The sequence below is a fragment of the Arachis stenosperma genome, chromosome 5 (assembly GCF_014773155.1).
Source record: "Arachis stenosperma cultivar V10309 chromosome 5, arast.V10309.gnm1.PFL2, whole genome shotgun sequence".
Lineage (NCBI taxonomy): Eukaryota > Viridiplantae > Streptophyta > Magnoliopsida > Fabales > Fabaceae > Arachis > Arachis stenosperma.
In genome coordinates this window covers 140,615,429-140,859,842 of record NC_080381.1, presented here as the reverse complement: position 1 = coordinate 140,859,842, position 244,414 = coordinate 140,615,429, and the positions used below count along the sequence as shown (strand labels likewise).

General features: G+C 31.5%; 36 protein-coding genes, 1 non-coding gene and 4 pseudogenes across 55 annotated transcripts; 23 read left to right on the top strand and 18 right to left on the bottom strand.

The window, feature by feature from the left end:
* Positions 1–4,779: 4,779 nt before the first annotated feature.
* LOC130979710 (protein NUCLEAR FUSION DEFECTIVE 4-like) lies at positions 4,780–6,999 on the top strand. Its single transcript, XM_057903236.1, is given in 3 exon segments — positions 4,780–5,745; positions 5,748–5,774; positions 5,777–6,999. Coding segments are annotated over 3 exon segments (1,770 nt in total). The 5' UTR covers positions 4,780–5,051; the 3' UTR covers positions 6,826–6,999.
* A 664-nt stretch (positions 7,000–7,663) lies between these two features.
* LOC130981583 (microtubule-destabilizing protein 60-like) lies at positions 7,664–10,797 on the top strand (annotated as a pseudogene).
* An 8,035-nt stretch (positions 10,798–18,832) lies between these two features.
* Positions 18,833–21,853, top strand: LOC130979737 (uncharacterized oxidoreductase At4g09670-like; annotated as a pseudogene).
* A 5,263-nt stretch (positions 21,854–27,116) lies between these two features.
* Positions 27,117–30,309, top strand: LOC130982093 (uncharacterized oxidoreductase At4g09670-like). Its single transcript, XM_057905950.1, has 3 exons — positions 27,117–27,362; positions 27,654–27,944; positions 29,447–30,309. Exons 1-3 carry the CDS (start codon positions 27,186–27,188, stop codon positions 30,065–30,067), a joined length of 1,089 nt encoding a protein of 362 aa, XP_057761933.1. The 5' UTR covers positions 27,117–27,185; the 3' UTR covers positions 30,068–30,309.
* Positions 30,310–33,940: 3,631 nt separating this feature from the next.
* On the top strand, positions 33,941–35,448 carry LOC130979125 (protein MITOFERRINLIKE 1, chloroplastic-like). Its single transcript, XM_057902488.1, has one exon. It carries the CDS (start codon positions 34,000–34,002, stop codon positions 35,137–35,139), a length of 1,140 nt encoding a protein of 379 aa, XP_057758471.1. The 5' UTR covers positions 33,941–33,999; the 3' UTR covers positions 35,140–35,448.
* A 452-nt stretch (positions 35,449–35,900) lies between these two features.
* LOC130979127 (receptor-like protein EIX2) lies at positions 35,901–37,439 on the bottom strand. The gene is made up of 2 exons (XM_057902489.1): positions 36,591–37,439; positions 35,901–36,180 (listed from the first exon to the last, which is right to left on the bottom strand). The coding sequence occupies exons 1-2, from the start codon at positions 37,240–37,242 to the stop codon at positions 36,164–36,166; spliced, it is 669 nt and encodes a 222-aa protein (XP_057758472.1). The 5' UTR covers positions 37,243–37,439; the 3' UTR covers positions 35,901–36,163.
* Positions 37,440–37,603: 164 nt separating this feature from the next.
* On the bottom strand, positions 37,604–45,532 carry LOC130981582 (PH, RCC1 and FYVE domains-containing protein 1-like; annotated as a pseudogene).
* Positions 45,533–56,856: 11,324 nt separating this feature from the next.
* On the bottom strand, positions 56,857–57,937 carry LOC130981581 (protein FAR-RED ELONGATED HYPOCOTYL 3-like). The gene is made up of 2 exons (XM_057905164.1): positions 57,065–57,937; positions 56,857–56,970 (listed from the first exon to the last, which is right to left on the bottom strand). The coding sequence occupies exons 1-2, from the start codon at positions 57,935–57,937 to the stop codon at positions 56,857–56,859; spliced, it is 987 nt and encodes a 328-aa protein (XP_057761147.1).
* Positions 57,938–57,970: 33 nt separating this feature from the next.
* LOC130981580 (protein FAR1-RELATED SEQUENCE 5-like) lies at positions 57,971–59,088 on the bottom strand. Its single transcript, XM_057905162.1, has 3 exons — positions 58,736–59,088; positions 58,239–58,639; positions 57,971–58,026 (listed from the first exon to the last, which is right to left on the bottom strand). The coding sequence occupies exons 1-3, from the start codon at positions 59,086–59,088 to the stop codon at positions 57,971–57,973; spliced, it is 810 nt and encodes a 269-aa protein (XP_057761145.1).
* Positions 59,089–59,172: 84 nt separating this feature from the next.
* Positions 59,173–60,918, bottom strand: LOC130981579 (uncharacterized). Its single transcript, XM_057905161.1, has 3 exons — positions 60,724–60,918; positions 59,588–59,647; positions 59,173–59,472 (listed from the first exon to the last, which is right to left on the bottom strand). The coding sequence occupies exons 1-3, from the start codon at positions 60,916–60,918 to the stop codon at positions 59,173–59,175; spliced, it is 555 nt and encodes a 184-aa protein (XP_057761144.1).
* A 3,217-nt stretch (positions 60,919–64,135) lies between these two features.
* On the top strand, positions 64,136–66,597 carry LOC130981800 (uncharacterized oxidoreductase At4g09670-like; annotated as a pseudogene).
* Positions 66,598–67,042: 445 nt separating this feature from the next.
* LOC130981801 (uncharacterized) lies at positions 67,043–69,501 on the top strand. Of its 2 annotated transcripts, none has more exons than XM_057905509.1 (4): positions 67,043–67,503; positions 68,589–68,776; positions 69,027–69,151; positions 69,304–69,501. In XM_057905509.1, the coding sequence occupies exons 1-4, from the start codon at positions 67,307–67,309 to the stop codon at positions 69,373–69,375; spliced, it is 582 nt and encodes a 193-aa protein (XP_057761492.1). In that variant the 5' UTR covers positions 67,043–67,306; the 3' UTR covers positions 69,376–69,501. The 2 variants fall into 2 exon arrangements, with proteins under 2 accessions (XP_057761492.1, XP_057761491.1); XM_057905508.1 differs by having other exon boundaries at positions 68,551–68,776.
* A 2,322-nt stretch (positions 69,502–71,823) lies between these two features.
* Positions 71,824–74,485, top strand: LOC130979557 (laccase-15-like). Its single transcript, XM_057903018.1, has 6 exons — positions 71,824–71,931; positions 72,103–72,254; positions 72,380–72,618; positions 72,698–72,826; positions 72,923–73,879; positions 74,355–74,485. The coding sequence occupies exons 1-6, from the start codon at positions 71,824–71,826 to the stop codon at positions 74,483–74,485; spliced, it is 1,716 nt and encodes a 571-aa protein (XP_057759001.1).
* Positions 74,486–75,290: 805 nt separating this feature from the next.
* On the bottom strand, positions 75,291–77,278 carry LOC130982363 (uncharacterized oxidoreductase At4g09670). 2 transcript variants are annotated; one of them, XM_057906338.1, is made up of 2 exons: positions 76,747–77,278; positions 75,291–76,080 (listed from the first exon to the last, which is right to left on the bottom strand). In XM_057906338.1, exons 1-2 carry the CDS (start codon positions 77,209–77,211, stop codon positions 75,460–75,462), a joined length of 1,086 nt encoding a protein of 361 aa, XP_057762321.1. In that variant the 5' UTR covers positions 77,212–77,278; the 3' UTR covers positions 75,291–75,459. The 2 variants fall into 2 exon arrangements, with proteins under 2 accessions (XP_057762321.1, XP_057762322.1); XM_057906339.1 differs by having other exon boundaries at positions 75,291–76,074.
* A 6,727-nt stretch (positions 77,279–84,005) lies between these two features.
* On the top strand, positions 84,006–85,576 carry LOC130981578 (uncharacterized). Its single transcript, XM_057905160.1, is given in 4 exon segments — positions 84,006–84,048; positions 84,123–84,247; positions 84,731–84,772; positions 84,775–85,576. Coding segments are annotated over 4 exon segments (693 nt in total). The 3' UTR covers positions 85,258–85,576.
* Positions 85,577–85,979: 403 nt separating this feature from the next.
* LOC130983117 (16.9 kDa class I heat shock protein 1-like) lies at positions 85,980–87,083 on the top strand. Its single transcript, XM_057907299.1, has 2 exons — positions 85,980–86,343; positions 86,772–87,083. Exons 1-2 carry the CDS (start codon positions 86,136–86,138, stop codon positions 87,047–87,049), a joined length of 486 nt encoding a protein of 161 aa, XP_057763282.1. The 5' UTR covers positions 85,980–86,135; the 3' UTR covers positions 87,050–87,083.
* A 631-nt stretch (positions 87,084–87,714) lies between these two features.
* LOC130982846 (uncharacterized aarF domain-containing protein kinase At1g71810, chloroplastic) lies at positions 87,715–94,513 on the top strand. Of its 2 annotated transcripts, none has more exons than XM_057906965.1 (21): positions 87,715–88,325; positions 88,665–88,709; positions 89,048–89,086; positions 89,214–89,384; positions 89,525–89,677; positions 89,902–89,937; positions 90,067–90,114; positions 90,592–90,678; positions 91,020–91,061; positions 91,148–91,256; positions 91,405–91,519; positions 91,810–91,859; positions 91,969–92,047; positions 92,181–92,231; positions 92,303–92,444; positions 92,550–92,594; positions 92,711–92,815; positions 92,907–92,948; positions 93,044–93,211; positions 93,918–94,025; positions 94,107–94,513. In XM_057906965.1, the coding sequence occupies exons 1-21, from the start codon at positions 87,996–87,998 to the stop codon at positions 94,209–94,211; spliced, it is 2,070 nt and encodes a 689-aa protein (XP_057762948.1). In that variant the 5' UTR covers positions 87,715–87,995; the 3' UTR covers positions 94,212–94,513. The 2 variants fall into 2 exon arrangements, with proteins under 2 accessions (XP_057762948.1, XP_057762947.1); XM_057906964.1 differs by having other exon boundaries at positions 93,906–94,025.
* A 2,220-nt stretch (positions 94,514–96,733) lies between these two features.
* Positions 96,734–97,438, bottom strand: LOC130982209 (mitochondrial import receptor subunit TOM9-2-like). Its single transcript, XM_057906105.1, has one exon. The coding sequence runs from the start codon at positions 97,329–97,331 to the stop codon at positions 97,029–97,031; it is 303 nt and encodes a 100-aa protein (XP_057762088.1). The 5' UTR covers positions 97,332–97,438; the 3' UTR covers positions 96,734–97,028.
* Positions 97,439–98,849: 1,411 nt separating this feature from the next.
* Positions 98,850–101,664, top strand: LOC130981576 (MA3 DOMAIN-CONTAINING TRANSLATION REGULATORY FACTOR 2). The gene is made up of 4 exons (XM_057905159.1): positions 98,850–99,038; positions 99,447–99,486; positions 99,653–99,747; positions 99,817–101,664. Exons 1-4 carry the CDS (start codon positions 98,850–98,852, stop codon positions 101,653–101,655), a joined length of 2,163 nt encoding a protein of 720 aa, XP_057761142.1. The 3' UTR covers positions 101,656–101,664.
* Positions 101,665–103,432: 1,768 nt separating this feature from the next.
* Positions 103,433–105,530, top strand: LOC130982275 (ras-related protein Rab7-like). 6 transcript variants are annotated; one of them, XM_057906216.1, is made up of 7 exons: positions 103,433–103,514; positions 103,601–103,627; positions 103,873–103,972; positions 104,065–104,211; positions 104,664–104,707; positions 104,779–104,924; positions 105,074–105,530. In XM_057906216.1, exons 1-7 carry the CDS (start codon positions 103,462–103,464, stop codon positions 105,214–105,216), a joined length of 660 nt encoding a protein of 219 aa, XP_057762199.1. In that variant the 5' UTR covers positions 103,433–103,461; the 3' UTR covers positions 105,217–105,530. The 6 variants fall into 6 exon arrangements, with proteins under 6 accessions (XP_057762199.1, XP_057762202.1, XP_057762197.1 ...); XM_057906219.1 differs by having other exon boundaries at positions 104,627–104,707; XM_057906214.1 differs by having other exon boundaries at positions 104,577–104,707.
* An 8,250-nt stretch (positions 105,531–113,780) lies between these two features.
* LOC130978972 (uncharacterized) lies at positions 113,781–115,297 on the bottom strand. The gene is made up of 4 exons (XM_057902306.1): positions 115,227–115,297; positions 114,824–115,145; positions 114,526–114,654; positions 113,781–114,199 (listed from the first exon to the last, which is right to left on the bottom strand). Exons 1-4 carry the CDS (start codon positions 115,281–115,283, stop codon positions 113,922–113,924), a joined length of 786 nt encoding a protein of 261 aa, XP_057758289.1. The 5' UTR covers positions 115,284–115,297; the 3' UTR covers positions 113,781–113,921.
* A 195-nt stretch (positions 115,298–115,492) lies between these two features.
* Positions 115,493–117,763, top strand: LOC130982651 (DEAD-box ATP-dependent RNA helicase 39-like). Its single transcript, XM_057906697.1, has 5 exons — positions 115,493–116,029; positions 116,655–116,738; positions 116,864–117,040; positions 117,149–117,289; positions 117,407–117,763. Exons 1-5 carry the CDS (start codon positions 115,523–115,525, stop codon positions 117,569–117,571), a joined length of 1,074 nt encoding a protein of 357 aa, XP_057762680.1. The 5' UTR covers positions 115,493–115,522; the 3' UTR covers positions 117,572–117,763.
* Positions 117,764–118,381: 618 nt separating this feature from the next.
* On the top strand, positions 118,382–122,260 carry LOC130982336 (DEAD-box ATP-dependent RNA helicase 39-like). The gene is made up of 9 exons (XM_057906307.1): positions 118,382–119,002; positions 119,401–119,496; positions 119,594–119,782; positions 119,871–120,011; positions 120,434–120,574; positions 120,860–121,002; positions 121,305–121,434; positions 121,549–121,597; positions 121,717–122,260. Exons 1-9 carry the CDS (start codon positions 118,460–118,462, stop codon positions 122,157–122,159), a joined length of 1,875 nt encoding a protein of 624 aa, XP_057762290.1. The 5' UTR covers positions 118,382–118,459; the 3' UTR covers positions 122,160–122,260.
* A 304-nt stretch (positions 122,261–122,564) lies between these two features.
* On the bottom strand, positions 122,565–123,076 carry LOC130982337 (uncharacterized). The gene has a single exon (XM_057906308.1). The coding sequence runs from the start codon at positions 123,027–123,029 to the stop codon at positions 122,565–122,567; it is 465 nt and encodes a 154-aa protein (XP_057762291.1). The 5' UTR covers positions 123,030–123,076.
* An 818-nt stretch (positions 123,077–123,894) lies between these two features.
* Positions 123,895–127,798, bottom strand: LOC130979536 (probable choline kinase 2). Of its 6 annotated transcripts, XM_057902996.1 has the most exons (10): positions 127,689–127,766; positions 127,498–127,551; positions 127,263–127,423; positions 126,726–127,111; positions 125,911–126,032; positions 125,645–125,840; positions 125,409–125,526; positions 125,256–125,303; positions 124,395–124,495; positions 123,895–124,291 (listed from the first exon to the last, which is right to left on the bottom strand). In XM_057902996.1, the coding sequence occupies exons 3-10, from the start codon at positions 127,309–127,311 to the stop codon at positions 124,139–124,141; spliced, it is 1,173 nt and encodes a 390-aa protein (XP_057758979.1). In that variant the 5' UTR covers positions 127,312–127,423; positions 127,498–127,551; positions 127,689–127,766; the 3' UTR covers positions 123,895–124,138. The 6 variants fall into 6 exon arrangements, with proteins under 6 accessions (XP_057758979.1, XP_057758982.1, XP_057758980.1 ...); XM_057902999.1 differs by lacking the exon at positions 127,263–127,423 and having other exon boundaries at positions 126,726–127,078; positions 127,689–127,798; XM_057902997.1 differs by lacking the exon at positions 127,263–127,423 and having other exon boundaries at positions 127,689–127,781.
* An 896-nt stretch (positions 127,799–128,694) lies between these two features.
* On the bottom strand, positions 128,695–131,363 carry LOC130982168 (uncharacterized). The gene is made up of 10 exons (XM_057906051.1): positions 131,174–131,363; positions 131,030–131,091; positions 130,655–130,774; positions 130,467–130,566; positions 130,278–130,358; positions 130,115–130,164; positions 129,852–130,002; positions 129,711–129,767; positions 129,480–129,601; positions 128,695–129,198 (listed from the first exon to the last, which is right to left on the bottom strand). The coding sequence occupies exons 1-10, from the start codon at positions 131,288–131,290 to the stop codon at positions 128,988–128,990; spliced, it is 1,071 nt and encodes a 356-aa protein (XP_057762034.1). The 5' UTR covers positions 131,291–131,363; the 3' UTR covers positions 128,695–128,987.
* Positions 131,364–131,795: 432 nt separating this feature from the next.
* Positions 131,796–135,816, bottom strand: LOC130979281 (type IV inositol polyphosphate 5-phosphatase 3-like). Of its 3 annotated transcripts, none has more exons than XM_057902691.1 (11): positions 135,544–135,811; positions 135,222–135,417; positions 134,956–135,018; positions 134,753–134,825; positions 134,515–134,619; positions 133,530–134,391; positions 133,210–133,394; positions 132,941–133,049; positions 132,702–132,844; positions 132,333–132,562; positions 131,796–132,218 (listed from the first exon to the last, which is right to left on the bottom strand). In XM_057902691.1, the coding sequence occupies exons 1-10, from the start codon at positions 135,571–135,573 to the stop codon at positions 132,343–132,345; spliced, it is 1,986 nt and encodes a 661-aa protein (XP_057758674.1). In that variant the 5' UTR covers positions 135,574–135,811; the 3' UTR covers positions 131,796–132,218; positions 132,333–132,342. The 3 variants fall into 3 exon arrangements, 2 of the variants coding, with proteins under 2 accessions (XP_057758674.1, XP_057758675.1); XM_057902692.1 differs by having other exon boundaries at positions 135,222–135,366; positions 135,544–135,810; XR_009086616.1 differs by lacking the exon at positions 131,796–132,218 and having other exon boundaries at positions 132,702–132,839; positions 135,544–135,816.
* Positions 135,817–153,094: 17,278 nt separating this feature from the next.
* LOC130979134 (protein HEAT INTOLERANT 4-like) lies at positions 153,095–156,748 on the bottom strand. Its single transcript, XM_057902495.1, has 11 exons — positions 156,699–156,748; positions 155,836–156,009; positions 155,264–155,394; positions 155,132–155,185; positions 154,938–154,996; positions 154,732–154,811; positions 154,259–154,297; positions 154,068–154,130; positions 153,938–153,985; positions 153,253–153,378; positions 153,095–153,171 (listed from the first exon to the last, which is right to left on the bottom strand). Exons 1-11 carry the CDS (start codon positions 156,738–156,740, stop codon positions 153,124–153,126), a joined length of 864 nt encoding a protein of 287 aa, XP_057758478.1. The 5' UTR covers positions 156,741–156,748; the 3' UTR covers positions 153,095–153,123.
* A 311-nt stretch (positions 156,749–157,059) lies between these two features.
* LOC130982021 (protein PIGMENT DEFECTIVE 338, chloroplastic-like) lies at positions 157,060–160,612 on the top strand. Of its 2 annotated transcripts, XM_057905837.1 has the most exons (8): positions 157,060–157,991; positions 158,685–158,759; positions 158,840–158,911; positions 159,106–159,186; positions 159,294–159,391; positions 159,539–159,664; positions 160,013–160,061; positions 160,160–160,612. In XM_057905837.1, exons 1-8 carry the CDS (start codon positions 157,149–157,151, stop codon positions 160,319–160,321), a joined length of 1,506 nt encoding a protein of 501 aa, XP_057761820.1. In that variant the 5' UTR covers positions 157,060–157,148; the 3' UTR covers positions 160,322–160,612. The 2 variants fall into 2 exon arrangements, with proteins under 2 accessions (XP_057761820.1, XP_057761821.1); XM_057905838.1 differs by lacking the exon at positions 160,160–160,612 and having other exon boundaries at positions 159,897–160,059.
* Positions 160,613–160,721: 109 nt separating this feature from the next.
* LOC130982022 (ran-binding protein 1 homolog b-like) lies at positions 160,722–162,660 on the bottom strand. The gene is made up of 4 exons (XM_057905839.1): positions 162,430–162,660; positions 162,188–162,339; positions 161,959–162,084; positions 160,722–161,338 (listed from the first exon to the last, which is right to left on the bottom strand). The coding sequence occupies exons 1-4, from the start codon at positions 162,576–162,578 to the stop codon at positions 161,094–161,096; spliced, it is 672 nt and encodes a 223-aa protein (XP_057761822.1). The 5' UTR covers positions 162,579–162,660; the 3' UTR covers positions 160,722–161,093.
* A 12,906-nt stretch (positions 162,661–175,566) lies between these two features.
* LOC130981575 (uncharacterized) lies at positions 175,567–177,430 on the top strand. Its single transcript, XM_057905158.1, has 4 exons — positions 175,567–175,818; positions 176,019–176,300; positions 176,436–176,667; positions 177,276–177,430. The coding sequence occupies exons 1-4, from the start codon at positions 175,567–175,569 to the stop codon at positions 177,428–177,430; spliced, it is 921 nt and encodes a 306-aa protein (XP_057761141.1).
* A 619-nt stretch (positions 177,431–178,049) lies between these two features.
* Positions 178,050–182,794, bottom strand: LOC130981574 (protein unc-13 homolog). Its single transcript, XM_057905157.1, has 6 exons — positions 182,790–182,794; positions 181,673–182,717; positions 180,193–181,050; positions 179,566–180,024; positions 179,280–179,466; positions 178,050–179,126 (listed from the first exon to the last, which is right to left on the bottom strand). Exons 1-6 carry the CDS (start codon positions 182,792–182,794, stop codon positions 178,147–178,149), a joined length of 3,534 nt encoding a protein of 1,177 aa, XP_057761140.1. The 3' UTR covers positions 178,050–178,146.
* A 4,645-nt stretch (positions 182,795–187,439) lies between these two features.
* Positions 187,440–192,143, top strand: LOC130982799 (tryptophan aminotransferase-related protein 4-like). The gene is made up of 5 exons (XM_057906894.1): positions 187,440–187,711; positions 188,670–188,970; positions 189,677–189,969; positions 190,463–190,746; positions 191,858–192,143. Exons 1-5 carry the CDS (start codon positions 187,476–187,478, stop codon positions 192,049–192,051), a joined length of 1,308 nt encoding a protein of 435 aa, XP_057762877.1. The 5' UTR covers positions 187,440–187,475; the 3' UTR covers positions 192,052–192,143.
* Positions 192,144–194,494: 2,351 nt separating this feature from the next.
* Positions 194,495–199,715, top strand: LOC130983016 (tryptophan aminotransferase-related protein 4-like). The gene is made up of 5 exons (XM_057907182.1): positions 194,495–194,766; positions 195,607–195,910; positions 196,884–197,179; positions 198,095–198,378; positions 199,363–199,715. Exons 1-5 carry the CDS (start codon positions 194,501–194,503, stop codon positions 199,554–199,556), a joined length of 1,344 nt encoding a protein of 447 aa, XP_057763165.1. The 5' UTR covers positions 194,495–194,500; the 3' UTR covers positions 199,557–199,715.
* A 3,957-nt stretch (positions 199,716–203,672) lies between these two features.
* On the top strand, positions 203,673–205,882 carry LOC130981573 (tryptophan aminotransferase-related protein 4-like). The gene is made up of 3 exons (XM_057905156.1): positions 203,673–203,753; positions 204,764–205,044; positions 205,671–205,882. Exons 1-3 carry the CDS (start codon positions 203,704–203,706, stop codon positions 205,880–205,882), a joined length of 543 nt encoding a protein of 180 aa, XP_057761139.1. The 5' UTR covers positions 203,673–203,703.
* A 7,247-nt stretch (positions 205,883–213,129) lies between these two features.
* Positions 213,130–219,610, top strand: LOC130981802 (protein GIGANTEA-like). 3 transcript variants are annotated; one of them, XM_057905510.1, is made up of 15 exons: positions 213,130–213,367; positions 213,859–214,067; positions 214,399–214,470; positions 214,556–214,610; positions 214,737–214,879; positions 215,074–215,330; positions 215,567–215,625; positions 215,833–216,073; positions 216,159–216,309; positions 216,410–216,619; positions 216,729–218,264; positions 218,358–218,426; positions 218,566–218,784; positions 218,865–218,957; positions 219,187–219,610. In XM_057905510.1, exons 2-15 carry the CDS (start codon positions 213,981–213,983, stop codon positions 219,475–219,477), a joined length of 3,483 nt encoding a protein of 1,160 aa, XP_057761493.1. In that variant the 5' UTR covers positions 213,130–213,367; positions 213,859–213,980; the 3' UTR covers positions 219,478–219,610. The 3 variants fall into 3 exon arrangements, with proteins under 3 accessions (XP_057761493.1, XP_057761494.1, XP_057761495.1); XM_057905511.1 differs by having other exon boundaries at positions 213,151–213,367; positions 213,924–214,067; XM_057905512.1 differs by lacking the exons at positions 213,130–213,367; positions 213,859–214,067 and having other exon boundaries at positions 214,737–214,808.
* A 1,019-nt stretch (positions 219,611–220,629) lies between these two features.
* On the bottom strand, positions 220,630–224,570 carry LOC130981804 (UDP-rhamnose/UDP-galactose transporter 6). Its single transcript, XM_057905513.1, has 6 exons — positions 224,402–224,570; positions 222,703–222,948; positions 222,414–222,598; positions 222,138–222,338; positions 221,721–221,882; positions 220,630–221,303 (listed from the first exon to the last, which is right to left on the bottom strand). The coding sequence occupies exons 2-6, from the start codon at positions 222,830–222,832 to the stop codon at positions 221,013–221,015; spliced, it is 969 nt and encodes a 322-aa protein (XP_057761496.1). The 5' UTR covers positions 222,833–222,948; positions 224,402–224,570; the 3' UTR covers positions 220,630–221,012.
* A 1,932-nt stretch (positions 224,571–226,502) lies between these two features.
* LOC130982958 (uncharacterized) lies at positions 226,503–228,989 on the top strand. The gene is made up of 3 exons (XM_057907111.1): positions 226,503–226,696; positions 227,654–228,279; positions 228,613–228,989. Exons 2-3 carry the CDS (start codon positions 227,735–227,737, stop codon positions 228,680–228,682), a joined length of 615 nt encoding a protein of 204 aa, XP_057763094.1. The 5' UTR covers positions 226,503–226,696; positions 227,654–227,734; the 3' UTR covers positions 228,683–228,989.
* Positions 228,990–228,999: 10 nt separating this feature from the next.
* LOC130982959 (light-harvesting complex-like protein OHP2, chloroplastic) lies at positions 229,000–230,623 on the top strand. Its single transcript, XM_057907112.1, has 2 exons — positions 229,000–229,867; positions 230,387–230,623. The coding sequence occupies exons 1-2, from the start codon at positions 229,455–229,457 to the stop codon at positions 230,499–230,501; spliced, it is 528 nt and encodes a 175-aa protein (XP_057763095.1). The 5' UTR covers positions 229,000–229,454; the 3' UTR covers positions 230,502–230,623.
* A 799-nt stretch (positions 230,624–231,422) lies between these two features.
* On the bottom strand, positions 231,423–231,906 carry LOC130983087 (uncharacterized). The gene has a single exon (XM_057907269.1). It carries the CDS (start codon positions 231,797–231,799, stop codon positions 231,563–231,565), a length of 237 nt encoding a protein of 78 aa, XP_057763252.1. The 5' UTR covers positions 231,800–231,906; the 3' UTR covers positions 231,423–231,562.
* Positions 231,907–236,419: 4,513 nt separating this feature from the next.
* Positions 236,420–236,492, bottom strand: TRNAR-UCU (transfer RNA arginine (anticodon UCU)). Its single transcript has one exon. It is a non-coding gene; the product is annotated as a tRNA-Arg (tRNA).
* Positions 236,493–244,414: the final 7,922 nt, after the last annotated feature.

The window sequence follows — 244,414 nt, the reverse complement described above, 5'->3', positions numbered from 1 at the left end:
TCATTTTAATTTATCTAAAACATACTTTATATTTTATGAATTTAGCCAACACATGCTCTTAGGACACATGATAAACTTACTACCACTAGTGAGAAGTGTTAAATATTTTTATTTAATGAATACAAAACAAATGCATTGAAAACTTTATTTTTTTATATTTTTAATCAAAACTTTCTTGTCGTATCCCCATGTGTTATAACTTATAAGAATTTTAAATTCGCATGTTCGCCTATTTTGTATCGTGTCGTATTTTAATGGATTTTGCTGCATACACAAAGCGGAATTTAAATTTCCAATAATTAATTAAGCGGACGAGTGAGTTGACTATTCGATAAATCCAAATTAATTATCGATTTTGTATTTAATAATAGAACTGACATAGCATACTCATTAAAGTGTTTTTTGATTAGGTTTTGTTAGATAAACAATGACTTTTGTAAACAATGTGAATAATGGGCTCTAGAATTGACCCAATAAAAAAAAACATTCCACTCCCAAATTACCTCTTAAACCTTAACATTAGGATAATCATCTACATACCTAATGAATTGAATGTCCAACCATTGTTAATTGTGCATGAGTAAATCGAATAAAAAGAAATAATCATCCAATTAAAAATAATAAACATAATCATCTACATACCTATTGAATTAAACATCCATTATATCATTATTCATATTGTTTAGTATTCTCATACTTTTTTTATTTATTCTTTACTTCTTTCTCATCATTAAATCAAATTGATTATATATTAAATAAATTATTCAATTATTAATTTGATTAATTCATACATCACATTAAATTCTAAATTGGATTGAATTTTAAGCATTTAATGATAAAGTTGACTTAGTTACTTCTTGAGAATATTTTTTATTTTATTTTATTTTTTGATTATTAAACCAAACTAATTACAATTAATTATAACTAATTTATTATTATATCAATTATTTGATTTGAACTATGATGATATTAGATGTGATTTAATCATCGAAAATTTTATATATAATTAGATATGATTTGATATGATGTAGTTTTATATTGATGATATTTTTAATTTATTTGATTTAATTGATTAATAAATTAATTATAATCAATTATACTTGACAATTATTATTTTATCAATTATTTGATTGGAGGTGCAATTAATGACATCTTATATAATATTTTTGGATTTTTTATTTTAATATGGAAGAGTAGAGAGAGTTTTACGTTAATGTTACAAAAAATAGAGATTTACAGTGTTATGGGGACGCTGTTCTGCGCAAGCACAATACGCAGAACACGTATAATACTGACAATATGCAGACTGTGTATTGTAATTTAATATTAACATAATACAATACGCAGTATGCGTATTGTAATTTAATATTAAAATAATATAATACGCAGTCTGTGTATTATCTTTATAAATTAAAAAAAATTAATCTGACAATTCGCATTCTGCGAATTCTATAGCCCCCAGAATTTTGTAAAACACCATAACTTCCAATATTAAAGGATTACACCAATTTTTATCCAATATTCAAAAAAATTAACCTCCATCGGGTGCCTTTTTTTATTTTCTCTTTGGAAAAAATTTGAATTCAAATTATGATGAGAAATATCTAAAATCAAATGAAAAGAGACATCCATATATATATATATATATATATATAATTATAATCAAATAAAAATAAGCATCTACAATTATTCTAAAAAGAATCCTCAAAATCTAACAAAAAAAAATATGAAAACACAACAACAAAAAACATCCAAAACCTAAAAAAAAAAAGATATCTAAAATTATTTAAAAAAGAACATCTGAAAACTAAGAAAAAAATATCTAAAACTATTTAAAAAGTTATCCAAAACCTATCCGAAACATAAGGAAAAAAATAAAAAAAAAACAGATAACAAAGACATATCCAAAACTTAAAAGAATGAAACATCCAAAACTAGTAAAAAGAATAATCCAAAATCTAAAAAGAAGAGACGGATAAAGACGTTAAAAGATTGTGCGACGTCACAGAGAGAGGATTTGGAGGGGGAAGCGGTGATGTTGCGACAAGCGGAGTTAGAGGAGGAAAGTCCAACGTCTGGCAATTGAAGTTGCAGGAAGAGACGTGGCCAACTCAGCAACGAGAGGATTTGGAGGGAAAGGGCCACAGGGTCGCAACGAGCATGGCAAAGTTAAGGCGGTTAGGACAACACAAATGGAAGAAGTAGAGGTGAGTAAACACTAACAATGCTGGGATAAAGTAGACGAACCAATAAGAAAAATGATCAGTGACAACCGACAATAAATACTAAAATTATTGAAATGTTAAATAAAATAAGTTCGGTCTATTTTTTTTTATTTATTTATTTTACCAAATATTTTCGATATTTATATATATAAAAATTTCTTATTATTTAATTAAACATGCATACCGCGGGGAACATGCTATGATTAATTTATTAGGCTCTTGAATGGTAGTAGAGCAAAGAGCATGTAAGATGGAATAAAAGAGTAAATGCGTAGGATTTGATTATGCCATTTGTTAGGCTCTAGTTAAAGATATTAAAAATGGAAAAAATTTAACTAAAAAAATTATTTTAAATTTTTATTTATTAAATATATTTATAATGAATTAAAAAAGTCAAAATTTATATTTTAATTATCTTAATTATTCAATATTTTAAGGCTCTTTTTAATTAGATTTATTTATTAAGAATTTTGTGTGTCTTTTTTTTTTTTTTTGGTCATGAGAATTTTGTGTGTCTAAACATTAAAAAAAAAAAAAATAAAATAAAGAAACAGAGAAAAAAAAGATAATCTGAAGAAATCCAACAAATATTCTTCCAAAACCGCCAAACAATAATTGGGCCACCATCCTGATGATAATGGGCCTGGCCTGGCAATGTATCCGCCCCTGATCAGGGAAAAAAAAAAAATCGCCCACTAATGAACTGGAAAATCAGAAACGGTACACCAAAATAGTAATAATAATAATATAAATTACCAAAAAAAAATATAAATTGTTACATGAATAACAATAAAACAAAACATTAGTCACCAAAAAAAAAAAAAAAACATTGCTAGCTGCCTAGCTAAAAAAGGGAAAAAAATCAACTTGAGTTGGTCGAGTGGTTAGCTCACTCGTCCGCTTAAGCAAGTGTCGGAGGTTCGAATCCCGCCTTGTGCATGCAGCAACCCATTGGCCAGCGGCAGACCCTTAAATGGAGCTCTGATCCGCGACGGATTAGTTCTTGACCTATCGGGATGGGGATACCATAGCCAATCACAAAAAAAAAAAGGAAAAAAAACATTGCTAGCTGAAGATTGGAAACTATGATGATGAGCAGTGCGCATCACTGAGACAGAACATAAACATTCCTATGAGTGTGTGCATGACACAAAGAAACAAGAAGTCAAGAACATAAGAATAAATCTCCACGTGAACATACGTGGAATATTCCATCTTTTATCATGTCTATATATTTAGGTTGAAACGTAAATCTAAACATAAAAATATTTTAAAAGCCACCGAATATATATGGATACATATATATAACTAGAGTCGCTATGTTGACTACTTGACTATGCTAGCTGAGAAAAAAAAAAAAAAACCCTTACTTTTTTCTATTTTTTGTCAAATAACGTGTTGTTGAATGTTGATGACACTGATCGTTCGTGGACTAAAGCTTGGTTCTGGTCGTTCTCTTGAATATGCATTTACTGCACTCAATATTTTTTTTTTTGGTAGTATATGTTTGACTCTGAAAAGAAATTGGCACTGATCATGAACTATTTAATAAATTGAAAATTATAATAAGATAAATATGATGATGTATTGTTTTTTAAGGTATGAGTTTATTTATTTGCTCATCGTGGCTGCAAGAGAACCATATACCGTGGTGGATATATATGAGTATAATTCTATATTTAAATATATGATATCTCAAATCTCATATTTTTTTCAATGGCGCACTTAAGACTTGAGGTCCCCTCAACAGGGCCACCCAACCATATATAGTTTGTTATCAACTACACCACTGTTTCTTAGAACAATTTTATCCAGACAAAGTGCATGAAAATTAAAAAATGGCATTTCCCTAATACAGTTGGTCTTAATTAATTGATGAGTTATCTTATTTCAAAATTTAGTTAAGGATTCAAATTTTAACATTTTGTATAGAAGTTTTTTTTAGATATATGTCTATTCGAAAAGTTTTCATTGCAAAAAATGTTTTAGTAGAGGTAGATAGAATAGAGAATAAAATATATAAAATAGACTATAAGATATGGTTGGTTTATGTTTTTTTATGTTATTATTTGATGGCATTAAATTTGTTTTTAATTATACCACTATGTTTCATGGAGAAATAACTATTATCAGTTCTTTTTTATTTTGAGAATTTTTGGTAGATAGTATATATTATATGTCATAAAGTATCTTCCTAGGAATAAGCTAAGCTTTGTTTTTATTCATTAAAAAAAACCTTGTAATAGAGAACACCTTTTAGCTCGCTTAAAGGGATTGGAACGGAAAAAAAAAATAAGAAAATAAAACGAAGACAGACTGGTAAAATATTATATTATAAAGCATGTATATAATATGATAATATCAAAATTAAGAAGTACTTAAGATATTAAGAATATACAGATATACTAAGAGAAATAGAAAAAAAAAAAAAAAAGATAAGTTAGCACATACATTGTGACTTTTTCTTTGATATGGAGGGGACAAGATTTAACTTAAAGTCTTACTACACAATATTGGTAAAAGGTTTCTACATCAGCAACATGATCAATCACTCATTAATTAAGATGATAATTGAAGTAATAAGGGAAAGAAAATTCTGGGGTAGCAGCATACTTTAGATGTTGCACCTTTTCTTCAAACAAATTAAAATTACACATAAATACAGATGCAAACTATCACTCACTCTCTTTGTTCCCACCACAAAAACTAAAAGCCTAAAAGCACACACTATATAGTACTATACCCTTCACAGCTTTAGTTATTAGTACTATACCCTTCACAATTACAAAGAAAAAAGCACCTAAGATCAGAGAAGAGAAAAGAAAGATGATGTTGTCAGGTGAAAATGGTGGTGCAAGAAGCAAAGATTTTGCAGTCCAAGTGTTCACAGGAAGATGGTTCATGGTTTTCTCATCATTCATGATCATGTCGGTTTCAGGAGCAAGCTACATGTTCAGCCTCTACTCCAGAGAAATCAAATCATCATTGGGATATGACCAATCTACTCTCAATCTCTTAAGCTTTTTCAAGGACTTAGGCTCCAACATAGGCATTCTCTCTGGCCTAATCAATGAAATCACACCTCCTTATGTTGTCTTAACAATTGGTGGTGTCCTCAATTTCTTTGGCTACTTCATTGTATGGCTTGCTGTCAGCAAAAAGATTGCAAAGCCACAAGTTTGGACCATGTGTTTGTACATTTTCATTGGAGCGAATTCACATTGTTCAACAAACACTGGTGCACTTGTCACAAGTGTTAAGAATTTCCCTGGTGTTAGAGGTATTGTTATAGGCCTTCTAAGTGGCTACCTTGGTTTGAGTGCTGCAATTATCACTCAATTGTACTATGCTTTCTATGGAAGTGACACAAAATCTCTTCTTTTACTCATGGCATGGCTACCAACTGCTACAGCTTTTCTTTTTCTACCATTCATTAGGCACCATAAGGGTATTCAACAGAAGAATGATTCCAAGGCTTTCTATAACTTCCTTTACATGTCACTAGTCCTTGCAGTGTTCCTCTGATTGTAATCATAGTTGAAAATGTTTCTCTTTCACTCAGAGTGAATATTATGCTACCACCACTGTGATGCTTCTCTTGCTTGTTTTTCTTCCACTTGGTGTTGTTGTTCAGGAAGAACACAGAATTTGGAAGGCCAAAAAACACCAACAACAATTGAATTGTGAAGATCTTCCAAATCCAAAGCCTTTGAATATCATAACTACAGAGAAGCCTAAAGAAGTGACCAAGCCTGCACAACCATCATCATCAGGGTCTTGTTGGAAAGACATGTTCAAGGCACCAAACAGAGGTGAAGATCATACAATACTTCAAGCAATTTTCAATCTTGACATGCTGATTTTGTTCTTTGCTACTATATGTGGTCTAGGTGGCAACCTCACAGTTGTGAATAACTTGAGTCAAATTGGAACATCATTAGGATATTCCCCACATAGCATAACAACATTTGTTTCCCTTATGGCAATTTGGATCTACCTAGGTAAAATTGTGCAAGGTGTGGTCTCAGAATTTGTCATAACAAAATTCAAGATCCCTAGGCCTTTCATGTTAACATCAATACTTTTGTTGTCTTGTGTTGGTCACCTCTTAATTGCATTTAATGTCCCAAATGGTCTCTATGTAGCATCTATTGTTATTGGGTTCTGCTTTGGTGCAAATTGGCCAATACTTTTCTCAATAATTTCTGAACTTTTTGGACTTAAATATTACTCAACATTGTATAATGTTGGGTCAATAGCAAGTCCAATTGGGTCATATTTGCTTAGTGTGAGGGTTGCTGGGCACTTTTATGACAAAGAAGGTCTAAGGCAAATGGCAGCAATGGGACTAAAGAGAAATCCAAATGAAGAGTTGAATTGCAATGGTGCTGAATGTTACAAGTTAGCATTCATTATAATCACTGCTGTGTGTTTATTTGGAGCACTTGTGTCACTGATTTTGGTGTATAGGACTAGGGAGTTATACAAAGGTGACTTATACAAGAAGTTTAGAGAAGAAGATTCATCTACTATCAATACTGCTGAAACTGAAATGCCCATGTCTCAAAACAAGATTGTTGTAGAACCTGCTGCAAATTGAGGATGGATCTGTGATCTTTGGTAAGAATATTGAATAAAATGAATTTCAGATTGATAGCTATAAGCTATTCTAGGATATATATGTTCATGTTTCTATAATGTTACAAGTCTTTGATTTCATCTAAGCAAATTATTTTATATGATTGGAATGATTGGAAGTTCTTGTAAGCTGTAATGTTACAAGTCTATGATTTCATCTAAGTAAATTTTACATACTAGTTTGTAACATATATAATTTCTATATGATTTTTGTATTTAGTGTATGTTTGTTAAAAGAAAAATGTTAGGACTAATATTTTTTATTAATGTTAGCTAATATTTTAAGTTAATACTTTATTTTTACACTATTAATATTTAAGATTTAGTATAAAAATATTTTTGTTGGTAAAAAATAATAAATTTTGTTAATCATATAGTATTTGCTCGACCAAATTTTTCTTTTACATTTTCTTTTTGTAAAGTTACGTCAATCAACAACTCAATAAATTTCAGCGTGTCCATTAAACGCATTTTTTTATGTTATAAATTGTAATGATGCTACGTGTACAAAAAATATTAACTACTTATATTTTTTTTGGTGTTTAAACAAGGAAAAGAAACAAAGCAAAAACTATCATAAATCCGAGCGGATGATTTGTTGGAGATCAACACAAGGCTCAGATCAAATAACATGATTAGAGTTACTCTTGGCACCATATTTAGCCATCCAATCCGCAGCTCTATTTGCTTCTCGGGATACCCATTCAACGTGAACAAGCCAAGGACGAGATAAAAGCTCCTGAATCTTGTGAACCAAATCTGTTACTTCAGATGAATACCCACTTGTAAGCTCATGCATAATGGACAGAATGTCAAGGCAATCCATTTCACATATAATATCCCTCAAACCGCAATCCCAAGCTAAAACCAGCCCCCTCCAAGCATCAAATAATTCACATCTGATTATAGACCAAAGAGAAATGCTTCCAGAGCAGCCCGAGATCCAATCTCCATTAGAATCTCTAATAATACATCCAAATCCTGCTAAATTTAAATCCATATATAAGCTTGTATCACAATTAACTTTAAAATTATTGCCTACCGATGGTTCCGAACACAGGCAATTTCGGAGAGACCTAAAACTATCAACTACTTATATAAAATATATATTAAAATTAGCTAAATTATATATATTTATATACAATATGATAATTAATTTTTAGTATATTGATAATATTTTAGTATTAATTATTTCCACAAAAATTTTTCAAAAGTTTGACTTTTTTTTTATATTGAAACGGGATGATCATATGACTTATTCAATGAAAGTATGAAACTTTAACAGTTCGATTCATTCTTCTGGCCCACCTCTTTCTCTTTTTTTCAAGAAAACATTTCTTTCTCGTCATAAATACCAATAATCAAGTGTTTTGTATGTTTGGACATCTTAAACTAAGTTACTATTGTCTATTGGTATCATTGAGAAGAGAAAAACAGGATGGGCCTCGTAAGCCCAACATCAAGTAGAGATTAATCGATGAAAAATCTTATACCAAACCAGGTTATATCCATGATTATGGAATATTGGAATGCTTATATTTTATACACAGGTTTAGACTTTAGAGTAGTAGAGTGTAAAATCCTCTATTATCACAAATATAAAATTACTATATTAGGCATATGAGACAATTACCAATGATATTTTATTCTTAAACTGTCGAGTCACATGAAAGTACACAATTCAAGATTTCAATGTCAATAGCGGTGACATGATAAGGAAAAATTTGGGAACAGAGAAAACAAAAATATAGAATATATCTATAAACCATAAAAACCTCGTGGAGTCTATGCTGATATGGCATTTTCTCATTTTTTTGATTTTTTTAAAATAAATATTTAGAAAGCAGCTGATTAGTCAAAGAGAGTTGGTAAAATCTTAATTTGCACTCTACTTTCACATCACTCTCAGTTCCAATCTTGTGTTTCTCTTCACTTCACAAACCACTCCAGCCAAGGGTTTCCGATCAAAGAATCAAGAACCCTCCAAATATTCCGAGAATGTCAACCCTAACAGTAATACCACTCCATTTTCCAAACCCTTATCCAATCTTTGTGGTTCTTCTTCTTCTCCTTCTCCTTCACCTGTTGTGAAGAAATCGTGTTCCAAGTCACAGAAGAAGCCACAATCCTCGGCAGCAAAGGAGGGTGTTGTGAATTCCGTGAATTCCGTTCAGAAGAACAAGATCAGGCAGAGGAAGTTCGTTGTTGCAAAGAAGAATAAGAACAAGAAGTTCGAAGGGAGTGGTGGTGATGGTGATCAGGGTTCAAACTCAACGCTGTCGTTTTGTAAGTGCAAAGAGAGCAACAAGAACAACAAGTGTCTGTGTGTGGCTTACCAGAATCTCAGGAAGTCACAGGAAGAGTTCTTCAAGAACAAGCAAGCACAAGAACAAGAGCAAGATCAAGAAGATGGAGCTGCTGAGATTGAGAGAGTGATCATTGAAGAAGAACAACGACAACAACAAGAAGCCATAGGAGAGTGTTCCTGAAGCTGGGCCTGGCAAGGTGATGCATTTGGTCAAGGCATTTGAGAAGCTTCTGACTGTTTCCACCACTGGAAAGAAAGATCAGGATCAGGATCAGGATCAGGATCAAGTAGCCGAGGCGGTGCCGGCAGAAGAACAGGAGCAGCAAGAGAAAGAGGAGAATAAGGTGAAAAGAAAGGTTATGAGATGGGCACTGCCAGGGTTGCCACTTCCTGATGATGCAACTGAAATAACTCAGGAAGTGTCTGGTTGTTCTTCATTTTGCCCGCCACAGGCGATTCTCACATCTGAGAGCCTTGGCTTGGATCCGAAGGCTTCAGTTTCGTGTTCATGGGATAGCAGCCGTGGAAGGTTTGACAATAACTGATAACTACAATTCCAAAATTCTTGTTTGATATATAAATGATATACAGATGTGTGTGCAAAATGATATATATGTATCTATGTTATACTACTTATTTAATAGTAGCATTTATCTGTTTGTGTTGATGTTTGTTATACTTTTTATTCAAACTGCAGTGTATCTAACAGGACTTCTAATGGAGGTAGAAGAAGCAGAAGAAATGTAAGTCTTCTGGATGCTTACCTTTTTTGAGAAAAAAAAATGAAGATTTGATTAAAATGAGGGTTTTCTAAATTTGAATTGAATGGATTTGCTTTTTTCAGAGTTTGGAATCAACTAGCACCTTTGGGGGAAGCAGGTGGAAGAAGAAGCAGCAGCTGAGAGTCACCAGCCAAAAACCATTCAAGCTAAGAACTGAGGTAATGCCTATTCTGATGCAACAAATTGATTGATTGAATCAATTTTCCATTGATTTTTGAATTGGATAATAACATGGATATTGTAATTCAATGCAGGAAAGGGGGAAGGTGAAAGAGGAAGAATTTGTGAAGAAGATAGATGAAATGATGACAGAGGAAGAGAAGCAAAGGATACCAATACCCCAAGGGCTTCCATGGACAACAGATGAACCTGAGGTGCCCATTTTGCTCTCAAAATCTTGTGTTCAGTTCACAACTCATACTTTTTCCATTTCAGTGACATGCTTGCATTTGCTGTATAGACTGTATTGAGTTACTCAACTATCTTCTATGCTAATATTTCAGTGTTTGGTAAAGCCTCCTGTCAAAGAAATCACACAGCCGATTGACCTGCAGCTTCACAGTGATGTGCGGGCAATGGATCGTGCTGAGTTTGATCATCAGGTACCAACTCTTATTTTCATTTTGTTTAATTTTGCTTCATTAAGTGTAATATTGTGTCATGAGCAGCATCATTGTAAATTCTGGATCCATATTTCATAGATTTGTCGCTACTGCAAGCATCTTTCATTTTTAGAAAAATACAAATCGGTAGACAATAGAACACTGTTTGATAAATGTTGAACCATTCATGAATCATGTAGGTTGCAGAAAAATTGAGTCTGTTCTATCTGGATCTCTGGTCGACTACTTCTTGCGGTCTCTCTACTCACCCAGTAGGACTGTAGGTTTCCACCCAATCGGCACCGGCGAAGGGTTCGGGCCGATGGATGGTGACGGTTACGGAGAATACGGGTTCAACACTAACCAGGCTCCTCCTCCGTAGCTATGTGGTCACAAGCGAGGGTTTCGAGGAGTTTCGCCAGATGAGGTACCATACTTTTCATTGTGATCTGGATCTTGGTTGCTCCTCTCCTATTTTGATTCCCTTGCAATCCTATCTTAATTTATCTTCAAATTTTTATTTTTCTCCCTTTTTATTATTTTTTCGGTTCTTTTGAATATAAGAGGTGGTGCTGAAGATGATACCAGAGAACAGTGATTTTCTATTTCATTATGTGAAAAAACTATAAATGCTCATGTGTAATAAGAAGTTTCAATCATGGACAGTAGGTTAATTAAATTAGTCAAGGAGAGTGGGTAATGTACTCCTCTAAGTTGTGTCTCTCTCTTATTTCTCTTTCTTTCACAGCCAAGAATATCTGCCTTCAATGATGACTTCTTATCTCACTGCTTCATCTATCACAGAGAGGAACTTGAGGTCATTTCAGTGCTTCTATTTTTTCTGCTTCTGCTCACTTCTTTTTGTTTTTTTGAATTTTTTTAATTCACTTTTTTTTAGTTTAAAATTGTTTTTATACGGTATTTAAAATTTGGGGACAGAATTGTAGTCTCTATTTGTGGCTTGATTTTTTTTTTTTTGCTTTTGTGACATTGAGAAATGAGAAACTGACATAAATAACAAAGCATTTTTTTTGTTTTAGAATTTTTTTGTAGTCACTGATGAGGTAGTATTTTGGATGTTTTGAGGTATGTATGTATAACTAACAGTATGCAGATGATTTTGATATGAATGGTAGTTTTTTATGTTAGAGTGTCATAGAATGTGGTGATGTGTGATTTGATTAATGTGTAAGTGATTCGTTGACCTACTCTATTTGATTGGTCTATTCTTTATTGAAAATACTGTTGTTTCGTGTAGATGATGAAGTTTTTCTTAGTATCTTAGGTCAGATGTAGGGGTTTCTATAGTATGAACAAGTTTAGTCTATATATATATATATATACATTAGTGTGATACTGGGTTTTGTGTCATGAGATACAACGATGTGATATAAGTGGGTAGTGAAGTTTTATATGGATTGAGGATGTGAGTTGGGTGATCTAATTAGATATAGCCATATAGGAATAATTTGTTATACTGTTGCGGATTGTGTATGATGTTGGTTTTGATTGGATAGTTTTTTCTGTGTCGTGTGTTTCCATGCTCGGTTATGTATTTTAGTGTAAGTGTAGTTTTTTCTCTCCATTCTTGATCGGATTTGAATTCAAAAAGTTCACCCCTTGGTTTTCTCTATAAAAGGATGCTTTATGTTGCACTTCTAATGCATTGAGCTAGTGATCTTTTACATTAATCTGATTTCTTTGCTATAGTGACTTGTTGTATTTGTTTTGTTTTCTTGTTTTTGGGTTTCAATGTCTCTTCCTTATCCATAAATGTTGAAAGCCAAATTACTATAGAATTCCTGAAATGGTCTTTCATTGGATTTCTGCTTTTGGTATTCTTTAGTTAACATTTCAACTATGAAATTCATACTCAAATAATATATTATGTTAAAATTTTTAACATGCTGAAAGTAAATATATTTGTTTCTGTTTTAAGAGCCGAAAAAGGGTTTGGATAGACTTGAGTTGGTTCAAAACTTAAAGGATGCTTCATTTAGTTTATCTTTAAATGTGGTATAAAAGGGAAAGGGTATGGTTTTGAAAAAATGTTTAGGTTGCTGATTTCAAGAACTTAATGCTGATTATAGTTTATTTTTTGCTGCTCCCATTCAAGTAAATTTTTTTAAGCATTTTTCTATGCTCGAGGTTATTGCCGAAGTCATTGTCTTGGATCTTAACTGTTTGGAATTAGTTTGCTTTTATTAGTTTTGCTATTCATGGTGGATAATTCTTAATTGCTTAAATTGAGGAAGTTGGTTTGTTTTTCATAATGGTTATGCTGCACTATCTCATTATTGTTTGTCTTGCAGTTTTGTGATTTTGCTTTATGAATGGTAATATGTTTTAGAGGCATGTACTTATGTTTAGGTGTGGTAGATATCCATGGATCTACTAAGAATGGACATACCAATTTAAATATATATCTACCTGAAAGATCATCTTCATCTACTAAGAATGGACATACCAATTCGAATCTTTAGTATTGATGATAAAAAAATACTACATACTTAACAATACTAGATGATTTTGTTTGTACGTAGTTAGTAGTAGTTGGTTACTTGGTTTTGTTTTTCAATTCTTGATATATAGGAAAAGGATATAGTACAAAAATGAAGTTAGTTTTGTGAATTTTAATTCGAACAAGTGTGTAAAAAAAATAAGTTGTTTCTTGAATTGATAGTGAAGGTTTATTTAAATTGTTTTGCATTGATTCAATTTTATGCAAACTCCCTTTTGTAAACTGTAATCCAAACACACACTAAGCAGATTCTATTTTGGCAGGTAAGCTTCCTTTACCACTTCAAAAAAGTGTGACTTGCTATATGTTAATACCTTTAGTTCTCCTAATGCAGCTTGGTTAGTTTCTTCTTATTCATATGTTTATCTCATATAGATATGTTGACTTTTGGTTAGTTCAAAACAATGCAAATGATGTATGTTTTATGTGATCTTTTGTTCCTTCTTTAAATTAGGCACCTTTCAACTATAATCTTCTGTTTTTTTAACGGTTATTTCTGAAATTTTTTATTATTAAACAATTAGTTGATAATATTATTGTAAATTTAATTAAAGGATTATGTATACTGATATTTTAATGATTTACCTTTGTGAATTTTAATTGTTTTCTTTAAATTAAGAAATTTTCTTTGAAATGTGTGCTAGACTTTTTGATAAGAAATACACGTGTTTTTTAATAGTTCTACGTTCACAAATCTCCAAAGGAGGTGAGATTAGGTTTACAGCAAAAAATACAAGTGTATTTTAAGTAATATTATTTAGATAATAATATACATGCAAGTATTATTTATAGTAATACTATTTTTTTCTTTTATTGATTCCTTTTTATGACACCTAAATGGATGTAATCATTGCATGAAGATGCAGGTTTTTCTGGTTACTTGAGTTGCTTTTAAGGCCATGGCTTCTTCTTGGAGTCCAAAGCATGAGAAGATGCAGAAGAACTTGAGTACAAAGTTAGCTGTGGCAATAAGAAGTGTTCAATGGAGTTATGACATTTTATGTTCACCTTCAACAACCCAAGATGGGTAATCAATTTAAAAACAAAAACTTTTTAGAATACAAAAAACAATGCCACTTTTCTCTCATGATATGAAGTTTCTGTTTTAGTAATTTTGATTCTTTTGAGTCTTGTGTATATGATGATCATTGTGTTCCGTTAGTTTCATGAAGAGGTTGTCTTGTCAGAACTTTGAAACATACAAAAGGCTTTCGTTACGCAGAAAAAGAAACATGTTATTCATACTTCATTTAGTTTACGACTTCATCAGCCTTTAAGAATTAGCATGTAAGTACTTCTGTCTTGGATCCAACTTTCTGCCTGTTTTATGTAATTAAACTTTCAGTGGGTTACACCATTGATGATAGCAAGGCCCCTATATTTGATTTGTTATTATAATCTATTTAATCTTTCTTTATGATGCTATGGTTTTCGAATTTTTCCCTCCCATTTGATCCTATGTCTCCATGTTCCATTATCTTTTCTTTATAATTTGAAGTCGAGGTCATTGTCTCTTGACAATACTGATAAAACATCCATGGGGTCACTGATATTTGGTGCAGTCATATAATATCATTTTTTTTTAATTTGATGAGTATAACTACACAAATGTTGTATAGTTAAATGGATGAAACTTTGGTGGTCTTGTATAAAAATTATATCAATTATTCTCTTTTATTCTTACATTTACTAGTGCATTTATTTTTGTATTACTTTGATATTTATACTCTTTTGGATTCGTCTTTGTGCTTTTTACTCTATTGACAAAAATGATTTCAAGTCTTTAGGAATGGTGATTTTTTGGCAATTTGTTTGGTATAAAGAATGGTTGCGTATGCCTATTTTCAATGTTTGTTAATAGCTCTTATTATATTTTAAACTCAGCTAAACTTCATAATTTCTGGCAAATATTTTGGGGTCAATATAAATTAAGCTGTCAAAAATTTATTAGCAAAATATAAGAAATGGGCTATAGTAACGGAGGAATGTGATTGATCTCTTAGCAAACAATATATCATTGAGTTATTTAAATTCTTTCTAGAACTTGTATGTTATTTTATGGTTGGTACTTTTTAACTTGAGGTTTAGGATACTGTCTCCTATATAAATGAGTATTCTACTAAAGTGCTAATTGGTTTCAAAAAATACTAGGAACATGTTAAAGATTTTGTTACCTGCATCTCAAAGTATCTAAGCCAGATTGTTATTTTAGATAACAATTCCTTGTCTTTTTATTGCAACTAGTGAATGGTAGGTATTCCATGTATTGCCTTTTTTGTAGGACAACCACATGACACACAGGTGCAAAGATCTTTGCTATTTAACATTGAAATTTAAAGTCTTCAAAGCCAAAATATAAAAAACTTCAAATCTCCCATATTAAATTGTGGGTAGTTTTGAAGCACAAATTTTGGCAAGAAGCAAACAAAAATGGTGCAGTATCTGTTGCATTTGGATAAGTCATATAATATTTAGTTGTTATAGTTTTTTTTTATTTATTTATTGTTTCTGGTAGTTGTACTAGTAGTAGATTAATAATATGGAAAATTTAGATGTCCATAAAAGTGACATGGGATTGGTTTTATATCGGTATAAAAAAAGGGTAAAAGTTTTCATTTTTCAAGATAAAATTGATATTGATTTTAACATAGTCTAAATAACAAATTAATTAATAAGTATTTTTTAGAATATTTGTTAAGAGCCCATTTGGGAAACGGCAAAAGTTATTTTTTTTTACTTTTGAATTATGAAAAGTCACAATACAGGTGTTTGGCACTATTTGAAAAAAAGCTTTTAACTTTTCGAAAAGTTAATCCATAACTTTTTGAAGAAGTAGAAATATACTTCTTCTTCTTTTCGATAAGTCATTCATTCTCATCAAAAAATTGCTTTATTGCTTTAAAAAATATACTTTCATTCTTGGCTCTGTAAAAATATTTCCTGTTTCTGATGAAAATACTGTCTCAATGTTGGAAGTATTCGCCCTCCACCACCTTTTTTATGTAATGATTCATCTGTTGAAACTATTGACCTTCCAATACTATTTTAAAATAATGTTCCATCTGAATCACCTACTTCATATATTTCTTTCAATTATTTTTTTTTATCATTTTACCACTCTATTTTATTATTAAATTTGTATTTAATATTGTGTGTGATATGAAATCGTAGTTTTAATTTTATTTTTATATAGCTTGCTATTATTTTTATAATTAGTTATAACAAGTTCTTGAGTTATTTATTCAAACGCTACAACTTTAAAATAAGTACTTTTATAATTAAAAATTCAAATACAAAATAACTTATTTATAAGTTGTTATTAATAAAAGTCCTTATACGTTATAACTTATTTATAAGTTGTTATTAATAAAAGTCCTTATACGTTAAGCTCTTTTTTCAAAAGAACTTATTTAAGTTGTTTACTCAAACTTAGCCTAAGTAGATAATAATAGTAACTTTTGAGTCACCAATAAACAAGTGCTTCTTTAACAAATTTAACAAGCGCATTTGTTAATCAAATTCTTGAAAACATATTTATCCTTTGCTCAAATAGAGTCCACACATCCATGCTTACAAAGAACATATTAGTGTTAATAACAGTTCCTTAAGACTTAGATTTATTATCTTTGAGTGAGCTAGATATTCACATTTTGATTCCCCGTCAAAAATTTAATTTTTTTCTTCCCTTTTTTGAGTTGTGCCATCAAAGATTCGATTAAACTGAATTAAACTGGAGAATGATGCTAGCTGTAACACTTATTATTGTTTTTTTTTTTGGTAATTAAAATAAAGTCTAAAAGTCCAGCTGAAGATTAAATATCAAAGATAAATCGGACTCTGGAGGCCTCTCTACAATCATCATCTAACATATATTTGATTTCTTTAAGATAATTATCTATGAAATAGAAACCTAACTCTCTAGTGACACTTCTTTTGGCTAACCAGCACACACATTTTTCTCTCTGTAAGTGTGCTTAAAAATTAAAATCCAGTCTCTTTTCATCATTAGACTAACACTTCTAAGTGTACACTTATGTACAAGTATGTATAGACTTTTAAGATGAGAATTTGGACCATTTAAAAAAAAGTTTAATGGACAAAACAAGCTAACGAATTTAGTTTTTATTTTTTTTGTCTAAATAGATAATTTTTTATTTAAAAAAAATTATATTATGGACTAAAAATCTAAAATATTAATTTTCGAACAAATTTTTTGTCTTTAATAGATAATGTTAGAATTTGAGTTATTTTTTTTATTAGAAGTAAAGATATTTGAATTAGATTGGTAAGAAAAAAATTGTTAAAAAATTAATAAAAATAGGAAAAAAAAATAAAAAAACAACTAAATGGGTTTGTCCATTTATTTCGCAGCCAAGTACCTTAAAGAACTCTAAAAGTGCCAATCCCAATGGACCCAACCCATTTTAACAGTTCTAATTAGAATTTCGTAATGTCATGGTCAAGTAATGTAAACGAATTCAGTATTAGTGTTTTAAAAAAGAAAAAATGAATAGAAATATAATTTTAATTAACAAAAGAAAATGTAATTTTAAATCTTAAGTGTAATTTAGTTTACTTTTATGAACAAAAAATATTATTCTATAATACATCTATTTTTTTATTTTGTGCTTAATATATATTTAGATTAACATTAAAAATCTTTGTATAATAGAATATTTTATTAATATGAAAAGAACTCAAATTTTAAAATTATACCTATCTACGATATTTTGATATAATAAAAAGTTAAAAATATTATTCAAAATAAATAATTTTTTGTGGTAAAAATAAATTCGGTAGCCCGTGCATTTGCACGGGTCAAATGCTAGTATATAGAAAGGTCTTGTGAGGACAAGTGGCCAACCATAATTAGAAAGAAAACACGTATGGTCCTATATGATCGGTTAAGAGCTTAAGGCATCAATTTACAACAATGGCCTTGAGTTAAGAATTAGCTTCTCAAATTCAGGATCAAATCATGCCTCAATAGTCAATAGTAATTGTCATATTGAGGGGGTATGAGTCATAATGAGTATCTATCTATCTTATTGTCTTTTCCTTTATTTGTATATTCCGGAAAGGCACCTTGTCTTATTTCAATTTGAGGAGAAATTAAAGTATCTTATACGTTATTATTATGCCTACTCACCAGCAAATATAATTTGCATCTTTAAACTTTTGTACGTTAGAACTAAAAAGCAGTTCATTTGGTATACCAATTAACAACAGTCCTTTTCTACGGCTCTCAATAATCCAAACTCACTTTTAGTTCATTTCTCACAATTATTGGATTACAACATACACTTGTTTTTCACATTATTAAAAACAAAAATATTATTTATACATAAAAATCAGTTTTAAAATCAGTCATCAATATATTTATGATAAAAATTCAAGTGCAGTTAACTTTATGTAAAGTTAATAACTGAGATTCGTTAGATAAAAATTTAATCAAATTATTTAAATTATTTAACAGCTCTCAGTTATCAACTTCACGTAAAATTAATTGTACCTGAATTTTCACCTATATTTATATATAAATACATGTGTGATTTAATATATTTTTAACATATATTTATATTTTATTATATATTTTATACTGATAATTAATTTTAGTCACTAATTTTAATATATATATAATATAACTTTATTAAAAATATTAATAATAATTAATTAATAATTACAAATCATAAAATATGCAAATTCTTTAACATTGCTGTAATATTTATTCCATTAACTTGTTCACAAAGAGGGCCATCAACCACGTTATCAAGCAAAGCAACCCCACTAGTACAAAAAGAAGCCTAAAAGGCTAGAAACCTAAAACTAACACTACTACTCCTCCAAATCCAACCATGGCAGAAGAAGCACCACCAATACGATTTGGGATACTTGGGTGTGCTGAGGTTGCAAGGAAGGTGTCAAGGGCCATAACCCTCTCCCCCAACGCCACCCTCTACGCCGTCGGAAGCCGCTCTCTCGACAAGGCCACCAAGTTCGCTGCCTCCAACGGCTTCCCATCCCATGCTAAGGTCTTAACTCTTAATATGTCTACATATATATTCACATCAAAACAACTTATATAAGTTTAAATTTCATTAATTTTGTAATAATAATTAATAAATATTAAATAAGATAAATTTTGATTATTTTTTATTAAATTTTTTTTGTTATTAAATATTTTCGTTAACTCTATGTTATAAACTATATATAGTAACAAAATCATTAAATGTACCAAAATTTCAATATAACACATATATTAATTTAGAATTTGTTTGAGATGATTATAATTAATTTTTGAAACATATTGTGGCATAAAGGTTTATGGTTCATACGAAGGTGTTATAGAAGACCCTGAAGTTGATGCTGTGTACGTGCCACTTCCAACAAGCTTGCACGTGCAGTGGGCTGTGCTTGCTGCTCAGAAGAAGAAGCACTTGCTGCTTGAGAAGCCTGTGGCTCTCAACGTTCACGATCTTCACAAGATTTTGGAGGCGTGTGAATCCAACGGTTTGCAATACATGGATGCTACCATGTGGATGCACCACCCTAGGACCACTCAAATGTTTCACTTCCTCTCGGATCCTCAACAGTTCGGTCGCCTTCAATCGGTATATATTCATTATTAATTTCATGCGGATATATATATATTAGGGGTGTAATTGGCTCGGTTCGGTTCGGTTTTGGACCGAAAACCAACCGAACCGACCTGATCGGTTCTTCAAAGAGATCAACCGTTCGGTTAGCTGTAGTTTGAGCAATCGAATCGAACCGAATCGAACCAACAGCGGTTTGGTTCGATCGGTTTTTTCGATTTTTTATACCTACTTATCTGAATTTAAAATGCCATAAAATAAAATTTAAAACCTTCAATAAACTAGAAAAACAAGAATTTATCACATCCAAATCCAATACAAATTCAACTTAATTAAACATAAAACAAAGACAATTAAAAATGTCTAGCAAAACAACAAGGTTAAAGGGTAAATGTGTAAAAACAAGGTTTCTTAACTAATATTTCGGTTCGGTTCGGTTCGGTTCGGTTTTTACTGAGCCAACCGAAAACCGAACCGAACTGATCGGTTTAATTCAAAAAAAAACCAAAAAAACCGATTTTTTCAGTTTTTCTTTCGGTTGTTGTAAATTTCGGTTCGGTTTTGCGGTAAAATTCGGTCCGGTTCGATAACTTACACCCCTAATATATATACACAAAATATATTATTTTTTAATTTTTTTAACTTCTAACTTTTTAAGTTTACAATTCTACTAAGCTACCAACAAAAATTCTACCAACTTTTGTCAACTCTTGTTTATGGGTTGTATTTAATAGAAGTGTCTGTGAATGTGTCTAATAAAAAAATTTTTTTATTATTGTGTTTAATAGAAGTATTTTTATGGATATATCTCCTCGGTGTGTTTCTTTATACATGTGTTTAAAATATAATAATTAATTATTATTAATAATAAATTGGGAGATAATATATTAGTGTCCTATATTTTTCCTTAAATTTATATAAGAGAAGTGCTAGAAAGCCATAAAATACTGGTCAGTACTTAACCATCAAAAGAAAATTGAATAATTCTATTTTATTAGATGTAATTTCACACTATTAAAAATATTATTGATGGCTAAAAATTACAAAATCTGCTGGTTTCTTAGACTTTTTCTTTATATAAAAATAGAAATTCAAGTACAGTTAATTTTATATAAAATTAATAATTAAGAATCGATAATTTAATTAAATCTATCAAATTATTTAACATTCTCAATTATAAATTTCATATAAAATTGACTCCACCAAAAGATTAGGCATATTTCCTCGTTTTTTAAACTTTACCAATTATACAATTTTTGTCATCATTTGTTTGTAACACGTCAACTAAACAGGTACATGCAACTTCTACCTATACAGTTAGTCCTTATTTTCTAGAGAACGATATTCGTGTGAAGCCAGACCTTGATGCTCTTGGAGCACTTGGTGACACTGGTTGGTATTGTGTGAGAGCAATTTTATGGGCTTCAAATTATGAGTTACCTAAATCAGCAACAGCATTGCACAAACCCACATACAATGATGCTGGTGTCATTCTAGCTTGTGCTGCTTCTTTATCTTGGGAAGATGACAAAGTAGCAACATTCTATTGTTCCTTTTTTACGAATGTGTCTATGGATATTATTGTAATGGGGACAAAAGGGTCATTGCGCGTTCATGATTATATTATCCCTAATCAAGAGAAAGAGGCCAGGTTTTGAACAAGCTCAAACTCTAATTGGCTGGAACTTTCTTTAGGTTGGGCTCCAAATCCAAGTGATCATGTAGTTTACAATGATCTCCCTCAAGAGGTACATATGGTGAAGGAATTTGCACGCTTGGTAGGGGCAATTAAGTACAATAACTCAAAACCGGAGGACACGTGGCCAATAATTAGTAGGAAAACACAATTGGTCATAGATGCTGTGAAGACTTCAATTGACAATGGCCTTGAGCCTGTGGAAATTAAGGGTTAACTTTAGTTAATTTATTTGATTGAAGGGGAGGTGTCGTATATTAGATAAGTTAATTAATGTCTAAATAATTATGTTGTTAACTTTTCAATTTTATCAGGGGTTTTGTTCTTAGCCGTCTGGCACTATATTCAGCTACGTGGCAATATCATCACAGTTATGTTGTTGACCTTTCTATGTCAAAATAATGATGTTGAGGAGTTGTTTTGGTTTTTTGTTCTTCCTGTAAAAAGAATTTCTAGCTATTATGGAATAATGATCATAGATAATATATATGAAAAATCTTGCATGAGTGAATTTTTTCAGTTAATTTTAAATTTGAGATTGAATCGAAATAGTCGGTGAATATATTTTATATTTATGAGAGAAAATATTTGTTTTGAGACGTACTTGAAACAAATTATAAGATATTTTGAGCTTAAGAATAAGATGTCAAAACTCAAAAGTGATTGTGAATTCGTGGGGATGGTAAAATGGGTTAAATCTGTTGGATTGATTCACCAAATTTGTTAAAAAGGGTAGGTCGGGTTAGAATTTGGAGTCCGTCAAATTAAAAAAAATCGTCAAATACGTACTGCTAAGTTGGCGAGTTTTAACGGAGTGGGGCGGGTCGGGCCGAATATTTTTTTGTATTAAATAAAAGAGTGATTATTATTATAAAATTAATAATTATATGATTTTTAAACATTTTTTATTTTATTTTTTTTAGTTATTAATTTTATTTATTTTATTTTACAATTTCATATATAGACTTAAATTATGAGACTTATTTTTTAAAATAAAGATGATTCTATTAATAAATATTATTTTGAATAATTTTATTAAATTTTAAAATAAAAAATAATAAAAAAATTATATTATAATTTGATTATTTTTTATTTATATTTAATTTTTTAATTATTATTTTTTTTAGTTAATTTTAATATATTTTAGTTTTTTTTTTTAAAAACTCAAGTGAGTTCGCCTGCCGACCTACTAATCTGCCTTAAAGTAGAGTAGACTGGCCTATCCCATTTATGATGCAGTCCTAAATGGAATGGGATGAATTGGGACGGACCCGCCGCTTTGCCACTCGTAACTGTGAAGGTATTGAACGTGCTTTCATGTTAGTTCTGAATGATGGTGGAAATATTTACGAAAGACTTTTTGATATTTAAAAAATTTATAAAAATAAAAAAATAAAAAATTTTTAATTTGACAGGATATTTATAGAAAAATTATGATTTTTATAATTGGATATTTTGGACTAGAGGTGGTAAAATGGGTCGAATCCGTCGAGCCGATCCGCTTAGACCCACCTCGTCGGACCGAAAATTTTTATTTTTCTTTTTTCTTATAAAATAAAAGAGTGATACTATTATAAAATTAATAATTATAGAATTTTCAAACACTTTTTTTATTTTTATTTTTATTCTTCTTTTAATTATTAATTTTATTTTTTTTTTACAATTTCGTATATTTATTCAAATTATGTGACTTATTTTTTAAAATAAAGATGGTTCTATTGACAAATATTATTTTGAATAATTTTATTAAAGTTAAAAATTAAAAAAAATAATAAAAAATTATATTATAATTTGACCATTTTTTATTTGTATTTGATTTTTTAATTATTATTTGTTAGTTAATTTTAATAAATTTTATTTACAAAAAAAGTTAAACGGGCTAGCCCGCCTACCTGCTAATTCACCATAAAATAGAATAGACTAACATTTTAAATCCTTTTTAGTTGATAGGGCTCATCTTATTTATGAAATAGGCCTAAACAGGATGAGACGGGTTGCGGAGGGAATTAGCCCGCTTTGCCATCCCAATTTTGGGACATAGTTATTGGTTTGGGACAAATCCATATTTGATGGATTAATTTTTTTTGGATTATTATTATTATTATTATTATTATTATTATTATTATTATTATTATTATTATTATTAAATAGGTTAAAGGTAATTATTAGCGAAATTGGGTAAAATGTTCTTTAGTTATTATTATTATTTTTACTAATATAAAATGGGTTGGAGGTAAATAGGATATCTTTTCGAACAATGTTTACCTATTATTAGTATTATTATTGTTATTATTAAAAAGTATTTAGTTAACTAGTATTATTACTGTTATTAAGGCATTGTTATTGTTATTTTAGTTAATTATTATTATTGGTGTTCTTTGTTATTATTATTAGGAAAACAAAATCTTTAAGGCATATCATTTTTCTTCAAAGGACTATTAGATTGTTAGTCTAGTTCTAGTTAGGATAGCTGAAGAAGTTAGGTCACAAGTTCCACCCCATAAGTATTAGAAGTGTTCACACACGAGAATAAATATTAAAAAAAAATCTTTTGAGTTGTTAAATCAAAAGGCTTTCTATTTTTTGTAGATCTGTTTTTTATTTTTCATGATGTTTTTTAGTCAGATAGGTTAAAGATTAATTTATTGCAGATTAAAATTTTATTTAAAAATTTACATTAAACAATAAATTACTGTATAAATAAGACAATAAAATGAAAACACTACCTTTTATCTCAGCCTATTACAATTACAACAAAACACAAAATTCAGAAATATGCAACAAAATCATTATTATCAATGGTCTTTTATTCTTAAGAGTGTAGAGTCACATGAAAGCACACAATTCAAGATTTCAATGTCAATAGCGGTGACAAGATAAAAGAAAATTTGGGAACACAAAATATAGAAAGGTCTTGCGAGGATAAGTGGCTAACCATAATTAGAAGGAAAACACATGTGGTCAGATAGCTTAAAGCTTCAATTTACAACAATGGCCTTAAGATTTACCTGCCCAAATTCAGGATCAAATCATGCCTCAATAGCCAATAGTAATTGTCATATTCAGCGGGTATCAGTATCACTCATAATGAGTCAGTATCTTCTTGTCTTTTCCCTTTATTATTATTCCAGAAAGGCACCTTATCTTATTTCAATTTGAGGAAAAATTAAAGTATATCATATACATTATTATTATGCCTACCCACCAGCAAATATGATTTGCATCTTTAGACTTTTGTACGTTAGAATCAAAAAGAAATTTATTTAAGTTGGTCTAGTAATCCAAACTCGCTTTTAATTCATGGTTCACATACAAGTCACAACTAATTTGTAATCTCATTTTCTTCATGTTAGGTCTGTTGTGAATTGTGATGAAGGAGGAAGAGATAGATTGTATTGAAATTCTTTTTCTATTTTTGGGGGATGACATTATTACATAGTTTAGCTTATCAAAAACATCTGGTTATTGAACACATCATATATGCATGAGCATGACAAACCCAAATATAAATAATTTATCAAGACAAATTGATCTTAATTATAAGACATTTTAGAGATAATACTCAATTTGGTCCCTGAACTTACACGCGAGACTCAATTTAGTCCCTGAGGTTTCAATTGTCTTTATTTAGTCCCCAGAGTTTATAAACGTGTCTCATATTAGTCCCTGGCAACATTTTTAGTATAAAAACATTAATAGAGCGCTGTTGTAGACTATCACATGTCCCGTTAAAACTTGTAAAATGATGCAATTTTGGTTTTGACATTTAAGTAGCTCAAAAACAGCATCGTATTACTTATTTTGTTAGGTAAAATTTTAATAAACACTATTTAGGATGTTGTTTTTGGGTTATTTGAGTGCCAAAACGAAATCGACATTATTTTACAAAGTTTAGCGTGGCATCCGGCTGTCACAACAGTGTTCTGTTAACATTTGTACGTTGAAAATTGTTTCAAGGACTAACATGAGTTATGTTCACAAAGTTTAGGGACTAAATAGAGACAATTAAAACTTCAGGGACTAAATTGAATCTCGCGTGTAAGTTCAGGGACCAAATTGAGTATTATCTCGACATTTTATATGAAAGGTTTTTATCACTCACAAGTCACAACAAGAGAAACGGAAGTTAAAATAAAAGTGGTGATGGCAAATCCGCCGGCTACTTTGTCCGTTTTTTCAGTAGTGAGTACTGAGTAGTAACTTATCGACATACACAATCACTACTGCTTAATATAGGTAATTAATATTAGGTATACAAAAACTCAAAGTTACTTTATATTTAACTTAGTATTTATAATTTTATATTTTTAATATTTATAGTTATATACTTATTACATTTGATATTATTAAATTATTTTAGTAATAGTTAAAAATATGAAATAAGATAACTAATAATTAAAAAATATATAATAGGTAATATTTTTAAGTTACTTTGAATTAATATTCTATTATTTTAAACATTTTTTAATATGTATAAAATGATATTAATTAATTATGGTAACAAATATTTGATAATTATATAGTTAAATCCACAAACAGTTAGGGGTGTCCATGGATCGGATCTGATCCGTATATCCGCGGTGTTTATTTGAATCCGATCCGAAAATTGCAGATATGGATCCGATCCGAAAATTGCGGATATGGATCCGATCCGCAAGGCTTTCGGATCGGATCGGATCCGCATACTAATCGGATCGGATTGTGGATTTTGTGTTGGTATCCGCATATCCGCGTATCCGCAAAATTAAAGAAATAAATAAATAAATATTCTTTTTATGTTTTATTTCAATTAATAATTATCATATATATTATATTATTTTAATTTATTATTTAAGAAAAGTATGTTTAATATTATTTTAAGAGTAAACATATTTAAAAGAATAGAAAAAATGAATTTTATTGATATTTTTTTAATAAAAATAAGCCTTTAAAAATATTTTTGTGTTTTCGGATATATCCGATATCCGATATCCGATATCCGATATCCGATCCGCAAATGTGCGAATCGAATCGGATCGGATCCAACCTTAAAAGCTGCGGATATTGGATCCGATCCGATCCGATGATTTTAATACAGATCGGATCTAATTTTTGACCATATCCGATCCGATCCGATCCGCGGACACCCTTAGAAACAGTACATTATTTGAAACTAATTAAGTTTGGATACAACATACACTTGTTTTTCACATAAGCATATTGATATATATATTTCTTCTCTCCAATATATAATTGCATGATGCATCTTATTATATATAGATAGTGAAAGTCTTTTTTTTTCATTTTTAAATAATTATACTTTTTAAGACATCTTTTTTATATAATATATATATAAAAAAGCTCAAATACTAATAGAATTCATTATTTTTATCCTCTATTTTTAGTTATTAATTTAATTTTTTTATCTAATAATTTAACCATTTTTTATTTCATATTTTAAATATTATTAATTATTTAAAAAAACAATAAATTTTGATATTTTTTAGATATTTTTGTATATATTATTGTATTGACTAAAGAGAAAGTCTAGGGGGCAGCAATTTTGTTAAAATTTGGCTATCACTTAACCATCAAAAATAAAATAAGTAATTCTGTATCATTGAATGTAATCTCCCACCGTTAAATACACTCGTAATAGTTAATTGATGGCTATATATCACAATTTCTGCTGGCCCTAGCACTCCTCTTGACTAAAACTTGTTCACAAAGGGGGGCATCAACCACGTTATAAAGCAACCCTAATAATACCGAAAGAACCATATATATCTAAGGCCTAAAACTAAAACTAAAACTAACACTACTCCTCCAAATCCAATCATGGCAGAAGAAGCAGCACCAATACGCTTTGGGATACTTGGGTGTGCTGAGATAGCAAGGAAGGTGTCAAGGGCCATAACCCTCTCCCCTAACGCCACCCTCTACGCCGTCGGAAGCCGCTCTCTCGACAAGGCCACCAAGTTTGCTGCCTCCAACGGCTTCCCACCCCATGCTAAGGTCTTAACTCTTAATATGTCTACATATATATCCACATCAAAACAACTTATATAAGTTTAAATCATTTCATTAATTTTGTAATAATAATTAATAAATATTAAATAAGATAAATTTTGATTATTTTTTATTAAATTTTTTTTGTTATTAAATATTTTCGTTAACTCTATGTTATAAACTATATATAGTAACAAAATCATTAAATGTACCAAAATTTCAATATAACACATATATTAATTTAGAATTTGTTTGAGATGATTATAATTAATTTTTGAAACATATTGTGGCATAAAGGTTTATGGTTCATACGAAGGTGTTATAGAAGACCCTGAAGTTGATGCTGTGTACGTGCCACTTCCAACAAGCTTGCACGTGCAGTGGGCTGTGCTTGCTGCTCAGAAGAAGAAGCACTTGCTGCTTGAGAAGCCTGTGGCTCTCAACGTTCACGATCTTCACAAGATTTTGGAGGCGTGTGAATCCAACGGTTTGCAATACATGGATGCTACCATGTGGATGCACCACCCTAGGACCACTCAAATGTTTCACTTCCTCTCGGATCCTCAACAGTTCGGTCGCCTTCAATCGGTATATATTCATTCTTCACAAATATATATATCTTTAATTTCATGTGTATATATATATACTGATTATATTGATGATAATATTGCACAATTAAATTTTGGAAAAATTCCACTCCCCTCTCTTGCGAGATGTTAAAATGACACTTCCTTCCCCTCTATTTTATAAATGTACATTCTCCTCCCTTCTAACTTTTAAAAAATTTTATCTTTAATTCATTTTAAACTTTTTGTGTTAGCTAATGTTAACTTTATCCATTTTTTAAGAAAAATAAATTATTTTTAAAAAAAATACCCATTAACAAAAATTTTATTTTTTATTATTACATTTTTTTACTAAAATATTTTTTAATAAATTATTTTTTTGATTAAATTGTATTTTTTTAAAAATTTAATAATTATATTATTTTTTTCTAAAATATCATTCAATAATTTTTTAATTATTAAATTATAATTTTACCAAAATTTTCGATAATAATTTTTCATATTTTACTATTAATTTTTTGATATCTATATATATTATTTTAACATTAAATAAAAAATTTTAGTAAGATTATTTTTCAATATCAATATATATTAATTGTTATATATATTAACAGTGGTAAAATTTTTTTATTTAATGTTAAAATAATATATATTGATATAAAAAAATTAATAGTAAATATAAAAATAATTGTTCATAAAAATTTTGGTAAAATCACAATTTAATAATTAAAAAATTATTGAAAGATAGATATTTTAGAAAAAAATAATTTAATTATTAATTTTTTAAAAGTATTTTAATAAAAATACAATTCAATCAATAAAAAATAATTTATTAAAGGGTATTTTGGTAAGTAAAATTTAATGATAAAAAATAAAATTTTTGTTAATGGATATTTTTTCAAAAAATAATTTATTTTTTCTTAAAAAATGGATAAAGTTAACACAAAAAGTTAAAAATGGATTAAAGAGGAGGTTTTTTAAAAGTTAAAAAGGAAGAAAATGTACATTTATAAAATAGAAGGGAAGAGATTGTCATTTTAACATATCGCAGGGAGGGAAGTAGAATTTTCCCTTAATTTTTTTTATCAGTTTACCCCTTCTATAAAGAGAAAGGTTGAAAGAAACTTACTATTGCAATAGTACTATAACGAGAAATGCTCAAGCATGAGCAAGAGAATTTATTATTTTTAATTAATATATTTTTTATTTTTAATTTAATTTTTTAATTAGTTAATAATTTGACAACTTATTTTTAATTTATTTTTTTAAATTGATGACTAACTATTAGTCAAAAATAATAAATTTGATTAGCCTTTTAATATTTCTCTAATACAATATTAAGAAATAACATATATTTTGTATTTAGATAAAAGAATTTGATTGCATATATTGTTTTTTTTTTCTTATAGATGCATATATTGTTGAATGGATGCAAATATTAGATTATGTAGTGTCAGTAAAAATTATTATTATTATACAATTTTGTCATCATTTGTTTGTAACTCATCAACTAATTAATAACAGGTACATGCAACTTTTTCCTATGGAGTTAGTCCTTATTTTCTAGAGAATGATATTCGTGTGAAGCCAGACCTTGATGCTCTTGGAGCACTTGGTGACACTGGTTGGTATTGTGTGAGAGCAATTTTATGGGCTTCAAATTATGAGTTACCTAAATCGGCAAGAGCATTGCACAAACCCACATACAATGATGCCGGTGTCATTCTAGCTTGTGCTGCTTCTCTATCTTGGGAAGATGACAAAGTAGCAACATTCTATTGTTCCTTTCTTACGGATATGTCTATGGATATTATTGTGATGGGGACAAAAGGGTCATTGCGCGTTCATGATTATGTTATCCCTAATCAAGAGAAAGAGACCAAGTTTTCAACAAGCTCAAACTCTAATTGGATGGAACTTTCTTTAGGTTGGGCTCCAAATCCAAGTGAACATGTTGTTTACAATGATCTCCCTCAAGAGGCACAAATGGTGAAGGAATTTGCACGCTTGGTAGGGGCAATTAAGTACAATAACTCAAAACCGGAGGACACGTGGCCAGTAATTAGTAGGAAAACACAATTGGTCATAGATGCTGTGAAGACTTCAATTGACAATGGCCTTGAGCCTGTGGAAATTAAGGGTTAACTTTAGTTAATTTATTTGAAGTGGTGGTGTCGTATATTAGATAAGTTAATTAATGTCTAAATAATTATATATGTTGTTAACTTTTCAATTTCATCAGGGGGTTTTGTTTTTAGCCGTCTGGCACTATATTCAGCTACGTGGCAATATCATCACAGTTATGTTGATGACTTTTCTATGTGAAAATAATGATGTATGTTGAGTTGTTTTGACTGTGTGTTCTTTCTAGCTATTATGGAATAATGATCATATAAAATATAGGGGCCTGCTACACATACAAGTAAAAAGGCCGTACAAGTTTTACAAGTTATCAGCCCAAACTTCATTAACACGTGCATTAACTCATTTTGAATGGAGCGTAACTACACGCGCCCCACTCAAACGGTTCTCTTCGTTTTCTTCTTCTTCTTCTCTTCTTCGTCTTCTTCTTCCTCTTCCTCTTCCTCTTCCTCTTCCTCTTCCTCTTCTTCTTCGTTTTTTTTTTTCGATTTTCATGGTTTCTGAAATTTTTCTTATTCTTCTTGCTGCACGTTCTTCTTCCTCTTACTCTTCTTCTTCTCCTTTTCTTTCGTTTCTGCACGTTCTTCTTCCTCGTTTTCCTCTTTTTCTTCTTCTTCTTCATTTACGTCTTTTCTCTCTGTTTTCTCGTTTTTTCGATTTTTCATGGTAAAATCGTTTTGAAGAAGAAGAAGCAGAAGATGAGGAGGAGAAAGAGAAAGAGTTCTGAATTATGCATGATTTACAGGTACTATAATATGAAGTGGTGATCCAGATAGATTGGAACCCATATATGACGGTCTGCATAGAGATCTGCATAATACACCCAAACACAGACTATAAATACACCCGATAACAAATTAAATTTACACCCCTGCTGCAGATTTTAACCCAACACTACCTGAAAGCCACTTGTTGTCCACAAGACCAAAATTAATTAAACTCTCTCTGGTGTATTCAAAATGTCTGATCTACAGGTACTATAATATGAAGTGGTGATCCAGATAGATTGGAACCCATATATGACGGTCTGCATAGAGATCTGCATAATACACCCAAACACAGACTATAAATACACCCGATAACAAATTAAATTTACACCCCTGCTGCAGATTTTAACCCAACACTACCTGAAAGCCACTTGTTGTCCACAAGACCAAAATTAATTAAACTCTCTCTGGTGTATTCAAAATGTCTGATCTACAGGTACTATAATATGAAGTTGTGATCCAGATAGATTGGAACCCATATATGACGGTCTGCATAGAGATCTGCATAATACACCCAAACACAGACTATAAATACACCCGATAAAAAATTAAATTTACACCCCTGCTGCAGATTTTAACCCAACACTACCTGAAAGCCACTTGTTGTCCACAAGACCAAAATTAATTAAACTCTCTTTGGTGTATTCAAAATGTCTGATCTACAAGTACTATAATATGAAGTGGTGATCCAGATAGATTGGAACCCATATATGACGGTCTGCATAGACATCTGCATAATACACCCAAACACAGACTATAAATACACCCGATAAAAAATTAAATTACACCCCTGCTGCAGATTTTAACCCAACACTACCTGAAAGCCACTTGTTGTCCACAAGACCAAAATTAATTAAACTCTCTCTGGTGTATTCAAAATGTCTGATTTACAGGTACTATAATATGAAGTGGTGATCTAGATAGATTGGAACCCATATATGACGGTCTGCATAGACATCTGCATAATACACCCAAACACAGACTATAAATACACCCGATAACAAATTAAATTTACACCCCTGCTGCAGATTTTAACCCAACACTACCTGAAAGCCACTTGTTGTCCACAAGACCAAAATTAATTAAACTCTCTCTGGTGTATTCAAAATGTTTGATTTACAGGTACTATAATATGAAGTGGTGATCTAGATAGATTGGAACCCATATATGACGGTCTGCATAGACATCTGCATAATACACCCAAACACAGACTATAAATACACCCGATAACAAATTAAATTTACACCCCTGCTGCAGATTTTAACCCAACACTACCTGAAAGTCACTTGTTGTCCACAAGACCAAAATTAATTAAACTCTCTCTGGTGTATTCAAAATGTCTGATTTACAGGCACTATAATATGAAGTGGTGATCCAGATAGATTGGAACCCAAATATGACGGTCTGCATAGAGATCTGCATAATACACCCAAACACAGACTATAAATACACCCGATAACAAATTAAATTTACACCCCTGCTGCAGATTTTAACCCAACACTACATGAAAGCCACTTGTTGTCCACAAGACCAAAGTTTAGCAGAAAATCATTCCAATTCCTATCAAATGAGTCTTTGCTATGAGAGTTTCATTTTCCCTCTCTGCTACATGTAATCAATTGATTCTTAATCTCATTTTCCTTTCTATTTGTGCTCCGAACTCTTGTAGAAAAACCTGCAACCTTGGTATAGTTTATGTAAAACTTTCGAGCATCTTCAAGGGTGGTAAAGGTCATTCCAACCTTCGGAACAAACTGGTCATCAACAACAGAGAGGTTACAGAATACACTATGTCAAAAACTATAAATACACCATGTCAAAACGAAGCTGGAGTTACAGAGAGAAAAACTAACGTCAATGACGAAGAACAAACCAATGAGAAAGGAAAGGAAAAGAACGATCGAAAAACCAGTGGAAGACGCGCGAGAAGAAGAACGATGAAATTTGAAAAGAAAGAAAACAAAGAAGGAAACAAATCTTTTAAATTTGGTAGTTATACAAATGCGGGATCTTTGTATGGCGCGTGTAAGTGACGTAGGAGTTGCAGCGTGTTTTAGCGGATTAGGCGTTAATGAACTTGTAATAGTTACAAGCCCTAATCGCTTGTATACTAAGCTTTTCTCTAAAATATATATGAAAAGTCTTGCATGAGTGAATTTTTTCAGTTAATTTTAAATTTGAGATTGAATCGAAATATTCGGTAAATATATTTTATATTTATGAGAGAAAATATTTGTTTTGAAACGTATTCTTGAAACAAATTATAAGATATTTTGAGCTTGTAAAGATTTTGAACGTGCCTTCACGTTAGTTCCGAATAATGGTGAAAATATTTATAAAGACTTTCTTATATTTAAGTTAATAAGAATTTTAAATAAATTTATAAAAATTAAAATTAAAAATATTTAATTTAATGAGACATTTATAAAAAAAAATATGATTTTTTACATACGGATGAGAATTGGATATTTTGGGCCATAGGTATTGATTTGGGACAAATTTATATTTGATGGATTATTTTTTTTTTTTTGGGATTATAGCCTTGTTCTTTTGGGTCATAAAATAAATAGTACTACTACTAAAAGTTGAACTTAGTTTAGTCAAACTTCGAGCAAATCATGATGTAATCATTATTATCGCCAATTTAAAATCTGATATTTTTGGAGATCTTAGACTAAGTTATTATTTGTATATGTGAGAAGAGAAAAATATGATGGACATGGCAAGCCTAACATGAAGTAGAAATTAATAATCTATGAAAAATCTAGACCAAATAAACCAAGTTATATCCATGGTTATGGAGTGCTTATATTTTATATACAGGTTTAGACTTTAGAGCAATAGTGTAAAATCTTCTATTATCACAAATATAAAAATAGTGTTTACCGATAATTTTGATTTTGCGCTCTTATTTTTTATGAATGCTATGGTGCCTATTATTTTATATCTAAATTACTAAAAAAGATAAATAAATAATATTTAATAAATTTTATATAATTTATTTTTTATTTTAAATATTTTATTTTTATTTTAAAAAAAATTAAACAATTTAAGCATCATAATAAAGACACCATATAATTCACCTTTATTTTTTTTTAGCTCCGCTGTCACTGACTGTGTTTAACGCGCAAGGCAAGAGTGGCCGAAGCTCACGCCAGATTCTCTTCAATGGAGGCCAGGATCTCATCCTCTCTTGGCCTCCATTCTCCCAATCCCAATCCCCACCGCCACCCCACTGATTTCCCCTCCATCCTCAATCACTTCGCCGCCACCGCTACAAACCCTCCTTTCGCTTCTACCACCGCCACCGCCACATACCCCACCGCTCACAGCCCACAATGGATCCGGCCCACTTCAAAGCCCGCCCCAAAGCCCCAAACTTTGCTCAAAAACCTCACCGTCGTCGAGCGTGCACTAATCGGCGCAGCCGGTGGCGGAATCGCCGGCGCCTTCACCTACGTCTGCCTCCACCCGCTCGACACAATCAAGACCAAGATGCAGACCAAAGGAGCATCCCAACTTTACAAGAATGCCCTTGACGCGGTCGTGAAGACCTTCCAGCAAAAGGGTCTTCTCGGATTCTACAGTGGCGTATCTGCGGTTATTGTTGGATCCACCGCTTCTTCTGCAGTGTATTTCGGAACCTGCGAGTTCAGTAAGTCATTTCTATCCAAAATTGAAGGGTTCCCTTCTGTGTTGATTCCACCTAGTGCTGGTGCAATGGGGAATATTATGTCTTCTGCTATAATGGTACCTAAGGAATTGATTACTCAGAGAATGCAAGCTGGTGCAAAGGGAAGATCTTGGCAGGTTTTGGTGAAGATTTTAGAAAAGGATGGGTTTTTAGGGTTATATGCTGGTTACTCTGCTACATTGCTGAGGAATTTACCTGCTGGGGTTTTGAGTTATTCATCATTTGAGTACTTGAAAGCTGCGGTTTTGAACACTACTAAGAAGTCTCACTTGGAACCTGTTCAGAGTGTGCTTTGTGGCGCACTTGCCGGCGCAATTTCGGCTTCTATAACCACTCCTTTGGATGTGGTGAAGACAAGGCTGATGACTCAGGTTCACGGAGATGCTGTGAACAAGGCTGCTGCTGTTGTGTACGGCGGGGTTTCGGCGACAGTGAAGCAGATATTAAAGGAGGAAGGGTGGGTTGGACTTACCCGTGGAATGGGGCCTAGAGTTCTTCATAGTGCTTGCTTTTCAGCATTGGGTTACTTTGCATTTGAAACTGCTAGGCTCACTATACTGCAACAATATCTGAGGCAAAAGGAGTTGAGTGAAGTGCCTGCTTCTCCTAGCTGAGGCTCATGAGTTCGGTATTTCGGATTCTCTTTGGTTCTCTCTTGCATAGTTTTGCTTGTTAGGATATTGGTTACCCCTGTTTTGTTTGATATCTGTGCAATTGACATAAGTAGTTGCTTCAGTTAAATACATTAGGAAGTTAGTTATCCTGTGGCTAAATGCTAGCATAGTTAATATGGTGCTTCAAGCATGTTTTTATCATGAACTCATGATACCTCACTAGGCTATAGGCAAGAAATTTGTTGTAATGCTTTCAATTTGAAATGATCTTGCCAATTTTTGGCATAGTTTTCACTTTCCAACTCAACTTATGCTTGGTGTAATAGGATCTATGAATGGTTTTGTTCTGTTGTCGTTCAAGATCATGTTCCTCTTTCACAATTGCGGTTTGGTTAATTCAGACGAGTGAGCAACCTTGTTAGTAACTGATTCTGGTGCTGAAAAGATAAGATTTCAGAATTAGAGCTTGTTAAAAGTGGCTGAAAGGGATATTAGAGAGTGTAGTTAGTTGAGGTGTTAGTTAAGCTGTTAAGAACCCATGTAAAAGTTTGTTATGATGTTAAGAGAGTTAGTTACTCTGTTAGCTTAGTCAGCAGCTTATAAGTGAAGAAGATAACAGAAGCCAAACTTGAATTTAAGTACAGTACGGGAACTAGAAGATAAGAAAAAAAATGTGGAGAGTGATAAATTCAAATTGAGTTATTATTGCATCATCTATCAATCTATTTTTAAAATAAAGTTCTAGTATGGTAATACGCTTGATCAAGTATATTTATAAAGATATTTGAAGAGGAATAGATTATTCTGAAAACAACTTACAAAGATATATGAAGAGGTACATCACTCCATTACATTATTCTGATAACTAGAGATACAAAATACCACAGACTAAGTTTGATCGCAAAAAGTGATAGATTATACGAACTAAAAATTTTATTGAATATATAATCCAACAACGCCAACACACTGCATGTATCTTGGCCCTAGCAGCAACCACCCCCAATGAGTCCATCCCAGATTAGTATCATGTGTGTGGATATTCTACAAAATATGTAGAACCATAAATGCATTAATAAATATGAAGGATTTTTTTTTCACTATCCAAACTTTTGTATCTTAAACTCTCATCCTTTTAAAAAAAATAGGAAAAAATGTGAAAGTTTAAGGTAGAAAAATTTGGATAGTAAATTTAAATAACAAACACAAAATATATATGCTTTTCTATTCATATAATTATTTTAGTCAAGTATTTCCCATTATGAAAAAATAGAAGCTAAATATATATATTCTTTTTTTTTTTAACACCCAGTAAAAGTAGCTTAGAACTATAATTTAACCATTTAAAAGTGCACAAAATCATTAAAACTATTGGCATATATGAGGAGGTAGTAATTAACGATAGGTAAAGAAAAGGAACTAAGAATTTGAGATAAAAGCTATAATCTGAGTACCTGCCAATCTTGAAGTCACTTGTGGGAACCTACACATCTTCAATGCCACAATTACATATATGTAGTCTGCCCATTTGTTCAAGAATCTGAGATAAGCAATTCTCCAAGGCCTCCAAAACAGTAATGGCCCTAAAAGGCCACAAAAGCCCGTAAAAAATCCAAAACCCAAGCTCATGTATAATGCTTCATAAAAATCTGAATTGTCATCTGCATCATCATGTGTTGTTGGTTCTTGTGGCTTTGTTAGTGTCATGTCTTCTGGACAAGTTTTGTGGAGTTGCTCACCACACAGATTAGGATTTCCTTCAAAGAAAGAGGCTCCAAAGGTATCCATGTGTCTCCCTGATGGAATTCTTCCAAACAGATTGTTGTATGACAAGTCTAACGCACCAATCCCATCAATTTGGGACAGACTTGAAAGAATTCTACCACACAAATCATTTCTTGATAGGTCAAGGGAATCCAGAGAAGTTAGATTTCCAATTTCTGAAGGAATCTCTCCTTTTAGATTGTTTCTTGAGAGATCAATGGCCTTAAGACCATACTCTGGATCCTTGAACCAGTTTTCCACACCTTTCCACATTAAAGTTATGTTAACTATGTACCGATCAAGATAAAAGGTAGTTTTATAATAATCACAAATAATATTCATATCTGTACAACTCCCAGTTTCAGTTATGTTAATGCTCCTTTTGGATATTCTTGTTAATTTTATAATTATATTTTTTATTATTATATATATTTTTTAAAATTTTTGAATAAAAAAATAAAAATAAATTAAACTTTTATAATTTATTCTAATTTATCATCAAACAAAATATAAAAACACTAATTTTTATGTCTTTGTCTTATTTGCATCTTATTCTTCGTGTCTTGTTTTCATAACCATAACCAAATGCAGCGTAGGAGTCCATCTAGAAACCTTTTCCTGGTTACAATTGAAAACTAAAATAAGACACAAATATAAAGACTAGAAATAAGTTCACATTCCTTAAAATACAGTAATATCCAAATCAGTCACAAATCTAGTCATAGCATAAAATAAATCCACTAGTATTTTAATGTCCAAACCACGTGTAATATATAACAAAATTAATGTAATCCTACTAAGAATATTTGCATTCAGTAATCACAAACTAAAATTAAAACCGGCCAATTAACCAAAACCTAAACACTAAACAAATACAACAGTAAAAAGATGCTAAAGACAGAGACATTTAGAAGGAGAAAAAAATTGTATAATATCATAATATGATTATAATACCAATATATTATACATATACCTTAGACGAGCTAGCCTATTGGACTTTATAGGCTTTCTTTAAGGTTTACGACCCAAGCTGTTTAGCTAAACAAGCTTTTTGAAAAGCCTAGGCATAGTTCATTTAGTACACGGGCTGAGTCGCGCCTAATGCTAGCCAAGCCATGAGCTCATGTAGGACAGCTCGACTCATTTCCAACCTTAGGCTTAATGCAGGACTTTGCTTCCATCTCTACTTTTCCTATGATTGGGAAACAAGAGGACCAGCACCTTCTGTCCTATGCGGCTCCCCTGCTTGGTTGGAAGACTTGTCTGTGCTACGAACATTGTACCTTTCGTATACCTTGTCCCGATTCTCTGACCACCAAGTCTCTGCTTGATGCTCTCCAAATCTTCTCCGGCTGAAAGTCAATTTAATTCACCGCCACATCAATTACACGTAGAATATGATGAATTAAAACAGCACTAATAATAATCAGGGAGATGCAAAAACCACAGTCAATACTAGAAACTGAAAAGCACTCCATGTCTAGGATGTGTGTTATATTTATTTTAGTGCTCTAAAAGTAACAATATAGTACTCACTACTCACCTAAAAAATATTTTTTAGAAGTTCCATAAAAAAATGAAGTTAGGAAAGAGATGTTGAAAATGTGAGTGTAGATGGTTTCAGAAGGAATGCCGGTTTCTTTTTTTAATGGTAAAAAGTAAAAACCAACTCCAAATGACATGAACATGAAAGATGAATGTTAGTAAGGGCGATTGAGAGAATTAAAGATGTTGGTAAGAGTAGTTTTCTTTGACCAAATACTTCATATAGGACAAAAGATATTAGCCTAGTTTAAGATAAATCCAACAAGAGACACCAAAAGATATAGCATTAAAAGCAATTGCCCTAAAGATCATGGTTCAAGTCCATATATTATATTTTGTAAACCCTAGCTGCAACCAAATATACAACTATAACTGGGCACAGGTAATCAGTTAATGTGAAAATTATTTTTGTTACCTGAAACAAACTCGCTTCAAATCTCTTGTTCTGTCGTGCAGCGCAACAAGTGTTATATAGACACCAGGTTCATACTGTTCAATCCATTCTGCCTCAATCTGATTGTTATTAGTAGACAGTCCTGCATTCCTGATCTTAAACCACCCTCGTCATCATGGAAATTCCCCGAATCCCTACCGTCAACAGTATCAGACATGCTGCAGCCACCATTTGACAATCTAGCATCTGGATAGTTGTCTGAACCATTGGATGTCACACTGGCTCAGTTTTGCTGGTCCAGAGTAGATCCATAGGTTCCTGGAAAGTTCCCCACAGTTCTATTGAGCAGAGAGGATTCAAATGCTGTAGAGGCCAAACTAGAGCCACTGATTGATTTGGCCCTCAAGTGGTGCCCACCATTTGAATCTGGAAGGTGGATACCATTTGGCTCAATACTGTTTGGTAGGTAAGCCGGTTTGATGTTCTCAGCATCATAAGCTCCAGGTGGGAGCTTCTCAGCAAAACCTTTGAGCTGAATCAATGTGAATGTCCATCAGTGGAAGCATAGCACAGTAATATTATTGGTATAAGAAAGCAGTAAGAAAAATTTAGAGAAATTAACCACAAAAAAAGACAAGGTTAAACTAAACTTTGCCATACTAGGTGGCATGTCCTGTATTGATTAGCCAATGTATGTCTCGTCAGAAACCGTGTTTACATTCAAACTATTAAGATTTGTACCTCTAGTTTCACCTGTAGTTTTATTAGTTCTTTCTTTATGTTCAATTGGACTAAAATTCATCTCATCTCTTTCTCTTTACTGAGGTTTCACCTTCTCAAAACATGCACCTAAACCACCTAAGGCATGATTAAACATGTTTTTCACAATAAGTACCACACCAACATTTTCTATAATTTTAGATATCAGTGACATTAATAAAAGAAACAAAGCCAAAATGAATGAATTGATCCAATGCTTTAATAGCATGCAAGAAGATTGCGAATGAGAACCATCATCCTCAAGAACTAACTCGACATACATGAAAATGAGGAGAAACTGAAATAGAATCTGAGAATAAAGCATCCAATGAAAGTAAACCCTTTTGAACTCATCCGGCTTCAAGAGAAAGAAAATGAACCAGAAAAAGAAAATAACCTGTGCTGTAAGCGACTTTCTAACTTCTTTTGCAGCTTTACATTTAGCAGATTCCTCAGCAGCCATTGCCATAGCATCTTGAGTCTTTTTTGTTGACCGCTGAAGCTCTAATTCTTGCAATTCACATCTCTGTTTCAGGCTTTCAACCTAATGATACCTATATTAGACTTTCCCTGATACCATAATATGTAATAGATACGATATATCCATAAACATGTTATACTAACTTTTCTGGAAATTTCAGCGAAGTGATCTTGTTGTGTTTCACAAGGTTCATTTGCCAGACATAGAATGACAGGGAAGTAATTAAAAAAAGGAAAATATGGGTTGATTTTGGTTTAAACTTAAAGTAGGACATTTAGGATGTTGCTTTTCTTTCAGGGTTTCTTCTCCCTTTTTCCAGATCCCACTCTCCCTAACTAATGTAAAAAGTGGGAAAAGCACTAAGACAGGATTTTTATTTTGGAGTTCCATTTATATATATATATATAAACTCCATACAGATGAGAGAATTGGGTGAAGAAAATGTACCTGAGAATGTAACTTTTGCACTTCTTGATTTGAAAGTTCATTTGTTCTCTTCAAACTATCAGCAATGCTCTTGAAGAAGGAAAGTCCCGATGTTGTTGGAATAGGTGTAGCCGATCGAGGGGGGCTTGGTCTTCTAGAGAAAGGTGACACAGACTTGGAACTTACTCCAGAAGGTGCAACCCTGGTCTAGGAGCTGTACGCTTCAGATCAACAGCAGTTGCCAAGACACATCTTTCAACTGTAGCAACGAAGGTGCTTGTGAGGTGCAAACAAGCGAGAATGTATCTGCTTTCTTCCCTTGTTTGGCTGCCTTACTATCTAGCTGCTTTATCAAATCCATATTGGAAGGAACAGTGCTTTGACAATTTCAGGTCTGATTTTTCCAACCTGTCTTTGTTTTCACCTCACAGACGAGGCAGAGTATTTCTCCTATTACTGTTGCTAGCTTCTGCAACCTTGTTCAGTTTTGCAAAACAAGAATCACAAACTCGATAAGGCTTGCCGGGATTTGGAGCCAAGGCCGCCCTTAATGCTTTCCGTGAGCTGCATGAATGGCAATGTACAAGTCCACAATTATAACAATTGTGCCTCTTTCTAGTGAACCCAAATGCCTGTCTACAAGCCGAGCATTGAGACTGCTCGGCACCGGATACCCACTTATGAAGGCATATGGCAGCGGAGTAGTTTGAACCACATGCAATATATTTCACATGCCTATCCTTCAATGCTTCAACCAAAGTAGGTATTTTTCGATCTTCAACATCTCCATGACCCAATCTCCCATTTGCACCCTTCCCCCAAGTAAAAACTTCATTTTTTGATGTTAAAATGCAACATGATATGCACCACATGCAATTTCATCAATCGATTCCACGGAAATCTTGTCTTCGACCAAGCATGGAAGCTTCCCATCAGACTGGGGATTCCCAAGCTGACCATAAACGGTGCTTCCCATCGTAAAAACACGTCCAGATTTGTCAGACCCACTGTCAAACTGTGCCCACATGCAATTTTATGAAAATTGTAGTCGATAAGCGCAGAAACACAAGTTGGTTTAAGTCGTGCCTCCTTATCCCCATGTCCTAGGCGATTTTTGTCTGCATCACCCCAGGTAAACAATTTTACCAGATGATATACTCGAACTGGATTGTGTCACAAAACCTACAACCGCTGCAGTATGCCACACTCCACATGCAACAGCTATGGTCCTCAACCCTGATAAGGAGTCTACTTCTCTAGGATATGAAACATTTTCCCTGTCCCCATGGCCCAAGACACCGAATGTTCCGTCACCAAACGTAAAGAGTTGTCCAGTAGAAGTTATCAAGGCCGTGTGCCATGGACCACAAGCGACGAAAGCAACTTGAAGTCCCTCTAATGGACCAGCAATCCTCTTTGGTATCCAATGACTAAAATCAGTGCCATGACCAAGAAGCCCAGCATTATGAGTACCATCACCCCATGTATATAGTTCCTCGGCCATGGTTACAGCACAAGAATGGAACTCTCCACAGGCAACAAAATCAATGGTTGTAAAAGCTAATGCTTTCGACAAGGCAAGGTTGAACCACATTCTTCCCAACACCATGGCCAAGGCGTCCTCCTGATTCTCCTCCCCATGTAAAAACTTCACCTTGTCTGGTGACTAGAGAAGCATGTCTACCGCCACATGCTATGTGATGCACATCTAAAACTACATTGGATTCAAGTGGTCTTGGTAGAAGCACATCTGCCCTCGGGCTGAAATAATTGATATTTTTATCAGCACCAACTTTCACAATGTTTTCACAGATAACCTCACCCCATATGTATACATCCCCTAGAGCTTCATAGTCATCTGGTGCAGATCCATGACTGGAAGTGCTAGGAGCACTTGAAACACTAACACGAAAAGTATCTGAACTAGATCCTTTTACTTGCATATTTATTGGGTCTGATGGTGCATGTGATTTCTCAGAATTCAGGGTATTGTCAGGTCGAAATGTCTTTGGTGAAGTGTTCAGAAGACTCACAGGAATGTCAGGAGAACTGATGTCTAGGGAAGTACTCGCTGAACTTTCACTTGCACTATTTGATGTCAGATCTCTACTATCCTGTAAGTAATTGATCAAAAAGAATTATAAGCAACTTACTATGTATTTCATCAGGGGCAGGTACAGGCATCATAATGGTATCAGAGGAAGTATAGTAACTTAAAAAAATAAAAAATTTTATATTCAGAAAAAGAAAGAAAAAAGCTTCTGAAGTAATCAATTCGTATTGTTACCAACATCACATCATCATAACATAAAAATCTTAAATTAGGATATTCTCCACAATTTATTATTCCAAAACCATTATAGAGAATAGGCTGAGTATAAAATGCCAGTATTTTTCTGAAAGAACTGCACTATAAATCCTTTCAGGCAAAGAGCTACAAATACAGAAAATAAAGAGTAAAGACTGTCTTTCCTTAGAGAAAAGAACAATCATCTTATAATGAAGTAGATAGGAATAAGCTGTCTCTATCTAGATGTATCCAAAACTTGCACTTAGAAAATAATGCAATAAACCATGTATCCGTGACTATGTTTCCTAGATCAAAGATACATAGATATGTAGTACAATAAACATAAACAACTAAAATGAAATAACTACAATGTCTTACATCAAAATTGAGGCCACCGTCACTCCATCCATCAATTTTGGATTGACCACCTCGACCAGAAGTTATCAGTGCTTTAAGACCAGCAATCCACGCCTCTGCCTCAACTTTATCTTTGCAAATCTGAAAAGCAAATGAAAGAAATAATGTATTATAACAAAAGGAATACAGAAAGTAAAAGAAAATGATACGGATCACATAATTCAACACTAACCAAATCAAGGGACCGCTTTCCGTTATTATAAATTAGTGAAAAAGATAAATAGTCCTTCTCATGCAGGTAACGTTGAAAAAACAGCCTGCCAAAAATATTAAGAAATGTTAACACAGAACATAAAGATTAAGTTCATGGAAAAATTTACTGAATTCACTTTGTTCGTCAAAAAAGGATGTTACGGCCAAGTATACTGTCAAATATAAGCTAGGAAATCTCACAGTTCTTTGCCCAGGAATAATTCTTGAGACAGAAGACAGCTTCAGACGTCTTTCTTCACTACTAGAAATCCAGATTAAACTTGATTCATCCTGCAGTTTTCATGAGTTATTGAGCACGGATAGAAGTAACTCGAATAAAAGTCAAAATTCAAGTTTACCCTACGTGAATGTTCAAGTTTATAGTTTACAACCATGGAAGTATATGTCCAACATGGCTGGTAATAACAATACTAAAAGAAGACCTAAAACCTACAAACTAAAAGGCAGTCATGAACCCAGAGAAATACCTATGCCAACTTGGGAAAGTACTAATATTAGCCTCAAAGTGAAATTTACATACTGTGTAGTAGTAAGTTAAAATACATCTAGCTATAATAATCTAACGGCTATGTATTAAAATGTCAAAGAGAATGGGGATGAAAATCATTAGGAGTTACCACTTACTACCTATGGTGAAATTGAAACAAATTAATCTCAACATCTTTCCAGACGAGAATCTACTTAAGAAACTCCAACTCCAATTGCATTTGGAATCATGTGAGTAATATATTGTAATTTATCCTAAGAAGGAAATATGAAATATCGAAAAAGCAAATACAACTTAAGAGTCTTTTTCGTCCTATATAGGTAATCAAAGATCAACAAGATTGCAGAAGCAACTATCTTTCATGCTAAGAATTGAGCATATAATCAGTTAACTACTTGAGTATTGTAAAAGCAGGAAGTTCATCTTGGAGAAGCTTTCATTCAGCTTACATTGGAAAGTCTAATGGACAAAACTTCAAGGAGACAGAACAAAATAAAAAGAAGAAATTCAGCTAACAGCGAAGAAGAGTAATTTAAATCATGCTATATCACAAATGCTGGCAGATTTCATAAGAAATAGAGTAATATGCAACACTGATTCAGTTTCAGTTAGGATCATATCTCACTTCTTTCTTGATATTATGACAACATGATGTAAGGTTCAAAATCCTATTTGCAAATGAACTATCAACATTTAATCATTACAATATGCCATTATAAGACATCTAAAGACTTAGAAGCCAATAATTCAATACCCAAGTTACTACCCATAACCCATATCCTTCTGCACGCATTCAAACACAAACAAGCATGCCAATATCTCTACAATTCTCACAAATGAACAAAATTCAGTGGCTATATCTTCCCCTCATACTGTTATCTCCCTCAAACTTCTCATGTACCTCAAATGAAAATATACATACATAATAATCATAAGAACATTCTTAGCCAGCTCAAAAATGAAAAGGGGGAACAAAAAACCCTTCAACTATCTTCCACATTACAACAAAACACTGACACAAAGCATCAAATTTGATGGAAAAAATTGCAACTTTCACACAAAACTTGTAAGTGGTAACCCTCAAACATAGAGAGAGATAAAGGAACCTGGTCGATGTCACGGTCGGCATTCCCTATGCTAGCAAGATCTGCCATTCCATGTGAGAGATTCACCGAAGCGCCACCACCCTCTCCGATCGCTCGCCGGAGCTCCGTTCATCATCAACAACAACTCCAACCTCTTCTTCTCTCTCCTCCACAACCATCAAAAACCAAAACATCTCTCACTTTCGAAAACAGAAAAACCAAATCACCACTTCTTGTTTTCGCTTAGAATGCAAAGCTACTTCATTGATCTACCCTTATTCCATGAAACTCCATTAGAAGATTCCAAGTCAAACACAAATACAAAGCTTCTTCTTTAACTCACAGAACTGTGGAAAAACAGAGCTTTCCGAGGCGGAAGAAACGGTCTCTCAAAAGGGTAGCGGTGGTTCGAAGCGGAAGGACGGTTTCCAAGGAAAAGTTCCGGCGAGAAATGCAGGTTCCGGCAGAGGAGAGAGAAAGAGAAAATAAAAAAGAACACTTGAGACTTGAGAAAGAGAAAAACGGAGTCTGAAAAACTACAACTAGTCAAAGACGAAGAAAAGAAAAAGAAAATTAAATATAAATATAAAATAAATAACTTAATTAAATTTTTAGTTTAAAAAAAATGCAAGTCTTTATTTTGCTCCCTATGAAAAAATATTTATCTTTTTAAATGTTGCTTAATTTGTTCCATTATTATTTAACAAGAAACTTTAACCATTTTAAAAATGAAAGCAATTTTTTTTAAGTTTACTAGTAAATTCAAAGAAAACAATATTTATAATATTTTACAGAAAAAATAACAACTTGTTAACATGAAAAAGTAAAAATAAACTTACCTTAGAGGTGAGACCTATGTTGGAAACAGATGTGAAGACATGTTCAAAGCACAACACCAGATTTTTTTTTATTTAAAATGCTCACTTGTTAGTAGTTAATAATTAAAGAAAAGTTTAATAATTTTGATAATTTTTTTTAAATAATTTTTATGTAATGTAGGGAAGCACGTAGAAGAAACGAGGATGTTTTCGTAATCTGATGAAGGGGGACAGGGCAGGTAAAATTATTGATATTTCTTTACATCCTTTGTTGACATAAAGAAAGAATAAGAAAATAGAAATTCTTATAGATTATAGATGTTATCATGTAACATTTGATTTTCCTTGTTGAAAAAAGTGTAGTCTCTCTTACAGCGGAGCTTAGTTGAGACAAGCGTTCATGACTCAAATTTTTGTTAAAAGAATTAGTAATATTTTTTTAAAAAATAAAAAATAATTCAGTTAATTTAAATATTTTACTATGACAGTCACAAAAAAATACTTTATTATAACTTAAAATATCAAAATTTAATTTTCATCTCTTGTTTTTATTACATAATAATTTTTATTTTTAAACATTCAAAACATGTTGGATTTGGACTGAACTGAGTGTTTCGCATTTCGCAGTTCTCTATTCAATAAGCAAAACTCCCTCTACTTTTGAGTTCAAATAGAAAAAATGAGGTATTTTTTATTTATGTAATTTAATATTATTTTATATTTTATTGTTTATTTAATTTAATTTTTTATATGATAAAAAATATTAGAATATTCAATAAGTATTGATATTATTATATTTGTATAAATTGATAAAAAAATTCAATAAATATTATAAATTTTAAAATTTGTCATTCTAACTTCTTTTTTATATATTTTACAGGATATATATTCAAATTTTTATATAAAATAATCTTGAAAAATCAAAGAATTAATGTATTTTTTTAAGAGGAAGGCTAATATTCAAGAAGAAGAACATATAACTTTTATAATATCAACACCTGTAGATAATTCTTCGACTTTAATGAATCACGAAAAAAGTGAGATACAACCTTCAAAAGTTCAAAGAGTTGCATCTGATGAGTTTGACCTTAATTCTTTGGAATAAAACCCTAGAAAATGACTTCAAATTCGGCAATATCACCCAAATCAGAGAGATGAGGTTAGACGAATTTATCTTAAATGGGATCTATATCAAAAATATCTTGACAATTATCTTCTATTTGGCCCCCCAAAATTTTATTTCAAGCTCCGCCATTGGTCTCTCTTTTATATATTATGACAGAAACTTTTGTCTAGTATTTTACTTTTTACATGAATTTTCCTTTTTCCCATTTAACAGCTACTACTTTTAAAAATGTTTTAATAGTTAGTGACTAAATCTAAATGTTAAACTAAATACTATATATAAAATAATAGAGTTTTTCAGAATTATACATTATGTTAAAAAATTAAAAGTTAAATAATTATTAATAGTCAGTGCATCCTCTTAAATTTAAATTATTGAATGAGTCTTTGATTTTAATTTATTGTTAATGTGAATTTGAAATTTTACTAGATGATTATATAATATATATTATTAATTTTAAGATAATAATATTAGTTTTATGTATCTCAATCAATTAGAATTTTCAAAACGGATGAAGATGGTATTTACAAAAAATTTTGATGATCAAAATTTTTAAATATAAAAATTAAAATAAAATACCATCGGATAGATGTTTCACTCAATATTTATAATATATTTTTAATTAATTTATTGTAAATAAATATTATCCAAATTGAATTTAACATAATATAATTAATTTGAATATAGTATCTCATAACCCAACAATATTTAAAAAAAAAAAGCATTTGGACTGAAAAAATATTTTTGAAATCCAGTTGAATATCCAACCGTAATATAATATAATAAGACATTAAAATTGAAATAGAAGCACTAAAACAACCTTTATAATAGTTAAAAAAAGAAAAAAATATTAATTTAAATGCAAAGAAAAAATTATTGTCCTCCTAATATACATTTGTGATAATTACATACTTGGTTAATAGTAGTAGTCTAAGGCCTCTAGCTTATTAGATATAGACATAAGCTATTTAAATTAATTAATTAGTTTTGTATTTAATGATATAATAATAAATTGGAAAAACTTTTTGTTTTATAGACATGTGAATCATCAATTAAACCAACCTTAGCTTATACAAAAACCACTTTTCATTATTTTCTTCTATAGAAATACTTAGAAGAATATATACTATCAAATAATAATGGGGTGGCGTCTACGTGTGTGAGAAGATAGGATTGAACAGATGAGATAAAATAAAACTTGAGCCTTTGAAGAGAAATGAATGAGATCAAGGAAAATAATGTATCACTTTAATGAAATCCTTTGCACATTCTTATTATTATTATTCTCTCTTAAGTCTTTGTCATAATTAACATTTGTTCATTGTCACATTAATTCATGTATTCACAAAATTCATATATAAAATAATTATTATTATATTAAAAAAAACTAGAGAACATGATCTTTCACCAAATTTATGGAATTTTTCTTAGCTTGTAGAATTAGTTTAATGTTTCTTTTTCCTCATAACATGTGTACATAAGGTGTCCTCACATTCACACATACCATTCATTTCTATCTCTTGCCCTATATTTCAAAATTTTAAAGCATATATATATATATATATAATATATATATATATATATATATATATATATATATATATATATCAAAAATACTATTGTCCTTAAATTTTAATTTTTAATAAATCGTTTTAAAAAATTATTATTATTTAATTAATTTAAATATTTACTTTATGTATCAATTATTTAAAAAAAAATATTACTTGTTTTTTTTAAATTAAATAAAAAATAATATTTAAAAATATCTAATTATATATACTGTATATATATATACATGGAAAGAATCTTTTTATGAATAATAAGTTATTTATGTAATAAACGTAGTTTTGATAGTTTTAGAAAGCGGGAAGATTTTTTAGTTCTATTATTAACTAATTATTTTATGTTTTTTTTTTCTTTTCCTTTTTTTTTCATATTATGTGCATCATGATGTGAATTGTGGTTTCCTATTTAAAATATATAATCGTAGGTAAAATCGAGTATAATTTGAATTGTCTGAGTTCTAACCTATTTGGACTATGTTAATTATTTTTTATTATTTCCATAAGAATATTCTTACAACAATGTAAGAATAATTTGTTCTTTAGATGAGAGTCTGTTAAGAGTAGATAACCAACTTTTCAAAACTATATATGCTTCACCGAATGGAATAATTAATTAATAATATAACTCTTGAATAGAATAATCTTCCACCAATTCTTTTTTTTTTTTCCAGTTTTAATTACATTTCTCATTTTTGCGGCTTATACGTCATCATAGTGCATGAACAAGGATTATGCATTAAAGAAAATTACAATTTTACTCAGTTTAATATTATTGTTTTTTATATTTTTTTAAAAGGCTTACTGTGGCCGTCGAGAACCCACCTTCGTGACTGCCCGAGGCCGTCGAGAACAGCCCGCTGTGATCGCGCGAAGACGTCCCTGCTCCGCCTCTGATCAGAACCGAAGGGAGAGTGGCGGCTGAACATCACGCCGTCATCGAACCGGAGTCCATCCGCGCTCTGTCTCCGATTAGAGCTGAATGCAGAGGAGCGCTCACACCCGAAGGAAGCATTCGAGCAGTTTAACTCGCGTGGGCAATGCCATCGCACACTAGCTGAACATTCGATCCGAGGAAACCAGCCGCGTGTTCGGCACAGGAAAAACATCTAACATCATCAGCGTAAGATCCTAACCATATAATGTAAGTATGTGGGGTTGTTAATTTTTTCGAAGGGTTATTGCTATTGCATGTTGTGTTAGAGATAGATTTTGGTCGTTATATGAGTGATTAACCATGGTGAGAAAGCTTTGGGTGCGATGGTAGCATCCCGGAGATTGTTAGGAAGGTAGTTCATTTACGTTGTTGCAATTCATGGTGATTTCACTTTAGCGTGGGAAAACTGAAAAGGATGAAAAAGTTTGTTCGCTTTGATTTCATATCAGTGTAAATTTATTTTTTTTCTTTTTTGTCTGTATCTGTGTGGACCATGTGCATCTAATTTGATGTTTTCTTGCTTGACCAATGTTGAATCTTCGTTGATATTATATCAGATGGTTACTTTAGTATGATATTGGATGTTTAGTCTTGAAATTTTTCTATTGATTGGACAATTTTCGATACGAAAATATGTTTCTCTTGTCACTGTAACCAAATAATTACCTGCTCATTATGATATTGCTTTGTAATAACAATAAAATAATTTTATTTTTAAGCCTGGACCCTCTGATTTGTAAACCTGAGCGAAAAAATTGCAGTTAGTAAGCTCTAACAAGGTAATGTCTGCTATATGGACAAAGGAAAGTGTTGGTGGCTTTGCAATGCATATTTGTATCATGTTGTTTTGTGCAAAACAAGTTTGCCATTTTTTCTTTAATCTATTTAAATCCTGCTTCCGGGTACATTAGTCGGATAACTACAGAATATTAATTTTTTTTGGTGCCTCAGGAAGCTATAAAACAACCACACTATCTCAAGTTCAGGCTCTCAACAAATCAAGCGTGCTAACTTGCTATTAGGTGAATCCCCTTTGTTTAGTTTTCCTTATATACTAATTATCACAACATGCATGTTGGTTTATACAAGTTGATATCACGGTGTCCGCTTACTATATGTTTTTATTCGTTGCGTTGTTTGATGGCTTTTTATATTCCGCCTGAAACATGTATCCATCATCTTTGTTCCAACCTATTGATGAACAGTTAAGTGCCGTCGCTGAATCTTGTGTTAGGAAGAGGACTGAAACCATAAATGTGTCTTTGGTGCATCTTATAATTTGTAAACGGTCTTGTTTATTATGTCATTCAACAGTTTATAATGTACAAGCTTATTTTATCTTTTGGTTTTGTATGATTATTGATTGTTAAATAAAAATTTCAATTCTATATGCTCATGTCGGAGTCTCCTGAATGGAATAGCTTTTTTGTGAATCATTTATTCGCATGCCCTCTTGTGATGAAGAAAACAATATATGGAGCTCTCTAGTTGATGAATTGTATGAAAGTAGTTTTCCTTGATGATTGGTATGCTTGTAGTTGACGGCTGTGCTCCTGGTCTTCGTTTGTTAGTGATATTTGAAAGCTGTTTGGGTAGCCCTTGTGATAGGGAATTAGATGGTTGGTGTGGTTGATAGACATGACCGATAGTTATTTTGATCGCTAGTAAAGTGTGTGGATGGTCAGTTATATTGTATATTTGCTGAAATAAGTATTCATGAATTACTTTTCCATCCCAATTATAGATGGTAACTAATGGGAAGTTTTGAGGTTTGATATTTGTTTATCTTCGATAATGTAGAAGATATTTATACAAGGCTATGATCCTTGATGCCTATATTTTATTATGTACCTCGATGCATTAGTGTTATATTCTCGTGCCATATAGATCCAATAAATTAGGTTACATCAATTGGTAAGTAATATCATGATTTTATTTATGTCATTTGGCTGGAGGTCACCTGCGGCTTCTGTATGAGTTAACATTGAAAGGTTTCAGGGGTATTATTGCGTGAGCAAATTACCACGCTGCTCAAACGAATCAATCTGTATACCGGCTGAACTCAAACTCAGATGGGTAAAAATGTAACGAACATATTACATCAATAAATCAACATATTTTTTTTATGACGTTATTCTGATCCTTTTTGGTTTTGCTCAACAGAAACTAGTAGAGACCAGGTGCTCACCTTGCTACATTAATAACTTATTTACCTACCTGGAATGACATCATAAGCAAGCTAAGTTGGACGAGATTGAGGCCATATGATTTGGTTTCCTGTGCCGCATACCATAATGGTATGTGAAACAGAGCATCATGCTCCAACTAGCCAGGGATTATGACGTTGACACAAACACGCTCATGGTGGACGCAGGGGACATTCGCATTAGCGCCGAACTTATTGGCAGTGTATTCGGCGTACCTTCTCATGGTTAGTGGTAGTTATGTAGGACGTAAAAATTTTCCTCCCTGATTTACTTTCTCCGTTGTTGACACTTAGTGATTGTGGCAAACTGTTCCATTCCTCGCAGGCGAGCCAATCCCAGAATTGCAGAAAAAAATCCATCGCATTTGGCAATTAAGGCGGAGTTTCAGAAGAAAACAACAACCCAACTGCGTGAGTTTGTCTTTGCTTGTCCAATGGAGACTGAGCAACAGAGAATGAGTTTTAGAAGATACTTTATCATGGTTGTTTTGAAGATGTTTCTGAACCCCACAAGCCAACAAACTATTTCTTCGTGGCACCTCCCTCCAATATTAGATGTGTCGAACCCTAGAAGGTTTCATTGGCCGTATCACATATTAAAGTGGCTGCGGGTTGCGATAAGGAAATTCCAAGACGAGAGCAGGGAAACATGCGGCGGGTGCATGTTCGTGTTGCTGGTAATGCAATAAGTTACTTTAATTTAAAACCGATGTACGACCGTAGGTGTAATTCCTAAAATTTAAGTTATTTCTCTATAGGTTTTGTACTTTCAGCGCTTGAAGCATGGTCCGTTGCATGCATGTCGAGTACCCGAATCCTGGATTGTTGAATGGACAACTAATGTGCTTGATAAGAAAGCCGACGACGTTATCTCACAGGTTTAATCTCTAATAAAGCATTTTATAAATTCTAGTTGAACAAAAATTGCAATTGGCGGTTCACGTTGAATTTTTGGAATCTCTTTTTTGACCAAATGTTGAACACACAGGGTTGCATAGTAAAAAATGCAAGGAACAAGAGAAAGCAAAAGAAACATTGTTCGAGTAAAGCTGTTAACGAGATGGGAAGGTGTAAAAGGCCCCGCAACGAGACTGACCAATCACCGTCTACCAAAGGGAAGACTTCACCCTCTCCAAGATATAGGAAGACAGAAAAGGTGATTTGCTTTCCTTATGAAAGCTCGTGAGCTCAATTAATTAGATCCTTACTTATGCGATATGATGGTTGATCGTTATCATAGAATTTGCGATTACAAAATTGTAAAGTAACTTAATTCTGTGGCTGTATAGCTTGTTTTGATATATGAAGTTCATAAAAGAATGGTTAGAAGAGCTGAATTCAATGACCGTGTATGATATTTACATGTTTTTATGTTGAAAGCTTGTTTGAATACAATTGTTGTGTCTTATTTTTATTAAGGTTTTATTTGAGTTGAGTTTGTTACTTAAACAGGAGGATTTAGGATGCTCAAATTAGGTTCTAATCTGAATTGGATAGATAACTTATGATTACATGTTTTTATTAAGGTTTTATTTGAGTTTAGTTTGTTACTTAAATAGGAGAATTTAGGATGCTCGAATTAGGTTCTAATATGAAATGGATAGATAACTTATGATAAATTTATTTGGATGGCTTTTTATGTATGAAAGAATTGCTTGATGGGGCTGCCTAGTTGATTCATTGTGTGAAAATAGATTTTAGTGATGATTAGTGTGGTTGTAATTGAGGATGTACACTGTAGTTGGGTTTTGGATGTAAAATATAGTGTGGCCATAGATGGTTAGTTTTGATGAACGAATGTGACTTTGTTCTGTTTCCCAAACGCTTGAAAGTTCACATTAGATTTTTTCATCTATTTGTTGTCCCATGTTGAACACAGGGTTGCCTAGTCCACAATTCAATGAAAGAGAAAAAACATAAGAAAAAGTATTCGAGTAAAGCAGTTAACGAGAAAGGAGGGTGTAAAAGGCCATGCAAGGACACTGACCAATCTACCCAAGGCAAGGCTACATCTCCGCCAAGCTATAAGGAGACGGATAAGGTGATCTGCTTTCTGTAGGATAGCTCATGTGATCATTTGAATTGGATGTTCACTTTATTAGATTTTTGGGTGTTCACTTTAGTATGATATGGCTGTTCACTTTAGTAGGGTGTTGTTTGTTTGTTGATTTAAATGACGATATGCATGAATTTACATCACAGTAATCCAAGACTGGTACGAGGAGAAAGTTGCCTGTCCGTAGGAGCCGATCTAGACGAGGCACCAAAAAAGAAATTCCAAGAGGAGATGTCTCAGGAAGCACTGTGGCGCCGTTGGTAGTTCTGGAATCTGACGATGATGACCACGTGCCGCTTGCTAGAAGGATACAGTTATTCCAACAGCACCCTCCGCCACATGATGCAAGATAAGAAGATCCAGTGTTGAACGGCAATCATGAAAGTCATCAAGTAGGAAAAACTGACCTGAAAAATGGACACCGCCAGCAGCACGTGTACAGCTCAGTGACTATGATTTTGACCGGTTAGTGGATTATTGATTACCTTGCTGTATGTTTTTCTTCTTTATTGTTTCACACCCATGTCATGTGATTAGCCGTCTAGCTAGGCATGACTTGTTCTTTTAGGTAACTTCTTGTCCAATTCGTTTGCAGCGAATTTGACATCTCTATCGTTCAATGTCCTGAATTTGAGCAAGTACTCAATAATGTTGAACAGAAGCACCAAACAAAAGCCATAATCATGCAACCCCTGCAAATGGTGTTTCTAATAAAATCAGCCTATCATACACCGAGTCCAGGTAGACCGAGCTTTTCACTTGGTTTAACTCAGCTTGAAAAGACTCCAACCCCCTCCCCAATACATTCAATTCATCCAAGACTAAAAGAAATAAAGTTGGGGGAGACTAAGGAGACACAAATCAGAACATGGATACTTAACCCGTCGTTGAATAAAAAATCAAGATTTAGCTTCCTATGAAGGGCGGGACTACATGGTATTACAAAGGAAGGACTTCTGGACCTTGAAACCCCGCAGTTGGGTAAACAGCTGTGTAAGTATATGAACTTAAGCATGCGTTTTAATTCCATATCCTTATATCGGTGTTTGAATTACACTTGCTGAATACTCTGTGTAGGTAATTCAATGGATGTGCTATTCTTTCAATGACACTCAATCATCTAGGTTCAAGCGAGAATTCTATTGCGTGTGTCCAGGCATATTGGTAATTACATTCTTATTACAATGTGGAAAGAGCTTTTTCTTGGGATTCTTACTATGTGTGGGTATGCAGGAATCAGTTATAAAAAATGGTAGTCTGGAAACATTTATGGATGGTGTGACACCAATTTATGATGGTCTTAGTCCATGCTTTGGTGATGATACTAGGTTCTTTGACAAAATAGTAGCAGCTAAGAGAAAATGGGTGAATTGCTGTTTTGTATTTAAATACCTGTTGGAAATAGGTTGTCACATGATTTGAGAATGTTCAGGTTCTTGAAAGGTCGAATGAGATCAATATGTTTTGTTTTGTTATGTTTTTTTTTTCTCACATGAAAAACATCTTCATATGTACTGCTTGCTGCAGTGGTTAATTCCTTATTGTCGGAGGGGCCATTGGTGGGTATATGCATTTGATGTGATTGCGAAGCGCTTACTTATTCTCGACAGTTTGCATTATAGACCAGAAGATGATAAACGAATAAAGCTCGATGCATATGTGGTAAGATACCATAATTATTTTAATCAATATACAGCCGCACAAGTTCTAGTCTATTTCATTTTGCTGGACTATGTTCGTTCCATGAGTTTCAGGGAAGACTATGTGAGGATATGGCAAGCATTGCTATTCCTGCATTTGTTCGGACTATGCACGGCCCAGCTCGTTCGTATGCGAGGGTTTTAAAGCAACCGAACAAGTGAGATGAAATTATAACCCAAATTTGAGGCTTTTTTTAGATTTCATTTCAAAATGTGTCGTACCATGTAACTTGGTTTTTCTCAACCTAATTGTAATAGCATTTTATTGTCCTGTAGCTTTGACTGTGGCATGTGTGTCATTAAGTTGATGGAAAGTTGGACCGAAGATCGTGAACTTTGTGAATGGGTTGAGGTTTGTTAAATAAATATTTACGCAAATGTCATGATTGATCTTGAAAAAATATCACTGTAACTGTTCTTAATACTAAACCAACTGATAAATCTACCCACAAGATTCACTCGGATCAGACAAGATGAAGTTAATGCTAGACATTATTTGTGGCCCGCATAATTCATTGGTCCACCAGCTTATTTCGTTATTGGAACACAAGGATAAACCTGTTCGTCGCAATGCACCACGGAACAAGAAGAAGGACGTTAGTTCACCATACACTGCACCTAGCACACGGTCATTGATTGAACGTGCGGAGGGATTACCGAAGGGGGCAATGCGCAAAGGGAGGAAGAAGTTGCTTACTTAGGACATAGTTACAATGAATTGAACTACCAGTTTATACTGAGTTTACTTACTGCTGACATGCTTAGGGATTTGTTTTTGTCACATTAGAAAGACTTGATTGCATGGCATATTTTTTTTTCTACAGTACAATGATTTATTGGTTATGTCACCTAAAAATTTATCCATGTCCTTTTAGATGTTAGAATCCCAAATTTCTCAAGGTTGTTTGGTAAAGTTGCCATATTTTGTGCATGTTGAAATAGGTGACCACTAACCATTCACCAATATAGCTAAACTGAACATCCTATATCTTACTATAATGAACATCCAGTCTAACAGGGTCAAAACCTAAACATAACAACCAAGTCCTACACACACGAATACTAACGGCTAACCATCATTGCTTAGAGTAAAAATGAACATCTGAACAACTATGGGAATGAACATCCACTTTAGTTCTTTAAAAATACGTGAAAACAATGTCTATGACGAGTAGCTACGTGCCCAAAAATTATACAATAAAGCATGTAGAAATCGGGTACAACTAAAATGTCTCGTAAATTACAGAATAACCATCAATTATACAAGTTATGCATTAAGTCGACACGAATTAAAATTGGTAAAATTTCCTCATTCTACCAAATGGAAAAAAGGTTCTTGCAATTAATAACATGTGGACCTTTGCAACAGCTGTCTTAGAACCTTGAAACTAACATGAATCCTTTAAATACATAGATGAGAAAATATACACTATCACAATCTTGTCCAACTAATCCTACTTTTTCTTGAAGGAGCTTAACAAAGACATGAAACCACTGGCTTGTTCGGGAACATTAATGCCAGTAAAAGAACCATGGTTTACATCTTGAAATGCGTCCGGACGAACCTCCTGCCCAAAAAAAAAGTAAAAGTCCAACAGTTATATTCTAGGATAGTAATATACCAAATAAACATACAAACTTGAGATTAAGCTAAACATCTACCGGGGATAAATTCTTTTGTTTTATCCGTCTTGAATTCTTAAAGGACTTCTCAAGGGCAGCGCCGAGCCTCTTACTCCTTGGCCTGCCCTTTGTGGTGACCTTTGTTGGGCCTAGTATGTCATCAACACCAACATCGTTCGAACTCTGTGAGCCAATGTTGGTCTGGGTCTTTGACACGCCCTCGGACCTCTTTTTGGCACAGTGCGCATCCAACCTGGCCCTTGTTTTTTCCAAAGCAACATGCAGCAATGCTGTTTCATCATCGTCAACGATGAACTCTTGAGCAACATTATAGAAGTGTGCACACAGTCGCCTGAATACAACATGACTCTCATCTGACCGACTAACATCATGGCTACTTTTGACATACGTATGCTTGCGCTTTATCTTCTTGCTCCATCTAGGGAGAACATAACAGGAAAGTACTTTGTACACTTTATACAAATGGAAAACTTCAAGGCAGTGACAGCACAACACACCTGAACTCTCAAAAAGATTGCACTCACAACGAAGTTCCTGTGTCGAATGGTCAAAGTGAACATCGTACGAAACGCATAGAATAGTATCGTTAACTAGTTTCTCCTCTTCCACCTTCACGCAGACCAATGGACCCTGTTCATCAACTGCAGAAACTCTGCAGTTAGCCTTCTTCACAAACTCAATTTGAACATCCCTAAAAATGCTCGTGGTATGCTCTTGCTGAAACTGTTTCTCCATAGGCGAGGTGGTTGCACAAGGGATAAACCCCCTCGAGTCTGCAGCATCATCTTCCAGTTCCCTCTGCTCCTTAACTCCAAGCACATTGTTATATTCGTGAGCAAATTGAACCAAGCTAGTTTTACTGTGTAAGTATCCACCGTAGAATGCGTGCATGCTCTTACTCCTTTGCGTACTCTGCATTGTTGCCTAAAATTCACCCTTGAAGTATATTGGGACCCACATACGTCGGTCATCATAAAGATCTACAAGAAATAAATAATCCCAAATTAAGCATAGAAAGCTTACACCAAACATATTACTACACCTGATAAATGACCATCCACAAGCACTGATGTATTAAACATCCAAATGTATACTATAATGAACATTCGTATAAAAAATTACTGATAAACTAAACATTCAGATGCCAACCAATAGCAATAAAAGCGTGTGAAGTAATTGTACAGTAACAAACCTGACAGCCATGTATTGTTATGTAAGTTGTACTCATCTATAAAATCAGCCCAGTTATCTTCAAATGACTCCTCGGTCCGAGAATTCCACACAATGTCATTTAGGTCAACATACAAAGCTCCGTACCGGCGGTAACCCCCAAGCTTGGAAGGTAACTTATTCATAATATGCCAGATGCACCATCGGTGGCGTGTGTCGGGTAAAGTATTTTTGATTGCACGGTAAATGGATCGACATTGATCGGTTATGATACACTGTGGAGCACTTCCCATGCACTTCACCCATTGGCTAAAAACCCACACATAACTTTCGAGTTTCTCATTCCCCAACAAAGCACAACAGAGGAGGGTTGACCTACCATGGTGGTTGACCCCAACAAACGAGACAAACGGTAATCCATGCCTACCAGAAAAACACACCAGTTGTAAGAAATGCCAATCACGATCGAATAGCGTTTTATCAAGAAAAGGAAAAAACACCAACTAAACTACTATGTACCTATTTGTACTGTACGTGCTGTCAACTGACACGACGTCTCCATAGTATTCATACGACGTCCTACACCTTACATCAACCCATACTGCACTCTTAAATTTACACTCCTCGTCCAACTTCACAGCGTAAAAGAAGTTCGGATTGATGTCCTTCATTCTCCTAAAGTAGCTCATCATCTCCCTGACATCTGCATTCACGTTGCTAGTTCGGAGCCTTGCTGTTATATAATTTCTTAAATCCTTCTCTGAGAATCCCAAGTTAGAGTGGCCATCAGCCTCATTTGACAAAGCAAGGAATGTCTTATTTGGTCGAATCCCAACCTCATTATTATCCTCAATCACGCACTTCGCATGCATGGTCAGCTGCCTATACCCATGGTAGTGCACTATTTTTTTCGGTGAACAGGGGTGAGAGTGCGTCAAGTCAACCTTGAGCAAAACTCAGTCTTGCACGTCTTTATCAAACTTTATATATATCCTTGCCTTGCACCCAGCAGCTGAAATCGTATACTTCCGCATTGGTGGTTTAACACGTGACTCGCGGATCCCGTCGCGATTACAGTGTATAGCTTGGTTAATGGGAGCCTTTGTGATCTTATCAAATGTTGTCGTCCTTATCTTAGTTGCAAATCCAGCTTTCTTTGCATAGGTCACATAAAAGTCATGAGCAATCTGTAACTGAGCAAACCACATTCCAACTCTTGGTATCTCGTCTTCTTGTAGGCAACCATGATCTGGTAACTGTATTTTATATTAATCCGAACGAAAAATTAATTACCATTAGTTATCAAATCAAACATGAATATTATGACTACACAAAAGTAAGATTAAAAGGTAAATCACCAAGCTCCATCACCTCATCACTAAGCTCCATCTCTTCACTTCCAACATCTGTAACATCCGATAACTGCGTGGCCTAAAATTCCAAAACAAACAGAGTAACCAAAAGGATGAAGATCCTTATCAAAATTCATTTCAATAAAATCTCTAAAATAATCACCGAAAACACATCAATAGCTACAAATTAAGCAAAGAGAATTATTTTTTTCATTTCATGTATTATTTAATTAATTCCACCCATTATTTGTTTTTTTTTTAATTCAATGAAAATCATGAGGAATTATTAGTTCCATTTTGGCTATTATTTAATGGGCCTTAATCACCCTTTCATGGCTTCTTTTTTCACTCCAGTCACAAAATTCTTTTCTTGTATATTTACATGCACACACTCTTTTCATCAGATGAATATAGAACATAAGCACATCTTTCATTATAAATCACTCAAATAACTTCATAATTGGTTAATCTATACAAATGTAGGAAACACATAACCATATAATGCCATAAGCGTGAAAAATATTAAAATAACATTCAGAAAGCATATGAGCATATATCTAAAAAATATCCAGTGAGCATATAAACATACCATTACATGATTACAACACTCATATAAGCATCCCATGGTTAGCATGTTGTAAATACAGGTAGCATTCACTTCAATTTAGTCAACAAATTCAGCCACTACATCACCTTATGGTTATCTATTTTACATACTTGCATGATCATCATGTAGGGATAACATACGCACACCATAGATAAAATGCATTCATGTAAGCATACCAAAAAATTAAATTATGCTATCCCATCATCCATATAAGCACATAAGTCCATAGTAGGATGATTAGCAAATAAAGATGCCATTTAACATGAAGAGAGCATACATACATATACAAAAACACGTACGAAAATATGCTTCGTGGATATAATCATATAAACATGAACTGATTAATTAATTCCAGCTAATCCTCAATGCATGTAATGATATCATTAAATATAAAATAAACATAAATTTATTTGCATCTCAACTCATCGACTACAATTGCATGTTTCAATAACCATACAATTAAAGAACACATTTACATTGTGAATACACATAAAAATTAAACGCAAAATAAACATCCATGGCAGAATTTGTGGATCATAATTGCTCACCTTGTTCGAGTTGTGACCGTGGCCTGCGATATCGCCGGCTAAATTTTCTTGTTCGTATGGTAAATTTTCTAAAACGTCAGAGGCTACACAAACTAAAGGTTCAACAATATCGACCTTCATTAATGAATTTCGACAATGTGATGTGCATAAAGGAGGACCTTCGCTTGAAACACGTTCTTCTTGCAATTCTGTCATTCTGAAGGAGTCAAAATCGGCTGCGTTCTGTGCGGAGGAGATGGCGGCGCTGCCCAGTTAGTTGTTATTGGCGGTGGACTGTTTGATCGTAGATGAAGGAGGAAGCCGATCAACAGGACACAGTGCTGAACAGTGGACTGCTCTGGGAGGTAGAAAGATACGCATGGGGCAGCCGTCTGATCGAGGATGACATAACGCAGAGAGAATCTCGTTTTAACCTAATTAGTTGATTTGAGTCTATAATTAAGAGCAATTCTATTAATTTCAAATTTCTAATTAAAAATAATACAAAATTAATTAATAACTTATAATTATTTTTTAATTTCAATTAAATCCCATTGTATATATTATACAATAATTCTATTATTTTCTCATACTTTCCCATTATCTTACTATATAATTAATGTCTCAATAAGTACGCTGTTAACTTTTCATCATGGGGTTGAGTCTTTAGCCGGCTGGCACTGTGTTCAGCTACGTGGCATTATCATCAAAGTTATGTTAACCTTTCTACGTGAGAATAATAATGTTGAGTTGTTTTGAATGTTTGTTGATTTGTTCTTCTTCCCTTAAAAAAATGAAATCCTAATTCCTAACTATTATGGAATAATGATCATAGAGAATATAAAAAATATTATATCATTGAATTTTTAGAATTAATTTTGAATATGAGATTGAAACATTTTGTGAAGATATCCTTTATCTACGGGAAAATTTTTTTTACTGTATAATAATCAGCATGCAATTTATACTTAATTATATATATATACACATCTATGTTATCAAGAAAATTAAGCAAAGAGACTATAAAAAAATGAATTTTTATTTTATAAAATTTGAATCTACCATCATTAATTATGGAACCCAAAGAATTTAATAACATTGCTTAATTTAGTAATTTTTCATTGATTAATAATGAAACATTGTTTTTTTTTTAAATATAATATAAATAAAAATGTAAAATAATAAATACTTCGCCTATTAATGTTTCATAAAAACACATAATGAAGCATTTTAGTGAGAAAGGTTATTTCAATCAACCATATTAGAAATACATAAAAATTAATTATTAAATCAATTATTAGTATAAAATATATATTAAAATATAAAAATTATATAAAAATAAATTAAATAATATATATTTATATATAAATATATAATGGTTGATTAATAATTAATTTTTCTGGGTAAAATTTTTTTTTTATCTCAATTGCATGTGTGTTATATAATAATATATAATATAAGTTTAATTATACTATTAATCTTTATAATTTTATTAAATTTTTAATTAAATTTTTATATATATTTTTTTAATTAAATTTTTATATTATATTAAATTTTATAATTAAGTTTTTAATATGATAAAAATATTAAAAAACAAATATTTTATTAAATAAAATAAATATATTTAATATATATTTAATTGAATATTCTATTTTATTTAATAGAATATTTTGTTATTCTAACCTTTGTTATAATAAGAATTTAGGTACAAAATCTGATGTAGTACGGGACGGACCTACATATAAGGAAGAGGGGGCATTTGTCCCCACAAAATTTAAAAAAAAAATATTAATACTTAGAGTAAAGTATCATTTTTGTCTCCAACGTTTGGGGTAAGTCCTATTTGTGTCCCTAACGTTTAAATTGTTCTATTTGTATCCTTAATGTTTATAAAAATGATTCAATGTTATCCTACTATCAATTATACTAACAAATCAGATTATATATTTCAATTATTCTCACTTGGATGTATTCATTCTCAATTAGGTCTCACTTGGATGTGTTCGATTTTAATATTATACCCACTATTTGTGTTTAGATTCAATTATGTCCCTAAAAAAGTGAATTATGTAAATGTTGTAGGAATTAGTTTCAACATTTGATGAGCTATTTTTCGGAGTAGATCATCGATTATATCCCAGACATTTGTATTCTAACTTCGATAAGAGATTTTTAAAATTCAAACTAAAGCGCTCATGATGTGTAATTGACAGCAGGATAACATTGAATTACTTTTACAAACGTTAAGGATACAAATAGGACGATTTAAACGTTAGGGACACAAATAGGATTTACCCCAAACGTTAGGGACAAAAACGATACTTTACTCTAATACTTATATATATGTCTCTTCTTATATTACTTCAAAGTAATAAATATAAATGATTTTTTTGTGTTTTATGTTAAATTTTTTTGTTAAACTTAACATATAATAATAATAATAATAATAATAATATTATTATTATTATTATTATTATTATTATTATATTTGGGTTAGTATAATAATAAATACATAAATAAACTCAAAATTAGTGATAATTAATTTTATTATATTAATTAATTAGTTGATAATTAAATTGAAACTTAGTTTTTTAATTAAATACAACTTAAATTATTAGTTATTTTTTAAAAATTATTTAAGATAAAAAATATTATTATATATTAATATATGTATTAATATTATTATTAAAATAGTCTTAATTATAGTAATTATTTTGGTTAAAAAATTATTTATACCATAAAGACTATAATAAATAGATTTAACAATTAAATATGAAATAATAAAAATAAAATAATTTTTTAAGAACATATATAAAATACTATTATTATGTTAAAAATAAAAAGAAAGCCAATATAAATTATTGTTTTTATTATTTTGAATATTATATTGTGTGTAAAATTATCTTTTTATTATTTAAAAATATTATAATAAGTGATTGTGTGTATAATTTTAGTCTTTATCAATATGTATAGATAGTTATAATTTAAAATTTTAAATATATCTAAATCAATTTGGGTTGGTCGAGTGATCAGTCGTTGTCTGCTTAAACAAGTGTTGAGAGTTCGAATTTTATCTCGTATGTGTAGCAACTCATTGGCTAATTACAGACTCTTAAATGAAATTCATATTTATAACGAATTAGTTCTTAATTTATTGGGTATTGTGAAAATCTAAAAAAATATATCCATTTATCTAAATTTTATTATATTTTTGCCCCTACTTAAAAATTTTTCTGGCTGCGTCACTGGTACGAAGGCTTGATAAAAAGAAAAAAGTGCATGACCTAATAACCTATAATATATACAATCAAAGTTAATTAATAAATATTTAGGTTATTACTTTGGTGGAAATTTTTGTTGTGTGCACCGGTGGGAATTTTGATAAAATATTAGATATTTTTGTAGAAACAAGAACACGTGTTCGGCGAGATAGCACTGATTGAAGTGAAAATGATTAAATATAATTATCGCAGCAAGATCTACACAGCAACAAGCTAACCAAGTCAACAACAATGGCAGAAGAAGCAAGTCCAGTACGATTTGGAATCGTTGGTTGCGCTGACGTGGCTAGGAAGGTCTCAAGAGCCATAACTCTCGCTCCCAACGCCACCATCGTCGCCGTCGGAAGCCGCTCCCTCGATAAAGCCACCAAGTTTGTAGCCTCCAATGGTCTCCCACCCAATGCTAAGGTTTCTTCAATCAATTCCTTCGATTAATTAAGTAACTAATTGGACTATATGTTACTAATGATTAATTAATTTATGTTAATGAAGGTTTATGGTTCATACGAAGGGGTTGTAGAAGACCCTGAAGTTGATGCGGTTACATGCCACTTCCAACAAGCTTACATGTGAAGTGGGCGGTGCTTGCTGCTCAGAGGAAGAAGCATATCCTGCTTGAGACTCCGGTGGCTCTCAGCGTTTCCGATCTCGATAAGATCTTGGAGGCTTGTAGATCCAACGGTGTGCAGTTCATGGATGATACCATGTGGCTGCACCACCCTAGGACCACCAAAATGTTTCACTTCATCTCAGATCCAAATCACTTTGGTCGCCTTCAATCGGTATATATATGAACATTATGAACAATAATGCTTTACCTATACTTTCTATTATACTAATCCCATTCAATTATTTAAAGAAAATGGATCAAATTGACTTTCCATTATAGCAGTGGATTTTGTGAGTAATAGCCACTGGTCTTGTGTTTAAAATTGACTTCTATTTATTATACCAAGAAAAAAAATGATTTAGAAATATGATTCTTTATACCAAGACTTCGTATACTGTAATGACAACACTTTATCATATAAAAAAAAAAGAAACTTTTCCAAAAAAGCACTTAAATTACCTTCCTCTTTTTGTTTATGTGTGTATATATTTTGTACGAGTTAATATTCAAAATCTTTCTTAAAAATATTATGTTTAGAGGAATGGTGCATCAGAATTTATTATTTTTTTAAAAGTATGAAATAAAATATGTTGTTAAATTATTAAACTAAAATAATTAGACTAAAAAAATTGAGTTAATAGTTAAATAATGACAAAAAATAATAAATTTTGATCGCCTCCTAACATTTTTCTTATGTTTCAAGTTAAGAAACGCTATTTGTACACTAAAATAAGCTACTAGAATCAGCCACCAATGTATTTGTTTATAAATACATGTGTGGTTTAATTTATTTTCAATGTGTATTTGTATTTCAACATATATTTTATATTGATTACTGACTTTGATGGCTGATTTTGGTGTATAGCATAACCCTTTCAAGTTTCAACAGATATCAAATGTTTTAAATTGGTTCTTGAAAAATACATTTGTTGCATAGATGTTTTGTTCGTGAGTTAGTTGATGACACATGACATGAATCTTTTTGTGATGCGATTTTTGAATGACGAAGTTAGAATGTATGATTTTTTGAAACCAAATTGACAAGCAAGTAATCTTTGATCCTTCAAGACCACTAACCGATGTAAGTGCATATGGTTCAAATTTACTTACTGATTTCTTTGTTTGTTACATGATAATAGGTCCACTCCACCTTTTCTTATGGAGTTACTCCTTACTTTCTAGAGAATGACATTCGAGTGAAGCCAGATCTTGATGCTCTAGGTGCACTTGGTGACATTGGGTTCTATTGTATAGGCACAATTCTCTGGGCTTCAAACTATGAGTTACCTAAAACAGCAAGAGCATTGCACAAACATACAATGATGCTGGTGTCATTCTAGCTTGTGCTGCTTCTCTATCCTGGGAAGATGACAAAGTAGCAACCTTCTATTGTTCATTTCTCTCGGACATGTCAATGGACATAGTTGCAATGGGAACAAAAGGGTCATTGCGTGTTCATGATTATGCCATTCCTAACCAAGAGAAAGAGGCCAAGTTTTCAACAAGCTCAAACTCTGATTGGGTTGAGCTTTCCATTGGCTGGGCTCCAAATCCAAGTGAACATGTAGTTCACACTGATCTCCCTCAAGAGGCACTTTTGATTAGTGAATTTGCACGTTTGGTTGGGGAAATTAAGTACAATAACACAAAACCGGAGGACACGTGGCCAACTATTAGCAGGAAAACACAACTGGTTGTGGATGCTGTGAAGGCTTCAATTGATAATGGTCTTGAGCCTGTTCAAATTCAGGATTAATTAGTGACTCTAGTTAGCCTAATTTTGAGTGTTGTCTTTTATCATCAGTTAACAATAATAATGTCTCAAATCCAAGTCTCATTTCATCACAATCTTCAGGTTGATCTTTCTATGCTTTCAGTTACTTTATTTGAAGAGGTTTATCAGATTTGGCTATATTGTTTTTGTAATGTATATCCAAGAATTTTCGACACTTGCTTAAGCGAGTAGGTTACTTAAGCACCAACAAATACAAGTTGGTTGTTCAAGCTTCAACTCTTTTTATTTTTATTTCTTTTTTACTAAAGATAGGAGATTCGAATCCGCGACCTCTTAATTGAGTATAAGGAGACTATGCTATTTGAGCTATAACTCATTGGCTTCAACTCTTTTTATTTAGTTGCTAAGTTTTAACTATTTAGTATTTACAGTAAGTCTAAATAGGTCATTGACTAATTGGTTGTTGCATGTATAAGATGAATCACTTGTTTAAACGAATTAATGAACTAATTTAACTACAGTTATAGATTAACAGAGTCCAATCTATTTTTTGGTTATAGGCCCAAACCAAAGTCTTGTCTATTAAGTATTTACTTTCTTACAATAAATTTGGGTTGACTGAATAGTTAACTCACTGAGTGGAAGTCATAAAAAAGATTTACTTTCCGGTATTCACTCTTCATGGAAAAAGAAAAAAAAAAAGAAAGAAAGAAAGAAAAGGCTAAGTTATGAAAAAAAACCTAACTAACTAACTAACTTTGCGAAAGGAAAGCAGAGGAAGGGGAAGTTTGGACTTTGGAGTAGGTTCCTTTCCTCCTTCATCACATGGCAATGGCATGAGCAACGACATTTGTTTCTGGAATTGATTTTGTTGTTGTTGCTGACGCCGTAAAAAAACACAACACAGCATAATGATGATGTCGATGTCGCGAAACATTACCAAACGCTTCCTACTAAACGGTAAACAGACGCCGTTCCATGCACCTTGCCCACCAGCTGTTCGACCTTATGACCGTATCATCCACAAAGCTTCCTTTTGTTCTTCTTCTTCTTCTTCTTCTGCTGCCAAGTTTGGGTTTGTGGGTTGGTACCTTCGTAAGCTTGAAGAACACCCCATTGTCACTAAGTGCCTTACCTCTTCTTTTATTTTCACTGCCTCTGACTTCACTTCTCAGGTAATACTCTTCACATACTCATTTTACCTTCAAATTTCTTTACTCTGTTTGTTATTTAACATTATTCAAGAACAAGTATTACTATTGATCATTGTTTCTGGTAACTTGTCTAGTTTCTTAGCAACATTATGTTGCTTAATTAGCTCATGTGTGTATTTATTTGATGACTTAGTTAGGAGGCGTGAAAAGGTATTAGTTTTATAGGCTATGCTATGTGTATACCAGAATCAGCCACTAAAGTCAGCCACCAATATAAAATACATGTTGGAATATAAATACACATTGAAAATAAATTAAACCACACATGTATTTATGTACAAATACATTGATGGTTGATTTTAGTGGCTGATTTTGATGTACAAATACCATTTTTGTAGTTTTTATACTATCTTATCCTCTGCGGGTTGTAGCTGTTATTAGCAGAATTGCAAAGATGAATTTCGTTCTGTTTTGAGATTTTGAGGTTGGTATTTGGTTGTTTTGTGCTTGAGAAAAATACTAGTGTTATGGATCCCTGACTGTGTTTGTATTCAACTTCAAACTTTTACATCTTAAATTTGCAGGCCTGTTCGTTGTATCACACCATTTTTGTTTATGCAAGATTTTTTTATTTTTATTTTTAAAATAAATCCAAGAGTATGACACTATGATAACCTCTGTTTGCTTTACCAATTTGATCCTTTGATAATCTTCTGGTTCTTATGTTAATATCTTCATAGTGAATGATTATTAAAGTCAGATAGAAATCACCAAGTTAGTTACTACTCTTTTTAACTCAATTGATTGTGGTATAGCCTTACACATTGTTGAGCTGGTATCTGAAATAATTTGTTGAAAGATATGGACTGTGAGAGCATTGCATGATTTATTCTTCATTGAATTTATATTTTTATCACTATTTTTCAATTTCTAACCATGGTCTAGGAATGCACTCTATTTATTTTTAACAGCATGGTTGTCAGTTAAAAATTGCCCGTTATTTTAACTATACTATCTTTGCTGTGGCATTTGTATCTTCACTAACATACTGGTTTATAAATTTGTTAGATGATTTCATCTTCTTCTGCTTCATATGATTTTAAAAGGACATTTAGAATGGCAGTATATGGGCTGCTAATCCTGGGGCCATCACAGCATTTGTGGTTCAATCATCTGTCCAAAATTTTACCTAAAAGAGATGTTTCCGCAACCTTGAAGAAGATTTTCATGGGGCAGGCTGTATTTGGTCCTGTCATCAATACTGTTTTCTTCACTTATAATGGTGCTGTACAAGGTGATTATTATTAACATTATAAATGTTGACCTTATATAAATCTTCAACTATACAAGTTTATGAGATTGTTCACTGACCTTATTTGCTATCAAATTGTTTGAGTCTCATATATGGGTCTGTTTACCAGTTTCCAACTTTCCATGTCTCTTTCTAGCCATTTTAATTTCTGTGCTAGTTCTCAATATTTCTCTATAGCCTCTTTCTGGCTTTTACATTTTTATTCGAAACTTAGTTACTATGTCAATTTCAGGTGAAAGTGTGCCTCAAATTATTACCAGGTTGAAGCGAGATCTACTTCCGACGATGATAGGTGGTGCTATGTTCTGGCCTGCATGCGATTTTGTTACTTTCAAATTCGCTCCAGTCCATTTACAGGTTCGTAAAGGCGGATGAAGTTAGCCTTTGTTAATAACTTCTATGTTTCTTTTGCTTTTCTGGGATTTTTAATTGATATATAGCTTCAATTCAGTCACTATTTTTCTTGCTGATATGCTAATGGTTTGGTATTGCTTTTACAATTGCTGCAGCCACTGCTGAATAGTTCCTGTGCATATGTGTGGACCATTTATTTAACGTACATGGCAAACCGAGAAAAATAAGAGCCATGCATTTGATATAAGGCTTGGTTTTTAGATTTGTATATTTAGTATTTACAGCCTAAGCAATTTCTTTCTGCTATTATTATTATTATTGCTTACCGTATCTGTTTAGTAGTACTTTTTATGTTTTTCTCGTTTTCAATTTGTTATTAAATTTCTTTTGTACTCCATATGATATGCACTTTGTATTCTTTGTTCTTTGTTCCTTTTTTGGTATGAAAACCTCTTTTAATACCAAACTAAGTCCAGAATCAACAGCTCACTAATAAAATCTGCATGTTTCCACACCCTGCCAGGGATATTTCTAGTCTCTTTAGCTAAGGAATTAGCTGGCTAATCATATTGTTTAAGTGTTTGTTTGGGCGCCATTATTTTATTAAAAAAAGATATTTTTTTAATAAAAAAAATCTTTTTTATTTTTTAGCGTGTTTGACAAATTTCTAGTAGTAAAAGTAAAAGCACTAGAAAATAAAAAAATATCTTTTTTGAGAAACTGTAATTTACATCTTTTTTTAAAAGATCTTTTTTTCTTAAAAAAAAGATGTTTTTCATGTAATAAATAAACAAAAAAGTATTTTTATATTATTATACCCAAACATAATTGATAGATAAAAAGATCTTTTTGCATGAGATATTCTAATATAAAATTACTTTTACTTCTCTATAAGATCTTTTAAAAAAAGATCTTTTTTTAAAAGCTCACCCAAACAAGCCCTAAGCCTTTAAGGGCGTCTTCTTGTGTTGTTCTTTTTTTTAACAAAAATCATAGGATTGATCCTTGAGTTGAGGTTAATATGTAATGTATACTAACAAACGGTAATGCTAGGGGAAAAAAACGCAAGAATTTATCTTATTTATCATCAATTAATTATTATAAGTTTACAACAATTAATAAATATTAAATAAAACAATTTTTGGTTGTTTTTTGTTAATTTTTTTGTTACCAAATATTTCAGATACGAGAGATCTTTTTTCGTTATAACTTATAAACTTATAATATCTTTCTTTGTATATTAAAATATCATAAGCTAAGTTTTAAAATTATGAGATTTAAACCTAATACCACTGATTAAGATTTAAGTAGCTATCTCTCTACAAAAATCACATTTGTTATTATTATATACATTGAAGAAACAAATGGTGAAATGGTGAATTAATTAATCCACTTATTCATTAAAGACAGAGGCTACTATATTTTTGAGATAAATTCATTAATAAAGGATCAATCTACATCGTTTTTTTTTCTTTAAATATAAACAAATACCAATGATAACCATCTACCTTAGTTGTAGGAACGTAAATATGGGAAATAATTCAGAAGTTCTTTCAATTTTGATATTTCATGCCATGTTAACGAATTAAATTAGTCGTTTATATCAATAAAAAAAAAAAACTCAAATGAAATTAGTGCCTTATATTGAAATGGTGCAAGCGAATGTGGGAACCGTTGACTGACACTACCTACCACATGAATGTTAGTTCATAATATAAAAAAATAAAAAATAAAAAAAGTGAAATTGACATTGCAATTTTAGATCAAATTTTTTTTTTTGGTGTCTAAGATCAATTTTAATCCAATGCTAAGAGTTCTACTTTTACAATCTTTACTCTAAAAACAACTCGTAGTTATGTCCAAAATTACATTACTCATTGAAAAGAATATATCTTCTACTGACTATTGCAAATTCACCACCTATACACCATAGCAAGTATAAAACCAATAATTCAGTTGAAGCACTAAAAAGGTAACATTATTCAATATTTGAGTATGGTAACTATGGCAGTTGAGAGAACAATAACTCAATCAACAAAGAGTGTACTACTTGTTAAAATGATTCATTGTAAAATTAATGAAATGTCCAACAAAATAGAAAAGAGCAATCCCCATTTTTCTTTTCTTTTTTTTTTAACATAAACAAATTCAATCCATACCCATATACTTCATATTCAGGAAGTAATTCATAAATTCTTTCAAACACTTTTAATTCCACAAGTTTAATGTAGTAGTGTAAAATCCTAGCTAAAGAAAGAAATAGATAACACACTTAATTCCACATGGTGTAAAAGCATTTTGTTAGAATGATTCTTTTCCTCTATTGTAATAGTTAACACACACACTCTTATCCAGATTAAGATATTCTGGTTTGACAAAATGTTAGACAGCTAGAAATTTTGCTAGAATGATGTTTATTGACCTTAAAATAAATTAGTAATACTACTACATTTTAATTCATCTAGTAACCAACGTGATTATGATACATTTCTATTAACATGCATATTCTTCATGTATTGTAGTATTTTGTTGTTAACAGCAAGTAAGGTTACATCTTATTTATTTAAGGTAAAGAAAATTTCAAAAGTAAAGGATCAATGATCTTCTTCCTATTAAATGTCTCCATGGCATGATGGCAATGACATCTAGCAGGAGTTAAACATTTATTTTCTGTCATGAAAATGTTGTTGCTTGGGAAGAAAACTATCTTCCTACAAATTCTTTGGAGTTTTTTCTTCATTGTTGGTATCAATTCCCAAAGGCCAAGAGAGTACCATTTTGTTGTGAGTTTCACCACATCATAATTCATTGTTACCATTTAATTTGCAAACTTACCATAATTCCCAAGATTATGCATGAGATTGCATGCTGAGTACCATGGCCTTTGATTTGTAACACTAGAGTTTAGAGCATAGTAAACAACTAAATAATAACTAATTTGATGAATTTTGCAGGTGAGAGAAGCTAAGTACACAAGACTATGCTGCACCAAAACATTGTTGACTGTGAATGGAAGATTTCCAGGGCCAATTATTAAAGCCTACACAGGTGAAACAGTATATGTCAATGTCTATAACAAGGGGGAATTCAACATCACTTTGCACTGGTATTATTGATCTCTTAACTAAGAGTGTTCTCATGTATCATTTAGGAAATGTAGTTCATTAACGATTTATATGTATCAAAAAGAAATAGTTGCATTTAGCACATAATAACCGGTTTCTTGAGCAGGCATGGAGTGAAGCAGCCAAGAAATCCATGGTCAGATGGCCCTGAATACATCACACAATGCCCTATCCAACCAGGAATGAAATTCAGGCAAAAGGTGATTTTTTCTTTTGAACAAGGGACATTATGGTGGCATGCACATAGTGATTGGGCAAGAGCCACTGTCCATGGACCTATCTTTGTGTATCCAAGAACATCCTACCCTTTTCCCAAGCCTTATGCAGAGGTTCCTATTGTATTTGGTATGTAATCCATCCTCTATATAGTTATCCAATTACCTTTCAATGTTTTTCAATTTATTTATTTACTTATTTGTGATAGGAGAATGGTGGAAGAGTGAAATCAAGGATGTTTATGAACAATTTGTTATAAGTGGAGGAAGCCCTATTAATTCTGATGCTCTCACTATCAATGGTCAACCTGGTGACTTTTTTCCTTGCTCAAGAGAAGGTATGCTGTATGCATGAAGATTTCATTTCAAGCATGCTCAAATGTTCTTTGATTTTAGAATCTCTAACTGCATCAATTCTTTTTGTTTTTTCACAGAAACATTCAAGTTTAATGTAGATTTTGGCAAGACTTATCTGCTGAGGATTGTGAATGCTGCAATGAATGTGGTTCTCTTTTTCTCTGTTTACAAACACAGTCTCACTGTTGTTGGTGCTGATGCCGCCTACACCGAGCCATTAACAAGAGACTTCATATGCATAGCTCCAGGACAATCACTTGATGTTTTGTTGCATGCAAATCAAGAACCTGATCACTACTACATGGCTGCAAGAGCATATTCAAGTTCCTCTATTCTTCCTTTTGATAACACCACAACCACAGCTAGAATCCACTACAATGGATATTACATTCCAACTTCATCACCTCCATTACCTTGTCTTCCTTACTACAATGACACAAATGCAGCTTTTGATTTCTTAGGAAGCCTTAGAGGCAAACCTGAGACATACCCTCATAAAGTCCCAACAATAATCACAACTCGAATCATTAGCACTATTTCTATCAACACATTCCCATGCCCTGAAGGCCAGACATTTTCACAAACATGTGAAGGGCCAAATGGAACACGTTTAGCAGCTAGCATGAACAACATATCCTTTGAGTTACCAAACATTTCCATCTTGGATGCATATTATTACTACTTAAATGGTGTCTACAGTAATAATTTCCCTAGTTTTCCTCCTTTGGTATTCAACTTCACTGCAGAGTATTTGCCAATGATACTAGAGATACCAAAGAGAAGAACCATGGCTAGAGTTATAGAGTATGATTCAACAGTGGAAATTGTGTTTCAAGGGACAAACTTGGTTGCTGGGATAGATCATCCTATGCATATACATGGAACTAGCTTCTACATTGTTGGACGTGGATTTGGAAATTTTGATGAGTATGAGGATCCAAAGACATACAATCTAATTGACCCTCCTCTTAGGAACACAGTTCTTGTGCCTATAAATGGTTGGGCTACCATAAGGTACAGAGCTGGTAACCCAGGTATGTTTCATGAAATAACTTGTTTTGGTTTAATGTGAAATAATTTTATTAGTTTCATTATTTTGGATTTTTTGTTAAACAAATAAAACAGATTTATTACTTACTCATATGCTTATTTAAAAATATCTACATTTTTTTTCCTTTTTTGTTACTATTTGATTGATTGTAATAACTTCAAAAGCTATAATACATGTATCTCGTTAGTAGTGTTAACAAGAAAAAATTAGCAAATATTTTTATAAAAGCATATATCAGTAAATAATCAATTTATTTTTTAAAAAATCCCAGTTAGTTTATGTGCTATCTATTAGAAAGAAAAGAGAGTAACAATTAGCAAGTTAGTTCAATTTATGAAACAAAATATGTATATGAAACACAATTCAATTTTAATTGCTCTTATCTATTTTTTTTTTTCTACACCTATGTTGAGAACTGAAACTAATTGTTGGTTGAACACTTGTATTGATGAATTTAGGAGTGTGGTTTGTGCATTGCCACTTAGAACGGCACCTGACTTGGGGAATGGAAACTGTGTTCATTGTGAAGAATGGAGAAGGATGCGATGAAAGTTTACTTCCTCCACCTCCAGATCTGCCTCCTTGTTGAAGAATTATTGCCATTTAGGGCTCTTACTTTCTTTTATGCAAAAATAGGGAGCAAACAAAAAATAGTCACCTAAACTTCCTCCCCTTGTATCCACTCGCCCCTACTCGCTCGGAACGGATTTTTAATGGAACAAGATCTTGAGCGGGGTGGGACGGGTTTAAGTAATACCCGCTCTTACCTGCCCAGTATATATATAAATATATATAATTTTAATATATAATATATATAAAATAATTAATAAAATAATTATTAATATTGTATTATATTTAAATTTTTACTTTAATTTATATTATGTATGTGTTAAGAGTTATATAATTTTGAAATTTAATTTTATTTATTGGATTGAATAATTATAGAGGGTGGACGAGTTTCCGAAGAAACAGATTAGGGATCAATTTTTTACTAGCTACAGGTAGGAGTAGAGCAAATTTGATGTGAATTATTATTGTTGGGTGAAACAGGGTCGGGAAGGGTAAAAACCCGCCTCATTGTCACCCCGAGTTCTACATGACAAATTATTTATGACCTGTTCTGTAAAGCAACAAGATAATTATGGTGCAGCAGTGCAGCACACACCAATTCATATATATACCATCATTTTTAACTTTTTGAGTAGATCAAATCGCCAATTCTCTAAATTGAGCAAGAGCTACAGGATCCAGTCATAAATGAAGGCAAAATGTAATAAGTTGTTACAAGAAAAAAGCATTATTTTCAGTGTAAAACAATATCAAAATTAGTTTTTTCAATCTCTTCACATAGATGCTGAACTCTTAAAACTAGTTGTTGATATAGGAAACTGAGATTCCTAAAATGAAAACAGTAAACAATGAAAGTTGTGTTCATTCACCATCACCACCATTGAAATACACAAGCAACGAGTTCACAATGTTTTTAAGAACAGATTTTTGCAATGTCTTGAACAGAATGAAGGAAAAAATAAGCGTGACTTAAGCAGCAAGGTACAAGCTCCTTCATTCTTCAATTTGAACAGGCTCAAAGCCCTTTTCAATTGAAGCCTTCACAGCATCTAAGACCAGCTGTGTTTTCCTACTAATTGTTGGCCACTTCATCTCAGGTTTCGAGTTCTTGAATTTGATTTCGGTCACCAACTGCGAAAACTCTCTTACCATAAGAACCTCCTGAGGGAGATCAGTGTTTACTGTATGCTTGCTTGGCTGAGAAGCCCATTTTGTCACAAGGTCATCAAAACCTGACTCAGAAGCTGCATAAAACGATGCCTCTTTCTCTTCATAAGGGATGATAAAGTCATGAACATGCAGAGTTCCTTTTGTTCCAACGGCAGTTATGTCCATTGCCAAGTTGGCCATGAAGGAGCAATAGAAGGTTGCCACTTTCCCGTCTTCCCAGTGCAGCGATGCGCCACAAGCCATTATCACCCCTGCTTTGTTGAACACAGGATTGCGCGAGGCAATTACAGTTTTCGGTAATTCATAGTTGGCAGCCCACAGGATTGCCCTAACACAATACCAACCTTCGTCGCCAAGGGAACCAAGAGCATCAAGATCCGGCTTTGCGCGAATGTCGTTCTCCAGGAAATCAGGATCAGCAGCAAATGTAAAAAAGGTCTGAATCTAAGCAACCCAGAAAGATCCATATATCAACATAGAGCATACATGCAATATAAAACATTAACATTTTCCTTAATATTAGGTGAAAACTCAGATGAAGTTGATACCTCAGAGACGTTATATGAAAATTTAGTCAAATCAGTCAAATCAACTTCACATGAAGTCGATTACACCTGAGTTTTCACCTTAATATTATGTTAAATTAACTGTTGCAAGCTTCGCCAGGAAAATGATGAAGATACATCCTTAACTAAGACAAAATAAGAAAGCTAAATACAAAGCAAACAAAACTAAGAGACACATTAGAAAGCAAAAGGATCAAATACACAAACAAAAAGCTAAACATGAGACTTTTCTTCCTTGCTTTGGCTTTTATACTACTTATAGAAACTTCCAAAAAGTTCCTAACAACATAATTTAGATGTAGCCGCATGTTTTGTATCTAGTACAAGCTTACTTTGTATCTAGTACAAGCTTTTTTTACACACAACAAATAATCATCATATGTTGACACACAACTCTCTTGACTATCTCAATCAACACATCAAATATAAAACACATTTATCAAAATTAATCTCGCTTCTACTTCCACTAAAAACTAGCTGTTTATTTCAAATAAATAAAAATAAAATTTGAGAATATAATGAAACTAGAAGTAACGTATATTACCGATTTGAGCTGGCCAAAACGGTGCGCATCGGAGAGAAAATCCTTCATCTGATTGGTCCTAGGGTGGTGCATCCACATGGTACCATCCATGAGCTGCACCCCACTGGATTCACAGGCCCGAATGATCTCATCGAACTGAGACGCATTCAAGGCCACGGGCTTCTCAAGCAGCACGTGCTTCCCCTTCTGAGCTGCAACCACGGCCCAACGCACGTGCAGGCTCGTCGGCAGAGGAACGTACACGGCGTCCACCTCGGGATCGTCCAGAACTTCCTCGTAGGAGCCGTACACCTTGGCGTCCTCCGGGTAGCCGTTGGCGGCGGCGAAGCGCCGGGCCTTGTCGATGGAGCGGCTGCCGATGGCGTGGAGTGTGGCGTTAGGAGCCAGTTTAATGGCGCGTGATACTTTCCGGGCTATGTCGGCGCATCCTATCACGCCGAATCGGATTACCGGCGTTTCTGACATTTTCTTTGTTTCTCTCAGAAAAGACGAAACGAAACGAAACGTTTCGGATAGCAGTGACTTGTGTCCACTGTCCAGTTTTCACTTCCCTGGTAATATTATATATTTTTTAATAATAAATATATATTTTTTAAATTTTTAACTTATAAAAAATAGGGTAAAAAACCATAATAAGCCAACTGGCTCAAAAAATTACGTAAATACGCCAAAGCAAAAATCGTTTCAGCAATAAGCCAGATCGTATTTTTATATAATTCGAACCAGGTTGGTTCGAACTCTATTTGTTAGTAAATCGAACCAGGTGAGTTCGAATTAGGGTTTTTTTTTGTTAGTAATTCGAACCAGCCTGGTTCGAATTAGGAATGAAGGTAATTCGAACCAAGGTGGTTCGAATTATAGAGAGAGAAGGTGTGCATGTAATTCGAACCAGGCTGGTTCGAATTACACCAATCATAGTTCGAACTAGGCCGGTTCGAACTATGTGTGAGACTGACTGTATATATATGGTTCCAAACGTGAGTTAGTCTCATTAGAGGGAGTAGGATGGCTAGTGAGGAGAGTTTTGTTGTTTTGGTGCACCACAGAGGATCTGTTAATAGAAAAACTCGTTCCGGAGTAAAGTTCACAAATAAGAATCCTCTATGTATTGTCATAACATCTACGACGAGTTACGATGAGCTTGTTAGCGCTGTACTAATGAAGCTTGGTCTGGAGGGTGCGAAGCGGGTAAAGAAGTTTTTCTATTGCATTCCAGTCACGGTGCTACAGAATACGGTGAAGTATGATTGCTTCACAATTAATAATGATGCGGACTTGCAAGTAATGTTTCTCTGTCGGCGGCAGTTTCCGGAGGTGAGGACACCGGAGTTGTTGGCCCGGCTGGCTTATGTTGTATCCAGCTCCGGCGGTTCGAACAGGAATACGAACACTATAGCGAATGCAGCAGGTTCTAGTTCCCGGCCTGCCGTTGCTTCCTCGTCCGTCCCTGTGTACGAACCAGTGGTCGAACATGTCGCCTCCCCATCTTTTGCTGTTGACCTCAATGCCACCGAAGGCGACGAGGTAGTGGAAAGGGAAAATTTGCCGAACGCTTTAGTGGGAGTTGCACCTGTTGGTGTAGGAGACGGTTTTTTGGACGATGAAGACGAGGATGACGTCGAGCCGGATATGATTGACGATGATAGCGCTGATGATATTGGAGCGACTGGGCCTGCATTGGAGGTAGGTGGTTCTAGCTCTAGCACACAGCAGTATCCACCACATTTTTCCTCGTTGGACTTGGACGCCATGAGACATGAGGGGGTTTTAGGTCACGCTGTTGGATTCGGAGCTAGAGATGCGGAAGGGAGTACTGGTCTGACAGAGTTCCAGGTTGGTCAGCAATTCCAGGATAAAGATGAGGCCCTTTTAAGTGTGAAGACTTACAGCATCCGGCGAGGGGTACAGTACAAGGTGGTGGAGTCCGATCACCGCCGGTATGTGGGCAAGTGTTCCGAGTTTGGGAATGGGTGCACATGGTTGATTCGACTGAGTCTCCGGAAGCGCAAGGGCATTTGGGAGGTCAAACGGTACAATGGACCTCACACTTGCCTGGCCACATCCATCTCAAGTGACCACAGGAGTTTGGATTATCATGTGATTTCGGCGTTCATTATGCCAATGGTTAGGGCCGATGCATCCGTGAGCATCAAGGTGCTCCTGAACGCCACGGCAGCGCACTATGGTTTTAGGCCGACTTACCGAAGGGTTTGGATGGCGAAGCAAAAATCTATTGCCCTCATATACGGTGACTGGGATGAGTCCTACAACGACCTGCCTAGGTGGGTCTTGGGTGTCCAGCTGACGATGCCTGGGAGTGTTGCGGTCCTGAAGACGAGCCCGGTTCGAGTTGGAGGACAGGTGGACGAATCTCAAGCGTACTTCCACAGACTTTTCTGGACTTTCCCGCCCTGCATCGAGGCATTCCGTCATTGCAAGCCGCTAATCAGCATTGATGGCACACATTTGTATGGGAAGTATGGGGGAACGTTGCTCATCGCGATTGCACAGGATGGGAACTCCAACATTCTACCTGTGGCATTCGCACTAGTAGAGGGTGAGAATGCGGAATCCTGGACATTCTTTCTCTCGCACCTTCGACAGCACGTGACCCCGCAGCCCGGTCTGCTGGTTATATCGGACAGGCACAACGGCATCAAGGCTGCGCTCGAGGCTCCTGACGGCGGTTGGCTACCGCCATCTGCGTACCGTGCATTCTGCATACGACACGTAGCGGCTAATTTTGCCCTAACCTTCAAGGGCAAAGACGCTAGGAGGCTACTAGTGAACGCGGCGTATGCGAAGACCGAGGTTGAATTTGATTACTGGTTTGATATCCTTCGATCTGAAGATCCGGCGATGTGTGACTGGGCGAACCGGATTGATTACTCGTTGTGGACTCAGCATCGTGATGAGGGGCGGAGATTCGGTCACATGACGACGAACATCTCCGAGTGTGTGAACTCCATCCTGAAGGGGGTCAGAAATCTCCCTGTAGCATCCCTGGTGAAGGCAACATATTGTAGGCTTGCGGAACTGTTTGTTCGCAAGGGGAGAGAGGCTGAGGCCCAGATGGGAACAGGACAACAATTCAGTCAGCATCTGGTGAAGTGTATTGAGGCCAACATGAAGACGGCCAGGTGCTTCACGGTGACGCTGTATGACCGGGATAACTCCGAGTTCACTGTAGCAGAGACTACTCCGACTGGTTCTTTCTCCTTGGGTACTTACAGAGTATCACTTGCCTCTCGGACATGTGACTGCGGGTACTTCCAGGCTCTTCATTTCCCGTGTCAGCACGCACTTGCGTGCTGTGCATACTCACGGGTCACCTGGACCTCTTACGTTCACAGCGTCTATCAGATTAGCTCGGTCTTCAATGTGTATCGGATGGGATTCACACCTCCCATCCCGGAGGGCTTCTGGCCACCTTACGACGGGCCCACAGTGATTCCAGACCCTGCCATGAGGCGTGCCAGAGAGGGTCGTCCTAGATCCACTAGGATACGGACGAATATGGACGAGGCGGATCCGAATCGGCCAAAGAGGTGCGGCCTATGTCGCCAACCTGGACACACGCGACGTAGTTGCCCACAGGTTGCAGGCTCGTCTCAGACAGGACACCATTAGTATGCATGTTGTTAGTGTTAGCATTATCTACATTAGTGCGCATCTTGCTAGTCTTAGAGTTATTTAGATTATATCCCATGTTGTTAGTGTCAGTATTATTTACATTAGTGCACATGACTTTTAGTTTGATTGTTGCGAGTAGTAATGAATATGGCTTTCTTAATTATGTATTTTTTTTCTTTAAAGTTCAATCATGTATGATCCTGGTTTGTACTTTTTTTGTTATGTTATAGTCTGTTTACCTATGTTTTTTTTTTAATTTGTGTTCTGGGACATTCATTTTGTATGATCAATGAATCTTGAAACAGTTTAGCGTTTATTTTCTCTTACTGAACTGTGTCCGGGTTGGCGACATAGGCCGCATCTCTTTGCCTGATTCGGATATGCCTCGTCCATAGATACACAGCTTAGTCAGTCTCACACATAGTTCGAACCGGCCTGGTTCGAACTATGATTGGTGTAATTCGAACCAGCCTGGTTCGAATTACATGCACACCTTCTCTCTCTATAATTCGAACCACCTTGGTTCGAATTACCTTCATTCCTAATTCGAACCAGGCTGGTTCGAATTACTAACAAAAAAAAACCCTAATTCAAACTCACCTGGTTCGATTTACTAACAAATAGAGTTCGAACCAACCTGGTTCGAATTATATAAAAATACGATCTGGCTTATTGCTGAAACGATTTTTGCTTTGGCGTATTTACGTAATTTTTTGAGCCAGTTGGCTTATTATGGTTTTTTACCCTAAAAAATAATAATATTCATATTTTATATAATTTTTAGGGTAAAAAACCATATTAAGCCAAATGAGTCAAAAAATAACGTAAATACGCCAAAGCAAAAATCGTTTCAGCAATAAGCCAGAAGCTATTTTTATATAATTCGAACCAGCTTGGTTCGAACTCCATTTCTACATAATTCGAACCAGCTTGGTTCGAATTATATACAAACACATACACACACATAATTCGAACCAGCTTGGTTCGAATTACACATAATTCGAACCAGCTTGGTTCGAATTACACACAAACACACGCACACACTAATTCGAACCAGCTTGGTTCGAATTACACACAGTAATTCATGGTATAATTCGAATTATGCTGTTAAAAAATTAATAATTTATTAAAAAAATTTATTAAAAAAATTAATAATTAAAAAATTAAAAAATATATATTTTTATTTCATACGTTAAAAAAAAGTTAACAAAATATTTAATTACGAGACTTCTTTAAAATATTAATGAGCTATCAATTTGAATTCCATACAATACTTTTCTGTCCATTTTTAATAGTTCATGAATATTTTTTAATAAATTTTTTTAAATTATACTACAAAAAATATTTATCCTATGCAAAACAATTTAAAAAAAATGGCTTAAAAATGTTAGGAGTACTATAAAAATTTGTAATGTTATAATAACTTAGGTAAATACATGCATGTACTCAAATTTTAAATAAAATACTCTACATAGTCAATATAATTTAAAAATGAAAGAAAATATTTTATTCCATACAAAATAATTAAAAATATATTTATTCTATACAAAATAATTTTAAAAAATGGCTTAAAGATGTTATGAGTACTATAAAAGTTTGTAATATTCTAGTGATTTAGGTAAATACATGATAAAATATTTTTTCTTTAATTTCTAAATTATTAGTGACTATGTGGAGTATTTCTTTAATGTCCTAAGTCATTAGGACATTACAAATTTTTATAGTACTTCTAACAGCTTTTAAGCCATTTTTTAAATTATTTTGCATAGAATAAAATAATTTTTTGTGGTATAATTTAAATAAATTTATTAAAAATATTTATGAACTATCAAGAATGGGCAGAAGAGTATTGTATAGAATTCGAATTGGTCACCATATAATTTGAATCAGAGTAATTCGAACTTCCCTATGCGTAATTCGAATCATGTAATATCTCACCATATAATTTAAATAATTTTATTAAAAAATTATCATGAATATTTTTAATAAATTTATTTAAATTATACCACAAAAAAATATTTTATTTTATGCAAAATAATTTAAAAAATGGCTTAAAAGCTGTTAGAAGTACTATAAAAATTTGTAATGTCCTAATGACTTAGGACATTAAAGAAATACTCCACATAGTCACTAATAATTTAGAAATTAAAGAAAAAATATTTTTATCATGTATTTACCTAAATCACTAGAATATTACAAACTTTTATAGTACTCATAACATCTTTTAAGCCATTTTTTAAAATTATTTGTTATAGAATAAAATATATTTTTTAATTATTTTGTATGGAATAAAATATTTTCTTTCATTTTTAAATTATTATTGACTATGTAGAGTATTTTATTTAAAATTTGAGTACATGCATGTATTTACCTAAGTTATTATAACATTACAAATTTTTATAGTACTCCTAACATTTTTAAGCCATTTTTTTAAATTGTTTTGCATAGGATAAAATATTTTTTGTAGTATAATTTAAAAAAATTTATTAAAAAATATTCATGAATTATTAAAAATGGACAGAAAAGTATTGTATGGAATTCAAATTGATAGCTCATTAATATTTTAAAGAAGTCTCGTAATTAAATATTTTGTTAACTTTTTTTTAACGTATGAAATAAAAATATATATTTTTAATTTTTAATTATTAATTTTTTTAATAAATTTTTTAATAAATTTTTTTAATAAATTATTAATTTTTTAACAGCATAATTCGAATTATACCATGAATTACTGTGTGTAATTCGAACCAAGCTTGTTCGAATTAGTGTGCGCGTGTGTTTGTGTGTAATTCGAACCAAGCTGGTTCGAATTATGTGTGTGTATGTGTTTGTATATAATTCGAACCAAGCTGGTTCGAATTATGTAGAAATGGAGTTCGAACCAAGCTGGTTCGAATTATATAAAAATAGCTTCTGGCTTATTGCTGAAACGATTTTTGCTTTGGCGTATTTACGTTATTTTTTGACTCATTTGGCTTAATATGGTTTTTTACCCTAATTTTTAAAATTAAATTATAATTTTTTAAAATGTTATTTATGTATTTAAAAAAATTAAAAAAATTAATTTTTTATAATAAAAAAATAAATATTTTTAAAATTAAAAAATTAAATATAAAATAATTTATTTATAAATTATTTTTTAAAAAAAAATATTTTATATAATTTTTAAAATTAAATTATAATTTTTTAAAATGTTATTTATGTATTTAAAAAAATTAATTTTTTTATAATAAAAAAATAAATAATTTTAAAATTAAAAAATTAAATATAAAATAATTTATTTATAAATTATTTTTTTTAAAAATTTAATTAAACTAATTACCAAAACTGAACTATATTTTTTTTCTATCGAAGATAGAGAGATTCGAATCACGACCTCTTAAAGTGAATATAGAGGAATTCGGTCATTTGAACTATAATTTATCGGCAAATTTAAACTATGTTATTTGAAAAATAACTATATATATTATTTCACACCCTTTTCATATATATTTTATAAAAATATCTGATTTAATTATTATATATTTCTTTATTTTTCAATAGTGTTTATGAAGGAGATAATGCTTTGGCTTAGGTTCCCTAACCTCCACCATACTGTGTTTTGGTGAGGACCCAAATAGATAACAATGGCCACCCAATCCTATCTTCTCAACTCCGTTTATCTCAGAGGTACTTTCTTTCTCAGAATCGCTTTCTTTTCATTCCAACTTCTTCTCTTTAATCGCCCTCCCACAATTTTGTAGGCTGGCAACCTTCAATTTCCAAGTCAAGCACTTTCGCTGTCCCAGTGAGTTCCCCACTTCATTTGCCTCAAAGTTTTCTATTTGCCATGCTTTCTGCAGCTGAATTTGACAAAACCCACTTCAAAGTTTGATTTTTGCAATCTTGCAATTCATGTTCATATATAGTATTAGCATTTGCCTAGCGCTTTGGCTGTTAATTTTGCCTTGTGCTTTAAACTAAAGTTCCTGGTATGGTAAAGCTGCAAGCTTTTTACTGTGTTCTTGTAAAATATACTAGTTATTGGAGCATGAGAAAATGACATTTCAAATTTCTTGTCACTTGTGTTGATTAACTCAGCATGAACTAGCTCTGTTGTTTATACTACTAAATATAGATATGTTGATTGGTAGAAATGATTTATCCTTTGAGTTATCATCTTAAATGTTCTTCTAATTACTAAATGAAGGAACGATTTAGTTATTTCTTCTTTTTAAGATTGTAAGACATGGATTGTATCCTCTCTTAATCTAACATTTAGATAGATTTTTAGGATGCTGTATGGTATAAAATTGGCTTTTCTAGGAAGCTACAAATTTCTCAGGATGCTTTTGAATTTTATTTGTTCTAGGAAACTTCAAAGTTTCCTACTAAACGAAACATCAATGGAAGTACTCTAGGACCTTGCAATGTTGCTCATGTTACAAAGAAATATCTGAGGCAGCAGCAGCAGCTACTACTGCACAGAACACACTTGATTCAAAAGCTGTCTTAAACAGTGTCAAACTCAGCATACCTGAGACATCATTACATTATGTTCCCTCAGATTTCATGAAGAGGTTGGTTCTTGCTGACTTGGATCCTGCCACTGCAAAGCTAGCAATTGGGTTTCTAGGCCCTTTTCTCTCAGCATTTGGTTTTCTCTTCATATTGAGGATAGTGATGTCATGGTACCCTAAACTACCTGTGGGGAAGTTCCCTTATGTAATAGCCTATGCTCCCACAGAGCCTCTTCTCATAGCAACAAGGAAACTGATTCCTCCCCTTGCTGGTGTGGATGTTACCCCGGTTGTCTGGTTTGGATTGCTTAGCTTTCTTAATGAGATATTAGTGGGTCCACAAGGATTACTTGTTCTTCTTTCCCAACAAGTCAATTAGGAAACATTTTGACCCTTTTTTTTTGTGAGGAACAAATAGATAAGAGATGATGTTATTTTGTCCAATCTTCTAGTTGGATCCATACCAAAGTGCATCTGTGAGTGTGAATTACTAGTATTTTCTTTATATACCATATATATTGAAGTAGAAAGCAGAGAAGAATTGGTGAAGTTCAATTCAAATAGCTTCACTAGTGATAAAATCTTGAAATGCTAGACTAGGATAATCTTTAGAAATTCTACTTACTAAATTGTCATTTTGTTTTAACGAAAGAAATGCTAATGCTTACTTCATTTCCTCTACTAGCTGTAAGGGATATATATGCAACCGATTTGAGGAGTTGAAAATCATATGCTGCAATGAAACTTCAAGGCAATATCTTCGAGTAAATAGTCAGACAAATTACAATTTTAATAAAATGAATTTCAAAATGACAAAATGATGTATATATTCTATTTGACAAAATAAATTATATGTATATAAATATATAAATAAATTGACTATATATTTAGTTTAATTTATCCAACAGAATATATCTTTAAAAAGTCATATTACCATTTATATCTTTTGAAATCCAGTTGTCAAAATTTTAATCTTTCATAGATCAATATAGTTATTTGACTTGTTTCATTTCTATCTGAACTTAACACTTTGGGTGAGAAGATACTAGATGTTAGCAGTAGTCGGTTCTGAACTTCTTATGCATGCACGTGGCACACAACTTCTCTTACGTGCCCATCAGAAAACCATGATCCCGCATGCACATGATGACACACCCCATTTTTTGTATCCTTCTTTTTCCACTATAAATAAATTCCTTAGACAACATCATTGATCACATCTCACAACATCAACATATATATCCCACTACATACCATATGGATTGGATAGGATCATACCGTGGACTTGGAGGGCAGAGAGGTGGTGATGAGTGGCGTGACCCTTTCTATGCATCCCCATTCACCGGCTTGTGGGACCCTTCTAACAACTACTATGGCGGCGGTGACCAAACTTCTGCTCTTTCCCATGCTCATGTTGACTGGCGTGAGACTGATAATGCTCACATCTTCCGTGCTGATCTTCCTGGTTAGCCACTTTCATATAAATAAATTTTAAAATATAAAATATATGTTAAAAATAAATTAAACAATACATATATTTATACATAAATATATATAATGTATTGCAGAAAAATGGTTAGGTTAAATAAGGCACAAATGCATACAACACATAACACATAAATACATATGCATAGTAGCTGATATACTAATATTTGTTATTTTTATATTATAAACTTCAATGCGACATATTAAAATCAATTAAGCAATAAGCATTCATAGATAATTAATATCGGAGGGTGGTTTATATTGTGATTAATGAATGAAAGATAAAGAGGGAGCAGCAATAGGATGTGTGATAGGAATAAGTGCAATGGTATCTCGTAGTTGCAACTTAGCGAGGTCTATATTATCAATGCTCAACGATTTTTGGGGAAACCGAAATAATATGAACAGGGGTGAGGAAAGAGGACCTCATGGTGCAAGTGGAAGACGGCAACGTACTCCAGATAAGCGGGGAGAGAGCCAAGGAGAGTGAGGACACCAACGATAAGTGGCACCGCGTGGAGTGCCGCCGAGGAAGCTTCACGAGGCGGTTCCGCCTGCCGGAGAATGCCAACTTGGAGAACGTAGATTGCACTCTGCGGGATGGAGTGCTGACTGTGAATGTGCCAAAGAAGGTGGAGAGCGAGTCACAGCAGAATAAGAATGTGAGGCAGATCCATGTGGCCTAGTTGTCCTGCAAATTTGATCGGAGTATATATGTTTTTATATCAAGATTATAGTTCACATTCCAACTTGTTATGTGTGGTATTTTATGATATGTATGAATATTCAGAGTGGCGTTTTTGGTTTATGATTTTGCAGTGTTATTGAGGGATGAATATAGTTAATTAATGAAATTTGTATTAATTAAAACTGTCTATATAATATTTAATTAGTTGTATATGATGGAAATAGTTTGTTATTTTGATTTTAGAAACTAGTAAATTTTTTAAAGAAAGTATTAGTGTTTATCACTTGATCTAGTAATCTAAATAACATGGCCATATTGTCTGTACTAGTAGCCTATCAAAGCATGTTTATTAAAGTAAATGTGTTTAGAAATAATAAATTTATGTTTTTTTCATATTTACATAAATTCTGAAAAATATTCAGATGTTAGACAGAATAATAATTTTTATATTCCAATGCCGAAATTAATTAATTGGTGTGCAATTTCAGAATTAAAGTTTCTATTAGTAAGACGAAAAGAAAAATGCTTGTAAAATTATAAACCCTTACAACTTTGCACAAATATGAAAACTAAACAATAATATGAAGAATATTCTCTAATTGTTGTTGGTGGTGATTTCAAAAACATGTGTGGATAAATGAGGATGGGAAAACACAAGGACCACAGATAACATCTTCAAACTTCAAAATTTGATTGATTTCGTGACAACAAAATTTCCGTCGCAAAAGAGGGAGCCACACTCTTTAGTCTTTAGCAGCAATCACCAACGCAAAACGTGAAGAACTCAGAGAACTGTGAGAGCTGAAATTGAAACACTGAAGAATGAACATGCATCCTAACTTCCAAAACTAACTCCCAACAAACTCTCTTATAACTATGCCTTCAATTTGCAACTGAATTTCTAAGCTCAGTACTCAAGAATCTTCTGAAACGCTTCAACCAAAATGCTTTCTCTCTCTACCTTCCCTTCTGTTTCTTACTCCTCTCCCCCTCTTCGGCCGCGTGGTGCCGTTTCTTCCCGCCGATGCTCCGTCAGATGCGCCGCCGCGGCCGACGGGGACTCGTTCACGGCGAAGTCAGGGTACCTGTTCGAGCTGAGCGCCACGGAAGCTGACTCGCTGGCGGATTACAGCATCTCGAAGATCGCCGCCATTTACTACCGGAAGCCTCTGGTGGTGGCTCGGCGTCTGGTTCAGACCGGAATCTCTTTCGGAAAGTGGTTCGCTCTTCGCTACGTTGACACTCTCATGGACCGTTCCGATGATATGTTTCAGGTTTCCCGCTGCTTGTGCAATCTTTCTTTTTTCAACTTTGAATTTTTAAATTATTGTTTTTAAGGTGAATTCATTGTTGCAGGAAATGGTTTCTGGTTCTTTCCATTGAGAAGTTCTGTTTTTGAATATAGAATGTTGATTATTTTGAAGGAGATTGTTTCTTCTATTCGAACGTTTTAGCTAGAAAGTTGAGAATTTTGACTTGTTTAACGCGAAGTAGTTTTTGACATCTATTAAGGAGAGGAAGTGATACCTGAGAGTTGTCGTTTGCAATATAAGAATCAAAACTTTTCTTTTTCCAATTTTAAATTTTGATTGTTTAGTTATTTGGTTTTGCAGGTTAGAGCTTCAGAGCTTAGGAAGATATTGGTAGAACTTGGACCGGTATGTCATGTTCGTCTGTTATTTATGTTCCAACTTGGTGTTTCTGTGACTTGGAAAACGAAGGGTGGTTATTTATGGTCAAATTACTGTGTGACTGAGGAAAAAAAAAAGAGTGGATTGGTCAATTTTGCTACTCCATTTTGTTTGGTTTCATTCTTTGGGATGTGAATGATGGTTGATTGATATGTTTAATCTGTCCCCTTTGAAATGTCCTAAATATTAGTTCTAGACTGGAAAGCTTTCTGATCTAAATGTCAATGAAAATATCTTGTTTGTTGTTGTTTTCCGATCAACATGTCAACTGGTTCGTTTTGTGAATTTCGGTTTTGTAATTTCAGGCATATATCAAAATTGCCCAGGCTATATCATCTCGAGCTGTAAGTGTTGTAGTTTCCTTACTTGATCATTGTTCTGTGGCTCTCCATTAAGGTTTGGTCACTTCAGTTTACAGTGATTGATGTAGATAAGAATTGAGATGTAATTTTGAAGAATTCATCCTTGTAGGATTTGATACCACCATCTTATCTGGATGAACTCTCACTCCTGCAAGATCGAATAAGTCCATTTTCTACTGAAGTTGCTTTCAATATGATAGAACAAGAACTGGGATCATCTTTGGTTGAACTTTTCTCAGAGATTTCACCTGAGCCTGTAGCTGCTGCATCCCTTGGGCAGGTTCATTTTTTTATTCATTTTGGTGTGTTTGTCTTTGTGATGATGATTGTAGAATTTTTTAGAGTACTTTCGTTCATGTGTAGTTTTTACAATTTAGATTTTAGAACATCAAGTATGGAACTTCTGTCTCTGAAATGTAGGTGTATCAAGCTAGGCTTCGCAAAACAGGACAGGTTGTCGCTGTCAAAGTGCAAAGACCCGGAGTTCAAGCAGCAATTTCCCTTGATATATTAATCTTGCGTTTTATGGCAGGAGTGATTAAGAGAGCTGGCAAGTTTAATACTGATCTTCAGGTGATTCTGTAGTTTGTGCAAAGATTAGACTAAGTTCAGGTGATTCTGTAGTATGTGCAAACTGCAAAGATTAAACTAAGCTAGCTATGAATTTACATGACGTCATGTGTCATACCTAAATGGTTATCTTTGCCACTTAGGAAATGTTTATATCCGTGTTATATTTTTTGCTCCATATTATGTTGATCGTCAATTTATTGAACATGACCTTGTAAAATCTGCAGGGAGTTGTTGATGAGTGGGCCTCAAGTCTTTTCCGGGTAACTATTGGTTTCCTCATATATCTGCAGGCAGTTGTTGATTAAAACTGACCACCAGATTTCCACCTTTTTATTTTATATTTATATTTGAAATTCAAATTGAATACAGGTAAATCACCTTGAATGCAGGAGATGGACTACAATAATGAAGCAAGCAATGGAATCAAGTTCAGGCAAGTGCATGTTATCAAGTTTTTTAGTATGTGATTCATTCTGACTCCAAGATCAAGGTTGTATGGTGTGAAGACGAGTGAATATGGTTTGATTAGGTAGTAGTTTATCTAAAAAAAACTCAGTTCCCTGAGAGTGGCAGGCATCTTTTTCCCCTTGGAACTGGTTTGGCAATTGACAGAAACTGCTTTAATTTTTTTTAATATTATGAGAAACTTTTCGCAGTCAAAGTTAAATATTTTTTTCCTTTCAATTCACTTTGAGCAGGAATAGACTGAATACATTGTAGAAATAGAAATATGCAATAAAATTGCTTGTGCTTGGTCCACAGAATTACAGAAATATATGACTTAAACATTCTTTTGTTAGAATCCCTTCTTATGGATGCAGCTTAATGTTTTTCTTGTGCTTTCATTTAGCAATAATTTATGCAGTATTAATGCTTTAATTGTTAGTTGTTATTTGTTATTTATGAGCAGGCAGTTATATGGCTCTATACCTGATGTGGTGATTCCTTTGATGTATAAGGACTATACAACGCGCAAAGTTCTCGTGATGGAATGGGTTGAGGTATTTTACTATTTGCTGTTTGCTCACCACCTTTTAGCACACAGACATTTCAATCCCTGCATGGAGTAGAATTCCTCAGATAAATTTATTATATATCCTAATAGAAGAGTTCCGAGTTTAGAGCATCCTCTTTTGTAGTGGTTTAAATTGGAATGCTAGAACCTCCTTAGATAAATGGATTTATATGCCAGCACGAATAGCATTCCAAATTGTTTCATGCTTCTTTAAGCTCTAGTTCCTGAAAGAAAGTATACAAAGGGATTTATCTTTTTGGATTCTCTCATTCATGCCTGCTGGAAAAATCTAGTCTGCTGATGGATTATCTTTCTATGGGTTTGTAGGGGAACAAGTTGTCAGAAGTGAAGGATCTCTACCTTATTGAGGTCATACAATGTCACTTGTTGCAAACAAGTTGTTCTAGATTTCCTTCTGCACAGCTTTTTAATATTATTTCCCTGATGCTGATTAGGTAGGAGTATACTGCTCATTCAATCAACTTCTTGAGTGTGGATTCTATCATGCAGATCCACACCCTGGAAATCTTCTTCGAACGTATGATGGAAAATTAGCATATTTAGGTAATTGAACATTCAAATTCGATATTTTGATTATATATTTATATGTTTTACTCTTTTGCTTGTATTCTTTGGTTTCTTGGTTTGTTATTATAAACTTAAATATGATATTTTGTTTATTTGTTTTCTGTTTTTCTTTCTTTTGCTCCAGATTTTGGTATGACAGGTGAGTTTAAACAAGAATTGCGTGATGGATTCATCCAAGCTTGTCTCCATCTTGTGAATCGCGATTTTGATGCATTGTCCAAGGACTTCGTCACTCTTGGGTATTTGTTTTCCCCTAAATTACACTCTCAGTTTTCAAAAAGTATTATCAGTATAGGATTGGCCCATGTGAAATATATAATGAAGGATCTTGAGCCTTATAAGCCTTGTAGCTTAAGTCCTCAGTATAGTTGTTCCTAATAAGGTTCTAATCATGAACCTTGAACTTTAGTGGACCTATGCATGGTCCATGCCTAACCCAAAGAATTGAGTGAGGGATGCTTAGGTATATGATAAAGTATCTTTTGAGTCAGGGATAGGTACTTGACAGCATACTTGTAAATTTTATCAGGCTTCTTCCACCGACTGCAGACAAAGAAGCTGTTACAAAGGCTTTGACAGGTTTTTACTTTAATAAGTGATTTAGAAAATACTTGTGACTTATGCAGGTTTTTAAAAATACTTGTTAAGGGAAGTTACTAATTCTGTTGTCTGAATTATTTGTATGCAGGTGTCTTCCAAAATGCTGTTGCCCAAGGAGTTCGCAATATCAGCTTTGGAGACCTTTTAGGAAACTTAGGAACCACCATGTAAGTTGTCCACTATTATGCAACATTATTTTCTCTCTGTTATTTTTGTCATCTTGGTGGTAGTTGCCTACTTGTTTTGTTTTCCTTTGGCATGCTACTTATCTTCTTATTCCTGTTCTCTAAAAATTTTCAGGTATAAATTCAAATTTAGAATACCTTCATACTTCTCTCTTGTCATTCGAAGGTAGTAACATCACAAAATGGCTTAAAACAAATGGTTTTGTGTCAAACTCTGAACAATATCTTGTCTTTTAGCCTTGCTGTGCTGGAAGGAATTGCAATTGGATTTAACCCGGATTACAAAGTTTTGGGTAGTACTTACCCTTGGATCGCTCGAAAAGTACTTACTGACAGCTCTCCCCAGCTTAAGGCTTCTTTGGAGACTCTTCTGTATAAGGTAAAGACAAGATTGGATTCTTTTTGTTTCATTTCTTTATTCAATTATATTGTAATATTTTCTAAAGCTCTTAACTTAGCCCTTGATTCCTTACCTCTTTTCCAGGATGGTGTTTTCAGAGTAGACCGTTTAGAGTCTTTGTTGACAGAGGTGAAATCTTTCTTTCTTGTTTTCTTCTTTTTTTTTACCATTCCAATTTTCTCCCTAGTAAGATCCCTTTTATGCTGAGTTTGTTTTAAAATTCTAACCTAAGATGGTTCTTTCAGTCTCTTCGTGCCAAAACAGAAAAGTCCTTAGTTAAACAACAACCTGAAGGCACTGATTCCAGAATGGCAATGAAGGAAATACTTTCTTTTACTTTAACAGAAAAGGTATTAACAGCCAGTTCCAATTTCATTCTACATTGTAACTACCCTCCAACTTTTTTCTCATTGATGTTGGATTTGTAATGAACCTTTGCAGGGTGAATATGTGAGAGAAATAATTGTTCAAGAGTTTGCTAAAGTATGTTTATTATTAGTTGTTCATTAAAATCATAATAGAAATGTGAAACATGAAAAATGAAAACTTTAATATTAATTGAATAAAATTAAATGCAGGGTTTTGATGCACTTGGACTAGCAACCTTGGAAACAGCTGCTTCAAGGGTTCCTTTCAGCGGATTCCTTTTTTCCTCTTTAATGACCGAAGAAGATGTGAACAACCTCAGAACCTTCCAACGCCTTCTACTCTTGTTGTCAGGGACCAGAAGAAAAGAAGATAACAAAGTAAGATTTCAGTTATCCTTAATTGTAGATAGACCAACTACTGCACAATTCTAGATGTTGATGGATTCATGGATATGATGATCTTAGGAACAAATTTCTCTCTCTCAAATTTTTCTTTACATGCCATTGTTGGATTGGTAATACTTGCTTCAAATGTCCGAGATATGAAAAGTTCAAGTATTATTTAGTAGTTATTATTTTATATTTTTAAGTATTAGAATGTCAAATTTAATTTCATGTATTTTGATTTTGTTTATTTAGTTAGTAGATTGGACTTTATGTTACGATTATCTTTATTTTAACCTAATAAGAGGTTATAAATACCTCATAAACTATTGTATCTGTCACATAGAGAGCTTAGAGAAGTGCTAAACTATGGTGTGGACAAGTGAAATTAAGTGAGTCCCTCTTTTATTGCATCGGGGAATTGGATAAAAGGTTGAGTTATTCCCTTCAATTCAATTTCCAAACTATGATATAGACAAGTTAGGTTGAGAAGTCGCTTTCTTGTTGGATAAAATTAGATAAAAAGTAGAGTGATTTTCTTTATATTTAATTACAATCTATCCCTTTTGTTTTATATTTCAATTTCAGTTTATCTTTTTTATTCAATTTCAATCCTTATCTTCATGTTTATCGTTTGTTTTGTATCAATTGGAAATTAGTAGTCCTTTCTATGTCAAATGACATGCAGGGAATCATACAGGTTAGCCAATACCAGAAACAGACACTTCACATGGAGAACCTATCATTAGTTCCAACTCAACTTGAATCTGTTCAAGAGATTCTTCCTGTTCTATCTATCATTTTTGAGGTAACTCTATCGTTTGCATTTTCTTGGATACAGCATTGTAACTATTTCCTCAATTCTTCTATGTTTGTAAAATGTTAACAGCTACCACCAGAATCCCAGCAGCAGTTACTTCAGTTGCCAGCTAATATGGTGAGACAGTTAATATCTCGCGCCGCTGCAAGAACAATAAGGAGGATTTTCTTGTGAACTCCTGGCGGTAAACACGTGTCAGACACAGAGCACATGAATTCTGTTTGCTCTAATCAACTCACTATCACCAGATAACATTGAAACATAAGTAGGATCCATATGACAGGGCATTGAATTTGTACATAAGCATAAGAATAAGCAGCATAGCTGATGCACATTGCTGATTCAGCAAGAGATTTTGAGCCTTACAATTCATGTTCAGAAGAACTTGTTTTGGATACTATCTGAAAAAATGGAAGTATTCATAGTTTCATACTAAAATATATTCCATGGTATCAACTCTGGCCATGTTCGTTTTCTCTTTTGGGATTGTTCTTCTCTATATACATGCATGCATGCAAAACATTATTATTATTATTATTATTATTATTATTATTATTATTAGATGGAAGCTGTAGGGTTTGTTTGCGTGAGCTTCTAAGAAAAGATTTTTTTTCGAATTATCTTTTTTCTAAAAGATCTTATGAAAAAGTAAAAGTAATTTTATGTTTGGATATCTCATACAAAATTTTTTTTTTCAATGAATATAATAATATAAAAGTTTTTTTTATATATTACATGAAAAATATTTTTTTTAAAGAAATCTTTTTTTAAGAAAAGATACAAATTATACTTTCTCAAAAAAATATTTTTTATTTTTTTAGTCTTTTTATTTTACTATTAAAAATTTATCAAACACGCTAAAAAATAAAAAAAAGATATATATATATATATATATATGGAAATCGAAGGTTCTAAACAAAGCAGGCAAGCTAGTTCTTATTAAATCAGTGTTGAATAGTTTGTCGGTATACTACCTTAGCCTATACAAGATGCCAAAGGCGGTTGCTGACAAGTTGATTGCCTTACAGAGGAGGTTCCTGTGGTGTAAGGAGGATGGTAACAATGGTATACCTCTAGTGAAGTGGGAAGTGGTTCAGGCACCTAAAAAAGACTGGGAGGTTGGGGGTCGGGGATGCAGTGCTCAGAAACACAGCACTGCTGTTTAAGTGGTGGTGGCGGTTTTTCAAGGGAGATTGTCCGTTATGGAAGAAGATTGTCTGTTTGTGTAACAATTTGAATTCCAAGGTTATGCTTTCTAGTCAGATTTTACCGGTGAAGGGTGGCCCCTGGAAAGAGATCTATCAGTTGGATATAAAAGCACAACAGGTAAAAGAAAAAGTTATTAGTGGGCTAGCAATGGAAGTTGGTGATGGACGAAGGACACTGTTTTGGGAAGATAACTGGTCCAGGGTGGTCTTCTGAAAGAACGTTTTCCAAGGCTCTTCTCTGTTTCAAACCAGCAAGGATCTGTGATAGGGGATTGTGGGTTCTGGCGGGATGGGTTAGAGTGGATTTGGAATTTCCATTGGAGGAGGGAGTTGTTTCAATGGGAGTTGGAACTAGTTCACCAACTTCATGATATGTTAAAGACCAGTGAAGCTATCAGCTGATAGAAAAGATAATCTTGTTTGAAAATTTGATAATAAAGATATTTTTTCTACTAACTCTTTTCTGCAAGTGTTACAATCGGAGACTCTTTCGGAGGAGATTACGAGTTATAGCTTCACAAGTTCGATCTTGAAAGGGTTGGTTCCGCCTAGAATTGAACTGTTTGGTTAGTTTGTTTTAGTCGGTAGAGTGAATACTAAAGAAAGGTTGAGTAGATTAGGCATAACTCGCCAGCATGATAGTATTTGTGTCTTGTGTAGAAAGGAGATCGAATGTGTTCATCATTTGTTTGTGTTCTGTGAGGCGTCTGGTTGAGATGTTTTCATAAAGATTGGACTGTCCCAAGAAGTATTAAAGACTTGTTTGAGAGTTGAAATGGAACGCCTAATAGAAAAGAGGAGCAGAAGAGGTGGCTGACTGGGTTCTTTGCAGTTATTTGGAACGTTTGGTTGGAACGCAATAACAGAATTTTCAACAATAAAGAGGTATTTGTTGATGTCATACAGAATAGGACATTTTTAAACTACAAGAAGTGGACTGGTATTGATCCTACTGATTGTTGATGGCAATGTCGGAGATGACATAAGATTGTTAACCTTGTATTTAGATTTGCTTTTGTATTTATCTATTTTATGCTCCACTCTCATGTGTCGAACTTCATTTATTTCAAAAAAAAATATTTTTTATTAAATTTTTTTATCAAAATAATGACACCCAAATAAACACTTATTATAATTCATTGTATCTGGAATTTGAATATGAAAATGAAAAACAATAACTCGAATATGAAAATGAAGAACAACAAAAATGTTAACTCAATTCTTGTTCAAAGCAAGGCGATCCAATATCTTATTGGCGTGTGAGAAGAGTTTCAAATATTGTTACTTAAATTATTTTTTTTATTAATAATAGGTTTATCACCATGTCACCTAGATTATTATTTTTTTAAGAGAGGGAAAAAAACATTGTTAAAGAGAATAAAAAATCTCTTTAAAAAATATTTGTTGAATTATTACACTTTATATACTATGTATTCTTTATGTACTCTCACTAAAAAATAATTACAATGATAAACCTATTATTAATAAAAAAAATAATCTATATAACAAATACTATGACGAAATTTAAAACGTATTCTCGTTTTTTCGGTATACTTTTTCTATCATCAAATATGCTATTTCCGCTTTACCTAGTTAACAGGATTATGCGCATACAGTCATACACCAAAACCCAAGTTCCAAACATCCAGATTCCAGCGTCAAACACACACCCCTAAAACAATAAAAGATAAAAATTTCAATTCAAGAATTACAAAATAAATAAACAAACCAAACCCTAAAACCTGTCATAATCGGAGGAACTTTCAAGAATCATCGGAATCTATTAAGATTTCTGAAGTGCAGGAGGAGCGGTTCCAAGGATGCTAGCCTGCTGAGACTCAAGCTCGTTGATCTGCTGCTCTCGATCCATCGCGACGACGAGAGGCACAACAAGGACCAAGAACGTGGTTCCGGCGATCCAGGCAGCCTTGCCAGTGCTGCGGAGGAGCTTCTTCGCAATAAAGGCGGCATCCGAGGCAGCCTGCTTCGTGCGACGTACGGCCGGCGACTGGGACAGCCTTGAGAGGACGCCGGACTCATCGCCAGCGGCGGTGATTGAGAAGCGCTTCTTTCCCTGCTTGACCATGTTGTGAAGTGAAATGAAAAAAGGAAGAGGGTTCCGAAATGTTGTGTGGCTGTGAGAAAAATAAGTGTCGGCTCCGCTTTTCACTTTGGGAGGGTTTAGTAATATTGTAATCCTTTAAGGGGCGGTGGCGGGATTTATTGATTTACTCAAAAAAAATTTACATATATATGATTTTTTTTAATAAAAAATAAATATAACATATAAGGATATAGATCCGCCGAAGGAAATTACGATTTCAGTTTTTTTTAATATAATAAAATAAATATAATATATAAGAAATTAAGGATATTAACCTTTAAATTTTTATTTGAGACTATTTTTGTTAGTCGATGAGTACAAAATAAATATATTCAAGAGAGGGTGAATTTAATATTTTCTACGTTCCAAGCAATAAAATTTGATATTGAAATAAATGAATGTTAAAACGGAAAATTAATTAGGCAGGAATGTTTATGATTAGGCATTAATCTAAATTATATTTGGCTCAAGTTTTGACATTTTGGATTTAATAGGAACTTGCTCAATTTTGACGAAGTATATATATCTCTTAAATTTTGTTGAAATTACACAATAAAAATTAGCATTCAGTTGCTTGGTCTTGGGAGGCAAGTTCCTCTGCCATTTTTTTAGGCAAACAATGTGAAGTTGTGACATCCAACACTGTTTTCAAGGTCCACATTGATTTTCGACCACACACACAAATTAAACGCCTTAAACTTTGGATATTACCTTTGAACACTGTCTTTTCTCTTTCCATCACTAACTCCTTCCAAAAAAAGCAGTTGTTACTAATTCAACTTCCATCTTAAAACAAAATAACAAAGAAATATTGAAGGCCTAATAATTTGAATCCCTTCATTCACTGCATGATCACGCTTCTCCCTAAAGCTTCATCTCTGTCAAGCAATAAGCTTGAAAGGTAACTAATCTTGTATGATTTTCTTCCAAATTAATCTTGTATGTTGCTTATATAATTACATGAAAAGTAATATGTTTCCATACAGAAAGAGGTATGGCGTATGGAGTACGCCATATATAAAATATTTTACGCAAAAAGTATGATTATGGCGATTTCGGTATGTTGATAAATTGTGCATTAGTACGTAAACTGGTACATTGGTGAATTCATATAACTATGGTTGTATAATATGCTAAGAATAACAACCAAAATCAAATAATAAAATGGATGCAAACCGTTCAATATGTGAAGTTTGTAACGGAAACGTGCATTTCACTAATGTATGTAACATTTTATGTTGATCACATTAAATGGTATAATTATATTGCTTCAATTCTGATTTTCGGTTCACTTTTTATATACTATGTGCATTTCACTTTTAATAATACTGAGCATTCAGATTAATCGAATCATTTGTGAACATTCATATTTATGTAGAAAATTTTGGAATAACTTTTGTAGGATAAAAGGGAATTTGGATCATAGTCTATGGAAGAATTCAGAAAAAATAACATGGACCTAAGAAATTGACTAGAGCCTTGATTGAGTTAACGAGCATAATGGATCGTGAGAATCATGGATCTACATCAGAAAATGCAGATTCAATATCCATTGCTCCATTAAGAATTTCACCGAAGTCACCGAGATCAACTTCTAAGTCACCAAAATCTCCGAAGTCTCCAAAATCTCCAAGGTCTCCTAATTCTCCAAGGTCTCCAAGGTCTCCTAATTCTCCAAGGTCTCCAAGGGTGCAAATCAAGTCCAGCCTAAGTCCAAAGAATAATAGGCAATCACATTCTCCAAGAGACGGACGTCCCAAGAAAGGTAAAAATCCTTATTAATTGTTACCTAAATTATTTTTTTATCAATAATAGATTTATCATTATAATTATTTTTTTTATCAATAATAGGCTTGTCATTGTAATTATTTTTTAATGAGAGTATACAAAAAATACATAGTATATAAAGTGTAATATCTAAACAAATATTTTTTAAAAGAATTTTTTATTCTCTTCAACAATGAAAAGAATTTTTTTTTTATCATTAGAATCAAGAGTGTCATTTTCATCTGTATCAAGCAATCCACCTCAAGTACCTTTTCCTCCAGCAGGTGTGCTGCACAATTTTATCATTACTTTAATTTTATCATTTTCAAGTTCTCTGAGTTCATCTATTGTTGCAACAATATCATCAGTTGTAAAGTATTCTTCCACAATTACTGTTGCTTTTTTCTTATAATCCACCAAATCTGGTGGTGTTGTTGACTTTTTCTTTTCATTTGAACGCTCATGTTCCTAACATACAAAAGTCTTTAAGTTGTTCATATAGATGACCCTTTTAAGGTAATGCTAAAATTGTGCAGGTGGTGCTGGAGGAAAAGGTACTTGGGGTGGATTGCTTGATACAGATGACAATGGCACTCTTGATCCCAATGATCCAAACTATGACAGCACTGAGGTAAAGAGTTCATAACATCATCTTATACTATAAGGACAAAATCTTTGAAAGTGCACATGGGTTTTGTAGGAATATGAGCGTTCAAATGAAAAGAAAAAGTCAACAACACCACCAGATTTGGTGGATTACAAGAAAAAAGCAACAGTAATTGTAGAAGAATACTTTGCAACTGATGATGTTGTTGCAACAATAGATGAACTCAGAGAACTTGGAAAGCCACAGTATGGCTACTATTTTGTCAAGAAGCTTGTGTCTATGTCAATGGATAGACATGACAAGGAAAAAGAAATGGCAGCTATTCTATTATCTGCACTCTATGCTGACACATTTCACCCTTCACAAGTTTACAAAGGCTTCAGCAAATTAGTCGAATCGGCCGACGATTTGATCGTTGATATACCGGACACAGTGGATGTTCTAGCACTTTTTTTAGCCAGAGCAGTTGTTGATGACATTCTCCCCCCTGCATTCTTGAAGAAACAGATGGACTACTTGCCAAAAGATTCGAAAGGCGTCGAGGTCTTGAAGAAAGCAGAGAAGAGTTACCTTGCAGCTCCTCTCCACGCAGAAATAATCGAGCGAAGATGGGGAGGCAGCAAGAATATGACAGTTGATGATGTCAAGTCAAGGATAAACAATTTCTTGAAGGAGTATGTAGTGAGTGGTGACAAGAAAGAAGCCTTCAGATGCATCAAAGATTTGAAAGTTCCATTCTTCCATCATGAAATTGTTAAGAGAGCTCTTATAATGGCTATGGAGAGGCGCCAAGCCGAAGCGCCACTACTAGACCTTCTAAAAGAGGCTGCTGAAGAAGGTTTCATAAACTCTAGCCAAATCTCCAAAGGCTTCAGTAGGCTGATAGATACAGTTGATGATTTATCCCTTGACATACCGAATGCTCGCGAAATTCTGCAGCAATTAATATCTAAAGCAGCATCTGAGGGTTGGTTGTGTGTGTCATCATTGAAATCACTCTCAGTGGAGCCAGAGAGGAACTCAATTACAGATAGTGCTGCTGCTAGAAGCTTCAAGATTAAGTCTCAGAGTATTATTCAGGAGTACTTTTTATCCGGTGACATATTAGAGGTGAATAGTTGCATAGAGCAAGAGAACAAAAACAACAGTGCTGAATTAAATGCAATCTTTGTTAAGAAACTGATAACTCTGGCTATGGACAGAAAGAATAGGGAGAAAGAAATGGCTTCTGTGCTGCTTTCTTCGCTTTGTTTCCCGGCCGATGATGTGGTGAATGGTTTTGTAATGCTGATTGAATCAGCAGATGACACTGCTCTGGACAATCCTGTTGTTGTTGAGGATCTTGCAATGTTTCTAGCAAGAGCAGTTGTGGATGAAGTCCTGGCTCCACAGAATCTTGAGGAGATTGGATCTCAGTGTTTGTCTCCGGATTCCATTGGAAGCAAAGTGCTAAGAATGGCAAAGTCTTCTCTGAAGGCAACTCTCTCAGGGGAGAGAATCTTGAGGTGTTGGGGTGGAGGAGGAAGCAGCAGGACCGGTTGGGCCGTGGAAGATGTTAAGGACAAGATAGGGAAGCTTCTAGAAGAGTATGAATCCGGCGGCGATATAAGAGAAGCTTGTCGCTGTATAAAAGAATTAGGAATGCCATTCTTCCACCATGAAGTTGTTAAGAAATCTTTGGTGACAATCATGGAGAAGAAGAATGAGAGGTTATGGGGACTACTCAAAGAATGCTTTGAATCAGGACTAATAACATTCAACCAAATGATGAAGGGGTTTGGAAGAGTTGCAGAATCTCTTGATGATTTGGCTTTGGATGTTCCTGATGCTAGAACTCAGTTTGCAAAATATGTTGAGAGAGCAAAGAATAAAGGGTGGTTGGACAATTCATTTTGTTTTGGCAAACAAGAACATGAGAATGGCACTTGTTAATTGTTTGTGTGAGAGGAATATCTGAGATTACTAGTTTCAGTTTGTGTTTGTATTTTTTTCTACACACTTATATATATAAATATATGTTTTCTTCTCTAATGAAATAGCCTATATCGGAAACTACTTATGCTGCACTTCTTTTCAATACTCTCCTGCAATCATTTCAAGTTTTAAAATTAGTTTTACATGTACATTTAATAACGTGAAAACTCAAGTACAATTAATTCATGTGAAGTTAATAGTTAAGAGTTGTTGTTCGTTAGATGATAATTTAATCAAACTTATCAAATCATTTAACGATTCTCATCTATCAACTTCACATAAAGTTAACTACATCTAAGTTTCTGTCTAAAGATAAGATGCAAGTTGAAAAGAGACATAATGATAAATATCAGCATAAGAAAATTAACCCTGTGAGATTGAAACAAACCAAAAGTTCATTCAAATCATGCCCATTTTTACCAGTATAATATTTTGAAGATTGTAATACCATTCTTATGCTCCTTTTTATGCAATGCTATGTTGCTTAGGTATGACTTCCTTTTCTTTTCCTTCTCTAAGAAAGAAACTTATGAAAATCTCTAGAATATACTTGCACTGTTATTCTTTAATTAAACTATGGTAAGAAAAATTTAACCATCGGGATTAACAAACATTCTGTACAAGCTTCATGAAGAGCTACCTTTTTTGTATTATGAAAGTAATTGTTCATTGGAAACAGTTATATAATTAAATTATTCTACAAATAAGTAAAAAGAAGAAACTAACTATACATCAAAAGTAGACTTTCCATATGCTATTAAAAAAAAAAACAATAATGTTTCGGTACTGCTTAGAGTTTTAACAATACTCCCTAGAAAATTTGACAAGACAAAACGTACAATGAGACAACATTATTAATTCCTGTGTCTACAAATTGACAAAGCTGATCAAATCTCTGTACCAGTTTAAAATGTTGATATGCATGTTTTAATATATTAATTATAATTCTATTATATAAAAATATTACTTATTTATGTATATATGTATATAAATAGGGTAAAGTATATTTTTTGTTCTTGAAGTTTGACAAAATTTTTAAAAAATATCCTTAAATTTTATTTGGTCTCAATTTTGTCCTAAAAATTTTCGATTTGCATTATATATATTCCTGACGGCTAATCTTTCAAAAAATTTAAGATCAATTCAACAACAATAACATAAGAATAACTCTAAATACAAGTAAATCAAATATAATTTTCATGTATTATTGTTAGATTGGTCTTAAAATTTTTTGAAAATGCAGTCATCGAGAGTATATTTGATGCAAATTGAAAACTTTTGAGACAAAATTAAAATAAAATAAAATTTAAGAATATTTTTAAAACTTTTGCCAAACTTTAAAAATAAAAAATATACTTTATCCATATAAATATATATGTTGTTAAATTATTTTTAATATATATTTTATATTTTAATAAATATTTTATACGAGTGATTAATTTATTCGTTGAATTTTAGTGTATATATAACATCTTAGTTATTATACATGAGCTGCGACCTACGTGTATAATATGCATCACATGCATGATAGAATCCCTTTTAAGTTAATAATTTTGACACCATATTAACGTTTTGAATCTATGATGGACCCGTTTAAGGCTTAAAAAAAGAATAAAGAAAAAGAGAGAGTAAAAAGTGAAAACAAAACTGAATAATATTTTCTTTCTCAATAACAATGAGAATTTAGTTAATAAAAGATAATTGCCATCAATTATTACCAAATCAATAAGAAAGAAGGAGAACAATCGAATCTTGAGAGCAATCATGTCAATGCGGAGGCGAACTTTGCTCAAAGTCATTGTTCTTGGCGATAGCGGGTACTCCTTCTTCTTCTTTCTTAGGGTTCCTCTTCTCTTCTATTCCGTTCACTAACCTTACATTTTTCCAATTCATTGTTTCTTAGGGTTGGAAAGACCTCCTTGATGAATCAGTATCCTTTTCGTTTTCATTGCTGCATCATTTTATTTATCAGCATTGCATTAATTTAATGATTGTTTTTAATTATGATAACTACCATTCTTAATTGTGGCTAGTTTGTTTAGCATACACTGTACCATAGAATATGTTTGCTTCAGCTGAATGTTTGAAGATATTTAGTTTAGGTAAGGTAACTTTTTTGTGCTTAAATAATCTCTCTTGAAGTGAGCATATGCAGAATCTTAACTGTTAGTATAGATATGTTCATAAGAAGTTTAGTCAGCAATATAAAGCTACAATTGGTGCTGATTTTGTCACTAAAGAACTCCAGATTGACGACAGGCTCGTCACTCTACAAGTGGGTTTTCTGGTTCAATTCAATGGTATTTTTGAGTTCTTTATTTATATTTAATGTAATTGTTTATGTTACATCTTATGTCTGCTTGGAAGATATGGGACACTGCAGGGCAAGAGAGATTTCAGAGTCTTGGAGTTGCATTTTATAGAGGGGCAGATTGCTGTGTTTTAGTCTATGATGTTAATGTCATGAAGTCCTTTGATTCCCTCGAAAACTGGCACGAGGAGTTTCTCAAACAGGTTCTTTATTTAATTATTTCTTTGTTTTTCTCTTTTATTTTTTATTTTACTCTTGTTACTTTTGCTACTTGCATTTACATTTGCTTCATATTTTATAGATTCTTATTGATGGACAAAGCGTACTCCTCTAGTTTAATTTGCTCATTGTACTATCTGTGTATACTAGTGCATCCAAGTTTCATTATGTTCTGAAAACTCATGGTATGGAAATAGATCTAGCAGATTAGCAGAATAAAGAAAAAGCCTTTACATTTAGGCTTCTTAGTTTGTCTCTGATTAGAAATCTAATTTTTAGTAATTGAATTATTCCTAATATGTCCCATGTTTGATAGTGTTTTGTTTGGTATAAATTCAATTATATTCAGGAACTTCTTACTTGGAAAACTTCAGCTATAGTTCGCATTTTGTTGCGCAGGCAAACCCTTCTGATCCAAGGATGTTTCCTTTTACAGTGCTTGGAAACAAGATTGATATTGATGGTGGGAATAGTCGAGTGGTAGCTACACATCATTGTCCTTCTATGTTTCTTTATCTTCCATATAGATGTCTAATTAATCTTCTATACAGGTATCTGAGAAGAAAGCAAAGGACTGGTGCACTTCTAAAGGGAATATTCCCTATTTTGAGACTTCCGCAAAAGAGGACTACAATGTTGATGCTGCATTTTTATGCATTGCGAAGACTGCTCTATCTAATGAATATGACCAAGACATGTAAAATTTATCTTTGATATACATTTGCACATTAATAATATCATGATTTGGATGTGTGATTGGTATGTTGTCTAAAAGAATATGGTTAAAATATTTTATCTTTATTTTGAAGTGCTAACTAGAATCTAATATTTCAAAAACTGTTACAGATATTTTCAAGCTATGCCTGAGACTGTTCCAGATAATGAGCAAAGTGGCGGGTGTGCATGCTGACAAACAAATGTGGAATGAATTTCTTTATCCTCTTAATGCCATGGCTAAAATTCTTGGAATTTTTTTGGTTAAAGGGTGATTGTGCTCCCTTCTTCTACACCCTACATAGCTTGAGTAAATCTTGTTTGATTTACATATTGAATTTTCATGAAATGTAGAAATGTCCTGTTTTAAGAAGGACAAGCTTGACAAATGACAATGTTGGTGTGTAGGGAAGAATGTTCAATTGATTTACCAGTGATTCTTTGGGCAAATGTTTCCAAGTTGTCAAGTTTAGGTGTAGAATGACAATTCTCTCTTCTTTAGAAAAACGAGAATTGCCTCTTATTATATTTACTTTTTAATTTTTGTAAACTATAAATGCATTAATTTTATTTTACCCCAATTTTAAGCAATGAGTACTGAAATTGTAACGATGAATGAATCAATGTTTTTCATTTTTCATTTTTATTGTGTGGCAACATTTTACTTTGTCTTATTCTATTGTGTTGCATTGATATAATTTTTTTTTTAATTCTTCTCACTGGCTCTAATTTTTTCTTTATATGAAATTCATATAGTTGGAAGTTAAAGTCTACTGCATATATATATATTTGGTCAAGAAGTCTACTGCATATATCTTGTCTTGAAAAAATATGACGACACCATAATGTTCTCATGATCTGTTGGAAACTTGATCCATCTCATATCATTGGGCTTTGTAAAAGGCCAATTTATAACAATATCCATTGTTAGGTGCTGAATTCGTAATAGCCTTCCAAACATTCATTTTAGTGCCAACCTTGAACTCAAGATTAACAATACATTTGTCACCATGAATATCAATTACATTGGGAAGAGTTGAAATTGGAGGACGATGGAAGCAAACCTTTGTAAATGGATTTAGGATTCGTATGGTGCCTTCATATATTAATACCATTATTAACCATCCATGACAAGATCCAAGAACGAGGTTGTTTTACAGCTCTCGCATTATGAGATGGTAAATCTCCTTCTCTTCAGCCTGCATATATCTTGGTTTTTTTGGAAGTTCTTTTAGCAGCAGCACTAGCAATAGGTAACAGATGTTAAACTTAATATAATTTTAATATACATTATAAAATTATCATTTACAGAAAAGATTTTAAAATTTATGATTATCACAAATAAAAATGAGAAGAGTTGCTAACCTTGATCTATGATAGTAATGGTATTAGGAAGAATTCACTTTACCTATTCTTTTGAGAGGACTGAATTCTAATTTATTTTCATAAAAACCAACTTCCATCAAGTTAGTTATATTTCAAAATTATCATGTAACTTCTTTTTAATTAAATATTTATTAAACCAATAAAATAAGACACATCACACACATGAAATATCATATAATAATATAATTTCTTACATTCTCCCATTTGGCTCATGTGTCATTATTCCTATTGATGGTTTAAGAAATATTTATCATAATGCGCATTTCTAAGCAATTACTTACATAGCTTAATTTATCATGATAAGAATAAAACTAGCATGAGTCATAGCGGTTGTACGTCACCTAATCGATATAGTCCCTTTTATGTACTACAAAGTTAGCCATATTTTTAACATGAGTCATAATTAGGAAGTATATAACATAATTAGTCCAACAATAATGTCTTCATTGTAAGACAATATCTGATTATTTTAATTCTATTATGTATACAACAAATTGAAAATCAGGTAATACATAAACATTAATTCATTTGAGCTCAAAATGTCAATATTCATACAACACAAACTTCATTAAACATACTTTGATCCTATAAACTCATAATACCCATCCTTTCAACATGACTAGTAAATGTTTTGGACGGTAACCCTTTGGTCAAAGGATCAGCAACCATAATATTGATGCTAATATGCTCTATTGACACTCTTTGTTTCTGAACTTCTTCTTTAACGGCAAAGTATTTCAATTCCATATGCTTAGCACCTTTGGAATACTTGTCGTTTTTAGAAAAGAAAACTGCTGCAGAGTTATCACAATAAATTTTCAGCGGCCTAGCAATACTGTCAACAATTTCAAGTCCTGAAAAGAAGTTCCGCAACTACTTAGCCTGAACCATGGCCTCAAAGCATGTCACAGATTCAGCTTCCATTGTAGAAGTAGCAATTACTGACTGCTTCACATTCTTCCATGATATTGCTCCTCCAGCTAAGAGATACAAATAACTAAAAGTGATTTTTTGTTTGTATCTACGCAACTGGCAAAATCTGAATCTGAATGAAGTGATTAGATCTCCTATAAGTAAGCATGTGTTCCTTTGTCCCTTGCAGATACCTTAAAACTTTCTTTGCAGCTTTTCAATGATCCAATCCTGGGTTATTTTGGTATCTGCCAAGCATACCAACTGCAAAGCTGATATCTGGCCTTATGCAAGTTTGAGCATACATCAAACTCCCAACAACAGATGCATATGGAATTTCTTCCATCTGTTTTTATTCCAAATTATTCTTTGGACATTGCATGAGACTAAACTTGTCCCTTTAGCTTTTTGAATTGGAACGGGTGATACTGAGTATTGTGCCATTCTGAATCTCTCTAATACTTTATTAATATATGATTTCCGAGACAATCCTAATAGTCATTGTGATCTATCTCAGAATATTTCTATTCCAATCACATAACTTGCCTCACCCATATCTTTCATTTCAAAGTTATTAGAGAGATATTTTGTAGTCTCGCTTAATAGACCAAGATCATTAGATGCAAGAAAAATATCATCAACATATAGAACTAAAACAATGAATTTACTCCCACTGACCTTCAAGTATATACACCAATCAACGGTATTTTTCTTAAATCCAAATGACAGAATGGTATCATTAAATTTGATAAATCATTGGTGGGATGCTTGTTTAAGTCCATATAGTGATTTCTTAAGTTTACACACTATTTGTTCTTTCCCTTCAACCAAAAATTCTGTTGGTTGATCCATATAAACATCTTTCTCTAAATTCTCATTAAGAAAGGCGATTTTTACATTCATTTGATGTAACTCTAAGTCATAATGAGCCACCAAAGCCAAGATAATCCTTAAAGAGTCTTTTCTAGAAACTGGTGAGAAAGTCTCTTTGTAATCAATGCCATCTTTTTGAGTAAAATCTTTGGCAACAAGACGAGTCTTGTAACGTTCAAGGTTGCCATGAGAATCACGCTTAGTCTTAAAGACCCATTTACATCCAATTATCTTGCATCCTTTAGGTAATTCCACAAGGTCCCATACTTTATTTTGTTCCATTAATTTAAGCTCATCTTTCATGGCCTCTAACCATTTATCAGCATTATCACCATTAATGGCTTGTGAGAAAGAAATTAGATCATTAGCAACACTCAAGTCATTTTCTGACTCTTGTAAATACACCACATAGTCATCAGAAATAGTAGATCTTCTTTCTCTTTGAGACCTTCTTAATGTCATTTCTTGTGGTTGTTCTATTATCGGCTCCTCATTAATCATGGGATTAATAAGTTCTTGTTCCTCTTGATTATTATTTAGTCCAACAACAACAGGATCAATAATTTATTGTTCCTGTTGATTGTGATTAGGCTCAATAACATTTGAAATAACAACTCTAGAGGTAGAAGTACAAGTTGAAGGAACTTGAATTCTTATTTCTTTAATCTCCACATTTTGTGAAGCTGTACTCCCACTGGTCTCACTATTCTCAATGAACCGTGCATTGCCAGTTTTAATTATTCTTGTACTATGAGTAGGACAATAAAATCTATACCCTTTTGATTTTTCTGGATAACCAATGAAATATCTACTGATTGTTCTTGCATCCATCTTCTTTTCTTGCGGATTATAAGCTTTTATTTCTGCTTGACATCCCCAAACATGTAGATGTTTTAAACTAGGTTTTCTCCCAGTCCATAACTCAAAAAAAGTTTTAGGAACTGCCTTACTAGGAACCTTATTTAACAAATACATAGTAAAGATGCATACATCGACAATGATATAGGTAAAGATGCATTACTCATCATTGTCCTAACCATTTCTATTAAAGTACGATTTCGTCTTTCTGATACACCATTTTGTTGAGGTGTACCTAGCATAGTGTATTGAGCACATATACCATATTTTTCAAGGAATTTAGCAAATGAACCTGGGTTTTGTCCTCTTTCATTGTATCTTCCATAATATTCACACCTCTATCAGATCTAACGATTTTCACCTTTTTGTCCAACTGCCTTTTTACTTCATTTATATAAATCTCTAAAGCATTAACTGCTTGGGATTTATCATAAAGTAGATAGACATAACCATAACGTGAATAATCATCAATAAAGGTGATAGAATATTTTTCTTTATTGAAAGAGTTCACATCAAAAGGTCCACGTATGTCAGTGTGTATAATTTCAAGAAGTTGGGTACTTGTGGCTCCTTTCTTTGTGTGTTTTGTTTGCTTTCCTTTAATACAATCTACACAAATATTGAGATCAGTAAAATCCAAATTTGAAAAGATGTCATTCTTTATCAACCTGTCCATTCTTTCTTTGGAAATGTGACCTAAACGTTTATGCCACAAGTAAGCAGGACGTTCATTCACTAAACTATGTTTAGTGCCAACTTTATGATGCAAAATCATAAGTGATTCAGCATATAAATTATCAAGATTAAATTTATATAAACTATCAGAAAGTATGCCAGATCCAATCATATAGTTGTACTTAAACAAACTGAAACAACTATTACCAAAATTAAAAGAGTATCCAGCAACATCAACTTTAGATAAAGAAACTAAATTCTTAGAAATACTTGATACATAAAAAGTATTTAGCAAATCTAAATGATGTCCAGTGTCAAAAATCAACCGATAAGTCCCAACAACTTCTATTGGAGTTTTATCTTTATTTTTCATATAGACAAACTTTTCATTTGGCCTTATGGTTCGGGTTGTAAGGAATCCCTGCATCGATTAATTAAGCTTATTACCTTTCTTTTCAAATCAAGCCTTCCTTTTTGGACAATCATTTTGGAAGTGTCCAGGTTTCTTGTAGAAATGACATTTATCTTTTTTCTAGATTTTAGAAGAGGACTCATCAGTATTTAATGGTCCCTTTCACTTTCTTTTTTCATGCTTCTTTCTAGTTTTCTTTCTAACTCCTTAATGTTCAGGTAATGGATAGAATGGTTTTCTTGATTCTTAAGTCTGGTTTTTTCTTGAACTAACATACTATGCAACTCATGCACATTCCATTTTATCTTTCATGGTATTATAGTTCATTTGGAAAGGACCATACTCAAATGGTAATGAGTTTAAAATAAACTGCACAAGGAAACTTTCATCCGCTTCCATTCCCAATGACTTAAGTCTTGCTGCAATATTTGTCATTTCAATGACATGCTCATGCATAGTACGAGAACAATCAAATTTCATGGTGGTCAAAGTACCCATTAATGTCCCAGCAAGAGACTTATCAGCAGTTTGGGAGCGCTCTTCCACAAGCTTCATAAATTCTTAATTCTTTAGCATTATTAGACTTGGGAAGAGCTGACTTGATGTTGTTTGTTATGTTCATCTGCATAAACATAAGACTAAGTCTGTTTGACTTTCTTCATTTCTATTAATAACGAGCTTTTTCTTCATTTCTATTAATAACAGTAATAGGAGCAGGTTTCTTTGAACTTGAAGTGCCAAATCAAGATCCAAGACACCAAGGTGAAATTGGACTTGTTCAAACCAATCAAAAAAATTCAGCGCATTAAACATTGGGACAGACGTAGCATGTAAATGCAACGCGACAGAAAGAATGACTGCAATCACATACTTAATATTAACACTTTGAATTATAAGATAACACATGATTCAGATTTAAAGCGCATTCATAGAAACATTCAAAGTATATTAATATTTTTCTTTGGGTGATATATCAATACAATAACACAATGATACTAATAAATTTAACTTTATTTAATAAAGATACATGCATCAATTAAAAATATTTAATATCTTTGGATATTTAAATACTAATAACAATACATGTATATACTAACAATCATGTTCATTAATTATAAGATCAACTAATCAATCTTTGGATAATCCTTAAATATCTCATAAATAATGAACTTCAATTAACATATAAATAATTATCATATAGCCTTCGAATGGCGAAACGAAGGGCTAAATAGCGCCAGTGATTCTCTGAGCCGGTCTGGATTTTCTACGCCTCGGAAAACAGGTCGAGATAGATGACAGCACCCTTTTCCTCTCTTCCTTACCGAGAGGGCAATCTATCTTATGGCCTTCACCTCCCGCCCGGCCCGGAAATAGAACCCAACCTTGAGGAGGCTGGGCTGGTTCCCTTTCGGCGCCCGCATTTGATTTCTATTTTGGGGCAAGGCAAGCCCCGGGAAAGTATAGGTTGGCTCCCAGCTCCATCTCGGCCGGCATCCAGCTCTCGAGGGGGTGGAGTCCTGGAGCGAACTACTCATTGCTGTCTTGCCCCAACCCAAGGCCGTTAAGGTTGGTGAAAAATCTTTTTTTATATGTAATTGATACAAAATAATAAATATGATATTAACTAAAATTTTTAGATTTGATCACTTTGGTGATTAACAAATCTTAAAATTTCAGTACAAAATTTTCATTTATTGTTACAGAAATAGAAGATATGGTTTACTTTCGACTAAAATTTGAGTACTTTACTACACAAATAGATAGAAAATTAAAGAAATTAAAAGAGTTTTCTCATTACTTTAAATTTTAAAAAAATTACTGTTCATAGATATGCAAACATAATAGCACAGTGCGTAATTATAGAAACCAATTTCATAATAAAGTCCAGTAAATCAGTTGGTTAGAGCGTTGGTCTTATAAACAGAAGGAAACCAATTTCAATATATACAACACCCCACCCGTTACAACAGAAGCCATAGAATGCCACTGGGATGTGTGGAAGATTGAAGTTCCATTGCTTGCAAACGAATCGAAATAGAAGGTATTCATCGTATGAATTAAACTGCTTTGTAATTTTGTTCAACAGATCTTGATGTATGCTGCTCATTCATCAACTCCAGCCATGTCTGAATCGCTAGCCTCCAAATCAACGACTAGTAAAGAGGTGGGACTTTTTTCAGAAAAGCTAGTTGAGTGTGTTACTCTCCTTTATGTAATCATGTAGGATCCCGCTTTAATTGGGATTCGGATTTAGATTTGAAATATTTTACAATTATTTTTTTTAAATTAAATTCAAATTTTTAATTTTAATATTATATAATTTATAAACATATTTTAATATTTTAAATTTTAAATTCAAATTTATAAGGACAAATGACATAAATAAAACAAATATTAAGTCGAATATTATGCAATTTTCTTAAATTAAACGAGATTTGGTTACATTTTTTAATATTTTATTATTGTTAAGCTTTCATAATTTTAATACAAATAGTAATAATAATAATATGTATTTATAATTTTTTTACTTTGATGTCTCTACATATATACCAAGAATATCCAAATTTCCGATATTGAATTTGTTTGGGTACTATTTTCGAAAAAAAAAATTTTTTAATGATATTTTTTTAAAAAATCTATTATAAAAATAAAAGTGATTTTTATGTTTGGATATATCATTTAAAAATATCTTTTTATTTATCTATTTTGTTTGAATAAAATAAAATAAAAATATTTTTTATTCATTTATAAAAATAAAAGTAATTTCTCTCGCTAAAAGAATAATATTTGAAAAAAATGCTAGTACCTCAGTTTGATTAGTTTGTGGAAATGATAGCTAGCACCTTTACCTGAATATTCACAATGGTTTATCAAAGGGAAAAAAAAAATTAATGTAGAAGTAAATTGTGACTACCAGCTAATTTATTTGAACCAGAATTACATCTATACATTTTGCAGTAAAAATTATATATAAATAATCTTTTAAATATAGTTAATAAAAATAATATATAAATTCTACTCCAACTATTTTTATTCGACACGAAGATAGATTAAATCATTTTTAGTTACTGATAGTGAAATTTATATTCAAATAAAAAAAAAAAACATTGACATGAGATCACCTTGATAAAACCAATGGCTATATAGTATAAATATATAATTTAATAATTTCAAAATATATCATAGAAATCAATTTATGTGCTTGATTTAGTAGAATATATTAAACGGGAAAAAGAAGCTACGTTTCCATAAAAAATAGAAGCAAAAACTAATGGCTAGGAATTTTATCTTTGTAACAGACCATATATATAAAAGGCTATAAAATATATGAATCAAGAACTTTATTCTGGGGAGTATGATATAACCACCCCTCATGGGACATTTTCAATAAAGTGATAGGTTGGCAATACCATTGTTGTGACTAATTTTATTTATTTATTTATTTTGGCAATCTACTATCATCATATACAAGTACTAGTGAAGATAAATTAAGCATAATCAATTAATGATTATTATTATTATAGAACAAATAAGTTATGTCAATACTCACAGTTGGACTAAAAACATCAAATTTTAACTGGATTGAGTGTGCAAGTGAAACTATTATGAATTGTTGCAATTGATTTTAGGAAGAATGTGATCCCAAAGATGAAATACAAGCAACATAATACAGTGCCATGGAAATTGGAAACATGAGTGGTATTACGAAGATATATCATCGTGGAATTGCGGTTGTAATTTGAATTTTGAACAAATATCATGTGACATTTACCTTTTCCGATGCTAAAATAATATTTTTCCTCCCTGCAAAAATTACTTTACTAATTATTAATACACATGAAACCTAATGGACTTCGATATAATTCACATAAAATCCGGGTGAATATCATCTTCCACCCTTTCCTCGTTAGTCATATTTTGTAAGAAGCTGTTGCTACATGGCTTAAAGTTGTCCTTGAAGTTGATGGCTCTCTCCCAACCAAGTTCTAAGTTGTCATTGTCTTCATCTAATATGTAATCACTCCATTTGGAGCTTGTCTTGCTGATTGGTGGTTTGCAATTTTGAGTCCTTGGATTAGATAAACTCCTAGTTGAATTGCTTTCAATCAATGGTTTTTGCTGTTTATCTTTCATTAGCTTCTCTGCGACAATGAACCGCGTTAACTAAAAAACGAAATGGTAAAGAACTCTAAAACCAATTATTATGCAACAAGGTACATGATCCATGAATGGTGATAAATTCATCTTGTGCCAAATGATTGCCACCCACCATAAAATTTGGAAATATGAATAAGACATTTTCAGTTGTAAACAATTGTATAGTGTGAAACACAGATGGAATTTCATCAGAATTATGGTTGAACAATTTCGAAGAAAACGAGTCCCCATGTATTCATTGAACATAAAATTTGTCTCTCACAGCCACACATGCAAAGAAAACTAGAAAAATGAAAGAACATTCATTCACCTCGAGAATTTCGGAACACTGGCTCTTTGAAAAGCTTGGCACTTTCTTCTGAGTTCTCATCAGACTTACGTTTCTTGAACATAACATTTTCCAACTCAGTCACAATCACTGGCTCAAAACCATCTCCTCCTGTTCAGTTCAATCCAAAGTTATAAGAACAAGCTAGCTACTCCAGCCATACAATTCTGATATGTTGTGATTATGGTAATGATTCTACCAATTTAACAAATAACAACATTAAATTACATTTTAATTTATTCGATTATGCATGAATTGAATAATTGATTGCAAAATTAACCTCCTTGTTCTTGTTCTGCTTCTTTGATGGTAAGATTATGATGATCCTCTTGGTCAAGGTATGCAGTCCAATCGATTCTTCTCTTCTTTTCCGGGTTGATCGGAAGCTCGATCTCGTCATCGCGATGTTCCGACAGTGAACCTAGGGTTCCAGCTTGGAGCCATTCTCCGTCGTCGACGAGCTTCCGGGACATATTGAAGCTCTGGACGAACTTGCGGAGGTCCTTGGCCATGAAACCCTGAGCGAACACCTTCCGAACCGATTGCTTCTGGTTGCACACCGCGCAGTTCCACTTGTTGCTGCTCTTCTTCTTCTGCTTCACCTGAAAAATGGAAATCAACAATAGACGATGAGCGATCTGAGAAAGAGAAAGAGAAAGAGAAATGGTAGAGAGAGTATGTACCTGCATGGTGGAGCATTGGCAGCACTGGACGGCGATGAAGACCGTAGACGACGACATCGATGATGCTGCGCGCAGAGCCTGTTTGGGACGATGGAGAAAATTTTCTTCGCCGTAGTTTTTTCATTTTAGCGCCATTTTTTGGGTTTAAAATTTGGGCTTAGGAGACTTATTTGGGCTACAAGCCCAAATATTCTCAGGCCCGTTTAATTCTAACCCAAAAATAAAAAATGTCTTCTTCTTCTTCATTTTCTGCAGTCTGCACCGAAACGTGGTAGCTTCTGCTGAGAGAGAGAGCAATGAGAAGAAAAGGGAGAGAGCTTCTTAACCTATGTATCTCTCTAAGCTCCCCATTGAAGCCTGAACCACGTGCATCTTCTTTTCATGGTGCTTCTAGAACTTTCTCACCATTTTCCGCTTCTTCTTCTTCCTTCTCCTCCTCCTCCTCCTCCAGCACCGTAACCCCTTTTGTTGAAGATGAAAAGGCTTCGGCAGCGTCCAAGACGCAGAGGGAATCAATGATTTTGGAAGAGTTCAGACAAAGGAAGCTCAAAGGGACTTCATCAAGTTCTTCTCCTGATGGCGGTGCTGAGAAGAAAGAGGGGGAGTCCACTATGGTGGTTTCCAACTTCAGGGAGTTGGGTGTGGCTGAGGAGCTTGCTGAGGTTTTGGAAAAGATTGGTGATGGTGTTCCGAGTGAGATACAATGTGTTGTTATTCCAGCTGTTTTGGAAGGGAAGAGTTTATTGTTGAGTTCACCCGCCGAACCTGACCGAACTTTGGCTTACTTGTTGCCCCTTATTCAGGTTCACTCATTGCTATTTTTCCCCTTAAAATTGGTGCATGTTAAGTGTTTAAGTTTCAAATTGAGTTTATATAGAAAAATCTTGTAGTTTCTAATGATTTTGTTTCTTAATCATTCTGTTGTTATAGTTATAAGATTGTTTTGAAGCTTAGATTAAGATACCATTAGGAAAAATTAAGGTCTAAAGTAGTCACTGAGATTGGTCGCTTGCACTAAAATAGTTCTACCCAATGTACCAATAAATTGCCAAAACTGCACCATGGTAGTCCCTAACATGAGACACTTTTTCAGTTTTTTGCGAATCTTAGGGATTGGTGCAATTGAAATTTTGGGGCTCTGATGCTTAACTAGGAGAATTAATATCCTGAGTTAGTTGTCATGATCAAGGATTCTAAATACTATTCTTTTGGAATCACTTTGTTTAGTGAAATAACTCATTATTTATGTATGATGTCATCTTCAATTTATTTTTGTTGTGATGATTGATGACTGATGATACTGAAACCTGAGGAGAAATTTGGTTGAAGCTCTAGTATTTCGTTCCTTCTATGTTTGTTTTCAATGGGATTTGTTAACCGACAAGAATCAATGGAAATATGACCTGAAGAATGTGTTTACTTGTGTAGCTGCTGCGACGTGGCGAGGTTGGTTTGGATTCAAAGCATCCCAGAGCCATTGTGCTTTGTGCTACGGAGGAGAAAGCTAATGAGGTAGTTGATTGTCCTCAATCCCACTACCATCATCATCATTCATCACCTTGTCTGCTTAGCCCTATAATGTTTGAACTGAAGATTCTAAATTGATTTTGACTGTTGCAAACTGTTATGGATCTCAGTGTTTTAGTGCTGCAAAGTATATCATGGAGATTGCGGAAGCGAAGTTGGCAACGCAGCATTCTTCCCCAGATAATGAGCATTCAAATGTCTCAATTGGTCTTCTAGTCGGAACCCCTTCTGAGATTATTCAGTACATTGAAGAGGGAAGTGTTGTCCCTGCTGAAATAAGATATATGGTTAGTACCACTTTATAAAATTCAGTGTCAAGACCTGTGAAAAATGTATCTTGGATTACAATAGCTACTGGCACTGATCACGCTCGTATATCTCATGTTTCCGAGCAGGTTTTGGATGATGTAGATTTCATGCTTGGTAGTGGCCTTGATTCTAACATCCACAAGATTCTCGAACCATTGCAAGATCATGAATCAAAATCTTCTTACAAAAGATTGCAAACCGTCCTAGTTACATCGCCGATCACCGAGGTATGAATGCATGATGAAGAACTGTGTTCCCGTTATACTTGAGCTCCTTAAGAAGATTTAATATGCTTAGACCTCCATGTTGCTGGTTGTTATTGTGAATTTATCTTGTTATGACAGGTTTTGGGTGATGAATCCCCCATTGTGAAGCATCTTGAGCGTGATCATGCTGGAAATATTTCTGCAATGTCTTTGGAAATGGATCAAGGAGAAGTGTTCCAATATACACAGTCCCTGGATGCTCTTAGGAAAAAAGTGGCAGAAGCCATGGACACCCTTGTGTAAAAAGTATAATGACTTCAAAGTAATAGATTTTTATCATCTTTTACTGACCAAACACCAAAGATTTTGGGTTCCTCGTGTCTGTGATGTATATATTGTTTTTCTGTTCTCAAGTTCTAACTTAGCAGTGACTTGGTTAAACTTTAGTTGCTGATACATGTTAATGCAAATTTTAAGGTGCAATTCAAACATGTAATGGTAAAGTTAACTCCATAAAATTAAAATGTCCTCTCTTAGAAGTGGGGGAAAAAAAAAAAAAGAAACCTTGAAATGGATTTAGTGAGAGTATTTTTCGGTCATGTTGCATAAACACCAAAGATATAAATAAAAATATAAAAATTAGTTATTTTCATATTTATAAAAAGTTGATTGTTTTAATGATTAATTAGTGTACTGGATAACAATGTTATTTGTATATAAAAAATTAGTTATTAATTAGTAAAAAGTAATCATCGAAGAGTTATTATTTAGCATTTTTAAATAGTTTTATTATACTATTGTAAACATATTGATTTTTTGGTGACTTAAATAAACTAAAAAAAACAATAAATAAAATAAAGAAATTGTTTATATTGTAAACATATTGATTATTCTAATATGAAAAAATTTAATTATTCTATTGATAGATTTAATTATTATAGTAGTTGATTGTTTAATTAAAAAATATAAGTATATATATATATTGATTTAGTAATTAATTTTTTTTAGATATAACATTTTTTATCGTTATTTTCTATATACAAATATCCACATTACTTCACTTTTTTATTTTTTTTAATTAATTAAAATAAAAATATCATGCTTTAAGCTTCGCCTTCACCATTCTATCTGAAGCTGAAGTGCTGAACCTAAAACTCGAAAACAGAGTAAGGTGTTGCCACGACAACAGTAATGGCGGGAGCTACAGCAAGAACCCTCTTCTTCACCGTCTTTCTCTCTTCCTCCTCCTTCACGCGCCTCTCTCGTCGCTCCAATCTCATCCCACTCCTCACGCGCTCTAAGCCCATCATCAATGTTCCGCCGCCACGGTTCAGGACCTTGTGTTCTGTCGCCACCGCACCGGAAACTTCGGACACCGATCACCAGACGAAGCACTCCGTCCTCCTCGAGAAGCTCAGAGCGAGACATCTCAAGGACAGTGCAAAGAGCTCAGAACTCAAGAGTAAGGACCAAACAAAGAAGAATTCTTCTTCTTCTTCTGGTGAAAGTGAGAATTTTGATGGGGTGGTGGTGAAAAAGAATAAGCTTGTTGGGAGTTTTGAAGAATTGGGTTTGAGTGAAGAGGTTATGGGTTCTGTTAGGGAAATGGGTATTGAAGTTCCCACTGAGATTCAGTGTATTGGTGTTCCTGCTGTCTTGCAAGAGAACAGTGTTGTGTTGGGTTCTCACACTGGCTCTGGCAAAACCCTTGCTTACTTGCTTCCCCTTGTTCAGGTACACTCTTCTTCATTCTGTATGGTTCATGATTCACTTGTGTTAATTTCAGCTCAGAAATTTGCATTTTTTGAATATTTGCTTTCATGATACTTCCATTCCGTGTAAATAGTTAAATTTAGTTGCTTGATGTGTGAAATGCCTTTTTGCATATCGGTCTAACTTGTGATTGAAATATTTGTCTGCTACACTACATTCGTTTCTCCTGTTATTGAGCTTTATGACTTCAAGCACTAGTGTGTGTTTAAATGTGTTTATTTATTGGATTTAAAATAACTTCTAATCAAAAGCTTCCTGAGGAAAAAGAAAGGAATTATATATTCAAACGTAGTATTTTGCAAAACATGCCTTAATCTTATATTTGAGCCTATTGAGACAACGCCAATTTGTTGCTGTAGTTGCTAAGACGGGACGAACAGTTGAATGGAATACAGTTAAAGCCCAGGCGACCGCGTGCTGTTGTGCTGTGCCCTACGAGGGAGTTGTGTGAGCAGGTTTTTTTTTACTTTCTTTTTTTGGTCATTTTGTAGAACACTTGAAAACTCTCTTATGTTGAGTTACATGAACTAATATCAAATGGGATTTCTTTAGGTTTTTCGAGTTGCGAAATCAATTAGTCATCATGCGCGGTTCAGGTGCACAATGGTAAGTGGTGGCGGCCGTATTAGGCCTCAAGAGGATTCACTTAATAACCCCATTGATATAGTAGTTGGTACCCCTGGAAGGATTCTTCAACATATTGAGGAGGGCAACCTGGTGTATGGCGACATCAAATACTTGGTGAGTAATCCACAATCAACTAATTCCAATATGCAATAATTTGCTACAATAATGAATCGGTACAATAACTAATATCTTTGTTCTGCAGGTATTGGATGAGGCAGATACAATGTTTGATCGTGGCTTTGGTCCTGATATACGCAAATTTCTGGCCCCATTGAAACATCGCGCATCAAAGTCTGATGGCCTAGGTTTTCAGACCGTCTTGGTAACTGCAACAATGACAAAGGTATGCTGATCTGTGCCACAATCTGCTAAGTAAATTTAAGGGAATAAAGTTCTCACGAAGTGGTAGTGTTTTATTTCTTTCTTTTATATTTGCATCACTATAATCTCTTCAATCTTCCTTCTATCATGTGAAGATATAATATTTCCTATTACAATAATATAACTATATAATCCAACACATGCTTGTGTTCAATTGTAATTTCTGGCTTTTCAGAATATACTGCAAATGTACAATAAATAAAGTGCATTTATATGAATCTGGAAACAAAATATCATGTAATGATCTTTGTAAGGGGGACAGTATAGTGGTTATGTTTTAGAATGTTGCTCACTCACCTTCCATTTGTTTACCCTTGGTTGAAATCGTTCTATAGCTAAAAGTTAAGAGTAAGTCATCAATCTGACTTTTTTTAAGTCTTGCAGGCTGTGCAAAAGCTAATTGATGAGGAGTTTCAGGGCATTGTACATCTGCGAACATCAACATTGCATAAAAAGATTTCTTCTGCTCGTCACGATTTTATTAAACTTTCGGGTTCTGAGAACAAGCTGGAAGCATTACTTCAGGTATCCTGCATTTTTCCACCAGTCTCATCACGCCAAACACATTGATATTTATGGTTTATTTTGGGGATCAGTGTAGCTTAAGTAGCACAAATTGACTTTCTATTCATGTTAGGTAGTGGAATAATCGTCATTTGTTGCTGGTGTTATTTAGGAGTTAGGACTTGGTAGATATTGGCATATTGGTGCTGTGCTGGCAATAAAAATGCAACCTCTCTCTCCCTTTCCTTTTTTAGCAAGTAAATATCACTACATTTCAATCTTTGTTTTCCTATCATGTGATGGCAGGTACTTGTGCCAAGCCGAGCAAAAGGCAACAAGGTGATGGTTTTTTGCAATACTTTGGACTCTAGCCGTGCGGTGGATCACTACCTTGTTGAAAATATGATTCCTACTGTCAACTACCATGGGGAAGTACCAGCAGAGCAAAGGTGAAGTACAAACAAACACCCCCCCCCCCCCCAAACAAAAAAAAAAACAAAAACCCACACACACAAAAATTATGTTAAGCTACCTGGAAATAGGCATATTGTAAACTGTTGAAACTGTAAGAATTGGTTGGAAAATAGATTGTTGAGAGGGAGAAATATTAAATATATTGTATTAATGAGACTTCGAATAGTTGTGTTGATAAAATAGTCTTCATATCTTGGCAACAGTGAGATCTCCCATTTCCTGCTCTTCCGTATTCCCATTTACTTATTTGCATCATCAATTTTTTTTTTTTCCACAGGGTTGAAAACCTCAATAAGTTTAAGAATGACATTGATGATCGTCCAACATTAGTTTGCACAGACTTGGCCGCTAGGGGTCTGGACTTGGATGTAGACCATGTTGTTATGTTTGACTTCCCCTTGAACTCTGTGAGTATCATAGCCATGGTTCTATAATTTGGGTCTGAGTACCTTGCACTCTTTTTTACTTCTTTCCTTGATATTACTTGGTTTCTCACCTTTACTTTCCCTTTCAATTTTTAGATCGATTACCTTCATCGGACTGGTAGAACTGCTCGTATGGGTGCAAAAGGTAAAATCTTATCATGTACTTCTCTGTACAGCCAAATTCTTATATTTTATTTTGTTAGAACAATGGCGGGCACATCCCCTTAAAAATCATTGAGGAATAAGTACTCTTTTTTATTGCAGGGAAAGTAACCAGTTTGGTTACAAAGAAGGACTTGATCTTGGCCACTAGAATAGAGGAGGCAATGAGGAAGAATGAGAGTTTGGAAGCTATCACCAAAGAAGGAGTACGAAGGGATATCGCCAGGACCCAAGTTAATGGGCAGAGTGGGAAGGACAGAAAACTAGTTAAAGTTTCTAAAGTTAAGAACAATCCTGGTGGACGTGCCAGTTCAGGGAATAAAGGATCGGATTTGAAATCCCGAAAAGGATCTTCTTCAGAAAGATCTATGAAGAAAGGGATTAAGGTTTCAAATTCTGTAAAATCCTCCAGTGCAAATGGCTCAAGAAAAGCTTCTTCAGGGTATAAGCAAACAAGTAAAAGGACCAGTGCCACCAAATCGACAAATTCTAAACTCAGTGTTGTCGGGTTTAGGGGTCGGAACTCATCATCAAACCCCTTGTGAAGTGGGTTGGTGTCTCATACTGTAACCAAGTAGTAAGTACATGGCTTTCAGTTCTGTATTAGAAATTCTTTCAGTAGTAAAAAATGTTATATTGATTTCCATTGTTCTATCTTCCAATATAATTACCAATGGATGAAAAACATGCTTCCAGTCTAAAGATCCACATCATACTCTATTACTCTTGTAAAATTCAAAGGATAGTTACATCTATTAAAGATGACAGAAGTATCACATGCTAACAAGATAGAGACACTCTTAACAAGATTGACAATGCATGACTTTAATTTTGTTTTTAAGTTTGAATGCAACAATATTTGAATATGAAGCTATCAAGAAATATAGTTTCATGCAGATGGAGTACAAGTTAAGCTTGTGGGATTTATGAATCTCAGAAAACTTCAAACCCTATTTCCAAGTTAGTAATGAACGAGAAGTCTTGGGAGGGGTTACTACATTGCCATTGGAGTCATAGATTATGACACCAGAGAAATCAGGAAGCTGGCACTTCCCACCCATAAGTATGTTCCTCTGCCACAGCGAACCGTCTCCTTCTTGTTGCTCGCCCGTGCTTGTCGCTGCCACAGCTTCGTTGTGGACCTCTATCACCGGCTCTTCTTCGACAAAGGCATCATAACAAGCTTTCCACTGACGCCATTTGCGCGAATGAGAAGCGCACATGAGCAAGGCAACGGCACACAACACGAGGGTCATAACAGCTAAGCCAATATTTGAGGTGCTAGGCATAGGGTGGATCAATAGAAGTGGACGAGCCATTGTTGATGATATCTGAATAATGAGCTGTGTCTGAACTCTGAAGGATGAAGCTGGTATGCAAAATAGCATGTATATATAATTTGTGTGCTTAGCCATTACCAACTTGAAAGTGTAGTTGGTGTTGAAGGATTTGTTAGCTTTTTGTTCTTGTGGTTTTAGCTGCAGTGTGTGTGAATGTGGTTTAGGTATTCTTTGAGCATGAGGATTGGTCAAAAGCCTGGTTAAGTGCTAACCTATTCACTAAAGCTTAAGTTTAGTAGGAAGATAAAAATATGATCAATTTTTTTTTTTGTCTTTTTTAGGGGGGGGGGGGTAGCGGGGTTGTTGTCTAAATGAAAACGAAGATGATTTTTGACATGTAGTAATAGATAATACACAAAATATTTATATCCATGGGCGTACAAAGTATAATTCACAATTAATAAAATCAGTTGTACTTATCGATTAAGTATGCTTTTAGTTCTTATAAATGTCTCTTTTTATTTTGGTTTTATTTGGGTCTCTCATCTTTCGATTATCAAATTTTTTATCCTTGCCATCTAGTCATCTAGATTGATTGGTAGTTGTGATATTATAATGATACAAGAAAAATACTAAGTAAATATTAAAAATAAGAATTAATGTATTTAATATTAGTTTAATTTTCATGTGCACTAATAGTATAAAATGTTTTACATAGTCGTACAATCACAATGGTTCTCTTGAATGACTATTTATGCGGTTAATGTAAAAAGTTGTTATTTTTGTTAACATAATTGAAACCGTAAAATTTCTTTTTTTTTTCAATTAACAAAAAGAGGAGTGCTAGGGGCTAACAAATTTTGTGATTTGTAGCTATTAATTAGTCATTATTAATATTTTTAATGGTGTAAAATTATTTATTTTTCTTTTGTTATTAAGTGTTGAGCAAATTTCAATAAAAGTGCTGGCTTTAAACTTTTTTCTAACAAAAATTCTCCTTTTATATCCTTAAAGACACTGTTAGCAAAAGCATTCAAGAACATGTATTATGACTAGAGTTGAGAATAATACAAAACAAAATAAAAGATCAATAATAGTTCTAGATATAAGTAAGGTCACCAATAAGTAATGGCTTACCTATGTTATCTACATATATCTTATGCTGCCTGTGATACCTTTGGATGCTACTAATGAATGGTACATACTAAGTTGAACCTCACTGATAAACATATGAAGCAATCATATCAAATTGTGAAGGGTGCTACAGAACCATTGGGAACTCCATCTTGGGAAATAATGCTTGGTGAGTTCAAAAGAATAGGCTTCTTCAACCAATATTGCTTAAATCTTTGCCTTGCATACTCCTTGTAGTCAAAATCTATTGTATTCACATGACTCTGCAGTTTTTGCACAAAGAGGCCACACTTAGAAAATTGAAGTAGCCTTAAAAATGATAAAATATATAAATAAATTTATTAAGCAGGGGAAAAGAAAAGTTACTGAAATAAGTCCCCACAAGCCCCAGAATAGATGATTTGCAAGTGTGTATCTTTCTGCAACATTCACTAATTGGCCCACCTCAGTTTTGGTTGGTTTCTTGCCTATGCATAAGTCACACACTGAGTCTTTCAAGTAAAATTGATAAACATGCATGAAATTCATAAGAATTGCATAATAGAATTTGATTTCTGTTGCTATCACATGATTTGGCAGGCTTGAATGTGAATTCAATCATGTTACAAAGGAATACTATAATTATCAATGATTTCACATGGTTTGTTAAAGGTTTTCCCTTAGTTGATAATACTCTTTTCTTCTCTTTTAAGAATTCCTTTTTCTATATTAAGAAAAAGAAAAGGGGGGAAAAGATACTTTACTCAACATGAAACAACTCTAAGAAGATTTGTATGGCACCTGCACTGAAGAGTGCAAGACCAAATAGGAAAATTCAGAAAATAAGTAATCATTAGTTAAACAAATTCATGCAAAGTACAAATCAGCAAGGACAGACTAATCATATGCGTTATATTAAATAATTACGAATATTCAATTGACTGGTATAAGCATGTTGAAGTATATACAAGGCTAAACTGAAGGAAAAAAAAATATATATTCTTGCTTATTTTGCTTATCCATGCACTTTGAAATTTAAGCAAGACCAGAATTTACTTTGCTTCAGCACATACAGATATGATCATAACAGCAATAGAAGAACCCGGAATGGATTCTGTACTTCATTGTGCAGGTTTAATATTTTAGCTGGGGATTTTTATCAGCTGAGAATAGACCAATAGCAGTAATCTAGATCCTGATCTCTTCCAACCATATGAATTGGTGAAGTCAATATGTCAGTAAACTAACCTTCGGAACTCAAATAAGCACGGATAAATCTTTGTCGCACTTCAAGACCTGGTGCACCATTTTCAAACATCGCTTTAATGAACATGATGCCAAACAACGATTTTAGAAATGTAATGGTAATTCTTGTTTTGAAATGCATAAGCCATTACTTACTAGGATATCGTCTGTAGTCAAGAACATGGGGTTGGTCGCTATGGTAATCTGCTACCATTTCGCAGAAATGATTTGCAATGTCATATGCAATAGGGTTGTAACTGGCGTATTCATAGTCCTACATGATTGAAAAAATAATAACTTGAAAAACAAATGAGAAGAGCCTATGTGTAAGTGATATTTTCTATGATCCTATTAAGACTAACATGGGATGCAGTTGATAAATCATGACTTACTATTAAAGTGATTGATCTTGTTTCTTCATCTATCATTATGTTACCATATTGTAGGTCATTGTGACAAAATCCAATCCCTTCACATCCTTCAGATAACAACTCTTGCAGCATATTTATTTCAGTATCCAGAACTTCCAGCCCAAAATGCTTGGTATCCTTAGGGGAGCACAAACTTTTGGCATGATTAAGCCACTTCCTAGTAGAATATGTAATACATTTGTTAATGATGAGAAAAAAAAAAGATTGGTCTGGTAATCGAGTATTACCTCAGTCTCGGCCATAACTGAGCCTTCTTTTCACCAGGCATATCAAGATTGTGAAACTCCCTCATCTTAGTCGCTATCAAAGCGGATATTTCAGGGTCACAAAGGTCCGAAGCCGAAAGTGTCTAAGGATCCAAAAGTAGGTAAAGAAAAGCAAGTTAGAAGTTATGAATGATGTATTAGTGAGGTCTTCCAAGTTATGGTCATTTCAATTAACTCATTGAAAAGTTATATTTTACATCTCAATACCTAGCAAGTTATTGATTCTGGCACCATATGAAACCATCATCATGGATTAAAAAAACTATACAGCTCTTAATCTACTATCAATGCTGCTATTTTTATATCCGAATAAAATAATGTCACTACTGCTTGATCACATAAATTGTTCATCTGGTAACTACTTGATTAGATTATTTCTTTGGTGATTAAGTGAGAAAGAACATCAAGAAGGTATTAGGCAAAAAGGGGTATGCAAAGGAAGCACTTAAAAACCTGATCTACCATGACTGGATGCCATTCAACTTAATTTCCGGTAGATGCTTTTTGTTATAAATCTAAAGAACCAATAGGAAGTGGTGGCCAACCTATCTATCTTCCAAAAAATTATAATAAAATAATGAAACCAAAGAACTATGACCAAAGGAAAGCTTTTTGACTTAAAAAATAACAAAGCAACATGGAAAAGATAATGCCCGGTGACTTTAATTTAAGCACATATTCTCCAATTCACAAAACAATCATGCCTAATATACTCACTGCAATCACGTTAGATTTAATTAATCAGAACATGGAAATACAAGATGAATATTACATACTCTGGCATGAATGAACTCCTCAACTCGACCGGTGGCGAACCGGCCAAGAAGGCGTGGACCCTGACCGTGCTTTGACATGCTCTCAAAAGTTTGGATTTCATCCTCCCTGTTGAAGAAAACCTCAACACCTTCGCCGTATAATCGGACTAGAACCCTTCTGAGATGGCCATCACTTTTGGCTGGCCAGTTTATCTCGAAAACCTCATTAGTCATTGCTCCCTTCAAAGGTTTGACCTGCAAGAAACTCACATCGATGACATCCCCCAAATCTGCAGCCACTGTGGCAAGAATCTCCATAATCTCTTCATGAGATGCAAAGCCTTTCAGCAATTCAACTGTTTTTGTTACCATCTCTGCTGAACAACCAATCAATACCAAAGATTTGTCTGGATCAATAACAGAGGAAATCAGAACAGATAACTAACTTCTTTCTATGCATGCACCACAAAGACCATCGAGAAACAGAATCGACGATCTAGTGTGAAATTCGCACTGCTTAATGTAGAAAAATATAGAATTGAGCTTTTAACAATTCACCTAATACAAAGAAATTCAGAGCTAAATTAGCTGGTATAAGAACCCCCATGCACCATGAGAAACAGAGAAACAAAGCTACAATCTTTTTGAAATTGAATAAAATGGTTGAATTGGGATTAAGAGACAGAGAGAATCCAATGAAGCCAGCTGCCAGAAACAATCTGAATTTGAAAACCCGTTTCAAGATTAACAAAAGAAAAAGAGAATCAATGAAAATAGTTACTCAGAAACTCACCTCTCAGAAGCAGAGAATGCAAAAGAGGAATATCAAATCAAAGAAGAGGAACCTCTGCAGTTAACCATGCAGTCAAAAATCAAAATTGAGAAGAAAGAGAAAGACTTTAACACTCAGCTGCAGAAACAATACACAATTACACACAAATTGTAGTTACAAATCAATAATTCAGAGAAAATTTTATGTGATACCTTTGTTGTGTGAGTTACTTGAACTAAAGTGTTACTGAATTTTTTTTTTTTTTTTTTGGTGGCGTTTTGTTTAAGATTCTATTGAGAGATGACAGATTGTTGTGAGTTGTGAGAAATGAAAATGGGTCACGTGGAGAGAATCATGGAGGACTTAAAATATTGAATCTTGTTAGAGATTCTGCTGGGCTGTGCCCACCAAATTTTTACATGGCCTAACTACCATGTGCCACGTGTGCATTTGTGACGTCAGCATACAAATCTTATCTTTGAGGATGGATGAAACATTTCCGATTAAATTGCACTTATTTGACCTGACATTCTCTAATTTATTTATCTTTTTAATTAATTATATATTTAAATTATTTTTTATTAACAAAATAAAAAAAACATGTCTTAATTGTTAAGAAAATATTAATAATAAAATAGTATTTATTATAAAACAATAAATACATAACAAGATAAATAAGATATTTCACTTCTATTAGATGTAGAAATAGAGATTAATAAGAATTATTTATAGCGAAAATCACACTACATATATTAAATATATTTCGGTTTTGGAATAGTTGTCTTGACTTTTGATAATGTGTATCGACTTATTAACTTGATCATATCTGTTGAATAACTTACTAAAATGGAGTCTATTTTCGTGAATAAGAAAATAAGAGAAATGATATTTGTACCACTTGTTGTATATATCTATTGTATATTTTTGTTAATGGTATTCACTACAAATTTTGTATTTTCTCAATACTTATCAATTATTTTTAATACCAAAAATAAAGAATATACAAGAGTAATATACACAAAAGTGATGGATATAACATTTCTCCAAAAAATAATAATGGTTGAGGTATAAATTAGTATGTACATTATTATATTTTCATTGTTCAGTTTAGTATGTAGGTATTAGCAAAATCCAAAGGCTATTATATGCAGCATATATACAATTTGTATATTGTATATTGGAGTAATATGCAAACTAAAAGTATGTGAAATTGGTGTAACTTATGATTGAGGTTTTCACTTTTGATATCACATCTTTATCTGCATTCATTTCAATAACTACATAATGTCACAGATAGTGCCCAGATAGTAACTACATCTGTTACATTTACCTTTTCTTGCAACAATTCTGCATCATAACACAACTGCAAGAATTTGAAACCATGTTCACCTGAGTACTCACTCATACATGAGGAATCTCTATAGCTTTTTGGAGAAAACTTCCTAAACTTCGTTTTCTTTTTCTTGTGAATTTGTGTTGGAGAAACAGATATATACTCTACCTAGTACCTATTATGGAAAAGGAGAAACAATTGAATGAAGATCTTCAACAAGTGAGTTGATCAAGGTATGAGAACCACCGGTCGCGGCCAACGGAAGGTGCTTTGGAGCTTCGGCTCTATCAAAGTAAAATGCACCTGAGACCAGTTTCTCTTTAGGCTGTAATGCCAACCAAACAACTGTGTCTGCACCTTCTTCCCTTGTTCTAAGCTTTCCGGCAAGCCTGTAAATAATTGAACAAATGTAAAACTATTTCAAAGTTGCAAATGAATAATTGTCAAAGAATCAATTGTTCCCCAAAAAAAAAACATTCCCTCTATTTGTAAAAGTATACATTAATCTTCTCTAAAATTTAGGATATATGACACTTGATACTCCTATATTCTGTAGAATGACACTATTCTGAAACTTGATTTAGGCACAAGAAGAATCAAATTGAACAGAAACAACTAGATGACTTAGATCTTCATGCATTTTCCCATGTCATAGACAAAGAATACTTACTTCTCATTGAAGCTTGGCAAACTCTTAGCAACTCCAGGAGTTTCAGCCCAACCTGGATGCATTGAGTAAAATCCTATCCCTTTGTCTTTATATGTTTCGGCCCACTTCTCTGTCAGGGCAACCTGCCATATTACTGTGTCATAAGCTCAAATGGAGACATTTATTCATACACAGAGAAATAAAAAAGAAGGCACTCCAGTTAACTGCTGTTTCTTAATAGAGTTAACTAACCTGAACTCGCTTATTTCGAGCATATTGTTCAACCCCATCGAAATCGCTCCCAGAAAACTGGATATTGGCAACCAAATAAGTTCATGTATTACTCCTTTGAATGATATATCCAGCTGACACATTCATAAACAAAGCAGTTACCTGAAGATCTTTGGTCAAGGGAGTAGTATACATTCCACCAGATGAAACTGTAATGACGCGCGCATCCGGGGATGCTTTCTCTAGTAATGGTACCATCGATTCTGTCATGGCATAAGTGCCTAACACATTTACAGCAAAGTTCAACTCAAACCTGGATTATCACAGATTGCATTAAAAAAAAGGAAGCATACCAATGCAGGTTACATGTAGAAATCTGCTAAACTTTCAAATTCAATTCCACAAATAAAACAAAAATTACACACCCTTCGGACGTGGTAACTCGTTTCTGCTCAAGTAACCCTGCATTGTTAACCTTGATGCAAGAAATTCTTTACATATTAGCTTCATTCAAGAGCATAGAAATCACTAAAACAGTTAAATGCAGCTAATTATTATCTTCTCTTGCACTAAAGTTGAGAAATTTACCAACACATGAACTGGCATATTCTTTTTAGAAAACCTGGAAGCAAATGACTTGATATCTGCAACAGATGAAAGGTCACAAATCTGCAACACAAATTAGCCAATTCAGATAGAAATTATAGTTCAAAAGAAAGTGTGAACAACAAGAAGTAAGAACCCTAAAAATCCTGAAAAACAAACAAATAGGAGTACCTCTAAATGTACATTCTGATTGCCGGTTTTAGTTTGAATTTCGGAAAGTGCAGCCTCTCCCCTCTCCTTATTCCGGCACACAAGATACACAGTGGCACCACTGGTGAAAATCATAAACCATAAGATATAATCACATAGTTAACAATCTGAAATTTTCAAAAAGACAAGCATTTGAAACAGATCAAAACCGTCTTGCAAGACCCTCAGCAGTTGCATAGCCAATTCCAGAGTTAGCTCCAGTAACAATGCAATTCTTCCCTGTTATTTGTATCTCCATTTCCCCTGGTTTGAATTTCTTAGCATGATCCCTACCAAAAAACAAAAAAATTGAAAATAAAAAAATCAGTATATCACTAATACAAATATGTAAAAAGTATACAAATTTGAAATTTTCAAGTATCATGAACCCCCATGTGCATTGGTCAAAGAAAATTAAAGAATATTGGCTTAATTTGCATCAATCAAGAATATATAAGATTAGTTAATCACCTCAAGTCAATTTTTAATTAAGAAAATAATTATATGAAAAAAAAGGAGGAGTTGGAATAAAAGAAAGGACTAACAGATAAGCAGATTTGGTGAAGTTGAGGTAACCATAGACACCAAAAGCAGTTGATCTCCATGTCTGTGGAATGAAACAGAAGAAGTTAGTTATGAAAGCAATCAAGAAACATGAAATGGTGAGAATTAAGTTCAGGGTAATTGACCTTGAGAAGGAACATAGCGAGGGATGTAATCGACAAGTGAAGCTCAAATTGAACGACAACTGCTGCTGTTGCTTTTCCTGTTTCTGATTCTGTTTCAGTTTCACTGCTACGACTCATTTAGAGTTGCTAACAATCTAACATGCCTACGTGGCACAAATCGCCGCCGCAACTCTCTCTCTCTCTCTCTCTCTCTCTCTCTCTCTCTCTCTCTCTCTCTCTCCTTAACTTTTCTTTTTGTTTATTTATTATTTGACTTTTAAGAGTTTGAAAATGTTTAATTGACTTTATCATCCATCAACTCACCAGATTTTAAGGAGTTGTTTTGTTTTATTTTATTTTATTTTCTATTTTATAAAATTTATCCGACACAATTAGTCAATATTCTTTGTTATCTCGAATACATAGATACATAGTTTTTAACTTCAGCTTTGTTCAATTGTTCTTCACTTCTTCTGAATACTGGAAGTTATTTTATTTTATTTTATTTATTATTATTATTGTTATGTAAACTGTGTCGCTTGTCTTTACTTCTAGAAGCTTCTGTTACATGACTGAAACATTTATATCCTCTAAAAGGTAGATCCCTTATCCACACAAATCTTTTGTAAGCATTAAAATATTATCAGAGAATTCAGAAAAGTAAACTTGAAAGTAGGAAGCTTCAATGTAAGAACTAAGAAGGCAATGAACTCTCAACATATACATATAAGTATATATGCCTTGTAATTATTTCTATATGCACAAAGAAAGCTTCTACTAAAATCTCTTGTTATTATGCACACCCCAACTACAAAATTACATACACATACACCCATTCAATAAGCTAGCTCTCTATCCTATTGTTAAGACTAGACCCCTGATACCATCATTCACACAACTATTTCTTCTACTAAAACTGATCTAAAAAATTATTTGAAAGAAAAAGAATGAATCTAATATCTAATAGTGGCATTATGAATTTAAGAAGTGGCAGCAGCTATCTCTGATAATTATTCCATTTCTGCATATACTTCCTCCTTTTCAGCTAATTATGTATGATGTATCCCTGCACAAGATATCACAATAGGATATATATCAAAAGCTTGATACAAGAGATATTTAATATATTCAAGTTCATAACTTTTTGAGGTACATGGCATGGGAAGCAACTCATGCTCACCTGTTAAATACTAAGTAGCTATGGTCCAACCACCTGAATTCATTATGACTTCTTCGTTTTCAATCTCTGCATCGGTGTAAGTTAGAGCTCGTTGTAGCTTCCTAGGAGAGAACATTTCAACGTCAACCATGTATGTGGCCGTCACAGGTCTGTGATCCGAAAGTTTGAGCTCAGCCCTTCTGTAATTCAGTAATCTCATCCCTTTGCCGTGTGAAAGAATGCGATCACACCTGAAAGGTCATCCCAGACATGAAGAACATTCATGAGAAAAAGAAAATCATAAAACAGATACATGTATAGTTCTTATACTATGATAGATACAGGATTGGCAAACATGAAAGCAAAATATAAGGTCAAACAAGATCATACCACGCCGGTGAACGCTTCCCAACCTTAGGGTCTTCTCCATAGTACTTATCTGAATTAACCTCATATTTATAAGTTGGTGGGAAGTTTAAGGTGCCTTCTGACCATCCATCAAACACACCACCATTCTTGAGTTCTTGCCTAAGCTGTCACAGTATGATGTAAGTTATCAAAGCTTTTCACATGTTTATAAATTGTGGAAGAAGTGAACAAGTACATGTACAATGAATATTCTATAGTACCTGGTCTTTCTCAACCAATTTTGACCACTGCTTTTTTAATATAAGAGCTCTTGTTTCCATATTTGATAGGTTAATACGGTAATTCAGATCTCCCAACCAAATTATTCTTCTGCAGAATTACAGTGACCAAAGAAAATTGAGCCAAAATATTGAGACAAATAATTAAGCTAAAAGATTATGAATCGAAGGACCACGTTTCATTGTGGACAATTTTCACAGGTGGTAAGATCACAAAGTAGTTGGTAAGGTATATCAAAGCAAGCACTCACTCATGATCAATGATTCTTTTGGGAAGTCCAATATAAGAAAGTGACTGAAAATGTGTTCTACGATGTATTTCATGAACATCAGCATTTCTTCGAAGTTCATCTCCTTCCTTTTCACCTGATGAAAGGTGGGTGCATATGAAGCAAAAAAGAGTCTGATATATGGACATGCTGACAGATATTGCTCCCTGAAAATCGAAAACGTTTTCCAAAATAATATTGATGAGATGATCACTATACTCAAACACCATGAACTTAAAGAAGATCAAAATATAAATCACAAGAATTATGTTAAACTTAAAGAAAAAAGAAAGTGAATGGACCTTGTTACCAATGTAGCCCATAACACCAACACCAACTGTTGACACCTTCAAATTCTGAATATGTTTACGCAAGCTCCGACGAACCCATATAGTGACAAAAATTCCAACCATCTGCTTACTCACAATCCTTACATATGGGGATCTTCTTTTCCGCTTAATTAAAGTTTGAAGATCAATTTCAGGAAGCAAAGGCATAACTGGCATTTCATCCATGATTGACTTGAAAGAATTATATGTGTTGAATGACTTTGATGATTTAAAGGATTTGAGAGATTTAAAAGATGTTGGTCTCTCTAAAACTTGCTGGGATAGCAGATGTAGTGGTGGCTCTGGCCAGCTCAAACCAATCCTTTCAGAACCACTAAGCATTCTGGTTAGTTTAGTGGTCTGTTGGGCAAATGATGTATCCATATTTTCGGATAAACCTTCAGCGCGGAAGCTGTGTTTCCTTTCAGACCTCTTTGGAAAAGAAAACTCTCTTTGTAAACTAAGTTTGACCGGCACATCAGAGTTTGCAATATCAGCAGAATTGGAAGCCAATAAATTTGTATTCGTGTCATCATCAGCATTCGTTTTATTAGTACTAACTTCAGTATAAACATTGTTTTCTTCATCCAAGGGATGGACTTCCTCACCGATGTCACTATCACTTTCGAGTAATATTTCTTCTTCAATATCTGGGACATCATCTGATGGCTGATATTTTGATGGAGAAGGAGGATCACTGAAGGATTTTATCTTTCGTGGTGTATGTCGCACTCGATTCAGGGTTTCCCGAATAATATTTTCCCATTTTGGCACAGGGCGAGTATCTTCAGCACCAAAAATATTACCAGGGTTTAAAGGTACAATCTCTTGAAGACTGCAAATGCAAAGCATTGTTTTATCCAAACCAGTAAAAATATTTCAAAACTGAACATAAAATGGCATCAGATCTTCATGTACATTAACAAGGACTCGCAATAACAAGCAGTTAGCGACTTACCCAAGGACATATATGTCGGCCGGTTCGTTGACACCTAACCAATCATCAATATCAAGGTCATCAGGTGGAAGTTTTCCTCCAACATTCCATGTTCCAACACATATTCTAGGAGACAAAGATACACCGTAATCAATATGTGAGACGCTTGAGCAACAAGCAAAATAAACCCTGTTTTCACACTTTCAAATTATTGTCTTCTCTCTTGCTTCCTAAATAAAGTATGAGAGCATTATCTCACCTCAATTCCTTTGTGTTTATATACTGAGACCTATAAGTTGATGACTTTTGCCTCCTTAACCTTGGAAGATATTCTGCATTTTAATAGAAGCTTAGGCTATTATACATAAGTACATAACAGTCCTGAGAATGTGATAAACAAGCTGAATAAAACTTTGCTGTTCAAAGTTAACAAGTCAGAAATTCATGTCTGGAAAAAGCCACCTTTTGATTCAGGATGAGCTTTATCGCCTCGGTTGCCCATAAACCATGACTGCCTCGCCAACTCTGCATAACACACCAAACACAAAGTGAGACTTAAAACAGCCAAAAAGCCAATCTAAATTCTGAATATGTCATTATCATTTGACAGTTGACATGCACCTCAAAGCTTAATTCTCCAAACTAGAATCAAATTAACAAAATCCAAAGCAACCCCCTTTTCCAAATGAAAATAGAAACACAGTTGAGCAGATTTACACATGACTGACCTTCATTGTCTGAATCAATTTCAATAGCATCTTCATCATCAAAGTCATAATCATCATCATCATCATCTTCAGGGTCAGCACTGTAATCAGACTCGTTGGTTCCCATGTTAAGCCATTTGCGGAGGACCACTCTTCCCCAAAAGAGCTGTATGCAGGACCAACCCAAACAACATAATTCAGCCCAAGAAGAAGTCCTCTGCAAATTTAAACCTCAACTTTCCCAAAATCAACAAACACACCCCATCACACCAACACGAACATACCAACAAACACATGGCATGCATTCCACAAACACAAACACACACAGAAAGAGAGGAAGTACCTGCTGATGGTGAGGTGATCTTTGCTTCATCACTGTTTGGAAATTGGTATAGAAATGGACAAAGCAGAATATGATGGAAAGAAAATAAATATTTGGTACTGTTAATTGTTAAAGCAACACCACCTTGATGAAGAAGAAGAAGAAGAAGAAGAAGAGGGAGGGAGGGGTGAAATGGGAAAAGAATTAGTTGGCTAGGATAGTGTGAAAAAAGTGGCAGTTGGAGCTGGAAAAAAGTGAGCTTTTTTTTGGTTGGTGTCAGAAGATTTTTGAGCCTTTAACTGTGGAATTAAGATCTGTTCCTGTTTAGTTTGTTGAGTTTTTAAGGTACACAAACACATGATTAAAGTAAACTAATTAAGGTTAATAGTTTGAGTTTGAGTTTTGTTAATAGTTTAATTAACATTTAACAACCAAAGCTTTGATATGTTTATGGTTAATTTTTTATTATTTACACATTTTTCTAGTCTAGTAAAATGTTTTGAGAGTTGAATAATTCACTCAAAATCATAATATCACAAAATTTCAAAAATAAATCACAGTAGTATATATCTTTAGAACTTTTTTTTGTATCATTCTCTCCGTTTTATTGTAAAATTTATGATTATCGAATTTATAATTTTTTAATTTAGTATAAAAAAACTATGTCATTTAAGTTATAACTTATTGACTACAATTATTAAATAATTTGAGAAGGAAGGAGTAATCAAATTTATAAACTTTTGTTTCAAAATGTTTAAATCAGTACCATATCATTTGTAGTTAAGAACATGAAGGTATAGAGACAGTAATAATATGAAAAAATTGTCTTCGTTAAAAATTTTGTGTCTATATTTCGTGTCTCAATTTTTACCATTGATTGATAAAGTAGTTGGTAATATAAACTTTAAAAAAAATCTACTAAATAATAAAATTCTCCTTATTTTTCCTTTATTTATAGTTGATGCATGTCTAAAATAGTAATAAATAGCTTTCAGTTTTGACTTTTGATAAAATACTTACACTTAACCCCACCAAACCATTTAATTATAATTTATAATTAGTGCCTTTAACAAAATTCACGTAAGAAAAATACAAATATCTTAGCAAAAAATATATAATTGTCAGTAAATGTATGTCTACGTAAATAATATAATCAATTACAAAAATTCATAATGTGAATGGATAATAGATAACAAACTTTTACAACAGCTTAGACATGTGATATATATAATTTTTTTAAATAAATATTTTAAATCTTTTATTTATAAGTATAAATAATTTTGACATAATTTATTTTTTTAAATTATATTAATTATTTTATTTATCGTATAAACGACTTCATTATGAATATATTTTATTTGGTAAGAAAGAACTATTATAGTTCCATGATCTCAAATTCTACGACAATAAAATTAACTAAAAGATTTACCAAACAAAATATGTTAATAAACAAAAAGTTTATACTATAAATGAGATAAATAATAAAATAAAAAGACAAATTTTATTTAAGTTATTTATATAGTTATTTAATATTAATGTAGTAAGTGTGAGAAGTGTATTAAGTTAGTTTTATATTAAAAAAGTAAAAAAAAACAAAAAATTTATAAAATAAAAGATTTATTAATTTATTATTTTAAAATTTTAAATTAAATATAATATCTTCTCATTTTATGTTATCTCGATTTCAGAGTATAGCTGCTCAGGAAGCCCAACATCCAATTGGACAAAGTTGGCTCAAATTCTTTAATTTGTGGTCTGCGTTTTCATGCCAATCCTAGTTGTGCCACTTCAAAAGATGCTTTACTTTTTCTAACTAAGATTCATTAAAACCCTTTCTAACTAACATTATTTAGGCAGTGGCACCATATTAAATAAGCTAATTAAGTGATTAGTAAAATATCAGAAGCATACAAATATTGTGGATTTGGACCATACGGATCCAACGCCTTTTTTTCAATATCTCATTAATTTAATTAATAATAAAACATATAGCATTATCATTATTTCTATCTTACCTCATGCCCTACTTAACCACATTAGATTAACAAAAATGAAAATGTGATCATGATCATGATCATGTATGCAAGAATCACGTTAGCATATAATTGGTTCCCTTTTAAAGGATTTATTATATAACATTTAACTATTAAGTATCCCTAGAATGACATAAATCAACCAATAAAATGAGGTTAAATCAGCTTAACCAAAAAGGCTACTATATAGTGCTAATTAAACTTACATAAAATAAAATAACTGGTTAGACAAGTGAGTGCATTGGAGATGTGACAAAAATCAAAATAGTAGGAAAGCATTAAGAGGGGAAAATAATAATAAATAACAATACATAATCGGAATTAAGAAAATCATGGACCCTAGATTTCAGTGAAGGGACCCAACGCGGAGTTGAAAAACCAAAAAATAATGAAAAAAAAAACTTTGGAGAAGTTGGGGGTTGAGTCATTGTTGAAGAGGATGGTATTCACACATTTACATCAAATCATTAAAAAAATTATAAGTTTTTTTTAAAGGAGTGATTTAGATAAAGATATCAAAAATATTTTTTTAAGAATCTTTTTTAAAAATTAAAATTTAATACATATAATTAATTAAATTATATTATTTTTATTAAAATTAGATCGAAAAATCAGTTTAGCTAATAAATTAATAAATTAAATTTTAAATTGGTCTAAATTAATATTTTTTTATAAAAAATGACTATAATATTCATATTATAAAAAATAACTAAAATACTCCTATTATATATATATATATATATATATATATATATATATATATATAAATTTTGAAAATTCTAAATCTTAATCCTATAACGACAGAAAAAAAACATCTAGAATTTAAAATTTTTAAAATTAATACATATAATAAGAGTATTTTAGTCATTTTCTATGATAGAGGTATTGTAGTTAGTTTTTATAAAAAATAATATTAATTTAGACCAATTCAAAATTTAATTCACTATTTTTCGATCAAATTATTTTGTCTAGTCTAATATTAACAAAAATAATATAATTTAATTAATTATATATATTAAATTTTAATTATTAAAAAATATCTTAAAAAAATATTTTAAACGTCTTTAAAATAGCTCCTTTTTTCTATTATTAGAGGATTAACCTTTTTGTTCTTCTTATTATTTAATAGCACCGACTAATGTTATTTCCTTTCATTAGAATAGCTCTTTGAAACAAAGCAAACATATATATTACTCTACCATACATGTTAATATTATAAATTGAGAATATTTTTATTTAAATTTAAATTTTTTATTATTAATAATCTTATCATGTATATTAAGAATATATGTTAACTAAACCTATAAACATATAATCACCATTTTAACCTATTACATATTAATCAATAATTAAATTCTTAGAGTAATGGACCACAAGGTGATTAAGAAATTTGATTTAAGTGACCAAACATTTTGGACCAATGTTTTTGCGTTGTCCCTAAGTTATTGTCAACTTGTAAATTTTTATGAAATTTGAACCCCCACAAAAATCCAAAATGTTGTGCTTGGAATATATATACTATAATAATGTCAGCCCCCTACAAGCTAAACATAAATGTTTTTTTTTTTTTTCTCTTGGGAGAATGTGGAGATAAATATAGAGTTTGATGATTGAGAAAAATCACTCTAAAAAATGTTAGAAAAATGTTGATTATTAACAAAATTATTTTATAAAAATTATTAAACAAATATAATTTATATAATATTTAATAAAAATCATTAATTTTTTAAGATAAAAATGTATTTTAAAGTTTTTTTTTTATAAACATGATCCTTCTCTAATTGATTACCATATAATCTTTATTGATACACAGTTATTTATAGAAAAAAATTTGTTGCTACAAGCTATCAATTTATCATTAATAAAGCATCTAATTTATAATCTAATTCTTTTATGATTATTGTGATAAGATATATGACCAATGTGATGATTTTATAGTTTTCTTATTTATTCGTCGTTGTTTTGATTTAAAATTATAAGATTTAATCGTTGTTTGAAATTATTATAGCATTTGTTTATTTTTTTCTCTTTTTGTAATGTATTAAGAAAAGGATAAATTATATTTTTTGTTTTTGAAGTTTGGCAAAAGTTTCAAAAATACTCCTAAATTTTATTTTATTTTAATTTTGTCCTAAAAACTTTTTCTTTGCATCAAATATATTCTTGACGGCTAAATTTTTCAAAAATTTAAGACTAATTTAATAATAATGCATGAAAATTATGCTTGATTTGTTTGTATTGAGGGTTATTCTTATGATTGTTGTTAAATTGGTTTTAAATTTTTTGAAAAATTAGTCGTTAAAGGTATATTTGATGCAAATCGAAAACTTTTAAAACAAAATTTAACAAAATAAAACTTATAGATATTTTTAAAATTTTTATCAAATTTTAGAAATAAAAAATATATTTTACCCTAAAAAGAAAAGCCATACCTTACTAAACTCCCATTATTAACACAATTATGAATTTTTGAGAAGAAAGGTGCATCGAGGTAAGTTCATGCATGTTTCAATTATACAATATGCTCGAAAAATTAACATATTTATTATCTTTTGGAAATTTTAACCATTACCGTAAATTTACTAATTAACATATTACATAATTAATTAAAACTTCATCTTTTTTTATCGAATCTTTGTTGTTGTTTATGTTAGCTTCATACCTTCCTTAGATGTACCTTTTATTTTGACGCGTAGAAATTCAAATCTCCACAAACTTTTAACAAGTAGTGATGAAGAGAAAACCATGTAAATTATAAAATAATAGACATTAAAAATGAATTAAATAATATGTATATTTATATATAAATTTATGATGATTATATATAAATTTATGATCATTAATATATATATATATATATATATATATATAATATTTTTACTGTTATTTTTTTTCTCGTACTAAAGTAAGGAGATGCTACATTGAAACGTGCTTTCATATTTTGGTAAATAATTTAAGAGAGTAATAATTAATAAGTTGAAGAAAAGAATAACAATTTCTCATAAAGTCAATTCCACCCATGTGCCTTTGGAAGACTCGAGTCAAAATAGGTGCACTTTCAGCAAGGTTAACACCTGTATATATATTTGAAATAGAATAAGCTTTTCTCTTTCTTTTTTTTTTTTTTTTTGAGGGACACTCACTAAATATAAAAAATTTAATAATTTTTAGTATTTTTAATTATTATTTAATCAGTATAAATATTAAATTATTTTTAATAAATAAAATTTATTAATTTATATGTATAAATTTTAATAAATATAAATATAAAATATATTAATTTATTGTATAAATTTTAATAAATATAAGTACAAATTATATATTTTTATTATATACAAAATTTTGTTAAATATGAATCTAGATAATTGTTAATTAAATAATAATATTTATTAATAATGTAATATTACTCTATAAATATATAGGTAATTATGTTCGCTAGCATTCATTAAGCAAAAATGAAGTGGTTTGGAACTTATTATTATTATTATTATTATTATTATTATTGTTATTATTGTTATTATTATTATATAAAGAGTTATGTAATTAATATAATTAAAAAAAATATAAGTAGATAATAAAAATATTAAATAATATAAATTTAAATATTTATTTTATTAGATGTGTAGATAATTATTTTAATATTAAAATTTAGATAAATAATTTAAATATATAGTATATTTTTATTTAATTAATAATTATTTATATTATTCAAAAAAATAATTGGTTATTAAACATTTCCCATATAATTAAGTTCAACACAGCTTTGCGGTCTCTGAATAAACAATCCAGCAACGGCGTATAATTGGATGGGAGACAAGTATATATGGCTGGCCATTCTTTCTAAATTTCATCTTATCTTTCTTTTATTTTTTTTTCCTAAAAACAAATTGTATATATTATGGTCCGGTTATTCAGGCATCAAAATTTAATAATTAGATTCTTTAGCTAATATATTATCCTTATTATTCTTTTCTTATACATAATATCTTTATACATTTAGTTTTCGCAGCTAATATAAGAAATTAAATAGAAATAACTCAAATTAAGAAGTTAGTTTAATGTGTTAGAGAATTATCTTGCACTTATGAATTATAAAATTATCTGACTCTTAGACTTTATAGTTAATAAAAAAGGATATATATATATATATATATATATATATATATATATATATATATATATATATATGTGTGTGTGTGTGCGCGTGTGAAAATTTACGTACAATAATTATCCTTATATAAAATTGATAACTAATAATAATTTAATTAAATTTATTTAATAATTTTTAATTATAAACTTAATATAAAAACAATTGTACATGAGTTTACCCCATATATAAACGTTACCTTGCTGTTGAGTTGGAATTTTAAGTTAGTTCATTAATTCATATATAGCCTAATTATTTTGATTCTCTTTCTAATTATAATGCGCATATAAAAATTTCAATTATTTCAATCTTCTAATAAAAAAAAACCTTTATTATATCATAGTATCATATAGGCAGACGTTTGTTTTAAAATATTCAGTATTATATTTGTTACCTTAGAGATTAATATTAAAATTTCTGTTTTTATTATTAAAATTTTAGTATTTTAGTACTTTTAAAAAATAGAGACACAGAGAATTAAAATTTTTTAGAGACGAAAACTAAAATTTTAATAATATTTTATATCTAAAATATTTTCATTTCAATTAATTAATTTTAATTTTATTTTTTATACAAATTAAATTAAAACTTTATTCTTATTTCAATTTCTATCTTTCATTTTACACTAAATAGTAAAATACTAAAATTTATTTCAATTTTTATCTTTAAATCTCTATCTTTTAATCTAAATCTTTTTATCTATATTTCTCTACCAAACACTACATATAGCTTAGGAAAATTACACATCACATGCAATATGGGACCCCTTAAGCTTTAGAAATTAATGGAGGTTTCTAGCTAGCAAGGCAACACCTCACAAGAATGAAGCATGACACATATCATATTATATCATATGTTTGTTTTATTGTGAAGATTACTATGTATGTGTGTATATATATATATATATGTTGTACTTTAATGTCTTATGTCACATCCCATGTGAGAATCATATGTACACAAAAACATATAATACTATTGTTCCTCCATATAATTTAGACTCTGCTTTCTAAATTTTACATTTTTAAGGTGAGATGTTTTTTTATGGGTAAATTCTATGGTGTTTATAATTTAGTATTTAATTTTTGTTTAATTTATTTTTTATAATAATTTTTAAATATTTGATAATTATTTATTTTTATATTTTTAAAATTAAATATTAATTTTTAACTCTTTTAATAAATTAAACAAATATTTTTAGACATTATAACAATCACCTTTCTTATTTTGGTGGTTAGAGATTTAGAATATGAAAAGTATACTAATATATGACCCTTTTTTTGAAAAAATAAAATAAAATATATTTAAAGAGGAGATATTATTAATTGTTATTTTTTTAAAAATTTATTATATATAGTCGGCTATAGAATTATGATAAAGACCTAACATCGATGCATGAATTATGATATGCACCTGAGTGAAGATGTAAACTATGGCGGTCCTTTATTATTATTAAAGAATATTTCATAAATAATATGGATATGGTGCAAAATCTAATTTCTTAACGAACTTGCTTCTAGCCAGGGGGAGAGGGGGAATAGCCCCAAATTTTTAATTTTTGTTAAAAAAAAAAATAATAGACGTAGTTCCTTTTTTTCTTATTTTCCAGTTCTCTCTTTTTTTTGGTATATTTTTTCAGTCCTTCTTTCATTCATCAAAAAAATCAGTTTATTTTTATATAATATTAATAAAATATAATAGTTTTAGGTTTAGTCTAATAATTTATTTTATTTAAAAAATAAAAAATATATTTTTTTTTAATATCTTCATTTACTCAAATTTTTTACTTTTATTTTATAGCAGGTATAGAGATGATAATGGAGTACAATGTACAATGAGTTACAAAATGAACATCTCTTATACTATTTAGAATAACTATCTAAGTATTATAAATAATAAACATCTTTTCAAAAATTTAAATTAATTTTAGGATTAATCAAAAATCAAACTTTTGACATTTCAGATCTAGAGCTTTAATACTATTAGTCATGATACCACTCATTCTAAATATTTTAACTGATAAAAAAGATAATACTAATAGTTATATCTCTAATACTTCCTAAATCTCTATCGTGCACATTGTATAAAAATTCCATTGACTTCTCATATTTTTTCTAATTGAAAATATTCCAATGTATTATTGATTATTATATAAAAAGAATAAAACAAAGTTGGTCGAAAATAACTTAATTGATTGCTCCAGAACGCTAAATTAATTAAGGATAGGTTTAATTATTCTGTTGATTTTTATAGACTAAATTTTTAATTAAATTTTTATATTTTTTATTTTAATTGAGTTTTTATACTGTTTTTAATTTTGTAATTATGTTATTTTTATGTTAAAAATATTAAAATTAACATAATATTTTTATTAAAATACATGTGGTCAAAGATTTAATTAAAATTTTAATTATAAATATCTTCTATTTACGAAGAAATATTCAATTAACTCTAATAATATATTTTTTACACTATGAAGGACTTAATTACAAAATTAAAACAATGTAAAGATTCAATTAAAAAAAAAATAAAAAACTAATTAAAAATTTGGTAAAATCATAGAGACTAATCGAGTAATTAAACCTTAAGGATATTAATATATTTTCTTATTAATTATTATAAAGCTTGGATTTTTTTAAATAAATAATTATTTATAATATGCTACCAATTATTTATTTTGGTAACTAAAATAATTAAATTATTTATTTAAAAAAAATCCTTCAAAGCTAAGTTACGTTGTTGTCATGATTCATGAACATGCTATGTTGTGCATCATATAATCAAGATTTTAAAGACGTAAATCAATTGACGATATGAGGAGAAAACAATGAGGATGATGATGACAACAAGAGTGGAAAAATATAATATAATTATTAGTGAAACAATATATAATAAAGAAAAAGCTAATAATTAAGAATAAAAACATACATACCTCTGAAGAATAGAATTGGATTAAGAGTGTATTTCTTCAACTCTAACTTGGATTAATTTATGTTAATATGTATATGTATGTGTTTAAATAAATGAGACCACAAATAAAGTGTCACAAGCCAACTTTTGTTAGGTTAATTTCTTCTCTTTCTTTTGTATGTGTGGTGGGTTACTCTCAAAATTATATATACATTTAATTTCGCACGTGGTGCGGAACTAAAATAAAGGATTAAGTACGATTTTAATCCTTAATATAAAGGTCGAAAATTTACGGAGGAAAAAGAGAATCGGAGAGAGGGAGAGGGAGAAAGAAGAGCGTGGGGGGAGGGGGGAAGGTAACGCCGCCATGCTGCCGCTTGTGATGGAGAGTACGGAATCTTTATGTGGCTGCCGTTGTCGCTACTTCATTCCTCGCCGTTCTCATCGTAATTCATAGTGTCGCCACCATTGCTGCAACACTTTTTTCTTTATTTTTTCTGTTTTTGCTTTTACATCTGGTTTTGTTTTTGTTGTTGCCCTAATTTCATTATCCATTGTTGTTGCTGGTGTTATTCTTCTATGTGTTGTTGTTGTTTCACTGCTTCTGTTTTCTGCTTTTGTATTCTACTTCTGCTTTTGTTTTTATATTCTGCCTCTTCTTGCTTCTGTTTCTGCATTTCGGAAAGAACAGGGAAGAGCATTTTCGTCTGAAGGACAATTTTAGAACAAATTAAAATCTTTGAGACCATTTTATAGTGAAAAAAAAGTCAAAGACGAAATAAATTTTCGACCTCTACATTAAATAACAAAATCGTACTTAACCCTAAAATAAATTAGTTTTATATATAAAATATTATTTAATAAAAAAATTAAAAATTAATTTTAAATTTAAATAAAATAATTATAAATATATTATATATTTTAGTGCTTAAAGAAGTTCATCGTCACTTAATACATATATATGTTTAGTAAACTTAAATACTACGTAAGAATAAATGTAAGACAAATATAAATATAATATTTTAATAATTAAAAATAACATTTATCTTTTCATGAATTATGATATTATATATTTTTAATATTATTATTATAACTAATAATATTTTAAAATATAAATCGTAAAAAAAAGGTGACATATAAATGATAAAAGTAATATCTAATTGATAAATATAGTTAAATTCAAAAGAAAAAAAAATTATAAAAATATTATAGATCTCGTTAGGGAGATAATGAACTATTTGTACAATGTGTATGGACTATTGAGTTACAAAATGAACATCTCCCATATTATCTAGAATAACCACCCGAGTACTAAGGATTGAACTCTTGATCTTTCGGATCTAGAGCTCTAATACAATACCATAATACCACTCATCCCAAAAAGCTTTAACTGATGAAAAAAAGTAACACTAATAATTATATCTCTAATACTCCCTAAACCTCCATTATTCACATTGTACAACAATTCTATTGGCTTCTCATACTTTCCCAAATATCATATATTATAGTATTTTAGGTATTCATCATTTCACATATAATGAACAAATAGTTTAGTAAACTAAAATAAAAAATTGTGACCATCAACCAAATTTAAACTTTTAATAATTGCGTAAAAAATATTAGCAAAAAGACGAAGAAAAAGAGTGAGAAGCATAAGATTACATAAGAAGAGACAAAAAAAAATGTGTGAAGTGAATATTAATTTATATAATAAATATAAATAAAAGTGAGAATAAAAAAAGAATGAATTAAATTTTATTAACCAATTTACATCTATTAAAAAAATAATAACATTATTATATTAAAATCTACACAGAAATAAAGAGTTAAAAGATAACACTAAACACTACATAAAATTATAAAAAAAATAAAAAGTGATGTGATGATAGAAAAATTATAAAATGATGATTTCATTAAAATATTTATATGACAATATTAAAAATTATCTAATATGTCAAGAATTTATTGTGTTATTATTTGATTATCTTTTTTATACGTTATAAATAAATTGAAAGATAGAAAGATAAATAAAAAGATTTTTTAAAAAATAAAAATTTTCTCTAAATAAAATATGTAATATTAAAATTTAGACTATTGATATGAATAATATTTTTTTATAGAATTAGATAATTTAGTGTGTGAAACTATAAGATTAATGATAAATTGATTATATATAGATGATTCGATGTTATTTTCTATAGTAGTATAAATATAGTTCTAAGATAGATGTTTTTTTCTATGTTATTGTAATGAATAACATGATAATTTTATATGAAATTTAAAATTTTATATGTCATTCATTTGTTATGACACTACTTTGTGCTCTCCTATAATATACTATAATAGATAGATCATATATAACAAAGTGTGGGAGAATTTTTTTTTTTTCAAGGTATTTTCTACTTCGGCAGGCTAACGATTAATTTACTGTGGATTGGAGTTTTATTTAAGATTTATCGTTAGTCAATAAGTTACTATATGTATAAGTCAGGACTTAAATCCCAATACTTATCTTTTTTTTTTGATAAAAATCACTAACACTTACTTAAACATTAGCCAACTTGATTAAATAAGCTTTCTCTATTTATATATTATGGCTGTTTCCACACGTGGCTTTCAATAGTGTGCAAAATTCGGCCATCCGAAATTCAATTCAATCTGAATTCAAAGTATATTTTGTTGAGTATTTGGTATCATTTTTTAGTTAAATTTAAATTATGTTTCAAACGACTTAACCCAATCTAAAATCATATCATATAATTAAAATATATATTATAATAAAATTAATAATAAATTTTATATTTTTTATATTATATAATGTCATTTTATTTTTAAAATAATTTATTTTTTATGTAAATAATGTATATAATATTTCTTAAATTTAACTTGTAAAAATCATATTTTATTAATTTATTTATAAAATCATATATATCAATTATATATTAAGACAATCTAGTTTGATTAACTCGATTTATTTCGAATTAATTTAGTATTGAATTCGGATTTTTATAATAAATATGATATAATTTTAAAATCGAAAACAGATCTAGCAAAATTCAGTTCAACCCGGTCACACCCCTAGCTTTCATCGGCAACAAGTATTAATAATGTATAAAATTACTTACTTAGTTACACCATAAAACAAACTAACATAGTATATATATAATGACTTGCCTATTTAGTTTTAGGCTTGTTTTGTGACCTATTTTGTTTGATTTTTTTTTTCAGTCATAAAAAAAACTAACATGATATGTAAATTTAGTTTGTATGTTTCATACATTTATATTCACATGTCTGCATTTTATTCATTATGTTAGAATATATTAAAATTAATTAATATTTATTAAAATTATTTAACATATTTAAATATTTATTATAGAATATTATATTTTTATTGAACTTTTTAATTTTAATATGGAGAGAAGGTTGGTGTATAGCAGAGTTATGAAGGTATATGGTGTTTCACCAGGATATGAGGATTGCGCAAGACAAATCGGACCGTCCGATTGGAGGTACTAAAAACCCTGGATTCGATTTGTGTACTGGCAGAAAACCTGGATCCGATTTCAGAAAATTTTGGGTCCGATTTGTGTCCCTCTCTCTACAATGAAATAGGACGATCCAATTTCTTCCCACTAAAACAAAAAATTGAATTTCGTCACAATCGTATATATCTCCCCAGTACTCCATAACTCAGCATAACTCACATGTCAACCTCATATTAAAAAAAATTAACCTATTTTTATTATCTCGATTTTTTAGTAATTATAAATATTCTTATATATTATATAATTTTATACAATTTAAATACATACAAATTCTTTCTATATTACTATATCTTACCTTTCTAATACATTATATGCATGAATGAATGAATAAATTCGAATGGTAGATATTTAAAGACAAGAAGAATCGATTAATTTCGAGAGTTACTTCTACTTTCATTCCATGCCATGCCATCTTTTTTTTTCCTCCTAATTTTACTTTCTTTTTGGGTCTTTCTCACCTTTTTTTTATTTTTTTTTTTCTGAATATATATAACTCTATGATAGTATATTATTCAACTGCTTATAAATTCAACATTTATTTTTCTTATAATTATCATCGTCTGAGAGTGGTGAATGGGAAAGAATGAGAGAGGTGAAGTACCGAGTTAATAGTTTTTATTAGGATTGATTGTATAGTTGGTTAAAGGAATGAGATAGAAAAAAAATGATAAAAATGATATTCTATATAGAGTCAATTTTAAATTAAACAATTTTATGGATACAATGTTAATTTAATTTTTTTGTAGTTAATTTTGTCAGTAGTCAAATTTTTTATAAATGCCTATTTACTCTAAAAAACCATTAAATTTAATATTAGTTTACATATATTTTAATTAATCTTTAAATAATATATTACTTATTACAGAATTCTCCATAAACGCAAGTGAAGAATATAAATACGCAGACAAATTAATAATATTTAACTAAAATAATTAAATATATCTCACCATTATATATCAAACTTGTATGCTAATAATAAAAAGGAGGCAAACATGCCTTGATCCAAAAGTATAAATAAAAAGTCCAGAAAAAAAAAAAAAGATTAAGCTAGGGTAATATCCAAATAGGAGAACAAAAAAGATTAACATCTCATAATACTCTTTCACAACTATCATCTTCTAAATTGAAGATGCCAATATCATGACCCCAAGTATAATTTATTGGGCGTAATTCATTCATATTATCAGTAAAATAGATCATATTTTGTTTGCAATTGCTTGCCAATAACTGAACTGAAGAATTGAGTCCAACAATTAATATGTAATTCCCTAAATCATATATTCTTGACCATACTTTTGAATTTTCATTCAATTTATAAACATCGAATTTGATAACTCTGCCAACAATTTGTTGGCTCCGGATAAAGAACATGTCTTACGAGCATCAATAAACTTCCATCATCACAACCAACCAAATAGTTATATTGGGAAATAGAGCAGTCAAATTCATCAGGTATCCCTTCATAAACTCTGATCACTGCTAGATCTGAGCTCCATTTAAGGGTCTGCTGCTGGCTAATGGGTTGCTGCATGCACAAGGCGGGGTTCGAACTCCCGACACTTGCTTAAGCGGACGAGTGAGCTGACCACTCGACCAACCCAAGTTGGTTCTTTTTGGTTTAAGGATTTGCCGCTGGCCAATGGATTGCTGCATGCACAAGGTGGGATTCGAACTCCCGACACTTGCTTAAGCGGACTAGTGAGCTAACCACTAGACCATGCACAATTTCCCCATGATCTGTTGGAAACTTGATCCATCTCGGATTATTGGGCTTAAAATAAAAGCCAATTTTTTTACTATTTCCATATATGGCCATGGCCTTAAAATCATCATTGTTAGGTGCTGAATTCGTAATAACCTTCGAAACATTGACTGTACGCATGTAAACCGTATCTAGAGTGCCAACATACTCCTCAGAATCATAAGTGCATTTGTCGCCATGAATATCAATTACATTGGGAAGAGTTGAAATCGGAGGAAGATCGAAGCAAACCTTTGTAAATGGATTTATCATTCGGATGGTGCCTTCATCTATTGATACGGTTATTATCCATCCATGACAAGATCCACGAATGACGTTGTTTTGTATCTCTCGCATTGTAAGATGGTAAATCTCCTTCTCTTCAAGAATACGGGTTTGTCTCTGACTTAATTTTGAGAGGGTGTCTGCGTATATCTTAGAATTTTGGGAAGATTTCTTAGCTCTAGGTAACAGCAGCCATGGAACTTTGTTGCCACTGGGATCTGTGGAAGATTGAAGTTCCATTGCTTGCAAACCAATCGAAATTGAAGGTATTCATCGTATGTTTGCCCACTGATCAACTCTCCCCATATCTGAATCGCTAGCCTCCAAATGAGAGACTAGTAAGGAGGGTTTTAAATCCTCTAAATTTTGAATTTCACTTTAAAGAGTAAAATTTGATATAAGTGGGACCAAGAAAAAATATGAGAGAAAAACCATTTAAGGGTGAGAGATCAAACTTTATTCTTTAAAATAAAATTTAAAATTTAGAGGATCCAAATCCAGTAAAAAGTGGGCTGTTTTCTTAGTAGGTAATTTAGTGTGTTACTTTCTTTATATAGGCTTGTTTGGGTGAACTGCTAAAAAAATATCTATGTCTGATATTATGAAAAAGTAAAAATAGTTTTATGTTTTAATATTTCATACAAAAAGATCTTTTTATTTATCAATTATCTTTTTATTTATTTATTATATAAAAAATATCTTTTTTAAAAAATATATTTTAAAAAAATATAAATTACAACTTTTTAAATTTTTTTATTTTTTTAGTATTTTTATTTTTATTACTAAAAATTTACTAAACAATTAAAAAATATTTGTTTCATTAAAAAAAAAATCTTTTTTTATTAAAATAATAGCACCAAAACAAACATTATATCAATCACAAAAAAAACCACTGTATCCGTCCAAAATCCAACTGAAATTTGGGTTTGAAATGTCGTTACAATTGCTTTTTGTTTTTAAAATAAATTCAAATTTCTAAGTTCAATATTATATAACCTTATAAGAATATTTTAATGTTTTGAATTTCAAATTCAAATTTATAAAGACAAATTATATAAATAAAACAAACTTAGTACAATATTACGCAAATTTTTTAAATTAAATAAGATTTTATTATATTTTTTAATATTTTATTATCGTTAAGCTTTCATAATTTTAATACAAAAAGTAATAAAAATATGTATTTATTATTTTTTTACTTTGATGTCTCTGCATATATACGAAGAACATCTAAATTTAAGATATTAGATTTGTTTGGACGCTATTTTTGAAAAAAGATCTTTTTTTTAATAATATTTTCTTAAAAGATCTTTTATAAAAGTAAAAGTAATTTTATGTTTGGATATATCATTTAAAAATATTTTTTTATCTATCTATTATGTTTGAATAAAATAAGATAAAAGAATTTTTTTATTCATTTATTATATGACAAACATCTGTTTTTTTTTAAAAAAAATTAAAAATATATAAATAGTAATATCTCAAAAAAGATGTTTTTTATTTTTTTAATGATTTTATTTTTATAATTAAAAATTTGTCAAATACACTAAAAAATAAAAAAATTACTAAAAAAATTTTTTTGTTATCAATTTAATGGTGTCTAAACAAGCACATTAAATAAAATACAGGTTTTATTATTATTATTGTCGTCGCCGTCGTTGTAGCACAAGGTGTCTTTTCCTTTCTTTTTTAACTGATTCATGATAAATATATTTTCATTAATGCAATCAAACGCCATTTTCTTGAATAGTCACAAAAAAGAATGCCATTTCTTGAATTGATTTTTTTTTTCTAATTGGTACACGCGAGCGCGCTCTCTTAAATATTTGTATATTTTACTTTTTACATAATTACTTGATATATTTTAATAAATAATTATTTATTAAATACTGATATAATAATTGGTGTTTTTATTCTAAAATAATTACTTTATAATTTTTACATTTACTCTATTGTTAATAAAAAATAGGACAAATCATATAAACAAACAGAATGAATTTCAATTTTACATGAATGTCTTAAATACAAAAAATTAACACAAATATCCTAAAATTATGTAAATCGAAGCAATATAATTCGATTTATATTAATATCATATAAGTCGAATCCATATGATTTAAATTAGCTAGTGTAACAACAAATAAATATAAATCGAATCCAATAGATTTGATTTATTAAGGAGGAGCACTACATGTATTAAATCAAAACTTGTTTCGAATTACCACTATTAATAAACTATAGTAAATTGAATTTAATCGATTATTTACTTGTATAGGCATGGAATTTGATTAAATCAACTTTATTTAATTTAATTCATTAAAATAGTATGTGTTATATAAATAGAATCAGAACGTAAAGTGTTTAATGGAGTAGAAATTATAATGGCCAATGAGTTATAACTCAAATGGCATAGTTGTTATATATTCAATTAAGAAGTTGCGGGTTCGAATCCTCTATTTTTGGTAAAAAAAAAAAAAAAGAAAAGAAATCATAATGGTAAGTGAAAATAGTTTTTTTTTTTTTTTTGAAATAAAGATGTATTTTAAGATATTATGGACATGATGGTGTTCACTCAGACTGAAGTGTATGTATGTGCTTCTAATGGACAATGTTAATTAATAAGGATAAGATGTGCTAAAATTTTTCATGCGAATATGTATTAAGATTAGAACTTAGAGAGATTCCACATTTTTATTATGCATGAATAATATAGCATCTGGTGAATGAGATTGATAATTGATAATGACCCTTAGAGCCAAATGGTTGAATTACATCTACATCTCCAAAAGTAGCTAAGTAAATACAATTTACTCTCTAAATATAACCAAATTAAAAAATGGACTAAATAAATTGTTCTTAATATCAAAGCATCTAGTTTGGTTTTTCTGCAATTTCTAAGTCACAACTTTATATTAAGAAAAAATTTAAGCCTTAGCTTCATCATAGATATTCATGAGCCTTTCCATAATACCTGTTAATCACATGACACTGCCACAATACAAAGAATTAATTAGAACTTATCATTTTGACACATAAATTAAGCTGTTATCATTAATATCTAAAACTAACCTTCTTTGATACAGGAGGAGAATCAGGACTTTGAACAGGATAGAATTTGTAAAATCTCATATTCTCAAATGCAACTTTAGTTTCCTCACTCATTTCTTCAATGGCTTTTCTTCTAGCTTCCCTTGCCTTAAAATCAATGACAAAAATCAAGAAACATATGAAGTACGGACACTTCGTTGAGTTGTCGTGTCCGCGTGACACATTTCGGACACGACACTCATCGACACTCGTTCGACACGCGTGTCTGCTGTGTCCAATCGTGTCTTAATAAAAAATAAAAAATTCTTTTCTGGACACACTTGGACACACCTAAATACCATCACGTGTCCAGCCTTATTCTTAATATATATCGTTGAAATGAGTTTAGAAATAATATATATTATTATTTATTAAAACAAAAAATATTTTAGATACTTTTATATAGTTAAAAAAAGACATTAAAAATAGTTAAAAAATTATTTTATATTTTAACAGCAATAAAATATAAAAAATTCATTGTAATTTATCTAAAAAATACTTTATATTCTATATATATGCCGTATCTCCGTGCCTTATAAGTTTTTAAAATTCGAGTATCTACGTGTCCTGTGTTTATGTCCGTGCATCATAGCAAGAAACAAAAAGAAAAAGAAAAACAGATGTGTATGCATATTCAGAAGTCAGAACCAAAGAAAATTCATTATACCTCTTTATTAGCTTTCTTTGCTTCTTGTACTTTTTCCTTCACAAAATCCTATAACAAAAAAGAAAGAGAATCAGCCATTGAAATCAAGTTGAAAAAATTAGTTGAAAAACTTGCATGCATGTATTCCTACCTTGAACTCATCTTTTTGATCTGCTGATAATTCCTCATCTTTTATGAGCTCATCACTGAACTCCTGTGTGGAATATTATTATAAAGCAAGAAATGTCAATGCTTTTCTAGTTTCTACTTAAAAATTTATCTTCTACTTAGAAAGTTGAACCTGACAGAATCATAAACATTAGAAAGTTAATCTGCCTTTACCTCAAGATCATTGAACTTCCAATCAAATGAACAAAAGACCTGCAAAATAAACAAATGTATCTAAACATGTCATGCAAAAATGGGGATCTCAAGCAACACACAAACACTGTTAAAATTTTTAACTAACAATTTGTATAATAACAAGATTTAATTATTCTGTTGGTCCTTATAGTTTTACTGAATTTTCAATTAGGTCCCTATACTTTTTTTTCTTTTCAATTAAGTCTCCATATTATATCAGATTTTGTAATTAAGTCTCTACCGTGACAAAAACATTGGAATTAACATAATATTCTATTAAACAAAACGAATATGCTTAACACTTGACTGCATATTCTGTATAGTTTAACAGAATATTCCGTTAATTCCAATATTTTTATCATGGTAGAGACTTAATTACAAAATTTGATATCGTCTATGAAAATTTGGTGAAACTGAGAACCGGCAGAATAATTAAACCTAATAATAATTACCGGCTTTGGCTCTGTTGGAAATAGTATTTGAACCTCAGTACTTTGTTCAAGTTCATCTTCCTTGAATGGATGGTAGAAATCTTAAAAAAGAATGACAGTTAAAGGAAACAAATTAATCAAATATTCCTTGTTCTATCTGATAGGAAATATACAACATAGTGTGATCAATAATTAAGAAGTTAAGCCTCAAACTAATTACTACTCACATGGCAAGCAATACTCATACTTTTTCACTTGATCCAACTTTAAATGTTTCAAAGCAGCCCTGCATCACATTGAATATATCACACATAAAATCAGAACTTCTCTAATCAATAAAATATTATCATTTTCCAACCTGAATTCTGAAACAAGCTACTGATACTATACTAAGGTATTTGAATCAAAGATGATGGCATACCTCCTTTGGGTGCAACTCAAGATAAATATTTGAGATTTCAATCTGTCAATGTTGAAGAAGGCAAATTCAGGAATAACCAAAAATTTCACAACAATATGAATAAAACAATTCCGAGGGTAGACGAATTAAAATGTGTACCGATCCTCTGAGGGGATGTATGGAATCCAATCCATTTTCATTTGTTTCATGGGAATAATCTCTTCAGTCTCTCTCTGAACAGAGATAATCCCAATTTTATCAGATGGAGGAAAAGGTGACACTACCTGTTTTTTCATAAGAGAATTGGAGCATTTTTAATAATATAGTGAAAACTTCAAGTTTTCTATTATCAAAAGGTGAAAACTCAGGTGAAATCGACTTTATGTGAAATTGATATCTGAGAGCCGTTAGGTGAAAATTTAGTCAAATTAGTCAAATCATCTAACAATCCAACAAACAAACCTCTGTTCCAACAAGGAATACTTCTCTCCACAAATCTTGCTAGAGAATACACATCAACAAATGTTTATTTATCAGTAAATGCATACATGTATATACATATATTAATGCATAAATTGAAGGAGATGATTCATCTGCTATTTGGATTATAACTCTATACCAAATCTACAATCTATCAACAAAGCTGATAATGCAAAGTTACTGAAGAAACATGTAAATAAAATAAAGCAACATTGTAGAAGTAGAAACAAGCAAAGAATGCATACCAAGTTGCGTTTTTCATCGAAGTGCTCGTCATGCAGCTCAGGGTTATCTTCAGATTCTGAAGGTGGTTTTGTGGAATGTTTCTTGGAATGTTGAGGTTCATGCCGCGGTTCTCTCCGCCTCTTAGTTCCTTTCCTTAGTGTAACGTACCGTACAAGGTTGCATTTTGAAAGAGACTGAGAAAATCAATCACTATATATACGTAGTTTATATATTTAAATAAAAAGGCTTTCAAACCTTCATCATAACTTGATTGTGTAATTTAATCGAATAAATTTATTTAATTTTAAGTTTTGCTAAGCTATAAACACTCTTACAATGTGTTGTTGGAACTAAAAGCATAACAAGTTAACAATAAATCAAAAGAAAATGCTAAGAAGAAACAGAAATGAAAGTGCTTAGAGAAATCATTATAGTTTTGTTTAGTGAACTATATCTAAAAAAAAATACCAATCTTGTTGAAAATCATCATGTAGATCAAATATAAAAATGAAGAAGACAAGTATTTAGTTAACTACCAAAAAAACTGAAAAGAAAATCAGAAGTAAAACTGTAGAATACAAATTACTATCAAGAAAAAGAAGCATCTATTATTCTCAATCAACTAGTTATGTTATAATAAGCGAGAAGGTTTTTTGACATATAAGAATAAGTGTAAACAAGATTATTCATAGATTTTTTTCTGAGCAAAGAAAACTGACAAAAAGAGTAAAAATAAAATATAGTATTTATAAAGTACAAGTACATTCAGTGTGTGTTAGCATTTAAATTGTTTTTGCCAAATTAATCACAAACAATAAATCTCATAAACAATGAAACAAGAAGAAAAAGTGAATGAATCTAGATTTAGAGTTCATAATCTTACTTTAAATACAATATAGCGGCCACGGTGCTTTGATGGTGACATGGTATGAAATTAGGGATTTACATGAAATATTAAGAGAATTATTAGTGAAATTAAAGATAATTGAGAGAGAAGAAAAGAATGACTCAAATATTCTGTAATGGTTAATTTACATTTTTACCATTTACTTTTATTGATCATAAAAATTTGAACAATAACAAACTAATGACAAATTAATCACCTATTATCTATCTTAAATATAATAATATTTTTCAAACAAACAAGAAAAAGTAAATATATAAATTTTAAACAAAATCAGTAAATCACAATAAATTTCACAAAATTTTTGACTGAAGTGGGAGAAGAAAGCTAAAGAGGATAGAATAGAACATAGAACTAGTTCACATGCAACTCAGAAACTCAGAACTGAACCGAACCTCGTAGCTCTTAAACTGTGTCAACAATACGAAGATGCCATTGATTCTTTGTCCATGTAAGTCTCTCTGCTTTCCCAATTGGACTTTACCTCTTAGCCATGTCACTGCTTTTCGCAACAATTTCCATAGAAACCCCATGAAACTCCCATATACAGAACGCGATAAATTTTCAATTTTGAGAGCTGCCCATGTTGAATTTTCCTCGATGAGTGAGAAATTTGATGGCTTTTCTAGTAATCAGTCATCTCACGAAGCTCTTGATGGTGAAGGGACCCAAGACCAAGAGCATGCTAAGCTTGAGTTGCGCCACAAGCCTTCACCAACTACTGCAAAAAATGAGGTTGTTAGGGAATCAGAGAGAGGTTCTAAAGAAGATGAAGCTTTGTCGCCATTTTTGAAGTTTTTCAAAGGGAATGGTTCTGTGGAGGAGAGAAAAGAAAATGGTGGGCTGTTAGAAGTTTCTAAGGAAAGAGATGATATGGTTGATGAGAGTGAAGAAGTTAAGAAGGATAATGCTGAGTATTATGAACCAAAACCTGGGGATTTTGTGATAGGAGTTGTTGTTTCGGGTAACGAAAGCAAGCTCAATGTCAATGTGGGTGCAGAATTACTAGCTACAATGTTGACAAAGGAGGTGCTTCCCTTGAATACTAGAGAAATGGAACACTTGCTATTTGATTTGGAAAAGGATGAACAGAATTTTAATGTTCAGGGTAGGATGGGAATTCTGAAGAATGAAGATGCAATCAATGGGATTCCGGTTACACAGGTTGGAACTGTTGTGTTTGCTGAGGTTCTTGGTAGAACACTTACTGATAGGGCTTTGCTTTCTAGCAGAAGGCTCTTCCGCCGCATCGCCTGGCATCGACTGAGGCAGGTTTTTCTCTTTCCGACATGCCCCATAAAATGCTTAATATATAGTTCATTGGAAATTTATAGAATTTGTAAGTTGGATGTGATCATTCTCTTTTGGCTAGTTAATTGGAAACTAGGTAGCATGGACATGACACTAACAGATGAAAATGGCAAATTCTGAAGATCATGACCTGAATTTAGAATACAACTTATAAATATATCTATGGAAAGAAACAGCCATATTGATACAAAATTTATTTTGAAAAAATTAAAGTAGAAGTTGAAGGATATAGGCTAGGAGTATCTGTCACCAATACCGCAAACCATTTTTTAATTTTATGCTTCCTAGGCTGATAATGTTGGAATTCTTTCCCTAGTATCATCCATGTTAAAATGTCAAGAAAGATATCCGAGAGCAGAAGTTTACCTGAATTTGACTGATCTTTTGGTTATTGATCCAAAAAGGCCCAAACTGATATATATGTTAGAATATAAAATAGCTAATATGATTATACTTATTTATATACATGTATATAGCCTACAAAATAGACAAGGAAATAAATTTTCCTAACGGGGTATTATTTCATGCTGAGAGTTAGAAAAAAATTTTGCATGTATGCTTTAGTTATAGTCAGTAAGGAACTACAAATAATGGCAAATATAATCCTTTCTTTCATTTGAGAATCACATTTTCCAATCTTAATCTTTTGGGCAGATAAAACAGTATGGCGAACCTATAGAGGTTAGAATCACAGAGTGGAATACCAGGGGCCTGCTAACAAGGATTGAGGTCTGTGCTATCAAACTTAATCTTCATGTTTATGTAACACTCGAGTAAATGTTTATATCCTCTTGAATTTCGATATGCAGGGCTTGCGGGCTTTCCTACCTAAAGCTGAGCTTATGAAAAGAGTAAATAATGTTAGTGAATTAAAAGAAAATGTGAGTTGCAGCCCTGAACTTCTCTCCAAAACAGGAAAAATTTTCTTGTTTTGCATCAATTACTTATCTAAACCATCTTTGTTCCATGTCATGAATATTGACACAAGTATCTAACACAGCTCTCCTCTTTTAGCTTGCCTTCGAGTCTTTGTCGTTCTTACATCTGTTAAATAATATTAATAACAATGATCTAGGTGGGACGATGTATATATGTACAAATTACTCAAGTAGATGAAGCCACAACCAATTTGGTACTTAGTGAGAGGGAAGCTTGGGTCAGTACTCAAAATCTTTTCGTTACCATTTTTTCTGCTTAGCTTTAACATTTAAATGTTGGATTTATTTTATTTTCCGGTGCTGTTCAATGAAAATGATGCTGCAGGAAAAGATATACCTTCAAGAAGGAACACTTCTAGAAGGTACTGTGAACAAGATCCTTCCTTATGGAGCCCAAATAAGGATAGGAGAAACAAATAGATGGTGAGTGATAGGTTGGATAACATAGCTGTTATTCTTTAGTCATTAGGGGAAAATGCTAATTCTTTTAGCTACTTCATGAATTTAAATTGTTAGGTTGAGATTATCAAAACTGTGTGTATGTTAAATTGTTTGTTGGATTCCTTTCAGTGGATTGCTGCATGTTTCAAATATCACTCGAGCCGAGATTAGTTCTGTTAGTGACATACTTTCTGTTGATGAGAAGTTGAAAGTTCTGGTGGTGAAGTCAACGGCTCCTGATAAAATCTCCTTGAGGTAATTAAAATTGAAGTTCTCCTCCCAATATACTACTAGACATAAACTCCTTACATAATTAGGCATCCATCATAAACAAGCTTTTAAAAGAGGGAGAAAACAAAATAGGGTAAGTAAAAAATATCATATATTTTCCCTGGTATTTCTTCTTAGTCATGTTTTTCACCGAGGTTTCTTGCAAGTTAAGGTTAGCATCTTCGAGCTCACTTTGCTCTTTCATCTTTATCTTTAGATATGATATGTGCAATTGGTTGCAACAAAGGTTGAGTTGAAGGAACCTCAATAGACCACAACATAGTGGTAAAAATAAAAATGCTGGTGATGACAATTTGTCTTTCTATCATGCAGCATTGCAGACCTTGAAAGTGAACCTGGCCTATTTCTCTCAGATAAACAGGTACTTATTTTGTTTATGTATTCTTTTCCTTATTGGTTGAGTTCTTTTATGGTGCAAGAGAGATTGATCTTGAGATATGATTTTTTCTTCTTTCACAGAGAGTGTTTTTGGAGGCTGATATGATGGCAAAGAAATACAAAGAGAACATACATCACAATCATCATATCATCCAAGAATCAGAGCCCCTCCCAAATAGTGTCCTCCCTTTTGAGAATGAAACACTTTATGCCAACTGGAAGTGGGTCAGGTTTGAGAAATAATAATGAAAACTAGCTCACCTTCAAAGCATAGTTATTGATAGGCATGCTCAATCGTATTAATGATGGACCTTAAGCAAGCACGCCATTTTCAATGGCAGTGTAACAGAGACACTTTTCCTTACAACAAAGCATCATGGGCCCCAATTTAAGAGGCTTCTGACGCAGCCCTGAACCGCTTAAATTTCTCCGAATTTCTTGCCCTAGCTTTTCGGCTTATCATTTTATGATTTATTTTTCCAAACCATATGTAAATTTTGATGAGTGTAATTACATTTGTATACCAGAAATGATCGTGATTGCATTTATTAACTTTGAACATTGATGCTTCTTTGATCATATTGAGCAGGTTAAAATACCACTAGTAATAAGTAATAACTAATTAGTAATTAGAGTTGGAAAAGACGTGAAATCAAAACAATGTATATCCAAAAACCTTTGTTTATAATTTTTATCTATTTTCTCGACTGCACCCTTGCAAGTTTCCCCACAACACCGACAAATACATATATAGAATTGGAAATAAGACTCGAAAACTCCCAAACCCCGAAAGTACCAACCCTCAATAATCCAAATCTGACCCAAACTTCCCCAGCAACAAAGACTCAACAATGGACACATCCTGTTCAATAGCATCACCCTGACACAACCCTGACCTGACCTGACCTCAAGACTACGATGCATGAGGGGAATATCCCAAAAAACGGCGGCAGAAAAAGGTCAACAACCTAACTTTCATGTTGCCTAGCAAGGAAATGTGAATCAATGATATGATTCAAGAAGAGGGACTGGGCTCTTCGTCCTTTTTCTCTGATTCTGTCTCGTTTTTCTTCTCAGCTGATGCAGGTTCGGGTTCTGCAGTTTTTTCTTCAGATTCCTTTTCAGGTTTCTTTTCTTCACCTTCTTTCCCTTCAACACTCAATTTCTGAAGGAGACCGGCAGTATCAGATGCATCCGCATTTTCGGCTTTGCTTTGGGACTCGGCAATTTCTTGGAATGTTTCCATGAATGATTTGCAATCTAACAGAAGGACATAAAAACAAAAACAGTTAAACAATGCAATAAAACCATGTCCAAAATAGTAAACTAGTAAAGCAGAGAGTAACAATGTTATTTGTTGTCTGATGCAAAGTGCCCTCATACAAGGGCCATCTTAGTCACAAACAGTAGGCATCTTGCCCAAACAATTTCAAAAGGAATGGACGGCCATCTACCTTAATATCAACAAAAAGAAATTGACACTCATAAGCATTGAGGTACGTGCATTGAAATGGTATGAAGCTCTAATAAACCAAAGATCCTTCCAGGTCACAAGGAATCCTCACACCCTATGCAGGTAAAGTAGTAATGCTAAATATAAATAGCAACACAAAAGTCAGCGAATAGCAGGCATTTTGCTGTCCTATCATAACACTATCTCAGAAAAGATGCTCACATATACGTGAGTGTATTTCAAGGAGTTACTACAAAAGATGCATACTAAAATTTGACAAACACAACTTAGAATATTAGAATTCTGTGCCCGCGTCAATAACAAAATATTATAATTGAACACTGAATCAAAGTTTTGACTATTGATTAAAACCTACAGCTACAAAGTAGGTTCATAAAATACAACTAAAAAAAAAAGGCATACTTACTTTCAATCGATGGAAACCGAATGCAGAAAAGCTCATCTTTCAATTCACCATCGGCGAAGTCTCTGGCATGCCAAACACATGATTTCTCGTTCCCGGAGTGCTCCTGCACACTCATCGAAGGTAGGACTACAAAATTCCAACAATAAACCGGTCGAAATTCAGATTACGGTGGGAAAGAAGAGCAAATAAATAAATAAAAGATGATCGAAGAGAAAAAGGAGCAACTTACTCAAATGATTGGCGCAGATCTTGAGCGTCTTAGATTGCCTCATGAGGAGGCGAACCTTTCCAGTTTCCTTGTGCTTCAGGAACTTCACTGTTCCAGCACCTCGCTCCTTCCATTGATTCCCGTCCTTATCGAATCGATATAGCTTGGATTTACTGCAAAACAAAATTAATTTAAGAAAACAAAAATTCAGTTAATGAATCGATAAAACTCTCAAAAGGTAAAAACACTGTTGAAATGCTTACAGATCGAGAATAGCATCTTCGTTTTCTTCGCCAGTGGAGACGGCGACCTCTTCGAGTCTGACGATCGGAGCTACCTGAGCTCCGGTGTCCTCGTCCTCGCCGGCGGGAGCCTCCTCCTCTTCGCGGTGCTCGGCTTCGGTGTTCGACATGCTGAGATTTTTCAGAGAGAGAGAGAGAGAGAGAGAGCGCTAGGGTTTAGGTAAACAGGGTACAGCGAAAAATTGCTTAAATTATAAGCAGACTTTTGGGTTGACGGTTGGATGGTTGGCACGTTATACACATCACGATATTGATTTCCCTAACTGACGGTTGCGATCTGCTTCTATATTTTTTTTTTCGCATAAAAAATTAATGTTCTGGGTTGGGTTAGCCTTACAACTAGGCCTGGTTTAGCTTTTAAGATTGGATCTCATACATGGGCCCAAAAGATAAGAAGAGTAATGTAATTGTTGTGACAATATATTGCACTTGCTTGCTACACTGATTACCAAAAACAGAAAAATATTGCCCTTTTTACCAAAAAGTACTTATGCAAAGTGATTATGAGCAAGTGAGCCACTATCACTTTTGTTAGGAAAGATTTGAGTAGTGAAATTTCTAATTATAAAATTAGCCAGGTTAGTTATACAATAAAATCATCCACGAGAATATAATATATATTAAAAATAAATTAAACAATATATATATATATATATATATATATATATTTATATATAAATATATAGTATTTCTTTATCATTATTTTATTTATTTGGTGTAATCTCTCAGAAATTAGACAAAATTATTGGATAACCAGTTAATAATCACATTCTAGATATAAACAATTAATTTCTTAGGATTTTTCATTTATATTAAGTAGTAATAAGAGAATTTAGTATTTAATTTACAATAAAATTCTACAACTAAGTGATAATCCTAACTAATTCTAATTAATTTTTATTATTTTTTATTTTTTCTGATGCCATCATTAAATAATTTCAGTTTATTTCTTAATTTATTTGATGTTTATTTGGATCCATAATTGAATTCAATGTATTTTTTATTGATGTTGAGTCTTTTTTACTACTTGTTAAAATCTAAACTAATTTCGATTTATGTGCAAATTAATTGATTGACCAAATTTTTTATTTGTGAAATAATTAATTTCGTTTCATATTCTTAGTTTAATTGATACTAATAGGAACTCTGATACCATAATAAAATTGAATAAAATTAAGAGAATACGTAATAAAATTGAGAAAGTACGTAAAAAAATTTGTGTATTTTTTATTCAAATTAAAAATAAAAAATTTATTAATTATATATATACACAAAAATAAAATAAACTAATAAAATTTTGAATTTTAAACTACGCTAACAAACTAATAGAAATTGTGAACCCCAAAAATAAAAGAAGGCCAAATCATGAATTAACATGCATTTAATGATCACTAATATTTATAATAATTTTAAAGACAATAATAAATACACAACAACAATTTAGCAAATAAACAGAAAACAAAACCTAAATAAAAAATCTAACCAATTAAATCGCAACAACTTAATTATTTAGCAAATTAAAACAACAATAGCTCAACAATTTAGCAAATTATCAACTTAATAAATTCAAGAAAAAAAAATCACAACAAAAACAAAAAAAATAAAAATAACACAACAACAACAAGATCAATTAACAAATTAACAAGTTCACAATAACAACTAAAATTTATCAGAAGGACACTAATACAGGTAAAATCATCATGCTAATATGTTTTTTTGCAAAGATGCTATTTGTACAGCTAAAATTTTCTAATTACTAAGATCCAATTATTCTAATTTCATATGCAATCAATTACTAAATTTCTAAAAGTTAGAAATTATAAAACCAACCAAAAATATAGTTTAAATAATTGCTTATTGTAATAGAAAGTTGAGGAAGATATTAATAGTGAAAATAAATTGTTTGAATTGATTGTTTTAACCATATATGGTCATCAGCAGACAAGTTTTAATACCATAATAAAATTGATTAATTAAGAGAGTACGTTATAAAATTGAGAGTACGTAAAAAAAATTTTATTTTTTTTTTCTTTTTAAATTTTAAACTATTCTAAGTTTGTATCTGCAATAAAAATGAATCAAATTTTGTTCACGTAAATATCTGTTGCTTTTGTACACACCCAACTGTTCATGCACGATTGGCAGGTACCAAAATCGTGGTGCTCCTTCTAAGAATAGTTGTGCGCATAAATGTAAGGCCAATGCTACCATGCTGAAGTGAAAAAATTTCAACATGTATTGAAATGAGGTGGATACCTCTTATGAAAGACGCGTGGTCGTGTTGATATGATAGAAGGAGACACGGACTGACTAGCATTAATAGGACGCAGAAATTTGTCCAGTGTTATGAGGCAATTAGATGAAAAACTATGTTTAAATTAACTGCTTAATCATTCTCTTAGGCTATGTTTGGTTGGAAGGAAAGAAATAGAGAGGAAAGAAATAGGAAGGAAAGAAAGGAAAGGAAAGAAATTGAGTGGATTTTTATTTTCTTTAAATGTGTTTGGATGAAAGGAAAATAAGAAGGAAAGAAATGGTATATAAAGACATGTTTACCCTTATATTATAAAATATATTGAAAAAAGTAAAGGGGTAATATTGGAAGTAGAGAGAGAGAATTAGTTTTCTCTCTATTTTCTCTCCATTGTTGGAGGGAAAAAAAATTAGTGGACCCCACCAATATTTTTCCATCCATTTTCCTTCCTCTCCCATTTCTCTCCTCAACCAAACAAGAGAAAATAACCATTTTCCTTCCAATTTCTTTCCCTTCCTTTTCTTTCCTCTCATTTTCATCTCAAACAAACACACCATTAATTTTGGAAAGAGTTGGGTTGGTATTTATTTATGCAGTTGGGCTTTTTTTGCTAAATCCATGAATTGGACTAATATTGTATGGGAATGATCCAAATTAACCCATAGTCATATATATAATAAATAACTTAGCTGTTCGAAAAAAAAAAAAAAGAGAAAAAGTTAGCTCATAAATTGTAGAGGGAAAAAACGACTTAGTTGATAAATTATTGTTTAATAATCAGTGGTTGCATTACATTGAAATAAATTAAATAATTTATTCTTCAAAATATTAATCTGTTAACAATAATTTATTTCAGTTAACCAAATAGTAACATTGTCAGTCATTTAATCAAATAGGGACTAATTTATTTTATTTTTAAATCACAAAATCAATTTTTTTACAATATTAAATTTTAAATAATTTAATTTATAGTCAATATTTTCAATATAACCTTAATATTCACCAATTTAATAAAGGAAAATTTTTTTTGATAATCAAATACACATGACTAACAATATTAGCATATTACATGCTATCCCGTCCCAACAAGCAATGGAAACATAGGCTGTAGGTCCAGTATATGGATTTTGTTATGATGTGGGACGGATTTTTTGGTTCGATTTTTCGGTAGTTAAAATTATGAGTTAAAGTTTTTGCGAGTTGGATAGAGAAGAAAAGTTTTAGTAAAAAAGCCCAATAATTATAAAAGTAGAAAACAAAAATACAATGGTAGTTGCTAGTAATTGGTTAATTTAGAAAGAAAAATATATAAGCAAATTCGAAAAAGTAAAATAAAAAAGAAAATATGTAACAAAAAAAAACTTAGTTAGAAAAATTATGATTAGAATTTAGAATATTGTTCAGAGTAAGTGTAATTATGATAATTTGAAAATTGATAAGATTTAAGAATTGAAAAAATTAGAAAATGAGAACTTTAGTTTGAAGAAAGAATTGTTTCAATTAAAATATAAGTAGATGTTTATTAAACCAACTAGGAATGATAAAAAAGTAGCTACGTATTTTTAGAGACGATAATAATAGTTGTCATTGTTAAGTATGAGTTAATATTTTTCTAATTTATAATTGTATGTAATATATAAATAAACTGTTTGAATCCCAATTAAAGTATGAATAGACTAATAAATCGTAGAACTGCTCACTCTATCAGTTCATTTAGTGGTTCGATTTTTGCAACCTTGTATAAAAGGGATATTAAAATATGCTCATACATTGCGAATAAATTGAACGACAAAGTGTGTGTTTGGGTTAGAGTTGGTTAAACTGGAATTTGAAAGAAAATGATTTTGTAAAATTGATTTTGAATAGAAGTGAGTTTGTGCCAACATAATTATGTTTGGCAATTCTATATTAAAATTGATTTTGATAAAATGAAATTGTTTGTATAATATTGGTTAATATCACTTTTAGATAGATAATTAGTTAATTACTAAAAAAATATAATATTATTTTTAAGTATATTTAATCTTTTTTTATACTTCTTTTAGTATATTTTTTATATAATATTTCTTATAAAATTATATATTAGTTTGTTATAATTTTTTGATTAAAAGTTAATATTTATTTGTTAAATTAAAAATAACATATAAAATAATGTATTTTTTCGGTTTCTATGAATACTCTCAATAATCCTAACTTGTTTACTGTTTTGGATTCTAGCTTTTTACTAATTATGTTTTTATTTTTGTTTATGATTAATTTCTTAATTGATTTATCAATTTCAATAGAAACAATAATACATATTATAACAAATTATAATAATAAACGATGAACAAGAATTATAATAATAAATTTTAGAATGTCAAACAAAAAAAATATTGTATAATTTTTTTAATATTCTCAGTATTTATTTATTTAAGAATATTATTATTATTATTATTATTATTATTATTATTATTATTATTGTTGGGACTAAGGTCAGAGAGCAATATAGCATCCGAATCTATTTTTCTTCAACGAATAACACACCTTCAAAAAAAATTTTGGGCTTCAAATCAAATTGGCCCAAATATTTAACCACACTAATTAACATAATCTACTACCTAACTTATTAATCACTTTGACAACTTAAAGCCTGTTGTCTCTCTGCTTCCGTCAGATATGTTTTGTCCTGGGAAACATGTTTACACGCGTCTAATATCCATCCATTCCACCTTGTTTCAGCATGAAAAGAAAATTCTTCATTTCATCACCGTAACACTGCCCTAAATGTAAATGTAAAAATTTTTGCTGCCACTACACTGACCTAGGTGCTGCCGCCTAGAACTAGGGTGTGATGCTAATTGTTCATTGGGAATAATCCGTATAACTGACGTTATTCGTTTGTTAGTTAGTTTTTTGCTATACATGGTGCATTTTTTATATTTTGGTGATTCTTGTTGGTGATTCATGTACTCTGATATTAGTTTGCTTACTTCAATAAAATTCATCGAGAATAGTGTTCTTTGTTATGCATAGTGCATTTTTTATATTTTGTGATTCTTGTTGGTGACTTATGATATTGGTTTGCTTACTTCAATAAAATTCATCAAGAGAACAGTGTACCTCCTCTAATTCTCATTCTATCATTCTCTATTTCCTTATTCAATAAAGAGCAATTTATCTTTTGGAACTAGTGTTACTTTAGGAATGTCATTATCTAATTTTATTACATTCAATGTTTTACTTTTACTGTGTGAACGTTTTTGTGTATGTCTATCTAATTTTGCTTCTAATGGTAATTGATCAACTGATTATTTATTAATTAGTTTTATAAAATAATTGTTGTATTTTCCTGAAATGAATATATGGCAACTTATTCCTGCAATAGTGACAAAGATTAGTAAACTAAGTAGCAACATACCTTTTAAGTGTTCCTAATTACGCACATTACTATTTCTGTGGAAAAGTGATTAAACCATTCAATTAAAGCCTTTTGTTATAAATAATTACTTTTAGTTCTAATACTTCTTGTTACGAGTGAGAGTACTCTTGGAGTACCGTGTGAGAGAATAATGGGTGAGGGAGGAGAGTCCGGTGAGAGCAGGGGAGAAGGTCCGAGGGCAGCACACGGTGAGAATGAGCATTTCAAGGAGAATAAGGGGGAGAGCATGGGGAGGGTTGCGCCACGTGCTATGGAGGATTCGCGTAAGGGTAGTTATAGTGGGATTCAGAGGATATCTTTTCGCGATAAGGTTATTGGTTCTTCACAAGCAGCGGGACAACGCAGAGTAGATGGGTTAGAAGGGGACGTCTTAGCAATGGTAACAGGGAAGCAAGGTTACCCCAAGCCGCCAACAGTAACTTTCACCGACGAAGCCAGGATTTCTCTTTCAGAGCCTTACAACGAAGCTATTGTGATTAAAGTTCTGGGAAAACACTTCAGTTATATGGCCTTGGTTCATAAACTGAAGGGGATATGGAGACTCAAGGGTGGCTACGAGGTTCTCGACGTGGGCTTTGGTTATTTCCTAGTCAAGTTTGATCACAACGAGGACAGAGAGAAGGTCCTGTTAGGACGTCCATGGTTGATATTAGGCCATCGCGGTTAAGCCGTGGTCGTCAGATTTTAGACCATGCGAAGACTCTTTTGGGGATACGATGGTCTGGGTAAGAATTGCTGGATTAAGCATATGGTACTATCATGAGAGAGCTATAATGCGAATTGCTTTGCTATGGTAAACCCATAAAGATGATTTAGCGACTAAATCGGCAGAAAGCTTGTGCCTGCGTTCAAGTGAATCTTGGATTACCGGTTGTTCGGAAGATTATTGTTGGCTATGAATATGATGTGTGAGAAGTGCAACTATTTCGGCCATACCGCAGTCCCATGCAAGGGAGAGGCAGTAGATGTTAAGTCCGGGGATGAGACTCGCAGTGATGAGGCGGTGAGGAAGGCAACGGATCTGAGTGGCTAGCACTTAGGAAACCAAATGGAGAAAGATTTTGAATTTGGTAACAATCCCAATTTGTCCGCGTCAGTTACGGATTATGTGGAGAAGATGAGGTTACATTGCATGGCAAGGAGGCTAAAAATGGGCACGTGATAGAGGAGGAAGGGTGGACTAAAGTAATAGCTAAGGGAAAAGAAAAATTGGTCTTTTCAAAAGTAGCCCAAAATGGTTCATTGGAAAAGAAGCACTTGGTTTCTACAAAGAAGATTGGGCTAAGCTCAGGTAAAGTCCCAGTCATAAAGAAAGGAGAGAAGGCTTTGATGGGCCATGGGGCAAGTATTGGGTCTTCCAAGTTCAGGAAGCACCATGCTCCAATGCTTGGCAAAGGAAAAAATCAGGGTGCCAATCTCATACCCGCTGTAGCGACCTTCACTCTTATAATCAAGAACGGCCATAAGAGGCTGAGACCGGCATCTCTCCAAAGTTCGCCGGTGACGCTGAGCAATGATGGCGGAGTGGGTCAGCAGCAACGGATTTCACCTTCTACGTCACCTAATGCGATAGGGAGTGCTCCAGAACAAGTGTTGGGAATGGAGAAGCAGGACTCTCAAAAAAATTCTGGCGGCCCGTCTACTTCTTCATAAAGGTCCTCGCCTGAGGTTGGTGCCTTTTTTGATAATTTAGTTTTATGGATAATATAGATATCAATTTTCTTTCCTGGAATATTAGAGGGGCTTCTAACAAATTGGCCCGAGTTCACTGCAAAGAGTTAGTTAGCAAATATCATCCAACTTTTTTTATTATTCTGGAAACTCATGTACCCTTTGAGCGTTTGAAATATTTCTGGAGCAAGCTTGGTTATCGGGATGTTGGTGTTGTAGAGGCAAGTGGTCATAGTGGAGGAATTTGGATTTTATGTTCTAATCCTTCAATATTAGTGAAAGTTTTAGATGCAGTTGATCAGTGTATTAGCCTTGAGATTCAGATGGATGATTTTTCTAGTTTTTGTAGTGTTGTGTATGCTAATCCTCATGTTCATCGACGTATGAGGTTATGGAATGATTTGATCAGGGTCTCTAATATGATTCAAGGCCATTGGATTGTGCTAGGTGATTTTAATGATATTCTAATGCAGAATGAGGTGAGAGGAGGTTCCTTTTATAATGCAAGATCGAAAAAGTTTGCCGAAATCTTGGCTGAATGTAATTTGTTTGATATGGGGGCTATTGGGAGAAATTTTACTTTGTTTCGAAAGGTGAAAGGTGGGCTGCAGGTAGCAAAAAAATTGGATAGAGCGGTGATCAATCAAGAGTGGTGCCTTTTATTCCCGGAGGCATATAATGAGGTGTTAGCGCGTCTTCATTCTTATCATTGCCCCTTGCTCATTAGATGCAAGAAGGAGGGGACTGCTAAGAAAGGTAACCGTCCTTTTCGATTCCAGGCTGCTTGGTTAACCCACCCCCTCTTTCGGGATGTTGTTCATACAGCTTGGAGTAAAGGAGCCCCAGATGTTATTAAGAGTTTTCTTGAAGTCCAAAAGGATGCGCTTAATTTCAATAAAGAGATTTTTGGAAATGTGTTTGTTAAAAAGAGGGAGCTTGAAAGACAACTAAATGATATTCAAGTGTCTCTGGAAAGATGGGAAGACCCGGAGCAGCGGATTAAAGAGCAAGGTTTGCATGAGGAGCTGAACTCTATCCTCCTCCAAGAAGAGCTAATGTGGTACCAAAAATCTAGAAAAAAGTGGATTAGATGTGGAGACCGAAATACTAAATTTTTCCATCTTCAAACGATAATCAGGCGAAAAAGGAACAAGATTCATGGATTGTTTCTTGAAGATGGCACTTGGTCTTCTGAGGCGACGGTTTTGGAATCGGAAATAAACTCTTTCTTTCAAAAACTTTTCTCTACAAGGGAGGCAGTTAACTTGGATGCCATGGGGGAATTCCCTTGTCCTTCTCTTAGTAGAGAGGCCTGCCAAAAGCTTGTTGAACCAGTAGCTCTCGAAGAGGTGAAAAGAGCTGTGTTCGGCATGAATTCTTTCAAGGCTCCGGGTCCAGATGGATTTCAAGCTCTCTTTTATAAAGAATTTTGGGAATCTCTTAGCAGATGTGTGGGGTCAAAAACTTTCTCTACAAGGAGGCATTAACTTGGATGCCATGGGGGAATTCCCTTGTCCTTCTCTTAGTAGAGAGGCCTGCCAAAAGCTTGTTGAACCAGTAGCTCTCGAAGAGGTGAAAGAGCTGTGTTCGGCATGAATTCTTTCAAGGCTCCGGGTCCAGATGGATTTCAAGCTCTCTTTTATAAGAATTTTGGGAATCTCTTAGCAGTGATGTGTGGGGTTTAGTGAAGAAAGCCTTTGCAGGTGAGAATCAGTGCGGCTGTGTTTGACACATTCATTGTTATGATCCCCAAAGTTGAAGCTCCGTCTTACCTGAAGATTTTCGTCCTATTAGTTTATGTAATGTGATTTACAAAATTATTATAAAAGTCCTTGTTAATAGGTTTTGTCCTTTCCTTTCTGAGATCATTGGATCGCTTCAGGGTGGTTTTATTCCAGGAGAGGAACAACGGAGAATATAATAATTGCGCAAGAAATAATGCATTTCATGAGGAAAACCAAGTCGAAGAAGGGTTCTATGGCATTTAAGATTGATCTTGAAAAAGCCTATGACAGAGTAGACTGGAGATTCCTTGAAACTTCCTTGATCAAATTTGGTTTTCCTGGCTACTATTAATCTTATCATGGCTTGTGTGACTTCGTCCTCTTTGTCTATGCTGTGGAATGGTAATAGGCTTCAAAGCTTTAAACCCATGAGGGGGATGAGACAGGGGGATCCCATGTCCTCTTACTTTTTTGTGCTCTATATGGAGAATCTTTCTTGTCTTATATCGCATAAAGTCTCTCAAGGATCTTGGATCCCCGTATCTGTTTCTAGACATGGCCCAAAAATCTCTCACTTGATGTTTGCTGATGATCTCTTACTATTTTGTAAAGCAACAAAAACTCAGGTGACAGAGGTTATGAAGACACTGGATATGTTTACTCAAGCGTCGGGACTGAAGGTGAATATCCATAAATCTAAGGCTCAATGTTCCAAGAATGTTTCAGCGAGAAGAAAAGAGGTGCTTTCAAGGATCTCTAGCATCCGATTTTGTCAAGATATGGGAAGATATTTGGGAGTTAATATTGGTCATGATATGGCTTCTAGGAAGATGGCGCAGGAGGTCATTGACAATATATAGAGAAAACTTGCTAGTTGGAAAGGGTGCTTGCTTAACAAGGCAGGCAGACTTTGTCTTGTGAATGCGATGATGGCTTCTATTCTGGTTTACAATATGCAAGTTTTCCTTCTTCCGAAGTATGCGTGCGACAAGATTGATTCTTTGATGTGTCAGTTTTTATAGAAAGGTCAAGCGAATGGGAGAGGGTTGCCGTTGGTCAAGTGGGACATTGCTATAACTTCTAAGAAGGCAGGTGGCTTGGGTGTTAGAGATACTCTCTGTGCGAACATGGCTACTTGCAAGTTGGTTTGGGATTGTCTGAATAATAAGAACAAGTTGTGGGTGCAGGTTCTAACTCACAAATACCTCCAGAACTCCAAGGACTTGGGCAGCAGTCATTGTCACAATGCCTCAACTACTTGGAGGAATATTCTAAAGGCTTATGATATCTTAAAAGAAGGATTTCGATGGAATGTGGGAAATATGCAACAATCGATTTGGTATGATCGGTGACACTTTTAAAGTTAATTGTGATGCGAGTCTGTTTTCTGATTGGAACCTAGCAGGAATTGGTTGTGTTATTAGAGATTCTAATGGGCGTTGGATTTCGGGTTGTTCTAGTAGCTATCCTCTAGAGCAAGGTAGCAAAAACCGCGTCTTTACCCGTATAAACGGACGATGTTACGGGTTCGCAGGTCATCCCCGTTTTCGTTTCTACTTCCGCGCCTGGTGAAGCTAGAATTCATGGAATCGCCGTGGAAGATCGTGAAATCGTGCAATCGTGCCGTCTCCACCGCGTCAAAGGAAAGGAATTCCAGAAGAAGAGGATTTGCGGGTTTGAGACGACCCGGCTGGCCCAACTCGAACCCCACTAAAAACTCTTCAATTTCTGTTACACTTCCTAAGCGGTTACTTATCTCTCCCTTTCTTTTTGAATTCCGACTCTCTCCCACTCTTCCACTATTCTCAATCTCTCATTGACCCATGGTATTCTGTATTTTTTTGAGGTTTTTATTCAACGATTTTACACTTTTTCTTCTACTATTGTTAGCTTGTTGTCAGTTCTTGTCAACACAACTTTATGAGAGTGATTCCATGACTGTGGTGGCCTCTGCATGATTCATCTCTGTTATGTGCTTGTGCGCTGCAGACCTGCGATACCTTGTGCAATCTCATCCGGTAAGTACATAATAAATTAATAACATATTTAGTAATTTATCATCATTACAAATTTACAATTAAAAAATATAATTAGTTTTAGTTTTTTTACCATCATTAACAACCAATAGTGATCAACGAGGTTCATAGATAGAGTGATGAAGTGATGAAGAAATTTATGATTTGGATTATTAATATTAAGACAGTTCAATGAAATTTCGCTTTGCATGCACTAATTTTAGCTTGTTCTTTTCATTTTGTTATGCTCCTGATTTGTGTTGCCTCTCAAAGATTCCAATATAAATAAGGAGTACCAATATAATATATATATATATATATAGAGTACTGTGCTCAAATATAAGAAAAGTAGAAAATGTCAACGAAACATAATTGAATTGGGATTTAGGAACTTTGTTTTTCATTTAATTTTTTGGTTCTTAAAGCTTTGTTAGTTAAGTTTTTTAATTACTACTACAACCTAAATGCTTACATAATTAATTATATATTTGTTTATAAGTTTATTTATTTAAGGAGTACCAATATAATACATATATAGTACTGTGCTCAAATATAAGAAAAATAGAAAATGTGAAACATAATTGGATTGGAATTTAGGAACTTTATTTTTCATTTAATTTTTTGGTTCTTAAAACTTTGCTAGTTAAGTTTTTTAATTGTTACCTACAACCTAAATGCTTACATAGTTAATTATATATTTTTTTATAAGTTTATTTATTTTAGTGTAGTGGATTTGATATGGACTACATAATTTTCTTTTAAAAATAATGTGAATTTATTGCTACTGTGATTCTCATTTTAGATTTCATAGATTATAAATTATGTACTTCTATTTGTTTAGGTTTAATATGGCTTCAAATGCGGATAATGATGAAAATAATACTGGAGTTAAAATTGATCGTGGTTGTGTATCCAAAAAGATTGCTAAAAATACTGCAGGAAATAGGAGTGACAAAGCTTGGAAGCATGGAATTTCGGTTGATGGAGATGCCAAAAAAATAAAATGCAAATATTGTGATAAAGTGGTGACAGGAGGAGTATATAGGTTGAAACATCATTTGGCAGGAACAAAAAAAGATGTTGAACCTTGCATGGGTGTTTCTGATGAGGTTAAAAAGGATATGTTTGATATTGTTGTTGGTTTGCAAAAAAATTTAGTTAAGAAGAAGAAGGGGATGCCTTAGTTGGTGAGAAGAGAAAGGAAAAAGAAATACAGACACCAGCAAGTCTCTTTAAGAAAAGGGGTGTGAGCACTCAAACAACAATCAACTCAATTTTTAAGAAGGGCTTAAGGGAAGAGGCGTGTGATGAAATTGCTTCGTTCATCTACAATAATGCTATTCCCTTTAATGTTGCAAGGTCTGAAGAATACCATAACATGTTTGAGAAGGTTGCCCGCCATGGATTAGGATTCAAGCCACCTTCTTATGATGAGTTAAGAGGAAAATTATTGAAGAAGAAGGTAGAGTCAACTAAACTAACATTAGAAGAACATAAAACTGAATGGAAGAAAACTGGATGCACTATTATGACAGATGGTTGGACGGATAAAAGAAGGAGAACTATTCTCAACTTTCTTGTGAATAGTCCTAAGGGAACTGTTTTCTTGAAATCCATTAATGCTTCTGATATATGCAAAACAGCTGAAAAGATATTCAAGATGATTGATGAAGTTGTAGAGGAAGTGGGAGAAGAGAATGTGGTTCAAGTTGTAACTGATAATGCAGCTAACTACAAAAAGGCAGGACAAATGTTAATGAAAAGAGAAAGAATCTTTATTGGACTCCTTGTGCTCATTGCATTGATTTGATGCTTGAAGATTTTGAGAAGAAGCTAGATCTTCACAAAGACACCATTGCCCAAAGAAGAAAGCTAACTTATATTCTAGGACTTCTCTAATTTCCCTTTTACAACAGCACACCAAAGGAAGAGATTGGTGAGACCAGGTATGACGCGATTTGCTACGTCCTACCTTACTTTGGGTAGTCTTAATGAGAAGAAGAATCCAATAGAATGTTCATCTCGGATGAATGGAAGGAAAGCAAGTGCTCAAAGACAAGAGATGGAAAAAACATTGAAAATATTTTGGATAAAACATTTTGGGGAAACATTATCCATTGCTTGAGATGTGCTTATCCTCTTCTTCATGTGCTTCGTATAGTGGATTCAGAGGGTAAGGCAGCTATGGGATATATGTATTCTGAAATTGATCGTGCTAAAGAAAAGATTAAAGATGCTTTTCAAAGTGTTGAACTAATAAAACTAGTAATTAAATATTTTTCTCTCAGTTTTATTATTTAATTATTTACTAATTAACTAATTGTCTAATTCACTATTTGTATGTTTTTCTTTAGTTAAACCTTGTGGGATATTATTGATGCAAGATGGGACAAGCAACTCTTTAGGCCTTTGCATGCTACAGGCTATTATTTGAATCCACAAATTCATTATAGTCCTAATTTAAGGTTGAGTATGATGTTAAAAAAGGACTTTATGATTGTTTGGATATACTTGTGAGAGATCCTGCACTCATTACAATTATTGATAGTCAACTTGAAGATTTCAAGAGTAAGGCTAAATTTTTTGGTAGAGATGTTGCCAAGAATGCTCTCAAAACTAAAACACCCTCACAATGGTGGGATTCTTATGGAGATGAACATCCAGAACTTCAAAAGTTTGCTATCCGTGTCTTGAGTTTGACTTGTAGTTCATCAGGATGTGAGCGTAATTGGAGTGCTTTTGAGATGGTAAACTTTTAATTTGATATTAACTTAGGAATTTATTTTCTAAATTATAGAATTAGTTAATTATTCAATTCTATTTTTTTTAATTAGCATATGTTAATATATTAAATAAATTCTTGTAAATTTTGATATTATTAGGTTCACACGAAAAGAAGAAATCGTTTGAAGACAAGCACAAGGAATGATGTTGTTTTTGTGATGACTAATTCAAGATTGGCAAGGAAAAAGCCATCAAGAAATACTGCTGATTATAGCCTTGAAGACTTGGATTCAGATGAAGAATGGATTGTGGAAGATGAAAATATGATGGAAAATATGGAAGAATTTGACACACAAAATGATGTAAACTTAGCCCCTCAAGAAGATAGAGGTAAAGATGGGGTCCTTTGATTAATTTGGAGATTCCTCTTTTTGATGATGATGCTTTCAATGAGCTTCTCAACTTTCCTCCTAATGAAAATCAAAATGTTGGAGAACATGATGATCTTGACGTTAATAAATTGCTTTAGTCTTTATATTTTTTAGTATGATGTTATGTTATCTATTTTATATTTGTGATGTTACATATTATTATTTTTGAATTTCAGACTTGTGGTTAGTTTATATTTTTATCTTTGAACTTTACAAATGTTACATTTTATTATATATTTATGCTACTTTATTTTTATTTTATCATTATGTTATTATTTATGATACTTTTGTCAAATTTAAATTCTCATTTTTTTTAAATTATTTAATTTTATCATATTATATTACTCTTATAATTGATATTGATAAATTTATATAATTGGTAGAATCTTACGTTCCGTTTTACGATTTTACGCTTTACGATTTTTAATTAATTTTCCGATTCTATGTAAAATCTCGATTTTCGCTACCTTGCTCCAGAGCCTATCGTCAGATGTGAGTTTTTTGCTGTTTGGAGGGGTTTGATTTTAGCTTGGGATTATGACTTGAGAGATATTGTGTGCGAAACAGATTCTCTTGACGTTTTGCACATTTTAAAAAATCCGGCAAATGGGCTAAATTGTGATGTGGTTGATATTCTTCAGAAGATACAGGAGCTTCTATCAAGACCTTGGGTTGTGGATTTTGAATGGATTACCCGTGATGCTAACGCTGTGGCAGATTGACTGGCGAGATATGCGGTCAAGACCAATCCAACTCATGTTATTTGGTCGGAACCTTGTGATGAGCTTCAGCATCTTATGCTTGTTGATTTAAGATAATTTCTTTTTTTTCTTTGTTTCTTTTTGTTTAGTCACCAAAAAAAAAAAAAGCCTTTTGTTTACATGGTGCACTAAAATTAGTAATGACAACATGCATGCAAGTAGTTCAGTTTCCTTTTTTCGGTTACAAAAATACACGATGTGCTCATCACACTATTCAGCAATTTATAATCGAAATTGTTATTGATCATCGTTGCATCCTGTACAAGCTAACTCCTAAGGTTAAATGCATAATCATCATCAAATTACATTGACTAAATTTTGCTTCTCTCGTTCTCCCTTCCTCACAATTCCATCAAATGCTTCCTTCTTTGAAGTAAAGACATTTTACGCCAACAATGATTAGCAAAATGGATCATTGCTTACCTTTAACTTGAATCCAAAGAAACTATGACGGTGTTTGGTAAGTGTTTTAAGATAAAATATAAAAACACTTAGACGAATTAGACAATAAAGACAGAAACAAGACAGAGAAAAAAAATATGCCTGTCTCTATCTTTATTGTTTTCATTTTACCTATTTTTATATTTTTGTTTTCAAAAAATTGTGTGTCTCTAAGTGTATCTATATTGTTGGTTTGAGACAATTACCAAACAAAGCCTAACATACCTCCTTTGCTGTTATCTCCTCTTTGCTATTGAGAATGTCCTCTTCAAGTAATGGTTTGCAGTTTTATCATTTCTATAGCATAAGACCCTCAATATTGTGTTGGGGTCAGTTCTACTCCACTTCCTTGTAGTTGGAGGCATTGGCAACTTGTGTCCAATAACACCATTTCCCTCATCACTTAACACAATATTGGTCAAAGTCTCCATCAACTCTCCAGTGCTCAACCCCATCAATGCTATAACCCCTTCAACTACCTCACTCTCTTTCTCCACTGCTTCATCACCAACCAACCCTTCTCCACAGTTGATGAACACAGCCTTCAAGTTTTCAAAGTCTTCTTGGATCATAATGTAATCTGACTCATTGAACATCCTTGAGGTTCCACCAGCAAGCAGGACCATAAGGAATGCATCAAAGCATGCCTTCATGATCTCTTTCATTGCCTGTGCTCTGGCTCTTTCGGTCAGAATCGCAGTCATCAGCTTGAGGTTATGCTTGAGAACAGTGAGTCCTGGTTGGATTCTGGCACTGGCTACATCCCCTGCATAGAGTGTTTCATAGAGGAAAGAGTTCGAGTCAAAGAATATGAGGCGATAGGATGCAACTTCTGAGAGGTGCTGGCATGCTGCTAAGATGGAAGAGTTTGCTGTTTCAAAGTATGAAGTGCTTTTGCTGCTGTTTGTTAAAGGGCTCTGTATATTTTTGAAACTATGGCGAATCGAAGGAACGACTCCTTTGGACAAGGAGAGTGATTTGTCAAGGGAAGGGATATGTTGAAGGAGATAGTGTAAGGTGTTGATTCGAATGTAAAGGCGCTGCGTTCCGCGGCTGGTACATGCATGAGGATGCCTAGCTTCATATATTCCATACATGTGTGGATCTTCACATGTTACTCTGCATGGTGTAGCTATCTTCCAAAACTTGTGGAACTTTGAATTCCTATTGCATCTGGTGAGTGGTGGAAGATTTGGCACATAGTTCTCTTTCAAACCTTTGAGCAGAACATAATAAATCAGAAATCAAGGATGCTAGGTAGGGATTATTATTTAGCATTTCAAATGAACCTAGTGATTTAGGAAGGAGATTTCTAGGGATAGTATGTTCAGATTTCATCATATGAACTAATTGAACTCAAATTACTTACCACATGCTGCTACAAACATTGTGTATTCCTTGAAGAGATTTTGTAATCCAGTAGCAAGTTCTTGGACTAAATCTTCAGTTATTGGTACTGGAAGTAGAAAGAATTCTTGCACAATTATCTTTGCCAAATTCATCAGCTCTACTACTGATTTTGCATAAGGCTCTGATTTGGACTTTGGATTCCAATTCTGAAATATAAGGCACAAAAAAGATTTATAAGATTGGGAAACTAAAAACATCTGATATGATATAAAGAGGATCATATATATCATAAAGCCAGAACTTACTTCATGTTCTTTTGCTTTTTGGAAACAGTAATTCCCTCTTTGCATTGAAGCATCCATCCATCTCTTCAAAATGTTAACTATGGTTGAATCAACTTCAAAAGGAACCATCTCAGTCACTACTGTTTTGCCACCATCTTCACAATCAACCGAGTCTTCAACTACCATTTGGACCAAAATATCTTCTAGCTTTTTAGCCCTTTGTAGTACTATAATTGTCTCGCTTGTTTCTGTTGTCATCATTTCAGTTAAATACTGCTTCAAAACAAATCCATAGCAATTGTTCAATGTCAATGCTGCAACTGCAGCTGCAGTTGGATGCCATTTCTTCAACACTGGACTATAACTTTGTCTTTCTTTATTTGCCAAGTCTTCAATCTCTTGTGCTAATTGGAACATAACTTCACTTATTTCTTTCTTTGTTTGACATTGAGTATATTTGGCATTTGCTGCTTGGAGTGCCTGTGATCATCAGAAAATGAGAAATCCATTATATAAATCAGTAATAAGCATTGTTATCAACTATTCAGATATTGCATTTTACTCTCTAAACTGCAACCTGCACTTTAAATGAGACTAACTCTGTTCAGAAATAAGTATAATTTGCATCATTTTTGGACTAGCACTTACATTTTCAAATGCATTCTTCATCGAAGATCGAATATAATCATCAACCCTATCCCCTCCTTTCCCTTCACTACCTTCACCAGAGGGTGCAACATCTCCTAGAATCTTGTGTACTAACAAAACTACAGGAAGAAGGTTCTCAATTTCTCCAGCAGCCTCAACTTGGAAATATTCTTGGTAAGCAAGCAACCTCTTTTCACCCCAATCCTTCAATGAACTTAGCACGGATTTCAATATCTCAATATACTTTGGATCCTTTTCTTTCTTAGCATCACTTGCAACCTCATTCAACATTGCATGTGAGGCACAAAGTAGGTCATGTTCTACTTGGCCAGTTTCCACATATTTTTGAAACAGAACCCATGCAAAGCACACATTGTGAATTGACCTATTTATCCCTAATGATGTCCATGTTTTCTTCATTAAGTCAAGCATCTCATCAACCTCATCAAGGATTGAAGTTTCCTCCTTCAGATCAAAAATGGATTGAAGAAGAGGTATATAGAGATGAACATTGACAGGGTAACCATTAGCCCAGTGGCACACATTGGTGGGAGCACCACCATCAGGGTTCCTCATTGATAAGGAAAGAACAGAGTTGCTGAAAGTTCTCATTGTATCTGAGTTCCTGCCTGTGTCCAAAGGCTGTTCCACACCATTCTTTATGATTTCCCTGAGATTCATGGCGAATTGGTTGGTCTTTTCGACCGGGATGGAAGGGTACAAGAGGAGTCCTGCTTCAATCATCTTGAGCTGCCTCTTCTGCCACAAATGGTACTCTTGGAAATTGTTGAATTCTGAGGGCTTAAGGTGGCGTAGGAGTTCCAATGGGAGGATGATAGTTTCTGCTTGTCTTCCAAGCTGCAATTCAAGTTTGTTTTTATAATTAATAGTTAGCTAGTTTAGACCAAAATCAGTGTAGCTAGATGAATCAATCACATTATTATATTTAACAATAACATTAAGTGTGTCAACGGATTCATTATCTGCATAATCAATTAATAGTAGTTAATTAGAATTAGAATGACTCTTATTTTTGGTTGAAGTGGCTGACATTATAAATTGGAGGATGAGATACAATGCTGGACAGAGAATCAAATTTACACACTAACCATGGACGATTACACCAAAGAACCACCCAGCCAAAAAGCTATTAGAACATTGAAATTTCAATAATGGTAAATTACCAAAATAATATAAAATTATTTTTTGTCACATTTTAAATTCATTCCAAAAATTTACTTTTTTTTTCTTTTCATATTATTTTTTTAGAACTCGAATATTAACTTTACTTTTAATAAATAAAAACAATAAAGCCTATTATGCATATTTATTTCTTGAGTGACTTTGTCAAACACTCTTATTATTTGCGTATAACAATTAAAAAATAGTCAATTTTCATATTATTTTGTTGAAATTCATTTAAAGAAAAATATTGAAGATTTGAAAATAATAATAATAAACAATAATAATTTGAAGTTACTTGGCCAACAAGGGTCCTCATTAGGGTTTTTCTGAGGCGGTTATCACTCTGCTCCGTCACCTGCATCTGCACCCTCATCACATCCGCCATACTCATCTGCTTCCTCGGCTTCACCAACCGAGACTTGGGGCTGCTACCTCCCGCCACCGGCGACACCAACGGCGATACCAAAGGCGACATCAACGGCGACATCGCCGGAGACTCCGCCGCCGAAATTCTCTGATCCAAGGTGCTCCTCATCATCTTCAACCCTAGCGCACGCTTCACCCTACTCGACTGCAACACCGGCGCTCCACCAGCACCAGCACCCACACCATTATTATTCTCATGCTTCGAATAGAACGTGAGGCTGCTCTGGCCACCGAAGCCCGGCGAGGACCTACACGCCGTGAAGAACAGCTCGTATGCGGTTTCCCTGAAGTCATCGCCGTCGATTCCTTGAAGATCCCCAAACGGCCATGCCAGATCGCTTTGTTTATCGTAGAGATCTTGTTTGGCTTTTGCGACGTAGTTATGTTGTTCGTCGTAGAAGTAACTTGAAGGGGATAATGGTTGTGGTGATTCCAATGGTGACGAGGGAGGCATGAGAACTGGATCTGATTCATAACGAACCAGTTGTTGGCTTTGTTGAGAGGGTGTCGGTGTCGTTGCGTTGTTGCTGGTGGTGAAAGACGACGGCGTTTCGGCGCGCGACGTAGGCGATAGTGGGAAGGGATCGGGACAAGAGTCGCGGCGGTTGTGGGTGGAAATGGAACGGATAATCGGAGGGAGGGATAGGCCTGGTAAGGATTCGCGGCGGCTGTGGCGCCGGCGAGATCGTGGAGACGTTGGTGGTAGCGGGTCCGCGGAAATGGAAGATGGTGGGAGGAGGGGGAATGGGGAGGATTCATGGCGGGAATGGGTTGGGGGGGGGTGGGAATGGGAATAGCGGAGGAGGAGGGTGGCGTGGAGGACAAGGGAGGGAAGGGACCCGGGGAGGAATCGTGACGGCGGGGACGGTGGGATGAGGCCATGGTGGTGGCGGTGGCGGTGGCGGAGGAGGTAGCTGCATGCAACAGTGAAAATTAAACTAATTAATGTGTTATCATTATTATTTATTTTTTATTATTATTGTTACTTCATAGTTGTGATAGAGAAGATTTTAGAAAGTGGCTATTCGAAGATAATGGTGAATAACGGAAAGGTGGATGAGGAAGGTGATGAGTTGTTAATTTTAAGTTAGATTACTTTTTTGGATAATTAGTTGATTAACGAGATTAATGATTGGCTGAGGTAGCGCCACCCCCAATTATTCCTTCCCCATCTCTCTATTTATTAGTTGCGAGATAACTGGATATATCACATTTACCACAATGTAAGATCTATCCACTGTGAAATAATTAATAACGGTGTTGGGCTTTCGTTGTTAGGCCAGGGGATAACAACGATTAGATATCAGATCTTTCTTCACTTAACATGTATTTTTCTGTTTTTACTCCCTGTAAAAACAAAAATAATTTTAAGGGCAATTTACATGAAAAGACTATGTCACAATCAATTTTACGTGAATTTTTTAAAAGAAGAAACGTTACATATATTTTTTAATTTATAATTATATATCAATTAAATTGACTAAATTTAATTTGATCATTTTAATAGTAAATTGAATTAAATAAATTCGAACTATTAAGTTTATACATAAATTAATTCTATTAACTTTGACTTAATAATATTTAAAATCTACCCATAGTAAATCAAAATTATTTGCTTCGAATTATTAGGTTTATACATAATTATGCAAAGTAATTATTCATAGTAAATCAAATTTAGTAGAATTGCTTTATCTTTAGGGTTTATTATTGAGTAAATCGAATTCAGCCTATTTAATTTACTATATTTCACTTAGTCTACCACGTAAATTGAAGCTATCAATTTTAATTTGCTACCACAAATCTTAAATCAAATGAATAATATTAATTCGATTTATTATGTAACCACGTAAATAGAATGCATTAAATTTAATTTACATGCAAAGTCCTAAATCGAATTTAATAAAGTCGATTTACATATAAACAGCACTTCCACGTAACAGTTTCTTCATTTAGAGGATTCATATAAAATTGAATCTCATTTAGTTTCTTTACGTGAATTACCCTAATTTTAATGCACTATAAGTATGTAAATAATTTTATACATATATGTTATATATTTAATTATATTACGATATTAAAAATAATGATTTTTGTATTAATTATGTGAATAATCATAAAAAAATAGATAATTTGATGATTATATAAAATATTTTATATTATTAATGTATTAAAATTAAACTCATAAACAAAAAAAAACTTTAAATCAACAAGAATTTTTTTTTTGGCAAAGATATAAAATCTATTTTTAAATACTCTTTATTAAAAATAGTGTTACATTCTTTTGTAATTAAATAAATCTTATCTTGTATTTATTATATTTTATATCAACAATTCGTAATTATAATTTAAAATTTAAGATTTAAAAAATATTGCGCTTATTTTTTTCAAAATGTATTAACATTATTAGTTTATAATCGACAATTGCATTTATATTTTTCTCATTTCATAAGAGGAAGAACATATTTAATTAATTGATTTTTTATATTTTAACTAGAAAATATTGAGTTTAAATACTAAAGGTTAAAAAAAAAATCTTTTTAAGATATATAGTAAATAATTAAATGTATAGTGTGGTAGTTAACGGAAGAGAACTGGTCCTCGTCGTTTCTGCAAATAAAGTTTAGATACGTAATCTTCGTCGATTATTCCAAGCATAGTAACTAGTAAGGGTAAGAAATGTGGTGATTAAAGCTATGTAGATCTCTTAGCTGGTATTCATATAAACAAGAATAACGTTATTTGATTTTTATTTTTTCTTCGGGGGTACATAATGTTAGTATCATGTAGAAATTTTGATTAGTAGTATTGATAAAATTGATAGAGCAAACGTTTAATAATAGCATTAAGTACAATTTTATTCATATAATTTAGTTTGAAAATTAAAATTATTTCTAACATTTTTTTTATTTAAATTTGTTCATCATGTTTAATTTGATTTTAAAATGATTTTTGAACTAAAATATTTTTTCTCATCACTATTTTTCTCTATCTCTAATCCTTTCGATTCTGACATTGTTACTGTCTCTCTCTCTTTGATTCTAGTATTTTTTCAAAAAAATTTGACACTGATAAAATGATATTTGATTTTTGTTATTGACAAAATAATTCTTACAAAATTTTTAAATATGATAAAATTACTCAATTATAAAAAAGATGACATCACAGTAAACGAAAAATACTTATATGGCTATAAATAGAGAGCTCCGATGATGACAGATAACTCAAAAAGAAGAAGAAATAGAAGGAAGAATTCGTCGAAAACATTACCGAAATTCTCTGTCATCATCAGAGCTCTCTTCCGACAGCCACATCAATGTTTTTCGTTCACTATGAAATCATCCTTTCACAGTTGTGTGATTTTGTCGAATTTTAAAATCTTTTAGGACTATTTTATAAATAACAAAAATCAGATACTATTTTATCAGTTTCAGAATATTTCGACTTTCAATTTGGCATTTATCTCCTTATATTATTTTAAATATTTTATGTTTTATGTTTTATGTTATTTTAATATATATTTTATTCGTTTGATTAATTTAATAACTAAATTATTTTGATGTGCATGAATGTAGCATATATATTATGTACCTTGTACGTATCCTAAATATATAGTAACTAGATACTATAAAATTAATTAGTATTGACTTTGGAAATAAACAATTAGTAGTCACTTGATACTATGTATCAATTAATATTGATTTTGAAAATAATTTTAAAATGATTACTTTGTGAATGAAATTTGGTATCTTTATGTTACACTACTCTTTGTATATATATTCTTTAATAAAGTTGTTAAACTCGCGAGCCTAAATAAATTTGTGGAGCTGACCTAGACTCGACTCGCGAGTTAACTCGTAGACCCGTACGAGTTCACCTGTTATGAAGTTTATATATATATATATATTATACATAATGTATATTTACTCAATTCTACTTGTTCAAAATTAATAATATCAATCTTAAAGCACATAATAAATTAAAATAATAGCATACATTATAACAAATACTTTAAAATACACATTCAAATTCTCTATAATTATTCTTATACAAATACAACATAAAACACACAAAATAAAAAATTCTAAATCTGTAATACTAAATCTTTAATTGAACATTGAACAGTATCAAATAATCAAATTAACTCTAATAAAAATAACTAATTACTAATCAGCTATGAATGGATGAACCATTTGGCCATCTAACATAAACGATAAGCAATAGGCTAAAATTAGAAACAACAAAATTTAAAAAGCAAAAAAAAAAACTAAATTAAGAAGCAAAGGCTCAAAAAAGAGCAAAAGACATACAAAAAATAGATGATACGGAAGAAAAGAAGGGGCAAAGTCCCAGCAACAGCAGATCGAAGACAAGAGTACAGCAGGTAGCGATAGTGAGGGTGTAGCAGCAACACGAAACGATGGCGACAAATAGTCATGGATTTCACGACAGTGTAAACCAGAGCAGAGATAGGACTGTAGGAGAAGTAGTCGAACTCGTGAACGGTGATAGCACGATGGAGTTGCGAATAGTGGAGATGTGAAGAAATACAAAGTAGAGGGCAACATAGGTAAAATTCACAAAGACAATGGCGCAAATCAGAGCAGAGGTAGCAGATGCAGGCCAACAACGGCAGCTCGACGTGGAACGGCGACTGTGGCAAAACATGAAAAAAGTGAGACTTGAGAGAAACGACGCAGGTGAGTGAGTTATGAGTGAGTTTTCTTTCATTCTTTGGGAGTGTTATCGTAACCCTAATAAAAAAAGTATTTTTTGTTTCAAAATGACGCTTTTTTTTAGCAAAAATGAAGAAAAACGCAAACTCGCTAACTCGGTCTTAGACTCACGAGTTTGTCCGAATTTGACCGAGTATATCCGAGTTTACTCAAGATAGAGTCTATGCCCGAGTCAACTCAATTTGATATCTAAACTCGTAAACTCGTACGAGTTTACGAATTAACTCGAGAGTTTGACAACAATGCTCTTTAACCATTAAATATATATTTATATTTAAAGAACACAACTTAATAAAATATAACTTAATAAATGATCACATATTATATAATCTCTAATAATTTAAATATTTAAATTTAATGAATTATATTAATAATTACTAAAAGTTAAAAAATAAGGGCCGCCGCTAGCTAGTAATAATAAAAAAATAAAATCATTAAGTCATGTTTTTGGCATGGAGTAGTTGAAATTTCCTAACAACCCATGATTAGAATTTTCCACACGCTCTAAAAAAAATTACATACTAAAAAATTAAAAAAACTTAAAAAACGAATCAACCATACATGTGATTTAAAGTGTGAGATCAACATTGCCTACATCATGTAAAATTTAATTTTCAATACAATTAAAATATGTATAGTTTACTACTGTAGCATGGTTGTTAAGTGTTAACGCGGTCTTAAGCGAGTTAATTGCAATTAGATCAGAATATTAGAAATTAAAGATGCTTTTCTGCCATGCATGCTATTTGGCTCTTATAACAACTTTCTCTGTCTTTTATAACAGCTTAATTAACACTTTTAATAAGTTGTAACTAACACTAGTGTATCTAAACTATATAAATGCATAGTCATAGCCACAAAGTTTATCATAAGAACATTAGTGGGAAAAAAATGATAACAATGACGAGTAGTCCAAGTTATTTATCTCTTGCTATATCCATGTTAATAATTTCATTGTGTAGCTCAAACTTGTTTGATTATTATGTAACAAAATGGAGTAGCGTCGGTGCGGCGGAGGCCGTGGCGGCGATAATACCGTGCTCCGGGCATGGAAGAGCATACTTGGAATATGGTTTGGTTTTGAATGGGCATGAACCTGTTTGTGAATGCAATCCATGCTATAGTGGCTCTGATTGCTCTAAGTTTTCATCTGATTGTGCTGCTGATGCTGGAAGGTAACTAAACCCTAATTTGACTCACTATACTACTCATAATAATAACACCTCAATTTCATCATTTCCTGTATACCTAGTTCCTAGATCAATGATTAATGATGTAAAATGGAGTTGTCTTTACTTAATAATTTAACAGCAATATTATGTAATTAATAAATTGTTCTTTCCGATTTCTAATCATTTGTTTGATAGACTTCGCACTTTTTAATAAATATAAAAATTTAAATCGGTCCTGTCTACTTTAATTTATGTACATTTCAGTCCCTGCAACCAGTTTTGAATAGGTTACTTGCTGATGTGTCAGTAACTTGTCTCTACAATAATGAAAAAGATAGCCAAGCAAGTGACTAACACATCAGCAAGTGACCTGCTCGAAACCGATTGCAAAAACTGGAACATACATATATCAAAGTAGATAGGGACCGATTTGAATTTTTATATTTGTTAGAAGATACAAAGTCTATCGAAAAAATGGTTAAGGATCGAAAAAAATATTTACTGTAATAAATATTATCATTTTGTATTAGTAATTCACAAGTAATAATTTATATGTATATTTAAAAAATTTACATACATAAATTATATAATTTATATTTATATTTATTAGAATTTATACATGAGTCAACATAATTTATATTCATATCATCAAAATTTGTATATATATAAATTAATAAAATTTATTTATTAAAAATAATTTGATATTTATGTTAATTAATTACTGATAAAAAATTATTAAAATTTACTGTCTCTAAAATTTTCTGATGATTTAAATTTTATTAAAATATTTAAATACAAAATTTATGATTTATTTTTATTATTTTTTTAAATAAAAAAGAATTTTACATAATTTACATTTCAAATTGAAGATGGACTGTTGCAGGAAAGGATTTATTTAACTTTATCTTTACTTGAGACAGTAAATTACATTGAAATTTTGAAATAAATGATTTGATGGCAGTGGAGATCCATATTTTATGGAACCATTTTGGATGAGGCATGCAGCAAGTAGTGCATTGCTAGTATCAGGGTGGTACAGAATGGGATACACATACAATGATGAATCATACATATCACAATTACTGGTGAATCATATCAAAAAACTGCACGAGACTGTTGGAAATGCAGTCACTGATGGAAAGTACATAATATTTGGAGGCGGGTCAACACAACTCCTCAATGCTGCAGTTTATGCATTATCTTCCAATAATAACTCTTCGGACACTCCAGCAAAAGTTGTAGCCACTGCTCCATATTATCCAGTAAGTCTATAAAATTCAGGTCCAATTAATTTTATACGTCTGAAGTTAATAGTTGAGAATCGTTAGATGATAATTTAATCAAATTATTTAACGATTTTCAATTATCAATTTCATATGAAATTAATTGGACCTAAATTATTTTTCATCCACCAGTTTGATCTTTTTGTCGAACCAAGTGACAATCAACCTCTAAATGTTTGGTCCGTTCATAAAAAACTGCATTAGCAGCAATATGAAAAACACTTTGATTATCATAATATAAAACTGGTGGTCGAATAGAAGAGATACGTAAAAATTATAATTGAATTTATATATTCTATTGGACTAAATTTGTGGGCCACACAACTTCTTTATTGTTGTCATGGCTAAGGTAGAAGAGTAATTTTAATAAAAAATCTAGTTAACAACAAGCCAACAAACATTTTTGAACTGCACTCTATACTAATTAATTATCATTAATTAATAATTATTTAAATTTTATTTTTAAAAAATATAAAATTAATGATTATTAATTATAGTTGTTTAAAGTTGTTAGCTGATTAAAAATTATTTATCTATATTTTTGTATATATATTATTAGTTTTTTTAATAATCTGTGTTCTTGGTTTATTAATGATGGTTACTTATATATATATATATATATATATATATATATATATATATATATATATATATATATATATATACGTGGCATGGATGAATGCAGTTGTATAGAACACAAACAGAGCTTTTCAATTCAAGGGATTATAGATATGAAGGGGACGCATCATTGTGGAAGAACAACACAGATAATGACACAAGATTCATTGAATTTGTGACTTCACCAACCAATCCAGAAGGGAAATTAACCAAGGCAGTTCTTGAAGGACCAAATGTTAAAACCATTAACGATAGAGCTTATTATTGGCCACATTTCACACCTCTTCCTTCTCCAGCTGATGATGATCTCATGCTCTTTACAATTTCCAAATTCACAGGCCATGCTGGCACTAGATTTGGGTAAGAGACAGATACTTGCATTATTGTCATCAAAATTTCATCAATTTTAGTTTTGAATTCTTATTCAGAAAAAAAAAAACTTCAATTTTTTTAAGATTTAGATTTAACTAACAAGTTATTATTAGTAAACTTTTTTAAATATTTATTTTAATAAATACACAATAAATAAATTAAAAATTTTAATTTAATTTATTATACGAAATTTTAATCGTCAAATTTAACATATTTTTTAAAATGTTAACAAAATACACATTACAAATGAGATAAATAACACATGTATTTATATATAAATACACAATAATTAATGTTGTTAACTGATTTTGACGTTCAAATAGCATTTTTGTTTTGAACCAGATAAATCACACGACTGGTTTTTTATTGAACCGGCTAGTTCGGTTCACATATATATCATTACTAATAATATATATATATATATATATATATATATATATATATATATATATATATATTCATGATTTCATTATAATTACAGATGGGCAATAATAAAGGATAAGGGTGTGTACGAAAAGATGGTAACATACTTGGACTTAACAACAGTGGGAGTATCTCGTGAGGCACAGCTTAGAACTTTGAAGATTTTGAATGTAATTCTTGAAGAAGGAGATGGAAAAGAAATATTCCAATTTGGATATTCAACAATGAGAGATCGTTGGATAAGGCTAAAACAAATTATATCAAAGTCAAAACGTTTTTCTTTACAGAAACTATCTCCCCAATATTGCACATTTTTCAAAAGGGTTCGAGATCCATCACCAGGTATACACAGCATATATAGATGTCCATTGTGAAGTAATTAAAACTATCAAAATAGTATGTAAAATATTATATCATTGGCAAAAATTACCTTCAAAAATACAAATGACAAATAAGTCTTAAAAATTAAAAAACGTAATAAAATAATTAAATATTAAATATATTTTAAAAAAATTAGAGATAAATTTTAGTATAATTTTTTGATAAATATTATTAAAAAAATAAAATATTTTTATCTTCAGAAGTTGATAATTTTATGCTAATTGAATTTTTTTAATTATTGTGAATGATTATTTTTTAAAAAAAAAAGTCAAAATATCAAATTTTGCTTTATTTTTTGTGTTTATTTTTTTTAAATAGTTATTCAAATATCGTCTCAAAAATTTCGATCATCAAAACACAAATTGTTTATTAAATATAAATTTTTTTGTTATTTATAAAAATTATAATTTTTTTAGTTATTTTTTTCAAATTTTGAAATTATTTAGAGACTTATTTATCGTTTTGTATTTTTAAGTATTGTTTTTAGAGTGGAATAAACTTTTGAGTATTATTTTAATAAATAGTTTACCCAAATTGAAATGCCTTGTCTAAGTTATTAATATAAAAATAGAAAAAAATAACTTTATGAACCGATGAAAATTGTTTTTGAAATTTTTTATTTTCATAAAAGTTACATAATTAAATCCTTAATTTTTTTAACTCAATTATCAAAATGGAGTTATTTGACATTCTTCTTGTCTTTTGGATCAATAAGTCATATTATTTTATTTTCTGTGCAAATTGTCACTTTTTTTTGAATTATATTAATATTTTTATCAATTAATCATCACCACATTTTTCAGTTTTCATAATCCTTGTGGTAATTAATCACCTAAATAATTTATATAATAAGGTTAGTGGGTATGTAGCTAGCTAGTTTTCATTTGTTGAATATTTGGATATATAATTTTTTAATTAAGAAGATTAGTGTCTCCCAATAAGTAATAAACTATTATTAAAGTTTTACTATAGTTAAAATGAAACTTCATCATAATATCAATCATGTGTGTCCTTACAAGTTACAAAGTAATTATTTAATTTTAATTTGGCTTCAATTATTTCTTGGTGACAGCGTATGCATGGTTGAAGTGTGAAAGAGAAGAAGATAAGAATTGTTATGAGATTCTTAAAGCTGCTGGAATCAATGGCCATGAAGGAAGTATGTATAGTGGTGATGATCGTTACGTGCGTCTCAGTCTCATAAGAAGCCAAGATGATTTTGATATTCTTATAAACAAGCTCACAAATTTTGTTGCTAAGGACTAGCTCCTAGCTTAGATTATATAATCTTATTAATTAGTAGTTAATAGTTAATTATTATTTGATTAGAATTCATCAATCTCCACATATAATATGTATTAGCTTAGCTGCTTTTCAAACCAATTTTTAATTTATTTAATATTAGCAAGTTTTCTTATTGTAAAGCTTTTTTACTCTATTGTTTTGAGAATTTAAAATTTAGAATAAAAAATAATTAAAAAAATTATTAATTGATATTAGTTAAAAATTTAACTTCTTAATTAAACTCTTATAAACTACTAAAAGTACGGTGGCTGTTTCATGTTTAGCATATGAATAATTTGGATCGTATATATATATTTCTATTTATTTATAAGAATTTATGTATCGGAGTTTGTCATCATTATACTTAGAAAAATATTATTTATATATTAAAATTAATTATTAAAATTAACTATCAGTATATTCATATATATATATACAATTTAATTTACTTTTAATATATTTATATTCTAATATATTATATTAGTGACTAATTTTTGTAATTAATTTTATGATACATGTAAGATTATTGTTATAATTAAGAACCCCGACACATTAACAAATTTATGTATCTTCTTAGTTACACACTTATATGTTTATGTTACGTGTGATTTATTCAACCATATTCTCACGTGATTATTTTTTCAATAATTTTATTATCAAGTGATGATAAAGTCCTTGGGATCAAGTAGCTAGTCCCTATTACATTAATAGGTTCAAATAACGTTCAATTCGATATTAAAGAAATTATTATTTTGAGATAATATGAATACAATTTATCAAATATTAATAGAAATTAATTTTGTAATGATTACATTTGCAATATGTAGGATTTTAAATTTTTACAAAATTTTAGAAATTAAAGCTGTGTATGTAGTATGTGGATCTATTGTATTTTTGTGAACAAGAATAATCTTGAAGAATAATGTTACTCGAATTTAATTGCTAATACACATATGTCTGAAATCATGTACAAATTTTCATAAATTGATAGTTTAAATAAAATTGTTAGAGCAAACAATAATAAAAATATTAGCATACTCATAGTAAAAATATAAAAAATATTTTAATTAATTTAAATTTAAAATAATTTTAATTATGATAAAAAATTAAATATTAGCATAAAAATTATTAATGTTAATAATTTAATAAATATATATGCGGTAATTTCTTAATTTTTAATTTTTTATTTTTAATACTCTTGTTAAATTGCACATGAACAAGAATAAAGGCATTAAGTCATGTTTTAGCAGTGATTTGAGACTTCCTATACAGAGTAGATAACCTATAACCATGACTTGAATATTCTTTGCTCTTATCTTAAATAATGGCAAGATATACGTACTATAAAACTAATTTTAAAATAGCTACTGAAGTCAAATTTTGTACTTTTTTAGATTTTGTCTTGCTGTTTCTTATTTATTTTTTTAACTACTAAATTATAATTATTTTTTATATTAATTGTGTTACATAATTATAATCTATAATTATTTAAATATTTGATGAATTTAAATAAAATCATTGTCTTGTCATGTTTTCGGCAACGAGCGAGTTGAAGTTTCTTATTAACCGGCATTTGAATTTTCCATGATCTGAACAAAGACTACATACTATAAAAGGGAAACATGTGATTATTTGAAGTGTGAGATAATAGACATTGCGTATGTCATGTAAAAATTAATTAATTTCCGTTAGAGGAAACGTGCACTCAATAAATTATTGTTATATATTGTAATGAAATTAATATATATATATATATATATATATATATATATATATATATATATATTGAAAAAATTTTAAGTGTACGGATATATTGATATTTAAATAATTTTTAATCGTTGATTTTAATTATAAAATATGTATGTATATAATATATATAATTAAGATCAACGATTAAAATTTACTAAAACACCAATACATTGATATATTTAAAAGCTTTCTTATATTATAATACGTACTTTATATAATACTATATTTTAGATTTGAAGCATAAATTTTTGCATATGCTTTTTTTATACTTAAATACTTTTTTTAAGGATCTCAAAACTTTATACCAATTATTTATGATAGATAATTTTTAACTATCATAATTAAACTGTAATAATAAAATATAAAATTATTAAATAATAAAATAAAAAATTAAACTGTAATCATCTCTAATATTGTTATTAACAATTAAAAAGATCAAAATTATTTTTATGATAGATATTAAGTATTCATATATTATCATTTCAATCTTTTAGAATAAATGATTTTGTAATATAATACGAAAATGTTTATAATTTAAAAATAAGTTAGGTCTGTGTGAACCCAAAAATGAAAAAAAAAATCCTAATTGATTTTGAAAACTGATTAATCTGGGTATATATATATATATATATATATATAACCATTAGCCACAAAGGTATCATCAGAACCTTATTGACCAAAAATGATGAGTCCAATTTATTTAACACTCACTATCAGCATCTTAATTTCATTGTGTAGCTCAAACTTGTTTGTGTGTGGAACAACTTGGAGCACCGGTGCGGCGGAGGAAGCGGAGGCAGTGGCGGCGATACCATGCTCCGGGCATGGAAGGGCATACTTAGATGGCTTGGTTCTGAACGGCCATGAACCTGTTTGTGAATGCAATCCATGTTATAGTGGCTCCGATTGCTCCAACTTTTCATCTCATTGTGCTGCTAATGCTGGAGAGTAAATCACTAAACCCTAATCACTTTCGTCACAAAAGAATAATTTCCGTCATTTTAAATATATTTAGAGATAAATTAGAAAGTAATGTTATAGGACTAATATAATTTATTATTTTTATTTAAAATGATATTTAATTTGAAAAAGTCGATTAAAAGTATGGTGATGAATTACTAGTAAGTTAAAAATATTAGACTGCTGAATATAAAATTGTTAGCGCTTAAATTTTTCTCTTGATAGAATCTCATCCATGCATGAGGAGAATTTAACTCAATCTCAATTTTTATTTCCAATGATTTTGACCTATGATTAATAATGTAAAAGAATTGTTGATTATTAATAAAAAAAATTAATTTAATGTTCAATTTTTATTAGGTTTAATTATTCTGTTGGTCTCTATAGTTTTGCGAAATTTTCAATTAGGTCTTTATACTTTTTTTTTCTTTTAATTGAGTCCTTGTACCAAAATTTTTTTTAATTGAGTCCCAATACTTTTTTTTTCCTTTTATTTAGGTCCCTATATACCAATTTCTTTTTTTTTAGTTAGGTACCTATAAAATTAAGCCAATTACTACTAAGAAGGACTTAATTGAAAAAAAAAATTAGTGTAGGGACTTAATTAAAAAGAAAAAAAGTATAGGGACCTAATTAAAAATTTTACGAAACTATAGAGACCAACAGAGTAATTAAACCTTTTTATTATCCCAGTCTTCTAAAAATAAAAAAATTAATTCGTTTAAAAAAGCTTTAAAATAAGAAAAAGAGTTTATTTTATGTGTATATATACTATTTATTTATTATTTTCTAACATTTTAAACTTTTGGAATAAATAATTTTGATCAGCGGAGATCCATATTTTCTAGAACCGTTTTGGATGAGGCATTCAGCAAGTAGTGCAGTGTTAGTATCAGGGTGGCACAGAATGGGATACACATACAGTGATGGATCATATATATCACAGTTGCTGGTGGATCATATAAAAAAACTGCATGAGATTGTTGGAAATGCAGTCACTGATGGAAGGTACATAGTATTTGGTGGTGGATCAACACAACTCTTCAATGCTGCAGTTTATGCATTCTCTCCTAACAACAATCACTCTTCGCTCAATCCAGCAAAAGTAGTAGCCACTGCCCCACATTTCCCAGTAAGCTCTCCATAATTATTTTTTATATACATTATTAGTATTTTAATAGATATATATTTCTTGGTTTATTAATGATTTAATGAATTTTACCGAATTTTTAGTGATGTTCTTGTATTTTTTTTTTAATTGAGTTTTTATATTATATTAAATTTTGTAATTAAGTTTCTGTCATAACAAAAACGTCAGAATTAATAGAATATTCTATTAAGTAAAATGAATATGCCTATTAATTAAATGAATATTTTATTTTGTTTAACAGAATATTCAATTAATTCTAATATTTTTGTGACAAATTTAGTTACAAAGTCTGATATAGTATATAAATCAATTTAAAATAAAAAAGTATAGATAGACCTAATTAAAAATTCGATAAAATTATAAAGACCAACTGAATCATTCCTTTATTAATTATGGTTCGTTACATATGTTTTTGGTTTATTAGAATTTTCTTTTTAATTTTGCTAAGATAATTTGGCTTAAGCTTGTATGTTAACTTTGTGAGAGTTAATTATATTACTTTATTTCTTTTAATATATATATATATATTCTAATACTGATAAGTTGTTTTGTTTTTTAAATATAATACACATGAATGCAAATTTTTTGTATTTAAATTCAATTCATAATTATGTTTTCCAAATAAAAAAAAACTTATGATTTATAAATATATCAAAAAATTAAAACATTATAACGTAGACAAAAATTCTTATATATTTATGAAAAGATGAATAGTTAAAGTATAAAATAAATAAATAAATAAATAATCATCAAATTATATAAAGAATATAATTATATATTATATCACACATAAATTATATTAGCATCACAAAAACATCACATCTAATTCAAAACCTTAAAATAATAAATTAATAAGTCTCTCATCTTATGAATTTTTCACTCTTTCTTATTTTCTGTGATGTGAGACTAACTTCATACATTCTTCACACTTGTAACATTAACACTCATCATGCAGGTGTATAGAACACAAACAGAGCTTTTCAATTCAAGGGATTATAGATATGAAGGGGACACATCTTTATGGAAGAACAACACAGATAATAATGGCACAACATTCATTGAATTTGTGACTTCACCAAACAATCCAGATGGGAAATTAACTAAGGCAGTTCTTGAAGGACCAAACGTTAAAACCATTAACGATAGAGCTTATTATTGGCCACATTTCACACCTCTTCCTTCTCCAGCTGATGATGATCTCATAACTTTTACAATTTCTAAGCTCACAGGTCATGCTGGCACTAGATTTGGGTGAGATACATATATATTTATCATGAAAAATTTATTATCAATTTCACAATACTAATTAATTTATGATATATATATATATATATATATATATATATATATATATATATATATCTTGAAATATTATTTATAAATCAATTTGAAAATTAAATATATTGATTCATAGTCATACGGCTTTTTTTCTTTTCCATGAAAATATAATTAAAAAAATTATAAATTCAAATTTTAAAACTTTGGAGTCAAAGTCATATGGTCATTTTTTAAGATAAATTTGTTAAGAAATCTGTAGAGATATAAAAAAAATGTTACGTGTATACAAAATTTAACTACTAAATCAATTAGCAAGATTATATTTTTATAGTGATTTGAATTCACGATTTTTATTATTTTAGTTTTTTAAGTTTAAAATTTATTATATTTATTTTCGAGATCTAGCTTAGGATATTATATTAATTTTTTAATTTTTTTTAGAAGTTGATAAAATAAATAGAATGTTAAACTAATTTTGATCTGTCACATTAGACATGAGACAAAATCAAATCGTTTTATTTTAATGCTTAAACTAAGCAAAACAAAATGAATAAAGATAAAATGATTTATATATTATATATATTTTTCTTTGTCTTTTCATTTTGTTTTATTCAAACATTAAAATAAAACGATATTATTTAATCTTGTGTTTAGCATAACATGTTAGAATAAATTCAATACTTTATTTGCAGATTCAATGTTAGAAAGAATCTTAGACCAGTATGATGTTTGGAGTTGGAAGTAATAATTTTTCTTCAATTTTTTTACATACATAATATATTTGAAAGTAATAATTTTTCTTCAATATTTTTTTTTACCGGATGACTGTGATTGATTACCCTAATATAAGTGTTATATATTATTGTTATGATTGAATTATAATTATAGATGGGCAATAATAAAGGATAAGGGTGTGTATGAAAAGATGTTGACATACTTGGAATTAAACACCGTGGGAATTTCTCGGGAGGCACAGCTTAGAGCTTTGAAGCTTTTGAATGTAATTCTTGAAGAAGGAGATAGAAATGAGATATTTCAATTTGGATATTCAACAATGAGAGATCGCTGGTCAAGGCTCAAACAAATTATATCAAAGTCAAAACGTTTTTCTTTACAGAAACTATCTCCTCAATATTGCACCTTCTTTAAAAGAGTTCGAGATCCTTCACCAGGTAGACCATGATTCCATTGTGAAGTTATTAAATATTGCAATGCCTATGTTAAGTAGATATATATTTAAAAAAAAAGAAAAAAAATTATGAACTAATAAAAAATTGTGTTTGATACATTAAATATATGACTTATTACAAAAAAGTTATTTCACTTTTGAATTAATAAGTTCTCTTCTAAATATCAAAATTTCACTTATCTTAAATTTTAAATTCTAAAATTTAAATTTTAAATTTTCTATTTTAATCGGTCATTTTAAATTTTAAATTTTAAATTAAATTATAAATTTTATATCCTAAATTAGTTTTATTTTATTTTTAGATATATTTTTTATTTGAGATTTAGATGTTTTTATTGTTTTTTATTTTAAATACTTCTTTTGAATATTTAAGTATTGACTACTTTATTGGTTAAAAAATTAGCTTCTGATACTTTGTCTTAAGGTATTGGAAGATGTTCCCATAAAGACATGTAAAATGTCTTTTTATAAAGATATTTATGTGTCGCATTATTATTAAACGTATTAATGAATTAGTTATTTTTTTAATTTCTTAACCTTTTAGAATAAAACCAATTTTTTATAACAATAACAATAAACTCAATTGTTATCAGATCCGGTCGAACCGACTAATTTACTGGATTATATTTTTTTGTTTTTTTAACAAAAATCAGAGATATATTTGTCTTTTTATCAAAAAATTTAAACATGATTTGATTTAGATTTTGTAAATCGATTGGATCAAATCGAATCTAATAATTATAATGGGAACAATTAAATTTATTATTGTTGCTATAATAAACTAATTTTATTCTAATTTATTAAAAAATAAATTGTTATTTAGTTTAATAAAGATGTCCAATAATATTATAACACATGTAAACGTCTTTTAAAACAAAAGACATTTTTTTGTATTTTTATCGAAGTGGTCTCCTAAGGTATTTACTTTTTACGTTGAAATGAAAAAACTTGTTCAATTTGGTGACAGCATACGCGTGGTTGAAGTGTGAGAGAGAAGAAGATAAGAATTGCTATGACATTCTTAAAGCTGCTGGCATTAATGGCCATGAAGGAAGTATGTACAGTGGTGATGATCGTTACGTGCGTCTCAGTCTCATAAGGAGCCAAGATGATTTTGATATTCTTATAAACAACCTCACTGTTCTTGTTGCTAAGGATTAGATACAATTATCTTATTCAATCTCCACATATATGTATATGTGTATATATCCATGTTCTAGTAGTATAATAAAATTAAATCATTATTATTGTTGGATATATATATATATATATATATATATATATAATAATAATAATAATAATAATAATAAGAAGAAGAAGAAGCATTATTGCTGATGATGAGAAAGTATTATATTAGCTTTCCATATTTCCATGTACTTTTGTAATTTGCCCCTTTTTTTTTACCCACGAAAATAAATAGTTTTATGAGCAGATTGAGCTAGGTTTAATTTTGTATCATTTGGAATAATCGTAAGGTTAATTCAACATTAAATTTTACTCTATCATAGAGTTTGCCATTAATAAATAAATTGTTATCTAAATGAATAAAGTCCTTTGGATTAAGTAGATCCAATTATTAGATTAATAAGTTAAGACTTAGTGAGCGTACAGCTCAAATGAAGTTCTAAAAGATACTTAGTCTGAAAAAAATTTAAAGATTAATAATTTTATTTTATATTGGTTAATATTTTTAGTCATGAGTCTAATATATTTACTTTAATAGTCTAATAATATATTTTGAGTCAATATTTTTAAATATTATTGAGTAACAACTTTATAAAAATAATAAATTTTGCTGATTTTCTAATATTATTCGATTAGAGTTTTGCAACATGTTGTGTAAATAATAAATCAAAAGAAGTTTTGGAGATAAATATAAGAAAAAATTTAGAGAGTCAACACTTTTATTAAAATTTAGCAAGCACTTAATCAAAAAAAAAAAGTAAATAATTCGATTCCACATTGTTATTAGATGTAATCTCATACTATTAAAGGTATTAATGACAGTGATTAATTGATCATTATAAATCACAAAATCTACTGACCCATAACACTCCTCTAAATATACACATACATCTTTCTTTAAACACCAAAAGTCAATTCAATAATAAATTGACTATATATTTATTTGTATATGGTTTGTTTAATTACCCAAAAGACTTATACACATACATTCTATATGTCAATACATTCAGTCCTTTGATTTTTTTTTTTTTTTTTGAGTTTTTTACTCCGACATCTTTTACAACAAATTCTAATATTTATTAGTGACTATACGACATTCCATCGGCTAAAATAATTAAATTTAAAAGATCATTTCTTCACACAAATTCCTACCGCATAGCAATACCCTATAGTCAAATAGAATATATTAATTTTTACATATATGCATGCATTGGCCCAAGAAAAAAAATCAATATAAATACCTATGCACCACATACAAATTAATTTGCATGAAGAATTTAATTTCCAATAGAATTAACAAAAAAAAAAAGGCACAATGGCAAAGAGGAAGAACCTAGTAGTGTACATGTATTTAATAGCATTGACTCTAATAATGATATCAAAATCTGCCTCTAACCCACCATTTGTGAGTGGAGAAGAAGATTGTGATGAGTTAGATTGGAGTATCTCAGCTGCTGAGGAAGCTGAAATTGTGGATATTGTATCATGCTCAGGGCATGGAAGAGCATTCATAGATAGTTTGGATTTTATTAAAGGCAATAATAAGAGTTATATATATGGACCTATTTGTGAATGCAATGCATGCTATTCTGGTCATGATTGCTCCATTTTTGAACCTCATTGTCCTGCTGATGCTAAAGAGTAAAGATCCTTTTTCATTTAATATATATAAAAGTATAATATTTATCATTATTTATATTAACTGATATAATGCTAAGAAGACAATAAAAAAATCAGCTAAAACAGTTTAAATTTGTTTTATTTAGCATTTATTAATTCTAGCAACAATTAATGAATGGTAAATAAGACAAATTTAGACCGTTTAGATTAATTTTTTATTATTTTTTAAATATTATATATTGATAGTTTAATAACATATTATATCATTGGTTAATTCTTTACTCTTTCTATTTTATTGTTTTTAAAATAAGACAAGTTTTTGGACTGAATTTTATTTGTATTTTTATTTTTAGTATTGTGAAAAAATTAAAAATAATAAAATTTTATTTTTATTTCTATTTTATATTTTTTTTATAAAATTTTGAAAACAAAAATACTACTAAAAACAATAAACCAAATGCACCTTAAGTTTTCGTTTCCTAACTTGTTTATGCTTTTTATATATTTTTAAAATGGTAAAATTCAACTTCATGTGCCATTTTTTAAGTTAATAAAAAAAAACCCCCTATTTTATTATTTTTTTAACATATTGCTTTTGGAATTGAGGATAAACAACATAAGCTTAAATATTAGTGATCAAGTCATATATATGTATCTTATTATGATTATTTAATGATGATATATGTTATTTATTATAATATTGCAGCGGGGAATTAAATATATTTGAGCCATTTTGGAGGGAGCATGCAAGAAAAAGTTCAGTGTTGGTATCAGGGTGGCATAGAATGAGATACAATTATAGTGATGGATCATCAATTTCTCCATTGCTGGTGAAGAATGTAAGAAAACTACATGAGATTGTTGGAAATGAGTCACTAATGGAAGGTACATTGTGTTCGAAAGTGGTTCAACACAACTCATCAATGCCGCAGTTTATGCATTGTCTTACAAATCATCATTATTGGATCCAGCAAAAGTACTCAACACATCTCCATATTATCCTGTAAGCTTATCTATTAATATTCTTTTTTTTATTATTATTATTTGTTATAGGTAAAAACTCATATACCGTTAGTTATTTTTATGTAAAGTTTATATTTGATAAAAACTATTAGATAATTTAATAAATTTAACTAAATTATCATTATTTTTAATTATAAACTTCATATAAAAATAACTGTATATAAATATTTATTTTTATTATATGTTTAGAGTTTGTAGGATTTTTCGATCTTTCTGCATTTAACAACTGCGATTTATACAATATTTTAGTGTGTTATTTTTTGCGACGGTTACAAATCATTGCAAATTGAGTGATTAAGAATAATAAAATTTAGAAATCAACGGTAATTTTTTTATATATAAAATAGAGTAAATTATATTCATATTTTTATAAGTTTATCAAAATTACATACATCACTTTTTTATTTGACCAGTGTATGCTCACCTCCGTTCTATTGCAATATTAAATTGAAGCTGTATTAGAAATGAGTTATGTTACGTGTACATTAAAATTAATCACTAAAATTAGTCATTAGTATAAAATATATGTTGAAATATAAATACGCATTAAAAATAAATTAAATTACACATATATTTATACATAAATACATTAATGACTGATTTTGGTGGCTAATTTTAGTGTACAAATAACATTTTTTATTAAATACAGGTAATAAAAAGTCATTATGCATTGAAAATTCACAAATACAATAATAAATACAAAAAAAATTTTAATTAATAACATTGATATGAAGGATATTTTTGTTATTTAATATAAATTGAATAAAATAAAATAAAAAGTTGATCAAACACACATATAAGAATATATATGTTAATTACATTAATACAAAAATAATCTAAGTGTATTATGTAGACGTGCAGTTGGTATAATACATAGGAAATAAATGTATACTAGTCAAATAAATTAAAGGAGTCACATACATAATTTAATAAACCTCAAAAGAGAGGTACAAGTGTAATTTTTTTTTTTTTTTTACCAAAGATAGGAGGCTTGAATCCGCAACTTCTTAATTAAGTATGGAGAGATTATGCCATTTGAATTATAACTCATTGGCAGGTACAAGTGTAATTTACCTTATAAAATAAAGAGTAGAATAATATTTTAAAAATATAATAAAATGTTCTAACAAATTAATAAATAATATAATTCATTAATAATAAGTAACATCCTAACTGATCCTATATATATATGTCAATATGTGATGACAATTTATTTTTATTCCTTTGTGGCACAGCTGTTTAGAAAACAAACAGAGTTCTTTAACTCAAGATATTATACATATGAAGGGGATACAAGACCGTGGAAGAAAAAGTTACATAACATGACATCAAGGTTCATTGAGTTTGTGGTCTCACCTAATAATCCAGATGGGTTATTAACTAAGGCTGTTCTTAAAGGCCCTAATGTTAAAACCATTCATGATCTTGTCTATTATTGGCCACATTCACTCCTATTCCTTCACCTGCTGATGAAGATCTCATGATATTTTCTAATTCCAAGCTCACAGGCCATGGTGGCAATAGATTCGGGTAACATTATTAATACTAACTTATATATATTATTTTATAACAGTAATATAATTCTAGTATAGTGACGGTTTTTTATTTTTTTGTGACAGTTTTAAATAAATATGTCATGATACTATTTTTTTAAGTTTAAATTGATAGGATACGTACATGAATGGTTATATTTCTAACAAATTAGGGTTTGTTTGGATTTGTGTTGGAGAAGAGAGAAGTCCGTTTGAATTTTTTGAATACTTCATCTTTATGTTTGGCAACATTTTTATTCTATAAACGCAGAAGTGATTTCTGTCTTCAACCCTGGTTTACCAAAAGCTAAAAATTATAGTTTTTTCGTTGATCTTTTCACATTGAATTGAACTTTATGTTCTATGTACCAATTATGTCCTTCATATTCATATGTTTATTTTTTTTATAATATTTTTTTCTAATACTCTCTTATGTATATTATTATTTTTTATAAAATTTTTGATTTTTTTATATGAGTTTTTTTACCGTTATTGTTAATTTTTTTTATATGGAATATTTTTTTACTTTGTATTATGATTCTATTAATTCTATTAGAGTACTAAAGAATATTGAAAGTACTAAAAAAATATTAAAATTTATTTAAATATTTAAAATAAAATTATAAGATAACATAAAATAATTATTTAAATTTATGTCATTTTCTGTACTTTTTCATCTAAAAGTAATTTTGAATAATGTAATCCAAATAATATTTAGTTTACTATAATCCATTTTAAATAAAAATGACCAAACATGAACTACGTTAATACCAACTCACTCTTGATCAAAATCAATTTTATACAAACCTCCATTTACAAACTGTAATCCAAACACAGAGTTATATATTTGCCAACTTTATGATTGTTTTAAAATTTCTACAATTCTTAATGTGTCAAAACCTACCCTTATTACAGTTATTTTGAGCAATTAGGGTTTAGGATTAAAAACCGTCGCAATATTAAAGGTGTTATATTTCTAAAATATATGATATATTGGTGGCATTACAGATGGGCAATAGTGAAGGATGAAGGCCTATACAAAAAGATGGAAGAGTATATACAAATTAACACCATGGGAGTTTCTCGAGAGGCTCAGCTAAGAGCATTAAAGTTACTCAATGTGGTTCTTGAAGGAAATGCTAAACCCTTCTTTCAATCTGGATATGCGACAATGAGGAATCGATGGACAAGGCTTAAACAAGTTCTATCTAAGTCTAATCGTTTTACCGTACAGAAATTATCTCGAAAATATTGCTCATTTTACAAAACATTCAAATATCCTACACCAGGTATATGTTTCAATAAATCTAAAATAATTAAACAGTTCGATCAATGATTTACTGATTAAACTGATAGTAAATAGTTCACTTGATTGAATCGATTATCGATTTTGTTTTGATAACTATACTTTATACATTAGGTAATAATCAAGTTCATTTTATCATTAGTCTTGATGACCTAGGTTTTTCAATTTTGATTATGTCTATTTGTATAATGTTACACATAAAATTTCATATAAATAAATTTATGAATAATTTTTTATCAAAAAATTTTAGTGACATACAATTTTTATCAAATTTAATTATTATTCAGCCAGTAGGTATTATTTTTTTTAAATGTCTCGTCCGTGCAACATAAAATTTTATCTTTATCGTTCGTTCTTTTTTAAATACTAATTATTTGCTGGTCCAAAATTTAAAAAAGTACTGATTTTTAGTATTGTCAATTTCTCATTATATATTAGCTAGAAGTTTAATTATTTATTTATTTCACCAAATAGTAGAAGATTTTGAGCTAGTTAATTAATAACCAAAGTAGTTGAAACTTCTTAATACATGAATATATATGTGTCCTTACAATATTCTAATAACATTCTATTTTATGTTTCAATTTTGGTGATTATCATCATATATAGCCTATGCATGGATGAAGTGTAAGAGAGAAGAAGACAAGAATTGCTATGAAACTCTGAAAGCTGCTGGAATCAGTTGCCACCCTGGCAATTATTTCAGTGCAGATGATCGCTTCGCACGTGTAAGTATCTCTAGAAGCCAAGATGATTTTGAGATACTACTCAACAAACTCATATATCTTCTTGCTAGGGATGGAATTAACCATAGTATATAATCCAAGATAATTAATTAGTAATAGTAATAATATGTTAGGAATATTGTTGAACTTCCCATGCATCTTGCTGTAATAAAGAAACTCCCCAAGCCGTTCCTATATCAAAAACAATAAAAAAATGGTGGAAATTTAGGTGCAGTCGACTTTACGGGAAGTTAATAATTAAGAGTCGTTAAATGATTTGACTGATTTGACTAAATTTTCATTTAACGGCTCTCAACTATCAATTTCACGTGAAGTCGACTGCAACTGAGTTTTCACCTAAAAAAATATTCCGATATTTAGGTTAATTTATGTATTACTGTTTATGTGAATTTAGTATTTACACTTTATTAATAAATATTGTGAATTTGTGATTCTATTTATTATATTTATTGTACATATTTTCAATATTCTAATTAAATACATCACGTTTACCATCACGGATTTATTTTAAGAATTTAATTAGAAGGATTTTAGATTATTTTTTTTTAACCTTCATAGCATCTTTGGACTAATACACTTTCTTTTGGGTGTTAAACCTTTTCCTTTTACTTGAATCCTCTCTATATATAGTAGTTTCTAAACTCTCTATGTCGCTTTTTCTCTTAGTTGGATTTGTTCTATAATATAATCACTATCAAATTAAAATCCTTTTTAATATATTAAAGACTGAAATTATATATTTTTTCTTTTCTTTTATATAATATATATATATATATATATATAAATTTAGTATATAACTTATTTACTTTTAAGAAATACTTTATTATTATTATTATTATACAAATTAATAAATAAGAAAATGAATTACGCAATAATTTTGATATTTATGTGATACTTCTTTGTTTTTTTTTTAATCTCAATAAAAACAAATTATATATTAATGTATAAACAAAAGTAAAAAGAGCATAGTTGGCTAAGAAAGTTGTAAAAACAAAAATGATTGGTTTTGGACATAATTATATATTAACGTATATGCATATATTTAATTAAATTAAATAGAAAGCAAGTCAAACATAAACATCGTAAAAGTTTTTGTTCTATATAACTTTTGTATGATGTATGAACCGTCCAAAACCATTATTTTATAATATAATAACAATAATATGCATCAACGACCGACCCACAAAAATAAAGTGACCATGATATGGATGTGCATTAACTGGTTGAACTTGAACCAATGTGATTGTAACACGATGCTACATTATTATTCAACCTTTCTCATTATCTTATTTTGTTTCATCTTAAAACCGTGCAAGTTAATTATTACTTTGTTCTGTGACATCATTATTGCAATTGACACGTGTCCCGATTATGTTATTTGCTTTTGGTTATTATGTGGCTCCGATCGATAGTCAAAAAATTCTTGTAATCCCTCTAGAAATTTCCTCAATCAAAATCATCATATTAAGATGAGTAATTAGTTCTTAAAATATCTTATTAGTGGGGTTGATGATGCAAACCATGATCCATAGTCATTCTAGCTTGCCATTACATAACATCATCAAAGATTTTATACATATTAAAAAGGAATAATATATATATATATATATATATATATATATATGTTAATAAATATGTGTAGCTAATAATATATTTAATATTTTAACAAGAAGAATTATATTTTTTACTCTATATTTAATTAGTAAGAGAAAATTAATGATGTGTTAGGTTTGTTATTTTATTTTTTCTTTTACTTCATTTTTTTTATAAAATTTTAAAAATAAACATATTAAAAATAAAAATACAATTTCAAACGTATTAAAAACAATATAATATCTAAAACCAATCACAAGTCTATACTAAGGCAGAGCGTGCATATAAATTAAGACGATTAAATTCTCACGGTAATCATTTAAATTTATAGTCTTAAATTCAAAATTTATTATATTAATTTTTGAAATTTAATTCTAAAAATTATATTAATTTTTTGGATATTTTTTAATATTAAATCAGCAAATAAAATATTAAATTAGCTCTAACTTATTATACTAGATACAAAATTAAATGGTATCGCATTGTTTTGATACTTAAATAAAAAAATAAAAAATGAATAAAAATTTATATGATGTATAAATAATGGTATCATTATTTTATTTTCTAAAATGATTTTTATTTTTATTTTGATTAAATGTTAAAATAAAATAAAATCATTTAATCTTATATCTATATAACAAATTAAAACTAACTTGGTATTTTATTTGTTAATTACTAAACGTCAAAAAAATCTAAAAATTAACATGATGTCTGGGACTAAATTTTAAATTTAAATAACTAAAATAATAAAAATTAATACTCGTTAGTTTGGAAAATTGCATTAACATGAATGGCACGTTGGAATGCAAGTGGGACCACATATGGGAAGGTACTTGGTAATAAGACGCATTGCCTTTTCTTTTACACTGTTTGGTTTAAAGGAAATTAAGTGAAAAGAAATATATAGGGATGAAAAATAGATAAAAAAATTAACTTTTTTATTGTTTGGATCAGAATAAAAAATTGAGAAAAAAAAGTGGTATAGAACTATTCAAAAAAAAATTTCTCAGACATGAAGTGATGAAAACTGATTGAAAAAGTATAAACAATGATAAAAATATAAATTTATTTTTGGTTTAAGAGAGAAAGCAAAATTTTTAATTTTATTTTCTTTTCAATTTCAAAATACATCTTCTCTTCTTTCAATTTTATTATCGTTGTCAACAATGTCATAGTTTTACTATTGTCGTCTGTAATATTACCGCAGTATCATTATCATCGTGATAGTTCTGTCACAACTTTATCTCTTCTTTTTCAAAATGAAGGTGAGTTATTTTTCCGTCTTTATAATTTATCCCAAAACAAAATAAAAAAAATTATCATTGCACATAATTTGTCAATTTCTTTCGTTTTTCAACTGAGAAGTTATTATGATTTTATATTTCCTAGATGATTGTTATTTTTATAGTGAAAAAAATCTATTCTTTTTTCTCTGTTTTTAAACAAGTCCTTCTTTGTAATCCAGAAATCCAACAATCTTTAAATTTATGTTTCTGTAAGATTTATATACTCAGATAAAGATTAAATGTTTAAGAATTAAATATTTTTCGGTACTTAATTGATTTTTGGGTTCACCAAAGATCGAACTCTTGACTTTTTGGATCTAGAGCTCTAATACCATGTCATGATATCACTCATTCCAAAAGGTTCAGCTGATGGAAAAAAATAATATTATTGATTATATCTCTAATACTTTCTAAACTTTCATTATACAAATTGTACAAATATTCCATTGACTTTTCATATTTTTTTTTAGATATAATTGATATTTGGTAAAAACTTAAACATTGTTTTTTTAACTTAATTGAGTACCAACAGACTAGATATTATAATTGAGCTTAAATCGATGTTTCTTTTGCAAACTTAAGGTGTTATATTTTAATTATTTTCATATCACTTCATTCTATCTTAACATTTCTCATGGTTTTATAAAATAATTTAGACAATCTATTTATTTTTTGGAGTTAAAAATCAATGCATTAATTAATTTTAAACTTTTTATCATAAGCATTCATAATTAGTAGAATCTTAAGGCTATTCATGATGGATCATAAGAATCGGATTTAGGTCTGGTTGTCGCTTTCCGTGGAAGAAGATAGAGTCACCTTTGAACCTTGAAGTAGGACTCGAAGAACGAGCTGTGCAAAAATGCGGAGATATACATCTAGCGGTAACCAGTACCTTTTATAGGGGTCTTTAATGCATTAGCAAACTTCGACTTTCGTCGAAGTCTCGTTTGGCAGCCGGTCTCACCCATCTTATAGTTTTGATCGAAACTCTAGCTAGAGATTTTACTAGAAAGTCAAAAGGGGTTTACCACACTAGCTAGCAAGATTGTTTTTGAATTAAAAGACGTTACAATTAGTAAGGATGGCAACACCACCTAAATTCGCGGATACCCATCCGTCTCTACTCGTTCGGGCGGGTAATTATCTGCCCTACATCGGGGCGAGTTCTTGGGTAGGGCGGAAAGCCGTGTTTAAGTAATACCCGCCTCGGTATATATATAATATATATAATTTTAATATATAATGTGTAATATATATAAAATAATTAGTAAAATAATTAATAGTATTTTATTATATTTAAATTTTTACCTTAATTATGTTATGTATGTGATGATAGTTATATAAATTTTAAAATTTAATTTAATTTATTGAATTTTAATAATTATAGGGACGAATAAGGGTGGGATAGGTACCTAGAAATGAGTTAGGGTTCAACATTTTACTATACACATGTAGAAATAGAGCGGGTTCTATGTATGTTATTGTAGGGTGGGGCGGGACGGAACAGGTAGAGCAAAAATCCACCCATATTCATCCTGTTGCCACCCCTAATTCATAGGTAAAAGTTTGGGAATTAAGGTGCTAAGATACAGAACATAGTCTCTTTAAAAATAGGGTTAAATATTTAGAAATTAAATCTTTTAGTATTTGAATTAAATTGGTAGTAGATATATATGTCATAGTTGAATTGGCATAGACTGAAAACGGATTGGATATATAGTTTTTGGGAATGCACCTTAGTGTATTATTGGCTCAAATCAATAGAACTAAAGTGAAAGACAAATAGGTTCTTGATCTTTTTAAATGCAGATATTTTTGTTTGTTAAAATTAAAAAATACATTTAAATTCCTCACCTTATAGAACGCGTGACAATTATACCCTTTCGTTGAATTGGAACTCAAAATGGCAACGGAAAATACTAACTTGAAAGGGTAGAAACTGAGTTGTCTATTTTGATTGATGATGTAGATGGAAACAAATTATTAATGGACAAATTAATCTTTATATTTCAAATTGTTAATGGATAATATAAAAAATTTTCTTCCTTTTTTTATTTATTTTTCTTTCATCCAAATAACACACAATATTTTCTTTTAAATCTTGCATCTAACAAAGTGATAGGTGGCAATAATTTTTTTAAGAGAAAAAAAAAAGAAAAGAAAAAGAAATGGTGTTTAATTAAAGACACAAGATCAGATGCTAACATGTGATTGGAGCACCTAATATCAAGTGGCTGATCTAGTTAACTGAACTCTGATCCATTTGGCCATCATGAAAATATCTTGGGCTATGCTATTTTATACCAAACCACACAAGATATTTTAGACATGCTCACATTCTTGTTGACTTCTGTCAACCTAACCACTTATGGTTTGGATAGAGAAAAAAATTTGAAAAAGTGATAAATAAAAAACATTTATGAAAACACTTTTTTATTGGAGGCGTTAAGACTTAAGATTAAATTATTTTTGAGTGGTATTTGAAAAAAGAGAGTGGAAGTTAAATAACAAAGAATATCCGAAACTAAAATGGTTTGACTAATAGCTAATTATTAAATTATAGATTCAATTTCACATCAAGGGAAAAATATTAGTTATGATCAATTTTAGAAATTCTATTAAATATTTTCATGGGATTATGGTGCTAATTAATAATTAAAATAAAATTTAAGTTTTTAGAAAGCTTCAAGTGTTTCAGATTATTATCTATTGAATTGCAAAATTAAAATTAAGATTTTATTTTAGCCCAAAAGAGGTCCAAAAGAAAAGTTTATACAGTGTGGTACTCAAGTTCTAAAATCCAGTGACATCAATCCAAAGCAGCAAGCACGTTCTAATTCTAAATGCAACAAAAAATTTCGATAAAATTTAACCACAAAACACGTTCTGAATCCTCAATTTAAACAATATTTGAAGGTCGATTTATTTATATTCAGATAATTAAAGAAAATTGGATTTTTATTCTTAATTCATTTAACCTTTTTTAATTTAAAGCACAAATAAATGGATGAGACTTCACTAAACTTTCAATATAGCTTGCATTGTTTGTTCCATATATATTATATAATACCTAGAAAACTCGCCACACACAACTGAAATTAAAATAATAATAATAATAAAAGAATATAATAATATTCCTTAGTCGAAATGAATATAATAATATTCCTTAGTCGAAATTTGTCTATGTTACGAAATATTAAAACTTTAAAAGGGATAATTATCTTGTTAATAGTTTATCAATTTAAAAATAAACCTTTTTTTTTAATTTAAAGACCATGATAATTTTATTTTATTACTTAATATTTCAATGATCTTCATAGATATTTTAAAAGCTATATGATTATTTAAATATAAACATCATGAGACAATTATTAATATACTTGCTCCTTTAGTATATTATACTTTTACAAAAGAAATTAAATAATTTAAATGTTGTGTCATATAAACTATAAAGTCTGGTTTTTTTAGTAATGAAAACTTTTGACGTGTTATCCAGCATTATGGAATGGTGAATATATTTTTTATTAATATGATTTTTTTTAAATTAAAAAAGCAAATCAAAGCTTTCGATTTGACTTTTTTTAATTTCTATAGAAATCTGAAACTCAGATTTATTAAAGAAAGAAAAAAAAATCTAAAAGTCTGATTTAAGTGAGTATACAAATCTAACTAAAATTAAAATGTACTTAAATAATAAATTTAATGGTCTAATTTATATTTTCTACATCAAAATTAAATACATCATACTTCAATAATATTATAAAATATCATTTTTTTAAATTGTATTTATTATCGTATAATTTATGAAGTTGAACAAAATACAATATACTATAAGACAGAATTTTTTAGCCAACTCTAAAAATTGTTCATCAAATGGTATATTGATATTTAAAATAAATATTTAAGAAAATAAAAATAAAAAATAAATATAAATTTAGTCTTAATTAAAATTTTTATTGTAAACCATAAAAATTTAAGAAAGAATATTTATATATTTTAAATAGTAATAGAATAAATAAATTTTTTATCTTTAGTTAAAAAATTAAACAACAAAAATATTTTTACTAACATAAAAAATAACAATTCAAAAAAATTAAAAAAATTAAAAAAATCAGAAAATTTTAATCCATGCATTGCACAGGCCTTGTGCTAATACTTTTACAATTACAAAATACATTGCACTGCTATATAAATATCATAAAGAATTAAATAAGAAAACATGTGAATACGTGTGATATTTTATAATTTTAGAAGAGATGAATAAAAATGTTGGAGGCACATGATGATGTTAAGAATTCATGCATGCATGTAAAAGAGAAGATGGATGATATATGGCACTGTGGAGAAAGATGACGTGGCAAACAGTGGGTATGAGGCATGAGGAAAATATCATTGCCACGTGTGCAACAAAATCTAAGCTTCTAAGAACTCTTAAAAGATCTTCTCTTCTCACAGCCTCTGTTTTCAATCTCTCTCCCTCCCACACACAAACCATATGCTGCCATCTATTACCAACTTCTCAAGTATTTCCCTTTTTATCTTCCATGAAATATTTTCATAAAAGGGTCCAAGAAATCAAAGCCAAAATCCAATTTTTGCAGCTGCAAAATTCCACCTGCTGAATTCGAATTTCTGTTTCTTAAGAAATCAGTCCTGTTCAGTACGTAGAAGTGATCAGGTATATAATTTGAATTTCTTTTCTGCACTTTTTTTTAATAATTTGGGTTTTCTTCCATTTCAGTTCTTAGTATCTGTGTTGATTCCTGAACTGCTTTTTTTTTTTTTTTAAGGAAAAAAATATCTGGTGTGAATCTGATATTTTTTTAAAGATATTTGAACATTAGTTTTCTCTGAATTTGATTTTTATTTTTTTTAACCAAATTATGGAAATTAGATGAACAGTTTGATGTCAAAGGAAATTTGAATGATAAACCTTGAAAGTTTCGGTCTCATTAATGCTCTATTCTGTTTCGCATTCTCTGTTTCAGAATTTTCTCTAGTCTTTCATTATTTTAATCTCTCATTCAATTTGAAAGAAACATAAAAAAGTGTTTTTTTTTTTAATTATTATGTTTTTATTTTATTCTACTTTTTGCTCATCATATTGATGTTGCACTGAATTCTGAGTGATGGACACTTAAAGGAAACATATGTTGGCATGGTAAACAGGGGATGTTGAATTACGATATTTTAATTCTTGATTGGTAGCCGATTTTGGCTGGAATTTGTATTAGTGATAATAGAAGCAGAAAGAGAATACCTTCAAACTTTGAGAATAGATTTCTACTTCAATGGCTGGTGCCAGTGAAAGGTGGATTGATCGACTTCAGTTTTCCTCATTGTTCTGGCCACCCCCTTTAGATGAACAACAACGAAAGGTACCATCTTAATAATTATTACTCCTCCATTTCGAAATATCTGTCACTTTGGAAATTCGATATGTTACCAATTCAATGTATCCATATTCAAGTTATATCAAGGAACATGAATTATGAATGTACCAAGTTTCTAAAATGAGTGATATTTTGGAAGGAGGGACTATTTAAGCTCGACTTTCACCTCGAATATTTAGTACTAAAAATATTTCTAGAATCTAGTTGTGAGCAATTTTAAGTCTTAAACAATATAAACAATATTATAGCTTATGATAGCTCATCATTTTCTTCCATTTTCTAGAGTTTTTTGACATGTTAATCTGGCTTTTCGTAGGATCAAATTGCTGCTTATGTAGAGTATTTCTGTCAATTTACATCGGAACAATTTCCAGATGATATTGCTGAGGTATGATTCATGCACTTGCTACCTATATTTATGGATAAACCTTTGATGTGTGTGTATTACTCACTGGTCTGTATTGCTTTGACAGTTGATCCGCAATCGTTATCCATCTAAGGAAACACTCCTTTTTGATGATGTTTTAGGTATTTATCCTTTAACTCATTGGTTTTAAAAATTATGGTTGGCTTGACAACAATATCGTTACAATGAATAGATGATTATTTCTTGCATGAATAATTCCTTGTTTATGTTTTGACATGTGCATCCAGCTGTACTTGTTCTTCATCATCCGGAGCATGGGCATGCGGTTGTGCTTCCAATTATTTCATGTATTATAGATGGTACGCTAGTCTATGATAAGACTAGTCCTCCATTTGCTTCTTTCATATCTTTAGTCTGCCCAAAAAGTGAGGTATAATCCCTTGGCTTATACTCACAAGCTAAGTTTCTGGTTTGTACAATGCAGCCGCAAATTAATCACGTCACAAAACTGTTATGTTTAGAATCTTCGAACTGCTTCTTACTATATTATTCAATCAGCTTCAGTATTTGCAAAGATGTTCACCATCAACCTTTTTGTTTCCTTTTTACTGTCTAATTTTACAGAACGAATACTCAGAACAATGGGCTCTGGCATGTGGCGAAATTTTGCGTATCTTAACTCATTATAACCGCCCCATATACAAAATGGAAGGAATTGGTGCTAGCAGCAGCCATGCATCAACTAGTGATTCTGTTGGAAAGGAAACTGGTCATAATACATTGTCACAGCAAGAGAGAAAATCTATAAGGCCCTTGTCCCCTTGGATAACTGATATATTGCTGGCTGCGCCTTTAGGCATTAGAAGCGACTATTTCCGATGGTAAGTATAATATTTTAAGCACAAATTCATAGGTGGTTTCTTTTTGTTCTTCTCCAAATTTGTGTTTGAATTGACTTTGCTGTATACAAAATAGCTTTTGTGATTGGAAGAGGCTTTATAATGGTGAAAAAAGTGACTATTTCTCTTGGTTGACATATATAGTTGAACTAAGTTGGTTGTCCTTAGCTCGATTTAATGTTTGCTTAAGTCAGTGGATCATTGCCATCCATTAACAGGTGCAGTGGTGTAATGGGGAAATATGCTGCCGGAGGTGAACTCAAGCCGCCTACAAGTGGTATGCTATATGTTACACTTGATTTCTAATCTAGAATTCGACATAACTGTTAAGAATTTGGTCTTGCATTTCCAATTAATTAGCATTGAACAAGTATAAACTTTTTTTATGATTTTGATTCACTAACAAGAAAAGAAACTTATAATGAAGAGGAATCTCTCACTTCATAGAAGTGTGGTTCTAAATTGTGATTTCTCTTCATTGTAGCTTCTTCCCGTGGTTCCGGGAAACATCCTCAGCTCATGCCTTCGACTCCGAGATGGGCGGTTGCCAATGGTGCCGGTGTTATATTAAGTGTTTGTGATGATGAAGTTGCTCGCTACGAGACTGCTACTTTAACTGCTGTTGCTGTCCCTGCACTTCTACTTCCTCCACCTACTACAGCTTTGGATGAGCATCTTGTTGCTGGATTACCGGCACTAGAACCATATGCACGATTATTTCACAGGTTATTATTCTTCACTCGATACCTTTCTCGTCTTTTTTGTTGTTCATGGAAGCATCTGCCTTAGCAAATTTTTATGATTATGTAGATATTATGCCATTGCCACTCCAAGTGCCACGCAAAGGCTTCTTCTTGGGCTCCTAGAAGCACCGCCGTCATGGGCTCCAGATGCACTAGATGCGGCTGTTCAACTTGTAGAGCTTCTTCGAGCTGCTGAAGATTTTGCTTCTGGAATAAGGGTAAGCTCTATAATGTTGACACACACAGTTCTAATTGAAAACTATGTGAAAGCTGTGAAATGAACTAACCAGTTCTTTCTCTCCTTAAATGGTAACTTAGCTTCCAAGGAATTGGATGCATTTTCATTTCTTGCGCGCCATAGGGACTGCAATGTCCATGAGAGCTGGTGTAGCTGCTGATGCTGCTGCGGCTTTGCTTTTCCGTATACTTTCACAGCCTGCATTACTTTTTCCGCCACTTCGGCAAGTTGACGGTGTGGAAGTTCAGCATGAACCGATGGGCGGATATATTTCTTCCTACAGAAAGCAGGTTGTTTTCATCTTCAAAAGTTACCTCCTTTTCTTTTTCTCATTCGGTATAGAGTGTAGAATACACTCTTTATGCATACTTAAGATCTTCAATTTGCATTGCTTATCAGATTGAAGCTCTTGCAGCTGAAGCTACAGTTGATGCTACCGCCCAAGGCATTGCATCAATGCTTTGTGCCCATGGTCCAGAGGTTGAATGGAGAATTTGCACCATTTGGGAAGCAGCTTATGGCCTTATTCCCTTGAATTCTTCGGCGGTTGATCTTCCAGAGATTGTGGTTGCATCCCCACTGCAACCTCCGATACTCTCATGGAATTTGTACATACCTCTACTTAAGGTTCTGGAGTATCTTCCCCGTGGAAGCCCTTCCGAAGCATGTCTCATGAAAATATTTGTTGCTACAGTTGAAGCTATTCTTCAGAGGACATTTCCAATGGAGTCCACTGGTGAACAAAACAGAAAAAGTAGGTACCATTTTGGTGTGGGGTCTGCCTCCAAGAACCTTGCAGTGGCTGAACTAAGGACTATGGTTCATTCGCTTTTCTTGGAATCATGCGCGTCGGTAGACCTTTCTTCGCGCCTATTATTTGTTGTGTTAACAGTTTGTGTTAGTCATGAAGCTCAATTCAATGGTAGCAAGAAGCCAAGAGGTGAAGATAATTATTCAGCTGAGGAAATCATTGAGGATTTACAAGCAATATCTGAAAGTCAGAAAGAAACAAAGAATAGGAGAAAGAAGAAGCAAGGTCCGGTGGCAGCTTTTGATTCTTATGTTCTGGCTGCAGTTTGTGCTCTTGCCTGTGAGCTTCAGTTGTTCCCCTTGGTTCCACGTGGGGGCGATAATACGGTTGTAAATAATGTGCAAGATATAGCCAAGCCGGCAAAAATGCAGGGATCTTCTGATGAGTTTCAGACTGGCATAGATTCGGCCATACGCCATACTCACAGAATTTTAGCAATTCTAGAGGCCTTATTTTCATTGAAGCCATCTTCTGTTGGCACCCCTTGGAGTTACAGCTCCAATGAAATCGTTGCGGCGGCAATGGTTGCTGCACATATTTCTGAACTATTTAGAAGGTCAAAAGCCTGCATGCATGCTCTTTCCGTTTTGATGCGTTGCAAATGGGACCATGAAATTCACTCCCGGGCATCATCATTGTATAATCTCATAGATATTCACAGCAAAGCCGTCGCGTCGATAGTTAACAAGGCAGAGCCATTGGGAGCAACCTTAGTTCATATTCCTAATTGTAAAGATTCACTTGATATTAAGAGGCAAAATCATTGCGAAACTAGTAGCTCCTTTGATCCACGGAGGACATCTATTTCCTCTTCAGTGGATTCAGCTCCTTCAGAACTTCGACACAAATCCGAGAATACATCATGTCCAAAAGAATCATCAGGATCTACCTTGGGAAAAGGTGTTGCAAGTTTGCCATTAGATGCTTCTGACCTTGCCAACTTTCTTACAACGGACAGGCATATAGGATTCAGTTGCAGTACACAAATTTTTCTGAGATCCATGTTGGCAGAGGAACAACAATTTTGTTTCTCTGTGGTGTCACTACTATGGCACAAGTTGATTGCATCTCCCGAGACTCAACCTTGCGCCGAAAGCACTTCTGCTCAACAGGGATGGAGACAGGTACTATATATTACACATATAAGACTAAATTGTATTCCCAATTTCCACTCAAAATGTCTAACATTAACCATTATGTGATTTTATGTTATGTAGGTGGTTGATGCATTATGTAATGTTGTATCGGCATCTCCAACGAAAGCGGCTACAGCAATAGTTCTTCAGGTCCAATTTCATCCTCCTTGTGAAACTTGTATTCTATTGCCTACATTTCCAAATAAGCTTGATTTATGGAGATTGTTGTTGTTACCTTCTAATATTGCATTTGTATGATCCCTTCCCTACTGGACTTGTTTCTTGTCAGGCGGAGAGGGAATTGCATCCATGGATTGCCAAAGATGATGATCAAGGTCAGAAAATGTGGAGAGTTAATCAGCGGATTGTAAAGTTGATAGTGGAACTCATGAGGAACCATGACAGCATAGAATCCTTGGTAATTGTGGCGAGTGCATCGGATTTACTGCTACGAGCCACAGATGGGATGCTGGTGGATGGAGAAGATTGCACATTACCACAATTGAAGGTAACAAGTTGCAACATATGCTTCTTGTGCATTTCCATTGTCATTTGAACTCACTTTCCAAGTTTTGATAAACTGGCCAGCTATTGGAAGCAACAGCTAGAGCATTGCAGCCAGTGCTCGAGTTAGGAGACACCGGATTGGTGGTGGCTGATGGCCTTTCAAACCTGTTAAAGGTAAACAAACTTACCTCTCTCATTGGATCTTCTAATTAGGTAATATTGAACAAGTGTTGGTTTTAAACATTGGAAAAATCTGGTTCTAGACAAGACAAAACCATGTTGCTTCGCGATCAAGTTTCGTCGAAGTTTTCAGCTCTTAAGCTTTTTTTTTGCATTGTTATATGCTCAATTTCAAGTTGCATGGATTGCTGGTTAACCAAGATCTTTGTACATACACATGCAGTGTCGCTTACCGTCTACAATCAGGTGCCTGTCTAATCCAAGTGCGCATGTCCGCGCTTTGAGCACGTCGGTTCTTCGCGACATCTTGCACAATGGCTCAGTCAGATCAACTGCTAACCCTCCAAGGAAAAATGGCATCCACAATCAGTACTTCAACTTAGATGTCATTGACTGGCATGCTGACATAGAAAAATGCTTGAAATGGGAAGCTCAGAGTCGAATTTCACATGGATTGTCTATTGAGTTCCTTGATCTTGCTGCAAAAGAACTTGGATGTACCATTTCCATATGAAAAGAAATGGAACCATCTTGGATATGAAATTTTTTCTTTATCCCCTTTGATCGTGACTACATGTAGAAACAAACGGAATGTATTCTTTAGGTACTTAAAAAATGATTTCCAAATGATTCAACCTTATTTTAATTTCCCTTTCCTTTCGGCTAAACTTTCATGCAATGATATCATGCATATAATTGTCCAAAACTTTTGTTCTATTTGGTGGTATTCACTGTTGACAAAAAAATTCAATAATGAAACAAGACTACGACACGACAAAGTCTTATCCCAATAGGTAGGATTGACTACAAAGATCAAACAATGTTATTGAGATATTATGTATTATACTTACTAGGAGATTGTTTATATGTAAATTTTTTTTAAACCATTTTGTGCATGGTCTTTTTGGGTTTTTTTTTTTATTTTTTGTCACAATTTAATCTTTGCATGTCCAAATTTTTTGAGATGAGGTTTTATCATTTTCTTAAGAGAAAAGGATAAATAGGTTTTTGACTTTTGATCCGCAGACATTTTAGTTTTCGAGGATTTGAAAATATATTTAAGTCCTTAATCTTTGTGACTCCTGTTGTGCTGACTTGGTTGATACGGGATGCACACGTAAGAGAGTTTTTAAAATTGAACAAATTAGATTCAGGAATCGATATGTCTAGATTTTGAAGATGTCAGAGATTCAAATGTATTTTTAAATCCCCAGAGATTTAAATGTCCGCAAACCAAAAAGTTAGGGATTGATTTGTCATTTTCTCTATTTTCTCTTTTCTTAATAATAGGTGCTACTCTAACTTTTCTTTTCTTCTATTCTTATTTTTTATTTTGTTCATATGTTTTTAGTCGCTAAGCATATTCTTCTTTATCACATTTAACTTATGTCCATATTCACCTAAGTTTAGTGTGACATAAATGTTGACAAAAGATACATAGAAAATAAATTCAAGATAAAAATAGTGTTTTTATCTCTTATTATTCTCAGTTTTTAGTAGAGAAAAATAAATTGAATAAATTTGTCCTAAAATGAATATCTTACTTTTATCCTAAAATAAGCTATGTATTTTTATGAGAGTAACCAAATAACACCTTTGTCACAATTTTATAGTCTTCCATCAACTTTGAGGAGTAAACAAAACCATATTCGGCTCTTCAAAGATAAGAAGCTTTTATGATATCTTCACATGCCTTCATGTGCTTCTTCATAAATGAATCACAAAACCAATCTCAAAAATGCACACTATCAAAGTACATATTACAAATGATTTGTCATGAAAGAATATAAATATATTCTTCTAATTATGGTAAAGATGAGATTCTTTTTCCAAGAACCAAGACCTATAAGGAGACACCCAATATACCTCAGAATCCAAAACAAGAAATCAAATATTTAAGAATTACAATGTGGTTGGAGGCAATTGGAACCAATGAAGTTTATACTTTCAAATAATTAAGAATACTTTCCTAATATCGACTAATCTTTTGTATGCTCAACTTTTGAATATGAAACCACTAAAACACCAAAATTAGTGAATGATGTCAAACTATCTTGTTTCTGTTTTGCTGGTAGGAAGGGAGTGACTCCTACGTTCCTTTCCGCCGGGCTTCGATGACGCGTTGCCATACCAAATCATTCCAACCACAGCTATGATCATCCCAAGAACAACTTGGAGATTAAGACCCTCCTTCCCAAAGAAGAAGAATCCCATGATTAGAACAAGTATTGTCTTCATATGTCCCAGTACTTGAAAAGAGACGGCAGTGAATCTTCCGATGCAGATGAATTGGCTGAGGTTGGTACCAACAGCAATAGTGCATGACAAAATTATGAACATCTGCCAGAAACAAAGCCAGAGAAGAGAAGCATTACAAAAATGTTAACCAACATGAGAACAATGGTGAAAGTAACAACTAACAAGTTTCTTCGATTTTCACCCTAATTAATTTTATTTGCCAAAATGTGTTTCAGCTTTGCCATTAATAATCAAATTTTGCTTCGGTCGATGACATACTCTTCTGGTTAGACTTTCTATGCACAAGTGATTATAACAAAAAAGGCGATTACCTATCTAAAGGAATGAAGAATGTCTAAGTAAGTCATTTACAGAGAGCTAGAGACGCATATGCAAACAAAAGCCTTTCATATCATACCATAATGTAAATCTATAAATTCATTCACTCACTTCCTCATAAAAAAAATTAAACATGATTTAGCTTTAGGCTCAATATTTAGTTTGTTATTGAGTACTTACCAAAGAAGTAGTGTTGTAGTCATATTTATCGACTCGTTGGCTTGTTAGCCAATAATCTAGTATAGGTCCTATTAACAGTAGAGATGCAGCCTGTGCAGGTGCTGTGTGTCCCAATAGGTTGAAAGAACTTAGCGAATACTTCCGTTGAAGAAAATGAACATACTGCACATAATACATTTTGAAATTCCATGAGTACCAAGCACAAAATATTAGGAAGAAACTTCAGATATCGACATGACAATACATAGAAGACAGGAGTAAAAAGCTGGTTGAAACATGAAAACGATCTCCATAACAGAATGATAAGAAAAAAGAATTTGTAAGGGAACAGAAACATAACATAGACAACAATTTAGCTAAATATGCCATTAAAATTCAATATAGACTTCACATAAAAAAGAGGAATGTCATACGTACATATTGTTGCAAAGAAGTGCTCCACACTGCTATAAAGGCAGCAATGAATCCTTTTGTGTTCACACTCACATCAGTCACAGTGCAAACACCAACTCCCAAAAGAACAACACATATGCTCAGTTTCGTGTGTCTTGAATACCGAATCTTGTCAAAAACAACTTCCAATAGGCAGGATACAGGGATCATACTCAACTTAGCAATCTGCCAATGGTTAAAAAATAAATATAACTTCTGAAGGCATTAATGGATCACTAGCTAAAGCTCAGCCCAACTCACTTGATAGAATCCAACCGAGTTCCACATTAAACTAACGTTCATTCCGACAATAGAGAAGTTAGCAAATAGAACAAATTTCAGAAGCTCTGGCAAGGGTAAATGAGAGGGCTGGACGTATCCCATTATCCTTAGTACGAGCGTCATCAAAGTTGTAGTAACAAAGTGCAGACCTGTTAACGTAGTAGCTGTATGCAGCATAGACAAATTGTATTAGAAGAAAATAGTGTTGACGTAAGCGGATGATGACATACACAGTCATCTGTTGTGGGGGGGGTGGAAGATAATTTACCAAAACTGAATCCGTAAGTGGCCATCAAAGCTTTGTTTACAATGATAACTCCAACAGAAGTGACAACATTGAACATCCATGCAGCTGCATCTGCTGCAGCCTTTTTTTCAGCCTTGCTAGTTGGAGCCATGTTTTTTCTGATCTAAAAACTTTATCACTGGCCTTTTCTAACTAATCTCCATAACATACCATCCAAATTAAATGATGTGCATCGCCCCAGTCAAGTCACTTAACAAACAAAGAAGCCTGGTAAAAAAGGAAGGTCAAGATATTCTCAGACCTAATATAGTATTCCAATGCAATTGCATCAATCATAAGCTGGGAAACAAAATAATAGATATGCTGGCAGTATCATGCATCTATGAATTTAGAAACAAACAATTCGTGGATACATCTAGCATCTGTGCAATTTGCTTTGTCCAAGTCATGAGGAAAGGCAAATTTTCATGGAAAGTTGAATGTTGATAATAAGAATGAGAAGCAAGTGCTAGGAATAACAGGATTAATTGACATTTGTAAACTACAATGATGATATGCATCTGATACAATCAAGACTTGAAAACTACCATCGGCTATTTTAGGGTTTAAAAGTAAAACTAAACAACCAAGCTTATATTCTTTCAGCGCCTTTAGGCTGTGTTTGGTTAGAGTCTCTACAAAAAATGGAACCGAGACAATGGTGACAGAGATAGACAGGAAAACTGCATCTCTCTTCCTATTCCCCCCGGCTTTTGTTGCAGAACAAATATGATTAGCCTATTTCTATATTCTTTCTGAGATGTTTACCAAATGCAGCCATACTGCGTTAGCTAATATCACACATCCATTTTCTCATCTCTCAAGTGTGTTCTTTTGCTCAAGGGACTTTCTTTCAGCCACTACCCCAATAAATGAATGCCATGTAGAAAAACTATACTTATATATCAGCCAGCCTATGATTCCCAAAAGAATAGCATGAGCTAAGACTAAGTCAATGCCGAAATAAACCATATCCTTAAAACTAATCCAGATAGTATGGCCTTCAGTTCAGCCTATCATGATATTCTGATTTAGATCAACATTCAAAACTCCATAAAAAAGCAACTTTATTACTCAAAATTACCATCAGATCTGCAAGAAACCAATATATTCAATTTCATTCATGAAACTTTGAAGACTAAACCATCTTAACTACAATTGTAACTCCATGTACTAAGTGAATGATGCATATCAAAAAGCAAAAGCAACAAATAAAGAAATAAAATCCATTGATCACTTTTGGCTGCATTGACATCAGCCAGTATCAGTCCAAAGAGAACTGAAATTCCAGTCAATCAAAGAACCCCATAAGGAGATTTCACAATGCAAAACACCTTTGAACTCTATTGCACACCAGAAGGGAAAAAAAAAACACACTTTTTCCACATCCATCACAAACAGATCCAAAAAGGGGTCTCAGATCCAGAAGAACAGCGTTGAAAACCAGCTCAAAAGTAAGAGATCAGCGAAGGAGCGACCTCGTATGCACCAAGATTAGTTTATTTCTCCGCCAACATCAAATGAGAAACTTGCAACTCAATTTTAACGAGTATAACAACAGTAAGTAAAAAGATCACAACTTCAAGTGACCCTTTTGGTGGGGATGCGAATATGATGGCCAAAAACTAAAAAGGAAATTTTTTACAAAAAAGGGAAGATTAAAAGGGAAAGAGGAACTTACTGTGAATGGAAGTAGCAGTGTGGTAGCGATGATGAAATGGAAGAGAAAAGAGAGTGGATTTTGATTCCGGTTAAGGTTTGTGTGATGAGTTGAGAACGTGAATGAAAATGGAAGTTTAAAACTTTTTTTTTTCCGCAGTAGGAGTGGCACGCGCTCTGCATTCTTCAACATGACCCACTTCCATAACCAGAACCTAACATTTTTTTGGTGATTTAATTAATTAATTAATTAATTAATAGTTAATTTTTCTTGTGATATAATAATAATAATAATAATAATAATAATAATAATAATAATAATAATAATAATAGCATTGAGAGTTTAATTTAATAATATAGTAGAGCTTTCAGGGAAATTGAAAATTATGTTGGATAATCATTTAATATAAATTTATAATTTTATTAATTATAGAAATAACATAAAAGTTAGTTTTTTTTTCCTTGTTGAAGTTCTATTACTAAAACTTTACTAACTAGGTGTAACTTGGCTGAAGTTTCATGAAGATTGAAAAAGTCTCCAAGTAAAATAGCATAGATGCCTAATTTGTTTTCTTATGTACATGAAAAATGCTATTTGCATGCAAAAAATTTAACTAATAAATTATTTAGTATTTATTTATGCATAAATATATATTATTTTATATAATTTTTAATGTATATTTTTTATTTATTCAATACAAATAATTAATTTAATCTCTGATTTTGTGTGTATGTGTATATATTATATGGATAATTTATTTTAAAGTATCTTTAATTAGGTTTTATTTGAATTTAAAATGGCTTTTTTTCCCAATACAATTCCAAAGTAATTTACTATTAGGAATATTAATTCTTATATTCATCAAAATGCTTAGATTTATTTTGTTTGTGCTCTATTGATTCCATTTCTAAGAAAATATAATTTTAAATACTTATTATTATTTGTTTTATTTCTAAAGGACTCTCAAGTCAACGAACTATAATTTAAATTATATAATCTCTGCATATTCACTAGAGATTATGAATTTAAATCTCTTTATCTTAAAAAAAAAAAGAAAAAAAAAACTAAACTGCCAAGACCTTCAATCTTAATAAAAAAAATTTATGTCAAAACATCCCAAAAATTTCAAGTTAACCAAACAAAAATATTAATATACTAACTCAATAGATATTTTCTACAAATCCTATAATTTACAATTACCTTCCATATTCAATTTGCATTAATCAACATGTAGAGATTATTTACCGACAGCAAAATGGTGGGTAAAGAAGATTGTAAGCCTCTTTTTTGGTTAAGAAAAAGTAATTTGAGGAGTAAACGTGTGTGTAATTGTGTTTATGATATAAACTTTCCAATTACCACCAAAACACTTGCCATCAATCACATCTTATTTCTTAAACTATTCAATTTCTTTTTAGTAAACGAACATTGATTTAACCTCAGCGACCGCTGCCTACATATTTGTCTGGTTCCCTTAAAATTATATAAAAAATATAAAAAAAAAACTAATTTTAAGTGTTTAGGTTTATAATTTAAAATTCAAAATTAAAAGATTATGATTTAAAATTTAAAATTTAAAATAAAAAAAATAATTTTAAAAAATGAACTAATATTAGTTGAAAAAAATTAATTACTTAATATTATTCAAAATTAAATGGGTATTTTATTTCAAACATTCTTTATATTTTAAGAAAAAATTTTGAGTGATTCTTTGAAATTTTATTTGGCATTATTAAGTACGATGTGTAAATATCTCAAACTATTCTCTTTTTCATATTCTTATTTCATGTATGTCATTTCAAAATTTTCATAATTAATTTTAGTTATTTCTTCTAAGTAAACATTTTATAAATTCACCAAAAGAGTAAGAATTTTATAATAAAATTAATAACGAGAAAATGTTAATAAGAAAAAAAAATTGAGAATTTTTATTATTTTAGTTTATGCCTAATATTTTATTGTTTTCCTCAGAGTGCGTTAAAAAAATGTATTAATAATTTAATTATTTATGCGGTCCCATCACTATCATGCGCCCTTGTGTCACTATCTTTATATCGATCCTCTTTTTAAATAATACGGACCTTACTAAAATAAATTAAATTAAATTATCATTTTCTTTTTTTTCTTTTCTTTTTAGCATTATTTATTTATTTATTTATTATTATTCCTCTTTTCTTCATTCTTCAGTAGCATCACTTGCGAGCTGCGACAACTTTTCTTCCGATCGGATATGCTTCAGCCGCCGATTCCACGCGCCGCCGCAGCCGGTTATCTCCGTCGTTTCTGATTCGCCGACAACACTGCTTTCACTTTTTGGTACTGTCAGTTTTCTTCTTCCTCCATTTTCAAATTTTATTTTATTTTTCCGTTTGTTTCTCGAGAAAATTTGAAGGAAACCGGCACTGTGAAATCTCACTTGTTAGTTGGTGCCTCTTTGAGTGTGGAATTTGACGAAGTAACCGAAATCATTATTTGCTTTGAGATTTTATCTGAGTTCTATGATTTGAGCTTCGTGTCTGTGTTTCTGATTTTGTTTTTTCTCTCTGCATTTACATTTAACTTTTGATTTTTCTTTTCGGATTTCGTTTTCAATTTTAGCTAATCTAGCTTCGAATTTATTTATTTTTAGTGAAATTCGTGTTGTATGTGTATAGAGAGAAAAGTTGCATGTTAGGATGCTAAAATTGCCTTGAAACAGAGATCTTCTTTATTTGCCATCTCTTTTGTGAGAATCAATAGGACTTGTTAGAGATTCCAAAAACAAGTATTTTTATTTTATTCTCCTCCCCCTCTCTAGTGTATGTTATTGGATTTATAATTCAGTGGAAGTTGTAGTGATTAGAATTATTGATTGAGTTAAGATTTTGCCTTGAATTTGTTTTAGATAATGGTTTTGAAGGGCTTTGATGATTTTGGCAAAGACAAAATGCTTAACTCCTTTGTGGCTGTAGCTATTTAATTTGAGCTTATGCTCATCAGTTTCAAAACATTATTGGAGCATCAAGAAACATGGGGAAGTCTTAAAGTGGTTTTAATACTGTGTTTGTCTTTGTCTTAAGTTGTTCCAAAGCTATGTCTTCACTGTTATGCATCTTTGTTGTCATGCCAACATTGAATTTGTTCAACAAGGCATATTCTCTTTTAAAAATTGAAATTGATATGTGGAATGGAAAATATTATTATAACTTGCTATAGAGTATAAGTAGATTAAAATTTTTGACTGCATCGGAAGTCATGATCATGCTGACATTTAATCACTTTTTTGTGTGGAAGGTTGTGAATTGTGATTTTGGTTCTTCAGAGAGTAGGGAGCCATATATAGAAATTGTCCTAGTGCGCTGATGAGAAGAACTGATGTTATTGGCAGTAGAAGGAGGAGGATTCTTCTCTTCTTCAGCTTTGGGGTATAGTAAGGGCCTGAGCCTTCTCCTCTTGGGCCAGAGGAGTGATGATAAATCTAGGACAGTTTTGCCGTGGAACCAGTATCAGTTGGTAGACCAAGAATCTGAACCTGAGCTCCAGCTGGCTTCCAAAAAGAACCGCCTTTCCCGCGGTTGCGCTTCCTTTGTTTGCTTTGGTCGCGCTTCCGCAGGACTTGACACTCCATCTCATCTTAAAGTTGGCCCTGCCCAACAACATAATGTGTCACCAGGGCCACTGGTTCCTGACGATGGCACAGATCCTTCTGCTAATGTAGATAATGACAATAGAAAGGTTGCACTTAAAAGTAGCTTACGAAGGCCACAGAATCATAAACCAGATCCTCTTGAGACTGCTAATGAACATGAGGCATTAGGTGGAAAGGGGAGTGATGCTCCTGATCAAACAGAAGGAAGGAAAGTCCAGTGGACAGATGTTTGTGGCAGTGAGCTTGTCGAAATACGGGAATTTGAGCCCAGGTATTTGAATCTTTTATTTTCTTTATCAACCATTTCTGTTTCTTGCTAATGTATTCTTGGTTGGTTCTCAATATCCATGTTCAATAATAAGAATTAGAAGGTTTTTTATGATGTGTATTAGACTTTTCCATTAGAAACTCCTGAAGCTTTGGAGTTTTTAACGAAGTTACATCTTCCCAATTGATATTTACAAATTGCTATTGAGTATCTCACTACAAATTATCATGGCCATCATAAATTCTTTTTGTCAAGTGTTGTATGAGCTGGTGCAATGGAAGTTTCTAATCTTCTTTCCTTGTATGTGTATCTGTCCCTTGTTTTATTCACCTGCAGTGAAGTGGATGGATCAATTGATGAATATGATGATGGGAATGAAAGAACTTGTTCCTGTGCTATCATGTAAATTGGGATCCCGTGAATGAAGCATCAAGTCATTCATTCCTAACACTTTGCATCACTCAATCTGAGGTCAAAGGAGCAAAGATTTTTTGGTCATTCTCATTCACACCACCATCTCTCACCTTAGCGACCTTACCTTTTGTGCCTGTGATTGCCTTGCAGCCTTCAATTTTGTTCCTCTGCTTTCCATCAATTTATTGTATAATAATCTTTGTTGTGTGAATTCATTTCCTTTTGATTAATTATTTTTGTGCTGTTTTTATTATCATATTTTTATATGGATTAACAAAATTCAATCTGATATTTTTTTTTGGATATTCATTAAATCTATATATTTAATGCTAGGTTAGTCCTTGATCCGAACATACTAAGTTTGAAATTGTGGTCCAAAAAGAATATCCGTACCCAGAGTTCTCCCAACCAAAAATTTAAAAAAATAATAAGATTGAGGATTATCCCTTTTATTCTAGTTGATATAAAGCAGCCAAAATCCAATGGTTGATGGTGAAGTAAGCATAAAAGACATTGTTGGTCAGTTTCAAGTGGTTAAGACACTTACACAACTTCACTTAACTGGAACCACTTTCAATTTGAAACTTGGCCATACCTTATCCACACACCTACCTTGTTTCCTGATTTTGATCACACCACACCACAATGTCCAAACAAAACTCAATACAAGAAACTAAGAGAAAACAAAATATAAAATTCTCTTCATAGTTGGTAGCATCAAGAAAAAGAAAAAAAAATAAAAGAAAAAGAAAGAAAGAAATATTATGTCTGTGACAACCACAATTCCAAGCATCAAAATCTCCACATGTTCCTCCTCTCCATGTTGCAGTTCTCCAACAACTTCATCACCTTCTTTGAGGTATAAGCCTTACTATAATGTTTTTACCATAAGGAATTCTCAGGCTGAAGGTCCTCTAAGAAGACCAGTGGCTCCACCTGTGAGAGAAGAACCTTCTGGTGGTGGTTCTCCTCCGCAGCCCTTGAAGCCATCACCTCCTTCCCCAAATAAACCGGCTTCTTCTTATGTCGTTGTTGATGATAACAATGTTGTTACATTAGAGTTTCAGAGGCAAAAGGCTAAGGAGTTGCAGGAATATTTCAAACAGAAGAAGCTTGATGATGCAGACCAGGGTCCTGCTTTTGGCTTCATTGGCAAGAATGAGATCAACAATGGAAGGTAAAGTCTTTTACCTTTTGACACAAATAAAACTGGAGTTAATCTATGTTTCTGCTTTATATTAATTGCATTATTCCAGGGGTTTTAGCTTAGAATCTTTTCACAATTGTCTTGCCATAATTGAATTGTATGAATTGAGGAAATACTAATTTAGTTTCATGAAATCCTCTTGTTTAAACCTTAGAAATAACAGAGATACCGATATTATTGAAAGTGAGATAAAATAAAATAAAAATAAGTTTTGTTTGTCTCATTCTTCAGTGAACATAAGATTATAAATTCTGTCTTAAGATAAATATATTTTTCCTGTTTCTATATCAATATCTTTCGGGTTCAAGCCATGAGATCCACAACCGATATAATTATCAGGTTAGACTGCCTACATTACACTCTTCGGATGCGACTCTTCTCCGGATCCTGCTTTAATGCGAAATGCTTGTGCATCAAACTACCTTTTATATCAATATCCTTCTCCAAACATTTTGACTTTTAATGCGGAATTTTACTTGTTTTGTACAGATGGGCAATGTTTGGTTTTGCTGTAGGGTTGCTAACAGAGTATGCAACAGGATCAGACTTTGTTGATCAAGTAAAGATCCTACTCTCGAATTCTGGGATATTGGATTTGGAATGACATAATAATTCTCTTAAATATATAAAAGATTCTGCATGTAGTTTCTTGTATCCTTGGTGTAACAATGTTGAGTCATACACTTCAATGTTCATATTCATTTATAGCAATTAGTTTAATTTTTGTATTATGGTTTTAATTTTATATTTGACACCAATTTCCATCATCTGATCCAGTTATAACTTTCACAAACCTTTATTGTTGCTGTTATGGTGAATGATAGTAGGGTTATACAAATTTAAATGTACAATTAATACAATAGATTAATAATGGTCAATAGGTTCAAGTAACAAGAGACATGTAAGCACTTAATCCAACAAAAAATTATTTTTTAATTAAATATTTGCATAAAATTTACTCGATAGCTATATAGTTAAAAAATAAGTAGAAACTCAGGTGAATTTGACATCACTTGAAGTTGATATCTGAGAGTTGTTGGATGAAAATTTAGTCAAATTAGTCAAATCATCTCAGATATCAACTTCACGTGAAATCGACTTCACCTGAGTTTTCACCTAAAAAGATGTTTAATGAATCAAATATTTTTTTTTCCATTGCATATCCAGGAGAATAAAAAGGATTACTAGAAACTGAAATAGAGAATAAAAGAAATTAAAATAAAAGATATAAAAGTTGGTGTTAGTTACAATAAGTCTATAATAAGATAGATAAAAAAGGTTGAAAGCTAAAGTTAGAATTAATTACAAAAATATAAACATATTATTAGACATGCAAACTTGAATAATAAAACTTAACTCGTAGATTCAATTTGAGACCTAAATTCATAGACTCGAGAGTTTGATAATTTGCAAAATGATATATATCTGCTCTTTATATGTCTCACCTCTTGATTTTAGTTTCTTGATAAAATTATCTTCTCTGATAATCATTGCACTTCTGAATACAAATTAAACAAAAATAATCAAACAAGAAAACTCTCATTTCATTTCATTTCATTTCATCATTTTGTTTTTTACAAGTTAAAGCTATTTTGTTTTCTTCAACATCATATTCATACCCTTAAAAAAAAAAAAACTAATAACTCACACATTATTTCATTATTATTACCACTCACCAAACTTGTTCTTGATCCACTTGAAGCTGTTCCTCACACTTGTTTTAAGCTTCCTCTCCACAGCATAAACATTATATGACTTGATTCTCTTCTTCCTCTTGATCTCTGCATCACTTGCTGCATAAAACCCACTTCCCTTTTGACATGGCCCATTGAAGTTGTAGGAATTTGATCTCTCTCTGAATCCAAATTCAGAGTATTCAGGGTATGACTTGCTTTTCTCCATAGACAAAACAAAAGAAAAAAACAGTCTCTTTGTTTTGGTATTTTGAGTGCATGAAGATTGAAGAGCAATAAGTATTTATGTGCATGAGACACACAAACAAATGCATTGTGATTCAGTTGCGGTGGCATCCATGTGTGATGTTGTGTGAATGATGAGTGTCATTGGTGGTAATGAAGGAGATAGGGCCCACATTGTTGATTCACGGCTAAATTTTTTCCTTTTTATATTTGATTAAATACACAAGTTAAATGTTGTTGGCTTATTGGTGGAAGTTTGAGTGTTTTTGTTTGATATAGAGTTATTTTTTTAAAAATTGATATTAATTAAATCGGACGGTTCGATTTGTTTAAAAAAATTTAAATTAAAATATTTAATTTATATTTTTAAAATTTTTTATTTTTAAAAATAAAAATTAGAGAGTTTGATTTTAATATTAATTTTTTTTTTTTTTAAATGTAAATTTTGTAATTTTTTTAAAAAAATTAAATAACATAAATTAGTAGGTCTAAATTTTAGAGATTACTGAATAACTAAATAAGAAATCGAAAGCACCAATTTCTTTTCTCTTATATTATTGAAAAACACATATCTTGACTCATCCTTTTGTGTACACATTATCATGCAACATAAAAAAAATAATAAACGTTGATTCACATGACATTGATGTGGGTCCAACCTTTTTTGGTGCTGAGGATATGCAAAATTAACTAAAGATGGTTGATATAGTTAATAAAAATTAAATTTTAATTTTATAGAAAATTTAATTTAATTTTTATAAATATTTTGTAAGAGTTTAAAAAAATATGTTAGTTTTAGTAAAATAACTAGTGTCAAATTTATCATGGACAAAAATAGTTGACCAAAGATAAGGCACTACTAAGCTAGGGATTTCTTAGTCTTAGGTGTTATGTGAACAAGATCTACTCATCTATATTATTCATGGTTTAAAGTAAGAAATAAGAATGTTCCACAATTGCTAAAGACATGAAGTATTGACTTTTGCGAAAGAAATGTTGTGTATTTAATTTTACAATTCATTTAATACTAAATAGATGTATTAGTTTCTTATGAGTTAAAATAAGTACAAATGATATAACTCTTACTCTTAAATAACTCAGTGCAACTTTTTGCTTTTTTCTTACATAAAATCATTAAGATTTAAGAGTATTATATTCCTGAGGCTTTGATTTGAACTAATGACAATTTGCCATTTGCAAATTTTAATTCATGCACATTTATGTTGATTTAATTAAATAGTGTCCCAAACATAATTTCTTTATGGAAAGCAAAAATGGGTGTCATCATCTCCCACTTTTATTTTATTTCAAAGTTGGTGGCTCAGTGCACTGTGGGTCATGGATTCTCTATTCAGAATTTCAGATCAAAGATTTAAACGATTACCTTGATCACCATCCATGACTTAAGATGCTACAAGTTTATATGTTTGACAAAATTCATATAATTGTTAGTATGTGGTAAAAATGAGACAACAATAATAAGGGGGAAAAAAAAAAGCTAAATGGTCTTTGCATTTCTTAGGAGATGTCGGGAGAATGAAAGTCACAAATAATTTTTTTTAGAAACTTCCATCTCCAAGTAAAGCCAATCACAAAAACAAAAAAAACAAAAAAACAAAAAAAAAACAAAACAAAACACAATCACATGTAAGTGACTTGGAAAATCTTTTAATTTTTAAAATCACATTAAAGAAGAGTGTTAAGTGAATAAGTTATTATTTAACCAAGCTTTTAATTAAATATTTTAAAAAAATTAAAAAATCAACATTTTTTTCATCTTTTTCTTTTCTAATTTGTTTTTGTTTCTTCTTTCCTCTTCATTCTCTTTTTTCTTATTTCTCTTCTCTTCTTTCTTTTTTTCTTATTGTTGCTACATTTTTTTTATTTTATTCCCACTCTTACTGAATTTTTTCCCTTTTTTATTTTTATATTCTATTGGTATTTTTCTCCAAAAATTTATGTATTTCCTTCTAAAAATTTTAGAGTTGGTTATAAAAATTTTTTTTGTTTGATTTAATAAATTTCTGTATTTCTATTATTTAAAAGACATATTTTTTAAAAAAAATTAATGAAAACTTAAACTAAAAACCTTGGTTCATCTAAACTTTTTCTCCAGAAAAAAATATATAGTCTAAATTCTAAAATCTCAAGAAAAATGAGAAGTGTAGTGATTCTCAAAGATACATGTGGATCCCACATGTACGGCAGCAACCAGCAAGGGCACAGTGTAATTGGCCTAATAACACCTTTTGTTTTTTTTTTCCTTACGATTTCTCCCGATGATCAAACTAATTAAGGACTAATATATTGGGAATCGAAGTTTAATTTAAAAATTTATTGTTGATCAAAGAATTGCTGTATATATAAGACAAAATTCGAATTCTCGATACTTAAAATAGAAATAGAAAATTTGACTAATACACCTTTTGTTATATATCATTTTCTTTTTCCTAAAGGCTTCAAAAATATGTTCAACTTCTAATTGGATCACTTGGTCGGTAGGTACCCTCAACTTTCATGAATCTTCTCAACTTCATCAATCTTTTTAGCCTACTAATTCCAAAATCTGGAAAAGATTTTTTGTATGTACCTTATTCGTAGGTATCAAATTTGGTCTAACCTGTTCGAGTAGGGTAGATTATCCGACTTGCTGCGGGTATTGCAGGATATGAGTTTAGGGTGTATTCTACCCTATTTTATTTATATCTCATATATAACACATATTTTTTAAAAATTAGGTATATAATAAAAGAAGTGAAAGTTGAACCCATAACCTTCCTTATGTAATGATTTACAATAAGTGAATGACCACCAAATTAATTAGTTAATTTATTTAGAACATTAGTTTTTTATTTTTTATGTTATTAATATGTATAAAATTCGAAATGGTTGAATTTTATATTTACTTTGAAAAAATTTGATATTTCTGCGAGTAGGATAGGATAGGGTAATGTTTAAAATTTTAGAATGCGGTTAGGGTTAGAATTGAAAGATTCTTAACCTGCAAATAGAATAGAATAGAATTTTAATAAAATTTTTAACCCGCAAATAAGGTTAGAATAAGGTCCAAACCCTACCCTACCTTACCTATTGCCAGCCCTACTTGCATGCATCAGAAAAATACTCAATATAAAGGACATGCTAAGTATTGGATTTGTGTACCATATAGCTCATGGTTTATGATCTATATAATTGTATGTACTTATTAATTTCACTTTGGTGTATATTACTCATGGTCATGGAAGATTTTATTGTGTAATTTAAGTTGGTTATAAAAAGAAAAAGAAATATAGGGAATATTGTGGTAAAATGGGGAAAGTATAGAATCAACATAACATATACTTTACCCTAATGTGTGAAAATTGTTTTTGTTTTTATTTATTTATTTCACATGAAGAAATTTAAAGCTGCCATGTAACCATCTAGTAATCTTGTTTTGCTTTTGAAAATTAAAAAAAGATGGTTAGGTGCTCAATAAAGGGATATTAAACATGCTAAACACATACATAGTTTTTTTAATGCAAAAGGGAGACATCATAATTTTACATAAGACCATAAGAATCACACCTAGCTAGTAGCTACTAGTTAGGCACATATATGATCAGCATGCACTTAGAATAATAATAAAAACCTTGTTAAATAATGATATATATCTTTCATGCTTATATTCATAGCAATGATTCCTCATTCCAATTACTCAATTGAATGTCCTTTGTTGGTTGGTTGAATTTATTTATTTCCTGTTGTGATCCATGGGGAGCAATAGTTTATATTATGCTGCTTCTTTCTTGAGTTGGTGAAAACTTTTTGAGACACTACGCGGTTCATATGTTGTAAAGTGAATAGGCTATGCACTCTGCAATCATGTCTTTCATTTTCTTTAATTTTTACAAATTACAATCCTTACCAAAAATATTATTCGTACATTAAAATTATCAAAAATATTATTTGTATATTAAAATTAGTTATTAATATATTTATATATAAATATATGTGTAATTTAATTTATTTTTAATGTGTATTTATATTTCAATATATATTTTATAGGACTTTATCTTTACATGAGATAAAAGAGAAGAGGCTAATTTTTTTTGTTATGAAAATAGAAGTGATGATATACCTTAACATTGTAATTTTTGGTATTTTTTAAAATTGTGGAAAGTACACAAATTAGAAGGTCCAATTTTTATACCTCAAATTTTTTAATTTTTTTTTACTGATTTGTGTACCTCTAAAAATTGGACGATCCCTTTTTTATTATAATTAATTAACAAAGCAAAATGATGGGTATAGTCTTTTTCTTTTTTTTTTGGTCAGTAGATTGGACAACCTCCAATTCTAGGTACACAATACACTCACACACTCCTCACATTTTTACTATATCTTTTCCTCAATTGCAATCTCTAAGGTTTGAACCCTTTTTCCTCAATTGCGTATACCATGTGAGCTAAGACTCATTGGCATGAGTATAGTCGTCGAGTCTCCTTATTTTTGTAAAAAAAAAAAAAAATAATTAACAAGTGTAGTACAAATATCTTTTTTATCCATGTAAAGCCCATTACAGCCCTTTTTGGCCCAATAAGAAAAAGAACAAATAAAAGCACACGCCCAGTGGGACTCGAACCCACAATCGCCTGATTAGAAGTCAGACGCCTTATCCATTAGGCCATGGGCGCCCTACAATGCTGGCTTTCATAAAATGTTTATCAGACTGATTGATATAAAAATGTGTTCACATAAATATAACACGTGATATTTACTCTTATTATGTTAAGTGATTTAATAAAAATATGTATGATTATTTAGTGATTTTTATTTATTATTTTTAAGTGAATAATCATCAATATTTAGTAATTTTATTTAATAATATAATTTGGGTAGTAAAAACTTAGTTGAGCCCTAAATCTATAAATGTAATAGAATAAGATCTTTTAAAATATGAGAGTTAGTAAAACGATAAAATAAGAGATTAATCATTTTTAAACTAAAATAGTAAAATTTATATATGATAAAAATTATAAATTTAACGGTGATTAATCTCTCATTTTATCATTTTATTCATTTTTTTCTCTACAAATTCAAGTGTAATAACCTCTCACTTTACTAATTTAATATGTCAATAAATAATTAGATGTCAATGTAATTTGTTTTCTATTGTCAATGTCAATAAATAATTAAAATTTTTTTAAATTATAATTATAATTTATGATTAAAGTCATAATTTAAATATTTTAAATGAGATAACTTTTTAGAGAATTCATAATTCAAATATAATTTTTATACACTTAATAGCTACATTTGAGTTAATACATTTAATATTATATTAAAAAAAATAACAATGCACATCATATTATTTATTTATTAATTAAATTATTACAATTCAAATTAATTTTAATAGAATAATTTAAAATTATAATTTTAATTTTATCACGTGCATAACACGAGTTATTACACTTGTATTACTAATTTTACAATTAAAATATGCCACATGTTACTTTTTCATTACAATTGAAATCAAATCTTTTCCTCTAAAATTAAAGAGTTCTTATCTCCTCTCTCCCCTTTTTCAATCTCTCTCATTTTTTCACTCACTCTATCTCTCTTATATAGTATTATCAATGATTAATTATAAATTTGATAATTAAAATGTGCAACATGACATTTTTTAATTATAATTAAAATTAAAATTGAAATATATTTATATTATTATATTAACAATCAAAATGTACTATATGACACTCTCATTAAAATTGAAATAAAATATTTTCCTTCAAAATTAATAAATTCCCTTCTTCTATTTTCTTATCTACCTTTATTTCTTTCTCTATTTTTCCTTATCCTTCCAACTCTACATGTAACTTATATTTTATATTTTATATTTATATTATTAATTTGACAAATCAAAATATATTATTAGATATTCTTTCATTAAAATTATATATAAAGAAAAAAATTTATTTTTAAATAATAAGAATAAAATTATTTATTTTTATTTATGCAATAAACTTAACACTTAATCAAATGTAAAGTATATACATTAAATTCTTTCATAATGAATATTAAAATTAATTATCAATAAAAAATTAAACTCTTTCACATAAAAATAATAACTAAATATATAGTATATTATGTAATTCTTTTAATCTATAGAAATTATATTCTTTTTAATTGACAGAAACTTTTGTCTCTTACAATTTTTTTGTAAAAATAATTTAATTTTATAAATATTTTGTACTATAATATATAATATTATGAGAAAGACAACGTAATTTTTAAATTCATATTCCCGTAATATTATTCCGGGTAAAAACACTAGTGACTTCTAAATGAATATTAGTCAACCTCATTTTCAAGGTTAATTAGTTCTGGCTAAAGCCTATTAGGTAATATATCCATTAAAACCACTGACCGTAATGAACAATAATATTGAGCCATCAACAATATATATAGGATGTTGGGAGCTGCTGAAATTTAAGCTACTGCTGATTAGGATCACGAATAAATTTGTCAACATCTTGCTCTATATGCAAAATTGGATAAATTAAATGAGAAAGTTTAGATCCAAAATATATAAGTGAATAACATACCACTAATGCTTTCAAAAGTGAAATAGTAAAGCCTTTAGAAGTTTAGAACAATAGCAAGTAAAATTATCATAGAAAGATCCGTAACACAGATATCTGGTATCATGAATATTTTATTGTGTTTTTTTTTAATTGACTCATATGCTCTTATTATTCACCTATTCTCTTTGACTAAAACTTGATATTGTCTCAATTTTGTGAATGAAAAAGATTAGAAACAGTATAAGTAAACAATAAAAATATTAATCAATGTAAACAATAGATATATCGGATGTTCATTTTATTAGTGTACGGATAGTTATTTTAATATTAAAATTTAGAGGGTTAATTTGAAGGTGTAGTGTGTTTTTATTTGATTGGTGGTTGTTTATATTGTTCAACAAAGTCATTATCTCCCTAACATTCTCTTATTAGGAAAAGTATAACCTAAAAAAGTACATAATGATATATGAACATTGAAATCCAACTATGTCTAACTTTATTTAACAGCGGAATAAACACATCAGTATTCAAAATTTGATAAAATAAAGCATACATGAACAGGTTGAAGTTAGTCATTCTTGTTCGAATGCTGTTATTGTTGGGTTGCTTGGATTGGTCCCACCAGCTAGCTTGGGCTCTTTCCTTGGAGGGATGCAATCTGTAACGTAATTTTGTTCTCAGGTCTTAAGAATAACAACTCTTAAAAAAAAAAATTATTCACCAAATCAATAACAATGTTTTCGATGGAGTATTACAGAATAACAAGAAGCATGCTGACAAAAGCAACACTATACCTTGGGAGTATGGATGTTTGCGAGGCATTCCCTTGCTGAGCGAGAAAAGATAGGAAGGAAAAAGTCTAGGGAGCCAGCAACTTTTTCAAATTCTGGCCGACATGTAACCAACAAAGAAAAGTGAGTCATTGAATGAAATCTCACATCAATCTTATACCATTAAAATTATCATTGATAGCTATTTGATGGCTATAAATTCCAAAAGTTACTGGTCTCCTAGCACTCCTCGAAAGGAAGTGTAGAGCCGTTGAAGACCGCGGTCCTCTAAGAAATAAGGCATCATATCGAAGACTCGATAGATAAGAACCTTTGCTGCTCCTCCTCTTGTACCAACCCTAATTCAACTATTAAAATGCAAAAGGATGGAATGCCTTCTGCGAGACCACAGATGGTAAGTTGGTAACACATAACACATACTTTGCTGTTGCCAAGGTCAACCAAGTTGAGATCTGCGGACAAATCATCAAAATAGGATGGTTGGATCGCCTCACACAACTCATTAAGGCATTGATGGCGAAGAATGCAATAATCTTTAGAATACATTTTTTTTAGAATTTGAAACAAGGTCGTCCACTGTAATGACAAACTTTAATATTTTTATAAAATTCGCTCATTGAAACGGCAAATTTTATGTTAATCAACGGTAAATTTTTTTCCGCACATAGTAGATATCCACATACACTGATTGCTCTCTATTCGTATTTACATTCATCTTTTCTCTTCTACATTTTTGGTTACTATATTTTTTATAATATCTGAAATACCATTATTATCAATTTATTATGATGGTAAAATTACTTTTGATAAAAATAGATCCGTTATATTTATTTTTGTACAAACAACATTTGTATACTTGTCATTTGAAGTGAGAGAAGTGGTATTGTGGTAACTCTGAAAAATTACAAAATACTATTACACACATCAGAAGTGAATGGCACTTTAATATACAAAAGGTATTTATTCTTATATTTTCTTATTTTTTGCTCGATATTTTGTTTATATTATTTTTATATGTAAACATAATTTTTAACAATGTTTCATTTGAACAAAGAATTGAATACATGATGAAAAAGATATACGACTAATTAGAGATTGGCATAATCAATTTTCAAATGTCCATTTGTTGGAGTTATTTTTGCTTCTTTGATATTGTTGGAGTCAAAATACATATGATAACCACACTATGGGTCTTTCTTCTCAACATCTGCAGCATTTTCATCACAACCATCCTCCAGCATCGACTAATACTCCATTTACCACAATCTTGGATACATCCATATCATCCACATTAACATGCGGCGCAAGAGCCTTAATTTGACTTACAGCACGATCAAACCCTTTCCGAAACATCTCAAAAGCCATTGTCTCCTTTGAATTTTTAGCATCCTTTAATGCATTCTCCAGCTCAACCACCTTTAGAGTTAATGCCTCAATCTTCTCCATTACCCCTGACTCTTTTTCCTTCGCCTTCAAAGCCAATTCTCTAGCCTTATCCTTCAATTGAGACACCTCCAGGTACTTATCAAGACCTACAACAGCTGACTCTAGCTTTGTTCTCTTTAAACTAATCTCCTTAGATTGAGGAACCTTGACCACATTATCTTTATCACCTTCTGTCGAAGGGTCGTCCTTCCCGGATGACCTCTTCCTGGAAAAGGCCTCCAGAGATGCCCAAGTCAGGGTGGGAACTTTCTCACCTACCAATATAAATCAAACAACCATGAGACTATAAGCACACACGAAAAAAAAAAAAAAAACAAAGACTACACTCTTTATCAATCTTCTTACCTATATGATCCTTCAAGGAATCCCTGTCTATGTCCGACGTTCCCTTTCTGAGCGAGAAAAGAAAGGAGGTCCAGAGCAGTTGAACACCGATGTCCTCTAAGAAATAAGGCCTCATATTGAAGACTCGATTGACGAGTACACGCACAGATAAGAACCTTTGCTGCTCCTCCTCTTGTACCAACCCTAATTCAACTACTACAATGCAAACGGATTGAATGCGTTCTGCGAGACGACCGATCATAACGCATACTTTGCTGTTGCCAAGGTCAAACAAGTTGGGATCTGAGCACGAATCATCAAAGAAGGATGGTTGGATCGCCTCACACAACTCATCAAGGCATTGATGGCGAAGAATGCAATAATCTTTATTATCCACCAGCAAAGCGTATATCTCATATTTCCAATCAGGTCCGGGAAGACCCTTCAGGTACCATGTCAGCGCCACACAGCGATCGCCTACATCTCCAGGGAACGACACAGGCAACAAAACATCATAATCAGGAAGAGAAAGTACGCGCTTCTGTTTAATCCATGCCGACCATGCGTCACGTTGTGGGTGGTAGACATGGGCAATTCCTTGTGCGGACCCGCCACGCAAGAGAAGTTTATCATTTAACACGAAACCATCAATCGAATCATGAGAGGCGAGTTCGGTTGGAGGAGCGGCCAAGGAATGCCAGTTCGGGGGACTGGAACCCGAACGTAAAACCCATAACCCCCTCTTTCTTCTTGACGGTGGTGACACAGTATGATCCACCAAGTAAACTTCATCTTTAATGTTTGCAAGGAAACTGTGGTAGCTGGTCGGTGGCCGAGGGATTGCGCCCGTCGCTACTGCGTCAGATATGCCCAACGTGTCGCCGCCGACATAGGAGATTTGGTAGATCTTGGTGCCAGAATCGGGTTTAACATCGACTAAGAAAAGTTTCCCGTCGAAGATAAAGTGATCCCACGTGCCGGACTCTGGAAGTTTCAAAAGGAAATCAAACCGATCCCGCACAAGAAGGGATTTCCAATCCCTATCCTCATTCTTCCCCAATTTTTCTAACTTGTCAACGCGGATGCCAAATATGTAGTTGTCTCTCACCATCCACAAGCATTCTCCTGTTTCCGCCGACTCCATCATCAACAATATGAACACACAGAACAAAGGATTTATTTGTTTGTTATATTACTTATATAGAAGGCAGACGTAGGCTAGGGTTTCAGTTATTGAAAGATCGTATGCAAACCCCGCTTTTTCTCACCGAGCCAATCCTTTGGTCCGCCAAAAAAAAAAAAAACTCAAAATAAATCTTGTTCCAAAAATTATTTATTTTTCAAAACAAATAATTTTATTCATAAGTTTTAGAATACATTATTTTTGGAGTTTGAAACAGGGTCGTCTAATGTAATGACAAAACTTTAATATTTTTATAAAATTCCCTCACTGAAACAGCAAACTTTATGTTAATCAACCGTGAACTTTTTTCCGCATATATATTCATATTTATATTTATCTTTTTTTTTCCTACACTTCTAGTTACTATATTTTTTATACTATTTAAAATACTATTATTATCAATTCATTATGACGGTGGAATTACTTTTGATAAAGATGGATTCGTTATATTTATTTTTGTACAATCAATATTTGTATACTTGCCATTGAATTGAGAGAGATAGTATTGTGGTAACACTGAAAAATTACAAAACATGAAGAGAGTAAAAAAAATTTATTACACACATTCGATGAAAATGAACGACACTTTAATTTACAAAAGGTATTTATTCTTTTATTTTCTTATTTTTTGCTTGATATTTTGTTTATAATATTTTTATACATAAATATAACTTTTAACAATGTTTCATTTGACTAAAGTATAGAATACGTACCCGATGAAGAAGATATACGACTTTGGCATAATCGTTTTTCAAACGTCCATTTGTTGGAATTATTTTTGCTTCTCTTTGATATTGTTGGAGTTAAAATACATATGATAACCACACTATGGGTCTTTCTTCTCAAAATCTGCAGCATTTTCATCACAACCATCCTCCGGGATGTCAGCATCCACTAATACTCCATTTACCACAATCTTGGATACATCCATGAGACTATAAGCACACAAAATAACAAAAAAAAAAAAGAAAAACAAACAAACACTACACCTTATCAATCTTCTTACTTATATCAAGCTTTGTAGATGTACCTACCAGATAAGAATGATTATATTGCATTTAAGGCATCACTTGTGATTCATTATATTTTAACATGTCCTAAAGAAGTTACTGATTCAAGTACATGGGCAACTTATATAGAGAAGTACATCATGTGGCTGATAAGTTGGCGAACTTGGTTCTTGAATCCAACCAGGATACCTTTTGCTTTGAGCATCTTCCTTCTGAGATTTCTTTAAATTTGCAAGCCGATAGTAGTGGGGTTTCTCTTTTCAGATTTAGTTTGTTTTGTTCTTTGGGCTGAAAAGCCTCAAGTGTAAAAAATTATATTGTGTTTTAGGTGTATAAGTATAACTTAACTCAAAAGATTATATATACAGAAAAACCATATGCACATATATTTTCTAAAAATATTGCATATGGAATGACTTTTATTCCAATTAGTTTAATTTTTTAAACTGAAATAATTTACTTTTTGTGTTTTTCACAATCCTACAATCATACAATAAATATAAAAATAGTTATTTTTACTGATGTAGTATTATATAATTGGATACACGTGTAATAATTTAATTTTTTGATTTCGATCATCTATTTAATTTAGTTTTGACTTTTGAACACCGTATCTTTTAAAAGAAATTAAAAGTCTTAAAATTTCAATCAATTGTTCGAGGAACTCAAAAAATGCCTTCTAAATGAATATTAGTCAACCTCATTTTCAAGGTTAATTAGTTCTGGCTAAAGCCTATTAGGTAAGCTATTATCCATTAAAACCACTGACCATAATGAACAATAATATTGAGCCATCAACAATATATATAGGATGTTGGGAGCTGCTGAAATTTAAGCTACTGCTGATTAGGACCACGAATAAACATGTCAACATCTTGCTCTATATGCAAAATTGGATAAATTAAATGAGAAAGTTTAGATCCAGAATATATAAGTGTCATAAGTGAAATAATAAAGTCTTTAGAAGTTTAGAACAATAGCAAGTAAAATCATCATAGAAAGACCCGTAACACAAATATCTGGTATCATGAATATTTTATTGTTTTTTTTTATTGACTCATGTGCTCTTATTGATTCACCTATTCTCTTTGACTAAAACCTGATATTTTCTCAATTCTGTGAATGAAAAAATATTATAACCTAAAAAAGTACATAATGATATATGAACATTGAAATCCTACTAACATGTCTAACTTTATTTAATAAACACATCAGTATTCAAAATCTGATAAAATAAAGCATACATGAACAGGTTGAAGTTAGTCATTCTTGTTCGAA

Bases quoted from the DNA above. Each gene is read 5' to 3' on its own strand.
- LOC130981804 (XM_057905513.1), bottom strand. From the start codon at position 222,832: ATGGCTCCAACTAGCAAGGCTGAAAAAAAGGCTGCAGCAGATGCAGCT. The intron at 222,599-222,702 runs GTAAATTATCTT...TGCTGCATACAG, and splicing joins CACTTACGGATTCAGTTTTG to CTACTACGTTAACAGGTCTG. The intron at 221,304-221,720 runs GTAAGTACTCAA...TGTTTCTGGCAG, and splicing joins ACTACAACACTACTTCTTTG to ATGTTCATAATTTTGTCATG.
- LOC130982959 (XM_057907112.1), top strand. From the start codon at position 229,455: ATGTCTGTGACAACCACAATTCCAAGCATCAAAATCTCCACATGTTCC. The intron at 229,868-230,386 runs GTAAAGTCTTTT...TGTTTTGTACAG, and splicing joins AATGAGATCAACAATGGAAG to ATGGGCAATGTTTGGTTTTG.
- LOC130982958 (XM_057907111.1), top strand. From the start codon at position 227,735: ATGTTATTGGCAGTAGAAGGAGGAGGATTCTTCTCTTCTTCAGCTTTG. The intron at 228,280-228,612 runs GTATTTGAATCT...ATTCACCTGCAG, and splicing joins ATACGGGAATTTGAGCCCAG to TGAAGTGGATGGATCAATTG.
- LOC130982799 (XM_057906894.1), top strand. From the start codon at position 187,476: ATGTTAATAATTTCATTGTGTAGCTCAAACTTGTTTGATTATTATGTA. The intron at 189,970-190,462 runs GTAAGAGACAGA...TTATAATTACAG, and splicing joins CATGCTGGCACTAGATTTGG to ATGGGCAATAATAAAGGATA. The intron at 190,747-191,857 runs GTATACACAGCA...TCTTGGTGACAG, and splicing joins GGTTCGAGATCCATCACCAG to CGTATGCATGGTTGAAGTGT.
- LOC130981575 (XM_057905158.1), top strand. From the start codon at position 175,567: ATGTTCATCTCGGATGAATGGAAGGAAAGCAAGTGCTCAAAGACAAGA. The intron at 175,819-176,018 runs GTAATTAAATAT...TCCTAATTTAAG, and splicing joins GTGTTGAACTAATAAAACTA to GTTGAGTATGATGTTAAAAA. The intron at 176,668-177,275 runs GTAAAGATGGGG...TGTGCGAAACAG, and splicing joins AGCCCCTCAAGAAGATAGAG to ATTCTCTTGACGTTTTGCAC.
- LOC130981801 (XM_057905508.1), top strand. From the start codon at position 67,240: ATGATGATGTCGATGTCGCGAAACATTACCAAACGCTTCCTACTAAAC. The intron at 67,504-68,550 runs GTAATACTCTTC...TAAATTTGTTAG, and splicing joins CCTCTGACTTCACTTCTCAG to ATGATTTCATCTTCTTCTGC. The intron at 68,777-69,026 runs GTGATTATTATT...TGTCAATTTCAG, and splicing joins TTATAATGGTGCTGTACAAG to GTGAAAGTGTGCCTCAAATT.
- LOC130982093 (XM_057905950.1), top strand. From the start codon at position 27,186: ATGGCAGAAGAAGCAGCACCAATACGCTTTGGGATACTTGGGTGTGCT. The intron at 27,363-27,653 runs GTCTTAACTCTT...TGTGGCATAAAG, and splicing joins GCTTCCCACCCCATGCTAAG to GTTTATGGTTCATACGAAGG. The intron at 27,945-29,446 runs GTATATATTCAT...AATTAATAACAG, and splicing joins AGTTCGGTCGCCTTCAATCG to GTACATGCAACTTTTTCCTA.
- LOC130983087 (XM_057907269.1), bottom strand. From the start codon at position 231,799: ATGGAGAAAAGCAAGTCATACCCTGAATACTCTGAATTTGGATTCAGA.
- LOC130981576 (XM_057905159.1), top strand. From the start codon at position 98,850: ATGGATCGTGAGAATCATGGATCTACATCAGAAAATGCAGATTCAATA. The intron at 99,039-99,446 runs GTGCAAATCAAG...ATCATTTTCAAG, and splicing joins ATTCTCCAAGGTCTCCAAGG to TTCTCTGAGTTCATCTATTG. The intron at 99,487-99,652 runs GTAAAGTATTCT...AAAATTGTGCAG, and splicing joins TTGCAACAATATCATCAGTT to GTGGTGCTGGAGGAAAAGGT.
- LOC130982336 (XM_057906307.1), top strand. From the start codon at position 118,460: ATGGCGGGAGCTACAGCAAGAACCCTCTTCTTCACCGTCTTTCTCTCT. The intron at 119,783-119,870 runs GTGAGTAATCCA...TTTGTTCTGCAG, and splicing joins ATGGCGACATCAAATACTTG to GTATTGGATGAGGCAGATAC. The intron at 121,435-121,548 runs GTGAGTATCATA...TTCAATTTTTAG, and splicing joins TTGACTTCCCCTTGAACTCT to ATCGATTACCTTCATCGGAC.
- LOC130979134 (XM_057902495.1), bottom strand. From the start codon at position 156,740: ATGTCACCATCAAAGCACCGTGGCCGCTATATTGTATTTAAA. The intron at 154,812-154,937 runs GTGAGTAGTAAT...TTCTTTTTTAAG, and splicing joins GTATGAGTATTGCTTGCCAT to ATTTCTACCATCCATTCAAG. The intron at 154,131-154,258 runs GTAAAGGCAGAT...TATTCCACACAG, and splicing joins GGAAGTTCAATGATCTTGAG to GAGTTCAGTGATGAGCTCAT.
- LOC130981802 (XM_057905510.1), top strand. From the start codon at position 213,981: ATGGCTGGTGCCAGTGAAAGGTGGATTGATCGACTTCAGTTTTCCTCA. The intron at 215,626-215,832 runs GTATGCTATATG...TCTTCATTGTAG, and splicing joins ACTCAAGCCGCCTACAAGTG to CTTCTTCCCGTGGTTCCGGG. The intron at 218,427-218,565 runs GTCCAATTTCAT...GTTTCTTGTCAG, and splicing joins CTACAGCAATAGTTCTTCAG to GCGGAGAGGGAATTGCATCC.
- LOC130979281 (XM_057902691.1), bottom strand. From the start codon at position 135,573: ATGAAGCAAAGATCACCTCACCATCAGCAG. The intron at 133,050-133,209 runs GTGAGTGCTTGC...GTAATTCTGCAG, and splicing joins AAAAGAATCATTGATCATGA to AAGAATAATTTGGTTGGGAG. The intron at 132,845-132,940 runs GTACTATAGAAT...ATACTGTGACAG, and splicing joins AATTGGTTGAGAAAGACCAG to CTTAGGCAAGAACTCAAGAA.
- LOC130981573 (XM_057905156.1), top strand. From the start codon at position 203,704: ATGATATTTTCTAATTCCAAGCTCACAGGCCATGGTGGCAATAGATTC. The intron at 203,754-204,763 runs GTAACATTATTA...GTGGCATTACAG, and splicing joins CATGGTGGCAATAGATTCGG to ATGGGCAATAGTGAAGGATG. The intron at 205,045-205,670 runs GTATATGTTTCA...CATCATATATAG, and splicing joins ATTCAAATATCCTACACCAG to CCTATGCATGGATGAAGTGT.
- LOC130981579 (XM_057905161.1), bottom strand. From the start codon at position 60,918: ATGACAGAATTGCAAGAAGAACGTGTTTCAAGCGAAGGTCCTCCTTTA. The intron at 59,648-60,723 runs GTGAGCAATTAT...TTGGAATTTTAG, and splicing joins ACGGTCACAACTCGAACAAG to GCCACGCAGTTATCGGATGT. The intron at 59,473-59,587 runs GTGATGGAGCTT...TATAAAATACAG, and splicing joins AGATGGAGCTTAGTGATGAG to TTACCAGATCATGGTTGCCT.
- LOC130982275 (XM_057906213.1), top strand. From the start codon at position 103,462: ATGTCAATGCGGAGGCGAACTTTGCTCAAAGTCATTGTTCTTGGCGAT. The intron at 103,628-103,872 runs GTATCCTTTTCG...CTGTTAGTATAG, and splicing joins AAGACCTCCTTGATGAATCA to ATATGTTCATAAGAAGTTTA. The intron at 104,212-104,576 runs GTTCTTTATTTA...AATTATATTCAG, and splicing joins ACGAGGAGTTTCTCAAACAG to GAACTTCTTACTTGGAAAAC.
- LOC130982651 (XM_057906697.1), top strand. From the start codon at position 115,523: ATGAGAAGAAAAGGGAGAGAGCTTCTTAACCTATGTATCTCTCTAAGC. The intron at 116,739-116,863 runs GTAGTTGATTGT...TATGGATCTCAG, and splicing joins CGGAGGAGAAAGCTAATGAG to TGTTTTAGTGCTGCAAAGTA. The intron at 117,041-117,148 runs GTTAGTACCACT...GTTTCCGAGCAG, and splicing joins CTGCTGAAATAAGATATATG to GTTTTGGATGATGTAGATTT.
- LOC130979536 (XM_057902996.1), bottom strand. From the start codon at position 127,311: ATGGGGGTTCTTATACCAGCTAATTTAGCTCTGAATTTCTTTGTATTA. The intron at 127,112-127,262 runs GTGAATTGTTAA...TTATTGATCCAG, and splicing joins TCTGAATTTCTTTGTATTAG to ACAAATCTTTGGTATTGATT. The intron at 124,292-124,394 runs GTAACTTTTCTT...CAAAAACTGCAG, and splicing joins GCTTGTGGGGACTTATTTCA to AGTCATGTGAATACAATAGA.
- LOC130982846 (XM_057906964.1), top strand. From the start codon at position 87,996: ATGCTTTCTCTCTCTACCTTCCCTTCTGTTTCTTACTCCTCTCCCCCT. The intron at 91,062-91,147 runs GTCATACAATGT...GATGCTGATTAG, and splicing joins AGGATCTCTACCTTATTGAG to GTAGGAGTATACTGCTCATT. The intron at 92,445-92,549 runs GTAAAGACAAGA...CCTCTTTTCCAG, and splicing joins TGGAGACTCTTCTGTATAAG to GATGGTGTTTTCAGAGTAGA.
- LOC130981574 (XM_057905157.1), bottom strand. The intron at 180,025-180,192 runs GTAAGTGCTAGT...TGATGATCACAG, and splicing joins TGAAGAATGCATTTGAAAAT to GCACTCCAAGCAGCAAATGC. The intron at 179,127-179,279 runs GTAAGTAATTTG...TTCTGCTCAAAG, and splicing joins AATGTTTGTAGCAGCATGTG to GTTTGAAAGAGAACTATGTG.
- LOC130982209 (XM_057906105.1), bottom strand. From the start codon at position 97,331: ATGGTCAAGCAGGGAAAGAAGCGCTTCTCAATCACCGCCGCTGGCGAT.
- LOC130981580 (XM_057905162.1), bottom strand. From the start codon at position 59,088: ATGCATGCGAAGTGCGTGATTGAGGATAATAATGAGGTTGGGATTCGA. The intron at 58,640-58,735 runs GTACATAGTAGT...TTTTTCTGGTAG, and splicing joins AGCACGTACAGTACAAATAG to GCATGGATTACCGTTTGTCT. The intron at 58,027-58,238 runs GTTTGTTACTGT...TATTTCTTGTAG, and splicing joins TAACAATACATGGCTGTCAG to ATCTTTATGATGACCGACGT.
- LOC130979557 (XM_057903018.1), top strand. From the start codon at position 71,824: ATGAAAATGTTGTTGCTTGGGAAGAAAACTATCTTCCTACAAATTCTT. The intron at 72,255-72,379 runs GTATTATTGATC...TTTCTTGAGCAG, and splicing joins TTCAACATCACTTTGCACTG to GCATGGAGTGAAGCAGCCAA. The intron at 72,827-72,922 runs GTATGCTGTATG...GTTTTTTCACAG, and splicing joins TTTTCCTTGCTCAAGAGAAG to AAACATTCAAGTTTAATGTA.
- LOC130979127 (XM_057902489.1), bottom strand. From the start codon at position 37,242: ATGAATATTATTTGTGATTATTATAAAACTACCTTTTATCTTGATCGG.
- LOC130982021 (XM_057905837.1), top strand. From the start codon at position 157,149: ATGCCATTGATTCTTTGTCCATGTAAGTCTCTCTGCTTTCCCAATTGG. The intron at 158,912-159,105 runs GTGAGTTGCAGC...ACAATGATCTAG, and splicing joins TTAGTGAATTAAAAGAAAAT to GTGGGACGATGTATATATGT. The intron at 160,062-160,159 runs GTACTTATTTTG...CTTCTTTCACAG, and splicing joins TATTTCTCTCAGATAAACAG to AGAGTGTTTTTGGAGGCTGA.
- LOC130982022 (XM_057905839.1), bottom strand. From the start codon at position 162,578: ATGTCGAACACCGAAGCCGAGCACCGCGAAGAGGAGGAGGCTCCCGCC. The intron at 162,340-162,429 runs GTAAGCATTTCA...TTTGTTTTGCAG, and splicing joins GAAGATGCTATTCTCGATCT to TAAATCCAAGCTATATCGAT. The intron at 162,085-162,187 runs GTAAGTTGCTCC...GGAATTTTGTAG, and splicing joins GATCTGCGCCAATCATTTGA to TCCTACCTTCGATGAGTGTG.
- LOC130979125 (XM_057902488.1), top strand. From the start codon at position 34,000: ATGGAGGCCAGGATCTCATCCTCTCTTGGCCTCCATTCTCCCAATCCC.
- LOC130982337 (XM_057906308.1), bottom strand. From the start codon at position 123,029: ATGGCTAAGCACACAAATTATATATACATGCTATTTTGCATACCAGCT.
- LOC130982168 (XM_057906051.1), bottom strand. From the start codon at position 131,290: ATGAGTCGTAGCAGTGAAACTGAAACAGAATCAGAAACAGGAAAAGCA. The intron at 130,567-130,654 runs GTTTTGATCTGT...GATTTTCACCAG, and splicing joins GCTGAGGGTCTTGCAAGACG to TGGTGCCACTGTGTATCTTG. The intron at 130,003-130,114 runs GTGTGTAATTTT...GTGATAATCCAG, and splicing joins CGAGTTACCACGTCCGAAGG to GTTTGAGTTGAACTTTGCTG.
- LOC130982363 (XM_057906338.1), bottom strand. From the start codon at position 77,211: ATGTCAGAAACGCCGGTAATCCGATTCGGCGTGATAGGATGCGCCGAC. The intron at 76,081-76,746 runs GTAATATACGTT...TGGGTTGCTTAG, and splicing joins GTTTTGGCCAGCTCAAATCG to ATTCAGACCTTTTTTACATT.
- LOC130983016 (XM_057907182.1), top strand. From the start codon at position 194,501: ATGATGAGTCCAATTTATTTAACACTCACTATCAGCATCTTAATTTCA. The intron at 194,767-195,606 runs GTAAATCACTAA...AATTTTGATCAG, and splicing joins TGTGCTGCTAATGCTGGAGA to CGGAGATCCATATTTTCTAG. The intron at 198,379-199,362 runs GTAGACCATGAT...ATTTGGTGACAG, and splicing joins AGTTCGAGATCCTTCACCAG to CATACGCGTGGTTGAAGTGT.
- LOC130983117 (XM_057907299.1), top strand. From the start codon at position 86,136: ATGGATTGGATAGGATCATACCGTGGACTTGGAGGGCAGAGAGGTGGT. The intron at 86,344-86,771 runs GTTAGCCACTTT...TAATATGAACAG, and splicing joins CTTCCGTGCTGATCTTCCTG to GGGTGAGGAAAGAGGACCTC.
- LOC130978972 (XM_057902306.1), bottom strand. From the start codon at position 115,283: ATGTCGTCGTCTACGGTCTTCATCGCCGTCCAGTGCTGCCAATGCTCC. The intron at 115,146-115,226 runs GTACATACTCTC...TCCATTTTTCAG, and splicing joins GCCAATGCTCCACCATGCAG to GTGAAGCAGAAGAAGAAGAG. The intron at 114,655-114,823 runs GTTAATTTTGCA...TGAACTGAACAG, and splicing joins AGCAGAACAAGAACAAGGAG to GAGGAGATGGTTTTGAGCCA.
- LOC130981581 (XM_057905164.1), bottom strand. From the start codon at position 57,937: ATGCACGCATTCTACGGTGGATACTTACACAGTAAAACTAGCTTGGTT. The intron at 56,971-57,064 runs GTAGATGTTTAG...TTTTTTGGGCAG, and splicing joins AACAAAAGAATTTATCCCCG to GAGGTTCGTCCGGACGCATT.